Below are 288,358 nucleotides of genomic sequence, written 5' to 3'. Positions count from 1 at the left end.
AAAAGTGGAAGCACCTACAGGACAGGCACTTACTAACCAAGTTTATCCCTCCTGATTCCATGTACTGAAAAAAATTGAGTAGCACCTTGGTTACACTGAATAAAAGTGAAAACAATTCTATGCTTTATGGTATTTCAGGAGTAAAAAAAGTAAAAAAACTAAAATACTTGAGAGTATAAAGCTAAGTCACCCAAGCAAATTAAAAGCCAACAAACACTGAGACTTATTAAGCACCAAAGGCAACTCACACACAGAGCAGAAATTCTCCGTGTTTCTGTATGTGAGAATCATAGCTTCTAAAATGTGCCCCAAGGAAAACAAGCTACTGAGTCTAACCATGGTTATGTAATGCTTCCTTTTGACCTTAAGGTCAGTGAAATTATCTTTTTTTTTTTTTTAAAGCTGGCCAAGTTGCAAATAACAGCTGAACTACGTAGTGAGCTGCACATTTCAAATTATTCTGACAAACCCGTAACAGAAAATGAAACGGTATTCTACTCCATTAAACAGAAGTTTTGCAAGTAATATTCCAAAATTATTTATGTAATAAAGTAGTGAATTTCAAATTTTTTTCTACTATTTTCAAGAGCAATATCTTCAGTTAATATCACTGCATATTCCTAAATATCACTTCATAAGAACTTGTGTAAAACAATGCCTTTATTTCTGGATAAACAACACTGCAGGAAGATTATGTTGCAAAACATGATTGATGGAGTAGGAATACGATTTCTCCTGAGAATAAATGAAAACATTTATATGTTGAGATTTTATCAATAATTTAAGAAAACAAAGTAACATCCAATAGTGCATAAATATTTAACTTAACATTTTTTTCATGTACATACTGATTTAAGCATCAGAGAAAACTAGATCTATTTCAAAATGATCACCACTAAGTATCCCAAGATTAAAAAGAAACCTACTAGAAAGACAATCTTTGAAAACAAAACACAGAAACCTTTTCCCTTTTGCTGTACAATTCACTATATTCCAAGAGACAAACTAAATACTTGGTGCACATTTTATGCATTCTGAAGCATGAAACTTGTCTTAACAGACCAAGAGTCAAGGTTGAAACTGCAACTATAATTTTTCAGCTTTCCTTTCCTTTTGCTAAATTAGAAGACAGAAAAAGTGTTAAAACATACAACACAAAGACAAGTAACCAAAATTACATGCCTCTTGTCCCACTTTGTAACCATCTAGCTAGTCTTGCCTAAATCTTCACTTAGATACCTTTTTCTGATTAAGGTTTTGTGCTTCATTGAGCTCCCCAGTCTCCTTGGTGTCTGCATCTATCTCTTCTTTACTTTCATGCTCATCTTCACTTGTAATGGGCCCATTTTCACATAAAGGAGTTTGAAAATCATCATCAACCAACGGAGGATAACTATACTTGAAAGAATCCTGAAAGATAAGGATTTATAAAAGATGAGTTATTCAAGAGGATTAGAAGTGCCCTCTCTAGGGTTTTTAAAATGGAAATACTGTCTTTGTTTCTTCTTTCACATTACTTTTATGTTTCATTTATCCATTTCATGTTGCACCTCTGCACAGAAAGCTGACACAAAGAATTTCTATTTTATCATCAACAGACAAATAAATACAGTCATCCAATGAAGCCAGTAAACTGCAACTTTTATTTATAGTCACAGCAGAACTACAGAAGCTAGTCTATCAAGGGTCAGCATTCACAGTCTAATTGCTGAAGTTCTCTTCTTAGTTCTCAAAAATGTGGTTCAAAACTTATGATAGCTATTTCTAAAAATATTTCAAAAGTGATGAAAGACATCAGTTGTTCCTTATATGTTAGTTTCATAATGGCCATTTTAAAAAAAGGAAATAGAGCCCAAAACCATAAAACAACCCCAAATAATCCTTTAAGTTTAACATAATGTGTGTGGACCTTTAGTATATTCTGCAATTCAGACCTCTAGTCTTTGGAATGTGAAATCAATTTAAAGACCATATTTAAGACATCTGAGTAATGCAGCAGCAGAATACTTAAGTTCTCAATGACTCTGCAATAAAGGTACCTTTTCCATTGGAAGATCAGTAAAAAAAAAAGATCAGACCAATTTTTGTTAACTAGAAATTTTCTTAATATTCTCCAAATTGCTTTATTACATATAATGTTAGAGGCAGTGTTTGAACAGGAATCTCTGTTCCTACTGCATTTTCAAGCAGTTTTAAGCATCAAGTAAACCAATATAGTTTGTCAGCTTTTTCAGTGGAGAAAAATAACATAGCTTTGACTCCTGTGAGGCAGAATGGAGCAATGGCCCTGCGTCACAAATGATGCCTCCCTCATCAGGGAGTTACAAAAAGGTGTTTCAAGAGAGCTCTCCATAAGCAAGAACATTTTCTCAAAACAAGGAATAATGTGATGTTAAGAAAGATTAAAAGGGAAAAGTCTTAGATGGACCTATTCAAAGAAACCACAAACAAAAAAGTATACTTCCTGCTCATCTATAACCAAGGTCTAAATCTTATCTGCTCTTCAGGCTGTAGCAACAGTCAAAGACCTCTAGGTGAATGAGACAGGTTCAAACAATATCCTGGCTCAAACAATATCCTACTAAGGGCCAGAAGGACAAGCTTTAAGTACCAGTTACAGACTAAACCACTATTAAAAGACTCCAGTCTACAAGAAATATTACAGTAGTTTTACAGAATACTGACATCCCACATTTGACAGAAATATCCAGCTTCCCCTTATCCAAACCATCAAAGCCTTGTCATTCCCTCCCAGCATAGGATCAAGGGCATGTAACAAAGTGACCTTGATAGAGGGAAATTAATTTTGCTACACACTTCACTTGGCCTTCTTAATCCATGCTGCTGGATAGCTTCAAGAGCTGTGTTGTCCCACTGGTGAGATTCTGTTCGAAGTCCCACACTTCCTAGTCACAGTGCTTAAGTTTCAGCAGCATGGGTGTATCTACTAACAGGGTGAAAACCTCAGCCAGGTAAACAAGACATTTATTCAATGCCTGATACATCCATTCTATAAACTTACGGCTCTTTTTTATAGCAGATCGAGAGAATGCATGCAACTATTTTTGGCAGTTTTTGTAGAGGTGTCTTAATCACAGTAGTGATATATTCTAAGATTACATGCACACAGTGGCTCTGCAAGCTTAGTCATGTCTTAACTTCAGGCCACTGACCTATATAAACTACTTTCAAGAAAACCTGTGGGCTATCAATTTAGATACCCAGGTGAAGAGCACAGCAGTGGCACACATTGTTCAATATTGGCACCAGCAGAGAGAAACTTGATCAATTCATCCTTGTTAAATCCATCTTCTGACAAAGAAAGACTGGGCAAAACAACAAATCAAAATCCTACTGTGTGTACATGTCTTGTATCAAAGTGTACATGGTATGTACTTCAGTCTTGCAGAGAGAAGAGACAAATCTCCCTGCTCAGTCAGAAATGTGTATGCCTTAAGAACTGGACTGTTCCAACAGCTGGAAATGGCAGAATGTGTGATACAATAGATAGGAAAGCCAGAAAACACTGAGTTAGTATACATTTATTACTAAATGAAAAATATCACCAAGTGGCTCTTGAGCATCTAACCCTAATTTTCCAGGCTGGCTAGCATCTAGCTTGCTCCTAGATCTGCCTTGGGCAATCTTGACAAGCTCTACCAAAATAAACCTGCTATAAAGAAAATTACCTCTGTGCACTATGGAGAAGAACAACTCAAAGCCACATATGTGGTATGCAGCATGTATGGATTAGCAATATGGTAACAGCCACAGCCAACAGACTGATGAGGACCTGAATGCAACTTAGACCCAATTCATATTCCAAAGTCTTGCAAAACCCAAGTTGCTATTTTCCATAATTAGTTTTAATGCTTTTGGTACTCTGGAGACACTTTTGCCCACTAGTTGTCTAAAATAAAGCAAGTAATATTCCTCTTTCACAGCTGGCTGAAAGTCAATCAAAGGATTTTAAAACTATGGAAAGTTTCTGATTCATCTTTTGAGTGACTCTGAGAATGACTTAAAACATGCTTAAAGGTAACTTTATTGAGACATTGAAGTTGGAGGCTTCCAACAGAGAAAAAGAACAGTTCCCTTAACTAAGCAAAGTAATCATTGACTCAAAGTTCAACACTATTAATTCTATGGATTTTTTTTGTTACTTCCAGAACTAGTCTCTAACAGTTTTCTGACATACAAAGAACTTAAGTGCAGTGGAATCTAGGTATCTCCCCAAATTAACCTGCCAAATGATCTGCTCCACTAGTTGCTTCCGCCTGGCAAGCCCTGGCTCTTCAAATTTGGATCCTGGTAGGGGACACAGCAAAGGATGCACAGATATGCTGTGCTCTTCACTGGCATCAGGCTTGCGACAAATACGAATATCGGTAACTAAACGCATGGAAATCAAAGATGACGGAGAGAAAATCGGAAGGAGGCAAAAAGAAAAAAAAGTGCCTCACAAACAAAACCAAACACTTGAGAGAAAAATGGAAGGAATCAATTTGTGCAAGTCAGATACTGCATTTTAAAAAGCCAGGCTTGACAATACTAATCATGGTGAATTTTACTCTAGCTAGCTTCAAGAGAAGCCAAGGTTAATCACATCAAGAAAAGTTAAACTCTGAGAAAGGACATGAAGTTGTCTGTTGTCTGGTCAGTGAAAAACTCCCTGCTATCAGAGATGCAACGACACTGCTTTACTGTATACACTGAAAAAATCTTGGGAAGAAATATTCAGAGCACAATTTTGGAGTCTTGGTATTTGCTAACAATTCTTCCAAATTATGACAGTTCTGAGGTTAAGAGCTCAAAACATCCATTAAGTGAAACTCAGTAGTTAGACAAAATATGTGCTGGTTCAAAATACAGGGCTCTCAATATGCAGACATAAAGCTCTTTTTCTGAAATTGTTAAAACCTCTGCAGTTCTTATCAGACAAGTTTACTACTATTCTGCTACTTTATTTCTGCCACTGCAACTTTTTACCCCAGACAAATGATGTGGATAAGCTACCTCCATGATTCTGAAACTTATTAATGCCCTCAGAAGGTGGGCAACATGGAGCCAGCTTGGTCAGCAATCACTAATCAGCAATCAAGACCTTTCAGGCCCAAGGCAGGATTACAAATAACTCTAAGACTGTGTTCCATCAGATGCTTCAGGAGGATATTTAGCAAAACCACAAGTTTTTTCTTTAAAGACATAATGAACTATTAGGTAAGACAGTCTAAAAAGCAGATGGGAGATACTCAGCTTTAATGAGAAAAAAACTTGCCCCTCTATTGCAACAACAGGACAATACCACAGGAGGCAGGTCCAGAACGACTGCTAAACAACAATTATCCCTTACTGAAGCCACTTTAGACATCAGACCTTCCCTCAATGTCCACTCCTGCTGTGCAATAATTTCAGCTTTCTTCCATATGAGAAAGTCTTCTGTGAGACTGGGAGCTGGGGCAGCAATTCTCCATGGAAAAAAAGGGTATCTTTTCTTCAAGAACCACATGCACTTTTTAAAGGCTCCTAATCTCAGCCAAATGAAAACCAAAGTAACATTCTTTTACGTTCCCCAAACAAGTTTCTTATGTCCTGGCCACAATAACACTGCCCTGAATTCATATACAGAGGAACACAGCCTCCCCTATTATTGCTAAACACAACCCTCCTTTTCTCCACATTGTTGCTGCCATAACATCAAAAGCACTTCAGAAAAGAAAAGGTGGAAAAAGAACCATGAAAAGTAACTCCCCTGCAGTGGGCTTACTCTACTACCATAAATGGCCTATTAATATTTTAAAGCATAATTTTTCTGCTAATTTATTTTAAAAGGTTATGCAATACTGATCTACTAGCCTCTTGAAAAGTGAAACCTGTTGTGAAAGATACTTGTGCTATTCCACTCTTTATATTGCACTAGAACTGGTTTCTGGTTCTGTTAAAATGATGCTGCTTGTACCACTTTGGAGCTCTACTACACTCTTTGAAAAGAATCTTCTACAGCCATGACTTAAAATGCAGCCCTAGAGACAGCAAAGGAAAAATAGCTACAATATAACTGTCTCCAGTGAATCATAGCTTTGGAGCAGGACTAGAACTCTCAGAGGACAATAAAACCTGCTTTCTAATTCATAGAACTTGTTTCATAAACAAATACCATCTCTGATTCACCAGGGAACAAAAATAAAGTACAAGTGGCAATGACACTTAGATTATTTTTCTTGAAAGTCTAAAAAACTAAGTGGTTTTCAGTGACTTACAAGGGGATGAATAATTCAGAATAAACAGTAGCAGGACTTAAGAATGTACTTAAGAATGCAGATAGCAAATTCTCACGAAGTTCACCTATTTTATATTATTGTGATTTTGAAATAATCATTGGCAAAACAATTTCAAGAAATCACCCATCAGTGAAGAGCCAACCCTCAACCCCACATACGGAAGTTACACAGGTGTCTCAATCTATCACAACAGAAACGTGACTTTCCATACTTACAGTTCCACCCATGTGAGGTGGCAGATACTCTCCACTGATGTATTCCTGCACGTCATTCTTGTTTGTGAACTTTAACATGCTTATTGCATCTGGGCCAAGCCAACCCTTCACGATTTTAAAAGCAGCTTTAAACAACAAAACACCAAACAAAACAAAAGATATACATGAGTTAACAGGAAAGCAGTTTTGTTATTTTGTTTTTGTAGGTTTTTTTCAGTGTATTGGTAGATATTACATGAGTTACATCCCTCAAGATATTGCAGAACCTGCTCTGAAAGTATCTATTATAATTGGAATGAGCAATGCAAGGGAAAAAAGGTATTATTTACAGAGAAAATGGAAGGAGTATCTTTGATTTAATAACTGACAACTCTGTTGTCTTAGAATTTAGCCATTGAAGTACTGAGCAGGTAAAACCCAATTGTATTTCCAAATCTGAGTGAGGGAGGTTGGGAAAGATGTACACACTCTTCCTTGCTGAAATGTCTTGCCGATTTAAAGGATATTTGTTTAGATTCATAAAGCATTTACAAAGACCATTGTTATTTCAGTGACTGTAAAACATGAATATGCAGGAAAATATAAAGCCAACATAAAAATATGTATTCATATGGCAACAACAGAGGAATAGCGTATTTATCCTGTACATTATAGCTACAGCTAATTATTGAAAGATCCATATCAGAACAAATGTAACCACATCAGCACCCAGTGTCAGGCATCTAGCTTAAACTGTGTATTCCAGTTTTGAGCTGGTTATAAGTCACCATCACTGCTAATGACAGGATTCCTGAAAGGATTCTAGTTAGCAGCATTCAAGGAATAGATTATTTGTCAAGGTCTCCTAACCTTTGGAAACAGAATGAATACAGACTTCATGTAAAGTATGATCCAAAATACAATGATAGGAGGAAAAATAAAAAGTATGCAACCTTTAAACTGACAGATTTAAAGATGTATGTTTACCAAACTACATTACTCATTTGTATCTACACAGAGTAGAACAATGCTGCTTATTTAGGCTACTAAATTTTAAAAGTTATTACAATCCAAAAAGAAAAAAACAACAACAAAAAAAACAACTTACCGTTCATTATCCATGGCATTTCAAATATTACTATCTTTGCTGAAAAGAAAAAAAAAATCTGAATGCCAAGTGCTAGGTATTTCTCTATTTAAGAGCAAGTAAAGCAACAACATTCATGTAAAAAAGTAAATATTCCCTTCAACAAGTCTCCAAGTTCACCTCTCTGTAAAAGCAATTTTGGACAAACTAATTGCTACTTAGAAACATTAGTTATTTGCTTGGAAAACAGGTAATAAAATTCCAAGTTATACATTGTTTATGTACTTCCTGGGATATTATTTTTCTGCCATTTTGTTACTAATAATTCATCTCACAAATAAGGCAAAGAAAGGCAAGATCTCAACCTGACCTAGAAAACCAGCTAACGACAAGAAGAAAGTTTAACAAGTAAATTCAGCACCCCTTGCCTCACAAAGAAACAAATAAGTCTTGTATATCTATTTTTTCCAAATATTCTTATTTTAACCCTAAAGGTTAGAAAAACCTTAAAAAGTCCCAGTTATTTTTCCTCTTGAATGTCGAAGTACAAAAAACAATGTTGCACTTGCCTTTAAGTTTGATATTTGATCAAAGCTTTGAACTTTGATCAGCAAGCCAAAATTTAATATTCAGAGTTCAAGCAGTTGCTGTATGGAAGTTTAACATTCACAGACATTTTCACTTAAAATTTACAACATATTTAAGATGAGCTAGCATAAACTATGCAGTGTTTGCCTATGCATTAAAAAACTAGCAGGCAAGTACGCAGAGTTTTCTAAGTGTGCACACAAAAATGCCTTCTCAGAATAAACCATTTTAATTTTCAGAATAAACCACTGCTCCTCATACATTTCTAGGGCCATTCATTCTTTGACCACTGAAGATTCCTAAAGGATACAAACTATCAAAGTTTGTAAAGCTTCTACACAAGTAACAAGCAAAGGAAAGCAAAGGAAAATAGGTAAATTCCTTTCTGTTATGGGCTTATAATAGTTCTTACTAGGTAAGAACATAGTAAGAACTATTACAGTAATATAAACATTATTACTTCACAAAAAACCAGCTGATTTTTGATGAAAGTAAAGTTTATCCACAAAACAAAGCCGTACTGATTTCAGGACAAGAAAATCCTAACACTGTAACATTCATGTTTCATGAAGTTACCCCAGAAAGCACATTAAAAAACCCCTTCATCTTCCCCATCTTCTATCATATTGTGAAATGCTCTTGTTACACCAGTCTACAATGCTTAACACTTAATATACAATACTTACTGAGGAAATTTGGGTAATAATCTGTAAAACAGTTGACAATAAACCGAACAAAATCCAAGTCCTAAAAAAAATAAATAAATAAAAATTAAAATCCCAGCATAAATACAAAGCAAGCCAAAACATTGAAAAGTACAGGCTTAGTTAAGACTTTTAATGAAAAGCACAAGATAGATATATTGCAGTCAACTATGATCAAATTTTACATACACTACAAATATCCTCAAAACACAACGCAAGGCTTTTTTCTCCATTAAACTGCTGCTGGATTGTGGTCACACTTCCCCTTATAATCAGAGAAAGAAGTCAATAGACCTCTGCTCTGATCACTGCAATAACTAAGATATCTGAACTGCTGCTGAGTATCAACAGGACTTAACACGTGCAGGAAAGATAGAGGAAAAATAAACCTTTAGCACTAGAGAAGCTTGACAGATGGAAGAGTACTCAATATACTGACATTTCCCTTCAGTAATTATCCTACATACTGTTCAATATACTACTGCGGTCAGTATTATAATTCCAAAGGGAAAAAAATAGGTTTCCTTTGAAAAGAATTTTTAGGTTTAGTATTACTTAGTGGCATGCAGAGAAATTGTGGGCAGAGACAGTGCTCAAAAGAGCTGCTTCTCATTTTCAGGATGCTTCTATCCAATGAGCAACTGTACAGAAATAGTACGGTCAGTCTCCTTTGCAACATCCAGGTATAATGGAACTATATTACACAGTAAAGGGCAAGGAAGGGTTTTTATGAAACAGGTATAGAAGTAAGAGATACCTTATCACAATAAGGTACTCAGGTGGGAAGCCTGCCATGAGTATTTTTCCTCAGTCCCTTAAACAGAAATGACCACTACTACTACTTTCAGAAACAGTGCAGAGCACTTCTAGCTGAGGACCCAAAGCCTCAGCCAGTAACAATGAGGAAGGACCTCCTAGGGTGATGTAAACACACCACCAAAACATTTTTGGACAGAGTGAAAAAAGCCCCCCCAAAAAATACCACTGTGTAAGGCGACTACCTGAAAGCTTTTTAAGGGGCTTCAGCAACTAGAAACTAACTTGACATCTTTACAGACTGGGTTCTAATAGAAGCCTTTATCTCAACTGTCTATTGCTTGTACCAAATGCAGTATCTTTCATTTAACAGCACAAACACAATGACAGATTAGAGAGCAGCATCCTGATTAGTGGAGATTCTAATGATTCTAATCTGCTGCCTATCCAAAAGCAGCACTATCAGATAGCAGAGGGATAGAGCCATTATTTTGATGAAAGTCTGGAATTAGAAGTGCAGATTTCACAGACCATTCAATAACTGCATCTATTCTATTTACCTGAACTGGTGCAACAACCCACGAGCTATCAGAATTATCTCCTGCATACCAGTGATAAAAGTGACATAGTAGATGACCATTGCAACAGAACAAACAAATGAGACATGCTCTGGAAGAGAACTCAGAGATTCAAGTTCTTTTTCTGTTAGGATAGATTTATCAATTACTCCACAGGGCTACAAATAGCCATTAAAAATATTCCTGTTCTGTGATAAAAATACTAACTATAAAGCAAGACTGTACAATAGCACACTTACAGACAGTATTTGCTGAGACTTTGTCTCTGGGAGTCTCAAAGACTCGGGGAGAAAAAAGCTGCTTTAGGATATAATCCGTAAAACCCAAATCAAATCAGTCTTTCACATCAAGGAAATTATTACAATCCTTTACTCCTGCTATGTAAAACTGTGGTCGCAGTATTATCTTTAGGAACATGAACAGACAGCTCTCACTGTACAGGTAAGAGCACCAACCTTGCAAAAGAGAATCACACCATATTTATTTGTCAAATTACTTCCCCATGAGCTGGGGGCCCTGTACTGCACAGCTGCAAGGTCCCAGTGCAACATTAATAATCTTGCCTAGGCCAGATATAGACAACCCTCTGGAGCTGGATTTGGGGATGGGGATTTTTTGCTTACATTAATTATTGATATACCACCACCACACAAAAACACAAAGTTCCAAATTTCAGCCATTCTTGTAATAACAGGACAGCATGGCACTCAGTAAAAAAAAAATGTAATTATTCTATAGAAATACATTTTTTAACCTATAGACAATCTGTGAGAATTTTAGTTATTAGATTAAATCCATAAATATGTACTGATAGGCAAGATGTCAATCTTACAATCTAAACCAGCTCAGCCACCAAACTAAATGCAAGTTTTCAGCATATTGCAAAAGACAACATTTAATATGTAACAAAAGATTTTGGGAACTGCTCATGTCATGGGAAAAACCTCTACCATATCACTTATCTCAATGACTGTTAAGTTAATTATGTGTCAAGGACTGCACAGCAACTTCATTTTTTTCTCGTAACACAGGTTAAATAATTCCAAAAGCAATCAAGACAAGACAGTAAAAATACTTACTATGTGACTGATGCCAGTTTCAGCCATGTCAAATACTACTGTCAAGGGCTTTCCATGATCTCTCTTGGCGTAATGTTCTAACCAAAAAGCGACCAGTTTCTTTTTGTCAAGTTGCTGCTTAGGATCTCTTGTATGATGCTTCACTTTGAACCAAACTTGGACAAAAACACACACAGAAGTTGAAGGAAAGATCCAAGCAAACAGAAAACATCATCCAAATAACTACAGAAGATGCACTGAAATGTTTTAACACCTCTGAGTTTGTATTTTATATTTGTCCTGATTTTGTGACCACTGAACTGTCAGAAAAACAACTGCACACCTCTTCACATACCCCACATTTCACATTTTTACTATAGTTTTTTAGAAATTGAAAATACAAAGAATATCTGAGAAGAAACAATAAAGTGGAAAAGCACTTTTTGTGTATTTAAAGACTATTTACCTAGATTAATATTTCATAATTTAAAATTAAATCACATGGTCTTCAGATAATACTATGTTCAGCATGTATTCTAAGTATTGATGTAAAATTAATGTTTCCTTTTCTACTCAGGTTTCCTACAGGACTGCAGCTGATGTGTTTTGAAAAAACTATTTATACATGTATTAAGAATTATACAAAAAAGAAACAGATCTTTCTAAAATAAAATGAAAAATTCCAGGAGGTGACCAACACTGTAAAAATGAAAACCTAGTATATATTCTTCTGGAATAAAAAAATGAGTCATACAGAGACTTGTTTTTCCATGAAAAAAAAAAAGGAAACCCACAGGCACAATTCAAAGTAAAGAATTTATAAAAATGTCTGAAACCAAGTTACTGATTATACAGTAAGTGAGAAAAGAAATATTCAGGGCAGTAATGTGAAGAGTAGCTTCCATCTTTACTACCTTTACAGTATCCAAGTTAGACAAGTCTGAAAATAATTTTAGTTATGCTTAATATTCTTTTCCCTGAAACTAGGAAAGTTGTAGTAAAAACTAGATTTCTTCTCCAAGTTTCATGTAAAGAAACAAATGTTTTTAAATATAGCACATTAGCTAGACTGTATTTCAAGATGAAGAGAAATCCCTATTCAAACACAGAGCATAAACAAGAATATAATAGTTTAATGTAAGACAATGATCACATCACCAAGCCTGTCAGTCAGGCCCATGGTGTGATTTTGAGTCTACCCTGTGCAGGGTCAGGAGTTGTTCTCCATCATCCTGCTGGGTCCCTTCCAACTCAGTGGATTTTATGGTAAATAAAAACTTTATTATTTAATTACATTTTAAAGTAAAAACAGCAGCAAATATATACAGGTAATATATACCTGTGTCTGTTCCTAAAATGCTTATTTTTCAAAGTGATAAAATGCTGGGAACAAAACAATGATCAAAGGCTGAAAATAGTCTATTCTGTATAACTTACATAACTTATAGCCCTCTTTATCGTAGCCATGCAGAAAGAGAGCACCAATTTCAAATAACCATTTTGGAAGGACAGATTCTGACAAGTCTGCAAAACCAAATGAAATATTATTTCAGTAATCATATTAATAATCACATTGTAACTTAACAGAAGTCACTAAAAATGGAAAAGTCTAGCCAAAAAAACCCCAAAAAATCTTTATAAGCTACTTTCCAAGGCCTTCATTAAACTAATGCAAATAGTAAGGATTTCAAATTATCTCAATATCTTGTTCTCATGCTACAGCATAGAATGTACTTATGAAGTAAGAATAGAAAAAATCTACAGAAAAAAAATGCTGCAAATGTTTATTTTTTTCATATCTGAAGCCTCCCCACCACACTCTATCCTTCAGAGTGTGAAGTCCTGTAGAGTTCACCTTCAAAATATTTTCACAGCACAAAAATGAGATCTTTTATTTAATGTACCAGACCAGTGCTATTGCAATGAACAAGACAGTTGTGGGGTTTTTTGTTGTTTGCTTTTTTTCTAGAACTCTACAATGAAAAGAGACAAAGCAAAAGATAGATGCCTTCCTTCCTTCCCCTTAAACACCCTTTCAATGGACATATGGAACCACAACAAAACTGAGACACTACTGGTCAACATGAAAAGCAATACTTTTTCTCCTTTTTTAACTTTTTTGAAAGTTCTTGCTCAGCTCTCCGTGGTACTTGCAAACCTTTAAAAGGTTATTAATGAAACTACATATAGAGGTCAGTGGTAGTTCAAGAGGAAAGCAACACACACCTTCAAAATCAGTGTATAACATAGCTTACCATTAACTGTGTATTCTTTCCTCCACTGAAAGCTTTCATCAATCATCTTTAATGTATCATCCACAACATCATGACGCCAAATCAAGTAGTTTTCAACCCATTTATCATCTTGCTGAAGTCTTTCCACATCTCTAGAATCATATTTATCTGATTTATCTAGGAAATAAATAAGTTAGTGTCTATAGCATTTGCTACAGAAATGTGCAGAGATTTTTTAGGTGTATGTCTATAAGCATCTACTTGCTACATAGGATTTCTCTTGCAGTTTCAAATTTCAGGAAACAAAACACAGCATGATAAATTAATGAAAACCATTTATCTGCTGCAATGATATCTAGGGACACTAGAACATTAATCTCACTAGAAAACTATTTTCTGTGATCCTTATGCAACAAAAACAACAAGGTGCATTTGGGACAGGTGTAATTTTTCTAAAACCAGTTTTCTACAATTAACATGAATTAGTATATAGTATTAGAATCTGTGTACTGATGAATGTATACACTGAACATCACTAGTACATGCTTGAGTTCTCAAAATTATAGGTATCAGCATGTTAGACCATAAAATATCTGATAACAAATATAAAATTTTTGCTTTTGAGCGTGCGCTATACATTATTGCATTAAACAAAATTGTTTCATTTAAAAAACTACATTTTACAGTTATAAATTGTTACCCTACCCAAGAAAAACTACATGCAATTCCAGAGTAGCACAAAAGCCCCCAGGGCTTCTTATATCACATTAACAACATGATAAGAGGCTTACATGCTTTTGGAAGTACTTCGGATGAAACAAGACTTGCTGCTGCTCTGAGTTTTTTTTATTTTTAAACATGAAAGTAAACCACAAATGCTAAGTGGACCTATTTCTACGGCAGATACACTTAAACAAAAGCCTAGTTTTTAAATCAATGATCCTCTCTCTGAGAAATTGGTAAAAATACAATGTAAATGAAGAGCCCACAATAGCAACAGGCTTCTGAAAGCAACAGACACTGATACGCATCTCTGGTAACTAATAAAAAACCTTAAGCTCTTAAACTATTCACTTAAATTCATGACTACCATGAAAAAAATTAAGACTGTTAATAAAAGAGATTTAATTTTCACATACTGGAAAGAAGTGTTCCTCTGTCAATAACAAACTGCTTTCAGAGCCCTTTACAACTATCTAGAACTGTGATGGAACGGCTTGGCAATGTGTTTTTCAGTCAGACAACTCTGAGGAAGGAGTTAAGAAAAAGACACCACTAAATTCTGCTAATATTTGTTGTTTAACTGCCCCACATGCAAAAATATAATCTATTTTACTTGTCTTTAAATTTATACTCTCTCCTGTTATAAATTGGTCAATATAACTCCAGGAACATATCAATTTAAATATGTCCATTCACTAAGTTTTAATTGTACTCCTCACTGCATCTCTTCACATCTGACTGCTTCTCACATACATCATCTACCTTGTTCCCTTCTTCATTAGGCTTCAAATTTCTCCTTCTCTTGATCCCTTTCCACTACTTCACTTAGATAACCCTAGAATTTAATTCCACTTTCCTTAATCTTAGTCTCCTACTTTCTTCTCTGGCCAAGAGCCTCTAATCCACTAAAATTTCTTTAACTATTGAATTTCCTTTTCTCATCATTTCCATACTTGGACTGGACAGCTGATTTCCTATATTCTGAGCCCAGTGAAGTGATCACTCAGCACCAAACTGAAATGTTTAACTTCTCTGTGGCTCTAGAGGAACCACAGATGAACTGCAAAAATCCTGGGAGTGAAATTTTGTAGTCTCAACTACTCATTTGAAATGTTTAATTCCTCCAATGATTTAGGAAGTTCTGTCTGAGAAAAGGTAACAGTACTTAGTTTCAAGTTAAGCACTTCACCTTGGTTTAATAATCTCTAAACACACCCTGGCTTCCAGCTATGACTGACTGCAGCTAGTCAGCCGAGTACTTTGCTGAGATAAATCCCATGTGTATCTTATATAAATAAGGGATTAGGGTACTTTGGAATTAAAGAGAAAACCCACCGCCAGGTAAAAACTACCAGGATAACATTTCACACCACTTTTTGAGGCTGTCTTTGCTTTCAGTATCTGTCTGAGAGCACAACTGTCAAAACGAGAGAACTGTGCACCTTGTATCAAACTGTAATTTAAAAGCATTAACATACCATTACATGGAAGAAACATCTGAACACATTTCTCAGCCACTAACAAGTTTTCACAAACTCTGAACTTAGAGAATGTTTTTAAGAACATGGACATTTAACTTTGTGAGCCTATTAAGAAAATGAAAGAGAAACAGAGAAAATGTTTCATCCAAACTTCCAACATCAGTGGAAAGCAAGCTGCATTCAGTGATTAGGATAATTGAAAAACCATCTTTCCCTCTCTTCTGTAACTAAGTTCTCAACAAGACACATGTAATCTGAATTTACATATATGCTACAACATACCCTAAAACCAGGGGAAACAACTATTCAAGTTCTACATCCACAAGCACTTGCAGAATGCCAGTGTTTGAATCAGGCTAGCCCAAGATTGATACAACAGTACTGAGTATTGAATATGGTATGACTTTTACCTGCTTGATCCAATTCTTGCTACAAAATAAGTAAAACTGAGAATGAGAATGTGAATCCAAAACAAAGGTGTTTTATATCACACACAAAAAGCAGAGCGATATAAAATTGATGGAGTCCTTCCAAGAATCCAGTGATGGAAAATGTGTCAGTTCAGAGGAGGAATTCCTCTTCAAATCTGCACATGCCACATAATTCTACAGGCATCTGGAAACTTGTTTTCAAAACATACTTTGAAATAATCAGAATGTTTCTAATTTTAAATCATTCATGGAACACTTGGGTGCAGTTACTGTATTATTAGAAACTTCTGGAGTGAAATGAGAATTAGCTGAAATAAAATAAGACCTTTGGGATTCTCAAAAAAATTTAAATACATCCTGCACAACAACTAAGAGGCCAAAAAGGAAACAATATTTGAGGGGCACCCATATGGAAATTCAGGTGGAACTATAAACTGAAGTAACTTACCTCAGACAATCTCCAAGCCTACCCATTTAGATACGTGTAACCATATATTGATGTTTTTCTCAAAGGAACATTAGGTGCTTGCTTCTTCACACTGGCAGGACTGCCACTCTCAGGACACTGAGACACTAAGTTTAGTCACCCTCAGCTCAGGAAGAGAGAATCTCTCTAATTGAGTCTATAACGAACAGAATTTCATAAGGTATTTGGAACACACAACACCCACCCCAAAGGTAACACAAGAAACAGCACTACCAGGTATTTCTGTTCAGAAAGAGCTACTGAAAACCACGTGTGTAGCAGCAGTGCCAGACTTTTATGTAACATTTCATAGTCCAGAGGCTTGGAAACCTGGTTGCTCCCTCAATCCAAGACACTCAAATCTTTCCGTGTCATAGAATGGTTCCACGGCCCATGGAAGAGGCAAAACTGGGATGCTGCAATACTTTTCCATTGACCCAGGAAACGGCAGAAACTAAGCAAGACTCAGATCCAAAAAAGCAAGAAAAAGCATAATCTGCCAAATTATAAATTACACATAAGGGAGTGACAGTAGCAAGAAGATGTGGCCATTATTATCCCTCTTCTTCAGCTGAAAGCTCTTCAGGAAAATGTTAGTGAACAAAACTGACCAGGTATTTAACCTTATTTTGATAACAGTTTCTTAAAGTCACTTTCATTTTCTCATTGGGCATTGGAAGTCAAGAGAAAAGACTGGAAGAAATCAAAAGCTGTTTGAACAGCAACTTCTTATATTACTTGCCTTCCTTTTTTTTTTTTTTTGCTTTAGTGAGGACTTCTGTCCTTTCCATGAGCACATTCTGCCCTTCTAAAAGTTGTCTTCTTCAAGCTGAGAAGCTTCCAGTGAAACTCTACCACTTAATTACTATGTTCCAACATAGAGGATCTTCTGTAACACCAGAGAACAGCTCTGAAAACAACTGCAGAATTACGCAAAACTAAATGCACACAAATTTCACTGCAATACATTCTCTAGAAGATTTCATTAAGTGTTCTGAGGCACAAATTGTAAAATCCCTTCTCTATGTTCCTCTTTTTTTCACTGCCATCTAATTTCCATGCCAGGAGCCCCTGGAGCAGGTCCAGTGGAGGGCTGCTAAGACGATCAAGGGATTGGAGCACCTCTCTTATGAGAACAGGCTGAGAGAGCTGGGCCTCTTCAGCCTTGAGAAGAGATGACTGAGAGGAGAGCTCATCAAGGTCTGTCAGTATCTGCAGGGAGGTGGCAGAGGATGGGCCCAGGCTCTTCTCAGTGGTGCCCAGAAACAGGACAAGAGGCAATGGCAAAGACTGATGCTCAGGAAGCTCCTCCTGAGTATGAGGGAGAACTTCTTCACGGTGTGTGACTGAGCCCTGCAACAGACTGCACAGAGAGGGTGTGGAGTTCTCCAAGGACTGTCTGCATGCAAACCTGTGCCCTGTGCTCCAGGATGACCCTGCTTGAACAGGCTGGACCAGACAAGCCACTATGGTCCCTTCCAACTTGACCTGTGATTACCAGGAGAACAGTGCTGTGCTGCTGTGTTTTCTTCTAGTGTTTATGCTTTAGGAAAAATAATACAAATTCGAGAATATTCAGCAGGAATATAGAAGAATAACTACAGGACTCAAAACCAGGCAGCACAGCTGAGTCACACACTAAATTAATCCAGAGAAGTTCAGAATTAAAAACCTGAATGACCACTCCCTTCAAAAAATAACTCTACCTAGAAAAGTAGTGTTACAGAACAAGCCTTATATAAAGCTAAGTAGGGACAGCATCTGCATATCTTTTAATAGAGAACAAACCCAAAAACTTTATTGTACAAAGCAGAGGAAAAAAAAAACAACTTAGAAAAGTATGTCAAGTGTTACTTTACACAAAGACACTCAATTTAACTACTGTCTTAAAGCTATTCCAACCAAGAATTCTCGGTGTAAAATGGTCACAATCATTTCTCTGACTTTGGCTACAAAGAAGAAACCCATTTTAATTGGCTGTTGGTGCCAAACATTAAGGTAAGTACTGTAGCAATTCAGGTACCTGGTTTCAGTTGCTACATGAGAAACTCAGCAAGACTAGAAACAATTTAAGAAGGTCAGTAGCCACAAAGGGACAGGAATGAAGAACAAATCAAACACTATTTCCATCCAATAAAGAATTATTTCAATAACCTCAAGCAGCAATAGACAAAATAACTGCCTCCACAAAGTGAGATAAACTTTTAGCAAAGCTGAACACTGTCAGTGACAATAAAGACTGCTTTCAATAAAAAGCTTCATCATTAATGTTACAGAGCTTTTTATGAAAGGATGTTTCCCATCTTATCTTTCCACCAGTGTCATCCTGAAAGCTAAGAACCAGGGGAAACAGACTTTCCAGAGCATAAAAAGACATGCAGGTATGCAAAACACTGCTTTAAGAGTCTTCTACAATCTTCTCACTGATTTTTAAGGGTGTCCTATATGTCTAAAAATTTATTTGCAATCAGCCCATATGATTAACAAAACACCTTTGCTACTGGCTTAAAGAAGGTCATGGTGAAATTTAATCCTTTACATTGGAAGGATGGGAAATCTCTCTTGCAAAATCTTTTTTGACAATTAAGACTTGCCTAAAGGAGAAAGGAAAAGGATGTAAGTGGGGAGGGCCAGGAGATAACAGGCAATTAACAATTATTAATTATTAACAATTATTATTAACAATTATTCCCAGTTAATATACAAAACAAAATATGAACAAAACTAGTTTACTGAAAAAATCATACAAGACTTGATTGTAAATAATTTCCACTGTAACATTAAAATAGAAAGTAATAGCCCAGAAATAAAAGCTAATTTTAGAAATCCTCTAAGGAATGGAAATTCACTATAGAAAAAGACATGCTTGTTTGCTAGAAAACATTGTTAGTGCCAGTCAGTGCTAGAAAAAAAATCTTTTGTTTTCATTGTTCCTTTCACCAGTAAAATGATTTACGTCACCAACTCTCACAAAGAATCTAAACAAGCAAAACAAAAATTAGGCCCAAAACCAGTGAAGACAAAGTGCTGTCTGCCTACCACATCAGACAGTGCTTGCCAGTCTACTGGACTGACAGGGACACTATTGGAGATAAACCTTTGGGACACAAAGGTTTCATAATTGGGACGTACATTCCTCACAAGAACTGGAGTTGTCTTTGGAATCAGTGAAAGTTAACTGAAGAGGAAAAAAAAACACCGCAAGTTTTCAGTTAATAATAAATACTGTTTTGCAGATAAGATCCAACAGTGGCCAAGCTTTCCTTCTAGAACACTTCAATGGGCAAATAAGCTGAAAAACTTCAGCAAGAAAATTCTCCTACAAATTCTGGGAAAATGAACCAGTAACAGTGTGAAAGTGTCAGAGAACCTGACTATCAAAAGCAACTTCTGATTTTGTCACATAAATGAAACAACTGTACAATTCAAAAAAAAACCAGATTTATGGTGCTTTCAATTGCTGAACAGAACTTTTCACACCTAACCTTGAAAACTATCAAGACCACAGTATATTATTATAACAATAATAACACATGTTGGAATATTAGGCTTTTCTGAATCAGCTATATATTTTTGTAGATTCTACTTTAATCTAAAAATTATATTCTGCCAATAAATAATTTCAGTGAAAAAGTAAGATCTCAAAGACCCTCTAAGTTTTCATTTCATAACAAAAGTAAACATTACTTTTAGTAAGGCCATCACAGCATTTTTGACCATTACCAAATCTTCCTGCATGAGGAGGAGCAGGAGGGAAACTAGTAACTATGAGCTACAGAATATGGAAGAATCACTTTATCTTTGATGATGAGAATTACTGCAGAATAACCAGTTACACTGTTTTCCCCAGAGGGAAAACAAAACAGTTGCAACTGCAACCTCCAGAAAAGGAAAAAAAAAAAAAAAAACTGCCTGAAAACTTTTCTCCAACTTTAACACCTGCAGTTCACATGCAAAGAGAATAAAGTTTGCTCTGTAGAGGCCCACAGTTATATGACCACACTAAACTCCACAGGAAGGATCAGCTTCTCAGTGTAGCCTGACAGTGCCCTTGGTTTTGAAAGCAGACTAAAATTCCTGGGTACAAAGCAATCATTTGCACCTTCACACCCCAAAGTCACAGGTTTGAGGGTGTCTGCATACATGCAACCCCACATTCCTTTGATTAAGAAGCACAAAAGAGTATGTTTTAGAACACACACAGTAAAGGCAGATAGACCAGTACAAAACTAAAATCCTGTGGTTTTCACTCTTGATTGTGGTCATGAGAACATTCATTTGCTTGTGGCATTACTAAATTTGTGGCAGAATCTTAACAGCACAAACTCAAAAAAGTCTTAATCCTATTTTCTTGAAAGGGCCAAGAGCCTAAAACCATGACCCAAAAATGGGCTTAGTGAGAAAAAAGTGTTCAAAATACTGCAAATAGGATTACAGCTTACCTTGCAACAGTATTCAGTTATTTAATGGCTGCATCGACCAGCCCAACAGAGACAGCATTACAACTAGAGAAACTTGTGGAATTCTAAGATTCTAAGCAGCAGATCATCTGAAAGAGTAATACTCCTTTTCCACAACCACTGTCCCAGAGCAGCCCTAGGCTTTCTGAAATAATTATTTATGAGTGTGACTCTGGGATAATAGAATATGAAGCAAGTCGAATCACCTACCATATGAAATATACACTAATTGAAAACATTAAGAGGCAGAAAAATTTAGAATTTAACATGAGCCTCCACTCATTCAAGCCTGAGTTTTACAAAGACATCTTTATTCACTTAGAAGTATCAAATGGTAAAATAAGCTCTCTCTACCTCACAACTTTCTAAATAAATTTTGTCATCAGAAATAAAGGTCATCTCCAACCAAGGCCAAAGTAGTCTCCTTTATGAAAGTTAGCAGAGCAACCACATGAGACAAAGTTCTATCACCCTCAAGACCTTCAAAGTTTTCCAAAAGCATGTTCCAGCCCACTGCAATGAAGAGGCACATAACCCTTACATAAAAGTGACAGACAGTAAGGTAACCTCAATAGTTCTGATCAGAAACACCAAAGCAAGGCATTTGTTTGCAGAACTGAGGCTCAGATTAAAGGAGATGCAGTCAACACAACTACTGGACTTTTACTATAGTTGCACTAAAAGTTGCATAGAAGCATATTTTTAGTAGAAAGTCTTTAGATAATCACAATGAAACATGCTGTTTACTACAATTGTTAGCATACTCTACATTCTTCCAACATAAGCAATGCAAATAAACCTTGAAAAAAAATGAAACCACTCTAGGCTTACCCCAGTCTTCCCTCCCCCTAGGCATCCCCAGCTTCGCCCAGCCTTCATTACAAATTGAAATGCACCTGCACTTAAGAACAGAGTTGGACATGCAGCATGATCTTAATTATGGCCTGCATGAAATTCAAGTGCAAGTTACTCCAGAAAAACAACTCTTCCTCTGACAAACTCAGCGAGGTGAGAATGCCTCCATTCCCCCTTCCCTGACGTGGTTTATGTCCAAAGAACACCAAGCACAGCAATGCCTCAGGCCACACTCTCCAGCTAACCAAACACCCTGCAAGAGAAAAGGACCAAGAGCTCTGCCCCAACACATCCTGCAGCCCAAGACAGCGAGCCAGCACCGAGAGCCAGCACAGAAACCTGCTGGGCATCGTACCCTTCCTCGGATCTGGACACCCTCCGTGCACCAGGGCAAGTTCAGGTTGGACACTAGGAAGAAATTCTTAACTTAAGAGTGACTGAAGACTTAAGAGGGACTTAAAACTTAAGAGTGACTGAAGACTTCACACTTATAGAGTGATTAGATGTTTGAATGGGCTGCCCAGGGAGGTGGCAGAGTCACGGTCCCTGGAGGTGTTTGAGGAAAGACTGGATGTGGCACTCAGTGCCGTGGGCTGGCTGACAGGTGCTCAGTCACAGGCTGGCCTCAATCACCTCGGAGGCCTTTTCCGACCCTGTCGATTCTGTGAAAAGGCACAGGCGTTCCCAGACCTGGGAAAGCAGGACACCTTTGCCCCCGAGAGGAAAAGTGACAGCGGACAAGCCCCAGAGCCCGCACCCACCGCTCCCCACTCACCTGGCAGGTACTCCGCCTCGAAACGCCGCCGGGTCTCGCTTATCAGCGCCCCCTTATCCTGTCGCTGCTGAAAGGAAACAAGGAACAGGAGGGCCGTGAAAGGAAGCGAAAGGCCGGGGCCCCAGACGGCCCCAGACCCTCACCTGTACGGCAGGGCCCGGCCACCCGCCCCGCCAGACCACCAACCCCGAGCGGCTGGGGCGGCGGCGGGGCAGAGAACACCCGTCAGGCGGGCAGCAAGGCGGCAGTGAGGGGGCAGGGGCGCAGGGACTCACCTCAGCCATGATCCAGCGGGTCCGCCCGCACTGAGGCGGCTCCGGCAGCGCGAGGAGCGGCGGGAAAAGGGGATGGAGCGGCGCCCGGGGGGCGGGGCCTCGGGGACAGCGCTGCCCGGCAGGCCCCGCCCAGCCCCGCCCCTAGGGGTGGCTCCGCCCCCCCGCGCTCCCGTCATGCTCCCCGCGGCGCGAGCTTCGGAGCGGCCCCGCCGGCCGGGAACCGCGGCACGGCCCCCCCGGGAACCGCGGCCCGGCCCCGAGCGGCACGGCACCCCCGGGAACCGCGGCACGGCCCCGAGCGGCACGGCACCCCCGGGAACCGCGGCACGGCCCCGAGCGGCACGGCACCCCCGGGAACCGCGGCACGGCCCCGAGCGGCACGGCACCCCCCGGGAACCGCGGCACGGCCCGAGCGGCACGGCACCCCCCCGGGATCCGCGGCACGGCACCCCCCCGGGAACCGCGGCACGGCACCCCCCGGGAACCGCGGCACGGCCCCGAGCGGCACGGCCCCCCCCGGGAACCGCGGCACGGCCTGAGCGGCACGGCCCCCCCGGGAACCGCGGCACGGCCTCGGGAACCGCGGCACGGCCCGGAACGGCACGGCCCCCCCGGGAACCGCGGCACGGCCCGGAACGGCACGGCCCCCCCGGGAACCGCCACGGCCCGGAACGGCACGGCACCCCCGGGAACCGCGGCACGGCCCGGAACGGCACGGCCCCCCCCGGGAACCGCGGCACGGCCCCGAGCGGCACGGCCCCTCTGGGAACGGCGCGGCCCGAAGCGGTCCCACCGGAGCCCGCGGTCGCTGCCCTTGTCTGTAGCCGGTGTCTGTGCCGGAGCGGGCGGTATCGCGGCCTGAGCCGGGCGAGGGGCGTCGCTGCCGGTCCTGCAAGTTGAGTGAAACTCGGTGAGGCGGCTGCGGTTCGCTCCGGCTCCCCGGGGCCTTCTCTGAGCGGGGAGGGAGAGAGGGAGTCTGTCCGTCCGCAAAATGACTGGATGGTTCTTCAGAGAACTTTCTCCTTCGAGGCCTTATAATTTTTAACGAAAAATAAATTATAGCTATTAACAACCACTGTGCCCGAGACAAGGCTCTTTAATTTCAGAACTCAAAGCACAGTTGCTTTCCAGCCGTCTCAGTTTATTTGTGGCTTCTTCAATACAGTTGCACGAATTGTGAGTGTGTGGCTTGGTTTCTATCCATTTCTATTACACTGTGCAGCTGTTGATAACCACAGAATTCATACTTTGGTAAAGAAACACTTCTGAAATGTTTCTGCTAGTTTAATTTCTCAGAACAAAGTTGTTTAACTTCATTATTAATCTGTGAGATTAAAGCACGTACTGGCCTCATTCTCAAATTTTTCTGTGTTATTGCTTTGCAATGCATAGTTATTATTAAAGCTCTGTTCAGCTTGTCCCAAAACAATTTAATTTATTTTCTTTTTGCTTTTTGTAGATGGAAGATGTCCAGAAAGGTTAAAATTTCCACACAGAAATAAGCCTGACAGAAATAGGAACACATGATTTTCTTGTAGAGGATTATATATAAAGATAAATCAAGATGCTTCTGGGTGAGCAAGATCAGTTCTTGTCCTACAATGGTGAAGTCCTTGTATTTCAGTTGTCAAAACCAAAGCATGCAGAGGAAGCAGATGATAAAACAATGAATTTATGTGTCAGAAGGATGGCGTTCAACAGAGACACTAAGCTGTTTGTTCAGAAGTCTTGTGGAGCATTCAGCGTGGGAGCCAGTAACTCTAAAATTGAAATTATTTGTTGTAGCTGTACAACAGATTCCAGAACAGGGATTATTCTTCCATGCATTTTGATAAAGAAGAAAAAATGGAACAGTGTCAAATACTTTTTGTTGTTGCTTCACAGTTCTAACCAATTTGAGCCATCCTTTAATTTCACATTGGATTATGAGCTAAAAGAAGACATCAGGTTGTTTGCTGGCCCATCATTGCTGTGGAGACACGCCAACAAGCTGTTCTACATCTCTTCCAACACCTGCGTGGTTCAAAGTGCTCCTGTTCACCTTTCTTGTGTGGTGTGGACAGGTGAAATTGTGGGTGAAGGCACTGTTGTCTTAGGGGTAAGAACTGCTTGCCTGCCAGAGACTGAAGACCCAGACAGGTTTTCTGTTTCAGACAGAGCCGTCTGGGGCAGTGAGTTCTTCGGGTACACAATTCAATCACAGAAGTTTCTGAGTGGCACGTGCTTCATGCCTCATGCCTACAGCAGAGTGGTGTCCTCTGTCTGCGTCTGCAGGAGTGAGAGATTGAGAAAACAGCTCCGAATATCACTTGTTGCCATAACCCACAAGAACCAGCTTATTTGGTTCCATAATGGTGCCCCTAAAGGTGTTTGTGAGCTTCCTTATGAAAACCCATGTTCAGTAAAACCAGCTCTGACCAGCAGCAGTGATTTGCTATTTGCTGTGTCTTTCCCCTCTGGAAATAGCTGTGTTGTGCAGAGGAGAGACAGCTTGCAGGTACTGTTGGCTTTAAACAGCTTCATTTTACTGCAGTCTTTTTTTATATATTGTCTTATTGAATGTCCTGCAACTAAAAACCTGCATGTTTAAGTTCTTTAGATTTCTTGTTTGTTTATTATTGTTGCTGCTGGTAAAATAACCTGTCTAAAGTATGACATTGTTTTGCTTCCATTGCTTGCTTATATATCTGGAAATGAAGCTTGTATTTTCTCATTTAGTAATAACTTTGTGAATCTGACCAAAGCTTCTGTTGTTAATTGAAAACTGCAGCAGTGTGAAAACTTGAAGTTGTAAGGCAGTTATGAGTGTGCCTGGATGATTTGTGTTAGTTGTGATATGATACTCATATCATTGCAAAGTATAAACTGCTAGTTGAGACATCAAAACTTTTTGAGCCTTAATTCCTAATAACAAAAAGTTGTTGCTAGAAAATGTTTTTTTATGAAAATGACAGGAAAAGGCCTTGCTATTGTTTCTTAAAATTAGGAGAGACAAAGTTTCTGCTGGGGTTTTGTAGTAGTCTGACAGCAAGACTTTATAAGTCAGGAAATAAAAATTTGTACTGTTTAGTTGCTGGCATTATTATAAAAATTTGTCTTTAACTTTTAGGTAAGTCTGTTGTGAAACAAATATATTTCTCAATATCAAAGGTACAATGCCTTTAACTGATCTTCAAGTACTACTGCTTCTGAATAAATGTTACAACATTCAGCTGTTCAGCTGTTTGAATACACTGAAAAGTTTTCCTCTTCTCTGCAGCCTGTAATCTGGAAAATGATCTTTTAAGAGAAATGGCTAGTTTTTCCCAGAGTTACATAGGCTCTAAATGATGAAGTGAGAGTGAGAGCTTGAAACTTTTAAATATTATTGTATTTCACACAGCTGAATAGGTTCTTTCTCAATGGAAAGCAAGCTTCAATAAAATGAGGTCTCAAATACAAGATTTATTCTAATAAATGTATTTTAAAACCTCTTCTACTGTAGGTGGCTTCCAAATGGCAAGAAGTGAAGTGTGTTCTGGTGGATGATTTTATTGGCTCTGGAAGGGAGCAGCTGTTACTGCTTTTTAAGGATGACTCCAATACAGACGTGTTAAGTACATTCAAAATAACAGATCTTGGGGAGGTCAACTATGCAGTAAGTTGAGCTTGCCTTTTCTCAGCTACTCAGTCTGTGCTTACTAAATTAAGAAAACCTCAACAAATCATTAAAGTATTGATGCAAAGTGAAATTGGATGTGTGCTGTGAAATGCCCTGAAGTTTGAATACAATATTCCCTGCTGTAATCTTAAATAATCTGAAGACGTTATTTTGCTTCTGTGATTGTATCAACATTCTGTTGGGAAATTAATGCCGCTGAAAATGCTTTGCATACATAATAGTTTTGCCACAATGGTTACCTTTTGGCTAAGAACCCTTAATTTCATTAGGCCATAGTGCTTGTTAATTATCTTCTCATAATTGGGTCTTTCCATTATGTACTATCAAATTCTAATTGCTTTCAGAAAACAGGATTTTGCTTTTAAAAGACATAGTGTGATTCTCCTGGCTTGCTGTATTTTCTCCCAGATGTTTATAATGCTGTGTAATAGTCTATACCTTACTTTCAGCTTTTTAATTCAGTCAGGGTTTTGGTTTTGTTTTTTCTTTCAGAGTGGTATCAATTATAAACATGATGTTCCTGCTGCAGAAGGATTGCAAGAGAATGGTTTGCTTACTGTCCGAGCCCTCCAAACAAGATTACAGGTTGGTACTCAACAGTTCTTCCTCCATATTTTCTGTAAATCACTGTTCTGTATCATTGCATTATATAGAGGGTGAGGCTAATGATACTGTTATTATTGAAGAAGTGGTTCAGGGAAAAGGTCAACATGGTTAAGTATTTATTCTTGAATAAGTAGTAGTCTGTTTTAGGTCTCTCAGTTGTTATAAGTGCATTTAGGTAATTGTACTGGTCTAACTTAATTGTAATTAAAAGTTTGAGATAATGCTGAAGCTGTCTTATTAGAGCTCCTTAGCATTCATTTTACTCATGTTTAAATACCAGCTTAAAAAAATTGGAATGTTTACTTCTTTTTCTCCCCGTTACATACATAACTTTCAGGTCACAAAGTGGCAGGCTCCCATAGGTGACAGTGGTTATTTCACCACCTTCTCATGTTTGTGGTCCTGTTACTAGTGGTTTTATAAGGCTAGTTTTGACATGTACTGCAGAGAAAGCTAAAATGTATCCTTCTTTTAACTAGAATCATTTATAAAATGAACTAGGGGAAACTTGGGAGTTTCCCACCCAACAAATTCACCAGTGTGAGTGCTTTTGCAGTGTGTATATTAGCCTATACCAAATGGGTAATAATTGACAAATAGGAAGATTATTTGAGAAAAAAGGGGGAGAACATGAATCTCATACTGAGTCAATTATGTGAGGCTGTTGTTAATTTGCTAAGGGTACTTTAAAGGCTGGATATGAGGTAATTATTCCTGTCATGTGAGGATTAGTGAAAACTGAGTAGGGTATTGTGGCAGTTTTATTTCCAGCCTTTAAAAATGAAGCAGATGAATTGGTAGTAGTTTACCAGTCAATAAATAAATAAAAGGAGGACATATTAGGAAAAGACTGAAAAAGAAAAGACTTTTCTGGTTCTAATGACGAACAAGATATCTTATGTGCATCATCCAAAAGATAAAAGCTGTTTGGAGAACAGTGGACAAAATGGTTTTTTTCCTCCTAGAAGCCCAAGAAAATAGAAGCTGGATTAATTTTGAGGACCTCTTGAGGTCCCTTCCAATCCTTCTGTTTTACAGTTTGAGCATTAGAGGCCTATTGGCTTTAACAGAAGTGCAGTCTTCCTTCCAAATGCATCTTTTTCTGTTTCTGCTTTTTTTTTCTTTTTTGGCAGTCATATTTTAAAACTGACTTCTCTGCTGCACTTGCCATACTCATTACCTTACTTTCCTCTTCTACAAAACAGGAATTAGTTTCTGTCCCTTACTGGCTGCTCCTTCCACAAATCTAATGAGCTTGTCCACCCTGCCTTTGACAGCTGTACATTCCGTGTTCCATAACTTTGTTCTTTCAATACACCAAGCTGTACAGCTCTGTGAATCTGTGTCAGGATGAAATTAATTATCTGGTTTGCACTTGCTACTGGTTCTGCTGGAAACAAGCCACTGGTTGTATATTTTATCTCTTGTGTGCTGATACAGTTCTTACAGACACAGAATCCTTCCCAAGACCTAACATTTCTGTGCTTTTAGATCTTTTTAATCTCTAATTTTCAAAGCCACGTGCTAGCACAAGCATTGTAAGCAGTTGGAAATTTACTGTGTTTTAATGCTGTAAATTTTTGAAGTTGTCAAGCTGATGAATTTGGAAGTAGGTGCAATGTTTCTAACTTGTTGAAATCCCAATTGTTCTGTATTATATTTGCTGAACAGTGAAGTACTCTTGCTGGCTTTTATAATCTGATATATAATTGAATTTCAAGGATGCTTGTTTTGAAGGCAAACTGGATGGGTTCTGCTTAGCTTGTGAATTTTCAAAGGTTATTTAGTCTTGAAGTGGTGCCTCTTGATATTTATCATCAAAATTCAGGTGTTCTAGAAATTTGCAATCAAATCGAGTTTTCACAGTCTCCATGGAATCTTGTGTTTTAGAGCAAGATAAAATAGCAGATGCAGCCCTTTTGCATCTGTGTTGCTTAACCCTTGTTTTACATCTGCACAGCTGTTTTCTTAACCACGTGAGAACTTTGTCAGGAGTGAATTATAGTCCACTGGATAAGTAAGTTGTGTTTAAGTTATACACAGTAATATATATAAACTGCATTTTGCAGGCAGTGAAATTTAAAAAGTAGATCAGCTTGAGCAATTTTGAATTGTTCTATGTTTATTTTGTATACACGGTTTTGGGCCTGAATCCAGCCTTTTCTCCTTTGAAGTTTTTTCCATTTTAACATGTGTTTTGTTATCTTCTGAAGAAGACATTCTTTGGCAGATTACTAGAGTTCCATTGCAACAGCTGAGGTTACAGGGTTTCTCGTGGTTTTAGTTGATTGTTTTGGCAGAAATAAAGTGTCTTTATGTTCACTGGTCTGTTCTTCCCCCCGTTACTTGACAGTTTTGTAAGGACTATTAATTCTGGATTTACTCACAGCTCTGTTGTCTTTGGCTCTGGACTGCCTTGTTGTTATGTTCATGTTTATTTTCTCTTCTAAGGTGATCTGGTTTTATTTTCTTAGTTTCACAGCACAAAACTTGTAACTCTTGCTGATGCTTGTAGTGCAGTACATCTTGGCATGCAGCAGAAAGGATGTGCCTGTCACTTGTGACAGAGGGGGACACAACTCAGTCTTGGGTTTGCTATGTGGTGGAATTCAGGTCTTTTTCTTGTGCTTTAGGAGGAAAAAGGGCTTGCAAAAGCCAGATGGGTTAGCAAGGATACAACAGTGAATATTTGGCCATTTTGACTGCTTCCACATCTGTGCTTCCCCATTTGCTTTCTGGTTCTCAGTTGTTTATTCAGGAGTTAGCTCCAATGGGATGGCTTAGTGTTCTGATGACCTAAATTAGGAAGATATTATAGACTCATCTTAATTTTCATCTCTTGAGTCAAGTCTGCCCCTAGATTATTGCTTGGAATCTGATGCTTAGATTCACAGTTGGATAGGTGACAATTTTTTTGCAAAACTTTTCATGAGAGTGCTGTTGGTCTAAATGTCCTTTGCTATTGCAGCTTGAGCAGAGGACATCACTTTACTTACAAGAATTCCTTTTTTATTCAGACTTTTAATGGATTTATATGGGTTATGTGTTTGTGTTGGAACCCTGGATGCTGGGAATTTTAAACTTTTCTGTGCTTAAAGGCACAGACCCACAAGAGAACACTGAATTTGACCTGAGGCTGGGAAGAAGGCTTCCAAAATTGATTGATAGTATTGGGATTATGGTGTGTAGTTGGTTAGAAGTGTGTAATATCACAGGGTGGAAAACTTAGAGTTTGGGATTTTAGAATATAGAAATAAATGTGAAGCAAGAAGGAAGTTTCAGAGTAGAGACAGGTTGTTCTTCTTTACCTTCGTCTTCCTCCTTCTTCTTGGGTTTGGGTGATGATTTATCATTGGACAGAAAAGTCTGCATTGCTGGCTTCCAGGGATCAGTTATTGGGTTAAAAGGGAAAATAATCTAGGTGTCCTTTCCTAATTGGATAGTTTAGTCTTAAAAGACCTTGTAACAAGAGATAGTTAGCCATTTTGTGCCTTGCTAATGAAAAGCTGCATGGCTGTGAGACTGTTTTACTGATAAGAAATAATAAACACTTGAGTCTGGACACGAACTACCGTCTCAAGTGCCTTCAGTCCAGACCAGGAGAAACCAATATGTTTGGGGGAATTTTCTAAGGGGATGGGAAAGACAGAAGTTTGGTTTTGCATTCCGGAGTTGAGTTCTTTCCTTGACAGCATTAGACTTCTCAGGATGTTCCTTTGCAGGTAATAGCTTTTGAGGAGCTTTCTTAAAACCTGAGAAGCTGGCATGATTTTTTTTTTTCTTTATTGCTTGGTTGGTTTTCCTTGGTTGGTTTTTTGGGGGATTTTTTCATTGTGTTTTATTTAACAGAGACACAGCCAACATGTGTGTCTGCTTGTTTATCTGTCAGCTCTTCAATATATTTACTTGCCCGATAATCAATACAAATTTTGGGAAGAAGATGAAACTGCTATCCATGAAAAAGTGAAGCAGGATTAATAATGAAAGATGATATCAGTCAGAAATATATCTGAATATCTATGTAATTTGATTAAGTTTACCTTAATATTTATCTTTACTCAAGGTTTAATATTGAAATTCCAAGATTCTGAGATTCATATTTTAACAACAGAGTAGCATGACTTGAGCATTTTTTAGAAACGCTATTTGTGATTCTTGCATAAAAATGGAAAGCTGAAAAGATATTTTGGTAGCTTTAATATCTTATCTTCTGTGCAGTAGTCTAATAATTATCTTTTACAGGCTGGTTGGACTTCTGTTCGAGAGCTGCAGCAGCATTTAGGACTCCAAAAGAGGGTTATTCTTGAATCTTGCAGAGCATTAATAGATCTTGTTGAAGAAAGAACTCATATTCTGCCAAACTCAAAAAAGGTAAAATGCAGGAGATGGGTTAGATCACTTCTGAATTCTGCCGAGCCGTTTGTAGAGGGTGCTGCCCTCAACCACTTACCCCTTTTGCCTGTAGGGGTTGCCACTATCAAAACTCATTAATTTGCTTTTTAAGTCTGGTTCGTTTTCTTAACTTGCCAATATATGTAGTTAGGAGTAAATTTAGTTGTTTCTACTTGAAATCGATGTGCACAATTACCTCCTGACAACTGAGTGGCATGGAGGAGTAACCTCTTACAGAGTTAGTGACAAACACGAGGGGAGTGTACAGTTCTAACTGCCACAGTTGCCTAGATATTGAATATCTGTCTGTAATCTCACATGTTACAAAAAGGCAGTTGTCATAGAACTATGTGAGCAAAATTGATTTTATAATGGGGGCAGAGTGAACTGTGGGCTGAGAAGGTGATGGAGGTTGGGAAAATCTTATTTTAATACATTGCTCAAAAGAAACCTAATTTAATTGAAATGGAGTTCATCTCTTTCAGTTACTGTTGTGACATCTTTCAAGTTTTCTGGGTTTGCACAACAAAGTACTGAGCAATTAAATGCAATAATATAAATTCTAGCACCTTAAATCTTTGGAAAATTAATTATATGACAGGTCAAGATTTTGACATCTGGTGTTTACGAGGAGAGAATAAGTTGTACTTTACATGATGATATAATGTGTATTAAGAAAATTTAATCCTATTTATTGTAGAGAATAAATATAGTTTATATATAATAAATATATAATAATAATATAAAAATTAGTGTAAATATTATAAAATAATATATAATAAATGTAGATTATATATAATAAATAAATATATGTAAATAAATATAGTTTTTATATATCTTTCATTTTATGTATCTTAAAAACTCTTCCAGCAGTTACTTGTGGTGAAACACAAAGTAATACAGTATAAAAAGGAACCAAAATCTCTGCTTGATTTATCTAAAAATCCACATTTTTCTGTAAGGAAGGCCTTGTCTCTCTCTGGGATGATGTAGAAGATCCTCCTGATTCTCTTAGTAAAGAAACACCCTCAGCATCTGAAGTCCCAGAGCACTTCACAGAGGAATTGTGGCAGCGTGTTGTGGATGACAGCCTGGTAGTTGGAGTAAAGCTAACTGAATCATTTTATTTGTGAGTATATACACTTATGCCATAATTTCATTGGTAGCTTTATAGAAAATGAAAATGTAGGTTAAGCTCTGCAGTAAATTTGAACTTTCTCATTTTGAACATGTGTATATAAAGTATTTCAAATGTTTCTTTGTCAGATTTTTTTGCTACTGGTTGCTTGCTCTGTAGCACTGTGCAGAAAAATACAGCCAGAAACCAGTTGTGTGAGTATAATTGCAACATTACAGGAGACTTTTTACAAAAGAGTGTTCTTTGACAAAAATTATGGCTCTTTGTAGTCCATGTTGACATAGCAATGCTGACATCAGTATGTGTTATAAATAAAGGTCTGTCTTAGCTTAGTTCCCTTACTGTTAGCTATTTACCATTCCTAATTGATTTGCTTCAAGAAACACAAAAGAAAATACATTAAATTCTCTTACCAACTAATTAATACCTAGCTTTTGAATTGAACTCTTCTAGTCAAGTGCCTAATCAAAATGCTTGCACAGCTTGTATTTTGTGTAATTTATGGGGAACAATCAAACATACAATACTTAAACCTTCAAAGTAATTTGGTTGGGTTTTTTATCATCTTTAAAATTATTTGTTTAGTCTATAATTACTCATTTCTAGTTGTAAATACTACTTACGTCATTTTCCCTTACAGAGAGAGAACTAAGCTGAAACAGTGTGAAAAAAGAGGATTATGTAAAAATATAAACTTACAGCGTGAATTGTGTAATGGAAACTTTGTGGAGTCAGAACTTAGCTTTTGACCCATGTTCCCACAGGCAGTGTAGCTGAGGCTGTGTTAGGCTGAGCTCAAAGACTACTGATGCCACTGAAAATCATTCAGGTGGCTGTGAGGGAGCTGACCTGTTAGGCCCTCTGGCCATTCTGCTGGAGCTGTGGCTGTATTCTTTCTCAACTGCCAGATTGCTGTAACTTTACAAGAAAGTTAACCTCGTCCTCTTGACAGCCTCTCTTAAGAGCCACTGAGGCAAAAGATTGTTTTTTTGCCTTTTTAGTGTTTGTTCTTTTAGTTTTGATGATGATGATGCCTTTGCTCTTTTTTTTTTTTTTTTTTAAGTGAAATGCTTCATTCCTTTATAACTTCAGAATTGTTCAGCAGATTTTAAAAACCAGCAACAGTCTAGCCCTCTCCCTCAGTTTTACAGTTGCAAAAATATCTGTGGAAAAGCCATTTGTCCAAGATTACCTGACAGGCCAGCAGCAGAACCTGGGTCTTCTGAGCTCCAGTTCAGTACTGTGAACAACAACCTGTGTTTGTGGGGAAAAGAACTTTCTTTATCTCCAACCCCAACACTGTAATTCTTTATTGATTACTTTTGTGCTTCCTAGTAATGCAAGATTGCAGTGATATCATAGATTGACTTATGAGGTGGTGATACTTCTCTGTACAGAAAATTAGACATTCATAAGACTTTCAAATGTCAATGACATCTTGAGGTTGAATTGACTGACAGAATAATATATGCATTGAGAGAGGATCTGGAACAGTAATATTAGAATTTCATTGAAAGAGCCCCGTGTTGAATAAATAAAGTACTTCACACATTTCAGGAAATTGCTGCATGTTCAAGGTAATAGTATCTTAAACCTTATATTTTACTCTACATTCAATTTTGTTTGAATATCTATAAAAATGTAGAGTATCAGAAGAGCTTCTAGTCCTCAAAAGGGCAGAACTGATATTTTCTACAGTTTTTTATTAAAAAGAAAGTCAAATCTTAAAATTATCCATAAATGTCATAGAGTATCTTTATAGGTTATGTAGACTTTTTAGCTTTTTCTGGCTGAATTAAACCTCCAGGTTCTTTTGGTTGAAATGAGGCATCTAACTCCTAGAAACTCTTCAAAAATTCAGTCCACATTTTGAAAAATCTTTATACTTGGTTTATATGAAACAGTCATGTGAAGGACTTAGCCTCTTTGCAGTCTATGACTTAATCTGGAATAGTATTGGAATTTATGTCTTAAATGTCTGCATACGTCTGCAGAATTGTGGTTATTTTTCAGAAGGCAAAAATGTGAACTGGGAGTGCAGTCATATTGTATGGATTTTCACAGGTCACTGAGTGATGTCACTTTATCTTTAGTGATGGATCAAGACTTCTCTTCGATTTCTCCAATTATCAAGTGTCAAAGTAAAATCATTAGGCTGAACAAAGCCTTCTCAGCATTGGCAGTCTCCTCAAGGCAAATTGAACCTCCTCCAAAAAAAATGAAATTGGATTTGTATAGCAAGAATGATCTGAAAAAAGATTTTCCTAAGAGATCTTCAAGGATTCAGCTGGATGGAGCAAAGACAGTCACTGCTGTCACCAGCCTTTCACCACTACTGGCATTTCATCGTGTGTGCTGCATAGTTCTTCTGCATGCCAGGAAGCAAAACCATCAGAAGGATGGTTTACAGCAGAGCAAAAAGATTACTGTACTCTGTGGGAAAATTTTGTTAAGTCTGGAAGATATTTCAAATGGCAGATATTCAATAAAGATGCTAAGGGATAATAGTTACTGTACAGGTAAATGGATTTATATACTTTGGATTTATAAATATATATATTTAATTCTGCTGTTTACTCTAGGTGGTGCCAAGCTAAGTTTCTGTCTGAACACAAGCTGCACAGATTTTTTGGGAATTAAAGCTGGATGAAATAGGAGATGGAACATTTTTCAAAATGGAAAAAATGTTTAGTGAGTTGCTGTAAGGTTTTGCTGGCATTGGTGATGAAGGGTATCTGGAAAGGATAATTTTGAAGATAAGTTTGGGTACAGAATGCTGAAGCCTATGTTTTTTCCTATAAATCAGATACTGTAATTAGATACAGAAGTTTTTTTCTGACATACTACTACCTCTTAAGTAATACCAAAGTAATTGAAGCTTTTCCTCATCCACACATATATTAAGGTAATTTATTTTAATTTCTTTCAATATTCCTGATTGAATTGATTTTGAACTGGGCTTTTGCTCAGGTAATGAAATATCCTTTTTATTGTTTGCAATGAATTTTAATTTTTCTTCCTTTAATGCTGTGTCGCTGCTAGAGCCAACATGTCATCTTACTATCACAGGCTATTAATAGTCTTTCTTTTGGCAAGGTGATGTTTATCTTAAGAGCTTTCATTATACTGGTGGTTCTCCATTAATCAACTGTTTTGCTTGACAGAAGCAGGGATAAGAATTTAGGTGAGAAGAAAATTCCCAAAGAATGCCTGAAGTCAGGTGCAAATTCTTCACAGAAAAACTGGGAATATGAGCCAAAAATCAAAGTTCAATTAATGCATGCAGCATGATCAAAATATTTAGTTCAAATACCTTTTTCTATTGTATTTTCCTGCAGGTTCCATGGAAGATATACTTGCTGTCCTTGCAGTGTCTGTCAGATTCTCCTTTCAGATTGTGTCTTGTGACTGCACATTGACTCCGGTCAGTTCATGGTTACTGGGAGAAATGGAGTGCACACCATTTAAGGAATGCCAGGACAACATATTCTGTCACAAAGCAGGAAATGTCCATGGTACAATTTTTAATTGGGCCCTGAAAAATCCATTTGAAGGAGTTCTAACAATATTTTGCAGGTAAGATGACTTAAAAAGCATAGCTTACATTCCTCTTCCATACACCCTTTTTTATCTTTCTGCTGTTTCTTACTGGTACCATAAACAGCAGCCAAAATCATAACCAATAGGCTGCTAATATGATGATATGGTAACAATCACCAATAACAGACCTGTTTTCAGATCAGAACTATGGCAGAACCTGAGCTGAGTTGTTTAATTTTGTCTAGGCTGGAGCACTGAATTACAAATAAGTCTAGTCTCCCTTAATACCTTCTTGGTACTATTCCTTCTCTTCATTTTGCTGTATCATAATTTTACATTCTTTTTTTTCTTACATTATTCTTACTATAATGTGTAACTTGTAATTTTTTTCTTCCATGTGTGTTAATTTAAAAAAATTCAATATTAAACATTTATATATTAATATTAAAAAAACCCCAACCAAACCCCAAGTTAAATTTAAATTCATTGCTAGGTCATTTTTTAGTTTAGTATTGCAATATAAATGTAATCTCATTTTGTACATGTTTCTGCTATAGTTACTTCCTATCTACCATGATTATGAAAAGGAAATAATCTGAAGAGTCTGACTGATGTCCTTTCTTATGCAGATTCTTGGACAAATATTTCCTAAGCCAGGTTAGGCAAGTTAGTAATACTGACACAATTTATTACTTAGCTGGTTAAGGCTTATAACATAAAAAGTACTTCTGGGATATTGACAAATGTTGCTGTTTTGAAGAGTTCAAGCTAAAAAATAAAAAATAAAAGGTGTAACTGATTAAAGTATTTTGTAGTGAGGTTCAGTCTTTTCCTCAAATTAGGAGTTGATTTCCTCCATGTAAGAAGAATGATTGCTTAAACATTTCAGTCTATCAGTAAAATTTTCAGTCTCAAGACTTTTTGTTCCTTTTGAAAATTGATTTTACTTGTTAGTATTCATTTTTGTTCCCATTTTGTTAATAGTTACTGAGCCCTATGTTTATGGTCTGTAAATGTATTTTCTGTATCTTTTATTCCTGTGTTTGGATTGATCTGTTATCTGGCTGGGATATTTCTGTGATAGGTGGAAGCTATAGAGTATACATTTTTGTTTTACAGAAATCTGACTGTCTTGTTCCAGTGCCTTCACAGCCTTAGTAGAGTTCTCCCTCCAAGCTGCAGTGTAAAACTCCTGAGATCAGAAAGCAAAGGAGTACTTACTGAACAGTTAGCACTGGCTCTGGAAAAGGAAATGCTCACCTTGAAGAATTCTCTTTTCTCAAAGGAAACTAAAGCTGGAAACAGCTTGATGTGGGGCAGTGAGTATGGCAAGAAAATCAATGATGCTCCTCTGGCTTCTTTACTGGACACTGAGGAAGGAGTCTGGCAATTCAGAAAGAAGCTTCAGAAAGAGCGGGAAGAGAGTGTGCAAAGTATGAACCAAACTCTGAACGGTGCCCTGTACCAGAAAACTGCTTTGAAAATAGCAGAAGCTCAGCTCAGTTCAGATATGATTGTATGGAGACTGGCCAAGTCCTAGAAACTATTGACTAAATTTATTTTGAAAAAAATTTTATTGAAGTTATACCATTAATAATATTTTCATATTTATATTCGATAGCATTTCTGTCTTGTTTCTACAGATAAATACTGGTATTTTAATTGAGGACTATTGGAAGAATTCAATATTAAGATTGAGTCATTATTTTGTTACAGATTTTGAAAATATATTTTTAAGGTATTTTCTAATAATTCCTACTCCAAAATCATAATTCTTGGACTATAAAAGAACTGTTTTAGAAAAAAAAATGAATGTGTGTACTCTTTAAAATAGTTCTATTGAACTTGAAAGATGACTGTTTATACATGTAAAATGTAAGCCTTTTTTAGAAATCTTACAGCAGGTGTAGAAAGGATTTAAGTTATACAACCAAATGTAATTCATAATTTGCGTATGGAGTTTGACAAATTCAAAGAAGAGACAGTTTATCTTCATATGTCAAACCTTTTAAATAACTTCTAGTGATACCACTTGAGGAACAAAACTCCATACCTTTGAGCCCTATCTTCTGGAGTCCACCCTCAGATTTATGGAGTATTTATTGAAGTGGAGAACCAGATCAGACCTCTTAACCAAATTTGAAGAACTCAGGAAGATTCATGACATGATAAAGCTGCTTCAGGTTTGAGAGGTCCATTTCCATACGCTTTAGTGGTAGGGCTGATCTCACTGCTAAGTCCTGGCCTTCCTTGGGAGTTAACCTAGCTTCAGTGTCAGAAGATTGGCTTGCTCAATCCCAGAGTCAGATGATTGTCTGTTGATGCTAGCTGCTCAGTGGTTTTGGCTTATCTCAAGTAGTTCAAATAATGTTGGGCAACTCCTTTATTATTATTCCTTCTTTTGCTGACTTGAGGAATATCCTGCTTATGCTTCTAGGAAGAGAATGGCCTGTACTACTTACTGAGATAGTAATTTTTAATCAATTTTTTCCCACTAGCTTCATGAGGGGTAGAAAGGTTAGAAAATCCCAAATCACAGTGATTTGCTCCCTTTTATCTCTGCTTTATGTAAGTAAAACATTCTTATTGCTTGTCACCATTTTTCTGAAGTTGTCAGAGTTTTGCTTTTCATTTTCTCTGCAAACAGAGTTAATAGTTGACATCTCCAGCATGATCTCTCTCTGACAATAAAAGTCTGGTAGGAAAAGTGGAAGATATTTATTAACTCAGAGGGATACTGATGTTTCAGAATAATTCTTTTTGTCTCATCAGATAGTTCAACTTCTGTATGTATGTCCTCTAGAAGCATTAAGTGTTGATGTTTTTCAGTCCAAGGCATCTTCTCATTCTGGCAACAGGAGTAAACTGATGCACATTAAATGCAAAACACTGCCTAGAAAAACAGTAAATGAGAGAACTGTACTTTGTAACCTTAACCCACTTTAGTGATATAGCTTCCCTTTTGAGATACTCAAGGTATTAAATTACTCCTTTTTAGCCACAGAAAAGGGAAATCTTCCATTAAGATGTTAAGAATGTCTTAAGAAATTATCATGGGTATTTGAATCTCAGTATTTACTGGATGAGAAAGTTGAGGGGTTTTTTTTTTACCATTCTTTCTTTGTTAAGCCACAGTCAGGCCATAGTCAAAGCTTAAGAACACATTTATTAGGGCTTGGCAGTCAGTTGTCACTGGAATTTCCAGGAGTTCCTGATTATAAACACTTAAATGAAGCAAAAAATCTCAAGGTGCAATCCTGTAGCTTGCATCTAAGCCACGTGAGCAGAAACCTTCAGAGCAACAAAGCTACTGTTCGGGCCAGGGCACTTGAAGGAGATTTTGCAAAGCAGAGTAAACAGTCCAGCAGTTGATTTTTGTCAGCACATAGCAGCCTGCTCTCATAACTAGCCATCATTGGTCTGCCTGTCTTTAAATAGAAACTTCCATTTGTGTTCACATCTCTTTGTTGAAATAAAAGAGTGGGACAAATGAGGAAAAGCGGCTAAACACAAATGGTGGCTGTTTCTACTTCCATGGAGTTGTTACTTTAAAGAATCAAACAGTGAAATCACAGCAGTGTAGAAGTGAAATTATTAGAGTAGAATAGTAACAACATGTTCTTACTAAAGAGACTTTCCTGAGGCATGAATGCTTATTTTGTAAATCATCAGATGAGGTCATTAAACACTTTCCTAACAGCTCTAGGATTCCTGGGAGCAGTTCTTCAACTCTCTAGTAATGCATAATAGCATGGTACAACTTCCAGTGGTAGTGATGCGGGTGTACTGCATATTGCCTTACTTTTATGTGCCAAAATCTAAAGATCTCCTGGAAACACTTGAAAGGTTTCTGCTGATATGTGTGTTTTTTGGCCAGAGATAAGGTAAAAAATGGAGCAGACATTAACAAAGATTCAGGCTCTCTAGAACCTTATCTTCAAATGGCAGCAGCAGACATTTTGTTTAGAGGTATTTGCTTTCTTAAACTTGCCTTTCAGAGGTAAAAGCAACTAAAGGTGTTAACCTACTTATTTGGTCTCCTGTGCTGATTAATGTCTGTGCATGCTGGTGTTCAAATGAGAAGTCTAAATTGCATGGACTAGAAAAATGATTAAGTTGGCTAACCATGTTTCTGTCATGAGCTGTTGGGAGTCCCATTTTTCTGGACCTCCAAGAAAGTCTCGGAAGTGAGATCCTGCTTAAAGTGGGTTTTGCAAGTACTTTTCTGAACAAGTCATTTGAGAAATTAAATCAGTGGCAGCAGCAGTCCTATTTATGGAGGAATTAGTACTGCCAAGAAATAACTGATAAAATATTTGGATGTTTGATTCTGTAAATAAATTCCCCTTTCCATGATAGTAGATCAAGTCAGGAAACATACACATCCCAAGGAACAGAAGGCTTTTTGCTACTAAAGCTGCTACTACTAGCAGATAACTATTCACACCACTGTCTGACACTCATGACTCCTCTGTAGGAGTAGTCATGAGTGTTACACTGGGAGGTCGGTCCCCACCCTGGGACCTCTGGCTCCTAGGGAGGTTACAAAGTCCTTTGAAGAGCTCTTTGCTTCATCAGGTGTGTATGTGTAATCCTCTAGAGATTTTTGTTTGCATGTAGCAACCACATGATCCAAGTTAATGCAAACCATGGTTGATACTCATGTGTGTAGTGGCTTTGTACACAGCCAGCACGCTCCTGGTGTTCTGAATTTATCAGTTCTGGTGGATTTAACAGAACAACTGGTCTCCACAGTTGTGGAGCAAGTCCTGGGAGCCTTTCACATGCTGCTTCTCAGCATGTAATAATCCCCTCAACCTGCTGCTTGCTGGTAAACATTCCTCCCTCCTGAGCTGGAGAACCCTGTCACATAGACTCACACAAAGGGACCTTTGATAAGCAGTAAAACTGTGCCCAGAATCAACTTGTCTTGACCCCAGTAGTCCTGATTTCTGGAAACCAGCAGATGTCAGTGGTGTCTGACAGGTATCTATAGGAATGGTCCCAATCTTCTGGCCATGGCAGTGCTCTGTGTGCAGATATTTAATTTGCAATGGCTCTTTTATCACATGTTTCAAAAGACAGATATGCAAAAAGGAAGTCTGACATAGGAAGTATGAGCTGTCATGCCTGGATGCACTCTTACAATGTTAGCACTTTTAAAGTCAATATGATTTAAGACCCTAAGAGGAATTGTGTGTCAAAGATCTCTGCTTTTTCTGGCCAGGTTGGTGTAATAAATAGATTAATTTACAGTATTTTTTTTCTGTCATTCTAAAGCTTCTCGGGAAAAAGAGACCTGTCTGTTCTACAGTGATTTCTGTCACACAGTGATATTTCCTTTTTAAGTTTGTGTGTGTATGTATTCCAAATCAGCCACAGGCTGCTCACTTGTTCATAGTAGTAGAAGTTAAGCCTTCCCTCTCAGCTGCTAATTTTTGTTTTCCCACATCTTTTCACAATTTGGGAACTGTGACAGTCATATGACTGCTCTCCTCTGAATCATACTGACTCTGCTGACAAAATAATAATGGTAGCATGTTTATCCCTGAGTGAGTTATTCATTAAAGGCTATTAGCAAAGATGATAGGCTCAGCAAAAGGAGTATTCAAACAGTGGTAGTTTTCTTCTCCTCCTGTCTTTACTTCCCTGGGAGAAATGAAGTTTTAAACAGTGGAAAGAAAAATCAATGCCAGGATTTAAAATCCCAAATAGTTGTAAATTTGAGCAGTTACTTATTGCCCAGTCTCGTTTATTTTGAGGTTTGGTTGTGGTTTTTTTCAGTATTTTCTTTTCTGCACTCTAGGCAAGCCATTGGCTATGAGCAAGGTGAACATCAGCAGGAGTTTCTAGCCAAGAAATCCTCCCAGGGAAAAAGCAAAAGAGTAGGAGGTTTGATGCTGTTGTTTAGTCATGTTAATTATTGCTTTCAGGAGATGATACTACTTAGGTCTTTTCTGTGACCTCATGTTTGTGGTATGTGAAAAACTTATCCCAGGAATATATCGAGAATTTCATAATTCATAGCAGCTGTGTTTGTAAAGTGCTTGTTAGAGCAAAGGCTGCCCAGCGCCGGGTTTGTATCGGTCCAGTTCCTGCCTCGAGTCCTGCATTCACAAAACCCTGGTGCTTAACTCTGGTATTTAGGTCAGAGGCACAGGTTGGTAAAGCAGTCTCAGGTGAACTAATCCTCCTCCTTGTTGTCTAAATGGGGAGGTGGTGACTCATGAGCCGGGCTGTGATCCTTACCTGGCAGACAGGGAGAAAGGGAAGGCTTTGAAGTGAGTCCTTCAAAACAGCGTGCGCTGCCTCTGTGCCTGCCCCTTCCCTCTCCCCGGAGCCCCACTTAGAGTTTCGAACTGAACATGTCTTCTTTTGTAATCCTGCCTTTGAAATGTTCTCAAGCATGAGGGGAAATGCAGAAGCTGCCAAAAACTTCCAAAATTTATGGTTGGTGGAGTCTGCTCTTTCTGTGAAGTCTGTTATTATTCCCTCTGCACAGGCTCTTCTGACTGTATTTTCATGCCTCTCTCTTCCCTTCCCCTCAGTGATCAAATAGTGAAAACCATAACCGCAATCACTTTTAAAATGCATTAAAAAAAAAAAAAAAACAAAGCAAAAAATCACTTTGCCGTGCTTTGTCCTGTAGGAAACAGTTATACATTCTTTTCCAAATTGCTGAATCACAGAATCTACACATAAAAGTCACGAACAAAGTAGATGCAATTTTCAAGTGCTGCAAGTAATTATGCAACACAGGAAAAAGCACTTCCTCTCCACAGCCCTGACCTGAGCTTTCTACCAGCTCTTCATGGATGTTTATGCTGATAAGCTGCACAGGGTTTTTTGTTTGTTTTATAAGATCTCTGAAGTTAAGGCTCATTCACACTTCTGCTTTACTTGTTGGTAATAGATTTTAATGCAGCCTACAACATTTTAAGGTTTTGCGTTAATTTTGCCTTTTCTCAACCTCACTTAGGAAAATTCAGCACTTGTTGGACAGGTTAGTATACTAATAGAATTTTTAAACTCCTTTTAGATATGAGTTGTTAACACACAAGCTTCCAGAAAGGAGTGAATTTCTGGGGGGTTTATCAGAATCCCCTTTCTTTTTTTTTTTTAAAGTAGTATGAAACCTTCTAATTATCAAATCATCCAGATGTCTCTGAATGCAGATAGTATACCAGCTGTTTTAATCAACTCAAATCAGCTGCATGAGATAGTTACATCAGAGAAAGCAAAGTAAATTGTTACATTGGAGTTACATGTATTTTTCAACACAAATATAAGGAAAAATAATACAAGACAGTCTGGCTAGTTCAGCAACCTTCCCTGTTTAACAGCTTCTGTTTGTTTGTCAGCATAAGGTCGAATAGTCCAGGAGAGGAGCTGCTGGATTTGAAGATCCCATGACCTTTCTTAGAATATGCAGTGTCCATGAGAAATAATTCTCATTTCTGATCACATTCATTAGATTATGAATTCTTCCCCAAGCTGGAGAGTCAGTGTAGTTGTCATGTTGTACATAGGAGTGGCCCTTTCAACAAGTGTCCCATCCAAAGCCTGTCTGTGGATTGACAGGAAGGTAAGTAAATACAACTGCCACCCTGTGGAGAATAGCAGTTGTGACCTCAAGAGGAGCAGAGCTGAAATTACACATTCCTGCGGGGAATAATGGCTGACCAGCTAATGCTGATGGCTTCACTGGGATTGATCTCCCTAACAATGTCCCTGTTTTCAAAGTACATGATTTCTTTTCAGTTACTCAGAAAGGGTGTTTGTGTTGTGATAGTTTTACTAAAACACTCAAAGAGTTTTATTATTAAAGTTTACTCCATAATTTACCAGCCACTTGGACAGAGGAGTGCCTGTGTAAATGCAGAAATGAAAAAAAAAAATGTTCCTAAGGTACTATCTTTATAGATCTTTATCTCCCTTACTTTTGCAGTGTGCACTATTCCAAAGCAAAGCACCTCCATAGTACACACCACCCTGCCAATAAATGTCATAACTTTTTAGCTACAGATCAGCTTTCAGTAATTTTCTGGAAAGAATATGTAGTGTTCGTTTCAAAGAAGCTAAATTTTTAAACGTGCTCTGAATACATATAGACCATATATATATGACCCAGTGTGTAAAATTCATACTTCAGTACTGGAGCATTTTTCTTCAGAAAGAAATAGCTAATTTTAAAACTTTTCCCTATATTTTGTAGGACAGGGATAATGAAATAGACTCTGCAGAAATAATCAAATAGCTTGAACAAATGATCCCTGCTTATTGCGTTTCCCCAAAGATTAATATATTTTCTTGGGAAGTTATAACTAAGTAATAAAGTAAAATAACATTAAGTGTGTAGTTTTTAAAAATAATTATGAAAAGGCTTGGTAAAAGAATAAATACCTCCTCTATTTTCCCACCAAAGAGGCAGGAATTTGTGCAAACTGGTGTATTTTCTCCATAAATTGGCATGTTATAATCTAAAAGAGGATAAAGAGGAGACATGTCATGTTGAGATTGGTTTTTTCTACAATGTCTTCTTTCTTAATGGCTGTTGAGAACACTTGGAGTGAATTTAATTCTTCAACAATCCACATTAACCTTCTATAAATTAGTAGCATGTCTAAACCAGTAACACATTAACAATGTGAGTGATCCAGGATCTGAATGATTTAACTTACTGTGGATAGCCTGAGGTTATAGTCATGTTTCCCTTAACACCATCTGAAATGCTTCTTTTTTCCTTGAAGTTATTAAGGATGTGTTGCATATCAACCCACTCATACACATGTCGAGTGTAACAAGTGATACAGCTGATCCATGGAGAACACTGCTGTGTGCCATTCTTGAGCCTTCATCTTTCCCAATACTAGTTCTCCATTCCTAAGATGGATTTTTCAACCCACTCCATGTACCCCCATGCCAGCACTGCAGCTGTACACCTAAAAAAAATATTACAGTCTTCTCAATATCACAGAATCTTTGACTTTTCAGCATTTTGTTTTCATTTGGCTGGGAGGTGTTGGTTCATCTGTGTACAACCCTAACTGCCCTTTCCCTCAGCATGTCAATTTTTAAACCTGGAATCCAGTGCAATGCCTCATGTTCCCCACTGCCTCCCCTTCCTCCATCCTGAACTCATTTTTATACCTCTTACACTTTTTAGCTTAAACCTCATCCAAGACGGTGGTGAGGCTTCCTGAGAACTTTCAAGGTTTGCACATCCCTGTCATGATTCAGAACGTGGTTTTTTTTGGTCTTTTTGTCTCTGTTTTAAGCAGGAGAGTTAGTGAGTTTCACAGATCTAGATTCACAAATATTCTACTTTTCTGCCCAGCCTTTTATCAGCCATTAGTGTAATTTTTTTGGTAGGTATGACTTGGATGCCTTTCTGAAGTTGTAAAGGCAGAGAACTAATAAATTCTAAACAGAGCAATGAATTCAGGCTTGCATTTATTCTGCAGTTGGTCACTGTTCATTTGAGTCTCCGTTCCTACTTATTTCATATTTACATTGGCAACAGACGTGATGCTTCAATTTTATTTGAAATTGTTTGCAGTAAAGCTGGCCAATAATGTGCCCATGTTCAAGAGGGTAACACTGTACAGCCTGTTGTATCGATAATGATATTTCAGGGTGTATATCTTCATGGCAAACTGCACATTTTGAGGATTGACTGGATAAATACTAAAATACCTGTGCTTTGAATGCCTAAGGTGTGCTAGAATTTAAAACCCGATTTCAGTTGTGAACTATGAGAATCCATTAAAGTTAGATTTAATTTCAGAGCAATGAAACACCACTTCTTCAGGTTGTAGTAGAAATACTGTATGAGGTCTTTTTCCATTTTAGGTTAAAGTTCTTCTAATACCATAACAAAAAATAAAGAGATACTTAGAAGTTCACTTCTATCATAAAGTTTTAGAGACACAAAGAGTAACTAGAAAGCTAAATAGTGCTTTCAGATATTCAAATAAACATCTCCAGAAGGAATTACCAAATTATTTCAAGTATGCCAACCAAAACATAAGGAGTTCTTTGTCCATTACCCTTCCACTCAAAAATCAGCGCCATCCTTGTGGGAGGTGCTATCAAGTGAAAAAGTGAGACTGGAATAATGAATGTAGTTAAGCTACATAAGCCATCTTGTGAGTCTGAAAGATGAAGAACAGAAACATTAGGCCACCAGCAAGCCAGCTGTAGGGCACCTTGAGGTGATTTTGATGACTTGTGAGACTGCAATTTGGGAATCAGCTTCCTTTCTTTGCAGCATTCTTTATATAGTTTATCTGTGGTCTTGGGCAGATAGTGATGTTACTACAGAATCTGTTATTTAGCTTAACAAGTTTTACAAGACAGCTGATCCTGATAAAATGCTTCAAAGGCATCTGTTGGTTCTAAACAATGTTGTTACTTCAGATTACTTACAAAAAATTATCAGTAGTTTGTTATACATTTGAACAGGGTTTACTCTTCCCTTATAGTTGTAGAATTTGTATTTTTATTGCAGGTGATGTGTATTGATTTACCTCACCTTTGTGCTGGAATCCCTTCCCACTCTATTCTGAGTCAGAGCAAATCTTACCTCAGTAAACTGTGCTGAGCTTCTCATTTCTAACATCTCTCCATTACAAAAATGTTTGCAAAATCGTGTTTTATGGAAGGAAGAAAGGAGTTGACTTTGTATTGTCTTAGAAACAAGACTGTATCACTAAAGAAAGAATAATGAACTTCATTTGATACCTGAAAAATGAAATATTATTTCCAAAAGCATAAGTGATTTCAATATATTAATTGAAATTGGCAAAATTCAAATACTTCAAATACTAATTCAAATATCCTTCCAATACTCTTGGAGGGGAAAAATTGTATTTAAATCTCTCTTTGGCATTTAGCTACTTTTAGCCTACAGCATGTCTGCTGATTAATAATCATTGGTGCACTAAGATGCCAGTCAGTGAAAGCACATCTGTCTGCAGCTGGCCTCTGGGAATACGTAACATAGGAGGTGATGCCGCGAGGTTGTTTGTGTCTATGCACGGTGGATGTCTTTCTTAAAGCTGCACAGAGGATTTTTAAGACAACCTTTTCAGAGAATCCTCTGCTCTCTGGGAGAGAGCCTGCACTCGATGGCCCTGGGGATGCTCTGGGCCCCGCGGCGTGTCCCCAGCCCCTGTGGGTGGCCCTGGCTGCCGCTGCATGGCACGTCGCGGCCGGAGGCAATGCTCCAGGGGATGTGGTGGCAGAAATAGCGCTCCTGCGTGTATAAATAGTTCCACACACTGCTCGAGTGACGGCGGCAGGGTACTACACTGCTGGTTTATTTATATCTGTGGAAGTGCCTTGAGCTTCGTAACAGAGTATCAGGCTTGTGCTGTGAGTTATTTCGATTGTTTTACCCCTGAACACAATCTGATTTATAAAAATCCTTGTTTTTCAGCATCAGTCTCAGTTTCTTGCCTACAGTGATAGCTACCAAAAAAAGTTTACCAAATTTAGGAGCAGATCCCAGTTTGGGAGCATCTTTCTTTTTACAGAGTAAAAACAGTGCATTGATTCCTTTGTTTGCACACAGAGGATCAGGATGCACAGGCCTGGATACCCTCATCTTTCCAGCTGTTGACAGGCTGGGAACGACCCAGAGACTTTGTGATTCAGACCTGAAGCAAAAAAAAAAATGTTATTTATGAGGTGGGTGATTAGATGTATCTTTGCAATGCTGAGAAATAAACATCTCCATTTCCAGTTTGAACAGGGAGTGCCACTGACTGACTTTCTGCTCCCAGCAGTAGTTGATGGATCCGATTCTGAAGCACTCAGCTGCCAGTGGGTGCGTGCAGGTGGCAGGCTGAAGAGCAGACGTGTCAGGAAGGCAATATTTTTGACATCATGATTGGAGATTGGCCATGTTTGTGTGATGATTAGGAGGCAGCAGGAATTGCTTGTGGTGAGTAGGTTAATGCATTAGTCTCATGCAAATATCTCACCTTTAGATGGACCTCCTGTTTCAATTCTTGCTTTTTGCCAGAGAAAGAGTCCTGCACAAGGGAGGTAAAGCAGTGTGTAGAAATAATTATAATTCTGCAACTTCACCAACTCAGCAATTGGTGTTCATGGTCCTGACTGCATATGTTGGAAAAGGGGTGATGATGATGGAGGAAAGGGAAATAAATGGCTCAATAAAAGACTTGTCACCACTGTTTTTGAGAAACAACCTCCTCCTTTGATATAAAACAGGTTTCTTCATAACACATGCATTATGGCAGTACATTTCTGATGGAAACTGAGGGGCTGTTCTCTTAAAGCATACTTGTTCAGGTCGATAAACACACAGTGACTTACATCCAGCAGTACAATTTTTTGCAAATATTAGGGAAAGGGACATCCCAACAATCCTATATCTACAGATGACTGTATAGGGAAATACTGATGGGAGCTATGTACTTTTAAGTCTTTGCTAGTACTTTGCTGCTCAGTACAAAATCCCCCAGTTTCTGTATTAGACATGAGGCAAGGTGGATTTCTGTGTAGAAAAGATATTTCATTCTCTCATAGCACTTTATTTGCCCGTTTTTTTCCTCTACAATTTCACAATAATTTAAAGTTTGATTGTTTTTTCCTAGTAAGAACTGCCAGACCCAAAGTTAAACCAGAAAAACTTTTCATCCCCCTTCCCTTCTGTCCAGAAGTAATTCTAGAAGCAAAGTGAAGGAGGCAGTTTGTGATTAGTTTTTCTTCTTTTCAAAGTGAAGACAAAACATACTTTTTCTTTCTAAAAGATTTTTTCCTCCTTGATTTTGTCCTTCAAATGACAAACTAAACTTGATCTCTTTGTTTTTAATCCTTTGCTGAAACCAGGGGGCACCTCATTATACACTGAATTCACACTTCCACAGACCATGAGGGCTCAGCAGCACTTACATTTCTGTCAGTATGAAGCAGTGGCTTGTCCAACAGAAGGGAAGAGGGGAACTTGCTGCCTGGTTTTTTCCTAACTGGTAGGGCCTGTTTCACTGTGGCTGCATTTGGTGAGGCAGGTACAATTTTACAGCCCTTTGAGTCTGGTGAGGAGTGACCAAGACAGATGAGGAAGGGAGGAAGTGAAGGAGTGGGGAAGGAAGGAAGGATGGGAGTCCAGCCTGTACAGGAGCAGCATCACAGACTGATGTGGCCTCTGCAGCTGTGTCTGTATGGGGCCATCCAGGTGCACCCAGGGGATGGGTCAGCACGGGAGCCCAGTGGTTGTTTGCTTTTCCATAGTTTGTGTGAGCCTAAGGGTGAGATGAGCAATGTACCTGGATCCCACCTGCCCAGTGGGATGATGTCTGGCACACAGCCACAAGACTAATAGTCACTATTTTCATAATACAAAGCTTATCCTAAGATTAGCCTTAATAACACTACTTATCATCAAGCACCTTACAGTAATCTTTAAGTATTTTAATGACATATGTATATTTATTCTAGAATTTTTATAAACCTATATCTAGCACTCACCTGCATTCTTATTTCTGTCACTGATCTGCTGCTTACATTTCATTACCCTGTATAAAATGCAATATTCCATTTCATTTACCATCCAAAATTGAACTCATCCAATGCCTCCAAATGCCACCCAGTGATTGCAGCAGGAATTGCACTTGATGGCTTACACTGCTGTATTGCATGCAACAAACTGGCTGCTGGAATAATTTTTAAAGATAGATAATTTATCTTTGTGCTCAGAGAACTCTGTTTTAAAATCAACCTTTGGGGGACTTAATCAATGTCTTAGCTCCTCATTAGAACACCATACACTTAGGAAACATCCTTTAATGTTCTTGGGATTCATTTTCCCAAAGAAAATGCTTCTCTGTCCATTTTAACTATAGTTTTTATATGAAGCATTTCCCAAGATGCCTCTCGATGTGTTGCAGTAGACAGAATCGGGAACCAGCTGGATAACGTGGGACATTTGTTTTACCTCCTACGTAGGTGACATTTTGCCATTTCTGAAAATCCACCCAGAATTCTATTATGGAAGAGCACGGTATTTTCGTTTGTATATTCCTTAACTATATTTGGGTTTTGCAAAGGTGTGCTTTCCCCAATGTTGTGCCATTCTGCTTGGAGATGTAAAGAGAAGACAGCGAATAAGTGAACCATTTTGTTGAGAGAAAATGCTTTGTTTTGCCTGTTATGATTTCATACCAGGAGTTCCCTTGGAGGCTACTGCACTTTTTTACTGCAATTTTTTTTACCAAATTTTCCCCTATTGGATGCCAACGAGGACCATTTCGTCCAGGGATCAGCCCTGTGGGCTCCCCTGCATTCATGGGGGGCAGTGTTTGTGTAGTGCTGGCTGGGAGCTCCTGCAGGGAGCCAAACCCCCCGTGGGGACCGGGACCTACGGGTGCAGAGTGTGACTCTCAGTCCCGAAAGAGGAGGGACTGTACAACCCAGGGCTTGGAGCCACAGGCTGGGGAGACAGGCTGGGGCCCCTGGAGAGCAGGAAGGCATCAGGGGCTTTGCTGTGCCTCAGGGAAAGGCGCTGTGAGGAGCAGGGACAGCGGCAGAGCTCTGCATGGGCACGGTCCAGCACTGCCAGCATGGGGTCACAGCACTCCTGGTGAGAGAGGGCAGCATGAGGCACCCCATTTCATCAAGCGTTGTGCAAAGAGTGAAACCAGTGATGCAATTTTTCCTCCCTTGCACAGCTTTCTGTGATGCTTTACTAGTCGCAACCTCATAGGTTTCCTTTACCCAGCCTGGAATACAAATGTAATGAATGTACAGAGTGACTGCTGTGGTGCCAAAAAATCCAGTACTTCTCCAGGTGTAAAACACCATCCCTGATCCTCTCTTGGTGTAGGAAGTGCTTTTGAGAGCTCTATCTGATGGCATTTGACTCTTTGCTTAGTCTCTCTCAATGCACCGCTGTTCCTGATGCAATTTCCTGTTGTTCTGGACTCATTTCTCTTGCACTGACCCACAGAAGATGTGAAGAAAGGAATTATTCATCTACCTTTGTATATACTTGAGCTCTGAATGGTAAAGTTTGTAAACAAACCAAATAACTTCTCAAAATAAACTAGTACCCAGAATGCAGTAGATGCTCTCCAGCAACAGAAGAAAAGGTACAAACTCATCAAATAAACAGCACAAACTTTAAAAGAAACATGCATGATTCCTTCAAACTAATTTTTATATTTGTGTCATTAAATCACAATAGAAAATAGAGAAAAAAATATTTATTGTTCATTCTGGCCAAACTCTTTTCTGTGCAAGTTCTCTGATGTTTATGAAGTTACAAGAAGAGAGCACTTGGCCTTTCATCATGATAGTGTGCATGTGCTAAGAGCAGAAACAAAGGATTTATCAAAGATGATCAGTACACTGTACACGTATTTATTGGCAATTTTTTTTTTTAGTGGAGATGTCTCTAAAGAAGACTAAAAGGCAATTGTGATTAAAGCGTCTGAAATGCTGGTTTACTTTTAAATGATGCAGTAAAAAGAGAAAAAAGCATTTTTACAGGAATCAGTAGTCACTTATAAGAGAGCTGATCTCACCCAACGGGCTGTGAAGTTGATAATTAACCAGAAACAGTCAGGGTCATCATTCTGTAATGAGCTGCCTGCAAAACCATCTGATGAAGAAAGGCTGTCAAACAGAATCTCTTGGCATGGCACATCCACCTGCAGGGCTTACTACAGATGGCATGACAGTGTCTGACCATCTGATTCAGTCAAGAGAGGCCAAAGAAGAAGTGATGCATGCTCCAAACAGTATTTTCTAATTCTTCACATGTTGCAGCAACAAATGATAGAATTTCTATATCCACAACTGAATTTCAGGGTAGGGAGGGAAACACAGTCTCAGTCCAGTGTTAGAAGCAAAACACAGCATAAAACACCGAAATTACATATGCATTATTTAACACCATTACTGGAGAGGATGCAGTGGTGGAGAAAAAGCTACTATAAAAGGATGAAGTGGAATCCCAAAGCATTTGTAATATCTATCTTCCCTGTGGCACAGCCTAGCATACATACAACTACCCACTATTTGTTGCAATTTGTTCAATTCAAAGCTATTTTCACCCTTTTTTAAAAGGCCTACCCAGCAGTCTTTACTCAAAAGAAAACTGTAAATGATAGTTTCTGAAGGCTGGAGCTCCATTCACACAATAATACAGATCTGGGCTGTACAATGACAATTTTTAGTTTGTAAGGCTGTGTTGCAGTGCTGAAGGCACCACAGATGTTAAAGCTTTATGGTGCTTATAGGGTGGCATGCAGTGCATAAAAGCCAATTGGACAGAAATACAGGGTGATAGAGGAACATACCTTTCCTTTCTTCAAACCAACCTAAACCAAAGCGTGCTCTGGCTATCATTCAACCCTCTCTCTCTCAAGGTGAAGAGTTTCACTAGCACTTAGTCACAGAGAGTCACAGAGAGCAGAGCCCAGGCAAGCCACACAATGAACAGGAAGGGCCCACCATGGCCATGTGCATTTGGCCAGGTGGAGGATCGGGTGTAGATGTGAGGCTCCCAGGGCCAGCTGCTTCCAGAGGTGAGGAAGCTGCTTGGCAAACTGCCCAGCTGTCTCTGCTCAGCCATGGTGGCTGCACCACTCAGGGGGAACAAGGGGCTGCTCTGCAGAGACCCCCACGACTAAGGCTCAGCATAGCACCAAGTACCCGGAGCACCTTCAGATTTCTTCCAACACAAAATGCTTCTCCACATCAGCTGCCAAAGATCTGGCACAGGCCAGGGCAGATGTCCCGCTGCCATTGCCACAAGACAGTTTTTGCTGGTCATTTAGGCAGACTGTGAGCCAGGTATACAGCTGAGCCTGTCACCTCTGTGCTTGCATTGTGCCTCATCTCAGGCAGGGAGCCTGCCTGGAGCCCGGGAGAGCCCAGAGGGTGGGGAGATTTGTCATAGAAACATGAAGATTGGCAGGAACAGAGAATGACAGAGCACCAGAATAAATGGCAGCACAAAAGGTTAAATGCATATATACCCCCCTCAAAAAACACACTTTCCAGCAGTAAAATGGAAACAAGGGTGGTTGTAGCAAGCCCAGAAGACCTGCACTGAAAGGCCCCAGGCCAGCTGACTCTCGAGCACAGACCCTGCATTCTAACAACAGGAGAGTGGCATTGACATGGCAACAGATCCCATTTAACATTGTGTGTGTGCTTTTTCTATTTGCCCACAAAGGAAATTTTCCAAACAAAAAAAAAAAAAAAAAAAAAAGATACAATGAGCAGCGACCTGGCCTAAAAGGTTTAGAGACCTGAAATTAACAATGCTCATACTAGAGACTGCCCCATAAGAGATGATTGTTCCTAACAGAGATGACATCTGTCCAAAATGAGATTTTGTGTGGCCATCAAGAAGAACTCCGGGGACAAATAGAGGACTTGGCAGCCTGTGTTCTTCGTCCTTAGTGTCTTACACAAGGGGTCCAAGTCAGACATCTTGTTGCTTTTATGTGGAATGAGGGAATGTGTGAATAAAGTGTTTAAGGGAATGGCTGTGAACAGGTAACATCGACTTTCTCACAGATGTTTGTAATTAAATTTCACCTCCCACTCCATCATATCCTACACCAAGTTTTGTACCACTGGTTTCCATCCAAGTATACACATCTGCCCAGGTTTAATAAGCCTGCTGCCTCCCAGGCAGGCTGGATACGGGTGAGTTGTGCTTGTGGTACTTTGTCCAGTTGTAAGGACCATGTGCCAGCAGCCCATGTCTGGCTCTGTGTGTGGAGAGCTTGGTTTTGGTAAGCTTGGTCCAGGTGTCTCACCGAGCTGGAATGACATATCTCTTTTTCAAGGCCCTCTTAGAAACAATACAGTCATGTTCACACCTAATAAACATCTATGTGAGATGCCTCTGATGGAGCTTGTGCATCACCAGTGCCAAGGGATGGGTATTTGGCATGAGATCAAACACCCTACTTTCATTTTCTCTGGGGCACAATTTTCCTGACCGGTGAAGGATACTGGCATGCAAAAGGCAGGAACAGTGCCTGATGTTCTTGTTCCACACCTGTGGGATTTCCTAGAGAGGGCTGTCAGCAACATGTTGACCTGCTGCATCCCATAACGGTCTGTGATTATTGGTTAACTCCTTACAGACCCACTTGCTGCAGTTTGTAAGGGCAAACAAAGAAGAGATTGACATTGTTGTTGTTGATATTGTTGGTAGCTTCATTTCAAGGTAATTGAGACTAATCTTGCAATGATTAGAAAAAAATATTTCCCATTTCCCCAGTGCCAGCACATACAGGACACATGACTGCTGTGGTGACACCATCTGTCTTGAATATAATTTAATTTGTAGAATTTCATATGTGCAGCACTAAAAAGTATACTGACTATGTTATTGACTGAACTCACAAACCTTCAGTTTAAATATATTTTGAGATTTTTTTTTACATTTGAGATAGTTTAATTATGAAGGTTAGGAGCAGCTCTATAGCAGGGTTAAAATGAATTTTGTACTCAAAACCTCTCATTTTCTTTATATGTGCCCTTCCCAAATGGCATCAATTGTATTTTCTAAGGCTTTACAAATTAAACATAGTGATTAGAAATTAAAATTAATTCATATTAGTATGCCCAAGCACGTAAAAACCAATGTACAAATTTTTTGTGCCTGTGCCCTTTATCTCCCTAGCAAAAGCACACAGTGTTGTCTCTTGCTTTGTACATGGCAGCAGCATTATGAAAGCACTCTCTCTCCCCATTCCCCCAAGCTGAACTCAAACCAACTGTGTTTACTCACAAAACATGGAGCCTGCAAGCCACACAAACCCTGCCATGTCACCTGGTCTCTGAAGCAGAATCACAGAATGGATCAGGTTGGAAGGGACTGCAGTGGCTCCTCCCTGCTCAAGCAGGGTCACCCTAGAGCACATGGCAGAGGATTGCATCCTGAAAGTTCTGGAATATCTCCCTGAGGGAGACTCCACACCAGCTCCAGGCAACATGTTCCAGTGCTCAGTCACCTGCACATTAAAAAGTTCTTGCTCATGTTCTGGTGGAACTTCCTGTGCATTGGTTTCTGCCCTTTGCCTCTTGTCTTATTGCTCAACACCACCAAAGTCCCCTCTCAGACATCTCTTGCAGAGTCTGAACAGGCTCAGCTATCTCAACCTATCCTTCAGAGAGAGATGCTCCAGTCCATTAATTACCTCTGTTGCCTTCCACTGAACCCAATTCCAGGAGCTCAGTGTCTCTCCTGAGGAGCCCAGAGCTGGACACAGCACTCCAGGTGATTCCAACCAGGGCTGGAGCAGAGGGGCAGGGTCAGCTCCTGTGACCTGCTGCAAATGCTCTTCCTGATGCTCACCAGGATTCCATTGGCTTTCTTGTCCACAGGGACACACTGCTGGCTCCTGGACAGCTTATTGTCCACTAAGACTCAGGTCCTTCGTTGCAGAGCTGCTTTCCAGCAGGTTAGCCCCCAGCCTGTGCTGGTGCCAGGGTTATTCTTCCTCAGGTGCAGAACCCTGCATTTGCCCTTGTTGAACTTCACTGGACCAAAGCCCCACTGGTGGTGTTTGAAAGCATTTCGAGTGCTGACCACACAGCACAGAGGTGCAGCTCACACATATGGAAGACTTATACCAGTATTCATTTCCATATGAATGTCCTTTGGAAAGAGCAGTGATCATTTGCAGCTGCTCTTCTGCATAAGCAACAATCCCTCGGACACCCGAGATCAATGGTCACTGTAGTCTGCTAAAAGAGGGGGCACTTCCCCAAACATTTGTCTCTGCACTCAGCAGAGGTGAGACACGCAGCCCTAAGTGGGGGCCATTCCCAGGAGAACCTCTGATGCCATTCCTGGGTCATGTCTACAGAGAGCTTCTGTGAGGGCTTGTATTTACAAGCAGTCTTGAGTGTGCAACAAAAAGAAAAGGCTGGGGAATAGAAGAGAGGCCAGAACAAGTTAGCCCCTCTATGGGTGCAACCACCAGGCTGACTCCACAACCAAATCTGCCAGGCTCCCACAGGGAAGCCACCTCCAGGTCACCCTGGGACCTTCCATTGCTCTCCTGGAGGCTAAGCAATGTATTCTATGACACAAGGAATAAGAAATGGCCTTTTCTGAAAAAAAAACCCTCATTTTTTTGTGTAAGATCATTTTTACTTGCAGAAATAATGTCAAAACCAAATGTTGGGCCATTTCTGGAAATCATGAGGTAATGCATCTCCTCCGGAGAAGAGGAAAAAAGGAAAGGCAAGTGAGACTAGAAGTATGGGATGTGTACAAGAGAAGTTGAGAGGTAATACAGCTTAACAGAAAGCTGTTTGTCAGGAGCAATACTACAAGTCCCCACATTTTCATGAGCTGCTCCAGGAGACCAGGCAGCTGACCATCCAGGTGGTCTTGTGCTTCCTGTTTCTTTAGCATTGACTTGAAATGCACATTCTGGTTATTTATTTTTAATGTTTTCCCCTCAAGGTGTCACTGCAGGGTAGACTTAAGGCTATTTACAGGCACCAGCTGAGTATTCTCATTCCTGAAATTGTTTCTCTTTCTTTGAAATAAAACATTAACTGTAAACACGTTGGGTAAATAATGCATGGTTTGAAGGTAATGCAACATCTCCATGTAATGTCCATGTCCCTCGTGTTACTCTTCTGCAATTTACCTATTTGTGTTTTCTCCATCTTGGTCTAGTTCATCTGGGAAGAGGAAGACTTGAGAATCTCTAAGGCACTGGATTTCAGCCTGTTTAAAAGCAGCTCTCTTGCTGGTTCCAGTGAAAAGCTGATTTGGGATATCACATGTCCTTGCTCATGCAGTAGGGCTGCTGCCTGCACTGGTGAGCTATTGACAGCCCTCTCCAGGAACCCTTTAATTTTCAGTCAAAGTACTAAATCCAAGAGGCTATCAGCAGTACCTCTTTACCTGGCATTGAAGGTGGCCAAAGGCTTAGGGAGAACAACACAGGCTTACTTAGAGTGATTGCCTCTTTGCTGAACAGGCATTGAAATGAACTCCTTTTTCATTATTTCGTCTTCAAGGGGTGCCATTGGTGGGACCCTTCAGTAGTCTGTGAAAGGAAAAAATCAGTTATTCTACTGGTGAGGAGAAATAAAACCTTATACTTGTAAACCTTCCCTGCTTTACAGTAATTTCAGTTTCCTTGTCTGTTCCTTGTAAGAGCTCAGTCTGGGAGCAAGATACCTGCCAGTTGCACAGCAAGCAATTGTTACAAGTATGTGTTATGCTTGAAATCTGCCTAACTCTTCATCAGGGAAATGAAGGGATTAATTTTTTCCCCTGAGATCTCAGTTTTCACATATCTTTTACAGTATTTTAAACATGGACCTTACCACCACATTTGATTGCAGTTAGCCAGGGAAAGCTCAAAATCTGTGATTCTTAGGCATCATTTTCTTAGAACACCAAGCTACTGCATAAAAAAAGATCCAGTAGATGAACTAGGGAAGTTCCTTCTAGCGTGACTCAAATCCTGTAAAATCACTTATCTACTTGCTCAAATACAGGTTGCAGAGGTGTGTGAGGAGATGCAAGTATCTTATATCTAGGAATTAGTTTATTTATTAACTTATTGAAGCATCCTCTATAAAGGAGCTAGTACTCCCTTGGCATGGAAGTGAATGGGAGTCTGCTAGTACTTGGGCTGGTACCTGCTCAGGCCCTGGTTATTCCATGTCCTGCATGTAATGCATCCAGCTGCTGGGGACAAGTTCTTCATCGCAGATGGTGCTTGCCAAAATATTCACCTCATGTTTAGCAGATGCAGTGATGAAGCCAATCAGCCATGGGAACTGGCCCACCTTAGCCTCCATTTCTCCATGCACGTCAACATCAAATGTGTCTTGGTGGGAGAAGGTAGTTCTCACTTGTGGTTTTCATTCCACTCCTGTCTTATGGATAATTTTTTTCCCTGTCCCACCTGCTTAGCCAAGCACACAATGAGTGGGAGCAAAACGAATCTTATTTCTTACCTTTCCCCTTCCCCCTGCTGCATTTTGTCTTGCACACTTCATCTCTTTCTTGTGACACTTCCCTGTTGTTGACAATGATAAGATATTAACATTGCTACTTTTGCTGTCAGAATGTCAGAGCTACCTCTCAGAAAAGTGGTTGGATCAACAGTGGGTATTATAGGGGGAATCTGAATTAAAGCATGTCGGGTTGATGTGCAGAGAGATATGAAATGAGGGGTTATTATGCTGAAAATCTCCACTTGTGATGCAGTTGTGATGTTTTAAGCCAGCTGCTGTGATCTAATTACATTCACTAACTATATTAAGAGAGTGTTTTAAGAGTGGTCATTCAATCACTCTGAAGTCAGAAAATATCAGCATTTAGGTTATCTCTGCAATCCTGAATGCATGTTATACAACAGTCACCAATTACTTTCTTTTAAATATATTTTAAAAATCACCTTCTAAACTGAAATCTAAATACAAGAGTAGGACTTGGAGGCTGCTACAGGATGTGGGCTGAAGTCTTCCCTGTGGCTGCTATTCTAGCTCATAGGCTAGTAAGGAATTCTTCACACTCCCCAGTTCAGACTCCTGACAGCTTTCAGATACCTCCAGCTACCTCTTTTCTCACCCTCTGGTTCTGTTCTCTCAAATACCATGACTCTTGTTCAGCAGGACAGGGGTGTACTGAGCCCAACAGCCTCTTCACAGCAATTGTTCCTACCTGCAGATTTCTGTGTCAGTGGACACTCATCAGGATTTCTCCCTCCTGTCTTTACACATACAGGCACCCTCTGTGGCAAGTGGACTTCTCAACCATCATTTACCACTGGGCTTTTGTGAAATTTGTTTGCTGCCTGGTAAAAGGCCAGAAATGAAGAATAGAAATCCCTTGGTGTGCAGAGCCTGGCACTGGGACTGGCCCACAGTGGCGAGTCTGGAAGGGCAGGCATCACCAGACCAAGAAGGCTCTTCAGAACTCATGAAGGTGCAAATGATGAGGTTCGGAGAACACAGTCATCACCTTGTACTCTAGGATGTATAACTGCTCTATCCAATTTTACTTGCCCTGCTTAATGCTGTATGCCAATTCTTGACATATTGATTCAACTTACAGAAGTAATCTTTTTTTCCAGTTCGTTTAAATTATAGTTTAGACTGTACATGCTTGAAGGAGATGTCCATAAATTATGTCAGCTTTCAGTAAGTCTACATTAAAAATGCAAAGTAAATCAAAAGTGCTAACTAATTTTTGTTTAATTATTGATTTAAGCTTACTCTGCTTTGGAAAATGTAATTACAAAAGTTGAATTTGGCCAGATCTACAGAGGGTTACATGGATTCAAGTGGTAATGGAAAGAATTCAGTCTCCTAGATCAATTATGAAAATGTGTCCTTTGACAGTGGCTCCAGAGAAGTCATCCAACAACATTTCAGAGTGCCTGTTTGTCCTTTTAGCCATTCTCCGAAGAACAGCAAGCATCAAGGAGTTTCTGGGTTCTCTCCAACATGGTATCTCACTGAAATACCAACGAGGGTGATGCTTTTTGAATTAAAAGGAGGTCAGTTAGGTATTGACCTGAAATGAATGCATGAATTCCCTATACATAAATTATACTTTCCTGACTGCCTATTTACTACCCTCAGAGGCTGTTTTACTTTTCCTCTATACCCAAATATTAACTTCTACAGCAGAATAGGGAAGCCTTCTCAGGAGGGAAAGAGACACTACTGGAAGCACTGCTGCCATCCTCAAACCTTTGAAGTACAGAAGGAAAGAGTCCCAGGCCCTGACATGAGAGAAGGCCCTAAATAAGGATTGCAATATAAATTGGGATTATTCAAATGGATCCTGTGTGTTGCCCAAGAAGGAGACAAACCCCTGAGGCTTTATACACCTGGGTATCAATCAGGTAATCGTGATAACAATGCACTGAAACCCATGATCTGGTAACTCCAAGCTGTCATAGTCATCTGAGAGCCTGGCTGCCTGGAGAACAGCATGGAGAGGTTATTGCTGCTATATCTGCATTGCTGTTGTTATTTGATTAAGCTTGTATCAGTGTTGAATTTCTTGAACTTGTCACTATCATAGAATTAGCGAGGTTAACCCTGCTTGGAGAGATGTTTTTACCAGGTTGCTCCTATCCATAATGTTTCCTATGACATCATCTTGCCAGACCAGAAGATTAAAAAGTTTTAAACTAAAATTTTAAATATAACCTTTTCAGATTACCAAAGTATGAAGTCAGATTTCTTTAATGACTGTCATGGTACTAGTGAGGGTTAAATTTATTAGTCCTAAGATTTCAATGCTTGTAAAATAAAAATTCTTTGCTGATACATTCTTGAAGGATAATATTAGGTTTGTAGGAGGATTTAAAAGAATATTTGAGGGTTTGTGAAACAATTTCTGGATAACCCCAAATTTTAGGTTTTTGATAATGGCAGCCTCAGTGTAGAAACCCCAGTAGGAAGCTTTCCTTCCATTAAAATTCTTCAGCCTGCTTTCTGTCAAGAAAACAGGGGGCTCTGAAGGGATTCTCTTTCCCAAATAATTTAGGTTTGCTCACAGCCCTCTGCCAATAGGAGCTGTTTGTTCTCGACTTTTTTGCACTGCTGAGCAATTAGTGGGCTGAGAAGGAAGTTGGGACCATCGAGGAACTCTTGGTTGCACTTGCTCTCCTCTGTCTGCTCAGCTCACCAGACCTTTGCCAATCCCAGCAATCTTTTTGGCAGGGCAGTGAGAATATCAGGAATCTTTGTAAAAGGATTTGAAGGTCAGCCAGGAGAATTCGACTGGGAGTAAATGTCGTGGAGGTCATTTGCTGCTGCGGGAACGCTTGTAACCTTTCAGGATCAACTGGGAAAATCGATCATGGGAAAATACCTGTGCTCCTTGCAACATCAGGGAGCTGAGATGCAGTTGGGTTTTTTTCAAGGCTGTACATTTGTGAGTGTTTTCATCTGTAAACCTTTGTCTCATGTACTACCTAGAGGAAAGAGATTTCTGTGAGAAGCTGAAATGCAGTTGATGCATCCCTGCCAGGAGTTTTCTACAAGCAAAAAGCAAACGTGCTCTTGCCCTGCTTGGTCGGCAGCTGGGGAAGAAGTCCCTGCTCACCAGGCAGCTGGGGTTGTCTCCCTCCGAGCTCTCAGCCAAGAGAAAACAGCTTGCAGCCCATGTGGCACTTCAGTGTGAGCAGTAAACATCACATTAAGGTTTGTAGGAGCCCAATAACCTGTCACTGCGGGTTTGGCAGTGCTGCCTGAACTGCCCCGGCAACTGCGAGCCATGTGTGCAAGGCAGCTGGGAGCACTTAGGGACAGCTGGCCCTGCCCCTGGGGGCTGCACAGGCTCAGGGAGGGGGGGCAGGGCAGATTGCCTCTGGCCAAGCTGTCCGTGCACCCACCTTGTGAAGGAAAGCCAACGCTGAAATAAGGGGTAGCCCCCATGGGCTCAGCTCTACCCTGGCCCAAAAGGGGAAATGTTGGGGGTATCTGACACGTGCTCATGGGCCGGGGTAGTGAGGGGGAGCAGGAGGAGACCTGTCAGGTCCTACCTAGCCACGGGCTGGCAACCACTTCCCAAAGCACAGTGGAGATTAAAAGCCACTCCTGGCACTCCAGAGACTCAGTCTCTGTAAAGCTGCCCTGGGGCTGTGCATGCTTTTACCCTTTTTTTTTCCATTTTATTTATTAGTGCTGCTCATTTCTTAAAATAGAGGCTCAATTTCTTTCACGGGCTGCAAGGACTGGAAAGCTGCACAGTTCTGCCATAGCCAGGACAAGGATATCTGCAGAGAAAGGCTGGCTGAGGAATCCTGGCTGTGTTGTTTTCCAAAGGGATATTGTGGAAACCTCAATCATTTCAAAAGCAACCTGTCAGGAGTTTTCCTTTTCCCCCAGGGGAGGCTCATCCTCTCTGCTGTGCAAAGATCCATGGCCTGCCCTGTGCTGACCCCAGTATGGGCCACTGGAAAAATCAGGGGTCTAAAGCACAGGGGAAGTGCAAAAACTGGTGGTACAGAGAATTGTGGTAGAGCACCCCATGGTTCCTGCTAGAGGACCATGGGACTGGTGTGACAAATACATGTATTCACAGTTCCAGGAAGGGCACAAAACTGATGACTACACTCTGCTTGTGGGAGAGTTTCCTCTTTTGAGTACTGATAGTCTTCTGAAAGCCTCTGCTGAAAATTATTCAGAAACAATGGGGATGTGTTTTCTGGGAAGATTTTGGTGCCCTTTTTAAATCTTCTGCTATAAGGTACATAGGGAATGTTAACCTTGTAGAACGACCTTCTGAACTTGCCTTTTTGATAGGATGCTGCTCTTAGAAAAATGTCTGACAGGCATCTTTTCCAGTTTTTCATGTTAAGGCAACTTTTACAGTCTTCTTCTTACTGCAGAGATATAAAATACAACTCACCATGTCCCCAGGGGTTTTGGCCTCTGGTGAAAAGGCCAGAAATCTGAAACTCAGAAACTCAGAAAACTACTCTTTGTGAGAAGAAGGAAAAAGATGGAGCTGCAAGTAAGTGACCAGGAAAAACTCCAGGTAAAAGTAGTTTGATCATAATATTCAAGACTGAGATTTCCAAAAGCACTTAGTGATTTTGAGTGCCTCACTTCTTGGGTGTTTCAGCAGAGAAGTCTTTGGAGGCCTCGGACTCCGAGAATAAGTGCTTGGCATTTTCTGCAAGTTATGTCTCCATTAACATATTTCAAGTGGTGCATGAAGAACGGGAGGTATTGAAAATAACAAGACCAAGATATTCTTTAGTGCCTTAAAATGGTCAGACAAAGCATATTGTCATGCTCAGACATAGCTCTTCAAGGATTTTGAACATTTCTTTTTCTTTCTCTGAAAGAGATTAAATAATGGTATATCTGAAATCTTACACTGCACTTCAGTTGTGTCATGAAAGATAGAATCCATATTTGATATTAATGGAGCAGGTGAAACATGAAATGATATTTCTTTAATCTTTAATGAAATTTCTGGTTTTAGCATTTAGGTTGTCTGTTCAATGACACAGAAGAGCTAATAATATCACTGTTTTTGAAGAATTCATTCACTACAGGCAGCCTGATTTTCTGAATCTGTTGGAAGCTCTTTAGGTGCTCCAATGATGCATGAAAAGCATAATAATAATAAAAAAAAATCCTTTGTCCTTGAAGCTCGGTGATCATGATTGGAAACATATAATTAAAAAAGAAGAAAAAGTCTCCCAGTAAGCCACTCCTCTGGAACAGAGATGCAGTAGTTTAGAAAATAACAATTCTACAGGAATTAGCAGGAACAATGGGGTTTCAGGAGCTCTTCAATCAACTATGCTCTATAGCTTGGATAAACACCTGTACATTCAAGATCAAAAAGCTGAATGGTGCTTTCTGTAGCAAACTGTTTCTTTGCTGAATGACTTTGTTGTTTTAAATCTAAAAATTGCTTTTGTAAACCCCCATGAGACAGGAAAAGTCAGTAAAGATGATGCAAGTTTTTGTAGGGAGAAACTCATTTTTTTCTTATGGGGAAAGCATACACAGCATGCACAGCATTTTATCATTCTTATATAAATGAGAAAATGCTGTGCATGACAAAAAGTGTGCTTTGAGACAGAGCAGAACCAAGAGGAGGTTCCAGGGGACACACAGCCATAATTTCATCTTCAGCCAGTTGCTTTGAGGCCAAAGTAGATCTTGCAGTCTCTTAAGGTCATTCACACCTTGATTTTTCATTATCTCAGCCTAGAACTTTAATTTTTCTTTTGAGGGGCCAGTGCTGACCTTCTTGAAACAGAGGAGTATTGGAGTAGTATCCAAAGGAAGTAGTTATTCTTCCAAAAACCAAAGATGCTCTCCAGTACCATTAAAGCTAGCTGGTAATGGAGATAACATAAACCTTGGCCATTCTCCCAGCTAACTGTCCTAATAATAGAAAAGCCCCTCTGAGTGAGTAGCTGATACTGGGGATCAGCCAGGCAATTTTCATTAAAAACAGCAATTGGGGACAATGTCCTTGGAGAGGTGGAGATCTTTTTGTCTTACTCGTATCACCACTGAAATGAGCAAGGGGATCCTTTCTCTCTGTTTTCAGTTCTTCTTTTGCTATTGGGACTGTCTTGAAGTCTGAAGTCTTGAAGTTTTTTGAGGTGTCTCCAAAACCTGCTCCCCTTTGCTTTCCAGTTACACTTGGGCTTTTTTGCACACACAGAGCTTCACCCTCTTGCTCTTTCATCAGCTCATGGGGAGCCTCCCACACCTGTGGGGCTGAGCTGGGGAGCAGCTCTCTGGGTGGTTTCTAATTTTCCAGAGGACCTGGCTCGCTTCTTCTGTCCAGCCTGAAGGGAGAATAGCTAGTGAAAAGGGAGAGCAGCTGGAACACCCCCGGGAGTGGCCAGAGGTGAGATGTGCATGAGGCAGTTGCAAAAGGCACTAGAGTGCGACCATGCGGTCACCTAACCACAGCTTGAAAACTGAAGTGTGAACAGCGTGAACATTCGGGCTTGGACAACCTTGAAAGGACAATTTGATCAAGCCATGGTGAGGAGAATAAAGCACTTGTAAAGTAGCCTCCTCCTGGCCTGCTCCGAGGGTGAACATTGCTGATAGTGCAGCCTGGATGTCCCCTGACCTGTTGCTGCAAGGCAGCCCCTCTATGCCCTGAGGGAGGTCTGGGAGGTTGGGATTGCTTCCCCAGGCGCCAGTGCCACGGAGACCCTCCCCAGCTGCAAAAGGGGCTTCTGGTGTCCTTCTGCATTGTTGTGGCTCTTGTGCCAGCACCACACAGAGGGACAGGTTAAAGGGTCCTCCCTTTTTAGTACATGTTTCCCTTGTGATTTATTTAGATCAGCTAGAATTTTAAGATGCAGGAAAAATGTCCATCAGCAGTAACCACAATCACATTTGCTGCAGAAGTCTTCAGATGTGACCCAGAAACCTTATCAGAGAGCACTGGGCGGAGTGCCTGCTTAGCAGAACCCGCTGCAGGTGGATCCCAGTACTGCCATTTACAGGATGTCTGAGCTGCGCCTCAGCTATTTCAGATGACATATATATATATTTAATCCATGGCAGCATATTAGCAGAACAGACTCAGATTAATCAGGCTAAAGATAACTTTTGGACCTTTTCCACATCTAGGTCAGAGAAAAAGAAGGTAGATATATATCTGTGCTACCACACTAGCTAGCACAGTGTAGCAGATGAAATTTCCAGGGACATCAGTCAAAGAAATACTGCAATAAGACTGAGGGAAGCAAAGTGAAAGGAATGTAGCGTGTGTGTGTGTGTGTGTGTGTGTTGCACAGATGCAATACAAGCTTTACAATTTGTAGAAGCTATCAATTTCCAGTGAAATTCTCTCTGCTATTATAGCAGAAAATAAGCATATTTCCTTTATGATAAAATATCCTCCTTTGTTTCCTTGGTGCCACAAAGCAAGTCCTGCCCACTGATATTATTGCAGAAATACAGTCAGAATAGCAGTGCAGGTGTTCAAGGAAACCTTGCTGCATGTCTGGAACAGACCTCATGTTTTCAGCCCTGGTGATGCCTGGAATAAGTCAACCAATGCATGGGAATTATTCCTTTAAAAATAGATTAGGTCCCATTTAGGATGTTTAATGTGAAATGCTACTGTGGGTATTAATGGAGCACTTCTTCTCTGCAAATTAAAAACTGAACTAGTGCTAATAAATCAAAGGAAACATTAAAGTGCTCTTTAGCCTCTGCCAATGTCCTTTTGAAAAGTCCTTCGAAAGACTATTATACACACAGATTCTGATGAGAGGAAAATTTCATTGAAATTCTAAATGTTCTTTAGCAAATTCTTCAGTTTTGTCCTCACTTACTGCACTTGCAACACCAGAAGGGTCGGTGGTGGAACCTCTCATTGTGGTAATTCAAGAAAACAAAGTCACTGGGCTCCAAAGTGAAGAGCAAATGTGCCATAACAGCAGACAGCTAAGATGTAGGCTGAGACCCTGCCCATATTGAAACTTTCACCATCAACCTGTAACAGCTTGACTTACATCTGAGGTCAGCATAAAAGTTTCTCTTGGTTTTGACTTGAGCTACTGCAAGGAAAATTTGCCAAGAAAAAGATACTTTCTCTTTTTTTAGCTTTGCTTCTTGCATGGATTAGTTGAAAATTGTGATATTCTTCCAAGCAGAAAACATGCTTTCAAAGCCCTATTACATGTAATGTAATACACATGGAAGGGGAACCCAATTTTCCTGCAGCAGGCAGCTCTTTCAGCCCTTGTTTTTTAAGCTAATGACTCAGTAACAGCCCTGCTCTTCACCCCTCCTCTGAAGAGCATCTTTGGCAGACCCCTGTTAGGATCCTCATTGATTATGCCCCTCATCTCCCCCGGAGGATAGAGTTCATTAGCTTATTACAGGAAAAAACGTGCTCACTCTCCTTTTCTAAAGGTTAATTAGCTCATCACAGACATTTGTCCATGCTGCTCTCCTTGGTCTCGCCCTAATGCAGCCATACATGTATCCTCTTTGAACTCAAAGCAATGGCTAAGAGGAAAGATTTAACCATGCATTGGCACCTTCTTCATTGCCAGACTCTCCTGCCTTTCATAACATCTCTGCCTGACAATGCAGATGGAGGAGGAGGAAGCATCTCCGCTGTGAATTAAGTCACTGGTGCTCTCATCTTCTCACTGAAAAACCCTCCTAAAGACTCTCTCTGGTTCCGCAGTGTTTCCCACAGTGGCATAGCTCTTTTCTCTTTTTATAATAAAGGGAAAACAGGGAAGGTGTTCTCTGGAAGCCAGGCGATAAAAATGTGATTTCCAAACATGTCCAGCCACAGGCCCAGCCCTGGGATGTCAAGGGTAGCACTCTTCATCAGCTCAGGAAAAAAGGATTCATGCCAAAGCAAAGGTAAGGTGGAAATCTGTGAGTCCTTCAACTGCTCTGTCTAAAGCATTTTCATTCAGCACTGCTGTGGAATATGCTTCCTGTGTGCACTCTCAGGGATCTTGCTGTTTTTCCAGTGGAAAAAGGAGGGATGCATCCAGCTGCCATCTTCCTGGCATGGCACACACTGCCCCACATCTCCACATCAGATTCAAGCCTTGTGATAATCTGAAGGAGCTGGTTTTGAATCAGTTGTACAGCTGTTCAGAGGACTAGAGAGGATATTATATCATTTGTCCAAGTGAAGCCCCATTTTTAGCATAATAAAAATGTGATCAGGATCCCTGGTATTCCTTACTTTTTTCCTAATATTGCCTCACAGCATTTCTCCATAGCAAAGATAATTATTTAGCATGTTCATTTCAGTGGCAACTTAAAGACCTGAGTGTATGTATTTCACAGAGTCAGTTTTCCTAATTATTATCTGAGATGCTTATTTTGACTCAATTTTCAATTCCTCCTGAGAGGAAGAGAGCTAATCCACTCTAAATATTTTCCCTCGCAAATTATTTCTAGTGCTCAGTGTTGGAAACCAATCCTTTAAAAGAAACTGATCTAGAAGCTATTGAAGAATTTTTTTCCTTCTGCTTTCAGTAAGCACTGCATTGGATTTGGAAGTAAATTGCATAAATAAGTTTGTCTGGAACTGGTGAAGCTTCTCTTGTTCTGAAGCTAAGCCCTAAATTTGATGTAATTCACAGTTGCCTTGCAAAATTAGGAAAGGTGACAAAATATCTTCAAATTACAAAAATATCTTCTTTTTATCTTCCTGTTAAACTAGAGAAGATTGATTTTTAATTTAAAATCTGTGGGGGGCATTTAGAGAAAAAATATGTTGCTGCTTAGAGTATTTTCCCAGGCAGAAGTTTCTCAAGGCAGCCTTGGGATTGGTTTTCAGTTTTCCAAAACATTTTAAGACACAAAATTCTATGCCAAAAATCATTAGAATAAATTACTTTCAAAGTCTGGCAGAAGATAGTTTTCCACAGCTACTACATTATAGATAATGAAAATGAATATATTAAATAAAATTATTTTCATACTACTTTGTGTAATACAAAGCTGATATTTGTACAAAGATTTTGTTTCATTGTTCATTGCTGTGTTCTAATTTTAAATGAATAAGAAAGCTGTGCATATACTTTTTATAACAACATATTAAATATATTTATTCTTTTATTTAGAAATATATTTCTAAATACAGCAATGCCACTACTGGACTGAGTAAGATCTTTTGAATTAATTTATGAAATGTGACTTCCAGGTGCAGATGCAGAATCCTGTTGCTGAGGCAAAGACACCACTTCACCCCAATGAAAGCCCTTCCCAGGAAATGCCCGTGTCTGTAACCTCAAAGGCTAGTTCAGATTCTTCCACAATATTTTCAGTAGCATCAGCTACAAAAGGCTGTAAGTTTGGACTGGAGCCTCATGTTTGGGCAGCAGCTCCTGTGCCACCCATGTCAGGCAGGTTTGTATAAAAATGAAGAGCTGCAGCAGTTCAGCCTGCAGGAGACAAACATTATTTTTCCATCAGCTCTTTCCTATTGCTTTCAACATCTCATGCTGGGAAAAAATGGGATCAAAACAAGAAAATATCAATGTCTGTGGATGAGGTTCACTCTTACTCCTCACCTCTGTAGCACATGAAAAAAATCTGACTCCAGAGTCATTGCATATCCCAGAGTTGTCCTCCAGCAGATACAAATTGCTGATATCTCATATTGGTTAATCCAAAAGCCTCCACTGCTTCACCATATTTGATTCAGTACATCACAAGTGATGTCTCTGCTACCTAAAAAAATATGAAGAGAAAACAAACAGGAAAGAGTAACAAAGAGAGATCTCTCATTTCACTATTTTTTATTTTATTTTTCACTTTTCTCCTAATGTAATGAGATTTTTTAAAGATCTCTTTTATCAGTTAGGCTTTATCACAGCACCTGACAGCATCTATCTGGTGAGAGATGGCTAAATATTTCACCTTGACTACTGAATCACCCAGGTCCAGCCTGTGACTACAGGATACCAATGACCTGACCTGGTGTTGCATCCTTTAAAGACATGCTTAAAGTTTTTTAAGCTTTCTTGGTAAAGAAGAAGTCATCATAATTGTCTTATAACTAAATGCAAGTAGTTTAAATGCCCTAGGGCTTCATTTTATTTTACCAGCTAGAACTGTAGCATGCAAGCTTTCTAATGTGTGTGGAATCTCTTCAGAAGATTGGGTCTCTGGGTCTCTTTGCCTCCATCCTGATGTGTCTCCTGTTTCACAAAGGTTATTTGTCTCAGAGTTATTTTCCAAGTAATTTTTTTCCTCTTGCACTGGTGTCTTGGAATAAAACTGCTTCACTCTTTAATCCTTCTGCTACCCTGAGTGCAAGTTGAACATTTTTTGAGTATTTTTTCTCTGTTAACCCTACTGAGAATTTGTTTAGGAAAGTTGTGTCCTGCTATCCTTGTTAATTGATGGGGTTTTTTGTGCAGGCAGTTTCTCAACCAGTTTCTGGTGCCAGCCATGTTCTTTGAGAGAAGATTCTTTAGTAGATAGCCAGTATCAAACCATCTCTGTGTCAGAGGGCTCACAGCCAGCACGTGGCAACTTCTCTGTATCATGTGGCCATTCCTATCTGTCATGCTTGCTGGCCTTGTCCATTTGCACACGTTGTTTCCAAAATTTAACTAGATAATTTCAATACCCATGACTAATTGAATAATTGTCATGTATCCCTAAATTCTGTCTTCAAAAGAGAGAGACAGACCTATTCAGATTTTTTGCGCAGCTTTTTCTCATGGCTGGACCAAAGTTTATACAGAAGGCAACAGGAGAGCAATCTTCCCATGGACACTGTCAGCAAACCTCAGCTCTGATCAGCAAGATATTTTAGTGAACCATTTGATAAATGCTAGTAGCCAAGCACGGCAAAGAGTGCAGTTGAATTTGTGATGTGGATGCTGGAGGCACGTGAGCTTCACTACAGAAAGGGACATAAAGACATCCCTCAGATGAGGGTAGGTTTGCATTCCTGTTGCTGTGGCCTGCAGCCATTTGGGGCAGCTGTGAGCAGCAGGCTCTGACATTGATGAGAATCTCTGCAACACGTCTGGGCACTGAGGATTAATCCTGATTAATGCTGGCATTACACCTTCATTTGAAAAACTGGTTTTGGAACAAGGGGTTAGTAAAAGTGAGGTCTGAATGTTAACATACCAGTGAAGGCTCCTAACTTCCCATACAGACATGGTTTACAGCTGGGTATCTTCACCCTGCTGGAGTTCATGGTGCTAGGATTGTGCTGGGCTTTTCCTCTACTACATTATCTATAATCAAATTCTGTTTCACTTTAAACATTAATAAAAGCAAATCTGATACCATAAAAATTGCATATATTATGATATTTGAATTTGCATCAAAATCTTATTTTTCAGAGCAGAATAGTTTGGACAGGTTTTGAGTTCTCACTTGTCACCCTTTCTGGGGCTGTCAGTCACATCTGGATTCCCTGCCTCAACAAGGTGGAGGTGATGTTGCCAGTTCCATCAGAGGTGTAAGCAACAGAAGAGTCTACAAAGCTGCGGAAGGTGTGGGAAGATAAAATGCACAATTGGCTTTTTGTCACCAATTTATTGTTCAGGAATCAGATTGTCACAACCTCCATATTCCCTCTCCTGTTCTGGGGAGGAACAAAGCCTGGTAGCTTTGGTCAGACAGGCTGTGGAACCTGTATTCTCTCAGTAGAAGCTGGTCCAGGAGCAAAAGCAGAGTGAGAGGTGCTAAAGGTTCAGTATGTCTCAGTGCCACATCTCACTGGAGGAGTGAGAAAAAATTCCTGTACTGGGCAGCTAGTGTGTGTATTTGGGCCTCACAAGGGAAAGGCAGAAAACTGAATTCAGTATTTAATTTGCTTTTAAACTATTGGTCATTCCCATGTCTACAAGGGCCACCTGGCACAGGCCATCTCAGCATTTCTTTCAGCTCACCAAAGTGATGAAGCTGTAAGAAAGCCAGAAGAAAGTTCAGGACACCCCCAAGCCAAGCACAGCACCTGTGAAGCTGGGCTGTATTTCTTGCTCTGCAGTGTTGGTGTGAGAGGGGAGCAGCATCCCTCCTCCCCCAGGCCTGGCTCAGCACATACAAATGTTCTACAAATGCTCCCATCATATCCCAGACACACTTCTGACAGTCCTTGACTGGACTGTACTCCCAGGGGCTGCAATAGTCCCTTTGCTGCAGGATAAACAGAAACATTTGGTGTGCTAAGTCATGTCAGCAGAAGGCTGCTTTTCACCCTCTTTCTGCTGACAGAGCAGTGGAAGAGCTGGGCTGTGGCACGAATAGCCCTGCTGCTGCTGCTGCTGCTGCAAATGAAGAAGAGAGTGAAGAAATGTTAGTACCACATTTAGCTTTATTGAAATTGAACAAATACCTTTTTAATAAACCCTTTTACAGCAAGTGTAAAATTTTAATGTTTTACTCATCTTATGTTACAGGTTGTCTTCTTCCATGTAAGCAAAAATACCATCTTTTTTTTCCTCTTTTTAATTTTTTTTTTTAAATTTTCTGCTTTAAAACATGTAGCAAGGATTTGAATAACGCAGATCCGGCACCAAAAGGTAATAGGTTCTGAAAATCACAGTACAGTTTTAAAATTCTTAGGTTAATTAATGATATTTAAAATGATAGCCACTTTGAGTAAAGATATAAATTAGAGGTCTGTAAACAAGTTGTGTTTACCTATAGAGCTATTGACTGCAGCTACAATGAGAGCGATAATAGAAATTCAATGCTAAACTGAGCTACACCTTTGAGGAAACAAGTTCTTACTAAGTAGTGTGGTACAGGGTAGCACAATAGGTAAAATACAGTTTGGCACCTCAAGTTGCATGTAAAATCAGCAGAAATAAAAGGAAGTAAGTGCACTGTCTCCCAACAGAAATAAACCGGGCAGTTTCACTGGCTTTGGAGTGTCAACTATCAAATAAATCACATGACACACAAGTTCAACCCCAAAATTACAATTCTAGTAAAGCAAGATAATATTAAAATGCACACCCACAAGGATAGTAAAGTATAAATTTTTTTTTTACTTTTGTTTTTCCCTCTCCCCTATCAGTAGAAATAATTTACAACCCACAAAAGGACTCCTTGGTGAAACCACTACCTACAGACATGATCATGGAATGTAGCTCAGTAGACTTGTTTCAAATAGAAAGGCAACATTATCCTGAAAAATTTTGGTCCTCTTATAACTCACTGTACTGTAGCCACCACAGTCTCTTGATAGATGTTTTAGGAGAATTGTTTGTTTTCTGATTCGCTTTTGTTCTGAAAGGTAATATCTTGGTGATAAAGCTGAGTATAATTTGGCCCCAATTATAGATGTCTGATCGATGCTGAATCTGGAAGAACACACTAGGAGTACATAAGGGGAGCCTCTTGACTCATCTCACGGCATATTTTGTCATGGAATCACTTTTCCTTCTACACTTCTTTTCCTCTTTGCTAATTTTTTCCTCCAGTGTTCTGGGAGAGTGGGGAAGAGACCCTCAGTCCATATGACAGAATGACATTTTGCTGTTTATTTACATGTGGATCACTTTGGCTAAGAAGTCCTGGCAAACCAGAGTTGCCTATTTCTTGTGAATGTCCTCATGCCGTATAATTTTGTATGTAATCCAGTAAAATATGTTGAAAATGAGGAAGGCGAGTGGGAACGCAGCACGGGATATCGTATCAATCCTTTTTGCACGGTCAACAAACTTCTTTTTGATGGAATCTGAATCCTTTGGTGGTGCTGGAGTTGGGTTAGGTGGTGTAGCCTTGACTGCTGTGCCATCTTTGACTTGGAGGCAGTGGCCCATGCCATAGCCACTGAAATTGAATCGGCTGTCGCGAGCAACTTCGTCTTCCTGGAGGATAAAGAGGACAAATAAGACACCCAATCACCTGTCTATTGAGCATGCCATGTAGTTGAGTAGTTGAGGTGCACCCCTCCAAAGCACCTCAGCAAATTACCTGGTTATACAATGATACAAAGTCTGGGTTTTAAAGACAAACAGGAAATTAAAACCCACCCACAATAAAAATATGTGGAAATCAGGTGACTTCCAGTGTTTGTGAATCTGAGCTTTAATTTTTCTAGCTATGTCTAAATCAAGTGCCCTGAGCAGCAAGCTGTATCCCAGCCCTATAGGGCAGATATTTGACTCCACAGGTTTATATTGCTCTCCTTGAGCTTTCTGTGGGGAGGAAACACGGTCACGTTGGTAGCAGGGTGTCTGCTACCTGTCAATTCAGCCAGGCTGAATTGAACGACTCAGAGATCCAGGGGCCCAAGTTCATGTCAGTGGGTTTCCATTGCTCAGCCTCACAGCAGCCTTACAGCTCCATCTCAAACCTGTGAAACAAGGGCAGACCATGGTCCCTCCTTGCTCACAGGAGTGCTCTGACAATCAGTACTTCAAAGTGCGCTGGGCACTTGGATTCAGAGGTAGCTGGGAGTCAGTTGCAGTAGCACAAGCTAATGTAGCATCACCCTGCAGAAATCCATTCTCTCTTGTCTGAGCGGGTGATATTTGTTTTTGGAGCAGTGAGTAACTACCACTGAACTTTATCACTATAATAACTGTGTGATGAAAGGCTTGTGACTGTGCTGGTAAATTCTCCCTGATGTTTCTCCTGTCTGATAGAACAATAATACACAAGTTAACAGTTGCTGGCAGCTCTCCATGAAGGATTCAAAACCAACAGACAAAGCAGCTCCATTCTTTTTCATTCCAGCAGGGATGAATTGTAAGTTCAGGAACTTGTTCTAGTTAAAGACCTTTTCTTTGACTGACAGATGCTTCACTGTTGACTGAAAATAACCACTTCTTGGGCTGATAAGGAGCCAAATCCCTCATGGAGATATTTAATATCCTCATATCTCTTACCAAATCACAGCCTTCTGAACTTAACAGAAAATCAAAAACTGCAAGAAAAAAAAAGCATCACAGCAGCAAGATATTGAATAACGAGTATATTGGCTGAACTTGGCGGTGGGAAGGGAGGACAATTTGCACCTATTCAGGATGTAAATCACTGCTCCTTCACAGAAGAACCTATTTCAATAGTAGCATTTTTCTCTCTCCCCAGGTCCAGGACTGGAACTGAATATATCACCCAGCTTGCTGTCCTTACCTTGGAGCTGACACACAAAGGCGAACAATCAGTAGTGTGATTCAAGGCTACCAAATGAGAAATAGTCACTCTGACTGCTCATGGCATTGAATGCTTATGGAAGGAGGGTAGGCAGTAAACAGTGCTTTGGAGACCCTGTCACTTTGGCATGAAGGTCTATTCCACAGTGTATCCATAAGCAGGTGTGGAAAATTGCATCATTGCAAGGCTGTTTGAGCACTCATCCAGGGCTTACAACCTTTCCATTTCAAAAGTTCACCATCATTAAGAAAAAGGATGGTCCTCTCCTTTTTCGATTTTATTTATTTGCAGTTTGCAGTACCTCTGTGGAAACTCTGCTTGTCCTTGTGATTATATGTAAAGTATTTTAAAGATGAACCCACTGAGACCTAAGTTCTGGATAGCCTTATTAGGCAAAGCTTCTCTGGCATGACTTAACGACTTAATAACACTACCAAGTCCCCCAACAATGCAGGGAGATACCTTCCTCTCAGTGTTTTTCATTTTACTGAGTTTGAAAGATAAAATGCATGCCCAGGACATGAGAGGTGATTAAAAAGGGTAACAGATTTTCAGCAGCTGTGTTGCCATATGTACTTCATTCATTTTTAAAAAATTTAATTTCTGTTGCTCCTGAGAGATCTGTGGGAAGAATAAAAAAGTACTGAGCTCAATGCCAGCTTGGAGAGTCCTGACTTCCACTGTGCCCTGGTGGATCACAGCTTTGTCACATGGGGCTGAGCAATTCATCTTCAATGTCACAGCCTTCCTTTTGAGCTTATGCTGTAGCAACTTGAGTGGGAAGCCATCTGACATTAGGGACAGGGATGTTTAAATCAAATTATTTTAGGTATTCAGCACCCAGCCCTTAACTACAAGGAGCTACTTATGTCCCAATGGGATTTAGAGCCCTGCTTTTCCAACCCAAACAGTTGTCTGTGCCACTTCTTTCTCACACAAGCCAGAGGGAAGCATGTTCACTACCCGTGTGAGTTTTTTATTTACGACTGCAGCAGATGGGATTTACCCTGGGTACAAGAGGTACAGCATTCACCTGGGGTATGAGGGTTTGAGTGATACATGGTCACTTTCCCTCTCTGCTTGAACAGGTTTTAATCTCCTTCTCCCTAATAGATCTCTGGATTGGTTTGTTACTGTTTTTCCAACATGGAGCTGTTTGCTGGTTGTAAAAACAACAACAACAACAACAACAACAACAACAAAAACAAAACCCAAAAAAACCCCAAAAAACAAACAAAAAAACCAAAACACAAAAAAACCCACAAAAAACACAAAAAACCAAACAACAAAAAAAGAAGTGTTTGAAAGTGTTTATGTTTTTAACCTTTATCAGAAAAAAAAAAACTTTTTCAAATACTAAATAATCGATTAGGAGAACAGGAGAGCAGCATAGCATTGTCTTGCTATACCCACTTGTTACTATGCCTGATATTATGCATTTACACAAACACAGCACTAGAAACACCCAAGCTGTAGCTGTTGGGATCTTTTAGAGTGCCACCAGAAGCAAGGAAAGCCAGAGCCCTTACAGCCCAACCTCCTGCCCTGGAGATGCCACAACTCCATAACCATCATGGGACTTTTAACAGGAAAATCCCCCAGGAGCAGAAGGAGCTTTGCAGCCTGGCCTGTGCCTGCACTCTGAGCACTGCCAGGACTCACAGGCAAGACCTGACCCCATCAGAGCTCTCCCACCTGACCAGACATCACCTGAAAGACCTCAGGGTGGTGAGAACTCTGCCCTTTCCAATGCATGTGGCCAATAGGGTTGAAAGTTAACAACGAAGCCCTGGAGATATGAAGACCCACACGTCTGTGCTAAGAGGATACTTTTGCCATGAGACTGCAGAAGTGGGCTTGTGTCCTTTTGGCCCCCTGAGCCCCTAAACCGGTTTCACCCAAAATGAAGCAGAGGGGACAGAAAGGCTTCCTCCACACTGCTGAGGGGAGCTGGGGACTAAGCCCAGCTGCTGGAAGTTCATTGTCCATGCTGCTTGTGGGTGAGCTCACTCTGGGGTGGATCATACCAAAAAACTTTCTCCCAGACAAATCTGCTCCACTGAGAACTGATGCCACACACTGCAATCATGAGCCAAGTGGGGATATCTGGCCTCAGGAACAATAAAATCCCCCAGCTGTATTACTTCAGCATTATGGATGTAGTTAAAAAAAAATCTGTCTCTAAACCACCATAATCTTATGACAAAACTACAAGTTGACATTTCAGATAATCTTCCAACATCCTGTTACATATAAAGGACTTGGGGGAATAGTCACAGAGAAAGAAAAACAAATGTATACACTATACACAAAAGGATAAAGAACCTTTTAAAAATTATAATTCAAAATGCAAAATGAAGAACTGACCTTAAGTGCTTTCCCTTAAGGAATGGATATGTCCTCCTTTGACCCATAGGGTTGGTGAACTACTGCACAACTTACCTTGGGTACCTTCTGGTGAGGCTGCAGACTCACTCTTCATTCTCAAGGTCATACTCAGTTCATACCCTCTGACATATCTACCATGGACACTCATCCATTGACAATCCTCAACCTGCTCTCCAGCTTAGTCACTGCTAAAGTAGTCCAAATGACTTTTCAAACATCCCTGTCCTTATTTTATTCAGACTACACTTAAAATATATTACTTTTAAACTGGACAGAATCTCACTTGCATAAATCCCAGACTATGTGTTTACAGATTTAAAAACCAAAATCTAAGAGCAACTGGAAGCCACTGGACATCAACTGGAGTGGCAGAATCCACTGCCATTGAATTATTAACTTTATCTTTCTAAAGGGATGTGAAGTTAGGTGTTACAAAAAACAGAGTCACAACTTCATCTGTCCTTGATTAAAGCATAGGGAAAAGGGTCATAAACTAGGATGAGAAACAGAGAAGAAATTAATAGCAAGAGGAAAGTGTTCTTTTGATAGTTTTCTTTCAGATGTTCACACCCTGAATATTTTAGAAGAATTATCCATTGAAAGTTAATTATATTTCCTGAGATTTGGGCAAATACTTTCTATAGATGCTTTTTTAACAACATAAATTTATGACTATTGTCTTGGGATGTCATAATGAACAGGCTTAGGTATTGGCTTTAAACAATTTTCATTAAACAAGAATTACATATTTTTCTCATTTTTTAATTACCCTTTATGAATTTAGTGATTTTTTGTGCTTTACAAATTGATGGCATTAAATTTTCTTGACTTAGTTTTAGAGTAAGCAACATAGAAATGGGCGTAATACTTCTGAAATGGTTTTCTTTTTTCATTTTTCATTTTTGTAAACCTTTTATTTCTACTCCATCAGGGCTATACTATAATATATTTCATACTACCAGTTTCACACCAAAGCAATCAGAAATAGGAAAAAAACACTTTGGAAAATCTAGCCCATTGAATGCCTTCCATGCTCAGCTTTCTGTACAATGCATTTTGAAGTGCTTTGTCCCCACCACTTTTAAATGCTTATTGTCAGCATTGACTAAGTTTTAACAATGAGGAAAATGAGAGAGAGGCTGGCTTCAAACAGTGTATTTAATTTGCTCTCTGATGTGATTTATTCTTTTAATTTTGCTACTCTTTTTCCAACATATGGTGTAAAAACTATTTAAAAGACTATCTGGGTTAATTAAATTTCAAGGACACAGATGATTAGTTTTAGGTATAGGATAGAGAACATCAGAGAAATTTTCCTTTTGGTATTCACAAGCACAAAGTTAGAAGCCTGGAATCAATTCAGACTTGAATGCAAAATGGAATCATTAGGGATTGGACACCAAAATATCTTTGGAGATTTCATTCTTAAATCATCCTTAGGACTTTGAGATGCCTCCCATCTCTCACTACTTTACATAATTCATAGTGTGGGTTTGCAGACAGTCATGCTTACATGGTTTCAGTTCTCAGGAGTCACTGAGTATGTGGACAAAGATAGTTCAGCTGAGAAGCACATTTGGACTTTCAAATCCCCTTTGGTTCCTCACAGAAGCCTCTTGCAAAATTCAATTCAATTCAATTCAATTGTGAGGAGATGAGAAGGAAGGTCCTTTCACAGATTAACTGTTTAAAAGGCAGTAATGGAGTTTAGGAGTAAATGATCGATTCCATAACTGGGGGATTCGCTGGAGGGGATCTCTAAGAATCTGTGTGAGAAGCACTCAGAAGGAACTGAGTTATAAATAAGCTGGGACAAAGGTTCCCAGGAGAAGGTACACAGGTGAAATAGGATATTCAAAGCAGACAAAGCTAAGCCAGGCTTTCAAGAAGGATTCTAAAAGATGAATGACTGAGTAACAAAATAGCACTAAATGAAATGCAGGGTTGATAAGTGCAAGGTAAAGCATTGCAGAAGATAACCCTAATTACACATAGATGGTAGTGGGCTCAAAATGTTGTTGTTTTTTCTTTTTCTTGTTTGTGAGTTTGGGAAATTACTACATATATGATTCTGACATCAGTCCTCTGCTAAACAGCAGTCAGGAAATAGGCAAACAAAACAGAAAATGCTATTCTGCCATTTTATCTACTCACAGAATGATCAGCTTTTGGACACTAGAGGCATTTCTGGTCACTCAAGCCTAGTGAAGACATGGCAGAAGTAGATAAAATACAAAGAGGAGAAGCAAGGATGGTAAAGACCTTTTATTTTGCATAAGGAAGAAGAAAAGAGATGAGATCTCATCTTAGAAAAGCTGTGTTTGGAAAGCGATATCACAGAATGCTGACAAACTTCTCTGATTTCTTACAGCCTGAAAAGCTCTGGATGTCAGGTCACCTGTGCCAGGTGTCATTCCCATTCCTTCTTAATCCAGACTTCAGAGGAGCAGAATGTGATGGAAAATTGTCACTTTCTCACTTCAATCCTGCCCAAAGTATGGACCGAATACTTCTCGGAATTTGGTTTAAATATAATTTTTCCTAAATATTCACCAAGATGTTTAATCAGAAACATAAACAGTCTCTGACTAATCTACTGCAAGATGACACTCCATCAGGACCCATCATTCTGCATGTGACAGTGGTGTTCACCCTGTTCCTGCCTCTCTTAACAGCGATTTTCCTGCTCACTGAGGTTTGCTTTTGCTCTCATTTGAACCCTCATGCCTTATGGAGTCTAAGTAAAATAGACCTTGTATTATAAATAGACATTCTAATTAATGGAAGTGAAATTGGTCATTGTTGTCTTTGGTGAGGGTTTCCAATGCACAAATTTAGGCTTGTTTTGGAAACCTGTGTTTAGTAGTATGTTCTGTCTCCAATAAACATCAAAAAAGTCTCTGAAGCATGAGTGATTTACTTACGCAGTCTGTAAGAACAGCAAGTGAACTGTTGTTAATGCAATAATGAAATGGTAGTTAATGCGGCTTCGCCCTTTTCAAGTAGGAATTGAACATTATCCAACTGAAAGAGTAACATAATTTAAACATGTTGTGAGCAAAAATATTTTCCTGCCCTGATATATCTACAAGTAGAATCCAAATTTTTCAAAAATTGCTTCAGTAATAAAGATTATACAGTTGGTAAGGGTGAGTGGTTTGCTAGAAAAAAACCCCAAAACAACTTTTTCTTTAGTAAAGAAAGGCTTCTGTCTCTAAATTTTACAGACACAATTAAGGAAAATTTCTTATTCAATTTCAATTTTTTATATATAATATAATATAATGAATGTTTTCATTTTAGGGGAGGTAGAACCAGATGACCTACTGTTTTGCAAAGCACCATAAATGTTATGATAGAGAGTCATTCCTTCTAAAAAATCAGTAGATTGATTCCTGACACAGTCTTGGTTGCTTGTTTCCCTTTATTTTAAATTAAAGTTATGCCTTAAAATATTCAGATACAGTGATCTGTGAGTCTTATGGGTATAATTTGACTGGATATTAAATTCTCTCAGGACAGTAAAGTCTGGAGACTTGACTGCTTTTGGGTAACTTCTGCCAGTCTCTCTCCAAAGAAAGAAGAGGTTGGCCACTTTATCAGTGGGAATGGCACATTATTCTGTTTTACATCAGACAAATACATGCTGGTGACCTAGATTTGAAGGATAATCTGCTCTGACCAGAAATCTGTTGGATAAAGGGCAACTGACTTCTGCTCATTCTGTCTGCATGCAAGGCTGAGTAAAATGCAAAGCTGGTGTTCAAATACGTGACTATTTCAGCTAGAACATGAAATAGCTGTTAATGGGCACATCAATGCAAAGCAAGACTACATTAGCTAAAATTTTAGAAGATCAAAAACCTGAAACACCAATGGAAATGTATCTAAAATTCACTTCATTTTCTTTTGCTTTCTGCAAGATGTCTCCGTCAGGAGAGCGAGCGACTCTCACCTTTCTCCTTTCAGCAGTGTTCAAGCCTGAGCCTGAGACTTCAGTTCTCTCCCTCCCTGAAACCTGCTGCAGGGTCAATATCACAGGACAAGGACACACGGTGTCCCCAGGTGGGTGAAAGTCATGGGGAACTGCCACAGCAACATGTGGGACACCCCTGCCCTAATACCCCAGTCACAAATACCTGAGCTAACCTCTACACAGGATTTTTCCCATCAGTTTCTGTGGTCCTTTTTTCAAAGCAGATTTAAATACTTGGGGGAAGATGATTTTTATCACACCTTTGTGAAATTTCTCAGTGTCCTCTTCTTCAACTGCGATTATTCTTGGAGACTTTGCTAGACCACTCCTGTGCCCTGGCTGTGCCATCTCAGAGTACCTCACTAGTCTGTCAGTCAGAATTAAAAAAGAAATAAATGTCCATACAGGGCCCATAAACATCACTCATGAATGGATTCATGCAGATTACCCTCTAAAACAATATATTGCTGGGATGTTTTGTGGCTCAGGTTTTGCTTGTCTCAGCTCCTCCATTCCTTGGGGCTGATGTGCAGCCCTCCCTGCCTGGGCCAGGGTGGGGATGAAGTGCTGGGGCCTGCAGCATCCCCACCCTTTGCTGAGGTCTCCTGCTTGGTGCCAGGAAGGGGCAGAGGAAAGGGACAGGCAAAGGGAAGGAAGAAGAAAAGGCTTTTTGCCTTTCTGGTGGTGGACCCTTACCTTCAAGCCATTTTCTACAACAAACACCCAGAATGAACCCTAGCAAATGCAGACAGAGTTTACCAGGGCTTTCTCAGACATTCATGCATTTAATTAATGCAAATACTGAACAAAATGAATTAAATATTGCAAATTAAATTAATAATTTAAATTCTGTAGCTAAAAATAGTCAAGAATATTTGAGTGATCTTAAAGTGTTCACATGCAAATTTTATAAATTTAGTCAGGGGAGACTGTGGGGGGTATTTTGTTTGTTTCATTGATTTTGGTTTTGGGTGTTTTTTGTTCCTGAAGGGACAAGACTTTCTTTTCCAGTTATCAGTTCTTAATACCAGGCTTCCAATAGGTAATGTTTTGGGGTTGGTTTCATTTCCTTATCTTCTATTACACAAGTTGCCCTTTCTGGCTTTCCATATCATTTATTTCTTGTTGTTAGTCAAGATTTCAATCTGGATTTCTCTAGCTATTCTTGCATAGGCCCAAAGCATCATTGGCTTAAAAAAAAAAAAAAAAAGAAAGAAAGCCAGTTATCTGCCCTTCAAACTTGTTTCCAAAACAAATTGTTGCATCTTGGAAACATCTTGACTGTTTGACTGTATTAGAAATTTACTACACATATAGACTTCTCTATTTTCATTTTTTTATTTGCTTCTGTGAGCATTGCTCTATTAAATTCTGGTGTTATTTATTCTCAGGAAAATAAACATTCATCATGAGGTAAAAATCAATGACACTCAATGCTACAGCAACTTGACAGTGCAATCTCTACATGGAATCACTGGGGTGTTTTTTTTTTCATCTGATAAGTAATAAGTCCACAAATTCTAGAAGGTCATTGGAAGTATGCATGCAATGGAAATTAAATAATATTTCATTTTAAATGAGTTGGATAGTTTTTCTTTTACTGTGTATTACACACATGCACAAAGTCTGTATGCACCCATCCATGGAGATATATGTACCTACATATAGGTGGGAGCAACTACTTAATCTGGGCCTCTAATGTATTCCCTGAAGGCATTAGCTAGGGGCAAGTTCACCTAGTGAGAACATTTTTATTCTATTTTAAGATTAAGGGCACTCTCCAGAGAATTTATTAATTATTAATTTTTAATAACCTCTCAAAATGCTAACTTTCACACTAGCTTTTCCCCTGCAGTAGTTCTGAGGAGCAAGAATACAGATCACACAGACAATGGTCATTAAAACTTCCCAATCTTCTCTGCCCATAATAGGCTCTTTGGTGGGATGCTGACATTTTTCCAGGAGGACCATCTGCCCAGGCCAGTAACTAAGCAACAGATCTCCTGGTGATGGCCTTTTATTACTTGGCAAAAGTGATGCAAGGATAATCTGAAACAAGAGATTTAACTGTGTATGAGAGAAGCCAGTACTGAGAGGTACAAAGAGATGAAATGTGGAAGCATGGCTGTAGCACTGGAAAAGGTATTCTTGGGAGAAGATCTCAGATGCTTATTGAACTCAAGTTTTGTACAAGAATATCAAGGAAAACAGGAGAATAAATGCCCAGTTAATTTACCTAAAAGACAGCGCACAAGGATGACACAAAAGCAAAGGGTTGCTGTGCGAGCAGCCTTCCTGAGACATGCATATTGTATGTTTCATCTGTTATGTCCTGGAGTAATTCTAAACCAGTGTTTGCAGTGCCAGAGCTCTGGAGAAGCCTGTCATGAGGTACATGGAAGAGGTCAGGACTCACTGTGACTACCTACAACCTCCTGACCTTCAGGTTCCACTTTTGAGAAGGGATGGCACCAGGAGCAGGATGATATTCAGGAAACATGCCAATAAGCCAAAGAACAAAGCAAAGCAGGAGCACTCTCAGAGACAGGGAGATCTGGCAGCTCAGGTTTCTACTTCACTGAACATCCAAGAGCTCCATAAGTACCAGGCAGGAACAGACAAGAAGAGGTGTTTGGTGACAACCTAAGTTCTGCACAGTAGGATATCACACGTGCTGCACAGTCAGAATGGGTGGGCATTAAACTGATTTGTTGTTGTCTGAGCTGGAAACATGAATGGGGTCTTAGAATCCCTAATGTGAAACACAGGCAAGTTGATATCTACTCTTGGTCTTTTGCTTCCCTGTCTTTTTATTTCTGCAACTGCCTCTTCTCTTTTTAATTCCTTTTAAACTTTTTTTTCCTCTGACACATTTTGCCTCCCGGACCTGTTTTTGCCTACCTCCTCTTTGATGCTTTCATCCTCACTGTTTTCCTTATATGTGGCCCATTACTTCTGCTTGCAAAATTCAGTTCCTTCCTCAAGTCCTATCTGCTGTGGCCCTTTCTGCTCTTAGCAGCTAAATTATCTTCCTCCAAAGAAAAGACAAGCCATAAAAGTAGAAATCCACCTTGTCAAGACTATCTCTAAACTGAGAGGTGTTACTCTATTTTTTAAGAATAGCCAGGAATTAGATTTTGTTTTCTTTTGTTGGTGTTGGGTTTTTTGTTTTTTCTGTTTGTTTGTTTGTTTTTAATTAAAACCACCTGCTTTTGAAAATCCAGAGTTGATAATAAGTTGATAACTCTTTGCTCAAAGAGTTTCCAGTACCATAAAGCATTTTGAAACGTGATGCTTCTCATTTGATCTACTGCTCATGACACACAGCCTGCCCCGCTGCTGGCACAGAAAGCTGAAGATCACCAAGTGAGTGGGCCCATGCAGCAATCTGTGACTGTGTTCTGACCACCCAGAATATGCCACATGAACCTTTTGGAGGCTTTGGAAAATGATCACGAGTGCTGCAAAACCAGCAAATGGAATTTTGTTTTTATTCTAAGTTTAAAGCTCAGAAAAAGGAGTTGTTGTTTGTGCATAGCACATGTTCTCGTCTACTGAAAACTGAGTAATGTGGTAGTATATGCAAATAGTAAGAGATTAAAGACTTGGCATGCTCTGGAATACTCCAATGACATGTCCAATCACAGCAGTACCATCTGCTTTTCCTTATATGTGCTAAATTTATAACGCTCTGCTAATTTCTGTAAAAGTTTACTCACCAGTTTCAGGAAATTATACTTAACAGAAAGCAATATTTGGGTTTTGTGACTTACTGTTAGCAAACAGTTAGTAAAAGCCTCTTCAGTTACTCATCTCTTAGACAAAGGACTTTGGAAATCAATAACATCGATTATGATTCTTAACCCCAAAGGAATGGCAGTGATTTGCAATTCAAATGTTAATTCCCTAAGTTTTTGCTCACACTCAAATTTTGACAGACTCAAAGGCAATTAGACTTTCACCTGGAGCTTGGAAACTTAAAACACAAGTCTGGTATTGTACAGCTAAATTAAAATTAACCCCTTATGTTTGGAGTGGAATTTTTAGCAGGTTGTTTAGCTGTAACTTCTCTTCAGGCAGTGATCAGTTTGACCCAAGGAGACTGCACAACAATGGCAATATCCCCCTCATAATTGCTCACTGAGACATAGGAAAATAGAAAACCACGCAAGGAAAGGCTCCCTTCAATGGCCATCTGGGGTTTCCACGAGTGTTTTGCCCTGCTGGCTTCACAGTGGATGTTTTACTGATGATACTGGAGTTCATTTAGGGTGTCTCTGTATGGTGCTGTGCTGAATTATTTCTTCCCACAGGATGAAAGGATGAGTTATCTTTTCTTTGGGTCTGAAGGGAGCAGGTATTTCAAAGTGTGAGATTGTTGAACCATTACCTGAGGGGACAGTGGTCTAGAGATTATTTTAAACGTGTTTGACACATTTAAATAGATGGTTTAAGCTTGCCAATTTTGGAATGGATCCTAAAATAGAAGTCACTATAAAGAATAAAGCAATTTGTTTTGGATGATTAAGAGAATATAGCTCATATATCCAAGGTGTGACAATTCCAATCACATCTTCATTTCAATTTACAGGAAAGAAATAAACTAGGCTTCATTTATTGTTCATACTGCTGGTGCTATATATTTGACATGATAATCTACAGTATTAGTCAGTAAATTGACTCACTGGACTGCCCTTGATCATATGCTCCATTTTCTGCTCAGCAGGGCTCTCTCTAACAGCTATATATAACCAGGGAGGGGAAAGAGAGAGACGGTTCTCTCTTAGATCATTATCAAATGACGCTGCGTTCGGTTTCCCTGTTGCTTCAAAGGTTACAAGCGATGTGATCTTTTCACCGTCACAGATAATACATGGCTGCTGTTTGTCTGACTTGTCAGCTCCTCACACAGAAATCCAATACTTTCCCTCTTGCCACATATTCATTTCAGAAATGTGCTCTCTTGCAGGCCTGAAATGAAATAGTCTCTGTGTTCCGATCTGCCAGTTTTCAAGTCTTGCCTTGTGTGGTCCCTCCTCATTATACTATGGTTGTCACATTAGCAACCCACATGAGTACTTGCAAAATGTAAAATCTCCTGATTGTAATTAAAATTCTGCATGCTTTCTATTAAATAACCTGAATCATTTTGCATCGTAACCCACAGCTCTGCTCTTCTGCCACTGTTTTAAAATGTCTGATTACTGAGCTAATTGCTCAGGCAGGTTGTTTTTAGACTGTATAATGCATTTATGGGTTATATATCTCTGTCAAAATAACTATTGGAATAATCTTGGCTCCTCATCTACATGTTGAGAAATTGCTTCCTCAGTCCAGACAGAAGTTGAAGTCTGGGGCAGCCTCTAAAAGGGGCTAAAGGGTGAAGGGCAGCTGAGAAACAATGAGATCCCACAAACAAAAAAGCAGGCATCTCAGTAGAAGATTGGCATGAGTTACAAAATACAAACCCGTGTAGCTGTATTTCAGCAGCATATCTGCAGCTGTAATCTGTGTTGCTGCAGAAGAAATGGGAAGCAAACACTGTTAGGACAGAAAGAGCCTATCACTATTTCTGTCCAGAATGGTAAATAATTGTTCAGAGACTTTTTTTACTCACCTTTGTTCCAGAAGTACTTGCAAGTCAAAGAGAATTACAGGATGTAAATTGTAAATACTCAACTATGGGTCAGCACATCCACAAAAAGATGTAATTCAGCTTACACTCTCCCTTTGGAGCAATCCCTGACAAATGTCTTTTAAACTCACTCCTGATATACTGGGCACATTACAGAAGAATGTTTAACAGCACTGATTAATATTTTCAGCAACTGTAAATTGTCCAGTGCACTGCCTCGTGCTGGCTCTGCCAGCTGGCTCTCAAGGGCTCTTCTGGTCCTGTTCCCTGCCATCCTACAATTCTGTGTTTGTAGTTTGAAGAACAGAATTGAAATCAATAACTGTCCAGGCCAAACAGCTTCCTCTAAATTGTAATGCTTTAAAAATGCAAAGAGGCTAAAGTCTAAGCCTCTTTGCTTCAAAGGTTTGAAAGCTGCCAGCAGAAAAGATCCCCAGATTCATATGGTACCAATTCCTAAGACATCTTCACTCTGAAATCGAAGGCAAGGAGGGAAGACTTATGGTAAAAGAAAGGTCAAAATTTACATCCCACCATGTCATACTGATTACCCTTTGGGCACCCCTGTACCTCTGGGGTATGCTGCTTTTGGCTGAATACCTTTCTATCTCCCCGCAGATGAATGAGACCTCACCATGGGAGAATGGGGTTCATGTTTCATAGCTAAAGGACGCAAATATTTGACAGACTCAAAAGAGTGAGGTGTGGCAGCAAGGAACATACAGCAGTGACAGGAAAAAAGTGAGGTGCTGAGAACACTGGCTGGGATGCTACATGCAATAAAAACATCACTAAGCTTCACATGGGCTCCAAAAAGTATTCATGAAATAGCAGTTGTTAGATTCCAATACAGCATCTGATGGAAAAGATCTGTTGTGGTGATATAAGTCTGATATTCAACCCCAGCTACATAAATAATCACAAGAGAACTCACCAAAGAGGAAAGCAGTAACAGTACAGAGAAGTGTGACAAAAGCAGCAGTCTCCATGCATCAAAAAGTAAAATTCAAATAGATTATTTTTACAACAAAATAACACAATATAAGCCGCAAGGGAAAGTGAACAAAGATCAAAGAGCAAATAAGAGACAGGCAACATAAACAGGCATCCCCAGTACCTAGAAGTCAAAGAACAGCAGCATACAGCACCAGAGCATCTTAAAAGAGCTGTCATGTCTTTGGGGGAAAACATCCTTTGTGCAAACTTGAAAAAAAGAAGTATTTACATTTAGGAAGCAAAACAACATTTTCCGTGCCTGAAAAAAAGCTACCCTCTCTACTTTTTTTATTATTTTTTCTTCACACTCCTGTCTGGTCCCTATGAAAAAAGTACATTTTGTGTCTCCATTGCATGAACATCTAACACAGGTAACTGTAAGGGCAGCATAATAAAAGACCAACCCATTAACAAAAAAATATAAAACTGACTCCACTAGAGTTCATGACAGACAAATCTAGGACATCTTCAAGATAAGGAACAAAATGTCAGTTCTCAAAGACATTTTAAAAGAGAACTGCAACAGCTAGATAATCAATTGCTTTTACATAAAGTCTAAAGCCAAGGTGAAAGTTTGGAACAGCAGCACTGACTTAGTGTCTAATGATTTCCTTTTTAAATGTTTTTAATTATGAGAGCAAATAATCTTGTTTTCTCCATTATTTTTTCTTCTTTGCATGGGCTGAGGACCACCAGTCACCCCCCAACCACCATCTGAGAAATCTGAACTGGCGGACAGAAATTGTCTTGTTCTAAAATCCCTAAATGTGCTCATTTTGTTCCTGCTGTTTTTTGGGTAATTGTGCAAACAGAAATACATCAGATAAGGAAAGAAAACTAGCACAACTGCCTCCCCTCCTTTGTCTTTCAACCCTGCCCTCCATGCAGGCCCAGTCATTGAACTCAGAGTTACTTTGCTCATGACAAATACCCACCAAACACTGTGAATATGCACCACAGTTTGCAAAACCATTAGCCATCCTGTTTGCTTTCATCTAATACAGAGCTTTGGTCATCTCTGTCTTTGGATTCATCTCACACCTGATCTTTCTCCACTTCCAATACCCTTTTCCCTCCTGGCCAGCACTCCCATTGGCTCCAGTGGCCATACATACCATCAGTCCCACAAGCGACGCAGACCTAATATGAACAACTCATAGCAAGTTTTAAAAAAGTATTTTAATAATTCATGAATCATCACATTGAACTGACTGCTCTATCCATAAATAGCAAAGGCTGCTCATCACAAAAATACCACCTCTGGTTTAGAAAGTCCTTGAGCTGCAAAGTCCTGGAGCCCAGGAGGAGGCATCAAGGACATACTGCTGCCACACAGAGCTTCCCGTGCAAGGCAGAGCCCTGGCCCAACACAGGACAGCCTTCTCGGAGTTTGTGATCTCCAGATGGAGCTCCAGATGTGATCTCCAGCACAGAGATGTGGCCAGCTGCTGAACAACTGCCTCGTGAATTTCAAAGCTACACTGGCTATTTTACTCAAACGTCTGGATAATGACCCAAATAAATGTTCCTACCAAATCTCTTCATTTTATGACTATAATGCTGCATGTTAAGATTGAAAAGGTGACATATCTGTTTTCCCTAAGATGTAAACCTGAAAATAAGAATCTAAATTCAATGTTATGCCTTTCCATGGGCATTGCTAAAACAATTGTTTACAAGCATTTAAAAAATAATCTGTAATAGAGATATATCTTATTTCTGATAGGAGTCCAGTTTTATGGGGTCCATGATAAGAAATTAGACTAGCTAGAAAGACAAAGCTGAAAACAAATGCTACATGAAAAACACAGTGAGTAGGTCAAAAAACCAAAAAACAGCTTTGCAAATGAGGACGAGCATCTAAGCTCATGCTTGGTAGGAAACGGATGAGAAATAATTAAAAAAGAAGCTATATGGAGCAATAATTTTGAAAGTAGCAGATAAATTTAAAAACCCTAATCCTCTTTAATTTTGCTTGAGAAATATTGGTGAGGCTACCTGGAGTGAGTAGCATGATACCCACTTGTAAGATGCTCAAAAGGAGAACCAGAATTAATAAATTCAGGAAAACTGAAACCGGAGCATGACAGGATATGCCAATATATGGGAAAACTGGTAATTATTAAGTAGACAGGCACAAAAGAAATCCAAAGACCTCCATCGGAAATACAGTGTAAAGTTAATGGAGGGAGAATAGTATCTAAAATAAGTTATGCCTCTTCTGCATTTTGGTCTTGGACATACACACACACTCATGTGTGTGTGTGTTCCAAAATAAATGCCTTGGAGGAATTTATTTGTACCCCAGGAGGGACCTGTCTGATGGAAGATCAGCTGTCATTATGGCCAAACAAGGAAACTGCAGTCAAATAGATGCATAATTTGCCTCTATTCCTCTGAAAAGGATGGAGCAAGAGCTTGCAAATCCTGAAAGAAGGGCCGTTGTCTTCTGCAAGAGCCACTGAAGGTTATAAGTAAAACATGTATAGTCTATTAGCAGGGCAGGAAAACTACTGACCAAGAGCACATAGTGATTTCTCAGAAGACTTGATTAGCTACTCATTGGTGTATACCCCACCCATTCTGGACATGCAATGAAACATTTTCACCAGACAAATACCCCTTAATTCATCTAGCTAGGTATGTAAAGGTGAAAAAAGAGCATTAGGACCTTGAAGGACATCCAGACAGAAGTTACCAAGGGCTTAAAAGAGCATCCTGTTATGCACAACTTCTCTCTATCTCACCAGCCTGTAGTGCCATCATGCTTCATTAGACTTGCTAGGATTTCTCTTGCCTGTGAGGATCAGCACACAAAAAAAGCCTAGAAGATGAAAATTCTGCTAATGGGGCAAATGAGTATTGGTGCCTGATCCCACTGAGGAAGTAAAAAAGAAACCTGGCATAAGTTAACAGACAACAGAGAGATAAATTTCATGGAAACTTTGTGCAAGAGAGTGTCAAGGCTGCTACTTGCAGATGCTTTTAAGACTTTACATCCTGAAGAGGAAATGCACAACTTTCTTTACTAGAATGGTGTGCAAGATCTCACATTTGTGCAACTCAGAAAATCTCTAATGAACAGAGTTTGTGATCTCTATTCTAAAGTAGCTATTCTTTTGACAGATGAAGATTACAGAGAACCTGATACCACCAGCAGGCTTGGGAAGGCTTAACAGAAAAAGGAATGAGTCACAGGCAGAGCACTTCCACATGACTAGCAGAAAGGGTTATATCAGAACACACATGGAGAACCACTTGAAGAGAGTGAGGTGAAGCATGAAAGCGAAGGTGTCATGTCTCCTTAGAATTTTGTCATGTTATTGCAGAGAAGATAAAACCTTGGACCCTTGGTGAAAAACTTGCACTTATGCAGGTGGATTATTTGTATGTGCAAATGCACACACAGTATCTGTATGAAAAATTACATATAACAGTTAGAAATTAAATTACTTTAAGAGTTATATCCTTGCTCAGAGAGAAGTTATAGGATCATTGCAGAAATTTACAGGTAGGATTCTGGACTTCTGGCACCTCATGTGTATTGGCAAACATAGCAGCATTTTCTGACCTTTCCAATCTGTTTCTCCAGGAGCTAAAAACACTCTGACATGCTCAGTATGCCAGATATATTCAAGCAGTCACTGGAAAATTGAGCTTTTCAATAGTAAGTCCTTCTTGACATTGATCCTGCTGTAGTGAAGACGTGGAGTGTGGGAGGAGCCAGTGGACAGCTCTGAGATACGGTTGGGAGTTCACAGAGAGGGAAAGTGAGTAACTTCTAGTGACTTATGGTTTGGCTTGGCATGGAATTTTCAGGTGCTCCCAACTCAAAATGAGTCTTTGTGAGGACTCTGACAAGATTCAGCAACAAGTGCTCAGAATATGCAGGGTTTCAAGGTGTTTATTCCTTCCAGTGCGACTATCCCCAGCCCCCTCCTCATGTTATAGAAAAGAAATTCTCCTTCCTCACCTATCCTATCCATCTACTCCCAGTAACATTGAGTGCAAGATTAGTGTTTTCCCTCACCAAAACAAAAACAAAAACAAAACAAACCCAAACAAAAACGAAATCCACAAAAAACCACCAACAAAAAAACACACAACCAACCAAACAAACAAATTAAAATATCAGGCCACAAGAGAAATACCCAAGTACAAATTATCATATTGTAGTAAATAGCATTTTTCTCCAGCAGTGGATCAAGAGGAATAGACACATCTGATCATTAAATCAAGCCACATGTGTCAGAATCAGGCTCTGAGTGATCAGTTTGCCATAAGAAAAGCTGTCAACTTGAACAGGAATGACTACAAACAAGGCTGTTTTCCCCCAGGAAAAAAAAAAAAAAAGAAAAAAAAGGTAAAGAAATCAATGGTTTCAACACCACTTTTTTAAAAGTACTGTAAAAACTGGATTTTACTGGAACCCATGAAGTTTTTCAGACTTGAGAGAGAATGAGCTTTCAGTAGTCTGGTTAATACAATTTGGTTTTGAACACTGCCATTTGGACAACATCATTACAGAATGCTTCACAATTAATTACATTCAAATAGCAGCTTCTATCCCCTGTGGAGAATGGGATTAATTGGGTCAGATGTAAATATGCATTTCGTGGATCCTACTGAACACTTGCCCATCTCACCAGTTTCCATGTAATTTGATACAACTGGTGTAGTATGCTCTGGAGATCCACAGGGCAAGCAGGGCTGCTAGTGAGGGTAGGAATACACAGCTACGGTGCTGGCATTCTCAGCCTGCATTATGCTTGGATCTAACTGCTTGACCCCTTTACTCTCTTGCAGAAATACTAATTTATATTTACCAACACTCCAACACTGAAATGCTTTTTTTTGCTGTTGAAAATGATGCTTGGGACAGAACTCAGAACTGATATGGAGCATCACGACAGACCCCCGGCAACAATGGAACAGAAACTGCTCCCCTCCTGGTGTCTTCACTTCCTCCATTGGAAATCACAGGCCATCACAGCAGTGAGAAACCCTGACACCAAGACCTTACTGGGTGCTGACTCTGGGCATGGAAAGAGTCAAGAGAAGCTACCTACGATGAAAGAACAAAGGAACCATTTTGGGGTGAAGTGTGCTGCCTAAGCCTGTCTCTTGGGATTGTGATGGCTTTTCGCTCTCTCTCTGGAGTCTTGGGTAGGGGCAGCTTAGGTTAAACATACTCCTTCTGAAGTCTACTTTCCTTATATTTTTTATCATTAACACATATTTGACAATATTTTCACTGCCTTTTTTTTTCCCATGAAATGAGGTGGGCCAGAACACATCCAATGAAAGAATCCCCATTTTCTAAAATGATCTGGAAAACAAAAATCTGGTGCCTGTGGCAGATGGTTCTTGAAAAGCTACTTGTTGTTTAAAGCTTCAAAAATAAGAACATTTCCTGTCTTTTCCTGACTTCCTCTGTCCTATTTTCAGTTTGCACTCTCCCCCAGGTATAATAAGAAATAAGACATTTGCACCCAGCTGGAGAGTGTCTTTCATGAGCTGGAAAACTGCAGAGTTCATTTTTGGTGTGTCTCCTGCTGTTCATGAGTAACTACCAGGACAAACTCACTTGAGTGAAGTGCAAACTTCAGTCTCTAAGGCTTGTCAGTTCAGAGCTGATCCTCTCAGCCACTGCATGCTGGGTAGGTACAAGAGAGGACTCGGAGTTTCTAAAGCAAAGTTCCACTACTGAGCAAACAAGAAAAAACATTATCCAGTACTTCTGACTTTTCCAGTCCTACCTGTCCCGTGTGGTACAACACACAGTCACTTCATCACCCCAGACTGGAAATACTGTGATATTAATGTTCTGTAGCTTATATCCTGTTCCTATCCTATTTAACCATACAGAATAATTTGTTTAAGTACTTACAAGCTGGGCAACGTGAGTCGTTATACTGCCTCATGTCCTGCTTGCTGCTTTGATGCCATGCATGGTCCCTGTGGTTTCAATATCTGTCCCCTGCCCCACAGAGTACTCCTTATTGTAGCACTGATCAGTTCACTGGGCATAAAAATTCATCATTCTGCAGCCTTACCTTCTCCCCACCAGTTACCCACTTCTCTGGTTTCCACCCTTTCTAGATTAGCCATGGTTTCCTTGTTCTCATTTTCTGTGTGTTTCTATTTTTGTTGGTTTGGTTTGGTTTGGTTTGGTTTGGTTTGGTTTGGTTTGGTTTGGTTCTGTTTGTCTGGGCTTTTTTCATCCCAGAAATTCTAATTTTTTTCTCCTGATTTTGTTCTCCTGGTTTTGGATTCCATTACTCCAACTTGTGCACTAGAACTCTACCCACTTCAATTATTGTTTAGCTATTTGGTACTTTCTCAGGAACTGGTGTGACATGTTCCATAAATTAGTCTGCCTGTTGTTACAGAATGTTTCATGGTTTTTTATTTGGTTTTCAGAATTCTCTCCCTTGAAATGCAACTATCCAATTTTTCTTCTGCTTCTTGGTTTGGGGTGAAAAATCCACCCCACACAGTGCATCATCTTTTTGTGTCTGAGGCAGTAAACCACCCAAAACACAGTAATTTCTTTGGAATTTTTAACCTTCCCTTCTCCAGGAAGGGAGGGAAAAGCTTCCATTTCACTTGTAATTACCCTTGTAAACAGGACACTGCGAAACCCGATTTTTCTCTTCCACTGTTTCTTTGTCTGTGTTGAAAAAAAACCCTACATTTCCAGTAAACTTAGTCTCTCCATATGGTCATACTGCTCTTATTAGAATTTGTTTATCCATTGCTTGGATACCGCCCCCATGGCTGAATTGCTTTGTTTCTTACAGGTTGCTGTTTCTTTGGGAACTCATGTCTCTAGATTTGTGCCTAGAGCTAGACTAAGGATTTACAGCAAGATAATTTTCAAATTTGAGATGATGGGGTTTTTTAAATACTTAAAGTACATGAGGTATGTCCATTTTATTAACAATACAGATACTTCCACTGATGTTAACTAGGGCCATTGTGAGCTTATTCATGCTCAATATAAAAAGACAGACAAGGACATTCAGACGAAGCCACAAAGTGACATGGCAACATGATGCAGTGAATTGTGTCTATTGTTTAACTACAGCTAAATATTCACTGCAGTTGTATGTGGGACTCTAACTTCAAGCTAAATGATAATTTTGGTGTATTTATCTTCTAGTGGATCTTTTTCTGCACAGTTACATTAAAGCTCTAATGCAATTACCCTGGAGAAATAAAAGTAACCACAGAATCTTGAGGGTGTTTATCTACAGCAGAAGCCACATGCGCTTTAATCCATTAAGTAAGCAAGATGAGAGAGAGAGAGAGAAAAAGCCATTCAGACTCAGATTCCTATTTTTCACAATGAAACTCATGTGTTTGAGCTTGTTCAGTGAGTACCAAAAATAGCTCAGCAAAAGGGCTTTCCTTGAGCACTTCCATTATTCACATGATGCGGCACCTTACATAACGCGGAGCGTACACATCCTCCCGCCGAATGCGGTGCACACCGGTGACAGCAGGAAAACATTCCCACCAGGGACAGTGGTGCCAAGTGCTTTAAAGGCAAAGTCAGGCTGTGAAGGCACTGATTTTTTCTTTTCAATAGGCAAGCCTAGAAAACCTTAGAAAATTATTTGGGGGATCTGACAGAGGGATTTCAGTATGATTAAAATGATGGAGATGGTCTGTAGAAGCTGGTGTTGCTCAATGCATATCCCTTCTCGTTTTGAAAGGTAGAAATACTGTATTATCTCAGTAACTTCATTTGGGCACTTGTGGTACTCGCTTCACCACTGGCAGCTCCACCCAAAGGCCAACAATTCTCTGAAGAATTTGACCAGGTGCTTCCAGCTTTGCTTAGAGAGTTATCCTTTGCTTCTGTAATCACACTTAGTCCCAGTCCCAGCTCTTTCATTTGAAAACACCATTTGTGACCCCTTTGCATCTGCATGCATATGCTTGGTTGCAGCATTGTTATTTGTATTGCTCTGTGTGCCCTGCACATGGGATTAAACCTGTCACATCTCCCAGCTGCACATTCTTCATTCAAGCTAGAACGTATTGCTTTTAACACTAATGGTCCCAAACTTAACCCCTAGTCTTGGTCACAGTGGTAACCATCACACATATAATTAAGGAAGCCATCTTTGAGATGATTATGTGAATACTGGTGTACTGCGACTCATTTTGACTACTGATCATATAACATAATAATTACTGTTTTCAAAAAGGGATGATTGAACCTATGTGAATATTCTGCTTCCCTGGAAGCCCATCATTTTGAAAACTACGAAATAATGTTAAATTATTAAAAATCATGTTTTTAAAATAAGTAATTTTCTTTCATCTGATCTGGCACCATAAAAATTTAGATTTTAATACAATGTAACTTCACTACATCCTCAGTACCATTAGACTCCTGGCTTCTGCAGCCTGTGCTCTCTCCATTGTACCATGATATGCAAGAAATAGGCAATCATTTCTTGCAGCAATCAAGTATTAAATAAAGTTCATTTACACTGATGGGTGTACTTAACTTGAGCAGAAAGACTACATAAACCTTTAGGACAAACTTTGAATGCTTCCTCCAAGAGAAATTGTGTGGGGAAGACAAACAGAGTGATAACCGGAGGATTTAGAGATTTTGTGGGTGCAGAAAATGCCAACAGGTCCTGATAAAGCTGTCTTTGCAAATGGTCCATCTGTAATACAATTTCTGGACGATCAACAATACAACCCAGACTTTCCATAGAAAAACATTAACAATCTGATGCTTGATTTAGGAGAGTTGATGGTCTCTGAAGATGTCTGCTCAGACTAACTGGTCTGAGGGTTGCAGCACCAAGAAGAACAAGGCCCAGCACAGACAATAACAAAAGCAGTGCCAGAGATACAGGCTTACAAAACTAAGAACAGGTATTTTCTTGCCCTGTAGATCAAGTTGCAAATCCAGGAATCATGGCCAGGTGTGCTTCAGTACCTTTTCCCTCTCCCTAGATTAGCACTGAGTGATGCAGTATAGATACTCAACCACACTATTACAATGTCTGCTCTTGACTACGACTTTCACATTTGCATTCACATAAGCTTTGGTTCAGTGAGCAATACCTCAACAAGCAAGGTTCCCTGCTTGTGAGGCTCCTTGTGGCATCACAGGCTCTGTTCCTATGTTCTCTTCTGTGCATGAACATCCTTCTCTTGAACAGAAAGCTGAAGCACTGCTCCAGAAACCTCTGCCTTGCTATGTCTCCTCTGTTGACCTCTCAAGTGTGCATCACTTATGTGACGGGAGTTCTCCAGGGGAAAACAATACCAGAGCAGCTCCAGCTCTTAGGCCTCTTCAGCAAACGCACTGCAGCGACACAGCCCCTCTGTGCACTGCCCTGGCTGTCTGTGTAATGCACAATATTCTAAAGGAGAAGAGAGAGGTTTCTGCATGCTACCCTAAAGGAGGGGATACCCACAACTTACATGACTTCAACTGAACTACCAGCACTTTGTAATTGGTGAGATATGCAGCACTGAGTTTTTACTTGGACTACTTTTTTAGTTGTCTGCATCAGCTTTTCCGTGGCAGCATACTCATACTGGTCATATCTCCCAGAGAGCCCCTGATTTTTTTTTCTTTTTATATTCAGTTTTTGTATATATGTAAATATGATTAGTTCTGCAATAGAAAGTATCCAGAAAGTAAGGCTCTCTTCTACTGCTTGATGTTGTGGCTCTGAAAGTGAATGATTTATTGCATTGTAAAACCACTATCTTAATTTTGCTGTGTAATATGAACTGTGGGTTTTGCTTTGATTTTGTAAGCTACTAAGTCCCTTTACAGTGTACAAAATTCACTGAATTCATCTGCATTTTACAATAACACAACTTTACAGAGCCTGATCAAAGCTGGAAGCCCTTTATAGCTCAAGAGTGGCTCAGACAATGTTTTTGTTCTGGGAAATCAAGTCCTGAAAGATTAAAACCCCAGTCCCATTTTATTTAAATGAACATATTTCATTCCTCAGCCTCTAGTAGTAAGCAGTGAGCAGCACACTAAGCTTGTTTCTTTCTCCATCATTGATTTTATTACCTCCACAACTCACCCCTAATCTGGATGCATCAGCTGCTATCATATTGCTTCTGATCTGCTACGTTACACTGCGTCAAAGATTTCAACTTCATGGCTCTTCTCCAAGCAAATAAAAAGAAACCAAGGAAATATTTCTTTCATTCATAGCTATTCATACTCCACTAAGCAGGGCTCAGGACATCACGATGAGGAAGGCTGCAGGTTGGCAGTTCAGGAATAAATACCACAGCAAAAAAACAACCCATTTTGTTATACATACCACATTCTGTTGGAACACGCTCATCTGAAAGATGACGCAATGTGGGATTTACTGTCTCAAGGCATTTCCTATGGCCCTCTCCCCCCCACCCCATTCACTCTGTCTTTACACAAGACCAAGCTGCTGAACATGCACGCGCTTTCCTTAAGAGGTCTGGAATAGGGGTGGCACAGCCCAGCCACAGTAAAAAGCAAGCATCAGGGTGGGCCATAAGAATGTACAACATGAAACTGCTGTTCATGCTGGGGACAGTATTGTGCATTTTGTGGGGGCATTTAGCAAAGAGAATGCAAGAGAGACTGCTAGTGATGCCAACCAAAATGGTCCATTTTGCTGACTTATGGCATCGTTGCACATACTAAAACTCTCTTGCTTTCTCTTTCTCACTACAGCTTTACCCTCAAACTTGAATTGCCGATCTGATTCACTGTCCCGTAAGCTGATGACTCTTTGCTCCGCAAGCCATTCATGCGCCGCACGGACTCAACGCTCTCATTCCCAACAGCCACAGTCTGTGCCTGTCCCCAGAGTGTCAGCATAGATAGCAGCAGCACGAATGGAAATACCACAGCAGCAGCATGACGACACACACACACACAACAGGCAAAGAGAAGAATGGCTTGGTTAGAGAAGACCATCATGCAAAACAATGAGAATCACTTTCAAGGCAAAATAAACTGAGAAAATTGTGAGAGACAAAATCAAGTACAGAGATGCAGAAAATACCTCCTAAAGAAACTGCCTTAGTAACATTTTGAAAGTTGTGCAACCAGATTCATAGGAAAAAAGCAAGCCTATGCAAATGGATAGGTCTCGCTTACTCATTTGCATATTTCCTTGTATTTAATCATGTTGTTACCTATTTTGCAAAGAATCTGTGTAGGATAAAAACAAGTCTTCTGATGATTTGGTTTTAAATAACTTTCTTTTCACAGTCACCAAAATAATAGTTTGCAAAGCAGATGAATGACCACTTCCATAGTCCAAAATCTCATAAACTTGAGTAATGTCACTAGATACTGTTACTTACCAAGGATGGCTACTTGTTCAGCTCTAAAACAGATCTTGCATCCAAAAATGAAATTACAGATGCCATACAGAAGATTCTGATGCTGCCATGCTGGGTTGGAAAACAAAGGCTTCCAGTGGCAGTGCGTGCGGCCTGTAGACAGGCAAGCATCTCTGCTCTCTCCTGTAATCTAATCTTCAGTGGAATCTCAATTCATCTGACAATAATATTAAACTAGAGAACGCTTTCTTCCCAGAGTATCCATCAAATATTACATTAGCTGCAGAACATTTATTAGACAGACCTGTCAAAACACAAATGCCCTGTGCCTTTGTTGTCATCCCTCTTGTAAAAGAAACCATTATTTGTGGCTTGAAGCACTCATGCAGCTCAAGCAAATATTTACTTCACCTAGCAAATATATATGTAGAGTTTATAGTTCCAGATTCTCTAGACATGTGAATGATCATGACTTGAATAAAACTCAATTTAAAGTCTACTCTTGTCTTCCCATTTACTGGAAAATAAAACAATAAAACAACCCAGGACAGATGGACAGTCTTCCTAAAATTATTTCTAGACAGACATCTAGGTTACAAACAATCCCCTCTTCTATATGTCAGTCACTGGCATAAAATTATGTGGTAGTGACACTCACAAAGAGGTCTTTTGCTAAAAATTTGAAGTTTGCGTCAATCACAAACTGTGAAATGACAGAATCCAGAGAGGAAATTCTCCTAATCCTTCTCCCTTTTTAAAATGGCCATGTTTCCTGGTTTCAGCTGGGAAAGATACCAGCTGCTAGTGGTGTAAAAGTCAGGGCAGAACTGCAGATCATTGCAATGGGCTATCCTAGGGAATCTCCCATTTTAGCATCGCTAGGGCAGCACTAGAAAAGACAGATCTCAGGCATGTTCTGATGACAGCACACCTGGATAATATAATTCCTCTATCTGTGTCATTGCATCCAACAGTTCCTTATCCACTGGTGGTGCCACGTAGTAGCACAGTATTTGTCCGGCTACCTCAGCAGTTGCACGAAGAGAAGAAAATTCTTGGAATTGGTGACCAATTACTGACATTTGTTGATAACTTAATATACTGCAAATAAACCCAGCAGCCAACTATGAGCTCTTTATCAAGGAGTAAATCACTCAAAAGGAAACTTTAGAAAAAGACTCTCCTGTAAGGGCAAGAAGTGAGGTAAGAAATCCCCTGCACATGAGCAGGGTTGTCAGGGCACATTCAGACACCCCAGGCAGAGAGCAGCTGTACCTTGTTTTGTCTTCTTTGCCTTCTCCGAAGCCTCAGAAACTCTTTGTGCTGCCGTGACACAAAGTTGACTGCTGCATATTCCAGCAAAGCAGCAAAGACAAAGAGAAGACACACAGCCATCCAAATATCGATAGCTTTTACATAGGAGACCTAGAAAGAAATAGGACACAGCATGTTATATCCCAAACTACTTCCTAAGCTGAGGATATCGATGTGAAAAAAATAAACACATTTTTTTGCACAGCATGAGTTCCATGAGGTGGGTTTTTCTTATTCTGTGTTTTGATTTGTTAGCTCATTGGCTGATAAAAAATGCATAATTCAACTACTAATGAAAATGAGTGTCCATAAAGAATACACAAATGAGCTATTGCCTTTAGAGAAAGATCAGGGTTACTTTAACAAAATACAAGTGTTCCTATCATTGCCATCAAAGTTTGGAAAAATTAATAAAAATACAAGATATAATAAAAAACCTACTGAAAAACAATTGTAGAAATTTCTTAGGTTTCACCTTTTAAAATTTTTATGAACCAATTACCATAATGCTTAATTAGCTATATTTGGTATCCACAACATCAAAGTAAACTCAGGATATTCCTTTGTATTGGCTGATACAACTTTACCAATTAAATATTCCATCTTAGTTGCCTGAGACCTTTACTCAACATCTCTATAAGAAAAATAAATCTTCATAGATACTATCTACTAAAAATACCCAAATACCAGCTGCCTCTGTTCTAGTAAAAATCTATTCTGATTTGAATTGACTGGTCCACAGTAAAATCACATATATTACAGCTCTGCAATGTCACAAGATGTTTATCATATTACCCACCCTGGGCTGAACAGTAGCCAATTAATGAGCTACACACTATGCATATCAAAGGTAGATTCTCCATAGGTGTTTGGTCTCTGCCTTTCTTTGTAGTCTTGCAGTTTTTAAGCAGAGATCTTATGATTAGGTAACAGCAGGTTGTCTCTTTTGTTTATCAGGTATTACCTCCTGAGTGGAATTACAATGATCTGACTTAATGTCTACGCCGTACACGTGAGCTAGTTGCATAAACTACTTTGACATAAATAAATCAAGGAATGAAGAAAAATGGGCATATCTAGGATGCAAGGCATTTGAACTGTTTTACGTCTTCTCTCCAATGAGATTAATAACACCCAAATAGAGTTTCTTCTTCACATGTCTGTAAGGAGGAGCTTAGAACACCTCTGTAGGCAGAGGCACCTGGGGCTTTACACAGTTGTCTAAATAACAGCATCACAAATTGACACATTATGTACCTAGCATCCATTTGCTAATTCAGCAGAGCACAAATCTTCAGCCTCCCACATTAACCAGTGCCCTGGAGATGTCTCAGATACTCAAGGTCACCTCAGTTTGACAGAACCCATGGCACCCCATACAGATGAATCAAGATAAGCAAAATGGATTGTACCTAAACCCCAAAATGTTATAAACATTTAGATAATAACTGCAGGCAAAGCATTTCATTGCAGTCAAAACGTATAGTGGTCTGAAAAGGCAGCAGAAAAGGATGTTGTGTTCCTGACAATGTTAAGGAGATCAAATCTCCACCTTGGAAAACTCCACTTCTATCCTTTGCATACTATTCAAAATGACCTCACTCTCCTGGCTGGACAACCATTCTGTGATGGAAGGAATCACACCTCTAGGTGTAAATTGCACCTTTAGGTGCAAATAGGTTTTGCTCCTATTTGCCATGTGCTTGAATAGCATGATTTTTCAAAGTCCATAAAAGATCTTTTGTTAATGTCAAATGGAATATACTGCACTATGTGCTTGAGAAAGCAATATGAGCAGAGGAACTGGCATTTAAAGCAGAACAGAAAGGATACAGAGCTTCATCCTGCAGATCCTGAACATTGAGAATGACATTTTAGAGGAGCCAATCACTGTTATTCAGCCTGCATCAGAGGAACATGCCTTTCTGTTGCAGCAGTGCAGCTCCACGTGGCAATGCCCACCATGCAGCTCACACAGGCTGACATGTAGCAGGCTGAGGGGACACCATGAATCTGTTCCTTTCAATTACATACACAGCAGGTATGTAGTTCACTCCCCCACATATAAAAAATTGTACAAGTTACATCTTTTCTGAGCAGCTGTGAAAACCAGAGAAAACTCGACAGCGTCCCAGACGCTCTGTGCCACAGGCTGAGGCACAGTAGGAATCAAGTCACCATAATTTGTGTAAAATGCAGCTGAGATTAGGTTGTTAGCTGCTTTTCTTAAAGGGGCAGTTTGTTTCCTTTACAAATGCCCTTAGGAGATGTATTAAACATGAATAAACAGCTGGACTGTGCTGTCAGAGACAGCACAATACAAGGAGCTGAAGTCAGAAGAATCAGCATTTCTGACTGTGCAAATCCTGTCCTGGTGGGGCTAAAGCAGAGAAAGCAAAATGAAAAAGGAAGCCCTGAGTTATTCGTCCTGCCACTTATACTGTGCTACCATAAATGGCATCCACATAGCTGCTGAGCCAGCTGGATTATTTTAACTCCAGCCCGCTGGGCTGGAATCAGAGAATCACGATATCCTTGGCAGATACATAGCTTGTTCCATTGTTTGGCCAGTGCCACACCATGGCACAGCTTTAAATGAGAAAACAGAAAGCAATTGCTTCCAGCACCATACTAAAAATAAATAAACGGTAAAATCCTGCAATGAGTAAAAGCCGGCACCTTTGTTTTCAAATCAATTTATGTAGCTTACCTATGAACCCTCAGTATATACAGAATTGCGCTGCCCAAAGCCTAAAAACCTATGGAATTTTCTGACACACTCAGAGAAGCTGGAGTCTGCAAAACTGAGTAAATCATGAAAGCGTACTCACGTCATTGTTCAGGCAGGTTGTTCCATCAAACTCAAAACCAATGCTATGAGCTAGGGGGTTTTCTCCCAGATCATAGTAAAGAATTAAAATGCATATGTTTGTTCAACTTAAAGGCTTATAGCATCGGCCTCTCTCTCCAGCTTCCTTAACTACCATGCTCACGCTTCATGCTCCATACTCACTGCCAGGTACATGTAGGACAGTGCTGACTGATTTTTTTGTTGGAGGTTTCTTCTCACCTGACTTAAAAAGCACTATGTACATGTGGGGATTTTTTTCAATTAATGCTAAGAAACAAGCATGTGGAGACCCTGGGGGGACATTCCCTGGTCTAGGGAGACACAAGAATCTTCCCTCAAAAAGCTGTTAGACCCCATTGGCTCCTTCCCCTACTCCTGTCTGTTCCTATGTCCCTGAGCCACTCCTTCCCTATTCCCTGATTGGCCCTCATCTTTGTACTGCCCCAAGACCAGGCTTAGCCCCCAGACCCCTGCAGGGGGAAAGCTGGACCCTCCATGTGTGGCTGCTGGGACCTGAACATCTCACCGTGCAGCTGAATAAAACATCTGTGGATATTATGCAAAGGTCCATTTTGCTCCCTTACCCTGGACTATGCTAGCAGCAATTCAGACTGCTACACAAGCAATTTTAGGACAAAATTATTTTAAGTGGAACATAGATCTTACACTATAGTCAAATAAACTGTACCCTAAAAATGCCAGTCTCTCCTTTTTGACCAAGACTGGAGTTCGGGAAGGCTATTTCAGGTATACATGTATGTTTGATATACACTAACTTGGGCTAGATAAAGCCTATGACTTATTTCTGTTAGCCAATACCTTGATGTAATCCTAATCAGAGCAGAGCAGAATAATAGAAATGACCCCACATGAGCCTTATGTAATAGAGACTGTTACCTCAGCATTTGCCACCTCTCCCGTAACTTCACTTGCAGCACAGAATCCAGCAACAATACAAATTCCAAGTTCACATTATTAAGTTAGCATGCATAAAATAAAAAATAAGTGGGGTTGTTTCAAAGGTAGACCTTGTAAAACTTCCACTGAAAAGCCTGTAACATTAACAGTACACTGGCTCCATTTACTATAAAATACTTTTAGAAGTGGATATTTGGAAACTCTGCCTTGTTCAGTGTTATCTTGTTCAGAAAGCTCAATAAGATTTTCTTGTCCTTTTCTTTCTTTAAATAGCTGCTCCATTTTTTACTGCATGTTGCCAAGCTTCCTCCCTAATGCTGTTTGGGAGGAGGGGATTTAATGGCTCCCACCAATAAAACCATAAATTAAATCAATTATTCAGATGCTTTGTAAATGTTTTAGGGCCAGCTAATGAGGGAACTTTTTCTGAATTAGAGCTGTCTGCATCAAGAGCCAAGTATGGTAAGGCTAAGTATAGTAAATGTGACAAAGCTGCTTCTTTCCCTTCATAATTTTCCTCATTTGTTATTTGGCCATACCCACTAGATAAAAAAAGACCAGCTTGTTCTCCATACACTGCTGTAGCACCAATGACCCCAGTGAAGTTCCTGGAAATAAAAGTACAAGGAGAATTACACTGTTTGGGAAGGACTTGAGGGGATTAAACCTTCCAGTTCTCAAACTCTTTTTATTTTGTCACCATGACTCTCCCACAGCTCTCAGGCCCCTTTCGGCCCAGTGCCGCGTGTCACCACCAGAATGAAGAGCGCCTGTGTGGAGAGAATCCCGGGGAAAACATGGTCATGGGTCCTGCAGCTCAGCAGCTGTCATTTGTTGACGTTTTTGAATCAACCCAAATATGAGTTCTGTTTTTGCTACAATGCCAGTCTCATGAGAATCCAGACAACTGCTTTAACTCTCTGCTTCTCTCAAACGAGTGTAAAATGGAAATAAAGACACATCCACCCACTCCCAGGGTTCTGAACTGTGAAAATAACTTCAACATGCAGTGAAAGGTACTTTGTTTGTATTACAAAACATATATTCATTTATTTTGGTAGGTAGAATCTATGAAAAATAGCTTTTACTTGAGATATGAAGCCACAAACTTCTGTTTTTACACAACGCCATATTCTAGGCAAGGTTTTTTAACGAATAAAATTTTCAGCTACTATGAAATTAACTTCTCCCATGCATGAAAATAAACTCTTGGAGACAAAGGTTTCGAAGAATTTTTCAGACGAGGAAGGTGGAAATAGAACAAAGTATCATTTTAAATCAAAACTGAAACAAAAGCTACTTTAAATGAAAAGTGGGCAATTTTCAAAACAAAACAAGAAACTAGCAAGAAATTTTTAATTTAAACGGGGTGAAAAAAGATACTACTAACCTCTCTCTATTATTTAGATTCCATATGAAAGTGTCCACCTTGCTCAGCAAGGATTCACAAGTTGTTCCAGCCACCCAAAATTGCCTTTTTTTTTAGTGAATAAACTATTCATCCAAACATTTTTGCTCTATTTCTATTGCTGGTTCTGCCAAGTCATGAGATGCTAAACCTCCCACTCACTGCTGATGCAGAAATAAATGCTGACTGCATTCAAGCCAGGAAATGTATGGGAAATGTTTATGGTTTGTTTTTCCTTCAAAGATAAAGGAAAATTTTCTTCAAGTCTTCGAAGAAGATCAGCGAGTTAAGGTATTTCCAAAGATGTTCAGAGAGCCCCCTGGGCAGGGGCCAGAAGAGGTGATCACAGGCTTGTAACAACATTCACTAGTAGGCCTACTAGCTGTTTTTGTTGTTATAACCAAGTCAAGATGCCAAAAATACAGGCTGGTTTGTGAGTGGTCACAGCTACCTCTGTGCCAGTTCCATCCAATTCCCACTGAAGAGAGAAAGCAAGATGCTCCCCAACTTCAGAGTGGGGCTGGACCCCAAGAAACTGCAGGAATTAAAAAAAAAAAAAAAAAAAAAAAAAAGAGTAAACTTGTCTTCTAGGTAAAGCCACTTTAGAAAAGCAATAAAATATTTCTTTTTTAGCATAGGCAGTGTCTATTGACACATTATGATCTTCCTTCCCAATGGTGTATTTCCATCTTTGAAAAATGTAATGCCATGAATACAAAATCAGTTTGCAGATTGGTGAAGCCAATACGACTTAGGCTTTTTTCCCAAGGCCATGTGAAGTATTGGCATTCTCATCATGTGTCATTTTGTGCAATCATATGATGTAGTCGCCTTGTGTTTCCAATTTGTGAGAATTCATTCTTTCTGTAGCGTAAATTTTAAGACAGGATGCAGCATTTCCACTTCATCGTGCTTGAGCAGGGAGCTTGAACCAGATGACCCACTGTGGTCCCTTCCAGTCTTACCCATTTTGTGATTCTGTGATTCAAAAGCCCTCAACTTCTCTAAAAATAGTATGACTATTTTGCAGACAAAGAAAAAGAAGTCTGAGTGATAGCTTAAGACACTTTTTCTAACAGAGCAGGTCACAGCTGAGAAAGCAAAGGCTTGTGATTTGGACAGAAAATGGTGCTGGTGCTCAGCTTGGGAGCAAACGCTGAGATTTTCTTGTGCATTGATGATGCAGGGACAGGCTGACCTCTGCCAACGAGCACCAAGCCAGACAAACTGAAATTATAACCAGGGTCAAAAGCCCACTTTTACAAATTGATAGTCAACTGCATGTTGTAACACTTCTAAGATGATAATAATGTCTGGAAATGTCTCATATCTCAGGAGTTCAAGCCCAGCTCAGGCCCCTGTAGAAATAGTTAACACAGTATAGAACTGAAATGCTAAATTATTTGGAGACTGGAGGTTCTGGTGGCCCCGCCAAGAATTGTGTTGAGTTCATGCCTTGTAAACTATGGTAGAGTGCAACTGAGATTGAGCAGAGCCTTAGCCCCCAGTGGAAACAGATTGAAACTCTAGAGAAATGAGAGGGGAAAAGTGCAATTTTCTCTACTTATTGTTTATTATGACTTTGGCATGCACCCGGGCACTGCTGACTTTTCTCATTGCCCTGATCATGAAAAACACTGGGGAGGAACAGGCTGGGGACATGTCTCCCACCAGCTCAGACACATCTTTAACACTGTGTGTAAATAGCAATTTGTGGCTCTTGCAACTCTTCAGCCTGGTTGTGTCTCTCTGCCCTCTTGGTGAAAAGATTATGGCTGAGCTGGCCAACAAGTGCATGCTCTGCAGCAGTGTTGGAGACCAAGAGGCCCCTCACACCACCCAATGCCTGCTTGGTCAGACTTCAGAGAGGCCAGCAACACCCACAGTCTGTGCTTCAGCTGTCACAGGAATAAACCTGCAACACCAAACATCAGCTTTTCATCCCCTGTATTCTGCACATCTTTTCTCTTTTCCTTGGTCTCACTTTGTATGCTTAGTCTTCTTCTGTCTTCAAGAAGCTGGTCTTGAATAAGCACTTACAACCAGTTGATTAAGTATTGTTTCATCCCTTGAAAACCAACCAGATTTCTAATAAAGCTTTCTACACTCAAAGGGAGAAGAAATATTCCTGCCCCACAAAAACTCCACAAAAACCCTAGGATTCTGCGCTCACATGGCCCCCACAGGTTACCACAGCCCTACCATCATAGCACATCTCAGAGCCCTTCATTTGGCTTGTAAATGCAGCAAGATATTGGCAGAAATAAAATAAATAATACCAATATTTGTAATGTTCTCGTGTATGAACCAAAGAAAGTAATCAACAGATTGGTGCAGCCATGGTGATCGGTTTACAAAGGTGACAAATAAGGATTGATGTCTCTGCTACAAGGAAGCAGCTTCTTATTGCTAAGTAATTGAAAGATATTTATCACACAGAAACACCCCCACACATGAGCTGAGCTCAGTGCAAATTGAGAATTATTTGTGGCTGCATTAAGACACTGGTAAAAACATATCCTGTCAGCCCTTGCAGATAGATGACAATGTCAGTCTTGGGTCTTGTTTACAACGAGATTTTGCTCTACCTTCCCAGTGAAATCAACAGATAATATTTCTTTAATGTCATTAAATGCTCACTTGAATATCTGGACTCTAAGGGGTAAATTTTTCAGCAGATGAGAGGTTGGATAAAAATGAGGAGAAAAAACTGAGAAAGATTGCATGTTTGCTAGCAAGAACCACTGGCCTGATCTTTGAACAATGTCATTAAATTCATAGAGTCAAATGCTGATATTGACCAAAGAAGCATTTATATTTAAGATTCACTTGAAATCAGGATTCAAAGTGGTATGTATCTGAGCACAGCAGAGTGCCTACTTCTGTAAGGCCAGCTTTCCTGCTGTGATTATGCTTTTCTGATTCTTTTTTTTTTTTTTGTTAACTCAGCTTTAGAAAACTCCTTTTGTTTGTAGATCCAAAAGTTCTTTAGTTGCCTCAGGTGAAAAGTAATCTTCATTCAGCTCAGCCACAGCCATGCAGGTTCAGTTATTACCTCTGCCATTCAGTTAGGAAGAATTGCACCAAATTGCATTACTCACTGACCTTTGAAGAGTTAACTGACTCAGTGCATGACTGTTATCAAATAACAACTCAGGATTTCATTTTTGTAGCAATAGGAACAAATCTTCTCCCTCCAAGTAAAGCAGGTAAGGACCACAGAAGTGGAGTATGGCAGGGCAGCTACTGTGATCAATACTAAGAACATGTGCAGCTATACATACATGCTCAGGTGTTATGTCTTCATTAGATAGCACCAAAATTGTGTTAAATCTCACCTGACTTCAGAACATTCTACAACATCTTCTCTGGGCTGTATTTCCTGTTGTAGTCACAACTAAGTGAACCACTAAAAGTGATCCAATTCACTGAACCAAACAACAAAAACCTAAAATGATAAAAGGATGCCTAGGGCAATATGGCTTTTTTTCTTCCACTTTTGGTCTCTGCTGTTTGTGAAAAGAGAGTTAACTTTCTAATTCTTCTCTAAGATCATACTCCTAAATTCTGGATTTCCTAGGACTTTCAGCAATGTAATCTGGTGGGAAAAGGCATTTGTTTATTTTTATGAGTGCTAGTCTCTCTAGATTAGAGATGGGAAAATCAGAGCAAGCCTTGGTCAGGGAAAATTGCCTTATCAATAATAAATATAAGATTACACTAAAAAAAAATCTGAGAATGGGTGGGTTGTTACATTACTCAGTAACTCCACATGCTTCTTTCTTGACTATTACTTGATCAGTTACTTACTATTACTGAGCCACTTATCATTCTTATCTAGCATATCTTCTGGCTCTGGATTCTCAATTGCTTCTTTCATCTGATTCAACTGGAAAGGGAAAAATGCTTTGTATTTGGATAATTTAAGCAATTTGTAACTGACAATAATGGTATAATAAATAGATCTGTATATACAGTCTGAAAATTCTTTGGTCTTTTTATATTTCTTCTCTTTCTATCTTTGAAAAAAAGTTTTAAAATTAAAAATAAAAACATCTGTAAAACAGATCTTGAAGCTGAGCTGATGTCAAAGAAAATGGTTTGGCAGGATAACATGGTCCAATTCCAAATGTAAGTGTGAGTCACATTTCATGTACAGTAAAGCACTTAAGGAAATGCAGAATTGAAAGAGGATGTATAATGGGAATAATAGAATATGGCAAAGGTGAGAATGTACGTTGAATGAAATTGATGGTCTGACTATTAATAAACACAAAGAAAGAAAATGGGATAAAGAGGGCAGGTTAGAGGAAGGGAAATGGAATTCATATAAAGGGGAATGAACAGCAGCATTTAGCAAGATTCATGCAAAGATTTATTTTTTTAATTTAACTGAATCAGTTTCCATATCCTAGAGGGATCGGCACTGGCGCATGTAAATGTGCCTATCACACACCCAAATCAGCTTGAGCCTGTGGGCCCAGGACCTGGGATCAACACTGCCTGTGGTGAAACAAGGTTGGATGCCCAGACCTCTGTTTTTCTCCTCACTTCAGATGGTGGAAGAAGCTGAGGGATCCATACTTTCCCATGGACTCTCCCAACCAAGCACCTGCCTGACCCACTCTTGGGTCCCACTAACCAGCTACAGACCAGCCACCTGCACCACCTCTTTTGGAGAAAACTCTGGGCCTGAGGGCTCCTGGAGCACCAGGCTTTGTGGTGCACAGACCTGCACAGTTTGAAACTACTGGCCTGAACCTTCTTCCCTGTTTTTCCTATTCATATTCTCTGAAATGTTGTGATCTTTTTATCCCCTTTTCTGTAGTACTTCCTAATCAAGATCTCCCTGTCTTTTCCAGCCAGAGATAGCTGATCAATTTATATTGTTATGTTGTGCTTTCAATCCCTTTGTGGAAGACCAACCCTGGAGAAAAAGAAAAAAAGAAAATAAGAAAAAAAAAAAAAAAAAAAAAAAAGGCAGCAGGAGAAACCTGCAGAGGAACTCATCATTGCAGGCTCCCTTTTTTGTGTTCATGTGGAACCAGCAGGAACACCTACAAGGACTCACAAGGCTACTTAAGCACAGAAGAGACAGTCACCTTTCATGCTCATTTTCTGATGCATATTTTGATTATGGCAATAACTTGGTGGGCTGCTGCACAATTGTCTCCTCAGTGATTCAAAGGACAAAAACAAAACTCTGCTGATTTAGAGTAAAAATTTCTTGTCCCAAATTCTGAGCCTTTCCTTCCAAGCAGAGTCTTGTACTAAGGTTTTGTTTGCAGTTATCATGTTTTTCACATAATTTCATTTTCACCTGAGCTATAAATCTGAGAACTTTCTGACTCATGCTGTAATGTAAAACTGTCTCCAGGACTCTGATACCAAGAGCTTTGTTCAAAACAGTGTCATCACATGTTTCACTCAGGCTGAGTGAAATCATTTTGAGTCACAATAGTTGGGAACTCAGTACAAATATATAATCAAAGCCATAACCAAGAACACCATCGCTTCTCACTGGAAGATGTTTGTGCAGAAGCCTTTTAGCCATGCAGTCTCATGTATGGAGCACATCTACATTCACTTGTCAACTTAACTTTGAGCCAAAGTACTGGACTTTCATAACAGGAAAATTCTTTTCTGAAGTTTATTTGATTGCTTAGCCTGAAGGCCAGTGTTTACTCCTACAAACTGCTCCTTTTTCCTCGTCCCTTTTCTAAAGCCGTGGTGGCTACACTGGTTCTGCAGTCTGCAGCTGTAGTTAAAGTAGCCAGAGACTCTCCAAGCAACCCCACACCACTGAGCAGCAGCAGCACCCACAGCACTCCGTGGCAGTGGCAGAAGCAGTCTGGAGCACAGATGGAGAGCTCTTTGAAGGACAGCACAGGCACCTCTCAGACAGGCTGCTGGATGGCCCTCGAGGTTCAAAGCACTGCAGCACAAGGAAAGGGAATGGTTTCCAGGCCACTCTGATATCACATGCTCAAGGCTTGTTGAACTCTGTTGCTCTGTGGCAAGCAAAATCTTGCTGCCAGAATGGCTTCATGATACTGACACGGGAATGCTCACCTTATGAAAAGGCTGGAGACAACCAGGAGGGAGCTAACAATCCTGGAGGGAGCTACTGAGGATATCACCACTGCTCAGTGAAGATTCACAGTGAAGACTGCTCATCTGTGCAGGAAGTAAGGACCAGATAACTTCTGGTTTGCCTATTTCTATTTGCAAATGTATAACTGATGGTATAGTCCCTTTACTTCTCTTTGTGTGTATGTTTGTGTGTGTGTATTCCTAGTTTGTGTCATATACTGTGTCTGTAAAACAGTAAATAGATGAGGCTGAACAACCTACAAGGAGGAGAGACTTCTGCATCCTTGGGGAAGTGCTAATCCTGCTCAAACAGAGAAAGCTCAAAAGCCTTAATGATATGGGATCTGGAGAAACTGCACTGAGAAACTCTCAGAGATGATGACCAAAATAATTTCCTGAAAGCCCAGAGGGGACCAAACTGAGATTTCTGTCACTTAAAATCATTGGGATGGCTGTAATTGAGGACACAGTAGGTGGGAGGAGAGCTGTGCATGAACTTTTGCACTCCCTGCTTAGTCTTATCTAGTTGCTCTGACTTTTGTTCATTAAAAAAAAATAATTAAAAATTAATTTTTCTTGTTTTATTCATGTTCTGATGAAACATGGGTAATTTTTAAGTTCAGCTAAAACTTTTAATCCCTTGTGGCACCTCATTGTGAGAAGAATGTAAAGGGACATCCACTTCAAAGCTCTGGCTTGGGATTGTCTCTCTTGCAAAGTCACAGACCTGGTGCCCCAGTGCCTCTTTTCTGCTGTCCCTCCAACTCTGGGGACACCTGGCATAGTCACTGCACAATCCCAAGCTCCCCAGGCTGGTCCCAGCACATGTCAGAGGTGGGAGAGGAAGGGAAAAATGGAACAGTTTTTCTGATTCTCAGGCAATTCTGGCATGCTCAGCTGACTTGTGTAACTTAAAAGAAGTTGCAAAACCGAGTCAGCCTACGCAAGAGAAGAAAACAGCCTACATATAAATAACAACCTATATAGCTTTCCCCCCGTCAGTTCCATAAGTAGCTGGAGAAGAACAAAGCTTTGAAGTGAGTCATGTTACCCCCCACCCCACCCCCAGTCTCTCTCTCTCTCGAAGTTCTAAGGAAGCTCAGAAAACACATTGGTCAGAATTTTAAGTCATGAAGATCAGGGTCAAACTATAACTCTTTCAGGAGATTTTAATAAACTGCCTAAGCCAGGAATTCTATCTGCTTAATTGGAAATGAACATGTATCTTTCCTGAATCATTCTGTGGGCATTTGCCTTACTGGTAAGTCTAAGATAATAGTAGCTCACCTCCAGGTTTCTTCCCAGCACTAAATATTCTTACACCATTGTAAGAATACAATGTTCCTGCTACTAACGTAGATGTAGGAATTCACACCTACATCATTTATATCCACGTGGTCATTACAACCTCCATTTCCACTATGACTCAGCACATGTTACACAGATTCGACTCCTTTTAGATCAAAAGAAGAGTCTGCTGGTCCTGTACAGAAGCCTGGATTGTATTGCCATATTGCCCAGTATTCACATCAGTATAAATAAACAAATCTTTTGAAAAATTCTACCACTTAATAAGTCTAAACCCCCCATTAAGTTTCTGAGGAGAGTCACACATGGCTAGAAATACAAAGAGACACACTTCATGTTATATTTAAGAGCTCCCCTTCAGTTTGATAAGTTATTAATAGATGTCAGAAATTTCATTTACACTTGCTCCATCATGTTAGAGCTATGGGGAAGTACTTGCCTGGCTGGTGAACCCTGTTACATGTTTCTCACATGAACTGACATTTAATCAGTTGCAATTATGGTGGAGGTAGAAAATAAAATAAACAAAAGAAAATTAGAGAACTGTTTTGCATGGAACATCACAAGTTAGCAGAGAGTAGATTGCATCTAATGAGACTCAAAGACTAAGGAGTATTTCAAATTACAAGTATTTAAAAAAAGGAGTATTGCTCTGCCTCTTTCCTCTGAAAGATCTTAACGACAAGTCTTAAAGAAGATAATCCGCCTGCTTCTCAATGGGTATCTGCAATGTAGGGAAATATTCTACAAATAGGGAAATTAAGGTGTGTATATGGTAAGAATATTGCCCAGGTTTTCAGCAGGAGCCAGTGACAGAGCTCTGAATGAAATCTTAATCCATGTTTTAGACTTCTGATCATCCTTCCCAAATCCACATTGCTGACTGTTCAACAGAACTGCTTAAACCCAGAAGAATTTTCCTGAGAAGACTCTGCATCACCAACATTCTACAAATGGCATTTTGCAAAAAATGCATATCTGTATCACTGCCGGACACAACAGGAGAAGAATGAGAGATAGGCAGGGAAAAAATGTGCAATAATAGTGCCTGCTCCTTCTTGGCTGTTGCTGTCAGCTTGGTTTTGTACATAATAAAAAGCAGTGAAGAGAAAACAGATTTAGGTTTCTTCAGAGCAGGCCACACTCATGGGTAAGGTGAGGGGAGGGCAAAGGAGATGTTTCAGCACATGCAGCTGCAAGAGAGATTTTTGCTTAAGTTGTCAATACAATGTTTATGTTGTAAACATATTTGCCAATTTTGCAGCACTTACTCTGCCTAAAGCATACCTTGAACCTTGAAGTTATTTCAGGAGCCATGACTTTGATCGATTGCATATCAGGAAGCTTAAGTGCAGAAAACTCCTACACAAAAACACTTTAAGGTGTGGAAATTATGATTTAAAGTGTGCTTTTTTAACGTGCTTAGTGTGCCAGAGCAGCCCAGGCTCAGTCTGAGCTGTGAGGGCAGCAAGGAGGAAGGGCATCGCAGCCACTCAGTCCTACTCACAAAGGTCATGTCCTAGGTACAAATTACCTTAAGTGGCGTTAAGGTGGGAGGGGAGCAAAGGAACAGAGCTGACAGAGCTTCCTGTTTCTAACAAATCCACATCTGTTTGACATCCCCAGCTGCCCACTAACTGCAAAAGAGCTTAGAAAAAGCCACAAGCAGGGCCTGGTTCTTCAACAAATATGCTCACCACACTCATTTTCATGCACATCCCATCAAAATCCATCAGTGCCATTCAGCCAATATTAATGTGCTTTTACCAGAGGAAGGGGTGCACAGAGCATCATCAAGCAAAAGCTTCTTATCCTTAGTGAATACTGTCAGAGCTGCCCTGCATGTTTGGCTGCACAGAATGGTCTCCAAAGAGGATCTGCTGAGCTCTTGGGAAGCTCTCTGCATTCTTATCTGAAGGCTGTTATTTTTTGAGTACTCCTCAATATATCTTCAGAAAGGCTGAAAGTCAATATTCCTCTTGGCACTGGTGTTGCCATGCAGCAGGTGTGTTGGCACTGATTTTCCATTGCTACAATAAACCTCACAATCTCTTTCCTGAGGAAAATAACCCACTTTTACAGGGCAGGTGAATTCTCATGACTGCATTAGGTCTGATGGCCTGTAAAGTAATTTGCTGTATCATAGTATGCTCCTTCTTTCAACTTGACTCAAGCAACGTTCCCCTCTTGGCCTTAGCAATCCAGTTCTCACAAGTGTTTACTCTTTTCTTTTTCACCCTGTAGCTGTACAAAGGGATAAAAATTAACTGGAGGGAAGTGTTTGTTTCATCTTTCCTCTCTATCCAGTCCCTTTGATCACAGATACAGAAAAGATCTAAGTGCTCAAGTCCAAACACTTTGCCCTTGTTCAGCTGCTGCTCAACTCTGGAGATGACTCAAGTTCAGCAGGTCCTTCACTGTTTAACTTCGACATTTTCTGGGCAGCTGAGTTCTGCTCATGCCCAGAATCCCCCTTTCTATGTGCAGGGAGGTACCTAGCTCCAACCTGGGTCAAACATGATTTGGGAGCTACAATAGGAACATCTAAGGACTGTGCACAGGAGTTTATTCAGAGTCCACCAGGCACATACTGACAGCCTTGGGCCCTTTGAAGAAATGCCACAGTAACTGCAGGAACAGCAAAACGAAATCATGCCAATCTTTCTCTTGGAAGATCTGTGGCACCGGCACTCATCAAGGAAGAGGGAAATACACCTTAAATGCCTTTCCAAGCCTAATAGGATTTTGGTGCATCTCTTCTACCTCCAACAATATGAATAGTAGGCCACGAGAAAGGATGGGAATAGAAGGGGTTTTAAAGCTCAAATGGGAACTGTTGTGCACAAAAAAAAGAAAGCAAAACTCCTGAATTTTGTTTCAATGAAGAGGAGAAAAAGAGCTATGCCTTAGTTGCCTCTCGTATCTTGTCACTCACTGGCTAGAATGGAGAAACACTTTATTTGATTGGGAAGTTATTTGCTCTCTGTTCAAGCTGCTGTCCGAGGAAAGGTCCTCAGCCATGTGAGTGATAGATGGAGGATTCAGTTCACCATTTGAACAGACAGGGAGCTCCAGGGAAGACTTCAACCCATCCACTTTAGAGGCTGATTGGCCATAGGGATGAAGGCTCTCTGGAAGTATCCATTTCTGCCCACTGGAGAGGGAATTATGATAAAGGATACCTGCTGGCCAAACTGATTTGAAAAACCAGGTCATGCATTGAAAGGGGGGAGGAAGGGGAAGAGAAAAATATAGGGAAGAAGAATCTAATTAAATTAACTTGGGGTTCAATTCAGAAACTACAAAGCCATAGGGTTCCCTGATTCACTCTGTCCCCCTTCTTGCTGTGAACAGTGTTTTAATTGGAAGAGAAGTTCCTGTTTTTATACTGGATAGTCTATTTATCTCCAAGGCTTAACAGAGACAAACTTATTATTAAAACATATTTTGGAAAAGCCTTTCAACACCACCATTTATTTTAAATATTATTGTTTAATAACTGATTTTCCTCTGGTAATTATGCTATCTTCAGGCTCTGGAGTTTTTTAATTGGTGTTTTCCTGTGGCTTGGGTGTGATTCCTGCAGAAGCCTTGTAATAACCAAATAACTAGGACAGTCTAATCTAATAATTTGTGCATGCATATGATGTTCAGAGGGATTATTAAAGTTATTTTCTCACTAAAATGTTATCAGCTTAGAAAGCTGAGCTGTTCCAGGCCGATGGCTTTTTATTGCAAAAATGTTTAATACTGTCGTATGCACCAGACTGCAGTTGCACATGTTAATGTCATTTATTCCATTGATTTTGCCTTTTGAAAGGAACCTTGCTGGTCCCTACTTTTGCTTAAAAACATCCTAACAACCAAACCAATTTTGCTCAAATGGCAAATGTTTTCTGAAACTGAAACTGGAGTATTTGTTTAGACTAAAAGGGATGGATAGGCTTTATTTGACAGGACTTGTTATTAGCTTAGGACATGAAGCCTTGAGAATTTCTTCTGCTATAATAACATTTTATTTCAGGCCCCCAGCACAACTAATTTAAATTGTTCCAAGGGTAGAACATAATCAATTTTGCAACCAAGATGGAAGTCAGTTCCTTAGTAATAATTTCTCTGCAGGATAAAAACAATGATAACAAAACAAAAAAAAAAAGAAAAAAAATACAAAAGAAAAAAAAAGAAACATCATGAATGCATTTAGCATTACTCAGACTTTTTTGTTCTGATGGAGTAGTCTAAATTTCAAAGCCACCTCCCACACATATGCTTATATATAATATTTAGAAATACAATACATCCTTAGAAGTTGCATTCATTGTCACGCACTTTGTTCCTAGATAAGGAGTATTTTGCTATAGAAATCAAGACTACATCAGTATTTTTCTGCACTGATGATTCATCCTAGACACCGAGAGAAAGAGCTGGTATCTGATAAAACAGGAGCACAAGCAAAGGGAAAGAGATAAAGATATGGGCAGACAAATGTCAAATACTATTCCGTTGCTTGGACCATGATATGCACAATATGTCATGACTCTGCAGTTATACATGCCTCATATTTTGCATTTGAATGATAATCCTTCTTGGTGTAATTGTAGCAAATATAGTCATGCTGCAATTAACATTGTATCCATTATTCTTTCAGTGGATTATTTTAAGGGGTTTTTTTTAAGTTTCAGAACCCACACTAGGAAGGCTTTGTTTAATCAGCTAGAGGGACCACAGCAAACTGTGACAAGCCTTTCTTAGATTCTCTAAGGAGACAAAGGCTTAAACTGCTGTTCATAGATCATTGTTACTTGGCTTTGATGGCTGCAGAAATAATGATTACTGCAGAAAAGTTCAAATGAAGCATTGCTTTCTAACATTCAGTTGCAGCTGAAATGTTGGCCCATTCTTTTGAGAGTGTTTGTTTAACGAAGCCTCTTCTTAAGCAAGGTCAGTAGCAAATGTGGTAGGGAAAATGAAGATATCTTTGGTCCCTAGGGGCTCTGGGGATGTGGGGACTGGTTGCCCTGACCAGTCTCCAGCCCAGTTTGGGCTGTGTCATACACAGGCTGTGGTCAGCCAGGTCTCCTGCATGGACCTTTGATCAGTGACCTGTGTTTCAGTGGGCCCTGCCACCAGCCTGGCCTCCAGCTGTCCTTGATCCATTGGCTACACAGATTCATGTATTAGTATGCTTAAAACAGCAACACTGAAACCATCAGGTTCTATAGTTCGTTGGGTTTGGTGGGGTTTAAGATGCATTGCATTAAAATCAGAATGAAATTCAAGAGAAGAAAAAAAAGGAGTCAGGATAGTATGATTATGATCCCCTAATATGAAACATATGAGGGGTAGTGATGAACATTTATACCATTTGTAACCTTTACAGGAACATTTATTTTATATATATATATATATATATATATAATGTGAAATCGTGGTCACAAACCTGGGGTAGAATAGAAAAAGTTCCAAAACAGGGCTATTTTCAAAACTTATTTGTGTTTTCCAGTGACCTTATGGTCACAGAAATTTCTTCTGCCAGGTAGAAGCTTTTTTTTCTTTTCTTCTTCACTGGGCTCCAGCACAGCAGAAATTTTTCCCTTAACTTCTGTGAGCCTGACAGAAATCACATGTGTGAAAAGATGTGTTAACTGCAATTTATAAGAATCTGGTGTAGCTTCTTTTCCTGATCTTACATTTTCTGGCTCACTGAAGTTCCCTTTCGATCAATGCCAATGTCATTTCTAGACTCATCGTCGTTTACAAGTAATGGCAGAACCTCCTCTCTCAATTTCTATCCTTAAGCAATGGCACAATGTCCATGATTTTTTGTTTTGTGCAAGACTAGAGATGACTACTTTGAGAAATGCAACATAATATACACATCACTTCTTTTGTCCTGCTCAGACAAGTGAAACAAGATAATGCTACATCTGAGGAGCCTGGTGCTATGGTAACCTGCCTCATGAAGCATCCCTAGGAAGCCCCTGATCTGCAGCAGATGGGAATCAGCTGAAGTCTCCAGCAACACACAGTCTCCACACAAACACTCATTGAATCCTCGAGTCAGTGCCCAGCTGCACTGCAGGACTTCATCTTCACAGCTCACACACTCCAGAAGGAAACACGGCTAGGCTTGGGCAGAGGAGGAACGCTCAGCACCTGACCCCACAGATTCTAACAAAGCCAGCAGGGTGACTTCTGACATGTTGAAGTAACTTCAGTTTTCCCTACATTATTATTTTACATTTTTTCAATAAGTGATTTTTAATTCACAGTTGCATATGAATATGAAATTTCAAACCATTATATTTTCCATGTAAAACATAAAATTTCCCTGCCAAAAGGATATGAAGAGCTTGAATCCCTTTTAATCTATATTGGGACAACACAAGAACATGCTAAAACCCCTAAGCATATTTTGTGTCTTAGCAGCACCACAAATGAAGAAATGCTGTTTAACCTTCCTCAGCCCCCAGCTGCCTCCTTCCCTTTCAAACGCTGCATTTATGGATAATGATCTCTGAGCTACAAGAAAGCCTTGGTGCACTTCATACTCTTTGCTCTGAGACACAGAGGGATGGGAACATGGAAACCACCTGATCTTGGAGACACAGGAACTGACCATGGATAATTTGGCCACTCCCAAGCTCATTTGAGCACAGTATAATTCCTGAGCTTCTGCTCTGTACCAAAACGAAGTCCAGTGCTTAGCAGACTGAGTAACTGTCCTCTGTTCTCGGGGTATAAAGAGTAGCCAGGCAGCATGGTTTGAGCAGGACCACACACTCTCTCCACCATGTGCATACAAATCAATCAGGAGGGCAAACAGGATTCACCTCTCGCACAATTCACCCTTTTTATCCATCACTCAGAGCAAATGTGCTTATAAGCCACGATCCTGTAAACTCTTCTTCCCTGGAGGTGCAGCAGGCCCAGGAAGTGTGTTAAACTGCTTGGAAAATCCTCTTCTAGCCCAGGCCTACTTGGCATGGTGAGCACATGCGCTTACAAAATGTCACCGTTTCACACCAGCCGGTTCCAAGAACCTGCATTCTCCCCGCGGCCCTGCAATTTTAAAACACTTGAAATGTATTTCTATTGTGTTTATCCTCTCCATTTTCACATCAAGGGAGCCTGACAGCAATTTGCTGTGGGGATGGGTCCTGTACAGAAACACTAGAAAATCACCCGCCATCTTTGTCAGCTCAGTGCATAACAGCCCCTCAGGCCAAGCACAGCTCGATGGTTCTTGCTCTCAACACAAGACAGAATTGTGGCTTGGCCACCTAAAGGTGTGTGTCCATAGGAGGGCTGTAGGTGGCTGTAGGGTGTCTATAGGGTGGCTGTAGGTGACTGTAGATGGCTATAGGTTGTCTATAGGGCATCTGTAGGTGGCTTTAGGGTGTCTGCAAGTGGCTTTAGGTGGCTGTAGGTGGCTACAGAGTGTCTGCAGGTGGCTGTAGGTGGCTGTAGGTGGCTATAACATGTCTGTAGGGTGGCTATAGGGTGTCTATAGAGTTTCTGCAAGTGGCTGTAGGCACTGGCTGCACCACCCCAGCATCCAGCTTTTCCCTTTCAGGCAACAGCAAACTAGGCGGGCAACCCATACAGCAATTTTGTCTCCTGGGTATGTGCAAACTGGCTTCTATAAACCACAGGTCTGACCCAGAATTTTTCTAAGGGCCCGTTCATTGTAGCTGGCAGTGTTCCAGAAATAAAGCCAGGTTTTTTAGTGAGATAGTGATGGAAGACTAGAAAATTCCTGCCCTTTTGTTGCTCTGTGGAGGAGGACAAACTTGAACCTTAGTGATACCATCTATTTTGTTGTCTCGTGGAAAAGTACAGCAGACAGCTCCAGGTTTAAACTTGCTCTGTTCCCATCTTTAAATCACTCATATTTTGAAAGGATCCTTTCCAAGAAACAAGCTTCATGTTACTGTAGGGAAAATGTTAAGAAAGTGCCCATCAAGTAGTGTTCAAAAAGAGTTTTATGCATCTATAACACTCATATTAAAGAACCTTAAAAATACCAAAGTTCATGGGCAAAATAAAAGCTTTTTTTTGGTTTCTTTAACAAAAGGGAAATAATTTTAAGATTCACAGCAGGCCTTCTATTCCTTTCGTTTTTTACATGAACACCTGCTGAATTAAAAGATTAATGATGGTGCCATTGGCACATAATTTGCAAATGCTTTATAAGATGTTTCTTGCATTTTTTGTAAGCATTTTTGCATGACCCATGTATTCAATGTGGGTGAGTTGTGGGAAGAGAAAGAGTATGACAACTCTATAATCTCCACAAAAAAAATAAGAGTAATAGGCCAAAACTAGTTATTCATAACTTGAGAAGGGCAAGAAGAACTTATTTACTCTTTAAAAGACTGATTCATTGTTTTTTGTTTCCTGAAAAATGTCTTGCTGAAATTATTGCTTCAATCATGACATTTTAACTGTCTTCTGATCCTGAATTTAAAAAAAGAAGTTAAAATCTGCGCATGCTAACATGATGTAATTTTGCTGGATATCATGTTTACTCACTGCCTTTCTCTGCCATGACTTTTATGTGCCTAACAGATAACCAGACCCTGGAAGGCCATCTATGCAAGTATCTCAAAATGTTAGTCAAATTCCAGAAGATCAGCACTGGCCACAGTTATGTTTTATCAACTTCAGATAAACATTAAAATAACTAGCAAGTTTCCAGTTATTTCTCAATAACTGTGCTCTGACAGGAGACAGACTGTCAGCTCCATCATTTGGAGAACATCCATGTGTGCCGTGCACACTTCCCAAAAATGGAACCTGGTTTATCACAATTTAATGGTGTGACTAACCTGACTGAACAGAGTAGCCAATAACTTTCAACATTAACTGAGAAGAACTCTGTCTCTGTCACCTATTTAACCATAATTAGCTGACATGATACTGGATGTTTAGTTCCTCAGAAGGCTCAGTCAAGCAGAGCATTGCATTAGCTAGTTTGATTTTTGGCTCCACAAAGAAAAACTGATGTCTAATCAAGAAAACACGCACAAAGTGTTTCTCTCATTTCTCTTGTGACTGTTATAAGGTTTCAAACTGACACATTCATTTGAGACCACACTAATCAGTACACTATTGCCTATGTGAAAATGGGAAACATGTTTGAATGTCAATGAAGGCAAAGAAATACCTTGTACATACTACAACTTTGAGAGTACCAGTTTCTGGAGTAAAGACACCTGTAACAAGGTGCCTTTATTTCTGAGACATTGCCAACAACAATGAACAGGGCCCTTCAAAAAATTCTGGCTCAGACCTATGGTATAGAGAAGCCAGTTGGCACATTCCCAGGAGACAAGATTGTTGTACAGGTCGCTTGCCTATTTTAACACGGCCTAAAACTGAAAAATTAAAAGCTGAATGCTGAGGGGTGCAGCCAGCACCTACAGCCACTCTATGGACACACACCTTTAGGTGGCCAAGCCACAATTCTGTCTTGTGTTGAGAGCAAGAACCATCGAGCTGTGCTTGGCCTGAGGGGCTGTTATGCACTGAGCTGACAAAGATGGCAGGTGATTTTCTAGTGTTTCTGTACAGGACCCATCCCCACAGCAAATTGCTGTCAGGCTCCCTTGATGTGAAAATGGAGAGGATAAACACAATAGAAATACATTTCAAGTGTTTTAAAATTGCAGGGCCGCGGGGAGAATGCAGGTTCTTGGAACCGGCTGGTGTGAAACGGTGACATTTTGTAAGCGCGTGTGCTCACCATGCCAAGTAGGCCTGGGCTAGAAGAGGATTTTCCAAGCAGTTTAACACACTTCCTGGGCCTGCTGCACCTCCAGGGGTTTTAGGTATCTCCCATTGCTTCTATTTCCATAGTTACTCTATCTCTACAGGACTGCATATATTGCAGCCTGCAGTATGAAAACATAAGAAGAGTAAATGTGGAAGGCCTATGTTTGCAGTGTGTGTTAGCTCTATTGAGTATGGACAGCCTCATAATCCATCTGCTTCCAGACCTGAGCCATGCTCTAATATCTCAGGTTGGGAGTGGGTATCCTGAATCGTAAAACACTTGGCCAAAGGAAGGCTGGAGTTCCTCATCCGTATCTGTATCTATCTGTACCTACTCTGTTTCCAGAGTACCTCTTACTGAAGAGATGCCCTTAATTAGTGGCAGGAGCTAAACAACAGTATGTAAACCCTTGAGCCCTGAACAATAATCACCAGGAAAATAAATTAATTTTGATGGGGATGTGCTGTAAGTACTCCTCAGTGCCCAGATTAGAGACTGCTAGGCTCAGAGCCATTCCTTAGGAAGCATCTGTTTCTCACTGACTGCCCTGTCTTCAAGCACCTCTACCAAGCCTTTCTTCTCTCCCAATCAACTAATTAATTTCCACAATGGAAAGCAAATTGAATCAACCTGGGATCCCTCTTGACTCCTCATCTGATCACTGCACATGTAACCAACACTCTCTGCTGCCCGTTTTTCTCCGTTCCCCACAGCCAGGTCCCTTCCCCAGTATCTCCAGCCCCTTTGCCAATTCCCTGCTCTGCATACCCTCTGCTCAGAAGATGAAGAGTCCATCAGAAAAGCTCTTGGCTTCCCAAGGAGCAATGTGGAGTGATGAGGGATGCCTCCAAATGGCATTTACCTGCTGTCTCCTTCCAGCCCCCTGCAGCTGAGACTACACATTTGCCTTTCTCATTTGGCTTCCCCTCTATAATTGCCTGCAGCAGATGTTCGATATTTCACTCAGCACTAACTGGAGATGCATATTGTTTTAATTTCCATTAGTGAATCCCTGACACTTTCAAAGTCTTTTTCCTCATGTATTTTATAACTCAACTGATATTGAACACAATTAAATGATCCATCTCACAGTGGCTGTTCAAAATGGGTACTGAAATGTGGGTTTTCTCTTTCTGAAAAAAAGTAATTAAATTTTTAAAAGTAATTAAACTGACCATGCAGCCTACACAAGGGTTGCCTTGACTGCACGGTTTTTTAAGACTAAAACTGCATAAGATAATGGTGGCAGATCTTTAGTCAGAGCGACTCCAGGATATTTTTCCAGGACCATCCAGAAGTAATCCCATCAATGTTGAGGAAGAATGTAATTTTTAGCAGCTGAGAGTTTAAATCTACTGCAATTCAGTAGAATGCAAACAAATAACTGCAGAGGAGTTGCTGCAGCCATGATGGGCTACAGATATAAAAAGAAGTGGGTTTAAGGAGATGAGTTCTCTCTTGTTAGGGAAGACAGTGTTCCTAAGAAGAAGAGATTTGGTTTGGAATGAGAGACCCTTTATAAGCATAATGCTGACAGGAAGCATCACCATTCAACAAAGCAGCACATGTACAATAAAGGTGCCTGTTGAGCCCTTCTCCCTTTCCCTGAGGGGATTCTCTGCTCATACCTCTGTCATGCCGTGAGTCTGACCTAGAAAGGTTCTGGTCCCTGCCTCAGAGGCTGCCTCACCAACTCAGCTCTCAGCTGATCTGTGCTCATGGAGGAGGCAGGGAGGATGTTCCCAGGGCGTGCAAGAACCAGATGGAAAGGTGCACTGAGGTGCAGGTGTCTGTGTCTTCCCCCAGTCTTGTTTCCTTGAACCCTTTGATGGCAATGAGCCAATATTCCCACATCCTCCCCTACTTTAGCTCAGTTGAGAGACTGCTGGAAAGGGGTGGCCACAGAGTGAACACCGGCAGGGACAGGGGGTGATCCAGAGAAGTTTCTGAGGTGAAACTGTAGCCTGTCAGGAAAGGACAGGCATCTTCAGTGAGGCAAAAGAGAACTTCAGATGCAGTTGCACCTTTTCTCTGACTCTTCCTCTGATTCCCATCTCAGTCGGAGCAAGGATGAGGAGAGAGGGAAAAGTCGCTGGAGAGTGGATGGCATGGCAAAGACAAAACAAAGAGGGCTTCAAAAGGCTCGTTAAGACTGGCCACTGTCTACGTGGCAGATTGATATGAATGTTTACACACGAGTGCTAGGATAAGCTGCCTTCTACTTTCAACTGGAAATACATGATCTGTTCCAAAGGCAAGGAAAATGGAAAGGAAAATGGTTCTCTCTTCCTCTTCTTGTCTGCCATCATAGTGGAAATGGTGTTTTGTCCTTCTTCAAAGTGTTTTAGTTGTACAGCTCATTGGTTTAAGTCAAAGTTGACTTTATCCTGATCAGGCATGTATAAAAATAGTTTTCCTCAATTTAATAATAACAGCAAAAAAGGAAATATGCCAAAACATTGATAGCTATTTCCTTGATATAGTAAGCGGGTTAAATCTCATTAGTGAGATCCTTTTCTTATTAAAACATCAGTTCAATTTGTCCATTATCCCAATATTTGCTTGCATTTCTAACCCAAAGAAATATTATACGTTCAGAAAACAATGTTCTCATCAAGAGCTGCGTATATGACCTCTATAAGAAAATGGTCATAAAAGGCTTTAAAGAAAGTTTCTTGCAATTGAAAGAGTAAAAAGCAATCTCAATTATATGAGTTTCTGAATACTGTTCCTCCAACAGGCTTTCAGCACAGTATCTGCCATGACTCAGTGTTCCTCCAGGTATTTGCAGGACTGTCTCTTCCTTTGCCCAACCTTCTAAACACTTTCCCTACACTCACATGCAGTTCTAGAGCTCCTTCTTCCAGGAAATGGAACTTGGCTGAGTTGAGGATATAAAATATGAACTTCACGGTAAGAATCTGTTTTGGTTCTAAAAGTCATGAAAGATCATTAAAAGCATTATTTGTAGTCAGGAAAGAATACTTGGGTGTTCTTACATGGCTTTTCTATACCTAAATTGTGAATATTGAGGCAAATCAGCAGCAGGCATTATGTTGGATTTTGCAATTTCTTAGTGAGGGGGCAGACAGCAACTCACTTTTCCTTCTCATTTTTTTCTAAGACTTGCACAGTTATTAAAAATTCACATGTGCAGTTGTCCTAATGATTTTGAAGGACACAAATCTGTCTGACAAACAAAAAGAGGTGAGAGATGCTGTTCATAATTCTTGTATAAAATCCTGCCTACCTCAAGGTTTTTTCTGCCTTAGTCCTTTCAATTTGCTTCTATCAGTGTCAGCCATAGGAACTCAGCAGTTAATGTGGCTTATTTTCACACCTTCATAAAAGTCACAATACAAAGCAGTAGGACCTCTGCCCTGAGGGCAGGGAGGGGGACTGGCACATTGCAAAACAGTTGCTCTTTTTCTTTAAAAGGTGAAGTCATCAATTATTCTTGTCCCTTTGCACAAAACTTCCTTTGCCCAAGAAGTTTTAATTACTATAATCTAAACCTCACTTTCCTGTGTCATCCTAGCTAACCTGCAGGAGATAAGTTGCCTTCTAAAGGATTTAATGTGAGTGGGCAGGACTGACTTCTTATACAGGCTAAAAATATTTGCTCTCTTAATGCCATGGTAGGTTCTGTCCATAAGAGGATTAATTAAACCATGTCTGTGAATATACAGATATGGTCACCAACTGCAGAGCACATTTGCACACACCCACAGTGAAATGAATTAATGTCTCCAGAGAACTGTGTCACTTTATCTACCAGCAAACTTCTCTATCCAGGCCCTGTTTGGCTGCCTCTGAAGCAGGGACAAGGGACCTCAGCCTGGTTTTGGGTCCTTTCAAGCAAGACTGAATTCTAGCACAGAGGAGACAGCAGGGAGTGCTCCAAACCTCTTCTCCTGCCTCCACATAGACCCAGAGCATGCCAAGAGATGCCTGCTGGGGAGTCCCCAAACAGCCCTCAGGAGCCTGCATCTCACTGGCAGGATTGACCCACACTTCACCAGGGAAGGGGTATTGCAGATGAGTTTGCAAACCAATTGCTTCAGAACTGAGGTTGCCACCAGGTGTTCTCTGCAGGACAGGGTGTCTTGGTAACCCTAGGGTGTCATAAGGTGCTAATAGTAACAAAATCTTCTTCTTTTTTTTTTTTTTTAGTGGACATGCAACAGCAGGTTGGTCAGAGCAGAGCAGAGGGCAGCTCCCCTGCTGTATGTCAGCTTGTGATGGTGTTATTCACTTGAATGGGTTTGGAGCTCACAAGTAACATTCTGTGGTGCAGAGCCTAGTACAGATGTGTTAACCCAGCCAGTAACTAAGTACCATGCAGCTGCTCTCTCTGTCCCCACTCCCTGCTGTGGTGTGGAGGAGAATCAGAAGGAGGTGAAACTCATGAATTGAGATAAGAACAGTTTGATAATGGAAATAAAGTAAAATAGCACTACTACTGCTCTAATTAATAATAATAATAATGGTGGTAGTAGTAGTAGTAACAGCAATGAAGGAAGAGGAGGACAGGGGGAAGAGAGAGAGGAATAAAACCCAGGAAAGAAAGGGGATGCACAGTGCAGCTGCTCATCCCCCACTGACTGACATCCAAACAGGCCCCAAACAGTGATTGGCACCTTCCAGCCCACTCCCTCCAGTTTATATGCTAGGCATGGCACTGTATGGTACTGAATATCCCTTTATCTAGTTTAGAACAAATGTGCTGGCCATGCTTCCTCCCAGTTTCTTTTGCACCTGGTCTGTCAGAGCATACAAAACTAAAAATGTCCTAGCCTTTAAGTAAATACTATTCAGCAACTACACCATCAGTGTGTTATCAATGTTATTCTCATACTATTCTCAAACCACAGCATGGTAACAGCTACTAGGAAGAAAAGTTACTCTCTCCCAGGTGAAACCAGGACAGAACATAAGGTACCTACAGAGCTGGGCACTCATTTTCAAAGTGAAGTTCAGGGCTCCTCCCACCAGGTCATCAGGTCCTAACAGAGAAAGAGGCACCTGCTGAACTTGTTACCTCACAGTTATTGCTACTCAAGGATTTAGGAACAGTGCCAAAATATCAGGGGAAGGAGAAAGAAAGAAGGAAAGGGCAAGGCTTTTCTCTGCTACACAAATAACAACAGACTTTTAATGAAACACATTTCAAGAAGCAGCTTCCTGTCTTTAGCTCTAGGCAGTGTGAGAAGCTAATTCCAAATCTTTCATGCACCTGAAGCATCATGACCATGACTGGGACATGACTGTGTCTCACCCCTCCCTGGCAGCACTCACAGCATGCACTGGCCTGGGGAGGCATTCCGGCTCTGAGACCTTTTCCAAGGCTTTGGCAGGAGCTCTGTGCCACTGTCAGGTCAGAGGGGACGCTGGTGCTGAAACAGCATAGAGACCTCAGACTTTTGCAGGATTAAGCTGCCAGTAGTGATTTGTGGGGGACCCTAAAAACACAATGCTATCAATCCTTGCCTCATGGCATGCTTTTTTAGAGACCTATAAGCAAACTCTCTGCTTAATGCTGACCACGTGATATTACTACCAGACCAGACAGGGCAGGCTGAGGGGGACAGTGGCAGGCCATAATCCACATGATTCACTCATAACTTGTTCTGTCATAATCCCCTGAGTTCGCATACACTTTAGAGGGCCACAAAGCAAGTCAGGCTTAAGCACAGGACTTGGGAGATAAATGTGGCTTCCCACTGACTCTTACTGAGCTGCCCTTGACCGTGTCCAAAGCTGGAGTAGTGCAGCTAAGCTGGGCTCTGGGCTGGGGCATTGCTAGCACACTGGAGACAGCTGAGCGAGCATGCTCTAACTGGTTGTGGTGGGGAACATTCACTTATCAAAAGACAAAGTAGAGAAAAGCGAAGTGAAATTCTTGAAAGCAATTCAGCCATCTGAATTTCAGTTCTGGATCATGTCTTAGGACAAATAAAAAAGGGAGAAAACTTGAAAAATGTTCTTATCCCTTTTGTCAGTGCCTGTGCTGTTTTTGTCTGTACATGTTTACTGATTGCAGCTACCTGCATGAATCTGTCAGGCCACACAGAGCTTTGTTGCATAAAATGGCAGGACAATGTCAAAGGGTTTCAACACAGAATGTGAAAAAAGCAGCCTGTAATCTCAGCAAAAAACAGAGAGTAAAACAGTATTCAGGACCGTTTCACAAAAAGTACAAATTTTAGTCTTGTGAAGTAGGTAGTTCTATTTTCCCTGGTCACATAAAAAAAGGATTATACAAGTGTTAGTCATAAAAATTCTATATAAAGACATAAAATTATTTTTCTATTCCCATTCACAGCTGACTTGCCCATAGACCAATTTAGTCCCTTTTAAATGGCATCTGTCTGTGGTCCTTGAGTAATTACTTGTCCCCTATAGTTTCTAAAACTGGGATTTACTGATTTCTAGAACCTATTTCCTGAAGTGTGAGCATGCATGTGTAATACTCTGAATATAAAAACTTTGTATTGGAAATTCTTGGAGTAAAAGCAGATTCAGAGATCTCTATTTCCTCGTTTTCTGCTTCATTCTGCTAGTTGCTCTTGGATTGTAGAACAGAATCCTGTCCCAAGGAAAGTTTTCTGAACTGGACAAATCAGGTTTTTCAAATAAAAAAATAAGATTGTGCTGGAAGAAATCCCAACCAGTAAGATCAAAATCCATATTTACCACCAGACAGGTCTGGTGCTCAGCTCTGTGACTGAGTCCACAGCATCACTTGGACCTCTGTGCACTGCTGAGGGTAAAGAGTGGTTGATATCATCACCTTCTTTTTTTGCTCCTCCAAGAGCCATGAATGCTAGGTAGTCTGCAGGTCAGTGAAGCTTATCTGAGACAAATGCCAAAGACACATTTCATGTTCCGTGAAGGACACAGAAGGAGCCAATCTCCAGAAGAACATGCTCCAGGACTCTCCTGCATTGATGTACCTCACTCTGAGAGTGCTTGCGGAGGTGCTTCTTACACACATCCCCTCAGCTTGCAACACAACATGGAAACACCACAAAGGGAAGCCCTCTCCAAAGCAGCCACAGTTCTGTACCTGGGAACAGCTGGGAGCCCTGCAAAACCAGCCTTTCTCACAGCATCCTGGCAACTCTGCATGGAGTGTGCTTTTGTGGAGGAGAAGAGAGATAGCAGGAATGATGTGGGGATGTTTGAAAACACTTGTATAAATATGTTCACTTCAGGTTCATTTTTACAAGTGACAAGTATAGTACAACAACGGATTGCTTTGTACTTCTTTTTTTCCCATTGCAGCTTTGGTTTTCTACTAAACCACCAATTTGCAGATTTTCATCCAAGTTCCTAGAACCAGAAATGACAGTTAAAAGCAAAAAGGATGCAGGATAATTACTTTCCTTCAGTTCTATTCTAACACTGAAGTCCCAGTTGCAGTGCTGTTATCTGCTATTATTGCTGGGCATTGGTAGCAATGGTGAAATAGTTAAAGGCTCTTTGTGATGCAGCAGTAAGCAGAATTGTTGAACATGCACAATAGCCTTGATAAAATTCTCAGAGGAGGGGAATGCTTTCTGCAGTTGGGAAAGTATGTGCTTGTTTGTTAGATAAAATGTAATTTCACTTCTGGTTTAATCTCTTCACAGAATTCTTGCGTTTCAATCCCCTTTCTGAGAGTCTGGATTATGAAACGTTTTGCCTTCATCACCAAATTCATGTATAAACAATAACACCTGAAAATTTAAATAGTTGCACATGAAAAGTAAGGTGTAATGTGACCACTTAGTTTTATAGCTAAACTCTTGCACTGGAGGTTATCTAGTAGAATGAAATAAAAGCAAATATTTTTACAAGAACAGCATATTGGGAACTAGCTGTGGTTTCACAGATCTGTTTTCCTTAATCAACAAAACTTCCCGCTGTTTTGGGATCCTAGATTTAGAAGTGACCAAGAGAGAACATAGGGAAATGGTAAATCACAAAAATGGTTATGTCAACACTGTTGGAATAATAACAGTAGATTCTGTCTAATGGAGCACTGGAACTAGCAAGAGCACACACAACAGCATATATGTGTCAGCTTTCAGATTTGGAACAAATCAAAAATCATTCAATAAAGAAGGTCTACCACATGTTTTCTGGGATATGGTTTAGCTCTTTGTTCTCGTGGGTTACTTGTGAACCCCTAAATTTTGCATTTAGAGACACTGCAGAATGTTGATTTAATTAAAGAAAAAAAATCTTCCACCAAAAAATAAATACATTCAAGTTCTCCAGTTGGTAAGTTAGTCAGAGGTTTTCTGTCATTTTAAAGGAACTGAAGATTTAGCCTCACTCTGAAAGGCAGATCTGTTTTATGGTGTGTGCTTGCTCCATGCATATGAAAAATCCACGGATCCACACAAAATATTGCAGAACTTAACCAGCAAAGCTCAGCTTTTTAATTTTCTGACAGACTGTAGAATCTCTCCATGCAGCCTGTTGGCAACTAGAGCAAAGGACTCAATTAAATACTTTACATTAGATTCTGAGACACACTTGTAACCTTGCTCACGTACTGACCTCTACATGCATTACACAAAAAATAGCAAATAAAATATGACCCCAGTGAGCAAGAAGATCTAAAATTGTATATTGGACACAAGAATTGATCACAGAGGGAAAGATGCCTCCTAAGTCAGAGACTTGCATTTGCCTCTCCCTCCTTCAAACATGCATAATCACAATGACATCCAGCATGTGAGTAAGGGCAGCCCAGAGCTCTCACAGAACATCATATAAATGCTCAATGCATGGCAGATCTATGCATAAATGTAAAAATGACACTGGTACATATCTTTAAATGATGTAAGAAAACCAATATTGGCTCCAGTCAGTATGAAATGTGACCATTTTATAAGCAGGAGGATTTTATAAGTTTAGTTGATGACAATCCCTTCTTGAAATGCTTAAATCATTTTTATCCAGAAATGCATGCATTGAAGAAACCACTAATATCAGCCTCTGATTTCCTCCTAGAATGCTAGTTTATGTTGAGAATTGATTTCTTAATCCACTGTGAAGTCACATGTTTGAATTATTTTTACTTTGTATGTATTCAATTTTCTTTTCTAATTTACAGCTCCAAGAGTCAAACTGAGTCTTTGTGATAGCACAGTTGCAGCTCTCTGCCTAGAAAACTGGAACTGGAGACAGAATTATGCCCTGTGGGCAGCCTCACTGCCTCTGTCCATGGTCTTACAGTCACCTCCTGGAGCCTATTTGTCTTTAAGATTAACAAACGTGTAACAGGCTGAAATGAAACAAGAGTTTGGATACCACCTCATCTACAATTAATTTCTTCTAATCCCTTTTGGCATGGCATGTGAATAAGAGTGAGAAGGAAAAAACTAATTTATTTTCCTAAATATAACAGATTTGAGCTTAATCACACACAAAAAGTAGATGTAGGTAAGAAAATTCTTGCGTAGCTACTTGTCTGGGAAAAAAAAAGTTTTGAATATTTCTGCATTGTGATGTGCTTTTTAGTACATTTCATATTGCATGTTTGGGATGGGATTTGCCTCACACTGCTTCAGACATCTGACTTTCAGGCTGGTCAGCCTGGCTTTGCTGGTTGACACTTGAAACAAAGGTCACCTAACCTGCCTCACATACCCAAGTGAGTGTCAGAAGAATTTGGCAGTGGAGGTGCCTCCTTCTCTCAGATGGCTAGAAACACAGTCCAAAACAACTTTCAGTTGCCTCAGTTTTGACAGCTGAACCTCACTTCAGGTTTACAAGTCAGTTGTTTACTTTGTGATTTAAAATTAGTGCTAAAAAACCAGATGCATATAATAAAATAGCCATCACTAGTAAAAATAGCAAAAATTTCTCTGGCTTTCTCTGAACAACTTCAGAAATGCAAATGCAAATAGAACACAATTTCTTTCCATTATGGGCTATTTTACTCTTTCTTCAATCTGCTATTACAAACCATAGCTGAAAAATAGCCCTCTATTCATAATTACATAGAGCTACACATTAATGTTTTCAGTGCATGTTTAGAATCATGACATTGTTAAGGATGGAAAAGAACTTTAAGATCATCAAGTCAAACTTTCAGTGCAGCACCACACCATATTCACTATTAAAACATGTTCTCAAGTGCCACATCCACATATTTTTTGAACATTTCCAGGGTTGGTGACTCAACCCCTTCCTATTCTAAACCTTTTCAACCCTTTCTGTGAAAAGAATCTTTCTTAATACATAATCTAAACCTCCCTTGGTGCACCTTGTGGTCATTTCCTCTCGTCCTGTCGCATGTCCCCTGGGAAAAGAGGCTGACCCACTTGGCTGCAGCCTCCTTTCAGGCAGTAGAAGAATATATTATAGAGAGCAATAAGGTCCCACCTCAGCCTCCTTTTCTCCAGATTAAACACCCCCAGCTCCCTCGGCTGCTCCACATCAGACCTGTGCTCCAGACCCTTCCCCAGCTCTTTCTCTAGACATGCTGCAGCACCTCAAGGTCTTTCTTGTAGCAAGGGGCCCAAAACCGAACACAACATTCGATGTGTGTCCTCAACATCACCAGGGATGTACATCACTAGTTGATTTTAAACTATTAAAAGTCTTGTTATATATTTCTTCCTCTCCTCACCCTGCCCCATCTGTTAAACAGGTTTTTCCTTTTCCTTTTTTATCTTGCATGGATGAACAAGTGACTTGTTACATCGGTACGGTTCCCCTAACCCAAAAGGAATTCTACATTTTGAATTTTTTACTATTTTTAACATTGACTTATTCGCTTTAATTGGTATTAGAAATGATTGCCTATCCACTTTGTTCATGAAGAGCTTTTTCTCTCTCAGACTAATGCTGTCACTGGAACTCTTCTGTCTTATAATTAAAGAAACTCATACATTTACATGTTCCATACAACTCCACATTGGTCCCATTTGATGATACAAAGACTTAAAAATTCTGACTTCACCTCTCCCACACACCCAAATCATCACTTGTTTGTCTGGCTGGAACCTGGGAGGCTCTCAAGCAATCACACTTTTCCCAGCTGCCCAAGACTCTCCTGCTATTTAAGTGGCTAAAATGAATATAAACTACCATTTTTTACAACCCTGTCTGATACTCCTTCTAAGTTACCACTCATTTTAATGAAACCTTTCCATTTTTATTTCAAGAGATACAGAAAGAGACTGGCAATGGAGCATCAGTTCTGGAAATCTGTGGGGAAAAGATGAATAAGTCTGAGACTATAAACACAACAGAGGAGGAGGAGCAGGAAGAAGGAAGCTATATCAAGAGTTTCCACAGTAGCGTAGTTGTGGTTACTGTATTTTAAAAGGTTATATTGGCTCAGCGAGAAAGACACACGATTGAAAGCTGACAAAGACATTGAATGAGTGAGTGTAGGAGCGACGGGGGCAGGACGATTGGAACGGGTGGAGATGAGAGATTTCTGAAGCTGGGTTTTGGAATTTGTGGTTTATTGCAAAGGGTGTGGGTGCAGGGGCCCTGCTTGGAGCTGCCAGCTGCAGCTCAGAGAAGGCTGGAGAGAAGTAAAGAGAGTGGTAATGAGAAAGAAGGTAAGAGTGTGGTAAAGAGGATGGAGAGAGAGAGGGGTTTCTGTTACAATACAATAAATCAGCTTCTCTGTTGAATATTTTAATTCTTACTAACCAATCTAAAACAAGATACAAATCCAATAGCACTTACATACAGCCTGTAAGAATCATTACATTACCATACTGTGTTACATTTTAAACCCTAAAAACTGCTCTTTGGACTTTTTCTGCTAAGCTGGTAGGGTCTGCTAGGACCTTACCCTTGGACCTGTCTGCAAGCAGAGGGTATTGTTTCATCAAAACGAGATTACCTCCAGCCGGCCATACCATTGGTTTTCAGGTGTTCAGTAACTAAGGTATCTCAAAGCTTGTTTCCATTTCAATCTCGCTTATAGTTTTCAGATTCTCAAAATCTTTTGCAATCATATTTATAAGGCTTTCCTGTTTCATCTTCCCCAACAAGTGAGAGACAAAAGAAGCTCAATTTGTAGTTTACACAAACAACGAAAAAAAAAGCTCAAAAGGTCACTTGGTTTCATCATAGGATTTCCTGAATGAGAAGACAGTGGGTCTGGACAGCATTTGGAGACCAAATAAGAACTGCATACCAAGGAACACTAACTGGAGGGTAAAGCCAGAGAATCCTGTCTTAAAAAACAGTTCCCTTTAAGAGCGTGCCCAGGTAGTTATTGAAATAAAATTCCTAACTCCATTTTCAAAAAAAGGCTGCACACTTTCAAGACAACATTAAGCCAAATACTGAGTATCTATAAAACACAACTGTAGCAGAAATTGGATGCAAAAAAATAGTGTTATCCTGGAAAGTCGCATTGGCCCATTTCAAGCCTGAAAAATTATTTCTACAAGTCACTAAGCCACAACTCAAACAGGCCAAACCATGCCCCAGTAACTTGAAGTTTCATATGTTGGCTACAAAGAGCATGGATGGAGCTCAGTGTGAGGCAGTTTGATTTTATTCTCTTTTTTTCAGTGTTTGTGTGCCTGACCTTGATCTTGTCTGTAAGTTTTTAATTAGAGCAGTTTTTCTCTGAATTCTTAGCGTTATTCATACTTTAAAAGTACCTAACAGTATCTCAAAAATGCTAGATCTGAGTAGTATCCAATTTTTCCCTTCCCTCAAGATTTTTGACATTTCAGAAATGTATTCTGAATTTGAACAAAAAATGAAAATTTAAAAAAGTCACAAACCACAAATTTGGGGTTTTAAAATAATGTCAATTGAATAATTTCTATAATTTCCATTTTCATGTCAAACTTTTCAGATATTTTTAGACTGGTTAAATTTTGATTTTCAGGTATCGAGGCATTTCAGTAATAATAATAAAAAAGATGTTTTGGAGAAATCAGACAGTGGTGACTGGAAGTCAACAGAAATTATTTGGGGAATTTTTCCAACAAATGAAAACATTGTGCTAAAGTATCCTTTTCATAGCTTCAACAAAGAGATGTGTTTTACAAAAAGCAGTTCCTTGGAGAAAATGCTTGACCCCACATAAAGTGTTTGTCACTGCTGGGGCACAGATCTAATACAATGTGTTCTACACAAAGAGAAGAAAGAAAGAACTATTTATTTGATTTTAGCTGTAAACTGCAGAATTCGTTTCTAGCTGAAGATAGCATATCTGAAAATTCACTTTCATTCTCTCTTCAGGGTGATTTTCAGCTGCCTTTTCCTTAGAAGAACATCTCAGAAGAGTTTAGTTTGAAAAAAAAAATCACAATGAGAACAGCAGCTAGCAGTGCCAAGGATGTATTTTAAAAGTCTCTTTCACAGATGGCAGACAGAGGAGCTGGGTAAGATGATTTTGAACTCTGCTGTGGACAACAGCTGCTATAGAGAACACCTTGCTTTAACTAAGAGGGAAGTACATCTGGAGGAAGTCAGTCTAATCACAGAAATCATGAATGAAGCTGGCCAGCTGAACTGCCATGAAGTGCAGTTCCCATTTTCAGGCAACGCACAGCCTTTAATTAGATATGTCTTTCAATTTGGGAAAAGCTTTTACTGAAACCTCATTAATGTAAGAAGCTAATCCACGCTTATAACTGCACTCACCAAGAGAATTTTACCTTTGAACAATTCACCCTGACATCATTTGCCAGGCTACGGGTCTTCCCTGGAAGGATGTGTAGTACACACATTTTTAACTTGTGAAACATCTGTCTGCTGTTCCAGTCAATGAAGACTGTCCCAGTCTGTTCCAGCTGTGCAGCTCACACATTACACTTCTAGCATGAGCAGTGCAGTGTTTATCCTGATTCTAACAGGGTGCTGGAAAATTGTTAGGAAGGAAAATCCTCATTTACCAAAAATCCCCATGCATACCCAGTTAAAATCAACACTACACCATTACTAAAACATGAGAAATGAACCAGCTTCAGAGGGAATAATTAACCAATTAAGAGAATAATTATGTGCTTTTCTTCCCCCTCACTAGATGGGGTAGATAAAGAAAAGATACCCAAAAAAACCCCCACATTTCTTCCTAGAGTGGTATTTTATCCTTTTTGAGATACATAAAAACAATGTTGGGGTGGGGTTTTTTTCCTATCCAGGCATAGATATATGCATAAATGTGTTGATATGTGCTATTTTCATAACATAACCCTGTCATCCTTGACTTTGGGGAGCCTTGACAATAATAAGGGCAGCAGTAAAGCCTGAACATCTGAATGCTTTAAGTCACATCATTGCTAGTGACAGGATTTTGTTTTCATTCCGAGCAGATTCTGTTTGTGCTAGAATGTTCAGGAGACGGCAAAATGCAGCCAACAAACTCATAAAATAGATCCTGTCAGACAACTACAGCTTCCTTTAAAAAGCGAGTGTCTTTATTGTTTGAATTAGAAAAAGAAACAGAACAGAGTGTCTAACTCTAAAGAGCTTTTTATTATAATCCTGACATTTGGGCTGCTTCTCTTTCTTAATTTTTCATAATTTCTTTGTCAGTTCTACAGCAAATCAAAGTGGTTTAAGTAATTTTTTTATGAGCAGAGCCCACTCAAGCATAAAGTGGTGTGGTCCAGGAGGGTGATACTCTCACTGCAGTCTGTCACCAAACTGTATGGTTCCTTCAGAAACCAAGTGATGATTTCAAGTTGATCATCCCTTAAGAAAAGGATGGATATTCAATGCCTCATGACCACAGACAAATTTAAACAGTAGAACTGTTGACAAAGTTTTAGTACAAATCAATCAATAAAGTGCTCCAATTGCTATTACACACACAAAGGAAAATTCTCTTCTGCAGGAAAGAGACAGAAAATGAAATAATTTACATAAATGAAGTAATTAAAGGCAATTTTTATTTTCTCAGTATACACCCTTATAACAGAAAGGGTTTCTCCATTAAGTGACAAATATTGATATATTCTCCTTATAAGTGTCATTATCAATAACTATTTGTAACATAATTATACTTTCTTTTCTGTGAATCATTGAACCAAGCAATATTTTTTATGTGTTCTCCCTTTTTCTTAACTTACATTTTCTGCTGTGACTTAGTCATTCTGTTCCTCTCTAGACATACTGAAAACTCTGGCTCCATTCTCCAGAGCCTTAACCTTTGGTAGAATGAGGGAAGACAGCACACCATGTCTGTTTCTCACAGGCAGGGCAGCCTAACACCAGATAGAAGCTACTGAGGATCAAAGCTTTTTATTCTCATGCTCCCTTCTCTTTGAGACAAGACATCTCAATTAACTCCAAGCTTCTAGGAAGAGGAAAGAAGAAGAAAAACACACTATTTCAACATGATTCAAAACTTTAGGACAAAGGTTTGTGAATAATGACACATTCTAGAATGCATGACCATGCCTTAAACCCCAAAATTATATCATTTTCTTGACAATACGTAGTTTAAAATTGTTTAATTTCCAAAGCTGATCTTAATGCAGCAAAGACTATTGTGCCACACTATTGGTGAATTAAAGTTGTAGTTTTGTTGTAACACAGATATTTTATGTAAAAACAAGACACACTGAGTTATTTAGTTCCTGCTCCTACAGAAGTTTGTTTGATGCAAATAGAAATAGTAAATTGTCTCTCTCTGTTTTCCTTGCAGGAAAGAGGGAGAGAAGAAGAAGGAGTTAATACTTTTAGGTAACAATACCAACAAGCAATTCTTTTTTCCCATGAAAATATTTCCCAAAGGGAAAAGAAAGGCCTGTCATTCAAGTAACAGAATTCAAATGGCTCCATTGTCACTCAAAGACAACTTTTGGGAGTAAGATGTCAATGGCCCAGCTGCTTCAGCAGCCACATGCAGTGAGCACTGATATTCAGACTGGAAGGCAGCAGCCTTGAGGTAAACTGCAAACGAAAATGGTTTTCACAGACTCCAGGGGGTCCCATCAACATTATTTCAAATGAAATATTAACAGAATATATTCATAAGTAATAGTTCTAGATGATCTAATAGAGTCAAGTCTTGCAATTACTTGAAATGCATGAGACACAACAGAGTAGGTCATTGCTTCAGAATGGGTTTGCCGTGCTTATGTCTGTGAAAGAGCAGCAGAAGGCACTCCTCAGAGAGACACTAAAAGCCACCAGCAAGTCCAGAAGGGTGTGACAATGAAGCTGAAGGCTCCAGCGTCATGCCAGGGTTATGAAACAATCAGCAGACTGGTGTGCGCAATAACTTCAACCCTTCTTTGATGCTCGAAATAGGCTCAGCTGAATACCAGCCCTCCCAGATGAATGCATTATAAAACCTGCTGAGGAAGAGCCAGGAGTACTCAAACTACATCCCAGAGGTATTCAGACACATCTAATTGCATATTTTTAGCTGTCACACATGACAGCAACTACTGCTTTTTGTTGTACAGTAAATACCGCCGTCTTCACTATACAGAAAAGTAAACTTTGAAGTTTAGATGGGTACAGTGGAAAAGGTGACTGATTTCCTCATTCATTTTTCACTTCCATAGAGTAGAATCTGCTGTTGATCCTACTGTATTGGTATTAATCAGACAACATACCATTCATATCTCATCAGTCAGCTTTGCACAGAATGAAGGACAGGGAGAAACTATAGAACCCACACATAAACATTGTAAGACCCAAAGACTGTCCAGGGTACCACATACCTGCAGCCAAACTAAACAGAATAATGTGAAAATTTCTAGTGTCAGATTTAGGTGCTGTGTTTAACTTTTGTATCATACTTTCTCCTGCTTTTCTCACAAGTAGCATGGATTCTGCTGGGTTTTGTTTTCTTACCTATGCAGAGTACTGAACACTTCAGTTTTATAGAACTAGAAACAGTTGTGGAAAGGAAGAAAAAGAATTCTTCCTATAATGGATGCATGATTACAGCATATATAACTGTGCCAAAGATCATCCAACATGATTTTGATTGAGATTTCTGCTCCCAGTGAAGTTGTAACTGCGCAGGCTGGCTCTGTAAGTATCTACCTAGGTCTCAAAGGTGCAACATCTTCAAGGAATCAAAGTCTCTTTAACAAGACCAGCTGCTGTAGCTGGAAGTAGCAGAGAAGTTTCTGGGCACCATAGGCTCTTCTGAGTGGGGCCAAGGATGTATTTCCAAGCTGGCACTAACATGGCCACAGCGCTATTAATATTTTAAGAGGCTGGAAAGTTCTCCTTGGTACTCCACGTATCATCTGATGCATGCACCACATTTCCCACTGCCATTCTAACAACCTCCTGCCCTCAAGGACACACACATCAATATCCTGCCTCAAAACCACTATTGGGAAAACATATTTAAAGGGAGACAGAGTAAGAATAAAGAAATGACACATGAAAATCTGTAGAGCAGAACCAGAAAACACCTTTCCTGAACTGCAAGTTATCAGTAGGTACTTATAAACTACTTGTCAGGAATAATTTTTTTCCAGCATTTTGTAGGACTTTTGTTTACACACAGAAGTCTATATTTAGTTCCAATCAGTTTGTGCTTATTTAATTGTTTCAATAAGTCACAATATGCAAACAAATGTCCACTTATTTAAAACGTCTTTTACTTTTTGAACTTTTTTTTGTTGAAAATTAGCTTCAGTCAATATGACTTCCTTCATCATACAGAGTAGAACGGATTTCTATATCCAGATTCAAATACTGTATGGAATACACCAATGGATATTGAAAATATTGTCTCAGTACAAAAATTAGTTGTACTTATCTTTGTCAACCCTCACTCACCCCCAATAAAGAGTTAAAGTAGGTTGCAAGATCTTTTAATATTAGTAAAAGAAGGAATATATATTGTATGTCAAAACTACAATGTGAACAGAAAAGAAAGTTATATAAGAATGCTGGAAATTAACAAAACAAGTGAGTCCTAAAACATTTCCATGCAGGCACATGACTGAAGAGTAGCTCCTCATGGTTACCTGACAATGCAGCCTTACTTTCCAAGAGTCTGGACAGGAGAACCTCTTTCACTCTTTCAGACAACCAAAAAAATACTCAAGGGTCCTGAACAAATTTTTTTAAACTGGACGTTCGTTTAGAGTAACACGATCAGGATACATAAATATGTGATGTAGACCGGACACATTAAAGTATCAAGGTTTAGGACCATTAGGTCTCCAGCAGGAATTTGTAAACAGCTTATAAAAATAGTGTTGTCTTAATCACTTAAGCAATAAATGCTTAAGTAAAATGCTCAGACACCCACGTAATCCAAGTGCCAAATTACTTCCACATTTCCTCTTCAGATCCAGAGACTAGACCAAAAGTGATTTGTCAAAAAATTGCTTCCATTCCAAGTTACTTCATTATTGTTTTTTTACCATAATGCTGCACCAGAATGTATCATCTCTGTGCTTTGCTAATGAAACAGCAAGTGATCACCTTTGGTGCCCTACTTCCTATGAAAGCAAATGTTCACAGAACAAAATCATCACTGATAGTAGCATCTATTCCTTTGTCCTTATTGGTATTGCTCCTCATTTCTTTTCTTTTTTTTTTCCTCTTATTGTAGTATCATTTTAACCTTAATTAAAAAAAAAAAAACCAAAAACAAAACCAAAAAACAATCAAAAGTTCCATATTCTTGTATCTTCTTTACTTTACAGCTTCTGACATTCAAAAAAAGAAGACTGGCCTGCCAGAAGTGAAAGAATCTGTAAAAGTCTCCAAATATGTGGGGGATAGCAGATGACACATAAAAACAGTCATTTACTGCCAAAGGGGATAGACTGCTTTGGCTTTGGTTTTTCAAGTCTCTGTACCTATGCTTTTATTGCATTTGGTAATATATGGAGTGATTTAAAGCAAAATGAAGTGAATGAAAGGACTCCCAGCAGTTTTGGTGAGCTTTGAATGAGACTTTTTTTCTGCACAGATTGTTCCCCGGGGACAGAAAATGCATTCATTAAGCACTGTGCATTAAAGCAACACAATATGAATGCTATGCAACTGTGTAAAATACAGTTGCCATCACTTGACTTAAAATATCCTGAAATGTTTTGCTTTATGGCATTAAAAGTAACTCCTTTTCTTGGACTGTTGTTGCTAAGGTTTGGTTTATGTAAGTGTTTTAAGAAAAAAAGCACTCTGAAAAATACACAACTAGCACAGCGGAGAACTCATTATTCTTTCAAATGCCTCTTTTGAAAATCCTTTCAAACTTTTTATTCTGTTGATTCAACAGGAGAGCCATTTACAAGTAAAAAGAATAGCAAGAAAATGGTGCTTCAGAGCTCTGAAGAAAAGAACTGTTTTGTAACACTTAACAATTCTGCACTACTGGCCCTTGAATTCCCCCCGCTTTACTCCCCCAGCTTATACACATCTGGGACAGTAAGTAAAGACAGATGTCCTGGTGTCCCTTGTGGTGCCCAGACAATCCTCAGTCCCTATTTTGATGGATACATGGTGCCCTCTGGGTCCCTGGGACTGGTGCTTCCCGAGGACAAGCACGTGCTGGGCCCTGCCTGGATGTACAGCCGGTCCCGTCAGGCTCACAACTGGTGCACCCTGGAGCTTCTCTGCAGAGGTGAAGCCCAGCACAGCCCAGGGGCAAGGGATGTCCCTGGCTCATGCCCAGGACTCACACGGGAAGCTCAGGGTTACCTGGAGATTTCATGTGGCTGTGTGGTCACAGTGATTGCCCAGCGGGCACCCAGGATTCCTGCTCAGCTGGCTGATCAGCAGGAGCTGGTGCAGCTGGGTGCACAAACAGTACCCAGACGGAGTTTCTAAGTGGAAAGGGATGATGTGACCAGGGAATTCAGACATAAGAGTATCAGATGTGGCTAATACGTATACATAGGGACGTGTGGGGAGAGGATCTGATCATAGAAATCCTGCTATTTTGGATCGCCATTCCTGGGCATCCCAGTGACAGATTAGTCAAACAAAGTAGGGAATTCCATCCCAGCTTTCTCAATTAGTTCTTTAACACCCCCTAACACAGGGCAATTCTATGTCACAGGACCCCTCACAAGTTCTCTGTAACATTCACAAAATAATTTCATCACTTTAAAATTAGAGATTGGCTCCATGGTGAGTATTTCTTGGAATTTCACCCCATATTCTTAGACAGCATTACAAAATACTCCAAATATAGTAATTCCACAGAAATACTGCAAAATTTACCAAATAAATATATTTCATTTAGAAGAGTACATACTAGATAATTCTCTTATATGCAGCAAATATAAGGTTTGGATTGAATTAATTTCATTATTTCATTCCTTTCTTTTCTTTTCAGTAATCTCAATCTAATGTTTAATTTTCAACAGCTGAGTGCCTAATGTCTGTGTGGCCATGACCTGCTATTGTGAAATCAGTGCATGGAAAGGAATGTTAATTATTAATATGGAAAAGAGGGATTTTAAGAAAATAGAATATTGTTGTGTTATCTTACACCAGGGTTGAGAACAATACATAGGTAATTGCTTCTAAACAGTAACACTTTAGTCATTTAGATAGTGACTTGGAAACAGACAAAAACCCTAAGGAATCTTATCACAATTTTTCTTTGTCTTTCTTAGGTAAAGAAATTATTCCCTTTAAAGCAGGCAAGTTGTGATACTTTGTTGTCTTCTGTGGTAAAGCTCTATTAAAACAGAGAAGAATGGAAAGAAACTCTTGGCATGAAACTGGGTAAATTAAAGTTAAATTGCATAAATCTATATTAATAAGAACAGGACACAAAGAAGGATGGGGAAATTATATTGTATTCAATCCTAGGCTGCTTTCACAAAGCAAAGTTGCATCTGTGTTTTTCAGTATTCTTGCAAAAATAACCCTCCTGAAATATCTAATTCTGTTAGACACTCATGCTAGGAACAACTTTTAAATGGAAGTTTCATTGGCAGCCTAACTTCCTGTGTCTTGGCAATATGTAGACAGGGCTTAGAAAACCATTATTTTTAAACAGGGATTTTGAGGCTTCAGATCTGACACTGATTTGATTCAATTCTTTTCATATTTTTATTTCTAAGTGCATTTCAGCTGGACAGATTTTATTAATACATACAATTTTGATATGAAATTACAGATGGGGTTTTAAAATAGCTAAGTGCCTGGAACAGCAATAGCAAGAAAATCTTGCTTCTATGTATAAAGAATCAGGTAGTGGTGATTCAGGACCTGAATGGTGCCCATGTTTCTCCAAGCACCTGAATCATCCAAGGTGGGAGTCAGCTGGCTGGAATGCTGGCATTTACTTAGAATCACATTTTTAGAGGCAAATGACACACCTTCAAAAGCCCCCACAAGGATTAACTAACATATAGAGATCAAAGCTATAAAATAGAGTTCAGCTGAATTACACAGAGAAAATGCAACAGCCTGACTGAAATGAATTGTACTGGGCTTTCTGGTGAGATACTTTTCTTAGTGCCTGTTTTCTGGCAAAACAACACAGTAGATTAGGAGAAGATGGAGTATGGGCAGAGCACCACCATTCTCTGACAGCTGATAAGATAACTGTATTCAATCCTGAGGCTGGAGAAGAACCTCTCCAATAACCAACACATCATAGTCAACACATTTTGCATCTTCCCATTGTTCCACTCAGCAAAAACTTTTCTACTCAAACACAACAGAATGCAAAATAGGAAAACATTTCAGCTGGATCAAAGGCCTATGATGAAAACACCTTCTAGAGCATTTTGGGGCACACCAACACTGCAGAGCCTTTCGTCAGGGTTTGTTTGTGCTGTAGGAAATGTGGGTGGGAATCTCCACTACAGTGATTCTATTATCTTTACTTCTCAAGCCAGATAATTTAAAAGTAACTTGGAGTATTTCATATGGATTCATGTTGTGCCATCTAGACACAGTCTTCAGCGACTCCAAACTTGCTATTTAAAGAGCCTGTATGCTTCTTGCCTAGATAATCTTTTCAGAAATTCTTTTCAGAATGTTCACTGGTAATATGGACTGAATTGTCTGAGGAAATGTTTAATAAATTTTCAATTTGAAATTCTGAGTTAATTTATGAGAAGCTTTCAGTTTGCATGGAAAATTATGCATCTCTCCAGATGAATAAGGGAAACTGAACTAAATGTACTCACCAGATTTTTAAGTGATACTTTCTCATTACTAACAAAGGAGTAAGACAATCCGTGCACTTTTTGGAGTTGCCCTATATTTTTTGAAGTTTCCCTCCACTTGAACAACTTGCATCTTTAGAATGAGACCAAATGTGATACTGAGGGTGAAGCACCACAATATACAGCCTGCTTTCTCTGAATGCATCATGATCTACACAAAATTTGTGCTTTTCATTGATACTATGATCCCAGTCCCTTTGATGCTGGACTGTTGGAAAAGGTCTCTTCAGGAAGTGTATCTCATAACTCCTTAGACTATCACAAACTTTCCTGAACTCTCTGAACTCCCTTCCAGAAAGTTCTATAAAACCTGAGCTTGCACATGAAATTCAGATGGGAATGCTGTTTTCAGAAGCATTTGGGCTATGCCTATGCTGAAAAGAGCTGTCAGCCTGACTAAACAGAGAATCCAGTCTGTAATCTGTAAATTCATCTACAGCATCTGGCTAGGATTAAAAAGACCACAAAATTTGAATGAGAGGATATTTTTGTGCATAGATAGGATGAAGGTCTTCAGTTGACACTTGAATGAGTGAAATACGGACAAATTCTGCTGGGAAACAAAGACATCAGTGGTAACACACTGAAAAGGTTCACCAAAGAAATCATTTAGTTGCGTATATGTTACAAACATGTATTTTATAGATACATTTCTGGGGTATATATTTATACATTCATTGGACTAAGTGCCATATCTAGAAATATCAAGATGTATGACAGTCTAACAGTCCAGTCTTTTTAAAGTCCCCAGTCTGAAAGAAATCCAGTAAAATATCTAAATACCTCAGAAAATCTGGTTTCTAAACACTCAAAAATAAGCATCAAAACTAGCAGAAACTCATTAAAAATTCATACTGCTGCACCATTCAGCCATCCACCAAAGCAGCAGAAACATTCCTTAATTCAAATGCAAGGAAGGGTACTGCATTTAATATCACACTGTTACCACTTTCTCACGTATCCTTATCAGATGCATATTTACACAGATCTTCCTCAAATTTAAAAGGGTAGCACAAACATTTGTTATTAAGAGCAAATTCATGGCACAAAATTCTTTCCTTACTTTTGGGAGGGAAGCTCTTGATCCTGAGCTTTGCGTGGTCATTGTCAAAACTGTAGTGATGCCCAGTGCAACTCTGGCTGGAGCAGCATCCATGTTGATCCAGAAAGAAACCCAGGATAAAATGACAATCAGCAGGCTAGGAATGTACATCTGGATTAAATAGTATCCCATCTGACGCTCCAAATGAAACTTGACTTCAATGCATGTAAACTTTCCTAGAACATGAAATTACTTTCATGAATGCTTTTTGCACATTTTTATCTTGTTTTCTGAACATAAGTTAGATGTGTGTTAGATGTGTTAGATCTGTTTCCTCACCTAATACTGTAAGCAGATCCTGATACACAAACACTAGTCAGCCACTTGTTGCATGCTAGCTTGGGGGAAGTGTGGGAGCACTGAAATATACTGTGCCCAGTTCTTCATATTAACTGAGGAAATGAATATTAGCACAATTGCTTTAACTCCAGAAAATATCACGCAATGTTTCTTTTCTCAAAATTCAATGAGCTTTTACTTTAGTCAAATAGAATGTCAGGTTTTAAAAGGGGACAGCATTTTAGTCTTTTAGAGGCATGAGATTAAGCAATCGTGTTGGAACAGACAAGTTGTAAACTACTACTCTTACAATCCTAGGGTGGATGACACTCCTCATTCTGCCAATGTCATTTGCCTCTGTCTGTGGATTATGTCAGAAGAATCAACAGAAGAATCAACTCAAAGTATACTTTGAATTTTGCTAAAAGTCTGACTCCAGAAAACCTAAACCAGAAAACCTAAACCAGTCTCTTGTGGGAGGTGAGAGATTCTTCAAACAAGTGATAGCTGCTGCACAGCAGTCCTGGGGGACAGAGGTTTTGGGGTGCCTGACAATGGAAGTTGTGCAGCAGGAGATGCAGAGTCCTGAGCTGCAACAGCTCATCAGCTACTAATGGAATCACTCTGTGCTGCTCTCAAAATTACTCTGGCTTAGGTACTCACTCCAGGCAGACTACAGGAAAGCCTCTCATTCCTAAAGTGTCATGCTAATGGTTTCAAACCCTTTTGTGTTGGTTGGAAAATGAATGAAGATGGTTTTTTCCTTGTGCACCCTTTCAGAGGAAATTAGACTGTTTGCTCCTTTTGCTGATGTCCCTGTATTTTTCTGGTGGTCTGCAATGCTGAATGGTGGGTACAAGAGTTAGCACAAAGGGAAGTGCAGAGGCTGTTTCACAAACAGAGCATAACAGAGGATAACAGCCTCTGTTATCCTCTGACAGCCCTGAAGTTCTGTACTGATGAAAGGCAGATGCTGAGACCTGGGCAGAGGCTGTTCCTGGCCAGTCTGCCCGTACAGAAGGGGGCTGGGAAGGGCACTGGTGGCCACCTGTGGCAGCAGTGGCATGAGTAGCACCATCTGTCACAGGCTCTCCAGACTTGTGTGATGCAGCCTGGACACTGAGTTTAGGAGAAGGCAGAGTAATAAGTTTTATCCACATTTTAATTTCACACTAAGCCTGAAGGAGCAAACTACAGAGAAGACAGGAGCGGGGGGTGCCAATCACAAAGTTTTCCTTCCTTGGGACTTTGAGCTCTGAAATGAGAGGCTGCATTTTTAAAAATTAAACCAAACAATTTTTATAATAAATAAAGGTGATATTATTTTTGGCAGAGACAGAACATCTTGCATTGTATTATTTCATAGACTGAAACAAATGTGTTTGATGCAACCAGATCAGCTCTTACGCTGAAATGATGAAAAAGCTATTTTAGATGAGGGATTATATTTAATCCCAGAAAGCACCCAGAAAACTGTTCTCAAAATGCTGTCCCCATTAAATAAACTCCAAGCTGCTAAATCAAAATTTTAGCAGTTTCCTCTTCTCTGTAAAGCCAAAGCTAGAAAACACAGCATTAGAGACTCCTAAACAGCAAATGAAAGAACAAAATTTAAGAGTATTAAACAATCAATTTCCCAACATTCCATGTCTGTACAGTATTCAGATCAGCAATGAAAACATTGTCTTTTCACATGCTATATCTCACAAATTAAACTACACATAAAAGCTGGTGAAAATTTAATATTTTTCCTCATTGGAAATGTGATATGCTGGAGAAACAAACTACGTTCAGAAAAATCAGTACTTTAAAAGTGATTAATCAATATTTAATAAAAGAGTAAGTTTTTTTAAATGTTTCATTTTTAAGAATATCAAAACAATTACATTTTTTATCAGTTTTTTAATATTTTAAAATGATTGTAAGGACATTAGATTACTTTAATGAATTTAAAGTGAAGTTTGAAATTGAATCTTTCTAAATAATAACAGAGAGAAAATTTCTTTCTATTCAGATTTAAAAATAAGTGCGACTGAATCAAATTTTAATTTAATTTTTTTTCCATTTTACCCATATTTTTCCATTACAAATTGACAAGAGATACCATTGGAACCACTGATAGAAAAAAATAGAATAATGCTCACCAGTGTTGTAATGTTTTGTGCAATAACCAAGTTCTTTATCTTCTTTTAAAATAAACTGTGGCAAGGTCAAACCCTCTGCAACTTGCACGGGTCCATCACTTAGCCACTCAAATATCAGATCATTCATGGTGTAGCCGACTGCAATAAAGGAATCAGAGTTTATTAGATGGCAACTGACCAGAAAAGAGCAAATGTTCTTATGGCTGAAAAGCACGACTTTTACTGCAATATGTGTTATCTCAGTTACTTTTTCAAACTGTTCAATTAACAGCATAATTCCTCTTAGTTTTCTGTTGCTATAACTACATCATTACTCTGCTAAAAGCAAGAAGTAAACACTGTTCTATTCCGAAGTACTGCCCTGGTTTGCCAGCAAAAATTAAGTTTGCTGGCCGAAACCAATCTAAGATTCTCTGGGCACAAATGCAGGTGGCAGCCCACAGTTCATAGCCATACAGCTAAATCCTTTCTTCCCTAAAAAAATTAAAACAACAGGTTAGACTGGCACTTACTGAATACTGGGAACGATCACTGGCACTTGCCAGAGCCTGAGCCACTCCTGGGTTTGCCTGGTTGTTACCTGGGCAGGTGGAGGCAGTGCTGGGGTGTGTGCTGGCACAGCATGGGGGGGGTGTGCTGGTTCCCCAGTCCATGCCCTGCCCGTGTTTAGCACACCAGCTTAGGTATCACTCATAGGAACTTAGGTATCACTAATAGGAACTTAGGTATCACTAACAGGAACTCTGCTTCGTCGGGTATGGCGCTTCTATTCCCCAAAAGCGAGCCTAACTCTTTCAGACATAGCAAATCCCTGGCTGCGTAATAATCGTTTTCGCTTTCCTGAGATTTAGTAATTTCTCCCACACAGGGTGGAGAATACAGGGAGAATTGCTGTATTTACTCCTGGAAGTGATGCAGCTCTGCTGGGTAAGGTGATGTGACCCAGGAGGGAGAAGGATAAGGGAGCAGGAGCAGCACAGAAACAAGCAGCCCTCACATCAAGGTGATAAACATAATTCCCTTACAAAGCAGGAATACTGAGTGTCACCACACAAATGTGATGATGTAAATACAATCTAATCCCTGAATCTCAGGGTGAAAACTTATTATTTGATAGACAAGGCAATTGGGCACTCACAGCTCTCGAGCTGCATTGTACATGTCTGTACATCCATAGGAAAATTCTTCAAGTCCATGGGACAGGACAAGGTTAAAGTGAGCCTAAAATTAGAGGGGAAAAAATATGTTAGACATCTACAGATTTAATCTAAACCCCCATACTTAGAGTTCAAAGGATCAAGACCAAATCTTAACACCTCAAAGGCTGGGCTCATTTCCCCCTTGAGCTGTGGAAACAAAATGTGTGAGCAAAACAGGCTCTCACAGCCTGGCCTGGCTGAGCAGAGCAGAGCAGAGCAGAGCAGAGCAGAGTAGAGAAGGCAACATCAGGTTAGTAAGATATGTTATCCACTAATGCACCAGTGAATGCTTAGTGTACAATACTGAACCAAATAATCCCAAAGCTGAAACACCTGGTCATGTGACACATGGTTTTATGTTTTATCTTGGAAAAGCAAAAAAAAAAAAAAAGAAGAAACAACGACCATGGGGGGTTTATTTGCAGAGTGCTTTTGTTGTTTTGGAATGAATCCCATTTCCAAGCCTTCATTCTTACTGCTCAGCCACTAAAAGAAGGAAAAAAAAAACATTATTCAGTAAAAAAATCACATTGCATTAAAGGAGTACAGATAGAAGAAAGTAAGCCTAAAGGAACATAATCATACAAAATATGTTTCTCTTTTAATTTTTCAGTTGTTATTGTTCCAGATAAAGCATAACTTTACTTAAATGGGAATACTTTTAATGTTTCTTTCTTTCTACCTTTTTTTTTAGTTGATTTAACCTTTTAACGTTTGATTGAAATCTATGTCAAGATCGTCTTTTCTGTTTTTTTTTTCTTTTTTGTGTGTGAGAAGAAACCATTTTTATCTAATGAAGGTATTGAGATGGTCTAAGTACAAACAACTAGCTTTGATAAACAGTATAAATATTAGGATTTTTGTTTTAAATAATATTTTTAAAGTATATTTTTATTTCTGATTACATTAAGCTTGAAAAAACCCACTCAGAAAGAAAGCCCTTCTGTGCCCTCTGTGCCCCCTCTGTTTATTATGAAGGGCAGTAACAAGTCTGATTTAAAGGGACACTGAAACATTGACACATTATAATGACAATAATTTTTTAGTTATGTCAGTGAACCCACAGGTCACCTGTTTGGAAGTATAACCTTTAAACTATATTGTCCCTCAAACATATATGAGCTCTACAGATAAATACTTGATTAAATTCTTTCTTCAAAAGTGACTTTGTGGTTCTTACCACACACAACTATTCAAGATCTTTCCATCTATTTCTTCACCATGTGAAGTTTTGAAGTTTTGAGACCACCTGGCTGGGGCTTCTAGCCATAAAATCACTGTGACAAAAAGATGATATTTAGATAACTGAAATCAAAATTGTCTCACCCATATCTGAGATCACATTCAACATCCCTGCTGTTGCCTACATGTGCGCTACCTCAAAAAAGTTACATTATTTTCATCTGGACACAGTCTTTGGCAAACAAGACGATAGTATCAGGAAATTAGAGATCACACTTATGTGGCAGTGAGATGAAGAAAAGTCCCCAGTCTCAACATCTCCATAGGAAATAAACTCACATTTGACCCTTGGGATCAAATAGCAGAAGTATTAAAAAAAAAAAAAACAACTTTTCTTCTAGAGCAAAAAGTTTATCTAGTAGGTGTGTAAGTGTCATTGAAAATCTGTCCTTTCCTTATTTAAATATTTTAAGTCCTTGCAAATATTAACTAGTCTCATTTTCACTAGGTAATTTCCTGCATTAAAGATTGAGCTAATTAAGTTGCTAATCCTCAGCATTAACAAAACAGTGCCTCTGTCTCTTTCCTGAAACACTGCTATATCAAACTCCCTTATTTTCAGTCATTTTCTAAATATGGCTTAGATGTTTTAAGCTCTTTTCAAACATGCCTTTATGCAAATGTAGCCTTTGTAAATATGTCATTTGTTTGCATTCATTGAAGTAAGCATGGGCTATTCACCCCTTGGATTTTACTGACTATCAGGTGTGGACTGCACACTGACTTGCTTTCCTTTCTTCTTCAGCCTTTCTATTCCCCAGAAATTCAAGTAATTTGGGGGTTTGACTACATACATGGTCAGGAAGGTCCCTCATTATTTTAATATCAAATTTATAAGAAAGCAAATAGACCCAGTTGCAGCTTTCAAGATTCAAAAGGAAAAAAATTCTCCATTGATATAAGGCAGATATACAATTTTTTTTCCCCTGGAGGTGAGATGAGAAAATTATGTAGGCTTATTTTGTAGGTTCACACAAAGCATAATGTCCTACTTTCTCTTCCTAATCATTGTTGTCTTTCACAAAGACTTAATTATTCTCTTCTCACTCTGAAAAAGGAAAAATAATTTCTATTCACTGTGTTGATGAGAGTAGCTCAAGACATCATGTTTATAGTTAGTTATAGTCTTACCTTTACCTGTTCACCTCAGCACAGTAGCCATTCAGAATTACCATCTTTTGCCATCTAGCCTTTGCATCTAGCAGCAGTAATGCAAGTGTTGAAACAAATGGTTAGAGCCTCATATCATCCACAGATCCACTGATTTTCAACAAAATTGCTACATACGAAATGTTCAGCAGCTGGAATTTGGAACAGATCCACTGAAGTCCATGGTGGTGGGTCAATTTATACCAGTTGACTCCTTTTTGGTAAAACTTTGGGCCTGCAAATGTTTCCAAACCCTGGTGCCATGTCACTACTTATATATATCTACATTAATAAGGACAGGGGGTCATAAATGGAAAGTGTTAGGTAGATATAGCTACCCACATGGCTGATAATAACAGTGTCATTGACAGAAAATATTTCAGCAGAATGAATGTCTCACACTTGGCAAATTTAAGAAGGGCCCCTGGAGGTTTGGAGCAAAGAGCAAATTTAATGGGGAATTACACTGACGAATACTTTAATCGTTAATAAAACAGAACAAACTGCTACAGAACAATTATTTTATTTTCCAGGCATCCCGCCACCAAGGCATTTGAGATGCATAAACAACAGATTGGTGGTGGAGAACCATAAAACACTGATGGGAAGTGCTTTATGAACCATCTGTAAAACTGAAGAGAGAAGAAGTTGACCAGGGACTTGATTTTGCCTTCCATTACCTGAACACACTCCACCCCACGGCAGCCAGACCCAGGTGGCACAGCTGGCTCACGGAAAGCTCTGGGGCTGAGCACATTTTATTTTCCAGCTGAGCAGAGAGGGCTCATGAGGGAGCAGGAGGGAGTCACATCTCCAGTGCCTCAGCACACCAGGCAACGTGCCAGGGACAGCAAGCTGCCTCAGAGAAGAGGAAAAGCTGCTCTCCTCTTTCCCTCCCTGCTCCCTCACTCAACCCACAGCCAAGGAAGAATCAAACCCCGGAATAATGCAAATAAGGGTATGAACAGAACAAAATACAGGAACAGAGCCAGGAAACAAAGAATGAACAATTAGCTGCCACTGTGACAAAAATAATAAATAAATAAATAAACAATGTCACTGAGCAGTACTGTAGCACAGACAGGGCTATAATCCAAGTACTCCAGGGCAGTATTCTCTGTATTATGTTTTGGACCCTCTTCCTGACACCTTAAATGCCTTCAAAGTGCAGCAGGCGCTGCTGGGATTTCTTCACTCAGCATTTCATTCAAACTCCCCTCTTTCATCCCCCTGGTTTCACTATAAAATGCTGAGATATCACTAAGACTTGAATTGTGGGCCTGTCTCTGTTCCCAGTCCCACTCAAAATCTTTACATTTCTGGTCACCCCAGGAACCCACTTTCAGCATCACTCAGAGGTCTGCATTCCCCAGTTTCTGCAGGCAGGAAGGCAAGGTCCTCTAGGCTGTGGCCGCTGTCACAGAAGTAAAAATAAGGAATCTCATGGGAAAAAAAAAATAGTCTGACTGCTTAATCAGAAACCCTCATGCTCGTTGTCTTTCACACCTGAACATGTTTTGCAGTGTCAGTGTTTTCTCCTGGTGTGAGCTGCCAGATGGGCCAGCAGCAGCACTCGGCACAGGCCCTGCTCGGAACGCAGCCGCAGCATCGCCGTCCTCCTCCGAGGGAAGGGCACGGGAGGGGTGGCACACACCTGCAGCCAAGGGGGCTCAGAGGTTTTTATGTGCAGTGCAGCCAAGCCCTGGGCTCAGTACTGGGGCTGATATGCTGTGTTTCCTGCCTTTATCAAGTTCCTGCCTTTATCCTGTTCTTTCTCCAGCTCAGAGACATTTTCCCCATATCCTCCTATGCCCGCCCATCTGCCCTACATCTCTCTCGGGGACACCTACATGACACAGAGCCCAGACATTTTCCTTCGTGTCCTGATCTATCCTCACAGCCTTCCCTCCTCCTTCTCCTGTTTACCAATTCCTGTCAAATGCCACTCCCACCTGCTTTCAGGGTATTGAGTTGTGAGGCCAGTCTGCCTTTGACAACTAACCCCTAAAGCAGCACCATCAGTAGAGGGTAAGGATCATGAATTTAAAAAAAAAAATCAGTAGAAATAATTTTTTTGTAAATAGATCATTCTCAAGATGATTTCCAATCTCATTCTATCACTGGAGGGTTTTGAATGCTGGGGCTCCCAACCATCACATCACTTCTCTGATAATCTCACAATGCAACAAAAACACTACAGAGTGTTTTGTTTTTTTTACAGACAGACTGCTTGTGAATGGTCTGCAACACAAATCTGAAGTAATGAACTGCTAGTATTTTTTTGAACACTTAGGGAATTGGGCTTACACATTACATAATCCAGGAATTTTTTAATAAATTTAGGAGAATATATAATTTTAACTGAGATTTGAAGTATTGCTTTGTCTGCAGCAACCACTGAACTGTATTCTAACCCACTCCTTTACAAGCAGCTATCACTCCTTAGCCTGATGTCTTGCTAGACACCCAAAACTTCCCTTGATCTCAGTGACATCTCATCCCAGAGGAGGACACTGGTTCCACAAGAGACGGGCCCTGGGGATCATAATACGTGGTATATCATGGCAGAGGAATATTCTTTTCATTAGTTATTCTGCAAGATAGGTTGGTTGTGAGTGGGCTACAGAACAACAGCCTCCTCGCGGAGTTTTTTGTAATGATAAATAACTAGGTTCAGTCCTGTTATGTATAGAAATACTGCTGGGAATTTACAAAGTGCTGTAGATAAGGGCATAAATCCCTTCTGTCTGCAAAAAAAAAACAAAAACCCAAGACTATCTCCTCACTAGCATGAAAAGCAATAAATTCCTCACCATGAGTAGGCATCATGTTAAAAATAACGTTTTGTTTCTATTCTTATCCCTTCATTCTTTCACACTACGCCCATCTGCACCTCAGCTGCTGGGACAAGAGATTTCACAATCTAGGATTTTATGCTGCAAATACCAGAACATAAATAGCACATGCATGATCACTGGTAGCATTGGCTATGTGCCGATTTTATCACAAAACTAATACCTGTGCAAACCCCTCAGCGTTGGATTTAGTGAGACAAGTGGGATTTCTTTTTTCCAGCTTTGTTAAATCTAAAGATGCTATTGTAAATTGCAAGGTTTCTGGTATTTTTCTTAAAGCTCCAAGCTGACAATAAAGTTAAAGATATTTAATGGTACTTTTTTTTCTTTGACAGAATAAACTCCTGATCCTTCTAGCTGCTGAAATAACATTAAAATATTACCTAAGCACAAGCAGATAAAGTTCCCTATTAAACTGGCAGGGGAGATGAAGTTGCACAGCAACCATGACAGCATCTCATGACACAGGAGCAAATGCCATTCAGGCTAGTGACACTGAAACAGGGAGGAGAATCTAAAATCTCTTTATATTTCTCCCAGCCCCCTCTCTTGGGTGCCTGAGAGAAGGGCACACACACTGATCACTTATCAGAAGGCAGGAAAAAAAAATTCCCAGTGGCATTCTTCAGTTAAATATCTTTTCATTTTATAGGCCATCTCATTATTTTTTCAAGGACCTGACTCATCATTTTGAATGCCAATTCTAGTAATTTTCACAGTCTAAAGGCTTTGTCCTGTTAAATGGAACAGTCAAACTGACTGTTTTTTTCCTTATTTTTGAGGAGTCCTGGAATTCCTCTCTAATATTTGTCACGTTTTGCAGCTTCATTCCTGCCAGGTGGGAATGGGCTGAAGTCGAGCTTAGAGGAGACGTGGAACCCTCTCTGCTATGGCAAAATGTGAGTTACAGGCTGGAGTTTCAGTACTGCTGTTTCTGAGCATGTCCTCACTCCCTCCAGTGCTTTGCCTTGCTTCATGTACTGCTTAACAACACAGGAGCTGGCACAGAGCAGGGTGGTGGAGTTCTCATTTTAGGCATCCCACTTCTCATTGTAATGCAATCACTGTCTGCAGATACACAATGCCAGCACATGAGCTGCCAGCAAATGACTTTCCAATTATTGCTCAAACAAATCTATGAAATTAAATTCAAGTGTGATTGTATGTAACAGTTAAATTCTGTAAGCACCTGTTTCCTTTACATGAGGGACAGTATTTTACCTTTTCTTTTTTTCTCTGTCATTTTCTATCTTAGTTTTCCTGCAGCGTGTGTTTGGTATGGTGCTGCTTTCCTCCTGGCATGCTGACATCTCTGTTCTAAGCTATATATTTCAATCCAATTGGCAAAAGATTTCATCCTTGGGACCATGTTCTAGGAAAATATGCTTTTTTGTACCATTTAGGCAGGGCTCCTTCACCTGCATCATTTTACACCTAACCTTTAGCTGGTTAAATGAAGTGATTGATCACCAGCAGTCGAGGGCAGGCATTGCCAATAGCCATGAGGAGGGTGGTACACAGACATCTACTGGCTGTGCAACCACCCCGTTGGCACAGGTCTCTAGAAGTAGCCACCTGCCAGTATTTTTGATCCTGCCAGCCAAGAGCAACTTCTCGTGTACAAATTGGTCTCCAGCAGCACTTCTCACTTTTTCACTTAGAGCAAAGTCTTCCCTTTGCATTGAGACACAGGAATACGGGGCTGTGGAAGTGACATTTCATGCCATCAAGTCTGATCATCTGCTATCACCCAGAGTGACATCCTCTCAACCCTTTCAAAAATGATCAAAGTGTGTGTGTGTCCCTATTTTTGTTGGATTATTGTTGCAGGAATTCAAGGTGTATATGGCTGTAAACTTTGTAACTTCCTCTCTGAGCTTAGCTATGACCAGTTCAGAGCCATTTGTTTTCCTGGTAGCGTTGTCCTCTGATCTGAGCAGTTCCCCTCTTGTATTTGTATTTACCTCCTCCACTCCCCTGCCTCATCTGGGATGTGCCTGGCCTTAGAGGAAGAAGTGAGGCAGTACATGCTCAGATATAATGCCCATACCCCTGCTTTGTTTTAAATGCCTTATGAAGTGAAAAGCAACTAATTTTGTGTCATTAAAATGTAAATTATTCTTTTCTTAAGCGGTATAATCAATGGGGTTTTCACAATAGCTATGTTAGTTGCATAACAAAGTAACCACATTAGGTTTTATTAATTATTTAGTAGATTTTATTATTTGTTATGCAAAGCAAGTACTTTAGATACAACAGGATAGTAAGGGTATTGGAAACCTGGGGCTAGATCCTTAGACTGAATTTGTTGATTGGGAGGGAATGAGAAAGAAGGGAATTGGTGATGCATTAAAGAGAGTATTTGGAAACAACCCTGAAGCATGAGAAGAATCTGAGTTCATTTATTTAAAAGGCCCCAAAAGGAAGGGGCTGGAGTGGGGCTAGAAGGAGAGGCAGGAGTAAGGGCAAAAAGGAAAGAAAAAGGCAGGGTGAAAACCAGACAGCTACTCATAATCCAAGAACATTGGGTTCAGCTGTAATGAGAATGGCTGCTTGTCCCACAAAAGGCTGCAGTTTTTTAGCTTCTGAAACCATTGTTATTATTGTAGTCATGCTTATGGGAAGACAAATTTGTCAAATTCACTGGATTCACATAGCATACAGCCACAATTTGGGAAGTTTCCGTGTCCCAGTAACATTGTGCAGCATAATGAAGTTTAATGATTGTAGCTCTGTAAGGCCTCAGCCCACAGTACATATCAGCTGCCAAACACCAAAATGTTTTAAATGTTCTCTGTTTCAGTTAGCATTTCCATTGACTATTCTTCAATGTTTTGATTTGGTTTAAATGTAGAAAATTTACTTTGACATATGTATATGAAGACATTTTATGCTTTTGAAAAGTCGGGGCAGTAAAAATGGGGCAGTGCACCATTTTGCCAGTGCAAGAATGAAATACTTCTCAGTGAAAATGTCCCTGTGATTATTGACATTCACTTCCACGGGAAAATCACCACCTTGTCAATACCAGTGTTATGCTGATAGGACCTGAGGTAATAGATATGTTTGTGTGAGGTGGCAGTTTAATAAGCAAACAGGCATGTCAATCATGATAAATGTCTCTGTGATCCCACCTCTGCCAATCTGTCACATGGAAAGACAATGCTGCTAGTCAAGTCCAAATCCTCTTAAATCCCAACACTAGATTGTAAAATAAAATTGAAGTCATCAAATTAAAGCACAGAATGCACACAGGGCTGTAGAACATAAAATTTTCTACCGCTGTGCTAGGCTAGACTGTGCTGGGACATAGATGATTTACACAAAATGAGTATAAATTGATCCTCAATATTGTTTTGCTGATAAAGTCTGTACCCCAAAATTGTGTCAGAAAACCTACACCTGACTTTTCTGCAACATGACAAGGTATTCTATAGTAGCCATGCAAAAAATCCCAGACTGTATCTTATTTAAAAGAAATATATTTCAGCAAGATAGTGAACTTTTTGCCATGAGCAGTCTGTTGCAGAGGGATCAGAAGAGCTACCTATGTATTTCCTTCACCTGCTTTTCTTTCCCAGAAGGCAATGAACAAGAGAACAGAAGAGACTACAAAACACAGAAGTTTCTCTCAGAAAAACTGGGTTATAAAAGTGCCGTGGATTACTTCTGATGATTTCCGTGATGGAAATGGCAGTCCTAACTCCTGTTCTAACACCTAGTGGTGTGTGGGGTTGTGGGGGTGCAGGAGGGAGTTGACTCAGTGCTCTGTCCCTCAGTGCTTGGCCACACCAGGAAGAGTTGATTTTGGAAACTCCTGAGCAAGGCAGCTGGCATGGGAGGCAGCGTTGCAAATAGAAGCACGGCTTCACAGAGACTTCTCTTGGCTTGCATAAGCAGGTGAGGGCTTTGGGAGGTACCAGCTCCCACTGCTGGGATGTAGCTCCTACCCTGTCAGCTACTTGCTGTGGAATGGAGGGCTGGTAACCATTCCCAGAGCAGCTACACAAACGGAGCAATCCAACAGCTTGAGCCTCCTCTGTTTCCAGTGGCCCACAGCACAGAAGGGCTTTCAAACAGGCACTCTGCCCTCAGCCACAGCAACATTTGCAATTAAAACTAGGTAGCTGGTTGAAACCACAAGGAACTAATTGCCTACATAACTAACAGTTCTGGCACTGGGAAGAAAAAGAAAGACAGAAAAACAGGTATTTTGAAAGACTTGAATCTTCCTAGGTAACTCTTTGAACAGGAATAGCAAAAAATAGGGAAAGAAATGTATTTTGTGAATTTGCACAGATCTCCTCCCTAGAATTCCAAGTGTCTCTCCTGTTAAAAAAAATCATGAAACACATTGTAAAATCTCTTCCTTTTAAAAAATACGTAGTAATCTGCTTTGTGACTATTTCTGGCTAAATACACTGGCATTACAATTCAGAGCAAAACTCAACTGAGAGTGTTTTTTGGAGCAGCAAGTTAAAAAAAATTATATATATAAATTTACAATGCTTTTACCTTCCTGACCAATTATTCTAGATTCAATGCTGTGGATCGATATTACAGTTGAATTATATCACCTTCTGAATCAATCTCATATGGTTGAGATGCACTGAAAATATTAAAAAGAGAAGGAGGCAATTAATGCAGAAAAAAAAGCCACAAACCTTAAATAAAACCACTTTCTATCATTTTGCTAAAATAGGCTTTTAGGCAGATGCTAATATTCTGAGCTGGCTGGCAGCCTGAAATGAGTTTGTGGGAATCATGTAGCACAAATGGGTGGCTCAGAGAGAATATAAAGCCTTCTGTGAGTTTATTTAGCATTTTCCTGATGTCCCAGGTGTCCTCAGGGAGCAGAGAAGACATGATCCTTGTCCCTGGAACATAAAGCCCGTGCAGTGGGCTGTGCAAAGCAAAGTGCAGGTGTCGTACAGAATGTGAGTGCCTGGAACAGGACTCTTGGTACCATCATATCGTGCTGCAACACTTTCCAAGGGCAGAGCCCCCCCCAAAATCCAATCCATGCAGAAATCAGTCAAGGATTGGAAGCAGATGAGTCACGAGTATCTAGGGGGTGAAACTGTGTAGGTTATGATTCCAACACTTACTGTTTTTTCAGCACACAATATAAACACAAACTAATTTATTCAACACTGCTATTACAAACATTTCTTGTTGACTGCTCTCTGCAGAGTGCTTTAAAATAAAAGTTATAGCTATTTAACAGTTTTTCAATTTTTGTGTATGGGTGGAACAGAGGCTGAACTTGACTGAAGTTCCTTGCTGAATATAACTTTGCTGTAATTGCAGAGTTCTCAAAATGCATGTGCCTCTAAGAGCTGTTGCTACATCTCCAGTGCCAAGAGCATCTATTTGCAGTATTAAGTAGTTCTGGGTTCCCTCCCCAAGGCTCTAGTTTTCCCTGCAGCACCCAAAGGTGCAGACCGGTTACCCAGCTATAGAACCTGAGGCTGTACACAGCATGCTGTCTGAGATCAAAAAAGGTATCAAGGTAATCATCTGAGCCTGCAGCAAACATATAAAAAGGGGGTTGAATTCCTAAAGTTATGATTCAGAGGTGGGTACATCAACCATCAACAAATTTTTATTTTCTCTAACGACTCCCAGGGAATTAAAAATAGTTGTAGGAATCTGCAAGTATGAGCATCCTGCTTATTATAAGGCAAACTCTGATGGAAGTCTACATTATGCCTCTTCTGTGCTGTGTTAGGCTTGTTTCTTTGACCAGCTATAGAAGAGAAAGGTGAAGAGCCTCATGCTTACCACAGGGTGAGACAATTCCCACATTCAAGCACTGCAGAGGAGGTGAAACACAGCCCAGACCCTCACTCACCTCTTCATGATTTTTCTGAGCACCCAGATCCTACACCAAATGTCTCATTCTAGTAAAGTATGGACCATGAACTGTTGCCTCAGGTGACTTTCCAAGTTCTGTTCAGAAAGGGCAGGTTTGGCCTCTGAGAGCACTTAACAGCATAAGCCAGTTCAGCCTCCTGCATGGTGTATTTCATGGTTTTGGTGCAGTATCCAGGGAAGAGGGATACCACTGCCATATGATGCACACACCTTCCTTCTTGCCCATTAATTACCAGGAGCACTTCTAAACTCACTTTATGCAAAGAACAGTTTGTATGTATGCAAGATTAATTTGTTCTTGATTTTGTTACATTTGAAAATATGAAAAAACAGGCTACTTGCTACATCCCAGAGGCATTGGTGAAGTGCTTTGAACTTAAAGCACACTAAATGCTAAATGTTAAAATATCACAACGACAGGCAAAGTGCTATTGGACTAGTAAACATTCCCAATGTACTGAAACCAATCACTAAAATATTCTTTGTTTCTGCATAGCACAACTACAAGCAGCTGACATCCAAGTATCTAGCCCAGTGTCTAGAGAGAAAAGACAAGTATTTCTAATTGCTCCTGATTTCAAGTTCCCTTACTCCAGAAAGTGTTAAAAAATTCTGTGCCACGTTGGATGTGCTGGGTTACTCTGTTACTGCTGTGTGATACAAGTGAGAAGTGATGAGCTTTGCTCAGCGCTCTCTTGGAATTCTGCTTACTCTGCTTCAAATTAATTTGCATTTAGGTGTGGGAATTTTACAAATGGGATATGGCAGCTCAAAATACCACTTTTGCTGCATGAGCAAATGTCAGGAAAACTATCCATCTGCATTCAGAGCAGCACCCAACTGCACTGTTTCCTCCAATAAGATGGTGTCTGATGTCATTCAAACAAACAGATGCATTCATTTCTTTCCCAGGGGGAAACAGGAAATATTTGTCAGTGACAGCATATTTATCACTCTGCTAGTGCTGGTACCATCCTTGTATCCTATTATTTTTCTCAAACCCTTCAGGTAGAGCAATTTGAAACCCTGCTCAGTAACCCCGCTTCATCTGTCCAAATATTACTGGGCTCTTATCAAGGAATTTCCACAGGAATTATGTAAGTGGGTAAAGTTCCATACCCATATTTATTTATTTAACATCCTAAAGAGCACAGCTATCCCGAGCCTGGACCTATAGTAATTCCTTAATGAAAATGTAGTCAAAACCACAAGACCCCATCAGAAATAACTGTCTTCTAACTAAATCTGCTTTACAGATGAGCAAATTCACTAATCAACCTGTTAAACAAATACTATCATGTTTACTTTCCACAATGCAAGAAAGGAAAAAAATCAAGAAGCATCCCCAGGAAGAAAAAAACTCCCATTATTACTTCATTTTAAACAATCCTAAGAGTGATAATAGAGTATTTTGCATCTTTGGCTCCCTCTATTAAGCAATTAATGTCTCCCAGTAAGCTGAATGTCAAATGAATACTGCAGGTTGTTTGCTGCTATTTATGTCTGTGGAATGCAATTTTGTTTTTCTGCTTATGTCCTGTTTCATCAGGTCATATCAAGTCATATTTTGTCAGTGTTTATTAATTCAGCTAAAGCTAGTCACATGACACACACTTCAGTGCTCTTAGTACTAAAAACAAATGCTTTCCATAGTTCCAGGAGTTTGGTTTTTTTTAATGTGACTAGATACATTCAATTAACCAATGACTTGGATGTCAAATTTGTTGCATTTCAAGCATGTTTTTACTTAAAGTGTTGAGCAGTCATTTAAATTAATATTCCCCTTTACTTTTAAATTGCAACACACAGACTGCTGAAGAGATGTTTTCCTCTTTGCAAGAGGAGTCACTTGAGCTAATGCTAATGGGAATTACTGAGGCATTCCATTAAAGTTCTAGACAGCCTCAAGTTTTCAACAAGACCAAGAAGTACTGCTGTGCCCCTATTTTGCAAAAAGTTAATCGTTAGCAAAGAAACATAGGCAAATTTTCCTTCCACCCTGCTATTACTAAGTCTTATTTTAGTTGTACACATGGGACAAAAAAAATTAAACAAAAAATTAAACATCTACATTGCATCCAGAAAAACAGAGAGGGAAAGAAAGGGATGAAGAGAAAAAAAATAAAATTAACTGGTTTACCTGATACTGTACAACACCTTTCCAGTTTTAGAAATCCTCAGCAGCTTGTTGTCTGTTGTGACATCATGGAAATTTGCTCCCTTCTCATTGGCAAAGAATAAATCTGGTTTCCAAATAGAATCCAACATAGAGGGATCCAAATCCAGGGAATCATCAGGATATTCGCTGTAAGCCAGACGTGAGTCATTCCACTGCTGCCTCAAAAAAATGTTCACTCTGTAGTCCTACAGAAATGCCATGTAAACAGGTTACTAAGCCACCAAAACTGGAAGCCCACTTTAGCTTGCTTTATGTTCTTAGATATACTGCAGTACCAGCATTACAGCAGACATTTGTGTTATCCTTTGGACATCAGAGTGCTCATTTGAAAATAAAGTTGTCAAAGTGCTGCATTGAACCCAACAAGCACAACTGGTACATCTTCCAAATCAAAATTCCTCCAGTGATGAGAAAAATATTAACTGCAATCTCCACAATTGAATGTAACCCTATTTCAAGTGTTGTGGATTACCTAAGAGATATTTGTAAATTCAGAAAGCGTGGCAGCTAAATATATACAATTTCATCAAAGATGCTACAAAATTACAAATTTAAATAAATTTATTCTAATATGTAAATAATTTATATCTAATGTACTCATGAATAGTTTTTAATTCCTGTGAAGCCAAAATTGTATAGGAGAAATTAAATCACCACGTCTTATTTACTACTTGTTTCCTTTTCCTATTTACTGCATCCCTTCTGTGTATGTTCCTCCATTTACTGCTCCCTGTCTGCATCCCATTAAAATTGGCCTGATTGTATTCTTCTGCTTGGTGGTCTGCTAGTCACAACTGGGAAAGGCAGCAATTACTCAGAGGTTCATTTAGAACCAACATTAACATTGTGTCAAGAACTGGTTATTAAAGGGGAGTGCAAAAAGAGATTCCAGGTTCTAAACTCTCCGCAGGGAGTGGAAAGAAACAAATGCTTACTCTCCTTATCCCAGCTTTCCAAAGTCAGCAATAAGATCTTCATCTCTCTGAAATTACCATTTTTAATTTGTTTGTGAACACTCTCTTAGAAATACCATCTACTCTTCCTCTAAAAAACAATATTTAATAATATTTGTATTTATTATATTATCTGAAGGAATGCTTTATCAAATAATTCTGCTGACACTACAAAGCATTAACATTTAGGATTTTCAGCTGCACATTAAAATGGCAACACTGTGCTTTTGACTTGGAAAATGTATGAGCTGCCTGGGTTTTAGTCAGGTACCTGAACTGCATAGGAAAGAAGTTATCACCCTTGAAATGTAGATAAATATTGTCACTCTGATCAGAGCTGCAGAAAGCAGCTTGCCCAATATGCAGGCTCTGTGGACGAGCCCTCCGAGCTTCAGTTTTCGCCCCTTTTGCTCCATGGGGTGGTTGTGAGTTGTGCTGCTGCCCTGACAGAATATTTCTGACATCCAAACTCATGCAGATTTTGAACCCAATGGGAAGATGCTTTACAATCTCAGTAGGTGAATAACTTTTCTTTCTTTGTTTTTCATATTCATTTTGCTCTTGGGTAGATGTGATTCCAAACAGGAGTGTTGAGTAATCAGAGCAAGACAGACCTGAGAGAGACCTCAAGAATAGTATTTATTAAAGATACTTACAAAAGCCTGTATCTGTTTTTCACAAGTCATTGTACTTTTTATGATGTTCTTGTTTCAGACATTTAAATATCAAATAGCTTCTTGCAGTTTTGAGCTTATAAAATGTCATCACATCTTGTGAGGATACACCATCCATAATCATACTATCCCTTATTTCTTGGTCTTAGAAACTGCAAGTTTCTTATGTTTATAATGTGTCTTTAAGCTTATATTTTTCTTTAAGTATATATGAGTCTCAGTGTTTATATGGGACAGCTTTAGTTATAAATCCAGAATGCACTAATTCAAATTCTGAAGAAAAGAAGGCAGGGGCAACTGCTGATAGAATAAAATTGCTACAACTAGTTGTGAGACTGGCTTTAATTCTTCACTGTGATATGATATATAATGACGTGTTTGGAAAACAGAGGGATATTTTCCCCATGACATAGAAATTATAAATAAGTCAGATCAGTAAATTATACAGAAATATCTAAAAAATTCCTTTGATGAACTTCAGTGCTTGATGATTTAGATAATAAAAAAAAAGTCTGGAAAATCTTTTTTCATAGCAGAGATTGCATATGATAATATATATTATACCAAAATCATAAATAGTGACAATAAGATTACCCTATATTTTTTAATATGTCCCTTCATAAATGTATCAGTCATCACACCAATACAATTAAAAATGCTTTCCCTCTGCAAGCTTTGTTGTTAGAAGCATTACAGAACTGAAACCTTTGTTTACATCTGATAGGCTTTGCATATATCTGTGTAGATATTTTAATGAGAAATAAAAGTGTAAATATAACATGCACATCACAAGAACAGCATTATTTTTATTCCTCCTATTCTCGCTGTACAAGCAGTAGAGAGGGATGTGTGTTTACACAGCCAGACCCAATCATGTGCAGAATTTTGAATTTGCTTTTTCTGAGCTACCACTGTAACTATGTTTTGAAGGAAAATTCTCTTGAGAATAGTAGAACAACATGGACTTGAGGCACACTACAGTGTGTATTTGGTGAGGTCCTGAGGGTAGAAGTGGGCGTGCTGTAGTAAAGCACTCCTACACAACCACAAGTACACCTACTCTGCAAATTCTTTCTGACAGCACCACCACTCTGAACAAGGAGTGTGGACCTGAAGATTCAATCTCAGATGCACTACCAGTGTCAGCAGTAGCTCAAGGCAACTCAGATAAACAGTTTTCCTCTGTTCTCAAGCCATAAGCTCGCAGCAATACAAACATACTGAAAGAATATTAATCTGATTAGATTTAGTAGCTCTATCTGAAGATTTAGGGACTTGATCCACTGATATACTTAGTCTGTATTATAGGAATGTAGATAGATATAATATTTCAGCAAATCTAAATCCAGATTCACTGAGCAAAGCCCTGGATCCCTTTGGCCTCAGGCACTGCTGCGGCAGGAGGAGTGCAGGGGGAGCCCCCTGCTCTGCTCAGTGCTACTTTCTGTCTCTGAACCAGCATTTGTCTTAGGTCTGAGCTTTCCTCCCAGCTTCCCCTCCAACAGCAGGGATTGCCCAGGAGCTGAGTTGGGAGTCTGAAACAAGCAGCAGACTTAGCTGGTCTTCCGTGAATAGCAGGGGTTTGCCAAAAAGACTACTCTTTCTCTAAATCCTGAAGATAAATGCTAACTGAAAGGCAGTGGTTTGATGACCTATTCCAAGGCCATGCAACAGCCAAAGCACTTGGCTACCAATGAGTATAAGCATGCAGAGTGTCCTCAATGGCTTCAGTGGAAGCCTTTTATTTAGTTAAAAGTATACATGTGAATTAATCAGGATCTAATGAGCTTATTTGTAATTATGTGTTTTTCCCCTCTAAATGGGAGATAGTATCATACAGCCAGCCACAGCAAAGCTTTTAAAATTAAGAAATGGCATTTTTTTTTGCTAACATAAGTACTCAAAACACAACTGGAGTTTGGATCATTTACCCTAACAGAGAACCTGCTGCATAGTGTCATTGATTATAGGGCACAGCAACAATAAGAATGTCCTCACAGTTAGTCATTTCTGTAATTAACAATTAGCTTTTCAATGTACAAACCACTTGTAACTTCTCCTACAGCTGATAGCTAAAAAATCCTGGTCATTAGGAACACTGAACATCTGAATTCTTTGGGACGCTGCCCAGGCTGATGTAGATTACTCATCTGTGTAACTCAACTGCAGTCATGCTGTACAGTGAATTTTCTGAATACTGCATGTGTAAATACTTCCAAAAATAGATACACAGTTTACCCTCATAACTGCTTTATTCAGTGAAGTTATTCAGAAAAATCTTTTTCTCTTTCTTTGCAAGTTAGGGCTTAAATTAAAGACAAATCAAAGAAAATTTTCAACTTTATAATCCTGACTCTGGCCTTTTTTTTACCCTTTTCATTTTGGTATAATATATGTCATTTAATAGGGAAGAAAAATATTTCTTTTGCAGGAAAAGTAATCCATTGGGATACTGTCCCATATGTGCATAATAGAGCAGAAAGACAGTTACATCTGCATTTTGTTTCTCTAGATCTTTTGGGAATAAAACTTGTGAAGAGTCTATGGAATTCATCCATCTGAATCAGCATAAAATCCCAGGTTTATTTCTTAATGTAAGCTTTTCATTTTTAGAAGAGTGTGCTGGACATTGCAGTTGTGCTGGTCTTTCACATAGGGAGGAATTTTATCCTGTGCTGTGTGTCTTAATCAGAGGACAGAAACTACTCCTGATAATGTTACTGAAATTAGTAGGTTCTGGGACTGTAATCCTGTTTGCCATGTTAATTTCTCCTCCTGAAAGCTTCCCTGAGCAAGTTTTCATATTCCAAGTTCCCAACTAACTGCTGTAGATGGTCCAAGGTATATTCTGATAATGTCCCTTCAGTGTATGCACATGGTTTCACTAAGCATTCCTCTCCTCTGAGACAGGAGGGTCTCTATTGAATCTGCAATCCAGGCTTTTAAATGAATCATTTAGTTTTATGTCAAAACCATCAAGAGCTTTTTATAGGGAAAAATGATTCCTAGGAGTCAAACAAACTTGTTATTTATCACAAGGGATGCCAACAATTTTACCACACGATTATATCTATTTCAGAAAAGCAAAGTAGCTGGAACAGCAATTGATGTCTGCCTCTCAGAGCAGACTCCTAAAGCTAGTCACAATAGTCATTAAAGAAGTGACAACATTAAGAAAATCAATATCAAATAAGTGAACAGCATCTTAGAGGATCTTTCCACACTTTCAGCAGATACAATGCACAAAGCAAAATAAGAAAGCCAATAGTCTTCGTTTTTGTCTACTTGAATGTTTGGCTGTTTTCAGCAAAATGTGTTAATGAACATTGGAAAGGTACACATTAACATATTTGATAGAAGGTAAAATGCAATGAGGGGATTTAATCAAAGCAATGAAGGAGTCTAATTAATGCAATCAGCATTGGGTCGTGCAAATATTTTCATTGAATGCCATCTTGTAAAGCTAGTGACGTGCAGGATTTCTGCTACTTAATGCTATGCTGATGTCTCTACACGCTAGGATCAACAGACATGGCTGGGTAAAAATGCTACATACACAGCTATCTTCTCAGAATCCCCAAAACACAGGAAAACAGTTTATGTTTTCCAAAAAAAAGAAAATTAAGTCTGTTGATAATTATGCTACATCCTGATATGTTTATTTCCCTGTCATTTTAAAACTGATTTTAGCTTTTTTTAAGGTGTTTTTAAAATATTACAGATACATAGTCTAAAGTATTAGCTTATCTGTCTGTTTTAGAGCTCTGTATGTTACAGCTTGTCATTTATAGCAAAGTCTTCGTAGTTAAAGAAAGCAACCCAGCCTAGCAATAACTTGCCTTTTATCTCTAGAAAACATTAAACAACAAGGTGGTTTTTTTTTAAATAAAATTGTTTAGGAGCAGATTTGTGTTCCTACATTCTTTAATCACCACTTACTAAAATGATTGCATGAGTTACAGTTGAATCTAAATTAATATTAAACAGAATACATAAGTCAGGCTAAAAAGACCTTGTCTTCCTTGATAATGCAAGGCCTGCAAGGCAGTGTCTATTCCATCTTACAAAAAATCCACTTTTTTGTTTTACTTCAAGTGGGCAGCAAGTTCATTATTAATTACAAAGTTCTCAGTCCTACAGGAAGCCAAGCACATTTATTGCCTCTGGCTTCAGCAAATCCAGAAAAACCTGGATGCTGTGTAGGAATCACCGGAAAACAGCTGTGAAACTACACTGCAATTTCTTCAAAAGTGCCATAGATACGAGCACCTGATAAATATTATAGGTTTACCACAGTATTATTATAAATCTGTCCAAAAATATCTCTGTGGATAACCCCCATGGTCAGGTGTATGTAGGTTTGAATAAAAAAACAGATCTTTTTTATTCGCTTTTGAAAAAGATTTAAAAACTCAGCATCTTTTTAAATGGAATCAGATTTTTAAAAAATTTTTCTTAGCAAATATTGAAAAAAAGATAACAGACTGATAGACTTCTAGACTAAAATTTTTTTTAAAACTTTGGATGAAAATTTAAATTTTCCTTTTTTCTTAGCTTGATTTTGTTTATACTATATTTTCCAATTTTTAAATGAAACTATGACTGTTTTTTGACTGTGATCCTTGCATTAGTCAAAATACAAATTTCAGTCAGGTGGAATCCCATCATTTCCTAGTACTAATTTAACCTCAAAACACCTAAGTCTTATACCCACGTGTTCTAGTCATTTGACTCAAGTTTTACACTTCCTTCTGTGACTGATGTGGCTGCAATTCACAGAGATCTATCTCAGTTAAACAAGACCATTTTCTGCAGCAGCAGGTGATTCAGCATGTGGTGGAAAGCACACTCAAATATGGTGCACTTGGCAGGGAAACCCACAGCTGAGCTCCAGCTGTTCCTCTGCCTGTTCAGAGCCAGTGAAACCTGAGAATGCAGGTTTGCACACACCTGTATTTGCTGCCATCACAGTCACTGCAGACTGTGGTGCAGTCAGTCCCTATGCAGGTGTGTTTAGACTTGATAGGTGAGTTTAATTTTTTATATATTTTTGTATATATATATATATATATAGTTATATAGTTATATTATTTTATTTTATTTTATTTTATTTTATTTTATTTTATTTTATTTTATTTTATTTTATTTTATTTTTACTCAGGTTTTTAGTAGGTTTTTAGTAGCTTCATAACTTAGTGAATGCCCCCACATCCTGAGCTTCTCTATTCTACATCACATCCCACTCCTTCACAAGATGGCTTCAATGATCAGTCCCACTCACCATTGTAGTTTCTGCTATTGAACCAAAGCTGTTGATAAATATGTTGCAGGTAACATTTACAGGAGGACCTGCAAGTTGAACAATAAATAGAAAAATTGACAGGTTGTGTTCATGACATATGTTACGTATTGTTGTTCTCTTGCCAATGGCATCATAGCACTTACCATTGTGGTTTCTGTGACTGATCCAAAACTGTTGATAAAAATATTGCAAGTAACGTTTACTGGAGGACCTGTGGAATGCAATAAAAATGTTGCAATACACATTGAAACAAAAGTACAGATCCCTCAGCCTCCGTACAATCTGGTACAGATGTGGCTGAAAACAAGTAGAAAGTGAGTTTTCCCAAACAGCTCATGTAAATTTTGATCAAAAGAAAAGCATTATCAGCACTAATTTATTTAACCTAGTTTCATTGGAAGTTGTTATATAAACACACAGCACTACATCCTTGCATTTAGAGATTGACAAGAGAGTTGAGTGAGGGCTTTTTTCTTACCCACAGTACCAGCGCAGAATTTACTTCAGCACTGCAACCACTCCTCTGTCCCTTCTCCCTTCATCCAGAACTTAAAAGGTTACCTCTCCACATTTACTGCACTCCGTAGGCAAACATTTGCCACTAAAATTCCTAGCAAGGGAAACTTTTCACATTGACTCCAGTCCACAAGCAGATCTTCGTGCACCTGATCTGGAAGTGTCTGGCTTGCCTTAACCAAATATTTTAACAATATCTGTTCTGGCTTGAACAGATAGCTTTCATCAAACAGCTATTTGTATTCTCTTCCCTCCCACCACCTTTGCTGTTATTCAGCAGTCACTGACGTGTGGCAGAATAAATGGGGACTTAATATTTAATTAGTTGCCTATTAGCCTTCTTGATTTTTTAGGTGTGACAAAATAAACAGGGGTTCTCAACAGAATAAAAAAGGATTCATGCTAAAGGCCTGAATTTCAGTGACACAGAAGTTGGTACAAGCATTGAGTATCAATTACTTTCTTCTTTCTTTTGCCATTACTATTTTAATCACATCATATTCCTTATAAATGAAAAAATGTCAGTGCAGAGAATATCAATATCCCCAGCTGGTTTATAATTCAGGTCTGAAATTTATTTACAAAAGATGGAAACATTATTACTTTCTTTTTCATAGAATGGAATAAACTAATGAGTCCATTGTCAACTTCCTGAGTGCTAACTACCCACCTTAAAGGAAACAATCATGTTGGTTTTGGGAATAAAAACCACAACAGTAACATGTTTTGAGGCTGTTAAATTCCAATGAGTTGTGCTGTTCAACTCAGGTTTTTTACAAGAATTATTTTTACAACTTCCTTTTTACTTCCTTTTTATTTTGCAAATGTGTTTTCATTCCCAATACCAAGTCAAAACCAATCCAAATAGTCTGCTATTTTCCCTCCATATTATCATTTTTGTTCCTTTGAATTGGTGGTATTTCTACTAGCTAGGCACCTTGAACAAGGTGTTTCTCTACATCCAGACGTACTGAGTCACTGTTTCATCAAAGGTGGAAGGAACCTCTGGAGTTCACCCATTCCCCATAGTCCATCTTGTCCCAGAGCAAGATCAGCTAGAGAAGGACTGTGCCACATTCAGACTCTGAATATACCCAGAGATGGACACTCCACAGATTCTCTAGGCAACCTGTGCCAGAGTGCAGTCACCCTCACAGCAAAATGCTTCTCTTATGTTTAAGTGCAATTTCATGGGTTCAGCTTGTGCCCACTGCCTCTCTTCCTGTAATTGAACACCACTGAGAAGAATCTGGCTACCTTTTCTTTTCTTACTCTTCATCAGTTGTTCAAACACATGACATTCCCCAGGACCATTTTTCCCCAGCCTGAGTGGCCTCAGCAATCTCAGCCTCTGCTTGTATGACAGATCCTCCCCTCTTTTAACGACCTTCATAACATTTTGCTGGGCCCATAGCAATACGTCCATGTCTCTCTCATACTGGGGAGCCCAGAGCTGGGCTCAGCACTCCAGGTGTGTCTCGCCAGTTCTGAGCAGAGCAAAGGATACTTTCCCTCAGCCTGCTGGCCATGCTCTGCCTGATGCAGCCCAAGGGTCCCTTGGCAGCCTTTGCTGCAGGGGCACATTGCTGGCTCATGTTCAACTTGGTGCCCACCAGGAGCCCCACGGCCTTTTCTGCAAATCTGCATTCCAGCTGGGCATTTCCCAGATTGTTCCTTCCAAGTCACAGGACTGCGTTCCCTTTCCTGAACACAGTGAGGTCCTGTTGGCCCATTTCTGCAGCTTTTCCTTGTCCCTCTGAATATCAGGAAACTCTCTAGGGCATCAGCCATTCCTCCCAGTTTTCTATCTCCTGCAAATTAGTTGAGGGTGCACCATGTCCCATCATCCAGGGAATTAACGAAGATGTTAAACAGTACTAACCCAGTATCTGAGCCAGTAGTACAACAGTAGTGACTGGCCACCAGCCCTTTGAGCACTGCAATTCAGTCAGTTTTCCATGCCCATTTAGCTGGTCTGTTCCAATAGTCTGTTCCATGTTGTGAGAGAATAAAAAAGCCTTGCTAAAGCTAGCTATACACTGCTCTGCCCTGATTAAGCCTTTAAAGTCATCACAGAAGGCTATTCCAAGCATTCCAAGGAATGATTTCCCATTCAGAAATCCATGTTGGCTACAACCAGTCACCTTCCTGGTGACTGGAAATGGCTCCAAGAGGATTTGCTCCAGGATTCGAGGTAAGGCTGGCCAGCCTGTAACTCCTGTATTCTCCTCCTTCTCTTTCTTAGAGGTAGGAGTGATATTTTTTCCCCACATGATTAGGAGCCTTCACCAGTTGCTATGACCTTTTAAAGATAATTAAGAATGCAACCACCCAGCTTCCACAGCTATGCTAAGCACTTGTGGGTGTTTCCCATGTGGTCTCATGGACCCATCTGTGTCCAGTTTGCCTAAGTGCTCTGTAGCCCAGTTCATCATCACTAAGTTTTTATTGATTTGGACTTTTTTACAGGTCTCAGTAGCATGGGATTCCTAAAGACCATTCTTGATGGTAAAAACTATGGAGAAGGAGGCTCACATCTGTTGTCTTGCAAAGGCCACCATCATGTGAGCATCACAGTTCCAGCTCCTGAGTGCCAGCAGAACAGAGTACACATGCTAACTGTGTTAGGAAAACATGGCTTATGTATGTTAGGAAATATGCTGCCACATCACAGACTGCAGTCCAGATGTGCAGGAGTAGGTACATGCCAGAGCACTGTATTTTACAATAAAGGAAATACCTCCCTCCGTTTCCGCACTTAATTACAGTTAAGTCTTTTACTTGCCTTCTGCTGGTAGAAGTGGAACACTGTAAGAACTATAAGAACTCAGTAAACTCTGTAAAAAAACAGAGATCAGGTTTTTTCCTCACCTGAGGAACCTGAATATAAATATAAATATTTTCTTCACCTGAGGAACTTGAATATAAATCAGGACCTGATTAGGTGCATCCTATTCTTGAGGGAATTGACTGATGTAGTTATCGAGTTACTCTCCATGACATTTGAAAAGCCATGGCAATCAGGTGAAGCTCTTGGTGACTGCAAAAGGGAAACATTGCACCCATTTTTAAGATGGGAAAAAGGGGGACCCTGGGAACTACTGACCTCTTAGCCTGACCTCTGTGCTTTTGAAGATCACAGATCCTCCTAGGACCTGTGCTAAGGCACGTGGAGGACAGGGAGGTGATTTGGGACAGCCAGCACGGCTTCAACAAGGACACATCCTGCCTGACCAATGGAGTGGTCTTCTATGGTAGAAGTGACTACATCAGTGGTCAAGGGAAGGATACTGATGTCATTTATCTGGACTTCTGTAAGGCCTTTGACACAATCACCTACAACATCCTGCTCTGGGAATTGGAAAGGTGTGTAAAATTTGTTCAGCCTGGAGAAGAGAAGGTCCCAGGGACATCCTATTGTGACTTTTCAATACTTAAAGCAGCCTGTAAGAAAGATGGGAATAAATTTTTCAGTGGGAGCATTCTGTGGTAGGACAAGGGGTAATGGTAAGCTAAAACACACTTCATCCTATAAGATTTTTCTAATCTAATAGTTCAATTAAAATGAAAGCAGCAAACTTCCATGAAGCATAGCCAAGGTTTCAGACACAATCTAAAAATCTTCAAAGGCAAAGGAAATAATTAATTTTACTTTACTGCCTAAAATCTAAAAAGAGTTGACATTACCTACAAAAAATTAATCAAAGTATACTTTATAACTCAATCCTTTTCTCCCCCTAGTTTTCCTTTTGTCACTTCCAGTGCAACAAGATAACAGTCCAGGTGCCTTTCAGGCACATTCCAGATAATCAAAGTGGTTTTTGAGTCATAAGGAAAATGTTTCTCAAGAGGACTCAGGTAAAAAAAAAACACCAAACCAAGCCTAAACCGGGCAGCTAATGCTCAAATCAACCAGAAAGTACATGTCTGGTATTCTGATAAACAGCTCAGATATTGCTTCTGTTCCCTGCAGCTCCCTTTCCTCTGCTTCCCCAGAGGGGCTGGAGCTGCTACTGCTGCTGCTGCCAGTCAGCAGGGCTCTCTGATACACTGCTGTCTTGAAAAACTCTGACATTAGAATGTGTCACACACCTCCTGTGACTTTGGGGCACTTAACCCTTACAGAAAGTCCCTGGCACTCATCTTCTCAACCTTACCCACAAGAAACCAGAATACACGGAATATTTCCCTGAATGTGCTGTGGCATGTTGCCTCAAAACTCCTGTACCCAAGGTGTCTGTGATCTTATTGCCATCTGGCTAAAGGATGAATCTTTTCTTTATCAGCTGCCAGAGGAGGTGAATCCATCCTAATGTGTGGAACAGTCCCCATATGGAATGATGAGTGCTGAGAGGAATACATTCGAGCCCTATCCAGCTCCTAACTCCAGCCTCAGCTAAATATTCCTCAGTATTGATAGCCCACGGTCACAAATCTTGCTTCATTTGGTACATTCTTGAGAAGATTCACTTGTACTCTTTCCCTGGAGATGATCCTAACTGCATCTAATCATTTCTGCGTCCTCAAGTTCATCCCAACTCTTGTCATTTTTGGTGTAGAGTTTCCAGGTTGCACCTGGCAGACTTTTCTCTTCACAATAATTCCAACCATATAGCTAAATTGTCCTTAGTGGGAAGGGAATATTATAATCACACAAGAGATTTAAAATGATACCTATGCACTTGCCAATTTTCTTTGATAAGTGTATTTATTAAGGGATTTTGTAAGGCAAACTAAAATACAGTACACATAAAGAATTGAGAGCAACGCAGAGACATGTGGAAGCAAAAATAAAAGACAACGAGGCAGAACAACCCTATTGAATGACAGTGGAAATATTGGCAAGATATTTACAGATCTGTGAAGGATCTTGTATCTTTTTCTATATGTAATGTTTTCTGGTCTACCTCCTCAATTAGACTCTGTGCCAATGCAGAGGTTTTTTTCTCACTATCTCAAATTATTTATTTTGTAGATACAGAGGAGAAAGCTGAGCCAAACCTCCCTTCTCCCCTTACCATGGAGAGCAGGATAATCAGGCCTATTTGAAAAGACTAAAATCAATCCCACCTGAGTTTGAAGGTAAAGCAGGAATCCAGGAACAGAACCAAGGGGCTAAATGGGGAGGCAGTGATCCCACTAGGGACAGAGAATCCCATTGTCTGTAGGATAGGGATTTCAGGTCAGAGCTCAAACAAGGGAGGTGATCAAAATGTCGATGGTGGCAGGACAAAGACCCACATGCTGACCTGAGCACCAGAAACACACATCCTAGGACAGCAGGGGAGGATAGAGGAACTTATTGGAGATGTTTTTTTAAATGCAAGCTCTGGAGACAGCTGGGGTTTAAGAAACCATATATCCCCAACCAAACTGAACAGCCTCCAACATGCATCAGAGTCCTCGTGAGACCTGAAACTGAGCTAACTCCTCTGGAGGCCTCTGCTGCTGCAGCTGCAGTACTACGGGTGCATGAGTTACTGCTTCAAGAGCTCACCTCTCCATGGCCCTGCAGGCACATCCCTGTAAGTCAGACAAGGATAAACTGCTGCTGGGACACCTTAGCTGGCCATGGTCATTAGACAGGGACAAGCTGTTCATCATCCTAGCTCCTTCCGTGCTCAGAGTGTAGCACACAGGAGAACGACTGCAGAAGAGCTATCAAAGGCAGCTCAGCCAGTCCTGTGGCCAGTGACCATGGGTGCTGGGCCAGGGAGACAAAGGTGGCCTTTATGCAGTGAAAAGGTTCCTCTGAGACGTAAGGATACCGCAGCTACCCCAGAAGAAGTGCAGCTGCACACTTGTTTCCAAGGGCCCATATAATGTGTAGTGCAAACCATGATGAGAAAATTCACACAATTTAATGAGTTTGCTCAAGGTTATAGTAAGAAATCAGGAGGCAGACCACAGGTAGCTTTTTTTGCAAGCACCTAGGTAAGATTTTCTCTTTCCCTATCATTTTGCCTTTGGGCAAAACCAATCTTTTCCTCTATTTAAACATCATCCTCCCATTAGGGTCTTAACAGCTCAGTCACAGGAGGCAAAATTAACAGCACCAGGACAACATAGTCACCCTAAGGCTGACAAATTAAGGTGACATTTTTTTGCTGGGTGGTGATGCCTTTCTTCTATGAGGTTGTCTTTCTATGGCTTTTCTGTCAAGTTCATCACCTTGACTGCCGAAGTATAATCATCCTCAGTAAACACAGAATTCCTTCTTCCTTAGAAATGTTCAACACAATCCAATGTGGATTATTAAATGTACATCACTTATTATTAATTCATTATAATACCTACTAAATAAACAAGCAAAACCACCTCTAAATTAAAAAAAAAAAAATAAAAACCACCAGAACAATAACAAAAAACCCACCAAAACCCACAAAAACACAAAGAAAAAAACCAAAACTACTCAACAACCAACAAAAAAAAGCAACCTATCAAATCAAACCCAAAAATCTGTAAGGCCAGAGTTCTCAAGAAATGCAGTAATTGTATGCTATTTTGCACTGATTCAATTTGCTGGTAAACTCAAATAAAGAAAAAAATTATTGTTCTGCTTCATCAAGCTAAAACCAACATCCTCTGAAAGTTCATCTGTCATATATAATAACTTAGCTTGCTGAGCATGCCATTTGCCCTGGTAGGAATATGGCAATGAGTTTGGGTGCTTACTGTTGCATTCAAGACTCAGAATCATATTTTGTGTAATCAATATATATTTATGACCAACAGACTGAGGCTAAGAGTCACAAAAGCACTTACAGAATTAGAGAAAAGCCTGGAGAGATCTTTAGGTGTCTAAAATCTTTTTAGGACTCTCATTCCTATCGCTATCACTCAGTCCAAGAATTACCAAGTGTCTGAGAAATACATGTGATCAATTTTTATACCATTTTATACCATTTTTATAAATGGTATCTTTCAGATTGGGGGAGATACGCCATACCCTACCCATAGCAAGTGAGCTATAGAGGCAATGCTGGATGGAATCAGCAGGAAAGCATGACAGCAGAAAGTACAGTTTTTTCCCTAGTTCCAGCTGCCTATTCCAGAAGTGCATATGCAAATATATATGAACAAACAAACAAAAAGAGAACTCCACTCTTACATCAAGATTTAAGCTGCTTCCCTTCACTTGCTTGAGAAAGCATCTAAGCAAGAATGTGGCCCTATGAGATGACCTGGATTTAAAAAGGGCATGTGATATTGCAGAATTGAAATCTCTTCAGCAAAATACCACTGAGGCCTCCCAAGACAAATACTTCAGTGATTGTCAGGTACAGGTGATCACAGGAAGAGTCACAGAAAGAAAATTCTCTGGAGTAAGTACTGCTAAAGCCATCTCTATATATATACATTGACACAGCTTGAGCTCAAACAGTGAATAGTCAATTCCTGAAGTCGTATGTGAGTTTTCAGCTGTGGGACTATTGCTGAATGTAACTGGAGTCATGCTGGTAAAATCCTATCAACATTTCAAGGAAGGAGAATCCCTGCTAAGATGTACTTTTTTTGTGCCTTAAAGCTCTTGTGAAAATTGTTGGATTGGCATGCTTCACATTCAGTGAATGCTTTTGTCCATAGACCCAGTTCTGGCAGGGGAAGGTAAGTCTCACTCTGTAAAGCCTCTTCAGTTCTGCATTTGGCATTACAGGATAGTCCATATGATGTGTTCATTCTTCCCTGACTCCTTCTGCTGAGGCTGATAACAGAAACATACATTACTGTCAGCTCTGGGTTACAGTGGGATATATCCACACAGGTTATCTAATAGACACTGAACAAGAACAATTTTCGGGCGCTATTTCATTTCGCTTCACAAACCAGGAGTACAGAAAAGAAAAACCCGTTAAACAGTTGACATGCTCCTGATTTACCCAGCCAACCTGAGCTAGTCTACAGAGAATACTCAGCCCCAGCAGTCACAATAGATGGTATAAATGTGCTGGAGCTGGCTTGCACCTAGGGAGTTTGAGGGATGGTACCAATGTAGTCATGGCAGGCTGAAATTCACTGGAGGCCATTAACCCCAGACCTTATAGCTCCTGCTGAGCTCTGTAGCACTGCAGAGTTGTCCAGCACATCTCTGAGCAAATCACTTGAAAGCTCACTCAGATATTTCTACACAACCCTCAGCAACACTTGGAAATGAGTGCAGCCACTCGCGGAGCTAAAATGTTCCATGTGCAAATGAAACGGTGGAAATAAGTCTAAAAAACAGTGAATCAGAAATCTTACATCTGGAAATTTCCCACTGGAAGTACAAGATTAGAGTGCAAAGTTATTTCAAATTTATGTCAACTTTGAGAATATTCAAATCAATCCTTTAATCTTTCTTATGTCCATCAAATTGTTTTTCTTTCTCTGAGCTTTTCATCAATCTTTCAAATTTCCAAGTCATGACAAGCACCTCTTTGCAAGGCATCTCTTTCTAAAGTTTTCCTTCTTCCAATGCAATAGAGCAATGGACAGCATTTGGGCAAAAGGAATTGTTTGCTTTTCTTCTGACATGAAAAGATCTGGACATCTATTTCTCTTCCTGTCACAAAACAGTGCTCACTGAAGTGGCTCTCAGCAGAGATGCTCCTCACACCTGATCCTGAGAAACTGCTCAGTTGCTCTGCATTAATGAAAACAGAGCTCTTCCCTGCTGATTGGCATGTGAGCAGCATAACTTGTGCAGAGGCCTGGGACACTCCTGAATGTGGTTAAATAAAAGATGGTATTATATCTACAGTCATGAAATCATGAAATCTGCACTCCAGCATAGGGTCAGAAAAATTCCTTCTGGGTAATCTTACTAATAGTATTCTATGAAGATAGAGTAGACAACTCATCTAAGAGATCTAAGAGACTACATGGAACAACAAGATATAAATATGTACACTGAAAAGAGAAGGTAGAAGGAAAGATATACTTCATGAAAGAAAAAAAAAGAAACATATTAATAATAATATTAAAATTTTGCTACTAACCTAGGTTTCTATTTTAAGTCGGAATGAACTGATTACTCTTTCTTGGCACATATTTCAAAATATTTCTTTTAAAAGAAATGTTACTTTATTTATTTTTCTATAAATATGCCTTGCTTTGTTTCTTCTCTGTGATTCTGATCTTGTGTTGCAGAAATTAATTGAAGCTCAGCTATAAGTGTCAGCAGCTATAGTCTCAAATAGAGGTTTAGACAATACTTATCCCTGTGGCTACAGAAAGGACTCAGAATCCATTTTAACTCCTTTCTTGTTCCTCTGAGCCTCAGACATTCACTTTATTTAACAATTCTACCAGCTTTTCTTCATAATGCTCCTTGTTTTACTGTCTGAAGGCATATGCAGGACTTGAATTATAAAAGCAGTTGGATGACTAATATTAAAGAGCAGACATTGATTTATGGCTGATATGGAATTATACACCAAATGATACATGGGACACGGGTGAACAATGGGATTTAGACAAATAGAATGGCTCAGTGATAGGGACAAATGACAACAGAAATGGTCTGGAGCTGGTATAGATGTCAATCAGCAACAGGTCAGAGACACCGATACAAACACCCACCAGATCTTGCACAAACAAAATAAAATTTTGCTTTTATTTTTAAGTATTTTCTATTTTTCACCTCCTTACAATTCAACTCATTTTCACACAATGTGTGCAGAAGATTATTTTGAAATTAATTCCTCCATACTGACTCTCCTCTTCAATGCTCCCATCAGTTGATCTGTTGCTTGTTTAACTCAGCCTCCTATCCCTCTCCATCACACATCTCCTTTCCTTTGGGGAATATCCTGTCTTGAATCCCACATCCTAAATACAAGGAATAATTTGTGGTTTTGCTGCAAGAAATCCTTAGGATACTTCTTGGGTGTCTTTCACAAGCATTTTTTTTCAGTCATCTCTTTGTATATATAAAATGACTGGAAGAATGGGAGGGGAATGAGAACTCTTTGCCAGCCTAAAAAATAAGCCTCTCCTAAACTGACTGCCTTACTTCTTTATCAATACCAAATCTGCTCTTTGATGCAGAATGTTCACTGCATTGCTGTGAGGAGCACCACACGGCCTTCACACAGGCTCAGAGCTCTGCTGACATAAACCATGTTGCAGGGTCAGGGCATATGATCTTTTTCTGGCTTCAACCACCAACAGCAGAGGTCTTCTACAAAGTCATCCAAATGAGACTGCGTCTACACCGAGAATCTTATTCATCTGAATTGAATCAATCCCTAACTGTATTTAACTTTGATAAGTCAAATTTCTATTTTATTGAAAAACCAAGGAGTTAAAGTCTGGTTTTAACAGATTGCGTGTGCTTTGCCTCACACAAAACACATCTCTGAAATGTGACAAAAACCAAAACTCTCAGGGGTATGAAGCCAAAGAGTGCAAAATTATTTGCAGAGGTACAAAGCCAAAGAGCTGAAAAATTCTCCCAAATTCTTATTTTTGGATGTTTTCTATAACCAGGCTGACCAAAGGCTTTAACACCTCAGACTGCTCCATCTGATGGGATATCACTGGAAAGGAAAATTGCTGCAGCCTGAAACTTATATGGAGTAAACACATCCTCTGTTTTAGTTTAACATGAGGGGGAATTTTCCTGTTGCCTGTGCACAAACACATGCACATGTGTTTATGCACAGGCAACAGGCAAATTCACAACTGGAAAGAAAAAGGAATTTTTACATATGCTCCTGCTTTGGCACCATGCATGTAATCTGCATGTCTTCAACAGCTGATTTAAATTGCAGTGTGAGAGTTTATAGCAGCCTTCTGAGCAAGCTGTTCTGTTGTTTTACTTATTATTTAGGACTAATACTTTATCAGACATAGTAAACAGTGCAAGAAGAAATAGCAATTCTGATACAGTAGTTTCATAGCCTGAGACACAGACATAAAACAGCACACATCGGGAATGCAGGCATTAGAGGCAGCCTAACACAATGAGTATCGATCTGGTAAATTCTAATCCTAGGTTTTCCCTGACTAATTATGTCAGTTTAAGGAAGGCATTTAGCCTTTTCTCAGATATATTTCCCCAAGGACAAAAGCAAAGTAGATAACCCATAGTTGTGTTCCTGGGATGGAGGAGCAACGAGTTTGTTCATACAGCACGAACCAATTTAGACTTGGTTACCATTCCTTAATGGAGAGTGCCCACAATTCAGACAGTTACAGCTGTGCCCAGTTGCTTCTCTGCAGCCCCGGGCTTTGGAGACACAGAAATACACAGGCAGAGGTTATTAGCTTTGGGAGAAAAGCATCTTTCTGCTACTGTGATTCCTTGGACAGTCCAGTGTTAATTACAGCCAAAAAAATCTCAGCCCCGTGGCAGGCAGGAGTTGCAGTGGCTGCTGCTTTGGTGCAGAGTACCCAGGCCCTTGTGGAGGAACCATGTGGTCCATGGGGCAGTACATGATGCTTCAGCACAGCAGGGCTCTGCTTGCAGAGAGGAAGTAATCTGCAACAGGCTCTTTGTGTGCCCTCCTGAAACTGTGATTCTCAGTGGGCTTGAGGTACCTCCCTTCAGGACCCGCTGCTCAGACCACTGAACCAGGTCAGCATATACAACCTTACACTGAAAAATCAGTCAAGAATTTCAGTTTTTCCTTCTAAAATACAATCTTTTTTTGTGGCCACTGACAAAATATTGAGAGATTTCATGCAGAAAGGATCCTTTCTAAGAGCTTCCATGCCTGTCTCAGATTGAAGGGATGTTGACTTGCATCTCTTAGACTATGAAGCTGTGGATTTTTAAGTAAATGGGGTGGGAGATCTTTCACTGTCTCTTATTCAGAGGAGGTGGAATTCATCCTAAAGTGCAGCTGTGGTTACTGCTAAAAATACTTCTATCTTAATGGCTGGGGCAATCATCAGGAAATGTGAGAGAAGTGCTGTTTCTCAAACCCTGTCCTTACAACACTTTCTGTAGCAGTCACATCCATTGCCCCTGAAGTGTACTGGCTACAACAGGCACTCCTGTGCATCTCATGTGGTCAAGAGTAAAGGCTCTCCTTTCTCAGACAAGCAGCTATGTTGAAAGGTTGAGAAGTCACGTTCCCTTTGCAATTTTTTCCTGGCTTAGTCAAGTTTGAATTCTTTGTTTCAAAATAGACCTCTCAGAATCATTTATGCTCCTTTAGATCAGATGGAGAACTCTTTAAGCTGAGGGAAAACTGGGCCAGAAAGTCTTCTATGTATTGTCGAGGATGGCAGGCCACCCAGAAGACACCATTTGTTTGGGGGTGGCAGCATGGCATGTCAAGTGATTACAGATCCACGCTGAGAGGAATCTTATTCCTGTGGAATATAAGGCAGTCTCTGAGATGCCTGGTCCTTATAGGGAGATGGAGGTAGAGCAGTGCCTCATCAGAGAGTCTAAATTTGGATTAGGAAAGAGGTGGGTGCTCTGTGAAGCAAACTGGGGCACTTCTGTGCACACTTGAGAGCAAAAGTGAGAGAATCTGAGAAACTATAAGTAAAACAATGATGCACTGCCAAGAGTTACAAAGCAGGTGGATCAGAGATTTCTGGAGAGGGGGCATGGGGTTTGTTTGTGGGCTCATATTCCACTTAAATCCCATTTTAAATGCTTTCTTCTTTTATTGACTCATGAAATGCTAACATGGAGTTGATGTATCAGGTGTAATCATAATGTCTTCATTCCCTGGCAATACTTGAGGATTGCCGGTAGCTGGCACAGTTCAAATAAGCCACTAGGCTGCTTTTTTAACCCTCATAAGTAACTGAATGCTTGGTGAATTACACTTCTCTCTCATGCATGCATGGCTTAGATTTTGCACAGTTTCCAGTAACGGAGCCTTTATATTTCTATAAATTTGGAATTTTAATCATGGACTTGGCGTTTATGACATTGACAGGTCACTATTTATGCCATACATGGTGCACCCTTCATCTTAGAGTTCTGCCAGACTCTGTGCCACCCTGCCTGCATCATCTGGGGGGCTCCTCTCTGCAGACTTAAAATCACCCATTTCTGTGAAAGACTGTGAAATGTTTATTTGGAAGCTGAATTGCCAAACATACATTTTTGGATGACTTAAAGAGAGATTTACATGTACCCACAGTCAAGAACCTCCTCCAACACACACAGAGAGAGGAGGGCAGTAAAGAATGGAAGTTTGGACAGGCAAGGACCTGCAGGAGGATGAGACTTCCTGAAGGCTGAGGTGCCATCACAGAACCACTTCACTGCTTTGAGAGTGAAGAGGAAAGACCTGTCAGATGAGGATTGCTGTTGGAACTGAGTAAGGCAGCTCCATCTGCTCCCTGTGTAACAACCTGTGCAGCTGAGAAAAGGGACAGTGGCTGACTCTTCCACGAGGTGTGGAGGGAGGACCCACATGCTCTCAAGAGAGGTGAGCTGCTTACCCTGGTACAGCCCACTGTTACCCGCTGCTGCTGGTTCATCTGGGCGCCGGTGACGCAGCCAGGAGCTGCCTGAGGAGTACCAGGAAAGATTAGAGAGCCTCAAGCACGGTGCTAAGGGACTCTGGAGAGCAGGAATCTCTTTCATCAATCCTGCTAGAGTTGCAGTCAACAGCTCAATGTCCAGGTCCAACAGCTTGTGCCAGTATTGGGACTGGTGCTGCTGAATATCTTTGTCAGTGACATGGACAGTGGGACACACACCCAGCTGGGTGGCATGATCAACACACTGGGGGGAAGGGATGCCATCCTGAGGGTCCTTGAGAGGCTTGAGAGGTGGGCCTGTGTGAGCCTCATGAAGTTCAGTGAGGCCAAGTGCAAGGTCCTGCGTGTGGGGCAATGCCAAACACCAGTACAGGCTGGGCAGAGAAAGCATGGGAAAAACCCCCGAGGAAAAGGACTTGGACATGACCCAGCCATGTCTGCTCACAGCCCAGAGAGCCAACCCTGACCTGGGCCGCACAAAATGCAGTGTGGGCAGCAGGGAGAGGGAGAGGGAGAGGGAGAGGGAGAGGGAGAGGGAGAGGGAGAGGGAGAGGGAGAGGGAGAGGGAGAGGGAGAGGGAGAGGGAGAGGGAGAGGGAGAGGGAGAGGACTGTCCTCCTTTGCTCTGCTCTCATGAGACCCCACTTGAAATACTGCATCCAGCTCTGGCACCCTCAGCACAGGAAAGACATGGATTAGTTGGAACAGGTTCAAAGAAAGGCCACAAACATGAGCAGAGGGCTGGAACATCACTTTTATGAGAACAGACTAAGAGAATTGGGGTTGCTCATCCTAGAGAAGAGAAGGGTCAGGGCAGACCTTAGAGCAGCCTTCCAGCCTACCTAAAGTGAGCCTACAGGAAAGATAGAGAGGGGCATTTTACAAGGACATGCAGTGACAGGACAAGAGATAATGTCTTTAAACTGAAAGAGAGTATGTTTAGATCAGATATTAGAAAGAAATTCTTTTCTATGAGGGTGGTGTGACACTGGAAGAGGTTGCCCAGAGAAGTTGTGGAGGATCCATGCCTGGATGTTCTCAAGGCCATGTTGGCCTGAGATCTGAGTAATCTTGTCCAGTGGAAGGTGTCACTTCCTGTGGCAGGGGGGTTGGAACTAGATGATCTTTAAGGTCCCTTCCAACCCAAACCAGTCTAGGATTCTATGGAAATCTACAGAGGAAAAAAATAAAGTATTGAATCTGTCTAATAAAACTGCATATTTCTGTATTCATTTTTCTAGGAACTGTGTTAAATAGATTTGCAGATTATAAATGTATGTACTTATAGTAAATTTAATGTACATGTTTTTGCATGTTCTAAATATTAACCGCCTGCTTTCTAAAACAGCCAAAACACAATAAGATCCTGAATGAGTGACCCAAGGGCCTAGGCTTCGACTGCATAAAAAAAATTTAAGTGTGAACATGACACTGGATGTGATAAAAACCTTACACTTACATTATAATATGATCAAAACAATGACATCTACTCCTTTGATGTGAAAAGTCTTTTGGCTCTGCTTTGACATTTGTTTTTCAGAAATTCCCTTTGCAGTTTATGCAGCAGCAGAATAATATTCCATGACAAGAGCCAAATCTATTGATATCTCTCAATTCAATAATTGGTTCTGAATAAAGGCAACACACCAATACAATACAGAAAACTGTGGCTAAACATTTATGTATAAAAGACCTGGACTGACCCTCAGCTTGGATGCCAGGCAGCATTGGTTAGTTTGTGCTTTACCCTGCTGCATGCTCACAGCCTTTCTGGATTGCCTTGGAAGCAGCTGGCTGTGGGTAGCTCAGAAAGAGATCCAGGGTAGGGGCAAAAAGCCAAGCAGCATAGCTAATCAGGGGTGCCTTGAGCTTGCTCTCTGGCCCCATTGTCTAGTAGCCTAGACATAACCTAACTAGCCATGCAACTCATCCAGCCTATTCATGAGAGAAAGAACCTGAAATTAAAGTAAGAGAGGAAGAAGTGCAAGGTCCATAGCCCTTTTTCCCCCCCTAGCAGTTTTAAAAGAAACAAAATTAAAAGGCTCCTTCTGCCTGAAAACGTGCATACCTAGGGCAGAGACTGAGCATCATTTCCTTAGCTTCAATTTTGCAGTTGAAGAAAAATAAAACAAAACCAAATAAACCCCATGTCCTGTGGGTAAGTATCCCTGTGCAGCATCTTGCTGTTCAATGAGGTGTGTGTACATGGCTTTATCTGAAAACATTGCAAAGTTTTAGATGTGTTTCAAGACAGAAAATAAAACAGAAGCTTACCTTCCTAATAATATATGCTTAGACATCTCAAGCAACTGTATTTGGGGAGTGCAATGGTCTGGCCAGATCTGAAAAGTGCCTCGTTAGTCACCCTTCTCCTACAAAGAATCCTCATCCCATGCCCTAAAACTTGAATGCACCAATAATGTGCCCTTTCTTACGACACACTGCTCTGCCTGAACAAGATTTGAGTCTCCATTGGACTTGGCCCTCTGAGGCTTTGAACTTGGCCCTTTGTGAAGAATAGCACAGTACAGGATATTCACCACATCTGACTTCAGGGCCAGTAATTATTACCAACTGAAGTGGACTGGGAAGGCTGTTGACCACTGGAGAACAAATTGCTACAGTCCCGCAGCTTATCTTTGGTGTGTTTTTCAACTTTTGTGTGTCTGGATAAGGGTCAACTTTTTCAGACATCCTCTTATCATGTGCATGAAAACTGCTTTTATTTATTAAGCTTGATGCCCCTAATTTCACCCTTAAATGTCCTTCAGTGTTTTCCATTCATGTTTTTTAAACATTTCATTAATGGTCAATTCAGGGGCCAAATAAGTAAGCAGTGGGTTTGAACATATGGGAAAACCTGATTCTTGTTGCCAAGGAGTTAAAGTATTAAAGTGCATAAGCCATTTCCTGTAACAGTTGTCAGGCTAATTGTCAGTAAATAACTTAGTCCATGTGTTTATTATTCAGATATAAACCCACAGACTCGGCATGAAAATGGCATTACATTGCTGTAACCACAGACTAATCTTTTACAACTATGGCCCTACACCCCCAAACTGCATCACTAACAAAACAGCAGCTTTTGAGCAAGCTAATTCACACTGTATTGCACCATCCAGTTGTGAGGGTAACAATAACAGGCAGTATTGCTGCACACCTTCATGTAATTCCATAAAAATCAGAATAATCTTCAGTAAATAAAGATTCAATCAGAAAGACTGAATTTAAAACATGGAATGAAATGCAATACAAAGAAAATCACTCTCATCTTCATTGTAAATGTTTTCTGTACCTGAAGATAACACACTTCTGCAGTTCTTGGTGACCAGCTCTCCCGCTCTGTACCCAGGGCATGACAGCCAGCCTGTTACTTAAAGTATTTGCCATAACAGACATAGCAGTGCCTATAGATAATGAATTTTTTTCTATCTGATCATTTCTAGATTGCATTTAGATTTTTAGTGGTGGTAGATGATGAAAGCGTTAAAAAGTTGAAATAATTTAGTAACCTCTGAAGATCAACACCTGCTCGGAAATGTTAAATTCAAGTTGGCTCTCCAGTAGCCCCACATCTCATGTTGTAATTCAGATTTAGATTGATCGCTTGTATCCTGGCATTACATGCAGTGCTCTTGAGCCTGAGCTGAATGTACACTAAGCTAAGATACCACTTCACCATCCCTTGTTTCTAGCAATGAGAAAGCACATTCTTGGCTAGTTTCATAACAGAGGTGCTTTACGCTGCTATTTCTGCCTTTTTTTTTTAACTTTGAAAGGAAAGTGAGCACTGGAAAAAGCAGAAGACATTGCTTCTCTTGTGTTTTACCCTAAAAAATAGAAAATTAATATTAATAAAGTAAAAATGCATTGTGCAAGCCTCATCTTTTATTATATTCCAGAAACCATGCTCAACTGATGTTATAATTGAAGAAGAAACTGCAAATTAACTCACAGGACCATGAGCATACATTTGCTGTCAACAGAAAGACTCTCAGGGACTTCAGTTAGTACTAGATTGCAGTCTTCATATTTACATTTAAAAGTATTCCCCTCTGTGTCCTTACACAAATTATTAGACTATTCAAATTCAATGAAAGATAAGTGGAAGACAAAAAAGTGTGCATTAAATATCTGACAAAGAGTGATTAAAGAAGGGCAGTTTTGAGAGCTGTCACTCTGGAACTTCTGGCTTTTCATCAGGGAGATATCCCCTTTTAGTGTCTGGACATTTTGTATCCAACCACTTGAAATCAAAAAGAAAAAGAAATATGTTTTTCTGCGTTTGAATGATTATATAAGACAGAACAATACAAAACAGAAAGTATCTTTCATTATACAGTACTGCTGGAAAATAAACAAGCACAAAACCAAAAATAACCAGCCACAAAAAAAATCACAACCAAAGAACCCCTGATGTTGATGTCTAAATGTTTATATATTCACCTGTTGCTCTCCCACTATCTTCCTGAATTTTTTAATTTGCAAGAACAAGATAGGAAAAAGTAGTCACTAATGAAGAAATGCTTTATCTGGATAAAACACCTTGTTCCAGTAAGTAGCATTTTCCTCTCTCTTTAGAGTGCACAGCCTTTATTTCAAAAATTAATCTAATAGCTGCTGTTTTCCAGTAATTCAAACTAGTCATAAAAGTATATTTAATTATTGTATAATCAGTGGCATAAGATAAATGTGTTCTACTCAGTTGCATTTAAATGAAATCAGACTTTTCTGACACTTTAAAATCCCTGTAGTGGACTCAGAAAAAGCTGTGTAACTGGTCTAAAGCAGAAAAAGCTAGACAAATGCATGAGTAGAATCAGAGAATCACTGAATGAACTGAGTTGAAAGAGACTATCAGGATCATCAAGCCCAATTCCTGCCCTGCACAGGGGCCAAGAGAACCCCACCATGTGCTTGAGAGCATTGTCCAAATGCTTCTTGAACTCTCTCAGGCTTGGTGCTGTGACCACGTCTCAGGGAAGCCTGTTCCAGTGCACAACCACCCTTTGGGTGAAAAATCTTTTTCTAATGTTGAACCTAAACCTCCCCTGACACAGCTTCAGGCCGTTCCCTCGGTCACCAGGGACAAAAGATCAGTGTCTGCCCCTCCGCTTCCCCCCATGAGGATGTTGAAGACCACAATGAGGTTTCCCCTTGGCCCCCTCCTCTGCAGGCTGAACAGACCAAATGCCCTCAGCCACTCCTCAGACAGCTGCCCCTCAAGACCCCATGAGGAGAGGCTGAAGGTGGCACAACTGTCTTGATTCACAATGTCTTTTCTGAAACATAGTAAACAAATATTATCCCCAGACTAAAATCAAAACCAGATGAAGATCCCTAGTTTAAACCAATGCTCCACTATCCTCTTTTATGATAAAAACATTCTTTCCTTAAAATATGAAAAATGTTATGACTCAGGTGCTCATTCAGCACTTCATACATTCTTCCATTTATATGATTTAGAATATCAGTATTGTGCAATAGGCCTTACCCCCAAAATTATCTTAAACATATATATAAATGTTAAAAACCAGAACAATTTATTATGGACAGAGTAAATACTCAGTAAAAAATAATCTTTATCATACTAACTTCAAGCAAAATAAATTTATTTTGACTCCTTTGCAGCTGTTCTTATTCTTTAAAAAGAAGTATGTAATATAGAACCATTAGTATTTTCCATTTCTTTGAAACATTGATGAGACTTGGGCAATGAAAACATAAATATTGACTAATAAACAGGATTATTAGTTGGCAAGGTTTTGACTGGTGATGTGAAGTTCAAAACTACATGACTTAACTCCCTAGTTCTAAATTCTGAGGTCCAAAATACCATTCAAATGAACATAGCAAAGAACAAGGAGGACTTTCAGGCCCATCACCAGAAGACTGAGAGCTCTGGGAGAGCTCACAGACATGAAATTATGAAAAAGAATTGAAAATATATTTACCAGCTCAAACTACCACAAAATACCATCCTGCTCTGGAGTGCGACTTAATAAAGAAATCAAAACCCCAAATATGGCAGATGATTTCCCAGTAAGGTCAACAGGCAGCAACTTCACTTTGGGAATGCAAACAAAATACAAGACTCAGAGGGGAGAAGTGTCTGTCAAACAGCTCAGCGTGCACCACACAATACCTGCTCTACACACTTCAGTGTCAGGGGAGCAAAGCCATGAACCTGCCCCCTGTGCTTTTCTGAAGTGGTTGCAGACACAGACTGGGGAGCAGTAGAGAGCTGTCATGTATGCACACGGGGCTGTTGCTGTTACTGGTTTTTGTCTGAGATACAAGAGATAATATTTTTTAGTGCACACCCCACCCCGCCCCCCCGCTCGTTCCTCTTTAAAGAGCAGGAAAATGTTCTTCAGGATTGATATTGTGCTCAATTCAGGCAATTTCTGCCTTCATTTACATTCTCTAAAATTTCACTGATACTCATGCAAACACGCAAAATGAATGTGAGAGACTAATGCAATATTGCTTACTATAAACTGATGTGGACACCAGTTCAGGAACTCAATAAGCACTTTGAAAAATACTCTGAAATTAAGACTTTAGACTTCACTGACTCAGTTTTTTTTTAATTTGTCAGCTTTCAAACCTTTGGATCTGAAATCCATACTGGTTTGCTCCTCGCTCAGGCATAGGAAGCAGTCAAAAAAGGCACTTTGTTCTAAATCTCATAATTTGCACATGTGGAACAGAGAGAAGAAACCAATCTTTGATCTAAATTTAATTAAACACTTTTCTCATTGACATGTGAGCTTCTTCTCTCCTTACAGTTCATTCACTGGCTAAGAAATGATTATTTTTTCCAGCCATTATCAACTTTCACAGTACTGCTAAAAAGGCTTAATACAGGAAAAAATGCATTTCAGTGGCCAGAGCTAATAGATATGAGTTGTAAATGTACATTGCAATGAGATTTGTTAAGGGAGAAAGCATTCTACCAGTTTTCAAAGTAAAACCATACTCTGAGCTTTAAATTGGCATAGAGGAGATGATTTTGGTGCAATTATAGGACTCTCCCAAAATGATAAATGTTGGCAATGAAAACTTCTCTCCTAACTCCTTTCATAGAAAGCCACAAGATATTCCATGCTCTCTTCTATAGGGATTTACAGAACTACAGCAAGGAAAACTTGCTTTGAGTAATAATGTTTGCAAAAGAAGCTTCCAGTACACAGCCTTCTTTGTGCTGGGATGGTGGTGGTGATGTTCCACAATTCAGCCCAAATTTTGGAAGAAATGGGGGCTGCCATAAAAGTACCAAACAAAATACAGTTTCTATATTTTATAGGGATCCTGTGTCATTGGTTTTTATCATTAATTCATTCAGCATTTGCAGGATAAAATCTTCTGTGTATATTCCTTGAGTCCCCCCTACTTTGGGGAAGAAGATTTTACTTTCTTCAAGTTGAAAGAAAGCATAGATTTTTTTTTCTTCAGACACTGCTATAACGAAGACAACATCTCAGCATCAAAGTTTTAATGATATTGTCTTTGTGGCTTAAAAATTTCAGGAACAAGTCATCTCATTTGGTTTTAGTCTGAAGCCCATAATCTATTCACTATGTTAAATTAGTAAGGTCTTCAGAAGCATTTTCTGACAGCTGAACATTATTGTCATATCAAAAGAGGGTTTTCAAGCTCTAAACCCTTATTACCTTCACTGCCCTGTCTCCTAGCCCACCCCATGGATCAGCTGTTTTCCACAGCACTCTAACACTGGGAAAGGGAAGTTATTGAAAACATAATCTAAACCCAAAGGTTAAAAACCCCTCAAAACCTATAATTTATCCCAAACTTTATCAATTAATTAATTAGAAGCCTTAGAAAACTTACCTTTAAAATTTGGTCTGATTCTAGCATCATACCCTGATGTCCTTCCCATCAATTTGTCCAAAAAATCTGAAGGAGACAGGGTCTGTGAGGGGGATTTTCCAGATCTTGAATCATGTTCTTTACAGAAAGTCGTCCTAAATAAATTATTAGCCACCATTAGCTAATATTTAGCTTGTATTGTATTCAAGTCATGGAGAAATTACATAAATAAAATTGTCTCAACTCAGTGAAGGTAGAAATTAATGTTCTTAAACAGCAACATACTCTACCTTTCATCTGAAAACTTGATTCTGGAAATAAACACAAGTTTCAGGTATCATGCATGAACACAATTTTCTATTCAGAAAAAGCCTTAACTTTAAAAATAAATTCATTGCAGTTTTAAGACTTTAAGAAGATTCAATTTACTCTTCACCTTATTGCATAGATCCATCATAGAGTGATTTTGATATCCTATTTTATATCATTATTTTAATTGCATGGATGCTGTTAAAATGTTACGTTAACACTGCTTTAAGGTGGTCCTAAACTTCCAAACGACAGCCAACAACACTTAACAAGCAACACTGAAAAATACCGGATTTGTTAATGTTGGGAAAGATACAGATGGGAAAAAAAAATTTAATTGTTTTTTACAGATGATACCCCAAAAATATTTAAATCATGCTAATGAGTGTCTGGATTCTTTCCCAACATGGCAAAAAGGGTTCTGGAATCAGTCACAACTGATCTTAGCGGGGTTTCACCCCCACTCCATGAGCACTGAAAAATAAAATTTAGTATCGCCAAGTGGTATTCGTATGCAAGTTCATTGAACACGTCTGTTTCAATGGTTTCAAAGGATTTAAGAGAAAACTTCTGGTACCATATCATGAGTGTGAAATGCTGTGTACACAGCACATTACATATTGCAGAGGAAGACAGTTTTGGAGTTCCCCATGGTTGTTCCCCAAGGAAAAAGAAACTAGGATGAAAACAGTCATATTTGGTGTGTAGAGGCACAGATTTAATAATAAAACTTTATCTTAAGTCTTAAATAACCAATTTCATTGTGTCTGTTTCCACTTTATCTTTGAGCTAAATTAAAAGTAATTCTGACTCTGACTTCTTAAGCACTCTCTGTTTAAATATTTGCCCAAAGGGAACCTCTCAGTTTCAGGAGTGTTTCATGGGGTATTTTCATGCATCTACATGCAACTATAAAAATATCAGATATATATTTGATCATCTGAAAGAAGAAAATATCAAATCCTCTCTTGCTGCACAAGAGAAACAATTCACCAGAACTGTTAAAAGGCAAGGTGATAGTAAATTCTCGTGGTGTGATTCCACACATTTTTTTCAGGTTCCATTTATAGGAGGTGGTTGCTTCCTTTTGCTTTTGTCAATGACAAGGTACCATTGCAAGTATTTTTAATATTTAATACACAGCAGATGATCTATCCGATTTAAATAATGAAATAATTCAGTTAAGAAAATAAAAACTGGAAAATTAAGACAGTACACTAATTCATATACAAATGACTTCTGTTTTCATTCAGAGCCCACTAGTTAAGAGTCGTGTTGTGAACCCAGGCTCACAAATATAAACACTGTTTCACTCTGTCACTATATGTATCCCTCATTACTCTTAGAACAACACTTTTAGGTGTAGATTCACATGTACGTGCAGATGCACGGCAGCACACAGTCCAATAATGAATCTCATCTAAAATGCTATTCTGGTTAAAAGGACTGACTTGTTTGCTTAGCACCACAAAAAAGTCAATAGCTGAAGCAAAAGCTCATGAAACATTAAAAAAAAAAAAATCAGAAACATTGGGACTTTAAGTGAATACAATACTAGTCTGATCCTGAGTTTTCCCAAGACCAGAGGGCTGGTTCTCTAATTTGAAATAACTCCATCCCTGACAAAACCGGTGCAATCGTTTCCAAAGATTGAAGAGGAGGGAACCAAAGCAACTTCCTAAACAACCTTTGCCAGGAGCAGAGAATTTGCATTCAGGAAGAAAAGCCGAAGAAAATGTTCTTAGCTGTACTGATACACAGTGAGAAAAAAAACCCCACATCTTTGCATCAGAAAATGGAAAATAGATCGCCCAAACTTGAGATTATTATTTTTTGTGTTTGTTACCAAGCAACGAGTCTCTGAGTGTAAAAGGGATAGTCTATACAGAATGAACACAAAACACTCTCAAATACAGCAAACAAACTAGGTTATTGTGACGTAGTATCTTTATAGTTATGATTCTCACGACCTTTTGACAAATATTATTACAGAGTGGTATCACCTACCTGAAGTGGTTTGTCTCTAAGAAAAATGCAAACAAGGTTGTCAAAATTTTCACTAGCTGCCGGTTCATTCCTCCTGCTTTCTGTGATGATTTGGAAATATCCCAGAAACGATTCCAGAGAGATGCAGGGAAAAAGTAAGCTGCTGCTGCCTAGATTTCCAAATTCAGCAAAAATTTAATTTTCTTGACAATCAGGAAGAGAAGGTCTGGATCTCTACAAAGTGGGGGTAAAAGAGAAGTGCCAGTCCTTGGAATCATGGTCAGGTCAAGCCTAGGCTCATCTCCAGCAGTCAGCACAAAAGAGATAAGGCATCAGACACAGTCGTTCCCCCGACTTGCTTTTGGTGATGGAGGGGGGGAAAAAAAAAGAAAAAAGACCAAGCAAAAAGAAGAAAAGAAATTGAAAGAAAGGGGAAAAAATAGGAAAAGAGAGGAGGAGAAAACCCAACTATGCGAGGAGCATCAGGCAAAAGGGAACAGCGCTGAGAGCAGTTCTGTTGTCGATATGTTTTATTCCCCTTTCGCTGAAAATTAGTATTTATGAACGCTGGTGGGGCTACTGGGTCGCTCTGCTTTCCCCCGCTTTGGGTAGGGAAGCGTCGGCGTTGCCGGGGAGGGTGGGAGGGTGCGAGGGAGGGGGGCTGTCGGCACGGGGGGAGCGGGCGGGGAGCCCCGGCGCTGTGCAGGAATGGGGCGGGCGGCGGGCGCGCACGGATTCAGCGCTCGGACAGCTCCGCGCCCGCGCTGCGCATGCGGGGGCGCCCGGGGCGTGCGCGGGGCCGGGGCTGCCGCGGGCGGCGCGGGCGGGACCTGCGGGCCGCGGGTGTCTGTCTGTCTGTCTGTCTGTCTGCGAGCGGCGCGCTGGCTGCGGGGCGCTGCCCGCGTATCAGCGGGGGCTGCGGTGTGCGGGGCGGGGGTGTCAGCGCGGTATCAGTGCGGTGTCACGCGTGGGGCTGCGGTGTGCGGGGCGGAGGTGCCAGCGCGGTGTCAGCGTTTGTCACGCGTGGGGCTGCGGTGTGCGGGGCGGAGGTGCCAGCGCGGTGTCAGCGTTTGTCACGCGTGGGGCTGCGGTGTGCGGGGCGGGGGTGCCAGCGCGGTGTCAGTGTTTGTCACGCGTGGGGCTGCGGTGTGCGGAGCGGGAGTGTCAGCGGTTGTCACGCGTGGGGCTGCGGTGTGCAGAGCGGGGGTGTCAGCGCGGTGTCAGTGTTTGTCACGCGTGGGGCTGCGGTGTGCGGAGCGGGGGTGTCAGCGCGGTATCAGTGCGGTGTCACGCGTGGGGCTGCGGTGTGCGGGGCGGAGGCGTCAGCGCTTGTCACGCGTGGGGTCGCGGTGTGCGGGGCGGGCGTGTCAGCGCTGTGTCAGCGTTTGTCACGCGTGGGGCCGCGGAGCGGCGCGGCCGGCGGGGCGCGGTGCGGTGCGGGTGCCGCCGCTGGGGGCGCTGGCGCGGGCGGGCCCGGCCCGGCGGGAGCCGCCGCTCCCCGCGTGTCCGCGGAGCCGCGCGGAGCTGCGCCCTTTGAGTGCGGGCGTCGGGAGGAAGGTGCCGGGTCCTTGTCGGTGGTGCCCACCGCTAGGAGGAGAGGCACCAGGCAGAAGCTGATGCACAAGTTCCACCTGAACATGAAGAACTTTACTTTCAGCAGTGTGGAAATCAATTCCTGCAAAGTCGGGATTTTTACACATCCTGCGCTCCCAAAATAAAAGGAACTATTGTTATTTCTTCAGTTTTAGGTTCATTTTTAAGTCCTGCCACAGAACCGGTGCACCTGAACATTGTTTCATTTCCACAAGAGTATTTGCACACGCACACATTTTTCATATCTCCAAGTTAAAAACCTACAGCTTTATGACAACTACTGTTACCATGTCTAGTCATCTTAAAAAAAATGTTTCTGAAAAAGAGTTGTTCTGTTCGCACATTAGCAAGAGATCAAAGCCACATACTGTTCATTAAATGAAACTCAGCTGTTGCATTTTGTTGGTTTATTTTAGTTTAATAAGGTAGGATGTATCTGAAAAAAAACCCAGAAATTAAATAGAATATATAAAATATAAACTATAAAATACTATATAAAATATAAAAATTTAAAAATATAGAAAATCATAGGATGGTTGTTGTAGGAAGGGATCATAGATATCATCTAGTTCCAACCCCTCTGCCATGGGCATGGACACCTTCCACTAGACCAGGTTGCTCAAAGCTCCACCCAGCCTGACCTTGAACACATCCAGGAGTGGGGTGTCCACAACCTCTCTGGGCAACATTTTTCAGTACCTCATCACCCTCACAGTAAAGAATTTCTTCCTAATATCTAATCTAGATCTGCCGTCTTTCAGTTTAAGGTCTATTACTACATGTAAAATGTCCCTCTCCAGCTCTCTTGTAAGCTCCCTTTAGGGACTGGAAGGTGCTGTAAGTTCTCCCCGGAGCCTTCTCTTCTCCAGGCTGAACAACCCCAGCTCTCTCATAGGACCGGTGCTCCATCTCTCTGATGATCTTTACGGCTCCCTCTGGAATTGCCCCAACAGATCAATGTCCTTCTTGTTCAGGATGGCCCCCTGAGCCTGGACACAGCACTCCAGGTGGGGTCTTACAAAGCAGAGGGGGAGAATCACCTCGCTCTGCTGGTCACGCTGCTTTTGGTGCAGTACAGGAGGTGTCAGGATTTCTGGGCTGCAAGCGCACATTGCCAGCTCATGTCCAGCTTCCTGTACACCAGCACCACCAAGTCCTTTCCCCGAGGGCTGCTCTCAATCTGTTCTCTGCTCAGCCAGTATTTGTGCTTGGGATTGCCCTGATGCAGGACATTGTTCTTGGTCTTGTTGCACTTCACAAGGTTCATGTGGCCCACCTCTCAAGCCTCTCAAGAACCTTCTGGATGGCATTGCTTCCCTCTAGCCTGTCCAGCTGAGTGTCATCCTTAGGCTAATAGAGGATGCACTCCATCCCACCATCCATGTCACTGTCAAAGATGTTAAAATCAACCTTATTAGTGATCCTTAGGCACACATGCTAGATAATGCAACATTTTATGCACAAAAGATCGAAATAACTGAAAGGGCAACCCAAAATTGCAAATGTAAACTAAATTCCTTATTTTCTTAGCTGCTGAGTCTATGCCAGTGACATAAATTAAGGTCCAGAGGAAGGAGGGGCACTGTATTTGCTTTTATTAAAACTATCAAAGTTTATCATTAGACACTGAGCACTGATGCTGAATCACTGCACTGTAACATCACCTAACCCCTTCCAAAGGCAGGTCTTCCCACTGTCATATTAAAGAGAAGAGGTTAAGTTATGTCTCTTACTGCAGCATCTCATTCTGAGAAATAGAGCTCACAAAGCTGCATCTGGAAATAATGGAATTCTGTTGAGTCAACAAAGAGGTGCATTTCAAAGTTCGTGCCCATCTAGATAGGAACCCACTAACAGTGCTGTATATTTTTACCTTGAGATAAATGGGAAAATTGGAAAGCATGATTTCTATCAGCTGCAGGAAAAATCTATGTCTCTTTAACCTACACTGCCACCTGCTTAAAAGTGTGGGGAATCTCAGAACTGCTTGCAGAGTTTGTAATGCAGAAGTCACTGGATACAGCAGATGTCTTTCCAGTGAGTCTGTTAATATGTATTTTGTGACATGACATGCTTTTAAAGACCTATAAATGTTCATTACCCTTCTTGGTAACTGCAAGTAATTGAACATTTCCTTAAGTTTTCTATCTGTAGAAAACCTACTTAAAATTCTGCTTTCCAGGATTTAGATGCTACTGGCCATTTTCTGCACTTCATGGCTTATTTGAAATGCTAAATTACTATATCTCTAAGCTAAATAAAAATTGCAGGAAGTTCTTCAAAGCATACTTCCCTTAATTGATGTGGGCTTTTTAAAAACATGGTGAGAGATGTCATGATGAAAATTTAAAAGTATCTCCTCCACCATTCCTTACACCTCCAAATGTCTAGTCTTCAGTGAGATATTACTCAGCATGGTGGTTACATGGAAGCGCCAAGCAAAACTTAATTATTAAGAGTTGAAAATAGTGTGTTACTGATGCTTATTTAACTAACAGCATCAGTCATTCAAATAGTTCTATGCTTGAAATTCTGTGAGCTCAAAGCAAGTGTTTTCTCTGATTATAGGGTTCCAGGTCAAGCTCCCATGTACACTGGGGGTAACGGGGATCAGATTTCAGTTCATCACCACTTTTTCATGAATTAACACATGTATGAAAAACTGCTTACTTTCAGCTATTCTTGCAACACAGTTTCTCCTCATCCTCCTCTCACAAAAAACGAAAAATTTGTTTATAGCTGTTTTGAGTACTGTAAGTCTCCGAGCTGTCATTCATTCACAATGAAAACATGTTTATTAAATGTGCACCCGATGGCAAGGGAGGATTCAGAGCTCTGCAGAGCAGGAGAACCATTTGGGAGCTCAGTTGCCTGGATGTACATGGCACTTTGTGGTGTTCCCCTCCTGTGCCAGAGCCAGAGCTGTGAGGGGTAGTGCCACTGATGAGCAGCAGGTTTTGGATGAACTATGTGTGTCCAATTGCACAGATGGGATTCTTTTCAATGTCACTCATTTGTTATCTCCCGCAACACATTTTTGACAGCAGAAGTGTTGCAAATGAACAGGAGTCAAAGACTCTCACCTGGGATTGGAGGGGAAGCTTGTAAAATGGCACAGGGATGTGCACGAAGATAAGATGGAAATGTTTTCAGGTGAAAAGGCTAAATAACACATCCCTGTGGTTTCCCAGGCATATACAGAAGCTTAATAATCGTGCCAAATATGGCATATTATTTCAAGTATGAGCTAATTCAGTCCAATTTCTCTATTCCACCTGAGTTTCTTAAGCACTAACTTACTGGGCAGAAAATAGGACGGAATTATCCTGTTTCCATGTAAATAGTTTTATAAGTTAGTTGATGGAACATGATTTATGTTTGTTTGCACTCTTTATGCATTTCTGAAAACCTAAGAAATGGAAGAAATAAGGTCATACTTCTTTCTCAAGTTGTGATAAATAAGGGATCCAGATGCAGGCTTCTGAGAGAACAAGATCCATCACTTGAAATATGCAATTAGTGTCTATAAGAAGAGAAAATTCAATATAACTTTCAAAATGGTACGTCAAATTATCATAATTGTTGGATGCTGGTTAACAACGACAAGTGTATTTCAATATAGTGCCAAATATAAATGAATTGAGAGTACAGTCTGTGTAAAATGTCCAACGATAGTGAAGGCAAAAAAAGCCAAAACAAAAACCTGAAGGTAATCTAATGTGACTGCATGTTACTGCTAAGGGTAAGAAACCAACTGGCCTGGATTTTGAACCATACATGACTGTGTATAAACCATAACAAACTGTGTAAAGGATCAAACAATATAATTAAATCCTGTTTCTTTTTTAATTTTGAAAACTCTGTTAATAAGAAGTCTCTTTCAGTGAATGATAGTGATAGCCTTAGTTATCAGGAAAAGGCAATAGCTAGATTTTCAACTAGCTATTGTTGTCCAATATTAAATAAATGTTTTATTTAGAGCATTTTTCTACCTGACATTAACAGATACAACAATGCATTTGTCAGTACAGCTCCATTTTGCATATATGCAAAATATTTTCATATCCTTCCTTTTTTTTTTTTTTCTTTTTTTGGTATTACTTGCCTTAGTATCCTTAGTATCTCTAAATTGAAATAAAACCTCCCACGTAGAAATTCCTTATTGTTCAATATTACGCAGTATTTCCTTTCAAATAGTAACAAAAAGAGCCAAATAGAGAGCATTTTTTTCTGAAATCTTGAATATTTATTATATAGTACATATTCATTATATGTTTGTTTATATATTCATTATATATTTATTAAATGTTAATATATCTATAATATATATTATATATTATATGTTATATATTGTATATTGTATATTTGTATTATATATTTATTAAATATTACCTAAATAATAATTTATAATATATGCATGTATTTTTCTTTGTATTATAATATCAATTCCTGGTGTAATTTTTTACACTGCAAATGTAAGAAATAAAGAATGAACTAAATCTCATTTGAAAATTTGTTTCCTCCATTAAAGGTCTGGTAATTTTACAGTGTAAAATTACATAGGGAACTACAACAATTTTACCAGCTGGCTCAAGTAGACCCAGCTACTGGGTTTTAGGTTCTTGATTTACATGATTTGTAACACTTTACTCCTCATGTGGTACTGATGGCACCTTTACAGGATAGGGGAGCATTACATACAAATACAAATAAAGTAAAAAGATCTGGCATTTGGAATTTGATAACATTGGAAATAAGGGGAAAATATGAATAAACTGTTACTTATGTTTCAATCTGACTGTAGGAGAGGGCAGGAATGTTAAAATGAACAACTCAATCAGTCCTTGGCCTTCAGCCCCAGTATGTGATTCATACTGGAAGAGGCTGTCAGATACTCAAACAGGAAAAAAAAAGTAGTCAGAAACAGCATAAAATTGTCTTATTTCCCCTTTCACATTCCATCCTGGCAATTTAGATATAAATTGAATAATTCCTAGTACTTTGTGTCATTTATGACTTAAATTCCTTAAGACAACATGTACCATCTATTGTATTTCAAGAAAGTATCCAAAGAGGACCCTTTCACCCAAGGCAATCTAGTCATGATGAGAAAATCTGTCTTAAACACTTAACTGGTGTCTTGCTTCTTTAAAGCTTCACTTGTGAAACCGAAACCTCCTTACTTGGAAATACCGGCTGGCTTAGAGGAAGGGATTCCATTGGTCAGAAGTGATTGCAGACCTATTCCAGCACAGCATTTCTCCCTCTCTGCCCTGTGATACTCGAGTTCATAACAGCCAGGAGGCAAAGAAGGTGGCATGAATTGACAAGGTGATGTCCATTACCTACCTTCATGTAGGGTCCAGGGACAGGGAAAACAGAAAACAACCTTGTTTGCTTCTGCACACTTACCCCCAAAATAGAGCTAAATGAGTTGTGAGATAAGTTCTTGTTCCTCTGAGCTTTGGATCACCACCTTAGATCATCGTTGCTGCGGGAGAACAGATTAATAAAACTCTTGTTTTGATCTCAGTTGAATGGAAACATCAGTTACAATTTCAACAAAACCCATCGTGTGCAAATTGAGCTCACTGAGTGGGGCCACTCAAAAGGAAAATCAATGATTTGAACTAAGTTCTGTTTACATTTACTGTATATGAACCTGTATACAACAACTTTATTGTAAATATATGCTATTACCCACGCCCTTTGTTTACTTTCTCTGAAGTAACTGCAGCTATTACAGACATTATTTTCACAGAAAATCAACATGCCATTCATTTCTTCAAATGTATTAGCAGAAATTAAATGTCTGACCAGCATTCATTCACCTTTAATATTTCAATTCTTTTAAGTTCTGACAGAAACAGCAGCAAGAAAGAGCTCTGTTATGTTGAGATGATTTATCTGGTGAACACTTCCTTCCTATATATCTGTATAAATTCATGAAAATTCCATCACACTTCTCAATTTCATTTGCAGTAATTATTATGTGCCAGCTGTTATATGTTAACCTGATGGCTAAAATATCTTACTTCTATTGTAGATTAGATACTTCAGCAGACAGCAGAATTGTGTAGTAACAATGACTAATGCTGTGCATAGTAATCTGTTTAATCATGTCTTCCCTTAATGCTTGTAAGCTGAATTTGCTTCTGTTCTCATGGTATTATTTTGTAAATTTTGGTCTTTGATATTTAATCAAGCATGCATTCTTCCTGGCTTGCAACAAAACAATTTTTTTACCCCATTTAATGCTTATCAAGCTTACTCAAAATAACATTTTTAAATAGATTTTACAGCATGGTATCTGATGTAGCCATAAGAAAGCTGTGATCTTGAGTGGTATAATCATGCATGCAGACCAAAGAAAAGCTGTAAAGCTTAATTTACTTATAAATGGATTACAGGAGTTACTTAAAATTGATCTTTTAATTTTATATGCCTGCTGAAGAGCATGATGAAAATAATCATGACACAAACATAGATGTTTTATATAATTATGTGTGTTCGCTTGTGCTGATTCCACCTCATTAGGATTAGCTACTCTGTAGCAACTCCAAAATGTAGACACATGCTCATGTCAGTACTGTTAGCACATGTAAAAACCTGATATACTAGAAAGGGGAAAATACTTCATGCCAGGTGATATTTGGGACACTTACCTGTGGCATAAGAACTACTACAGCATGGTGTATGCTATAAGGTATCAGCATCACAAACCAAATACTGGTATGTGCTCTGAAAACTTTATTTTGTGATTTTTCCATGCCACAGAAGTGTCTGATTTCTATTTTTCTCCCTAGTGTTTACTAGAGAGGAGTATCAAGAGAGCAAATGTGTGAATGTGTGGGCGCATAAATTCTTTGCCTGCATCTTTTCCGTGGTTCTGCTTATGAGGAGGGGAAGTGTAATTCCTGCCTCAGCTGACAGTCTCTTTGGCTTCTGCGGTACTGCGTGGAGAGGGAGGGATCTCAGGTTCTGCATTCCAGTGACTCACTGCTGGCTCTGCAGCTGCCTGGTAGCCGGCAGAATTTGGATATTCCTGTGGTCAGGAGTTTGTTGAACTTCAAAAGCAGAGAAAAGACCTAGCAATGTTTTGAGTGCAGCCTCCCAGCCTGCATGTTTTTGGTATGCATGCTCATAGTTGGTTTTCTCTACAAATAGAGATATCTGCAAGGTCTCGTCTCAGTCATTAGCAATATTAGAGCTGTGATTGTTTCCTAACTTTAGAACATGTGTTTGATTATGCCAATAAGGCGTGCTGTGGAGGGGTCAGCTTCTTGAGACCTAGAGGAATTAAAATTCTGCTGAGGTGTGTCTCAGTCCCCTGTAAGGCTGTCTGAGATCCAAAGAAGAATAGTGTTGCAGAAAGGGGTGATTTATTTGTAAATGTATCAAGCAACATTAGCATGCTATGTCATTTTTATATAAAAGACTTTCTTGGATTCTTTCTAGCACATGCTGAATAATAGATAGCACTAGAAAAAACTGCATAAACCAGTATTTAAAACATGGTGAAGAAAATAGTTTTATTCAAGAAGTGGCATGCAATCATATAGTTAAAGGCTATAACATAATGCATTGTTCATTATGGGGTAAAATGAAGATTGGCCATACGTTTCCTGAAAGGCTTAGCAATGCAGGTCTGTATTCTCTCACCTTGCTCTTTATATGAAAGTTTTGTCATTGGTTTAAATTATTTTCTCATATCTAGTGGTATTCAGTGAAAAAACCAGGAGTAGTTAACAGACAGCTACAATAAAGAAGATATTTTTACAAAACATATACATTAGCTATGCTCTTTTATCTTTGGAAAGTAATTAAAAAACAAGTTTCTATTAAACATTTTACCAATATTAATCGTACTGAATTCCTGCCCCGGCAGGAATTTGACTAATGCTTATTAACCCACTGCATTGAACAGTGGCCCATATAACTGTTGTAATAAGATTTTATAAAGAGTTACCAATTTCAAATTTCATTCCTTCCCGGTGCATGTTCATAATTACTATCGACACCAGTGTGAGTTACGGATTCATTACACAGAACGCACTGAGAGGGGAGAAAGGCTCCTACAGAGAATGTGGATCTCTTCATATCTATCTCTCAATTGTTTACACTCTAGGGAATAAGTAAAGGTCATTCTCCCAGGCTTTTCTCCTTTCCTGCCAAAATATGAGCCAAATTAAAGTCAATTGGAGTTTCATCGGAGCTTTCAGACATCGTAAGAATTCAGCTTGTTTAGCAGGTTTATTTCAAAGATGTTATAAACAACAATCTCTCCCCCAACCCCCAAAAAACTGAACCTTAAACAAACAAACAAACAAAAAAAAAAAAAAAAAAAAAAAAGAAGCCTGCTTTGTAAAGCAATAAAAGCTACAGTAAAGCCACTTATGCCAAGGTTTCAGTCATCTCCACAGTTAAGTTAGGTACATTCTGGCTCTTCTAAAATCATCTGGGTGATGGTGTACCTTAACATTAGATTGAGCATCCTCAATCTTAACATTAGCTCTTAGAATCTCCTATTCATAAAGGAATATACATTTTTCAAAATCGGAGTGATGAGTTTTGCTGCTTCAGTAATTATTACCATATAACAGAAGACAAAAAAGAAAATAAAAATAACAAATCCAAAGCCTTCCTAACAACATAATCTAAAAATACTGAAGTTGTCTTGCAGCTGTTGATCTCTATGTTAAAAAAAGACAAGAACAGCACAGATGTTTTGAAAGAAAGATATTAACCACCTACTAGTTAAATTTATGTTTTTGTGGAACTAATCCTTTTAGCAAGCTAAAGGTTGACACCAATACAGAAATACAGCCTTCATATTGATTTAAGCAAATACAGATCCAGGAGTATTCATCACCCAAAGCATAGCTACAGAGCCTTGTTGATGCGCTTAGACTGTTCCCATGATCCAGTTAGAGACACAGGGACCCTGGACTTCCAGCACCCTCAATCTTTGTCCTTTCTCTTAAACATGAGGTCTTCCAAGTCAAAACGTGCAATCTTCTGTCTAATGTAGAATGACTCGGTCACATGAACTCTACAGTGCTTTAAAACCATAGGAAAATGCCTTTAGAATAATACCAACCAAACCCTACAAACTATGCTTTTGTTAATGACACTGAGAAAGAGTCCCCATTAAAAAAATTACCAAGCCTAGATGTTTGTTTGTTTGTTTGTTTTGTTTGTAGGAAAAGCCTCCCCATAATATGAATAAAAGATCCATTACAGTGTATCATGTCCTCCAAATTAGATCTGGAAAAGCAAGATTCAGAAAAGGTTTGAAGCCTGTGAAGCTTTACTGAGACTCAGAAAACAAAAAGTTATCCGCCAAGAAAAAGTAGCAACTCTCTTACATCCTCTATTCTCTCTCTGCTGGTGCAAACCAAGGCTGCCAGATCTGATGTTTCAACAATTCCTCAGCACTTCTAATTCTGACCTCTTGGATGCCAACCAAAAATTTTGTAGGGGAGGTATTGTCACGTCTGGGGTCACCGTTTATTATTGTGGGTCTTCTGGGTAGTTAGGACTTGGTGAAGGGAAGGAGAGATCTTGACTCCATTTCAGATGGCTGGTTTATTATATTATGATATATATTACATTAAAAAAGACCACACTATAACTATATTATAAAGAATAGAGAGAAAAGAATTATCAGAAGGCGAGATAAGAATAGAAAAGAATAAATAACAAAGTTCTGTGACTCCCAGAGAGTCCGAGAGCTGCTGCCTCCTGGACTGGCCACCAAGTAGAAACATCCCACACTGACCAATGGAGGAAGCACCTGCTGCATCCCACAGCAGCAGATAATAAATTGTTTATACTTGAAGCTGAAGCCCTTCAGCTTCTCAAGAGAAGAAAATCCTAGCAAAGGGATTTTCATAAAATATCACAACCACAGTGAGGGGTCAAGAAAAAGAGTATTTATACTATAAATGCAGGGAAAATGCCGCAATCACGGCAAATGTGTAGCCATTCCATAGCATCTCTTAGAAGAGGAGCATAAGACAGTGAATGTGTCAATTTCCCCAGTATTTAAGGTCAGAATTGCAATTCACTTGCATGTGAAACTTTTGTGCATCTGAAGGCAGACTTCTAAAAGACTTTCAGATAGCTTAAGTGAGCATCAGCTTGTCTTAGCTGTCCCTCCTAAGCCATTGCAAACGGTGAATTTCAGCTGTGTCTCATGAATCCTCATGCCCTCCAAGATACAGAAAGCTCAATCCAAGGTGCGTGTGTTCCTGTTTCAGAGCTGTGGAAGTGGAAATTCGCAGTGTGTATTGAGAAACAGTTGGTGTCTTTAACAAAAGCTCATGTGTTTCAGTTTACTCTTGACTCCTTCATCTTCTAAAAAATATTTGCTAGGATGCTGAGGTCTTCCTTTTGGCAGTATGATTATTTGGAATCTTAATTTGGGCACATCTTCTGGTATCAGTTGCTGGGATAACACAAAGTAACTGGAACATGCCACAGACTTAAGGTAAATGGTAATCAGTGTATCACTAATTAATCATCTTCCCTCTTGTGCTTAACCCAGGAGGATAATCAAATATGCTTCAGGCCACACTGAAGTGTGATATGCTTTACCAAGTATGGTTAGTAGGCCAGTAAGTTGCTTGCAGACTTTTAAAAATTGAGATTCATTTACAGAGTGGGCCTAACCGATTCCTGTAGAGTACTGATGATGATGTTTATTCAACCTGTTTTGAGTATTTGAATGTTCATTGTGTTTCACTGATATTGCTGTTTGTAAATAAGCAGTGCAGAGACTTGAAAATATTTATTTGGTGTATACTCTGACCACATCCTTCTGTTACATTGCTACCTAGCTTTGTCTGGAAAAGGAGACTACCCTCAATTAGTGATGAAAGATTTACACAATTAAATTCACTAACATATTCCTTATCTTGCTGATGAATCAGTGTTGCTTTTTTTTCCCCCTTCTTTTTTCCCAGAACCACTGATAGGAATATATTTCACATTCACTTAGTTTTGAGTTTTTTAACTCTAAATTCTCTTCCCTGACCTGCACCACTGATTTTACAGAACTCATATTGGTATCAAGAGGAATTGTATATATTTAAGACATGAGTTACTTCCTAATGCAATCAAAACAAGTGTCTTTTCTGACTTCAATTAGAACTCATGTTCATTAGGAAAACTGAAAAAATATGTGAAGAAAGAAAAAGGAAAAGTCAGGTCTTTGATGAATTTTTTGTATAATTGGTTGCGAAGCAACTTTTTGGAAATATTTATGAATAAGACTACTAGTATTTTCCATTTAGCAATCAACTTTTTTGTTCTATATTTTCTTTAGAGCAGTATTTCTTAATTTAATTTCCTTTCTTGTGATGATACATTACCCATGATGTCTTGACCTTTCACAACAAATTCACATAGAAGTGTAGTTCTTCCACATTATTTATTTGTTTTCATTTTTTTAGCACAAGTCCTCAGAGTAACTTCCCACTTATTCATATGCTAGACACTGCTTTAGTCCCACAAAAAGCACTCTTCCCTCAATAATCTTCACAGGAAAGATCATCTAATTCCTGTGTATCTGTGAACTTCATCAAGGGCTTCCTGCTTCATTACAAAATTTAGGACATTGCTGAAATGCTGTGTCACTTCATTATCTAAACAGGTGACAAATATCTGTAACAAGAAATGCCTCCTTTCCCAGTACAGAGGTACAAGATTGCTCCCTGTGGAAACAAATCTAGGCTTAGTCTACAATATAAATAGCCTAAAAGGAAGTTGGTGTTCAAGCTAGAAGGGGGCAATCCTATATGGATAAACAAGGGAGGATAATTTATGTGCAGGATCCTGTATGGATCTGGGTGAAGATCTGTAAGTATTATCCAGATTATGTCATTACTAAATCTGATGAACACAGTCAGATTGCAGAGCAGTGTTTCTGGTTCATCAGTGCAATACTTTTCCAACAGAAACCTTGTTTCAAGACAGCTGCCTGGAAACACTGAAAAATCCAAATCTCCCATGTCCAGTATGACCTCTCAGTGACATTTGCAGTACTTTGAAATAGGGAAGGGTCTTATAATCACTAATAGTACTTTATCAAGACTTGTACCATCCATCAAATAATTTTTTGTTTGGCTTCTCATCATACCTGTAGAGCAATGAGGTTAACCTGATGTTCTTTACTGCTGTTTTTCACTAAAGTGTGGTAGGAAATGCAGATGCAGAAAGAAAAAGTTACCATAATCCTCTTACAAGAGACAGATCAATTAATAGCTATAAATAACATTTAATGGAAGAGGTTAATAGAGCATTGAGTGGAAAATCCACAAACAAATGAAATTTCTAATCTAATGTTTAAAAACATTATCCATTTAATTTGCACAGTCCTTTAAATAGTAGTATGATACTCATGTGTTAAAGTTTTAATTTCTCAAATAATGAACTTTAGAAGAACAGATATTTTGCTTTTTTATTTTTATTTTCTGCTCTGCCATGCATTCTACAAGGTGTATCCACATATTTGTTCAGCTTATGACTTTGCCACGTGTTCTTTTTCAAAGGAGTGACTTTGACACCCAATGCTGTTCTTGGTCAGTAAGTGGAATCAAGCAGTGAAATCACGAGGCAGAAAATGAATGGCTTGCTGAGATGTTTCAGACCATTCTGTGCCTGCAGATCAGTCCATTACCCCTCTGAGGTCCTCCTTGTGTCTGTGAACAGCTTCACCTGCTTTCTCCTGGACCCTGTCTTTTCTATCCTGCCTCCCCAGTTGCAGTTCACAGTTCTTTTCCCAGTAACAACCATTGGGGCACTCTGCCCATGTGTCTATGCTAGGGTCAGGTATCATATAATCTTCCTTTCATCTGGATTTAGTAGTGGTTTAGTGACTGGATGCTTAATATTGCAGGAAAAACTAATTACTACAACTGATTGTATGAAAGAATTGAAACAGCCATCAATCAACAGGCAAAAATAGCAGGGGAAAAAAAGAGTAGTCTGTACCAGATTTTGAATCAAACAGCTTGAAATGATCAGTAGTTAATTCTGTGTAGAAAGAAAATAAACCTCCCTAATACAAACTGAACTGTAGTGCTAAGCATTTTCTTATTTGATGCTAAGCCCTGGAAGTGATCTTGCCCATATTGCTGGTATAAGTATGTGAAAATGCCAACATTGTGACACATCTGTTCAGACTTGAATGTAATTTTGCCTTTTATACCCACAGGAGACTGCAAGATCTTTGTCATCTATGTCTCCTTGTATTAATGACTCCACAATTACAGTCCTTACACCAGTAATTACAATTACTGGTGTCTGTGAAATGGTTAAAAAATATGTTTTCAGTCAAAAGTTTGAGATAAAGAATGCCCAGTAGTCCATGAAAAGCCATGAAAGTTGGCAGTAATTTATTAAAGGACTCTGAGGATCACTGTTACAGACAACTTATGAGATGAATGGGAAGCTTTGCTTTTGCCCTGAGTTTGGTCGGAGGTGCACAGAGCTGGCACGCCTGACATTTGATGGCTTTTCTCTCTCCTTGACACAAGCTTCTTTCATCTGTATACCTTCAAAACAGTAAGTACCTGAACCTAATACTGCATGGCATGTCCCATTTAGCTTAACAGTCACATTTTGTCCTTCAGTTCTTTAAGTCAGTAATAGCTCTGCACCTTTCAGACCAGGATTCATTGCATGTGCCCCATTTTGCCACAGACCTTTTGCAGACTGGCCTCACAATTCTCCCTGGTCTCAGTTTTCCTCATGCAGAAAAGCACCCAATTACTACTAATTTGATGGATTTGAAGAATGATATCTCACTGGTTTTTTTTACTGTAGTTTGAGATAGAAAGAACTAAAAAAGGTTTCCATAAGGCATCATTATTTTATGTAATCAGAAGTTATCCATGCTCTGCGTAGTACTCCTGAGGCACTCCTAGAAGCATTCATTTAAGTGACAGTGTTTTGTTGGTAGGCAAGGCAGCATTCCAAAGCTACCTCATTATTTCTAGATGTCCCTCAAAATATGACTATTAAAAATTTTATTTCATTGCACAGAGCACAGGATTGAAATTACAATGTAAAAAGTACTGTAGCTAATAAGGAACCACCCAAGTACAGGAACTCTGCTTTTTTTTTTTTTTTTTTCAAACTCCCTTGCAATGAGTAGGAAATTTAATGCAGCCTGATGTTCTTTCTGATAACAGATGACAAAGCAGCACAAACTGTTTGCAATAATTAATTGAAAATACATGCTAAGAAATTGTTACTTGGTTGTAAGTATTCATGGCTTCCTTTCAGAAGAGGTCATATATTACTCTAGCAAAAGGGGCATTTAGGAGAGTCCAAATGCACATTTTTTTGTGAAATACCTCCCTTCTACTACCACAGCATTCCAGCCAGTGTTCTCCTATAACTTTTTTTCCTTGTTGTAGAGAGCTGGATCTCACCAAAAGACATAATAATAGCAATGTGATAGTTGAAAAATATTTGAGAACACTTAGACTGAGGATCATGCTTTAAAATGCTTACAGCTGAAGCTGAGTCAGTGATATTATGCTGATATTAAAGTGGCAAAATTGTATTGTGATCTACTAAGTGGAGGCTCATTGCTAAAACATTTCAAATAATCTGAGTTCTACTCAGCATTGGGAAGGTCTCATCTACAGACCTAGGTGAAGGTTGGTGCTTTGTTTTTCTGAGATCTGTGGGCTCATTAGAGAAGGTTCAAGGGGAAGAACAAGAATGCTCAGACGTCCACATGCCCTATGGACTGAAAAAATCTGGGTTGCATAGTCTAGGGAAAATGACCCCGAGGTGATGTACAGCTGGCTTCAGCTGTAGAAAAGGTAGCTGCAAAACAAATGATTAATGAACTCTTCTTTGCCAGCACTGAGGTTAGGGCAAATATAATAAGCTTAAATTACGTCAGGAGAGATTTAGATTTGATGTCAAGGAAAAGTTCCAAATAGTAAGAATTTTTGGATGCTGGAACAGATTTCTGGGAGACTGAGAAAATAAATGTCTATGCACAGGGAAAATTCCTAGTACTTCAGCCCTGAGAAAAAGGAACAACTGAGAACAGATTACGTTGAACTGGGAGAGGAGGGACTAAATGGCCTCCTGAAACCTTTTGCAGAGCACTTTTCTATGCTTTTTATGTTATAAAAATACACCTATGGAGTCAAAGAGTAGTTGGCTTTGTAAGAGCTCTCTGAAGGTCATCTGGTCCCATTCATTGCTCAAACAATGCCAATTTATATTGCAACTGACCTGTTTGGTCAGGCCCCTTGGGTCCTATTTTTTTGTCATTGCTTGAAGAGGAAAGTATCCATCATGGTTTGTGTAGTTTTTTTCTGTAATTAATATTCTATTTCCTCCATCTTTCATCTGGTAATCTTAACAACTCAAAACTTTGTGTATCCTTATGTACTGGCATGCCCATGAAAAGGACAGTTGTCTTTCACAATCCATGCACATGACTAAAGACATCTTCAAATTCCTGAGTCTGGAGCAACAGCAATGGACACTATTGCAGATGGAGATGGAAAATTTATCAAAGTCCTATCAAGAGGGTAGTTTGAATCCCATGATGTGTGGAAGCAGTTCTTGAAATCAGCATACTTGTGGGAAATTATTTTTCTGAATGTTTCTTGCAATGTCCATATCTTGAAAGAAACAGGTTTGAAGGCCAGAGCTGCAAGGAGCAGTTCCAGCAGTCAGTGTACTGCTCTTCCTAGAAACATCCTTTGCTTGATTGACAAGAATAGCTGAGAAGGGACAGATTCTGCTGAGTTTCAAACACTGCTCAGCCCTACAAACACGAGACAGAAAGAACTCTGAGAGCACCTCTTATAATTTCCCCTATTCAAAGTGTTAAATATCTCTAAAGCTATAAGTGATAACACATTTAATTTTAGCTGCATAACATTCCTCCACAAATGCATAATCTGTAACTATTTGTTTCACCACACTAAATGGTCAGTTCAATTGGAGCCTGGAGCTTCAGAGCACAATGATATGCATAGCTACCATCCAGCAACCAAAAGGCTTCCTCAAAGCCTTCCCATGCTTTTTCAATAACCTCTGCAATATAATTTTTAAGAACACCACAGAAAGCAAATGTTTAGTTATGGGAATGCTCAAATTTTCACAGACAGCATCAAATGTATAAGAATTGTTTCTAGTAGGATAACAGCTTTCTGTGTTAAAGATTAGCTGGGTTAGGAATTGAAACTTGCTGTCTTACTTCTCACCTTGAGGAACATAGTGACCTGATTTTCAGTATGAAAGCAAAAGTCACCCACCATTGCCTTCCCTGCAATTTTAAGGCACTTAGGGCTTTTGGGACAGCATAAACCAAGTTAGTCCTGCAACGTGTCTATCCCTAGACAGTGCTCAGGCAATAGCCTCCATTCTTAAGATCTGGTAGTAAACACTGTTACAGAATGCTTTGAAATCTTCATCATTAGATTTGGGTATAGACAAGATAAATATCAGTTAGGAATTATGAAATGTGAAAACTTTCTCCCTGTTCTTTGGGACAAGGATTGGACTCCCTTCCCTTCAAATCTTTGATGATATTCCCAAAACACACAGATTTACATAATCTGATATTTGCTTCCTTTGTCTCATAGGAAAAAAAAATAGGTTATTACAGAGTTTTCAGCTTTCTAATTTGATGTGTATTCTTGGGGTAGCTCTTCAAAGTATTTTACCATTAATATTGTACCTTTTGCAGAATTACAATATATTCCCAAAGAGACAGAATCACTTTGAATGCACTTACTTTTAATTTGCAGAACACTGAATTTAGGAAGAACAGTTTTAGTATTTTTAAGAAACTGGAGATATGCCAACATTACTGCTACTAACATTTTTTGTTCCTAATTACAATGTTGAACATGGTTAATTTCATACCAGTCGTGGGATTTTGCAATAGTTAGTAATATACTGTGAACCTACACTTCCAAATCATATCAGAAGTGGTAATTGCATTGTACCATCCTACAATAATGGTCCAATTAACCTATCATACTCTGCTCCTGTAAATCCCATTTTGATGCAGTAGATTTCTCTAGCTAAATACATGGAAAAAAACAAAAAGGTAGGAAAAATATCTTCACTCTAAGAATTAAATAATAGCTATTCTATGACAGAGAGACTATTATATCCTAAATAATTTTTTTTCCTACAATCTGTGTTGTCCAAAGAAGGATACCCTGGGGCATTCTGGAATATCACCAATAAAAGTCAATCTGTGATGAAGATGAAGTAATTAAACAGAGGAGTCTTGGAGTCTTGCCAGCAGCCTTCCTCTGTTAGTCTGAGGCTGATACTGAAAAATATTTGGTTTCTTGGGTTTCTATACCTACCATAAATATATTGATTTTGGGTTTCAGTTCCTCCTACTGAAAGTTGTTTTCTGTAGACCAATTTCTTGGTATTTTCCCATTTTCTCACAATGTTTTCCCCTTTTGGGATTTCTGAAGTGCACTTGCATTTCAAATGAACTTAGACTAACATCAAGTTCCCACAATCTGCCAGAAACAGTGAATTGCTCAACGTAGGCTATCATGAGGCTGCTCTTTTGCCAGTGCTCTAACATTCATTTATGGCTAAGCCTGAAGGAGAGTTTGTGGAGCACGTCCCTTGCTTAATACCACCTTGGCTTTTCCCTCAGGATCCTGGTCCTACACCTTCTTAGAGCTCCTGTAGGTAAAGAGAAGAGGAATGTCTGTTCCAGGGGACAAAGAGTGGACTTCTCTGCAAGAAGCAGAACAATTCAGTTCTTGAGGAAAAATTGATCTGTATTTATATAACTCCCTTTCACAGAGGAAATCAAACAGACAAACATGCACACAGTGTGGCACAAGAGTACAGGGGAAAAGGAGAGGTGACTTTAGTGTCCTTTCTGTGAATTCCCCTCCTCAGTTCAATTCAAGGTTAAACTTAAATCCATCCTGCTTGACTTCCACTCTTCCAACTATTATAAATGTTATGTTACAATCCACCACTATGTCCATGAGTGAGATGGATTCAGGGAAAGGCTTCAAAAGCATTGATTCTTTTTCCAAAAAGCAGCTGCTGGAAGGAACTAATCCTCCTGCTGGTGGGAGGCTGAGGTTGACTTTCAGTGGAACCAGCTTTTTTAACGGACCTTAATACAAGTGTGGATTTTCAGAAACTAGTTGAGGCTGATTTTTTTTTTTTCCTGTGATGAAACTTTGTGGAACTGTAGGAACTGTAACTTAGAAATAATTTTCATAAAAAGAGTGAGAAATTGTTCAGGGAAAATGAGCACTTCTACTAAGACAGAATAATGAAACATGAAACTGGCATGCACTGGAACTATTTTGGCAAATATTTAAGAGGAAATAGTCAAGAATTAAGGGTCACTCAAAAATAAGTCAATTAAGCTATTGTCCCAAAAAATTATTTAAAAACAAAAAAAAAAGTGTGGCATGTCTGCTTTACAAATGCATGCTGACTTGAAATGTGGAAAAAAAATGTTTTCTACAAAACAGAAATGAAACACTTGTTTTTCTCATTACTGTCACTAAGCAATATCTAAAGTCAAGTTCAGAGAGTATAATTGGCAGATTTCCATTTATGCCAGTTTCTTGTTTCCTTCACATTTCTGTTTCTGGTATCAGCAAAAAGAAGTGTTAATTAACCTTAGCGGCAAAGCAATGTAAGACTGTGCTCTAAATCCAGAATGTCATCTGACAGGAGACTGCAATTTGTAATGTTGGCCTGCCAATTAAACAGGACAAGACAGGGAAAGAGGGCAGAAGATCTTCATATTGTTTCCTTGAACCAAAAAAGATCAACAACTCAGTCAGTCAGAAATAATTATCTGCATTACTCTCTGCAATTACTTTTAATGGGACTGAGATAATATCTGCATGCTGTGCCTGTGCAGAACTTCTGAGCCAAAGAGATGAAACAGAGCTTGTTCCGCTCTTTGAAAGAAGTGAATCAAGGAGAGATGTTTCACTGAAAACCTGTAGGTGTGTTTCACAAAGAAATGCACAGAACCATGACGTTCTGTATGTCTGGAAACTGACACAACACACTTCTGGATCCGGCCAGAGTTATTCAGACTGTTGTACTGGGCTTGGATAACAACAGCAATGCTATGCATGGTCTGGCAAAATAAAACTTTAAGAACTGCCTTTCCATGGAGGGGAAATTTCAATTCCAGTGAGAACTGGCAAGGATCTGTATGGTTTGTGATTTTTTGCGGGGGATGTTTATGAGAACAGATTTTCCTTGATCCCCTTAGAGTTTAAAAATCTGTGGTTTGTTCATATCTTGTTAGCTTTTATGTGTTTTTCATAAGCAGTTGATGTTTGCTTGTTTGTCAAAGATCATATTAATCAAAAAATGGAAAAATAATGTTTCTAGGAAAATGGTCCCAAACTTCGAATGGTATTTTCAATATGTAGAGTCAAGAATGATTGGGTTATCTGGGGGATTTTGTTTGTTTGTTTGTTTGTTGGTTATAAATAAGTATGTAATTATAAGTCCATTAATTTATCAAATTAAATACACAACAATTAAATTTTAACAGCAAGCTAGAAAATATGAAAAACACCACAGGCCTCCTTAGTTTTCCAATAATTAAAGTTTCACATACACAAAAAATTATGAAAATGCACATGCACAAAAGGGTATGATTATGGATGGCATACTTCTCCATTGATTAAATAAAATCATCATCATGAATTTCAATGGGATTGGGTTTTTTAGGTATTTTCCTCTTTATTCTACCAAGGTCTTCTTGCATTAAGAGTCTACTGCTTGTTGTCTAAATCATCTCTTTTTTTTTTAATAAATAACAAAATAATAAATAACAAAAATGGGGTTTGTGCCATTAATGAGTAGAATTTCAGTTCCAAAGCTGCAGACTACTAGTTTCAGTTCTACAGGGATATGTTAGCCCATGAAATTTTTTTAATCCCATTTACTGACCAGTGATGTGCTCTGTTCTCTCAAGGGTTTTCTCCTCTTACTGCCGGAACCCAATTCTTCCACCTTCCACCACACTTGAAAGAACTTAGTTAATTCCTTTGGGAAAGGTGTTCAGTGTAAACACAGTGTGCATAAGATACATGCATTGAATAAAAGATTTCTGCTTTGAAAAATTACCCCTTTTACAGTTTGACTACTGCTAAAGACAAATTCTGCTTTTCATTATCACAACCTTATCTCCAGATTCATGGTAAAGGTATGAAGAGAAATTTTTTGCCATACATTAACTAGAAATAAATGCCTTCAGGCATTCATGTGACCAGTCCAATACTTATGTTTCAGAAACAATTTGTTCACATATTTTGCATGGGCAAGGAAGCATGAAATGACTTGTCCCTAACATCATAGCAAAGACGGGAGAGTTCACAGCTTATGCTGGATCTGTCATTTGCATTTCTAATAGCTGAATTCCAACACCATCAACTCTTCCTCTAAAATTATTTAGAATTGCCTGCAAACACTTGTGGTTTTCTTTCTCACTCTTAATACAAAGGTGGACATTCTGCTTAATATAATTTCCAAGTTTCAAGTACCACGGCGTTTCAATAGTCACTTGGATGCCATCCAAGTAATTCTGTATAGCAGCTGCTCTACACTGATTTAAAAAAAAAAATACATTGCTGAATTCCTGCATCCCAGGACAAGTCACACCAGTTTAATCCTGTCAATAACTAATAGCAAGGCAGGGTGACCAGCCAGCACCATCTTCTGGTAAACAGGGACTGAGCTCAGTGAGCCCCTGCCCTCCTGTGATGAGCTGAGAGAAGGAGGCATTGATCCATGTCTGAAGAAAGATTAATTGCTATTTTTTAATCCTTATAAATTGGTGCATTGCCATCTGTTTTCACTGCAGCACACATGTAACAGGGAAAATTAACCCTTCATTTTCTATCCATCTCCATGCACTTCTGTTTCATGGAGGCGGTTCCTTTGGAAACTTTTGGGGGCTTTTGTGTGGATTGTAAAACCACTCTGCTTCTGGACTTGACTCTTAGACTTGACTTTTGGACTCAGAATTGTTAGCAGAGCTTGGTCCTTAGGTGAGCGTAGACATTTGCTCAATGAGCAGATCCCTGCTGACTGAGCAAGCTGAGCCCAGCTGGGGTAGCAGACTCCTGTAAAACTCCAGACCCCACCTACTCTTCCCCCTGACACTCCCGTGTCTGCTGCCTGTGCCCAGCAGCTGGCAGAGCATCACAGGAGAGCTTCCAGTGGCCTGATACAATCACCCTGCACACCCAGCTCCCCGCAGGTGGAAGCTCTGCTCAGCCCCTCAGGGTTGCACTCTCTGCAGGAGTAGCACCAATCTGTCAAAGCATGCTTAAGGTGCTGCCTTTTATACCATATTTTAGGCACAAAAATGTTGAGAATACAGCATTTTCTGTCTTACTGTATTAGTGATAAATGAACTGCGGCAACCAATTTTTGGAATGAAGAGCAGAGGTTGCACATTTCTTCAGAGTACTGAAAAACAGCAGTCGTATCAAAGAATCAAGTATCAGAAGAACTTATATTAAAAACCCAGATATAAGACTTATAAAACTTTTTTATAATAAAAAAGTATTTTTATTATAAAAACTTATAAACACCCAGGTGTGGCAAACTCTTTGTCAGTTATGCCTTTGTTCTGGCTAACTGAGAAACGATGAAATTGCACATTTAATGATATTTCATTTTTCAAACCCCATTTTTATGGTTTAGGGTTTTTTAGGGTTGTAACAGACTCTGTTATTCTTTCTGTCTACAACAGTAAATAAGGAGGTTTTTGTTTTGCTATACCTAGAGGTCTCATGAGCTTTATAAACAACAACAAAAAAACAAACCATCTCTAGTGTTGAAATAAAAGCAGCAAACTTTCAGTGTCTCTTCATATCCAGGTACTTCATTTTTAAGTTAGCTGATCCCACCTTGAAGACATGAGGTTTATTTGCAATTAAATTAAATAAAAGAGAAGAAAAAACCCAACAGCAGACAGGTCTTCAATTTGTATGTGCCTCAAGTAGGAATCACAGAATCAATCTTTAGGTTGGAAAAGACCTTTGAGATCATCAAGTCCAACCTATGACCCAACACCACCCTGTCAACCACACCATGGCACTGAGTGCCAGTGTCATGTGCAGTCTTTTGTCAAACACCCTCAGGTGGAGGTGACTCCGCCTTCTCCCTGGGCAGCCCATTCCGATGCCCAGTCACTCTTTCTGTGAAGAAATTCTTCCTAATGTCCAACCTAAACCTCCCCTGGCGCAGTTTAATTCTATGTCTTCTCGTCCTATTCCTTGTTTTGCTTTGCCTATGTACAGTTTTATTCTTTCCCTATTAAACTGTCTGCATCTCAATGAGTTTTCTAACTTTTCTGCTCCTCTCCCCCATCCTGCTGCGAAATGAGTGAGAGATTGTGTGGTACTTAGTTGATTACTGGGGTTAAACCGTGACAGTTGATTACTGGGGTTAAACCGTGACACTTGGAAAAACATTTTTAAAGGGCTCTTACAACTCTCAACACACTCTGTTACTCGTCCTGCATTTGATGGCCCCAGGTGCAAGGAGCAGCAGTCAGCAGCAAAGTGCATCAGGAAAGGCCAAATTTAGAATTTTTAGGTGAGAAGAACAAAGGACCCTTTAGCCCAAACTATACTCTGCCCTGACCTTTGCATATTTGATACTCTCTCTTCATGTTGTTCTCTGTTTAGCTATTAACTTAGCTTGAAAAAAATTAATCTTTACAGGAAATTTTGCTATTTTTCATTATGTACTAAATCTGAGCCTTGGTGAACTTTATTGTTCTGCCTCTGTTGTACTGCCATAGCACCCAATGGCATCTTCAGCATTTTCTTGTTCACCATCAGCTAGTTCAGCCCTCAAGGCATCTATATGAACTCTCCTGAGGCCCCAGCCTGTGATACCTCCCCTGGTCTTGTTGGTGAACACAGCAGGGCCTTTGGGAGATGATCTGACATTTTCTCCTGTGTCACCATTCTGTGAACTCCTTCCAGCTGCACCTGAAGAAAAGCCATGCTATTTTTCAGTCACAGTGTAAAACATGTACTTTTTATACAAAGATCCAAGAGACCAAGAGAAGATCACACATAATCACACTCAAAACCAACCAGTCATCACTGAGAACCAGATGCACTGTGCACTATGTTACTGTACAAAACACAATGAAATTTTATAATTCTTGCTACAAAGAAACAAGACTCAATCCCATTTACTTCTGGAAGTGTCTTTCCTCTTCCTTCTTTTTTTGTTGGAAACTTCCATTCTCTACATGATTTAACAGTACACTTCCTTTTCTATTCTCAGGACAAGAAAAATTGTTCACAGGTAGAAAGCAAATTCTTGAGATAATCAAGCCTGAAATACAGTCAGTAGACGAGCAGGGACAGGAGCTAGGAAACTACTGAAACTATTTGTGCAGAGAAAAGCCTTTAAGATTACACAAGCTTAGGATAAACCATTGGGAACAGAAGCCAATTTTATCCCTTTTTTTCAATGATCTGGAATTTCACTTTTACATTATACAGGAGAATACAGCTATCTATACATTTTATTTGTTAACAGCAAATGAAACAACACAGGCTCCATGCCGTAGAGGTAACTGCTCTTGTTTGCTCTTCTCTGAACTAGATACTTGTCTGTCAAGCAACACAAGCAGTGCATGTCAATGCCAGCCCATTTCCTGCAGAGTCCAGAACAGCTGGCATCCCTATACTGAAGCAAGAGCAGGTGACCAAGCAAATGATTCATCCTTCCATCTCTTCAGATTAACTGGATAACTGACTATTGCCGTGGGCCTTCTGGGCAGTTAGGACTTGGTGAAGGGAAGGAGAGATCTTGACTCCATTCAGAAAGCTGGTTTATTATATTATGATATATATTACATTAAAAAGACCAGACTATAACTATACTGCAAAGAACAAAGAGAAAAGATTCATCAGAAGGCGAGACAGGGATAGAAAGGAATGAATAACAAAGTTCTGTGACTCCCAGAGAGTCCGAGAGCTGCTGCCTCCTGGATTGGCCACCAAGTAGAAACATCCCACACTGACCAATCAAGGAAGCACCTGCTGCATCCCACAGCAGCAGATAACAAATTGTTTACACTTGAAGCTGAGGCCCTTCAGCTTCTCAGGAGAAGAAAATCCTAGCAAAGGGATTTTCACAAAATATCACAACCACAACTGACTCTTCACCAGGTAACACAGAAACTGTTGCTGCCAAAGGAAATGAAAGATGGGAGAGACTAATTACAGAATTTCAGCGTGAAAAAGAAAAGCATCTGCCTATAATGATCTACTGGAAGAAAAAATAGCATTGGAAAACTCTTTTTCATGCTTCTGTGTGCTGTCATAAACCAATGCATGCTGAAAGGCATTCAGAGTGAGCTTTTAAACAATTTTAAGCTTTACTGCATATTGCCCTGAAGATATCTTAGTATGACATGGCATAAGTTTGTTGCCCATGACATTTATTTTAGTTCCTACAATGTGACAGTTTTCCATGGCATCTTCAGTGCAACTGAAGAATGGAACAAAGTGCAAATAAATGCTAATGTGTCGTATGCACACAACAATTAAATTTGCTGCTGGCAGTGTAATTTGAGCATTATTCAGGATACTTCTGGTCAAAGCCCCTATCAAAAATGCCAAAAATGCTGTGAAGTATTTGCATGTACATTAACAGAAATAAAACCACAGACATTTTAAAATTAGTGATTGGTATATGTTAAACTTTTTAACTTACTGCTACTGGCACCAGCATACACTTTCTAATCTCAACAAAACCTACCTTTATTAATGGAATATTGAACAATATAATTTATCCTGTGCACCAGGTGGGCTTCAACCATTAAATAGTTTAAGATCCAGAATGTTAATTTGGCTTTTAATTTCAGAATTTACATCAAAGTTGACAAAATTTGGCTCAAAAAGAGTAAGTACTCAAAAAGAGTAACTACAGTAAGTTTAGCCACAATCCATGTAAGCACTTTATGATAAACAGACTTTTTGATCAGGAAATGTCTCCTAAACCACACTTGTTGATGTCTGACTGGTTGATGCCTGACTTCTGATAAAAGTCCATTTCAACAAAAACCTTGTTTCAGCTGCAAGGTACATCTCTGTAGAAGAAAGACTTAATGTGCTGGTATAGCCAGTGGAATATTCACTCTCATATGCTTTCTAGTAAGAGGGAAGCAATTCTTTCTGTTAACCTCAAATAAGAATATAAATCAAGGTCCCCAGTGTTCAGTATGCTGAATGTGAAACTAATAAGGAGGTTCTTGGGGAAACTGTGGAGGATGATCAAGCAGCTGCAGCCCTCTTTTCATTTCAAGCAGCAATGGAGAGGTCCCCAATATGCTCAGCCCTGTGTCTCCAGACAGTGAAGATGTCACCACACCCCTGATATGTACCTGCCCACTGTAATTGTTGAAATACACTGGACTGGTCAGATACCTACCTTCTGATGGTTTCAAATCAAAAGATTTTAGCCTTGTCAAAAGAGAAGTTAACATTTTTCTCAATGGGTTTTGATGGCACTACAAACATGTACAGTGTCAGCACTTTAGATGCATGTGTGGGCATGTGTCTTATGAGGTTGTGTATAGGTGCATGTGTTAGCCCAGGAAAATCTTTCATCTGAGGTTTTTCAAGTAGCAGTTGCAGCACATATCTATCTCTCTTTAGTCAGTTTATTCTAATGTTGTTCTAAATAAAGCTAAATTCAGCCAGCAAGCTTAGATCCATAAATATGCATCAAAGGTGTCTGTATAATATTTATTGCTAACCATCCATGTTTATAGGTTTTGTATTTATCAATGTTGTGGCATTGCAAGTTAAAACCCATTAGCTGTGTATAGTTCAGGTGGGTTTTGTTTGTACTATGGTGGAACTCCAATTACAGTTTAACATTTTCAATATACAGGTTTTGGTTGGGGTTGCAAGGGAGACCTGGAGATCATCTAGTTCAACCCCAGTTTCACTAGTGTAATTCTGTTTCAGGAAAAAGGTGGTAAACCAGTATTTCCAATGTACAGTATTTTCAATCCAGGTAAAACCACAACATCCTCACAAAGATACAACCATGTCTATGGCAAATGAGGCCATTCAAATGGATCAGATCAGCAGAGCTGAGCACAAGATGATTTACATTTAATTATTAAGGAACCTCATTCAAGAAAGATCCTCATAAGTTTTTGAACTTGAGATTCTAAAATTTACCACCAAGTGATCTTAATTTTGGTTCTTTCTTGGGCAGAGAGAAGGGGCAGATATAAATACTGTGCAGAAGAACATTTGGGAACAACAAGCAGTGGGTTCAGACCGCAATTCCAACACTCAGGGGAAGGTGAAGCTGGAAAGCTGCACAGGCAACAGACTCTGCCAGATTCCCCTGACGATGAGCTCAGAACAATTCCATTAGACTGGGAAAAGTTTCAAAACAAGAAACCCTCAAGTCAGTGCTAGTAAAATTCTTCCAGGCCATTCATTTCTCAGAATGTTCACTCTTACACTCCCAACAGCATCACTGCACCCCTCCTGGCTCACTTCAGCAGGCAGCTGTGCCCTTGGGGCCCCGCATGCAGCTCTCAGTGACAGTGCTGCCCTGCCTGTTCCCTTCTGCAAACACTGGCACATCACTCAGCTTTCAGGATACTGAGCAAGGGCTCCAACAAGCTTTAGACACAGGAGCCTTTGCAGCTTTGTGCTGGAAAAGGAGAGGGTGTCAGTGAAAAGAAAGGAGTGCAACCCCCTTCAGTCTCTCTCACCCTGTGGGCACCAAGGCAGAACATGCATCAGCTTTAGAGTGTATAGAATTAATTTGTACAATTGCAGCTCATTATGATTTCATGGTGCTTTACCCACGCTGTTCTTGAGGCACCCTAAAGCAACACACATGTTCTAGCATAATGTGCACCTTTACAGACAGTTACAAGAGCATTGGCGTATCAGCTCCCTGTTGCTCTGTTAGACAGTAAGGAACAGATAGCTGGAGCTTGCAGGGGCTCCTGGTGGTCCTTCACCCAAGCAATGTGCATCAGATCTCACCATTTATATTCTAACAACAAACTGTCACAGGGCACAAATGCCTCTGATGTGTCTAACTCCTAAGTTTATTAAAATAGGTGAAGAGTAAAAAATGATTATCCAAATAACAACTCAGCTGTCTGAAGCTGTGACAGATCTCATACCTCATGACATATCATTTTTCTAAGTGATCTGACAGCCCTGTAGGTATGATGCACCTGTTCTGTGATTCCCCAGTCTTTGGGAAGGCTGTTCAAAAAATCCTTTGGATTTTCATTTGCATGGTGTGACAAGCAAAGTAAGGTGTTTGGATAGCAATCTTTCATTAGACGAAGAAAGTAGGTGTTCCTTGTTTGTTGGGTAGCATCCTTTCAGTCATTGCTCACAGAACTCACATCAAGAAATGTGGAAGATGAAGGTATGGGAAGCTGCTCCTCTCACCCAGGGTACATGAGAAGAAAAGACCCTTTACCTCTTCAGGTGTGGCCCAAGGGGACAGGAAGACAAGTGACCTATATCTCAATCACAGTGGCCATATTTGTCTTTTGTTCAGACCTTGTACATGTGTGATTTCTTTTATTTAACACAGCCCAGAGATTTTGGGGGGTTCCACAGAACTTCATTTTTATCCCCACAGGATATATGAACTGATGGTTTGATCAAGGAACAAAGTGGCACCTGACTTTTCTGATTGGCACAGGAAATTGGCCTTTGAAACACTCATCTTTTTACCAGGAAAAAAAAAATAAAAGCAGGAAACAACCTTTTTATTATTAGGCTGGGGAAACAATTAGTAAAAACTATTGAAAGCAGTGGAAAACTCTTTCCATTGACAATTCTCTCTTTGCACGACTTCACATGAAACATTTCAATAAATTTATTTTGTCTCCATGAAGGAAAAGGTGGATCTCCAAAGCTTTCTGCTCACATTAGACAATTTGCTGTAGAAAGAAAAAATCTTTTTTTCTCACTTGCTTAGTTCCAGTTAACTGTTTTGAAAAGCCTGTTTTTACTTCTGATTAAAGCCTCTCTCAAATTCTTTATCAATCTATTTCTTTCGTCTTGAGTTGCAATTACTGTTCTTATTTGAAAGAAATTCATTTAAAATTAGTCCATCATTTCAGGAAAAAAACAATCTGATATTTTGGAGATCAAATATCTGATGTGAAAATCCTGTCTCTCTGAAAGTCAGTGGGAATTCTACAGGGGTGTAAAAGCTGTTTTAAATGGGGGAGTGAACAATGAATGTTTGAACCTTATCCCTTTAAAAGATACAGGGGAGACCTCTTCTGAACCTGCTTTTCAACCTTCCACTTCAGGAACAGAGGCTGACACTCTTAGACACAGAATCTCTGAAGTCTCTTTAGATGAATATGATGGGAAGAGATGCTACCTGATGAATGCTGTGCCTGAACATAACACAGAGGTTTGTTATTCCTGCTCTAGGTAGTGTGGGATTATGGATTGCACACTTTAGTCTCGCTCGGTTCAATTTTTGTCACTTAAATCAAAGTTGCTGCCACAACAACCCACCATGAAAATTCCCTCATCCTATTTCATAGAATAATTATTGCTCTTGTTATGTCTCTGTTTGCTTCTGAGGAAGATGTTGCATGTTACCTCCTTTAAATCTGTGTAGTGGCACAACCTTCAGTGATGACAAAAACCAGGAAATCACTTCTGAACCCCATCCTTAGTACACATACAATAGAAAGTTGTGTAGTAGCTGTAAGAAAAAAACAGCACAGGGCTGATTTACCTCACTGTCAGAGGACAAGGCTGACATGGTTTCCAAGCTGATTCCTATTTATTAAAAGCCAAGAAATTCTACCAATTAATATAAGACAAACTTAAAAATTGTCTGCTTATGGAATTATCTTCCATTTTCTTTCCAGCATGCTCTGGGGGTTTGGCCCTTGGTTTCATAATGATGTTGTGTGAATTCATTTTCACTTTTTGAAGGAAAAATTCTGTTGAGGCTGTCAATCAAAAGGTAACTTGAGTAGCTCTCTCTGCTTCTGCCTTTCTCCTGCCACTTTAAAATATATCAAATCAAATATATACAATCCAGCTGGGGACTGTGTATATTACACAATTGTGTAATACTGTACATATACATATTTTCTCATTATCATTTTCCTGAATTTTCTCTACCATCCATTAACATTTTTAACCATCTTAAATTATGTTTTATTTGGTAATGACTGTGAGCTTCCCCTTTTAAAGATACTCTAGCAGCAGGATCATAAATCTAATTTGTGTTTCTTTCCTTGTCCAAAAATATTGTAAACAGCCAGTTTCATCTCATGGAAAATCAACTTAAAAGAAAAAACTGTAGAGATGTTCCTTTTAGATGTGTAGTAAGGTGTTCTGCAGAAAGAAAACTGTAACTTTTCAGGTAGGGGAGTTTGCAGTGCATGAATAAAGTGCTTGTGAAGGCTCAGCCAACCGAACCCGTGTTCTCCTTCCCGGTTGTGGCTGTGTCTGAGGGAAACCAGGTCAGCTCCCTCTGTCCCTCTGGCAGGTGAACTTGTTCCATCATTTTTCTGTTGTTTGTTTGGAAATCAAAAGAAACAATTTTTGGAGAGGAAGCTGATCCTGTATGCATTAATCATAGCAGTTTGTGGGGGAATCTCCCCTGGGGCTGTAAAAGGAGAATTGTCCTTTTGGGCATCTGCAAAGGCAAGTCAAGGCAAACAGTTGCCTTGCTGGTGAGGGTAGGCTGAAGAAAACCTTGCTGTAACACACGCCAGCAGTGGGACTTGGAGGAAGCTATGCAGGGCAAGAGTTTTCAGAATATAATAGATATTTATTTTTATTTAATAGATATTTATTTTTCAGCACATAATAGATACAATCAGGGGCCGCTGGTGTTTTCCAAAGCATTGGAGCAACTCAGGTGCTTTTCACCTGCTTACTGGAAATTCCTATCTTTTTCTGCTGCTTCAGAACTTGCAAATCTGTCTGATCATCTGAGTATTATGTACCCACAAATGCCCAGGGCGAAGTGGGAAAGAGATAGTCCTAGAAATGTTCCTTAGATGTAGATCCAAGTTAACAGGCCAAATTGCAGCTGCACCAAGGTAGCTTGCTTGGCCAAGTGCCCCATTGCCACAGACGTTGTGGCAGCTGAGGGGACAGGTTGCAAAAGCATCAGCAAAAGTAGTTATAATATGAATTTGTAAAAGTGCAACCTAAAAAAGTTTGATGACAAACTTCACTCTGTTACTACATAGATGAAATATACAAAGAAAAATCAAGTTAGAATTGAGCTAGAATAATTTACACAGAGACCAAAGACCCTCCCATTTAGTAATGAGCCTTGGACTGGGCCCCCTAAACACCTGAGGGAGCATCGGTGCAGTTAGGTCCAATCTTAGTCCCAGGCTTGGACAATGATTTATGTCTAAAGGAATTAGCTACAGTTATCATTGGTATTGATTAACATGCTCTCAACCACTTCCCAATGATCTGGAGAGGTGAATAAGGCACCTCTCCACCTTGGGCAAAGAAAATCTTTCAGTTTTCAGGTAAGATATCTCAAAACTTGAGAGACATCCCAACTCCAGGGGAGATTCACTGGAGTGCAGCCCAGTTGAAATTTAGAGGATACTCAAAAGATCTGTCATTAGTAGAAGGTCTCTCTGCCCCTCAGCCAGAGTGCCTGGCAGGGAGAGCCCAAAGGCAGCTCCCTTATTCTTCCATAGTTAGAGGATAAGAAGTTTCTTTGTGGTGGGTTGGCATGCAATGGAAAAGGTGCACATGAGACTCCATGCACCTCCAATTTTCTTCACAGGATCTTGAAAAAGCCACCTGCTATTAATGCACTGATGCACAATCAGAGTTCCAAGCTCCTGTGCATGTATGTTCTCTGTGCCATAGCTCCTTTGTGGGTTTCCTAGAGGAGCTCTTAGCCCAGCTACAGTGAAGGCCTTTGCCTCCTTTGGAGCCTGTACCAAACCACAGCTCATTTCATGAAGGGGTCAAGTGTATCCCCTTCCCACCACCCTGCACCACCCTGCACTGATCCCACAGAGATCCAGTGTTCACTTGCACTTCAAAATACCTTTTATTATTTCTTTTTTTTTTTTTTTATATGTTTCAAAGTGCCCTTGTAATTCTACATGGTCATATAAAACCACTGTTTCAAGATTGCTGTGGTTCCATATCACCATTAATCAAGGCAACACATATTAACTAAGTACTTCGTTCTGCTTTTGCATGATTTATTAGGTCTTCCTTCATTAATGTGTTTGATCAGAAAACTAATTAAACAATGAACTGTGACAGTAACACGTACTTTGCATTCATTATTAAAAACTGGTTTCTTGGAATAAAAATGTGGTAATGAACCCTTGAGTTACCATGGGCTACACTTTATTTGCAATTAACTGAACTGTTATTAACACTAATCCTTGGCTTTCCCATTTATTAGCAAGCTAGATATGACAGTGCTAAAGACAAGCACACTAAGTTTATTTGCAACACTAGTACTTAAGATACCAGTAAGCAGGGAGTAGGTTCCAAGAGGTGAATTACTATACACAAACAGTCTATATATTAACATCTGCTTCTTTTGAAACCATGTAAGGCCTCATTTTTCACCTTCATTACCAGTCTCTGAGTGCACTCATGATGCATCTGGAGTTTGCTATGTTGAACATGAAGATATTATTATGTCTTCATGGATAAAGCAGTATTTCGTTCTACTACACAGAATTATAACTGTCCTGGTTTTGGCCAGGAGAGAGAGTTAAATTTTTCACAGTAGTTGTGAGGGGACAGAGCCTGGACCCATGTGGGCATGTCTGGGTTATTATTCTATCTCACTCACGTCACGGCCAGGGAGAAAGGAAGGGACTCTTCCTTTTGGGAAGAAGGTCACATTAAGGCTGCTGAAGTTTAGGAATGGTATTCCCCAATATAGTATTAACACCTAAAAAAAAACCTCAAGCTGCTCCCCTCCCTCCCCCAGTGAGAGAGACTAGAGGCAAAGATTATGAGTTTAGAACAATTTACAGCAACAAGATAAGAAAAACAAACAGCAACATCAACAAAATTAATGAAAGTGTACAAAGGAGGTGATTTGCATGTAAAATGTTCACTAAGAACCCCACAATGAACAATGGAGGATGGTTTTCCCCCTCCCCCTACACTTTTTCTCAACCTGAAGGCACTCCCTTCTTCCCAGAAGCAAGAATCTCTTATTCCCACTCCCCAGCGGTGAGAGATGGGACAGAATAACAACCTAGACATGCTCACATGGCTGCAGGTTCCACCCATTCAAGGCTATTGTAAAATATTAACCCTGTCCTGGCTAAAACCAGGACATTATTTTAACACATTTCTAAGCTACTTTCTCATTTACTCTTCGGAATGCATTCTTCTTGCATGATTGGGATTCATTTTCCCATTGTTTATTGAGCTTGGTTTGTGCCAGTCAGATTACCCCTGCTGTCAGATATTCAGAGCTCACAGATAGCAGAGCTGCTTACCTCTGCCTGAAATTCACTCCACACACTTTCCACCTTCTCATACTAAGAATAGAGCTCAGGGGACATAGTCTGCGTTTTTTCTCTGTGTTTTCTGAGGAGAATCTCTCTTATATTCGTGTAATGGAAGTGTAAGAATATATAAAAATAATTATCCCACACCCCTAGAGAGGAAAGTACTTGGTATCACTTCTTGTTACATGCCACACTGCTGTTTAAATGCCGTCTTCCTTGTCACAGTTGGGGATTGACACAATAATCCAGCAAGCAGGCTTGATCCCTCAAACTGGAAACCCAGATTGTTTTGAGAAATACTGCATCCCTGGAACCATGCATTTGTATGGGCCTTATTAAAATGCATAATTTTGAGAAGTAGTTTCCCATTTATTTCCCTGTTCATCCAACTGTAGCTTTAGCAGTCTACACCATATTAGGTGCTTGGGAGTGAATTTCCTCGGTGACTGTTTCAGATACTGCTCAGATCATCTCCCAGATGAGGCTGGCCATGAGCTGATCAGCTTCTTGACCAGTAGGACGCTTGGAGCAATACATTTCTGTAATGGGTTTTAGTTTGTGCCAGGGAAAGTTGTCCCAGGAAAATGTCACAGGAGCATTCCAGTGAGAGGGAGTCTCCCACTGTTCCTGTAATCAGCTGACAGTGTACCATTGCCATCTGACTTACAGAATGCACACTTGCTCCATCTGGGTGAGTTAGTGAAGTACTTGCCTGCACCTATCCTTCACTTCCAGCTGACTCCCACATACTACACAATGTGCTCCAATGGAAAGCAAAGATAAGCAAGAAGAAATCCTCCATTTATTATCAGTGTACACTTCTTACAAATTCTGTTTCTGAACAGATGTCCACCTTCCCCACTGCACTCAGCTGAGTGTAGCACCGATCCTCCTCTAAATAGCTGCTTACTCTCACTCTTACCAGCACCTACTTTCCTTTTTGAAATTGGTGTCTTACTAAGAGAAAGATGCATCTGTCTGTTTTCTGTTTTATGCAGAAGGCAGAGCACACATACCCTACACATGCAAGAAGCATGTAGGAGCCAAGCTTCTGTCTGTGTTAAAAAGAAATAATCTGCTGTTTTGAATAAGGGAAGGATTTTTAATTAAATTGGTTTTGAGATTCGTTGATTCATTGCACTGCTACTGTCATAACTTGCAAGCTTTTTCTCACTATGAATTTAGAAATACATGTATTCTACACATATTCTCTGCTTCACCTGAAAATTTTAACAAGATACAATCAGTATCACAGCTCAATCCCCAATTTTCATGTCACTAAAAACAGACTTTTATCCAGAATTCTCTAACAGATTTAATTTCATTAGACAATATAGTGCAAGTACCAGGATGCTTTGAAGCATTCCAGTGTTGCACTATAATCTGCTTAACACTTATGTTATACACTGCTAGACTAAAATATTATTTCAGCATTTACCATACCTGCAGTATGGTAAATATATTATCCAAGCTTTGTGGGCCTTCCAGAGCTTGTACAGACTCACAGCTCCCTGATACTGCACATTCTAGAAATCATCATTAATTGTGATGTAGATAAAAGAATACTATTTTCTGCAGGGGGAAGGGGGGAAGAAAAAAGGAAAGACAAAAAGCCCTAACACTTCTTCGTGCAAGACACACAATCCTTTTATTTAAGTAAAGATAATTTAAGGACACCATTAGCCGTTACCTGAGATAAAGACTTAAATGTCAAACCGACGAAAAATTAACTCTGATAAGTAGGCAGATATCCCTGTACCTGACCCACAGCCCTCTCACTTGTTTCACTCTCCCCACAGTTTGCTGGGTCACTAACTCACTCTTGCTCTGCATTATCAGCTCCCAGCCTCGGGCTGAGCTTTCGTTGTACTTCAGAAAGTCATCTCAGGCATTTTGTGAAGGTCTGAGTGTGGATACTTTTCCCAAGTGGATGCTGGAAACAGAATGCTTTATTTTATCATATGCCAACTTAGCTGCAGCCCACACTCCCTGTGCAGACCTCTGAAAGGGATTTTAGCTTCTAATATACTTTATAGTTCATTCAGAGCTCAGAGGCCACAGATCTGCACACGTTTCTGTTATGGGCAGTGCCAGAGATCCCTTTAAGGTGACATGAATTTATGCCTTTACTGCAAGCCAGGGCACACTCCTGCAGAGCCAGAGCAATTTCACATTGTCCTAGCATTGTCCAGCTTCATTGAACTGTTAAAGAAAAGATTACTAAATTATTCTTAGGATATGGTAGAATGTGGTGAAAAGTGTTTCAAGGGAAATTCTAATGCTGAATATTTAATGAACATTTGTCAACAAGATCCTGAGCTACAGACATGATGAAGAATGATGGTGTACAGAAAAAACAGTCATTTCAGAGAAGACCACACATAGACATGAGATCATGACAGAGTACTCCTGCCCTGCCAGTTGCCCAGAAGAACATCTGCTCCAGAACCTTGTTCTCCATGGGAACATCTTCCTCTTGAAGCTGTTTTAACTCAGTATTATTTTGTCCTAGATTTTTTATTTCTGCCAGTGCATAAGCTGGCCATACAAGAATTGGCTATCCAATGGCTCTAGAAGACGTGATTTATCCCTCTGTTTTTGTGAAGAAAAATCCACTCACTAGTTGATACAAAACTACAAGTGGAATGGGGTTTACATTTCTATTTGCATTTTGCTAATTACTGCAGCAACTTGCAGCTGAATGATGGATGAAACAAAAGAAAGAAGAGTTTTAAAGCCCATTCACTATGAAGAGTGTTTAGAGAGAAACCACTTCAAATGAAAGCATAGGAGCTGCTAGTTTGCTAGGCATTGCTTTCAGACAACTGTTTTATAAGTCCTTGTTTATTCCCCAAAATGTTTGCTGATGAAGCTTTAAATTACAGTGCTTCTGCCAGTTATACTCATGTCCTCACTATGGGGATGGCTGCTTGGTGTATATCCCTCCAGGGTGGCAAATAAGTTGTGCAGCTGGAGATCCATGGATCTCAAAGATCTCCCATTTATGCTCTCACCTCTATCTGTAGTAGGAAGGGAAGTGTCCACACACTGCAATGTTTGCTGCATTCCTGTCAGACTAATTTGTTGCCTTCGAAGACAGGCAGCCCAAAACTTTAGTAGACTTAATGCAATTTCAGAGTTATTTGTGTAGCAGCCTTGCCCTCAGTCTGCATCAGGGTAGCAGAACAAATGTCTGTATTTTTTTTCCAGTAATACAAAGTACTGCTTGAGCACAAAGAGAACCAGCCTTCTGTCACTACACAGAAGATATACTGACTCACTTAAAAAAAAAAAAAAAAAAAAAAAAAAAGCCCGATTTTACAGTTATTTGCAGGAACATGAAGATCCCACAGATATAAACCAGCTGCTGTACATTGATATTCCAGCCTTCAAAGAGCTTTTCTTCCTTCTATATTGAGCACTTCCCATGCTAGGAAGCTTTAGATGGATTATTTATGCCTTTCCAATGTCCCATTAGATCCACAATGTTGTGTACTACAGGAAGGAAAACATGTGCCAATTTTGGAGTCAGATTAAGTTTTTCTTAAAGGGTTGAAGAAATAATGTTCTCCAAGAGCAGCATTTTCTTACTGAATTATCCTGAAGTAATTTTGCTGCAAACATGACTCTAATTAGACATTGCACTTTAAAAGTCATTACCACTCTGTCAGCTACTCAAGCATCATTGAAGACAAAAAGCAGATGTTGCTGGGGAATGCCTGCATTCTTCAGACCAGACTTGATTCTATCCTTCTCATCATGGTACAGTCAAGAGAAATGTGTGCTTCTGTATCTCAAGTAACACTGTCAGATTTCATCCCAATTAATGGGTGTTAACACTCAGGCAAGAACTTTCTTTTCATGCATACCATTTTATCAGACATTTTTTTCAAAACGGGGAACAAAACATATCACTCAAAAGTGTTATAGAAAGAGCCATTAGACTAGAGTTAAACCAAGAATAATTCCTAAACCCAAACATATTTTATTTGACTAAAACCAACCAAGCCCCCTTTCCCTGTCATCTCTGTGCACTTTTTTAACATGCTCAGAAGGTTGTGTGTTCTAAAACACATATAAGTAAAATACATATGTATGCCATCCCACAGTTGCTGGAACTATTTAGAGAACAGAGAAGGGAAGTCCAAACTAAATAGAACATGTTCTAGGCCATGGAAACTGAAGTAGGAGGTATCTTAGGCAGATATCCACTGGAAGGAAGCTCAGCTCCTGAGAACTGGTCTTTCACCCTGCTGTTAGTTCCTGAGGCAAACACCAAAAAGATGCTTGTGTATTTTCTGATCCCAGTGAGCCTGACTGGAGCACTCTCTCTTCTGTCTGGTCCTAGGAAAGGTGATCATGTTTCCATCCAAATTTACTGGCTACACATGAAACAACAGAGAAGGTCAGTGAATTGCACTTACTACCACCAGCACCTGAGAAGAAGGGGGCCATAAGGAAGGCAGAGATTCTTTCCCAGGAGACATTTTAGGTCTGCAAGATAAACATGTGAACAGAGAGTGCCTGTGCCTGAAAGCAACACAGCAGTCTGCTTGGCACATCTGGGAGCAGGTCCAGCACTCCTCAGCAGCAGCAGCTTTCTGTACACCTCTGCAGCCCCACACACACCTACAACATGCTGGATGCACACAGGCTGCTCACCCAGAAGACTGTGCCACAAACATAAAAAAATGAACCTGCAATTCACACAGCAAAGTATCTCTTTCATGTTACCATCAAATATGCTCTGCTGAGTAATGGTAGAAACAACAAGCCACCTGAAAGAGGCAGCTGGTCCCAAGCTTGCTACTCAGAATGTTTTGATTTGTGCCTTCTTTTAGATTCTTTCACCTTATTTTGGAAAAAATCACACAACATCCCAATATTTTCTCTCTAAATATAGTGCAGATTTTCTTTCTAAATGTAGTGCAAATTTTATTGAGTATATGAAAGGCTATAATTTTGTCTATCTTACTATATTTCACTGAATTTGTGTGACTAAAAAATTCAAAGCAAATGTAGAGTGGCTAAAAGCATTTGGGTTTTTCTGAATGTGTTTTGTCATACTTTAAGGATAAAAAATTTTTTCCAAGATTTACTCAGACAATTTTATGAGGAGCAGCTGAAATCATTTGGTCTGCTCAGCCTGGAGGAGACTGAAGGGAAACCCCATTGTGATCTTCAACATCCTCAGAAGGGAAAAGGAGGGACAGGTACTGATCTCCACTCTGGCCACCAGCAGCAAGACCTATAGGACCAGCAGGAACCTGAGTCACCGGAGGCTTAGGTTGGAGATCAGGAGCAGGTTCTTCATTAAGGGGGTGTTTGGGCACTGGAACAGACTTCCCAGGGAAGTGGTCACAGCACCAAGCCTGACAGAGTTCAATAAGTGCTTGAACAATGCTCTCAGGAACAGGGTGTGAGTCTTGAGGTGTCCTGGGCAGGGCTAAGATTTGGACTCCATAACCCTTGTGGGTCCCTTGCAGCTCAGGAGATTTCTATGATTATGTGAAATAACTGAAGTTATTTTCACCAGGTACTTCTAATATGTGCTTCAAATGTTCTTTAAAATATCACACTCAGAGAAATATTTGTAGGCATTCCAGACATCTTTTCACATTCAATGTTCAAGGAATCTGTATTTCTCTGTGTTCTGTACTTCAGATACATCCTTCAAAGGAAGAAAGAAGTCCTTACAGGTCTTCAGGTGCTTATAGTATTGACAGCTCTCAAGGTTAAGCGCTGAAGTTTAAACATAAGCTGTAGCAGAAAAGAAAATATTTTCTTCGCTTTTACCTCTGCAATTTTCAGTGCCTGTTAGAAAATATTCTCTTTAGCTCTTTGTCCCTTCCTTTTGTTACCGTACTAGAGTTACTATAACTATAGCTGCTTTTAGAACTCACCAAAAAGCAATGCAAACACAAATTAGGAATACAAGTTTCCAGTAAACACAGCACCAAGAATTTTTCATGTGGGCTACTGCCAAAGGTAATTCTGAAGGGTCTTTTGTCAGTACATGCTTCAGAGCACAATAAAACAAAATCTTTTAAGGCAGGCAGTCACAGGCTCTGAAGGATATCACATAGAGCACAATGACATTTAAAGAGGCTTCAGAAGTTCTGTTAAGTGCAACCTGTATCTAAGTCAAGGCATTATGTCTCAAACTTGCAGCTGTACGTTTTAATATTTTGCTTCAATGTGACATTAACTCCCTTTGGCATCTTTCGAAATCATAAATCCATACAAATCAAAAGTTTAAATATTGTCAAGATAAATAAAAGTGTAGTGATGTGCCTAGAGGGACTCTTAAGGTTTTTGACTCATTTTAGAAACTCTATCACCAGACTGTGGAGAAGTTGGGCTGATTTTCCTGTTTCTAATGGAGATGGCACAGTGCTGGGTACTGCCAGAGCTGAAGCAGTACCCACTCAGCAGTGGGAATGGGCAAGGCACTGCTGAGTCTGATGCCCTGCTTAGTGCTCTGTATGCCATTCTTTCTCCCCACTCATCTCAGTTGTGTTGCCAGAAGACAACAGGAAAAGGAAATAAAAACCTGAGAAAGATTTCTCCATGTTGTGTTCGCAATCTCAATTTCTTCCGAACCAAGTGACTAATTTGTGACACACAACAGGCTCAGGTTTTCCTCCCTGTCCTTGTTTAGTGACGAGGAGGAGGAGCTTGCTGCAGAGCTGGGACCACTGCCTGCTATTCATCCTACAGGATTGACCCTGTAAATGGATCAAAGACTTATACTCAGGTTTGCAGCTGTTTTTGTGCTGAAATGACAACTTTTTTTCTTTACATTTATTTCTATGAAAAGGTGGGACATCTAAAGAAAACATTTTCATAAACATACAGAGGGAGGAGGGGTTACAAATCAGCTCCAAAGTCAGGCTATTGCTCTAAGGGTGTTGTGCTCTGGGATAAAAAAAACTGCCTTATATGTAAAATACTTCATAAACTTTTCATGCTATACTGACGACTAATTAAGACAATTAATAATGACACACTGACAAGTCTGCTGCTCTTACTATCATAATGAGTTTGCAGCTTCATTCATCTGCCACTGTACTCGGGGGACACCAAACAGATTTGTACTAGACCATTAAGTATTGTTGATTTTTAATGTAGATCATAGAACCAAGTCTTACCCAAATACAAAAAGTTCTAAGGTCTTGAAAGATATACAGAGTTTTATCTCTTGGACAGATCCCCTCACAGTATTAAAAAAGGATGGGGAACCATAAAGGTGTGCACACACACACACACATCCATCTGTAGACAACTGCATGCATATTTCCCTCTGAATGTGAGAACTAAATAAGGAGAGAGGGAACTCTGAGTGAGAGTGAGAGAAAATGAGAGTCTCTGTTCTTGAAGATTTTCAGAAGTCATCTGAACAAGGTCTTGAGCAATCATCTGTGGGTGCTCCTGCCTTAGCAGGGGAGTTGGACCAGGTGACCTCCAGAGGTCCCTTCCTATCTCAACCACCCTGTGACTCTGATTTTGTGATTTCTACAACTAGAAATAATAACAGTAAAAATCAAAAACTAAACCCTACTCTGCTGAAATACAAGGCAGAAATTCAAATTTTGTTATCTTTTTAGCACTACTATGATTTCAGAAGAACTGAAAAGAGTAAATGTGGCACACATAAAAAATCCATCTCTCCATACATCCACCTGGAAAGTTCTCTGACAGCACTTGTCCTAGAACATGGTGGTGGGATGTAGGGATGCCAAGAAGTTGATTTTTTATATTGCCTTTCCTGCCTGCACCCCTGAGTTAGGATCTATCCTCAACTACAATTTCATGCTTGTTTTTCCTTCTGCTCTGCTATTGTGCAAGTGGAAATTGAATCCCGTGTCCTAAGCTGAAATGGCAACCTTCCCATAGCTACTGTGAGCATCAGAGGAGTCTGCTGACTGTCAGTCAGTGCCTCCAGCTATGACTTATTTTGATGCTGTCATTGTCTCATGAAATTCTAAGGTCTACAGTGCAGAAGTAAAACTATTATTAGTGAGTTTAAAATGTACTCAGTATCTGCCCACACCTTCAGTAACCAAAAGTTCAACTGGCAGCTTACCAACTGCAAAAAGAAAAGGATCTTAAATTGAAATAGGAAGAAACTCTAAAAGTGTCCTTGCAAATATCATGACGTTTGTGGCATACAGCCATTAGAGCTAAAGATTTTGTAAACTCTAAGTGAACTCACCTGTAAACTAGGACTTTGTTAGCATGTCTCTTGGGCATCAGTACTACGTATTAATGCCTTACTGTCCCACAAAAGAAGGAGAAAAAGCATCTGCAGAAAAAGCAGATGAGCAAAAATATACAAAGGGCAGAATGGTTCACCGGTGATGCAGACATCTGCTTGTGTTAAAGTATCACAGAGAGAAAGGTCATGAGAGTGAGAACAAGGTCCCTTGGCCCCAGCACCACTCAGCCTTATGTGTCAGCATTTCAAAAATAAGATGTTTGCTTTATCTTGCTGAAGATACCTAAAGGTTATAGGATAATAAATTCCATATAACAAAAGAGTCTGATTGGATACAGTGTGTAGGCCAAGCCTAGGGCTGTGATTAATCAAGTTCAATACCCTATTTCCAAGAGCATTTAAGTGTCACATGTTTCAGAGAATGTTACAAAAACAGCCTGTCATGGACAATTAAGGGAATTACTTCTTCATGGAGAAAATAATCTTTCAGGCTCTGGGTCCTAATCAACAGAACCCAGGACTGATCTGTGAATCCAGTCCCTTGCTATTTTAAGCATCCACATCGTGTAATGTCTTTCAGGAAGTGATCAAAAAGAATTGGCTAAGCCCTGAACTGTGAAAGTTTATCACATTACCCTAAGTGGATCTGTCTCCACTGTAACTATGATATATCTACACATTTCTTTTTCATCCCTGAGTTCCTCACATCACTAATGTTTTATGACAAAATGCAGCATATGCTAATACCTTATATTTGTTGGCAGGCTTTAATTTTACATCCTTTCAAAGCAGCAGGAATGGAGTCCAGCTCAGATTCAGGAACCAAATATGTGTGCTGTAGATGCCTTAAATTCGAAGGCAGAATTGTTACAGTCCCTGAGGAAACTGAGTTGTTTAGTCTGGACAATAGGAGGGTCAGGGGGAACCTCATTGCTCTCAATTACCTGAAGGGGGGACACAAATTGACCACGGGAATCAGATGCAGCAATTTCCCTTTCTCCCAGTGAAGCAAAGATTATGATACCTTTATTTGTGGTTGCTTACAAAAGTCACATTTCTTGACCTTTGTTGAAAAAACCTTCATGAAGAAATTGCACAGGCCAGCTGGAGCCCACCTAATTATTGCACAAAACCCCTGAGATGTAACTGGCTGCTCTGGGAAGTTTCTGGCATCTTCTTAAACACAGAGCAAAGAGTCAACAGGAGACTGAACCCTTTCCAGGAGGGCTCTTCCATTCTTATCTGTTGCATACAAAATTGAGGAGAGGGAGTGCTACAAGATTTCTTTTTTCCATCCTAATCATGGGCCAGTCTCAAACTGACACTGCATTGTTTTAAAGCCATTTCTGTTTACAAATTCCAAACACTTGGGGCACACACCATAAAATGGTGTCGCAGCTGTAATATCCGTCACTTCCAATGGAAGCTGGGCAATTTTCTCAGCACAGAAACATCAAACTTGCAACCTCAGTTCACTGCAACCTTATGATCTTTTGGTTTATAAACCTGCCACTACAGCTTACTTTTCCAAACTGAAATTGAAATTGCTTTAGTGCAATAATGCCTGGTCTATTAACTTACAAATTGTCTTGATCCTTTGAAGATGGCAGGAGTTTCATTCCTCAACAAAATCAGAAAAATAATAAAGAAACAATATCTCTTTTCTCTTGCACAGAAAATGTTAGCCTGCTGCACAATTTCTGATAGGAACTCTACAGCACAGAGAAGTAAATCTGTGTTTGGTCTGTTTGGTAAATAAACGCAGAGCTCAGAGCATGCCTGAGCCACAGGGGCCAGTTTATAAGTTAACAAAACATAAGGTTTCAGAGAAGCGAGGTGCCAAGTCTGATGACAATCTGATGAGAAAATTGCTTATGGAGAAAAAACTTAAATTTGCTTTAAGCAAATGTTTGGGCAAGTAAGTTTCATTTTCCCCTAAATACTTATGGCAGAAGAAAATTAATAACATATCTACAGAAAGGGAAAACAAAACAGAAAAGATTGTGATTTTCTATGAAATTACAAGTTAAGAACCAAAAGTTCTTTCAGCAAATACTGTAATAAGTATATTTTCTTCAGTAGTTACCAAGAGCTTTTTGAAGGTACCCAGTAGGCAAATAAGACATACACCCACAGACACCATTCAGCCAACTGTAACGCAGCAGAAATCAAACTATTTTTCTCTTTCTGTATTTTTAATGCAATTGCAATATTCTTTTGATTTTAAAAACAATTTTTCTTAAGAAAATATTTAAACTATTTTTGTTTGTTTCTCTGGTTTAAATTCTCTTTGGGCTTGAAGTTAAATTATAATTAAACTCAGAAAAGACATCATGGAGCACATCACTACACCTTTAGGGACAACCATTGGCATAGCAGCCACTTATATCGGCTGAAGAAGTGATAAACTTTCTAGTGGCTAGCTTAAACTTCCTTTTTTTTACTTTTTTTCTTTCTTGAATTCTCTTCTTTAGTTATATTTCCTTCTCTCCCAAAGCTTTGTACCAAAGCACACATCAAAGACAGAGCCTGTGATGATGGATATCCGGCATGATTCTTCTCAGCACTCAGTGGGCTTTTCCTAGCATCTCCCAGTTGCTTCTTCCTGGCTATATTCATTATCTGCCTTCAAAGCAGTCCCACAGACCTCCCTTCTCAGGAGGATCTAAGAGTTCTTACACAGCTCCCACTGTGCATTGGCAAAATCTGCTCAGGACTGTCTTCACCAATTTGTGTGAGCAGTTTCGCTTCATATATTTCTTGAACATTTTTGAAAATTTAAATAGCAACTTCGGTTTATTCAGCATACACTCATAATTAGTTTCCTCTTGATTCCTTTTTGCCTCTCATTTCCAAGTGGAAAATTGTCACTCAGAGACGCTCTTTTAAGAGCAAAGTGCTTCCAAATTACCTGGAAAGATTCACACTGAGTCCAGATGAGTCTGACTTGAAAGAGAAGATGTTCTGGTTTTCTTTCAGCTCCTTGTCAAGTTATCCTGCAGTTTTGATTGTTTATATGTGAATATTGAATGATTAACACCAATGTACCAGTCCCACTGTACTGAGTTCCCAGTCCACCAGTGCCAGTTCAAGCACCACCACATGACACCCCAAACTTACCCAGCCAGTCAGCCTTCCAATGCAGGGTCAGATCAGCCACTTCCACAGAGAAGAATCCTGCAACTGCACTGCTGTTGATGTCCTTTTGTACCTGTAAATCTACTTGCCCAGCTGTGGAAAGCTACACTAAACTCTCAGGAAGCATTTACTTATGGAAGTATGAGATGGGCTGCAGAGCGAAGTGCCCAGCTGCTGAATCAGGGCTGCCATCTCACTCGTGATGGGAAAGGACAGTGCTATGAGATTTTACATGATGGAAGTTGTGCATTGCAGCAAAGCTCTTGGAATAAAAGAGTTTGAAGAATTAGTCAGCTTGTTTTGAGGCTTGTTGATGGCAAAGGATTTGACTTGAGGCTACTCATGTCTGACACTGTCTTTGCTTGCACTGGAACTATTCACATGGAAAGCATTTTGCCCAGTGTAAGTAACTCACAAAGACAAACAAGAGCAGGGTATCTCAGGCTGAGTTGCCTTCCCTCCCCCTTTCTATTTTGAATAAATGAACTTCCTTACACTCTGACAGACTAGGGAGATTAATTCAGCATGTGTGTGCACAGTACACCTGGCAGACACGATAAAGGCAGGCTCAAAGAGCTAAAATGAAACAAAGGCATAAATAATTCTGGAGAAGGAGAAAAGATGGGCAGCCATTTAGTGGTGGCAGTAATTACTTAAGTAAATGCCAAAACTTTAAAGAAACAAGGGGAAGATATTAATGAATATTTAAGGCTGGAACACGTGAGCATGTTGATTTGCCATTTGGAAGGTTACATTCCTGTCCTACCTGGCTGTAATAGATATGGGAATGGCTATTAAAATATGCAGGACAAATTGTTATTGGTTAAGGGCCTATTGATGTCCAGATGTACTGAAACCAAGAGTCATTTCATTCACTCAGGGCACCTAAAAAGGTTTTCATCATTCCTGAGCCCAGCTACCAGCATGGAAACAAGCAAATAGCATAAAGCACTCCAGATACCTGTAAACATGAACAGTGCAACAAAAGCTCATTGGACCTAAACTAGAGTTTACAAAGACTGAACAGCATCTCTAAAGATATGTGCTACCTGTCCAGATCAGCAGAACATTGCAAAGTCAATTTAATGTCAGATAAAATTGAGTATATTTCATTCTATATTCAAGGGATGCAAAACTCAGTGCTTGAAATGATGGGCTCTGGGGTGTCTGTTATAACATAGGAGAAAAATCTTGACTTTATCATAGACAATTCAATGGAAACTTTTGTTCAATACCTACCAAGATAGCAGGTAATTATTCAAAATAATTAGGAAAGGAATAGGAGAAGGAAAAAACCCCAAACTTTATTATGCCCCTACTTAATGCCCTGTTTGCTTAATGCAGTCTTGCTCCTTGTATATCAAAAGTTATAGAATGCAATTAAGAGATGAGCTGAAGAAGGGCAAGAGGAATGATCAGAAATTAAAAAAGTCATGGAGAATGACTTTGTCAATCCAATCTTGCCAGCATAGCAAAGGTATGGCTGAAGGCAATATAACAGAGAGCTACACAATGATGGCAGAAGAATAAAGGGCAAACTGTTACATGCACCCATTTTCTTTCACACTTTCCTAGATACCTGTTTCTAGGTAACGTTGGAAACAGTTTATGGGCTAGGAAACTAGGATCTAATTTAATTCAGTCACACTTAAGTTTTTACCTAACATATCACATGAACTCAGCAGCTGTAGAAGTTACATAGCTCAATGCTGCACAACAGTGTTATCAGATGTTGGGGGGGGGGGGTTTCTGCCCATTTGATTAGTTCATTTTAAACCTGAAACAAGTCCATTCTACCTGAATGCAGAGGAAAATGTGAAAACCATTTCATATTGCAGCTAACCCCCTTCTTGACAGGTAGAGGTCATTCTTGACTGGTATAAATGACATAATCTTCAGTATTCTCTCACTTGCACTAAAGACAAAAGCAGCAGCTCACAAATCCATAGTTAGTTGATAATTTTATCTCTCTGTTTTTTTGTTTTCTTTTTTTTTTTTTTGGATTGTGCCGGGTACATACATATCTCCAACATGTCACACCTCCAGTACAGGCCATCAATGATGACCTTTAAATGCAGAAAGGGTTTTAGAGTGTTTTATATTGCAGACATTTAAAAAATATTATACAGAAAATGATGAACACTGTGGTACCAAATAGTTTCATTCATTCCAGTGATTTGTTTCAATTGCATCTTTTACCTGGAATAAAATTGAGCAGTGAACTAGAACTTAATCACTTGACATACTTTGAATGGTCCAGATAAATGCTCAACAGCAGAACATGGGCTACTTGCAGTTAGCCAGAAGGTCTCTTGTTTGTTCTCACATCTGACTAATCTAGGTGTGATATCAAGGGAAATCATTTAAGGTATTCAATGCTGGAGAAAGAGAGCCTGTTTTAAGAAAAGGGAAATGGGAGAATTCTGTCTCATGGAAGTTGAATACTATTAAATCCTGTAATCTGCCATACTGGGTAACCCAAAGAATGTTTAGGTTTGAAAACCAATCACATATTTTCATTCAAAATTATCACAAGTGATGAAAGAAATGAGAGTTAGTTATGATTTAACCATAATTAATATGAATATATTTTAGCAACTCCAGTAAAATCCACCAAGAATTTATTTTTTTTTAATATAATTTGGAAATACAAATTCTTCTGCAGAAAGAAAGTAACAATATGGAGAAATTTTGGTAACAGGCATTAAAATATTTGTCTGCACAAGGTATTTACTGTAGTGTAATGAGCTATATCCCAGTAACTTTCATAGGAACTCAGCATTGGAAGGGGCAACCTGATCTCCAGTGACAAGGACAGTTTTCTGCAAGTGTCAAAAATTCGTAAATGCTAAAGGGTTCACAGAACATCTGCTGTCCATTGTTCACACAACACCCTTACCAGCCTGTGTTACTCTGAAAGCCTTCTTAGTGCTTGGCTATCTTCTACATTGTTGTTGTGAGGAAGAGATGTTATGCTTTAAAACAATGATGGGATAATAAAAAGCACAGGGCTAGGGGCAGTCTGAGTGCAGAAGAAAGAAACCAGTAACTTTGAGAAAATTATGTCTTGCTTTTCTCATTTTAAGAAGTCCATATCTGATGGGATAAAAAGCCTTTAGGAATGAGAATTAAAGTGCAGCTCACATGCATCATAGAAGGACCAGAGGCCCAACTGTCACCACTGTTTGCGACTCTGTCTGCTCCTTCCACTTCTAACAGAATTCATGATGCTTTGTGGCAGTCTGGGAAGATCACCTAGGGGGTGGATTATCCCAGTGATGTTTTCTGAATGGTGGCTTTGATCTGAGATATTCACAGTCACAGGTTTTTCCTCCATATTTTCCTCATGACTTTAGTGCTTGAAAAGAATAATCTGTGAATTTCATAGCCAGATGAGAATGCTTATTCTTTTGCAGGGATAAATGCTGTTTAGCTGTTTTCAGACACTGGCATTCGTTATTTCCCCAATCATGCAAATCTGACCCCTTTATTGTGGGGTTTCAGTCTGGTTTTTTTGGGGCTAATTTTATCCTTGATTATTTTATCTTTCATTTTCATTCAGAATCTTCAATCCCAGTGTAAAAACAAATTTCAAAAAATTTATACATCGTCATCACTACCCATCCCACCACTACCCTGGTCCCATGTGAAAGACTCCAAAGAACCATGCCGTTATTTTCTGGAATCACAGAGAATCGCTGAATTGCTTTTTTGAGTGCCTGGCCTCTTTCAACCTGAGAAGTTAAGATAGATAGATAGATAGATAGATAGATAGATAGATAGATAGATAGATAGATAGATAGATGGATAGATAGATATGTAAAATAAAAACGGTAAACAAAAAAAAACCCACATGAAATCTATTCATTCAGTGAATTAAGTGTGCAGATGCTGAGCACGAGTCTCAGAAAAATTGGAGCTCCCATGAGTCTGCTTTCCCTGGAGGTACTAAAACTGTTGGGGCTTGCTTAGTCCTTAGTCCCATAAGTCCTTCTAAGCTTCTGCTCCTCTAGAAGCAAAGCCAAGTATTGCTCCACAACTCCAGGAATTTTCTGCATGCTTAAAGCCAAATTGAGCTGATCTGGTGTCCTCCATCCCAGCCAAGGTCTCTCATCCCTCCTGTTGCCAGCTATTATTACTATAAGTCCAAACGTGTACCTGAGTTCTCTACTAAGTACATTTTGTTTCAGGAAAATAATCACTGCCACCTCATCTGCTCTGCCATCAGCTATAGACTTCAGCATGCTATTCAGGCACGTGTCTGGATGTGGGCAGGTTTTGTCTGCTTTTGTATGCTTTTCATACTCAATGAAAGACAGACATGTTACTAACATTCTGCATCTGTGAGCACAGCTCCTTTCTCTGTAGAACCTGAGAGGGACCACAGGCCCTCTGCATGGCTTCTGCAGGCTCCTGGAAGGCCTCTACCAGCTGTAGCAGTTTAAAAGACTGTTGGATGGCTTATTAAAATTATATCATTAACACCTAGTTATTCCACACTGCTTCATTTTCTCCACTCAGCTGAGGGCAAGAGCAGCATCCTTCAGGCCAAAAGTCATCACATTTAATCCACCTGTTGCTATTTAGAGTAATAGCACTGTCATCACTTTCAAAGAGAATCTAATTCTTCAGCTGTGTGAGATTACTATTCCTTTCACTCAGCTGTCTCAGGCCATTCAGTCACCTCTGAAGAACTCAGCCAGCTTCATTTGATGAGAACTTCTTGTGCCTTTTCTTCTGTATATACTGTCATGCTCTAAGACACCCAGCTCTATATATCCCAAGAGCAGCTGGTTTGAGGAAACATCAGCCTCAGTTTCCTTAATTCCTGGTGTTAGCAAGAATCTAGTGTTGTTTATTTTTGACCTTTCCTCTCGCAATCCCTTTCATATGGCAAATTTCTGAAAACTTACCTTTTCCATAGAATGTATTACTGACTTCCAATAGATGATCCACTTTACATTAATGTACATCGATTTATTTTGCTTTGGTCTCAAAAAGTGAAAATTGGTACTTTAATGGGATTTAAAACATCTGCATTTAAAACCATGTTCACTCATCAGAATTTAATGAGCTTTTCTACTTTCTGATCTATGAATTTATTCCACCAACTCCCACAGCTTTGTTCATGTCAACATTTTTTCCACCATTTTTCATTGTAGCAATTAAAAATGCGTAAACCAGGCCTTTGCTGACATAGGAATATATAAATTCTTTTTTTAATCATATGATGAAGCAGAAAAAAGTCTTGAATACATTGTGTTGGCCATAACAAGTTGTCTTGTGATTCGCATAATTCTTGAGAAGCTCTTGTAGTGCAAATAATTCCCAGATATTTGCATAATACCTTCAACAGTCTAGCCCCAGACTCGTTGCATACAGTGAATAAAGACACTCATGTCTTTCACACTGGCTAGAAAGGTACAGGACACAAAGGTGTCTTGCTACTTTTTGCAGTAGGAGTGCACCTCCAGGTTCTTCCCATCCAGGTTAAAAACTCTGTTTATTTGCAAGGAGCTCAGGTTAAACATGGTCCTGCTGGTACAGTCTCACACTAACACGTCCATGAGCAAGCTCCTTGCACAGGTTTCTCAGAGACGTGCAATTCCCCTGAGAGAAGTTTATAGACAAGACAAAACAGCCTCTGTCTTTCTCGGGGTCTGCAATCCTGTTCATCCACAGCACTGGGACTCAAATGGAGATCAGTATTGATCACAGCACAAGGCATCTCAAGGAAGCAAAGTGGGACACTTCACACACCCTCTTTGGTCTGACACATCTTTCACAGTCCTCGTAATGGGTGCTGCACTCACAGGGATGAGCTGGGGTGCTCAGTGAAGGCTGAGTGGGGTCATGGCTGTTCATAGGAGAGGGTTCTTCTCAAAGCAACCACCCCACCTCTGGGACAGTTCAGTCCTGAGTCTCAAGGACTGAAACCCAAAGGATGACACTGGAATCTCAGTTCCTCACTCTAATGGATACTCAAAATCACACACACACACACACAGATTATTTTGGCACACAAATATTTACTCTTACTCTCAGCTCTGGTAAGGTCTCACTTCCTGGTAATTCCTAATAATTACCTGATTTTCTTTTGCTCTGTCAAGACGACTAAAAATATTAAAATGTATGAACATTTCTTATCCTTGCTAGCATGTCTCTGCTCTAAAGGTACCAATCATCCTTTTCTCTCAGTTTTATACAGATTACCATAATTAAGTTAAACTCAATTGTTACCAATTTGCTGTTAGCTTGAAGTGTGATGTTGCTCCTCCTTCAGAGCTCAAGGAGGGCTATTGTGTTTCAAAATCATATGTGTTTCTTCCAATTCAACGGGAGAAAAAAAATTTAAAAAAATTAAAAAAAGAGACACTCCCCATGTCTTCACACTTGGCCTCTATGAAGTCCAGAAAATCTCTCAGCAACCTGATATTAACCATATTAAATGGCTGAACCTTTGTCTGACTTCTCTGACTTGTCTCTGAGGACCTTCTCTTCTTGGCTATTTCACATTGTTACAATCTTGTATTAAAATGCAGGAAGCTCATGTTGGCTAAAGCCATGACAAGGGTTAAAACAACTCCTAAGATGGGGTTTTAAGGTGGGAGCTTTTCAAGAACAGGGAAAAGCAAGTATTTGAAGGATTTGTCCCACTACACCCCACGGAGGATTAGATACATAACTGTACAAGCACAGATTAAGAGATGGTTACACAAGCAGTCCAGAAAATGACAAGACTCAGTTTTGGTTCAGGTCAATGAAACACAGAAGAGTGTGTTGGTAGTAGCACTGCTCATCATTATGGTACTAACTTGTCCTTCAATAGCTATGAGAAAATAATGTTATAAGATGTTAAAAAACTATGAATGGAGGTCTTAACCCACTAACGGAATTAAAAATCACTATAGTTGTGTATTAAATTCAAACTTGTGGAGACTGACAGAATGCTGTTATCTGTCCCTAAGGCTTGACCTGATGGCTGTGGCACATGAGAAGGCACAAGCAAAAGTAAGGAAACAAAAAATGTTTTCACTGGAGATGAGGCTGGTACATTCTGCACTGGGTCTGCTAAAGGCACCAAATGTCTCAATAGAGGATGAATGGGGATACATTTTCAAAGTCACTACATTTGGCAAATTGGAAAGCTAAGTTTACACAATCAAAGCTGCCTGAAGCACAGTAACAGATGGCATTGCAGACAGATGCTAGGAAAAAATGCTATTTTCTGCAAACATATATAAGCACTGAAAAGCCATTTGGATGAAAAGATTTCTTCCTCATGTCTAGTTGCTAGCTGCTTTTTCAAAAGCACAGCACAGACTAAACTTTTACTTTTCCTTGAAAAATGGATAAGACAAAATTAAGCCATGTTTCAGTTTATGCATTAAGGTATTAGGACATCAAAATTAACAACTTGGGTTTGAGCTCTGTCTCAGTTTCTCTCTCTTTTGTTAACCTTAAAATATTGTATTAGGAAAAAAAACACTGACTTCTGAGTTTAACAGTGCTGGCTTATAGCTTTCTTGAAGACTGCCAAGGATGTGAACACAAACAGATTAGAATCCTAACATTACACAATATTTCTTAGGCTAGGTAACAACCCCATCTGCTACAAAACTTTATTTACATGTAGAGCTGTTCATTGCTTCTCTCCTAAAACAAGTCTTGCGATTAAAATCAAAATTTTCCACAGAATGAAAATCAGAATATCCTCAGCCCTAAGAATCAATTTTCTTTTTAAACATTGAAACACTTCAGCAATGTCATATTACACACATATAATCACGTTAAATATGGCGTGTATTTCAATTTTGCTGTTAACACACAGCACACAAAACTGTATACTTTTCCATTGGAAATGAAGTTTATATTAATTTATTCTCATAACATCCCTCTGAAATTCTTCTTATTTAACAATCTCTATTTTCTAATATAGTTGTCTGCTGGGCAAGATGAATACTTCATTGTGGCGATGTCACTGTTATTTTTCACAGCCTTATTCAAAGACATCCACTCTTCTCATCATTTCCCCTCTCTTCTCTCCATGCCCACAAAAAATCTCCACCCAAACCCAAGAAGAGAATGCATGAGAAGAAATAAAATCAACTTTGTCCTATGCTGCTATCCAAAATCTGTTAAGGAAGCAAGGGATCTTTAAAACTAATTCCTGCCATGGAATACATCTCTGACCAGAAGAAATCCAGGCTATCTTGAACAGCCATGTCTTTAGGTACACCTCTAATGGAGACCACACTTGTAACTGGAGATTACGCTTTAGAGGAAAGGCATGGAAAACATGAACCCTGCATTTTAGGGTCCTCAGAGTTCAAACCTTTCCCTCTTGCTCTTACTTTGTAAAAGCAATCAGTTATTGGCTAAGGTCAATTTAGTGACAAAAAACCCCGCCATTAATGTTTTAGCTTGTTTTTCTAACTTGCCATTTTAAAACAATGTTGAAAATACAATCAAGTTCTTGTGAGGGCTTGCTGATTTTAACACGAGCAGAAGTAGTACAGTTAAATTTAACAAAGACTAGACAATTTAATTATAAAATAAAATTTAAAAATTAATAATAATATGTATTAATTGTATTTTCTAGTCATAGTAAGCAGAAGAGTAAAGTAAAAACTTCCAGCAAACTTAATACACTGTTCAGAAATAAGAAGGATAATATTTCTTCTCATTAGTAAAAGCTATCACCCCTTAGGGTACTACGCATTTTGTTACAGCAGAAAAATCTGTCTGACCTTCACATTCATCTACTCTATTGGCATATTTTAGTTTTTTTCTTGCAAATACCATTGCAAAAAGATAATTCATGGCAGCTTCCAAATATGTGTGGAGTTTGAAATAGTCATTCCATCAATCAGTGCCTCTTACTCTGTTAGAAACTGACAGGAAATAAACCTGGCTTAAATCTTTCCAGGGTAAACCTCATTAGGCAATGGTCAAGAGAACTCAATCCCAGTCCTATGAAGCAGAGAAATTCATGAGAGCTACTCTCTCTCAGAGAGAAGTATGCTTTGTGGTTAATATGTGAAAGATGATTCAGAAGTATAAAAGGCATTTTTAGACAAAGTAACTTACACATGTCAAAAGTACAGCTCTTGAGAAAAGCTGTGAATTAAATGAGGAGCAACCATAAATTCAGTCTTAAAATATCAATATGCATTTTTTATTTCTTTTAAGATATATAGCAGCAGATCAGAGGCATATTTTAAGGAACATATTTTAGCAACTTTATGGCAGATGTTTGGTTTTCATAAACCAAGCATATGGCTTACATTTAAAATAAAGCAGGTGCAGAGACTAATTATACTGCAAAGCAAAGCCAGCATGTGCCTGTATGCAGAATTACCAAAGTCATCATCCTTGAACTAGATCTGGCTACTTAATAGTGTTCATTAGTTGGGAGCAGTTCCCAGGGCCGTCTATAAGGCAATTTCCAAACCACCTTGTCCTACATTGGGAAGGAAAATTTGCACGTGTCCAAACAAAAACTGCAACAACATTTTCCCTTCTCAGAATAAAAAATGCAAAAAATGCTCTTGAATTTTCTTGTTCATGACTTAGGAAAAAAAATAGAAAAATAATAAACTAATAAAGAAAACAAAAGGAAGCATGCTTTTTTGACCATGAGGTGTTGTGTAGTAAACAGTTCCTTCTATTGGTTTTATTAAATAGAGAACCTCATTACAACCAGTCTGCCTCTGACTCTGTGCCAGTGTGAGGATTAGAAGGAGCGGCAAAGAAAACTATGTTCAAACGTATTTTTATGAATAAAGATGAACTAAGTCACTCCATTTTTTGTAGCACAGTTTTCTCGCTTTTAGGGAACATCTCTATGAGCAATCTCCACCTTTATCAATCCTTCTCAAAGTTTCTAAGGCAAACATATATCTACATGTCTGCACACTCACAAGATATTCATTCCTTGGTGGGCTCAAGCTTCCTCTTCTCCAGGTCACAACTCACGACGTGCGAGGAGCGCGTTTTCAAAGCAGCTGTGGCAAGAAAAGGCCATATGCTGAAAGGCACACCCATAAAATGCTATGTAAAACACGAGTTTTCATATAAGCAGCTGTGGCAGAGATGTGGTACACCTTCTCTAACCTACAGTACATTCTAAGAATACATAATGTGAACTTCCCTTCTCTGTTCTCTGCCCTGTCCTTACAACAACCCCAGGGCACTCAGCTGGGAGGTGATATGGACAGAAACCTACCAAACAGACATTGGACATCTTGTGCCTATTACATCTCCCTAATCCCAGCTGAATTACAATCAAAGGGGTGCAGGTCTCTTGCAGCCTTATCAAGTGCGCCAAAGCGTCTCAAATGACACTGATGCACAAGTGCCTGAGCACTACCCCATGATTTGCAAGGTAAAAATCTCAAGAATATATTGGGAATGCTTTCTTGAAGGATGATCATCTTCAGGGTTTGGTTCCTCCTACCAGCTGGTTTATTGCTTTCACCTGTATCACTGTTTCTTGGCCAGGAGGGAAAAAACTGATCCATTGACAAGCACTTTGTGAGCTGAATTTCTAGTACAGACTTGACAAGCCTTAGCCCAGCTCTTTCCAAATCTCACACAGCTGCAATTGTGCCAAAGGACTGCCATCCTGTACCCAAGAGAATACAGAAACATCCTAGAAGGGTTTCCTTCCTTTTAAGCCAGAAGGTCAGTATTTCCAATATTATGATACAGGTTGCAACCAAAACCAGCACTGACAGCTTCCAGAAGAAGCCAAGCCAAATAACAGCTACTTGAATTGTGCAAGAAAAATTACAAGAGAGGGAAATTGTAACTGAAGGGTTCTTCCTATTCTAAATGGATCCAAAGAAACAGGAAAACATTGCTGGTAGGAAAGTCAGAAACAGTACAACAAAAGGATATTAAAATAAGTGCCCCAAAATTTACTCCTAGAACCCTTTCTTTGCAAAATTACAGGTTGTTGATAGGACAGCTTTTGTGCTCGATCCTTTTTGCTCTAGATCGAGCTGTTAAAAAGAGAGTTAATCTATTTAAGAATTGTAATCATTAGTAAATAAAAGTATAATTAATGATAGCCTAGAGTTCATGAAACAGAAGAGTATTTTTTCCAGACAAAGACCAAACTCAGTAAACCCGTAAAACATTTTTAACATGAATAATAATTTAAGCTGCATTTATATAAAATATGTGTTCCAATGATTATTGCAACGTACAAGGCTACCTGTATATGCCAATGAGCCAAACCTTTGGAAAAGTAATGGATTGCGTTTCATGTAGGACTAATTTTCCAGGTCTCATTTGCACTATATCCTTCCTGCAATAGTGAATCATGAAAGCATTTAGCTCAATTTTTTGAAATTCATTTGCTCATGCCAAGCAGCACTGTGAATAAAGATAATATTAATCAAGTATCCATTCAAGTGGCAGCCTGTCAAGACAGATAGAGTTCATGGCTATATTTTTTTGCTGAATGTGCATACATACTCCTAGAATTTCATCAGAGCTGTCAAATTATGTCAGCTCTAAAATTTTGAGTATATCCTTAGTATATATTAAGATGCCAGAATCTGAGCTTTCATTCTTCCTCTCTCATGCTGCTTTGTCAATTTTATCTTCTACTACAGGTTTGTTTGTCATCAGTAGGAAGAGATTGTCATATCTTTGTTCAATTCCTTCCTTAATAGTTCATTCAAAAGAGAAATGGAATGTACACAGAGAAATAAATGTGACCATTGATTATTTTCCAAATCCCTCTAAAATATGATGTTTGCTTAAGCTTTGGCTGAAAGAAAAAGCTATATTTGCATGTAGCAGTGCAAGTACCTCCGTCAGCTTCCCTGTCAATACCAAATTCTCACTTGAAAAACTGTTTGGAAGGTACACTTGCATATACTTGTCCTAGTTTAGGGCAAATTTGGGAGAAAATCTGCAAAAGGAGGCCCCTCCAGAAAGCAAACCCACACAGCCCCTCCCTCCAACTGGTTCGGGAAGGATTCCTCGGAGAGAAGTGGAAAGAACCTGTTTATTTAACAGGCACAGCACCCCCCAGCACACAGAATGAGCAATACCAGATGATAACACTCCTTCACCACTCTGAAAAGGATGACAAATTCAGAAAGTCTCTCTTGGGGGGTGGTTGCTCTGTTGTCAGTCCCTCCGGTGCTGGAGATGGCTGCTACAAGCCACGAGGTGCAAGCTCTCGGTGTTTCCAGGTCCCAGTCCAGAGCAGGTTCAAGTAGTTCCAAAAAGGGGAGGAAAAAAAAGGAAAAAAAAAAAAAAAAAGGAAAAAAGGAAAAAAAAAAACAGTCCAGGGAAAAAAAAAAAAAAAAAATGGACTGCTTAGCTAAACTAGCTAATGAGCAGAAGCAGAAGCAAAAGCAAGAGCGAAGCAGGAGCAAGCAGAAGCCAGAGCAAGAGCAAAGCAAAAAGCCCAGCAAAAAGCAAAAGCCGCACTATGTACTCCCTGTCTCTGTGTCCCGCCAGCTGTGGGGGAGCGGGCAGATAACAAAACCCAAAACAAAACATTCACTCTTCAGAGCCAGTCTTGAAGGCACAGAACATAATATCCAGCATAAACAGAACACACAAATGGGGATACAAGCATCATAACGTCACCCTAGGACAATACTTTACAAGACAATTCTGTATTAAACTTTCTTGAAAACACTAGAAGGAAGGTATCTTTTTGCCTGAAATGGTGGCTTGGGATTTTGAACATTTGTTCATAAATGTAAATTGTCTACAACAATTATCACAGTCACCAGGGACTTTGGTAAGCTGTACTGAAAGAGATTTTAAAAAAATAATTCGAAATTAAATCCTGATCCTACTCTTATATACCCATGTTAGGAGGTCAAGTTCTTCCTACTCAACAATCTTAAGGTAGCTGCTTAAAAACATGAATGAGGTAATTTTTCTTCCAGGTGTCAGCCATCAGAAAATACAGCAGCACTCATTTCTGACTGGGGATTGGACCTGACGTAGCCTGACCCTTCACACTGTGAACTTAAAAAGAAGGCATGAAAAACTACACACACAACATGACAGAGAAAACTCACTGCAGCAACAAAATGCTGAGTACTTCAAATGTTAGTACTAAGGGGAATTTGCTGAGTGCAAGCATTCACTCAGGCTCTAGCAGAAGGAATATTTTAATGTGTTGCAAATTTTCTACCCAAATAAGGCAGCAAGAATCAGTCTAGAACACAGAAAAAGTTTTAAAATGCCCATTTTATCAAAACCAAAGTTACTGGAGAAAGCAATTGTTTGTAAGCTATTTCTTAGGGGTCGTCCTTTATTAATAACCACACATCATATTCCATGAAAACAATCACTTCCACATTTATATGTAAATGATGTTCCATATTTCTGCCTACAAACTATTCCTCACTCTTTAGTGTTCCATTCATTTTTTTCCCTGTCTTGAAACTTGGCCTTTTAGTCAATGTATTCATGAGTGCAAACGCATCATTATTTCACTTTAAAATATTTCTGATTGTGGTTGTTTAGAAAGATTCATATCTAAGATCTGTGCTTGGGCAAGACACTCAGTTTGGATCTAGAAAGCAGAAAAGCAACAAAAGCTAAAAAAAGTGGGGAAAGGAAGCTTTCCTGTGAGCAGGGAGGGAGGATTCAGGATTGAAGTGGGTTCTGAGCCACGGGCAAGGTGGGGGAAGCCAGCTTAGTGACAAGGAACAGCCAGGGTACCCCCAGGTACCCTAGTGGTACCCCCAGGGCCAAGACATTTCATGCCATGAAATATCTAGAAAACTTACTCTTCAACATACCTTTAAATTCTCATAAGCCATGATTTGAGTTGCATGTTAAGAGGAAGCAGTATGTATGTTAATAGGGAGCAGTAGAGCAGGAACCACTGCAAAAGATGGAGGAAAAGCCTCACAAGAAGCTGGAATGCAGGAATAAAAAGGCAATTTATGTCCTTTGGAAGCAGTTGCAGGCAACCTGGGAGGACTACAAGGATGTTGTGAGGTTATGCAGTGAGAAAATAAGAAAGGACAAAGATCAGCTAGAACTTTATCTGGCTACTGTTGTAAAAGACAATAAAAATTATTTTTATAAACACATTAGCAACAAAAGGAGAGCTAAAGAGAATCTGCCTTCTTCACTGGAAGCAGGGGGAAAACATGATGAAAAAGGAGAGGAAAAGTCTGAGATACTTCATGTCTTCTTTGCCTCAGTCTTCAATAATAAGAACAATTGTCCTTCAGGTACCCAGCACCCTGAGAGGGACAGGACTCAGCCAGGACAGCTGTCCTGAACTGACTGAAGGGATATCCCAAACTACAGCGTTGGGCTTAGCAATTCATCTTGGGGAAAGGAGGAGGAAGTCACGGGTGTTTCAAGTTATGTCACCTGCCTTCCCAAGTGACCATTATGCATGCTGAGGCACTGTTTTCCAGGAACTGGGTGAACATCTTCTTGCCAGTGGGAAGCAGAGAACAAATCCCTTTTCTCGTGCATGCAGCTTTTTTTCACTAATTAAGCTGTCTTGATCTTGACCCACCACCTGTTTACACTTTTGCCCTTCAGATTGTCTCCCCCATTTGATGGAAGAGTGAACAAAACGGGGTTTAGCTGCCAGTCAGGCCTGGCCCACCACCACTGTCATAAATCTATTTTTAAATAGAGCAAAATAAATTAAAAAATCTTCTCCTCATGGTGTTTCTCACCATGCTTAAATAAACATGATGAGATGGAAGGGAGTAGCTAGAAGATTCTTGTTTTCATGTGTGGTGATGAATAAACATTTTCAACACTATTCCTACTGAAATAAAACTGCATTGGACAACAAAATCCAGGCTTGGTAACACCATATGTGAGCATTCAAAATCCATTTTTGTCCGTCACAAAGCCGTCAGGTCACAAGCTACACAAGATTTCCTCTGGATAAACCACTGTTTGAGTAACCTCATAAAGCTGTTGTTTGCAATTTGGGATGAAAACTAATCACCCTGAAGAACACAATCTGCTCAAGCATTCCCAGGAAAGCACAGAAGGATGTCTCTCTCCATCTGTGGGTACTACTGCCCTTCAGAGGTGACACACAGGACACATCCATGGGGTGTCTGGAAGGGGGTGCTCTGCCTCCTGTTTGGGAAAGCAGATACAGAAGGACAAGCACATGCAGCCTGTCCCTGATAGATCCATCTGGGAAATCTCTGATGGCTCTTCACCCTCACTAGGCTTCTCCTCCCTGCCCCAAACCTCTTGTTTCCATTAGACAAGATTGTACTTTGTCTTTTCTCCTCCCAAACAAGCACCACTGCTATCCTCAACCTCTCCATCATTTCCTGAGTTTTTAGTAGGAACATTTACATTCAAAAAAAAGAAGTTTCACCAGTTAATAAACAAACAAACAAAACAAGCAAACAAAAACCCATCACAAATTCACAGAAGGAAATGCAGCCAGATCTTGTTTCACTGTATTTCCCACCTCCTCACTCTCCTTTCCTCACTTTCCTTTCCTTTGCATGGGCTAAAATATGTCCAAAAAGAGCAAATTTTTCTTTCTGTTTGCACCTGGCTGTCTTTTCCATTGAACAGGCAAATTAGACCACTGAGCCTGTATGAAGAAAGATAGTAGTCAATGAAGCCATCCAGGCCATGTAAAACAGAAAATGTGGTGCTCCTTTGAATCAGGGCAAGGAGAAATCTTGGTAAGGATTTTTTTTTGAGATAAGAACAAGGCGTTACTAGCAAGGGAAAGCCAGGAATAGGACACAGTGTAAAGGAGAACAGAGACATACAGTGTCACCTCATTGGTATATACTATTAAACTTTCTGTTCAAAAGCAAAAGACAAAACAAAAACTAGCTAGACATTGACAAAGTGTCTTCTAAAAACTGACGTTCAAAAATAGTTCAACTCCAAATTTAGCTTGCTGGTGGTGCAATGCTGAGAAGCATAAAACACTGAAGGTGATGAAGAACTGAGAAGTTTTGTGTCAGTGGAACAAGTACAAACAAAAATGTGTAATGTTGCTTGAGCACCTTTTTGAGTCAGAGAAACACTCCCAGGCCAAGCTGGCCTTCTCTGGGAATGATTTGACCCCCTCAGTATCTGGGCATCCAGAATAAATAGTCCTGTTGAGCTGGCCACTCGTGACCACATCTCAGACACATTTAAGTACTTTGTGATCCACTTGTTAAGACGTGCTAGCAGTTTCCCTAAGGCTTGGCTTACACCATGATCAGGCCTAGCTCTCAAGCAACACAACTGTTTTTCTGCATTGATGTTACTGTGATAGTAAATGGGACCCTGGGTCCAGAAGTGATCCTCATCTTCAAACTGTTATAATGTTACTAGGATTCAAATCTATAAGCAGTCCATGATATTTATATCAGTCAGAATTAAAAGCTTTTACTTACTTCTGTTAGAAATTATTGTGTTTAATTCTTTTAGGCTATTGAGTTTATAAGTGGCTGCTATCCGTTTTACCACAGTGAGAGTAACTGAGCACAGGACTTTTCATCTTGGTAACTTTTCTCCCTAAGAGGGAATTCTACCTTTTATGGATTGTGTTACCAAATCAGTTGCTGTCTGATTTTGTCACTTCAGCCCATCATCTCTCTTCCTTTCAGTGGCTGTGTTTAACATGCTTGTTCTGCCAACTCCATCCCTTGTCAGGATGGATCATGACCTCTTCTGGCTGCTCTCTGCTCCTGAAATGAGATTTGTGGCTGGGATTACAATTTAAGATATTTATCCCCAACTTGACTCTATTCTCATTTCTCAAGAATAATTTTCTTTCCACTGTGTTTATAAGCCTGAAATACTGTTGAGGACTTTCAGGCCACCAAACAAATTTAAATTTAATTGTTTCATTAAATAGTGCTACTCTCTTGAGAAAACACTGGCAGAAGCCCTGCCTATGATATTAAACAAGAAGCTGGGTGGGAGTTTCAGAAGCATGACTGCAATATGATCTCAGTTTTACTATTAATAAATGTTAGGCAAAGAAGGGAAATTTGCACTGCCTTTAGAGAAAAATTATGAACCATGAGAGGAGGTGGGGTCTCTATTAGACACCTAATTTCAGCTACTCTTTCTAAAATGTTCCTTTTTTTTTTTTTTTTTTTTACTGAAATTCTTTAGAATTCATCACAACTGTTTTGCCACTATCATTCCTGGGTCTACCACAGACTGAGCTCAGCAACACTTACAAGAACTTCAGATATGAAGGTGCTTTTCAGCTCCTCACATTTCTAGTCCTTCATTAAATCACAGACACAGAATCTCCCCGGGATTTCCGTTTACGCGGGCATGGTTATCACAGAGCTGACCTCAGCAGAATTCTCCAGAGAACTTTGCATTACACCACAAAGAAAAGAGACATTAGATGTCTCCTTCATCCTTGAGTCCAATGCTGGCAAGTCCAGAAACTACTCCTAGCTCCAAGACAACATCTCCCATGAAGACAGACACCTCTCCCCATGAAGCAAGAGCACAGAACCGGTCCAAGGTTTGTGTATCCACTCTTCAGCAGAGGTGATCACAAGAATATATAGCGAGGGCTCTCTTCATAACACTATGCTTAGTTTGCCTCTTCATTTCTGACATTCTGTCAGTTTTTGTATCTGAGTTGGAACTCCAGGAGGGAGAAGTCAGAGCTTCCTGGCTCAAAATGAGTAGCCTGAAAACACAGGGCTTTTGAATAATTTTTTTTAACCATCTCTGCTTATAAGTGTTTTCAAGCCTCAAGATTTTCTTTCACCAGCAGGCCTTGATAAACATTGCAGCACCTCAGTTATAAGTGAATAAAAGGTATAGCTGATAATTTATCACAAACACATGCTGGGATATTTAAGATAAGTACTTCACAGAGCCAATTGTGTGTCAAGAGCTCGCGATGCGAATTTCCAGGTTTTCTTGTAAGTTACTCTAGTACAGTAGTTTCATCCATGCAAACCTGGCAGTTTGCTAGACTAATCTCAGAGAGATACTATAAATTGCATAAAAATGGGACATGATTTCCACATGGGGGACTATGTTGTGACAGAATATGAACTGGCAAGAAGCTAAATATGAATGCAGGATTTACCTCAAAAATGCACATGATAAACATTCCCTGAAACTGTCTGTGGAACAGGAATAGGACTCGAGCTATACGTAATCTTCTTTAGTTGTTTTTTTTTTTTTTTCTTTTACCTCTTCTATCCTTTCTGTAACTTAGCAGCAGTTTACTTCAGAACCATGTGTTCATGTGAGTCCAAGTTATAGGTCCTAGAAGCTGTATCTCCATCCTCAGATCATTTATTCTGAATTTTAAACCTGACCAAAGGGACCACAGAGAGAAGCAAAGGCTGTTGGGATGAGAGTTGCATCCATCTATGCAGAAAACACCCCTGACTCTTAGTTTTGCTGGAGAATGACCTCTAAATTCCTGATATAAAGACTTCACAGAGAGGGAGAAAAGGAATAAGTATTTGAGCTTCAAAGTATTTCTGCAGCTTCCTCCAACCGTTTGCCTGATACCACCCACAGTCATTTCAGATCCAGCCTTCTGCTCTGACTCTTCTTAGGGTCATGTGCTTTTCTGTCTGGAGTCCCAAACAATCCTGGTAATATTATCTACTGTGAGAGAAAAATCCACCTGATAGCTTTCCCAACACTCTGGATATGTCTCAGCTCTCTGGCAGTCTGCACCATTTGACAAGTGTATACCAGGTCAAACAACCTCGGGAAAGGGCAGGGGATGAGGAAAATGTGCTGTTACAGCTCTATCTGAAAACAGCCTGCCAGCTCTGGAAAGTGGAAAGCAGATTCATTATCCTCAAAATTGGATTCACATGCTATCTTCTGCCCTCTTCCATTAGCATCAAGAAAATTCCCTGGTTTTGGCTCAGGAATCAGCCATCCAAACAGAGACAGCTCCTTTCAGGGCAGGAGAAAGAAAGGTGACCCTATTACTTATTATTTGAAAGAGAGTGCAGCTATTCAAGCTATGATATGCAGGCCACTGATCATAATTACACTTTAACCACATCTGGCAAGAGAATTCATACTACTCAGTTTTGCAGGAACCTGTTTCTTACTTAGTATTTTTCTATGAGGTGATCCTTTGAAATTCTGATTAAATGTTGGTGTTACCACTTGGAATATACTACAGTATCTTTTGCAGAGGAAGCACCTTCCATTCCTCCTGATCAACAATGTTAATCATAAATATTTTGTTAAAATCAAGATCCATTACATATTAAGCTTTGTTTAACAAACTTCCTGGCCTTCAGTGTCTTACTTCATATCATTCAGTGTTGGATAGGCACATGAAGACACACGCCTTCTTTAAGCTTGCTTTTGCATAAGGAAGTGCAAAAATTGATTTTTTTTTTCTCTAAAACTGTTCATTTCTGATTTCTGAGACATAATCTGCCGCCTTCTTCAATTTTTTAATGCCTTGCTAGGGGACTGAAAAACTTGTCTGTGGAATTTTCTCAAGGCTTGAGTGTCTAGTGGGTGCTCAAATTAATTAAGAGTTAAAAACAGACCAGGGAAAGAGTTTTAAGTAACCTGGCTATGTCCTTTTTCTCACTTTGAATTTTGCACTGCTTTTGTTCTTCTGATGATAAAAACTTGTGGCTTTTGCTTATCCATAGAGTCCTCTGGGGAAAAGAGAGTAGACTGTGTCTGTGTTTCTGGTGGGAAACTGGAACACAAATTATTTAAAACAAAAAACCAAAATAAATATTTCAGGCTTACTTTTTCTAAATAAAGAAATAAAAAGGAGATCACATGACTGGGACGCAGTGTCCATTTAAATTCTGTTAAAATTTGAAATATTCAAAATAAACTGCTCTTGCAAAGGTTTTCCTTGTGATGTACACCCACAGCAGTGTTCAGCAGCAAAGCCAGCCTCCAGGTTAAAGAAGGGCCTTTTATCCATGCTTCTCTGAGGGCAGAAATGGGAGGGGTGGGGTCCAAGAGCCCATTGCAGCCCATAGTGGCCATGTGGTCCTGACATGCAGTGGATCAGAGACATCAGAAACCGCAGGCGAGGATCAGCCCTTCTGCAGCTTGCCTAGATGTGTTCTGACAGGAAACAGACACATTTACCAATAACTGAGATTGTTGCCTGACTGCAAAATCTCACTGCTTCTTCCAAAATTCACTTTTGGCTGACTCAGTCCAAGATCAAGTGACTCTCTTCTGAGCTAAACATGTGTAGAAGTACTATGTACCATTCTTAGAACCATAAAACTGTTTATATTGGAAAATACTTGTAAGATTATAAAGTTCAACTGTCAACCCAGCACTGAGTAGCCCACTGAAATATAACCCAATAAAAGAACTGCAAAAGTTGTGTTTAATATGTCTGAAAATTCAGATCTCAGTCCTTCTGGTATCATTTGTTTCTTCTTCCAAAATAAGTAATGCTGCTGAAAGGGTTACTTAACAGAGAGCTCAAATGGTGTGTTAGACAATACATGCTATGGCTGACTACACATACAGGGCCTCCAGCAGGAATAAAAAAGTGCCTTTCAGGAAAATTACAAGGAGAAAAACTATGAGAATCATTTTTTCCTTTGACTAATGAAGTAAGCACCCTGACAGGAGAGCTGTGTGCTATATTTATTCCAGCAGTGCCGAGTTATCTTCTTGAATACATGAGGTAGAGGGGAAGGCAGATAGCAGATAATGCTGGAAATGGTAATAGGATGTGGAGTCCAATGACAGCTGAGCTTGTGCGTGCTCCTCCTGGATCAGCTCAGATCCCATTGGGGTCTGCCTGTCAGGGACAGGGACATGAAAAGTCATTAGCCCCCCCCCTCTCAAAATATAGTTGAAAAGTGGAAAAGTGACACACAATCAAAACCAACTTAAGCTTTTCAAAAAGATGAATTCCTGTGTCTCCACTGCATTGCAAATCACCATGTGTCCCAAAGAAGTGTAAGCTCTCTCAGCTCCACAGGAGAGATGTGGATTTTAATCAGTTGTTGCTTTGGGGTCTGAGACACAAAGGCAGCAGAGAGCAGGGACTCAGGGCCCTCGACAGGAACCCTGTCTGCCATTCTAATCATAGAGTCATAGAATCATAGAATCAATGAATCACAGAATCATTGAATGGTTTGGGTTGGAAGGGAGGTTATAGATTATATAGTTTCAACCCCCCCACCATCCACAGAGATACCCCAAGGCTTAATCTGTCAAGGTTTTCTTGGACACACTGAAGCACCCTGGCTGCCCTCCCAGGCATCCTGAAGCTGTACTCCTGCAACATCAGTGAAAGGGGTTCCCTGCCTCTCCGTGGCTGCAGCTGAAATCAGTAATAGGACAGTACATGATGTAGCTGAATTACTAAGGCAAAAAATGTGCCTGAGAGGGGAAAAAGTAGAAGGCAAATGTCTTTTCTGATGTTCAGATCACAGTGCATCAGGTCTGTATTGATGATGGCCCTTGAGGGAAGAGTGAGGGAAGCAGGTGAGGGAAGGCTCAGAATCCTCTTGCTGTTGACTGACCTGTGTGCCGTAGGCAAGGGTTAGCCAGGGTCTGTCTGCTGGCTGCCTCAGCTCCACAACTGCTCAGTGCCACGGGTCATTGTGTCTGTGTCTATGGATACCGCGTGCTATCAGCAGCCGAAACAGCAGTACACTGGGTGAAGGGCAGAAGGGAATCAGATGATCTTTAACAGTATCGCAGTCTAAATAGTTATATAATAGTCAGAGTAAATTTGGCTGTGTCATACAGTTGAAAGATTTTTTTTCTACAGGTAATTCCTTGAGAAGTAAAATCATCCAAGCTCCAAAATGATGCCATGGCAAAACGCAGAAATTGGTCTATTTTTTGAGAACAATGCTGCACCAGCAAGTGGATGGTCTAGGAAGGTAAACTAATGCTTCCTTTTATCAGCAATTTTATTTTCAGCTGGACTTCAGCCACTGGCAAATAGAAAATGTCTTCTCTTCAGGCACAGTAAGTGTCAACAGGCTTTTGAATTCCTTCACACCTCCCTCTTCCCCAGAACTCAACTGAGTTGCTGACCTCAACAAATGCTCCACCGAGACAGCAAAAGAACCGTCCTCCACCATCCTTCCATTTTCTCAGTTACTCCCTTCATCTGTCATGTATTGTTTCATTACTGGAAGATGCAAATGTCCTTGCATTTTCAAGGTCAGCTTTTAATCCACGGTGCTATTTCTGAGAGTTGTATGTTCCATGAATAGCATCCTCCTTTTCGAACAAAAGACTCATATCAGGAGGGTATATGAGAAGGTGGATTTATTTATCAGCAAAGAGATACACATAAACCTCCTCACAATACTTATAGCCAGGAAGATAAATTATTTTGGCTATAGGAGAGGAACAGCTCTACTGAAAGAAAATGAAGCCCCAAATAATTTGTTCTAGGCTGCTAAGAAAGCCAAGGAAGCAATTCTCTGTTACAAGACAATTTTTCCCATTTATTTACAATATAATTCCTCTGTTATACATGCTTCAAAAGGCTTTGTTCTAAGAAATCCCTTGGAAAAAGTCACAAGAACAGATTTTGTATGATGTTTCTAATTACTTAAATTTCTGAGATCATAATCTCTTTTTTCTGAGAGCTCTTTATGCTTTTTTCTTCAGATTTCTAGTCCCAGCCTATGGCTAAAACATGTTGGATCCATCCAAGGCACATAGCTCTTGTCTTCCTTCTGATTTATGAGGTGTCCCCAAGCAATTCTAGCAGAAGGACCAGGTGAAATTCTACCTTCCAACTAGCCATATGCAGAGCTGACTGTGGTTTTTTGAGAAACATTTCTTCTAGGTCTGTCTGAACAAATTTCACTCACATCCTTGCAGCGAGTGAAAACAGACAACCCCTGTGCAAGGTTTCTGACTTTTTGTGTATGTGGAGAACACAATTCTCCATGTGACAATTGGAAATGGAAATTGGTGAAATGGCCACAGTGTGTCAAGTTACGGCAAGCCTCACAGCCTAATCTACATCCCTCTTCCAAACAAAGCTCCGCTCTTGCAATTACTCAGGCAGCATATCTGCACAATTGTGCAGAGAGAGAGAAGAAAAAGTAAACTTTAAAAGAAACCTAAACTGCAAATTAAGGAGATCAATATTTGCATTTGAGAAGTAAAGTGCCATGTGTGTGATAAACCTGTCTTCCATCATCTTTCCAAAGAAATTGGAATGCATGTGACAGCACCCGCTGCTGCACCATGCCGTGAGTTATACAGGAGCACTGCTGTGATTCTACTGATCTCTGAAGCTCCTGGCCCTTCTGCAATTTTCTTTATAGATTTCTAAATTTATAAAATCATCTCCATGTGGAACTGCATTAACTTATTTTCAGGACGAAGTGACAATCAGGAAAAGAAGATGGCAGGGAAGCTCCATCTTCTCATAGTGTCCAAGCTTTCTTTAAAGAGGCTTTAAAGAGAGCAGCTCCCCTCACTTTAAAGACGCATTCAAATCTGACAGCATTAAGATAATGGAGACTAAGGCCCATATGCCTCAATGAGCATTGAAGTACTCAGTACCTTCCAGGCAGCCCTTAGCCATTTGGATAGTCAATCCCGTAGACCAAATACCCTGTTGGATCACCCTGAAGGATAGGGACAGTTTTTCCTGATACCCTACAGATGACTTGGTTGTCTCTGCACTTGTGCAACAATGTTTATTCTGAGGGGGGTAAGAAAGAAGCTTTACATTCGCAGAGTAGAAATGCCTTTCAGAAATATATAAAACATGAAAACAAGGCATATCCCTTCAAATCTGTGTTAAAGATTTGCTTATTCAAATTGGATCTTCACAGAGTTAAGAACTCAATCCTTTTTAATGAGTATTTTAACATGATTAATTGACTGCTTCATGCATCTGACAGATAACTGAATTCATAAGGTATGGTTCTTATTCCCATATTTTAAGCTAAAGAACGATGAATAACAAATAGCCAAGTTCTTGTCTGTGGACGAATAGGCAGCTTCACGTTAAATCTGTATTAAACCAGCTATTCCACAAATGCTGCACAAATAGAACCATATTCTCTTCTAGTTTACGAATAGAAAGTTGCAAAACATCATCAGGCCTGGTAGCTATTAGACATTTAAGTTATGAACTCTGTCTTAGGTTTACCAATGCAGTGAATATATCCAAATGTTGGAAATTAACCTTTTTTGTGGATTTATCAGCTTTGGTTCCGAAAAAAAAGTGTGCTAATACATGCTTAGCCTCAGGCCTACTGACCTCTGGGCCGTACTCATCTGTACAATGCTAAACTTGCCAACATTCCCTTTTCATTTCTCTGAATTAAATCAGGTTTAGGAGCAATTCCATCAATAAGGTTCCAGCATTTCAGCAGGAAAATCTGTGATGGGAGAGGCAGTCTAGACACCAGCTGCTACTCAGAAAGCTTTTCCTCTGGATAAGGTTTCTACATCACCTCTGAAAAAATGAGTTTCTGTTCTGTATGATCCAACATCCCTACATTTTCTTATAGTAACACAGTAATAATTACTTCAGTTTTACTCTTTTCTTAAAACACAATATTCTGATATGCTATTTCAAATATTACTGTATTGAGCTTTCCAAACAGCCTCTCCTGGGTTGATAACAATCTTGGGGTTTGCTTTCTAGCACAACTGCTGTTGAACCACAGACAGTGACAACTCGTTATCCGTTGCTCAAGACACATCATCTTCCCTTTTCTTGTTTTCTAATCCACTACTGAATCACTGCTGAACTTCTGGGAAAAAAAGTAAGTAAGCAAGCATTTCCCATTTGTTCTATACTTTTTCAATCACTGCATGGAATAAAAAAGTGAGAAAAAAATGTGTTAGGGGTGAAACTTATATGTTATACAAAATGTATAGAAATCATGTACTTATGTTTTATACTGAATGTTCTCTGAAATTGTCCGAACAACAGCCAAAAGCAGCAGAGGGAACCAAAAAAACAAAATTCGTTTTTATGCACCTTCCTTCTTCAGCATGGCTTTTCCACTCCCACTTCGCAAAGACCACTCTCGTCAGTTTCCACTGATGGGACTTGCACGGTCAGAATTCTTTAATTATTTGTGGTGTTGAGCAAATGTATCAAGAAGACAAACCTTACCTTAGAACTTGTGCACAGAATAGAGATGAACTCTGATTGTCTCTGTGCCTTAAATGATTCTTTGATCAGTACATCCCAATCTCTCAAGGATACATTTCAGATCACAAAGGTAGCAGTGGTATACACAGATTTTATTTACTTTTCATGCGTGAAGTCAGTGAAATCAAGTTCAAGTATCAAGCAACTTTTAAGAATGACGTGCTGCTCTTTCTAGTGCCACCAGCATGCTGCCCTGCAGGCAGCACTTGCTGAAGATTTGAAAAGAAAAATCTCCTATTGGCTAACCACAGCTGAATATGTGTATTCAGCTTCCATGTGTTCTTGTGTAAGAATTTGGATTGGTTTCCCTGTATCCTTGAAGTTCTGCAAAAAGCAAGGAAAGGCAGAGATGTGGGGAATATAGAGCAGTGAAGAAGCATGGTTGCTGCAGAGGGTTTTGGTTTTTTTTTCAGGTACACTTGAGCATATGTCCTGTTATAGATATTCACAAAGAAAGATGACAGAAGGGACTATTCGTGGTTTCTGCTGAACACTAATTATTGTATTGCCCTTCTGAACTTGGCACATGATCCCACACCTAATTCCAGTTCCTAGCATTCTATAAAGATTAATGACTTACACCATGCCACTGCTTTTCGGGTTTCTGATTTGGCATATTTTTGACACCATAAGAAAATGACCTCTGAATTCTGCTTCAGTCAGCCTTGCTGTCTCACTGGAGAGCTACGCCAGCTACACTCTTTCATGCTTTTCAGTCCATACTGATATTCTTTCAGATGAGATAACTTGACCTTTAGGAAACCCATCTACAGCTGAGTGTGCAAGAAGTGACAGCCAGAAATGGTATGTTCTTGTCAGAGTAATAAAGCCAAGCTCCAAAAAAAGATCTAATGTATGCAGATTCCTTTTCTTTCAGGGGTGACTGTAATTTCAGGGAAAAGGCAAGCAGGTGATTGATTTGTTTATAGTGAGTCAGGAGAGCACATTGGAGGTGAATTTCAAGTCTGCTCTCTGCTACAGCTGTAGAATGATGCACAGGTTTAAGGGTCAGTCATGGTGCCTACAACTCAGATGTTGACCTGGCTACCTGTTGGGGTCCAGAAAGACAGCTCAGGGTGAAAGGTTGTAAAGAGCATTCCAGGAAACATTGTAAAAGATAATGCATAAATTGTGGGCGGATTGAGTAGTTAAAACTGTAATTCTCCTTTGGAAAATTTTCAGTAGCAATGATTAAAATGACCATCCAAGATTTCTAAAAGACTTGTATAAAGTTACAGAAATTATGAGAGTTTCTTTATGGTGATAAGTGCTCAGAGATTTTACAATGATTGCTTGAAGGAAGCCTACATGTTGTATGTCTGCATTTGGTGGTAATGGCTTTCGTTTCAAGAACTTCCTCTATTGGCACATATTTTCCTGATCTACAGTGCAATTTTCTGGACCTGTCAGAAGTATTTACTTACCCATCAGCTTTGGTCATGGCTTTGGGTCTGTCAGTGTTCATGGTATGGAGAGATGGGTATATTGATAGCTGCCTTGGATATTCAACAACTGATATAAATCTGTCACCCAACACTGCCTCAAGTCAGTTTAAGAGTAGGTTTTTTTCTTTTTGATTCCAGAAAATATTCTGGGAATTGGATAATTCATTGGAGAGATTGGCCTCTGTTTCACTTAAGGAATAAAAATCAAACAAACCCATGACTTGGGACTTAGGCTCCCTCCAGAGGAGAAAATCAGACATTTCTTTAAATCCCTGATAACATATAAGCCTGTCATAGGTGATTCCTACAAAGCATGGACCCTTCATGACTGGTCATAGACAAACTGCTTTGCAGCTGCTGGCATGTTGAAAATGAGGGGAAGAAGAAGAATTTTCCAAATATCTATGCTACATATCATGATGGTGATGGCACAGTGGCACCCATTTTTCAAAGCCATCCTTACATGATTTGTCAATTGTATTGTCATGTGAATTCTACCTGGACAACCCTTCCAGGCAGGCAAAGAAAGGAACTGAAGAAGGTAAGTGATGCAAGAACAGAAACTGTAAGTGTGGGTTTATGGGTCTCTGTGACCTTGCAATAGACTCCTAAAGGCAACTTGCTTGTGTTTCTGCTGATAAGGCAGCCAGTAGAATGTTGCCCAGACATACCAAGATAATGGGAATGAGTAAATTAATAACTCCAAAGGGATGTCTGTTTGAAAACTTCTGGAATGATGACTTATTTGTAATACCAAGTAAAGTACAGATCTTTTATCTAGCTGTCATCTCAGAATGACAGTGAACTAAACCCTTGGTAATGGGCTCATTTATCCAGCCCAGTTAAATTCCAATTTATCTTTCTTGTTTGCACTACAGCATCACAGAAGGAACAGTTATTAGGGTTTAGCATGTTGCTGTGAATCATTGAATGCAAAGTTGCCAAAGCTCTCTCTATCAGATTCATAGTATATGTTTGGCACAATTCAGTCTTCATTATTGCCAGAAACAACAGGATATGCAAATTAACCAGATTAATTAAAATACATTTGTGCAAATGAAAGATGACCTTTTTTTCTCTTTCATGATGTTGGTAACTTTTTTGCACACTGCTGACAACCCAGTATTAATGTGCATTTTTATTATCACACAGGAATGTGCACCTAGTTATACTGCCAGAATACAACTATCAGAATAATGGATTTTCTCAGATTATTTGCTAAGTATAAAGTGTAGTATCTGGGGCTGATGTTCTTCCACAGATCATATTCCTATAATAATCTTTCTGAGGAATCATGCTTATACCCAAGGGGGAACTAGGTTAGGAAAGACTCCCTGTCACTGTTGTATACAATATTTCTCAAGCCTGTAGCAGGAGAGGGAATGATCTAAAGGTAAATTTGGCATCTCAAACTTTGTTTTTATTTCATTTATACTATATAAAAACTCTGTATTTTTCTGACCATGAGGCCTCAAATCAGTTGAAAAATATATCAAGATTCTATAGAGCAAAATTAAGTCCAGATGATTTGGGGTTTGTAATACAGGGCCTATTTTGGCCCACAGCTGTTTTATGTAAGCCTTTAAACAGATACCATCCTCAGGTCTTCCATCAGTGAGTGAGGGGCCTGAAAAAAATCTCAGTTGCACAGTCCCTCTGTTTCTCTGTCTCCTCACATGGTTCATACTCCTCCTTGCCATTTTGTCACTAGCCCTGAAAAGCAGCCACAACTCACTGTTGTGACTAGGAAAAAAGTTCTGGTTTTGCAATATTTTTTTTGTACATAGTCCTTTATATATGTGTGTGTGTGTGTATTTTATAATAATGATGTTTTCTAAACTCTGCTCAGTTTATAAGCATTGCCATTAAGATCTAGTAGATGGCCATTAAAGCATGTGGATGCTGCTACATTCTCAATAAAACTACATAATTTCTGACCATGTGGAAGTTTATTGTATTGGCAACAGAGCACAGGCAATGTCATGCTCTGTAAATCTCTATTGAGGAGGGTTTTTTCAGAACTGTGTGAAGTCCTGTTTTGAAAGTTTAATCACAAGGGGGATGACTGAATTCAGATTTTTTTAAAAGAAAAAAAAAAAAAGAACCATTCTTCCACTTTGGAACAGTTTTGTAATATATAATTTCTTATATAAAATTAAATTCATTTATGAATTCCATTAGAAAAGACTCAGTCATTCAGGAAGCAGTCTCTGACAAAATATGTGTATACATACAGAGACATGTGCTTTCTCTTTGCCTAATCTTATATACAGAATTTTTACTGGAAATTATATCTTATGTCAAATTTCAGCACATGATAATTTACATTTTTTTGAATAGCCACAATGGAATATATTTATTTCTCTGGAATCTGTCCATATTGTAACTGACAAGGTGAAGAACAAGTTCAAGCACAAGCTGAATCACACATATCTTAAGCAGATGATTTACATGTACAATATTTTGAGAGATGAGGGATAAACTGAGATCTGTGAACTTCCCCTGGATTATGTGATATTTCATAGGGTAGCTTCTTTCCTTGAGAAAGTAATATTTTAGTCATCACATCCTACTTTTTTTTCCCACACACTCTGCCATTAACATATATTTTCCTTTCACTCAATACCTCACATGTAGACCAGCAGGAATGACTGACGCATTGTGCTTTTCATCCACTAAATGGAAGAATGCATGTTCAAGCACACCTGTATGCACAGGAGTGGAGAGCATAGTGAGTCTATTTAAGACCAACTGGACAGGTAAAAAGGAAATAAATCCTGCCTGCAGCCTGCTGTGCACACAGTCTCTTGGTTAAAATGAGCTGCAGCATCTCCCAGCAGCAGAAGCCAAGAGAGCCCCATCAAGGACTCAGCATCCGGGCAAACAGGCAGAGCCAGTGTCAGGTGTGCTGGGAAGCTGGTTTGTCCCCTCACAGATGACAAGGGCCATCTGCAGGGCTCCCCAGGGCAGAGCCAGACTGTGAGAATGCTGGGATCTTTGCAAGATCCATTCTTTCTTCCACCCCAAAACACGGTGGTAGCACAGAGCAAGTTTGCAGCCATCAGTACACAAAACCCTCTAAGTCTATATTTAAATAAACTGAGCACAGGCGTTTGTACATATGCCAGGCCTGCTGTCTGGCTTTTCCAGCCTGAGTGACAGGGAGAGCATCTGTGCATTGCTGTAGCAGAGATATCATGCCCTGCGGGCCCGAATGCTTAGTCCTGCTGAGCTCTTACGCCGCTTCTCTGCAAAATTATCCTTCAGTTCCTCTGATCTCTATGAAATCAATAGATCCAACTTCCGACCCCCTTTCATTTTGCCAGGTTCCCCTTTAGTCTGCTGAGGGAAGCCAGATGTATCAAGTCTCTTTAGAATCAAGGAAGTGAATGTTTTGACACCTGTGCCCTACAAGAGCTGGTTGCTCATGACTTTCCTTGGTGTTTTGCCATGGCAGAGGTGTTTTCTCCAGGTGCCTTCCCTGTCTCAAATAGCTTCTCTACTGTCATTCCTTGACTGTCCCTCTGCTCCAGAAAATGGCAAGATTTACATGACTTCCCCCTAAACGAACTTTTTTGAGGTCAGTGTTCCATTTTCAGGTCCCCTGCCATCCTGTAAACATCCACAGATTACAATGCCTATTTAATTCAGGGACATAGACACAATCTCTTGTTTGGAAATACCATGCACAAATGTTTTCCATGATGGTGGCGGGCTACCAGAGAGCTTCCTACAGTAATGGCTTTTGCCACAATGTAATCAACCCCTCTCAAACTTGAAATGCTTCATGGACTGGTGTCGGATATGGTACTATCAGCAAGTATTAAAATATTAAACTTGATTTGGTAAGATGTAACATGGTAAAATGAAATACTGAATTGCAAATGAAATGCAGACAGAGCAGATAAAAGATATTATTTAATTCTAACTGTGGCTTCAAAAAAAGAAATACTTTAGGCACCATCGTACTAAGGAGACAATTTCACTGCTTCTGAAAAGAGATAATTTGGGGCCTTCTTGAATCAGCTCTTGTCTGTGTAAATAGCATTAGCCCTTTGTGTTTCAGCTAGCATTTTGCATAGCTCAGTTTTGGGTCCCTATTCTGTTGAGTTTTAGATTGCCAGTCTGGCTTGATTGCTTCTCACTGGCTTGTGAGCATCACTAACGAAACACTCAGAAAGCTGTCTGTATTGTGTGGCAGGGAATAGCCATGTACTTTTATTCCTGCTGAAAAACACTCACTTGTCTTGTCACCAGATTACCCAGAATGTCTTGTAGCACACAAAGGACATTTTAAAAAGCAATAAATGAAAAATACTGAAAATGGCCAGTCCAGAGGGCTAGGAGAGCAAATGATGTTTAATCAGAACAGGCAGGGTTGTGAAGACAGGGAACTGCAAAAAACAGAATGGGATGGAGAGTTTATTGTTTCAATTCCCAGAAACTGTAAGCCCAGGCACATACTGAAACAGTGAACCTTTTTCCTTCATGTTGAGTGTACACATGGATCTGACTGGACCAAAAAGTGTCCACTTGAGTTATGCAGCTAGTCCAGTTGAATTCCACTGGAATACTGCCCAAAACATCAAGATGTGCCACTATGAGCCTTCTGTTAAAAAAAGAAAACCAAAACACACAAAGACAAAAATAGCAAGCAAAGTCTGCCCCAGCCTCTACCTACATGTGCAGGCTCATTCAATGTAGATTGTTCTTGATCAGAATTATAGATATGTGGAACAGCTAAAAAAATAATTGATTTATGATTTTATGTTAAATTAAGGCAAATCAGACTCTGAGGGTGCTAGGGAGACACTAATTATATCTGCCAGAGGGAAAGCAAATAATACTTAGAAAGCATTAAATCAAATGTGCTCTTGAGGCTGCTGCTGTGAGTCCTTGTTCTTACAGAATGCCTCAAATTAGTTGCAAAAAGCCTCACCAGCTTCTGTAGAATTTTATTTTAAACCAAAGTAAATTTAATTTTAAAATTGAATAAATTTATTCAAAACTAGATTTAAGAGATTAATATTGCTTTGTTTAGTGTTACTAGTATTAACTCTTATTAATGAAGCATCTGCTAGGGCCAGCAATTAATTTCTTACTCATACATCTCTCTCCTGCATCTGCTGCCAAAACCCCACGTCAGCCTGCCACCACAGCCTGCCATTCAGCTGCTAGCAGTGCCTCCACAATCTGTTCATTCTTCATTTACTGCATGGGGCTGGCTGCGACCACAGCAAAACCAAGCTCAGTTAAGCTCGTTGCAGGACCTCAGGACCACGCACAGTGCAGAATTCACTAAGGCCAACTGGGCCATCGAGAGCAGCTCTGTGCCTGAAGGGGCCATGGATCCATCCTGATCCTACAGTATTAAGTTTGGGGCTCACAAGGATCAGTGGGCACAAGGCAGAGCCTGGAAGCATCCCTAGTGTAGGTGAGGTTAATGCCAACAGGAGCTGCGAGGCCCCGCGGTACCAGGAGTGAACATGGACTGGTTGTCTCTTCTTGAGATCACTGGGCAAGATTTAGGGCGGTGACTGGCAGCATCTTCTGGATAAGCACCAAGATTCCTGGCCCAGAGATAAGGTAATTTTTCTTTAGGCTAAAAGAGGCACAGATAACAACATCAGCTTCAATATTATTCCAAGAAATCTCATTCCAGTATCTGTGGGAATTTTGCCACTGACTTGAACAGCAGCTGAGAGACTCACCACTGTGCCTGTCAGAGGAAACTGAAACTTTTCACTGACTATTGAGAAACTCCAATGCAAACAAGCAATCCTGGGTGTCAGAATTCTTATTATGCTAATTTCCCATTAATACCTTGATAAATAAATAAAGTAAAAAGTCCTTAGTAACCCTCCCCTTTTAATTATCAGACAGTGACATATTAAGTCTATTGACTCACTGTAGTGGGTTGCATAATGGAAATGCCCTTGGAAAGGCATGCTTTTGTACCCTTTGTGTTTCTCCATCATCATTCCATAGATTTATACATCGTCAGTCTGCTATTTTGGGCTAATATATTGCAAGGACATAGGGGTGGTGGCAGTTTATCAATGACTTTTTGTCCTCTTTTTCATTAGTGCTGTTTAAGAAGGCAAGCTATTTCTGTCAGGAGCTTCCTATAAACATAATGGATTTTACAGTATAACCATAATAGCGCAGTACTATGCCTGTCCCTTCCTTGTATTAATTATGATCATATTTGCATTCAGGATGCATCCTTATGTGAATCCAATGCAAATTTCTATCTTTGAAGGGGAAAGGCACTAGCACAGCAATTGTTCAAGCTGTCCCTAGAGGTAATAAGACACTACTGCATGTGCTACCTAAGGGCAGTACCAGAGCAATAACTTTCTTGATCCACACAAATATATCCCAAGCAATGTTTCTCTGGAAATTGAAATTATGCATTGTAATGAAGATTTGGAGGTTAGTCTAGCTTTTTTTTTTTTTGCCTTTTTTTTAAACTTTACATTACCTCACTGGCGTTCAGTCAGTATTATATAAGACCATAACCAGGTTCACCTTAACATATTTTCTTTTCTCAATCAGTCAAAATAGGCAGCAATCCATTTTTCATACATATTACTTTTATTAAGAGAGATTTAATGCTTCCTCTTGGACTCCAATCTACCCAAAACAGCCTGGTATTTTTCATCTACCAACTTCACAAGCGACAGGTCAATAAGGTTTTCTGGTTTTTTGCCTGGATACCTAAGTCAGCATCATTAATTTTCAAAGACTTCAGCTCTGAAAGTAACAAGAAAGGCACTTAAGTACATTCTTAAAGCCCACATATTCAGTGGCATTAAAAGTATGGTTTATGTCCCTTTCAATAAAGCAAGCATTAACTCCATCTTCAAGGCCAGACAACCATGCTTGCCTGTGTATAGTCTCAACTAACAGACTTCTTCTCTTGTTTAAAATACATGCACAAGAGCCCTGTTGAAGCTTGACATTTAAGTGATATATGTACCAGAAGAGGAGAGTGATGCCTGGAAATGTCTGTCAATGGTGATAACTGCTGAAATAAGCAAATCAGAGTTCGCTGACTTTAAAAGTACATAACTTCAATATTTTTTTTCTCTTTTGCAAGAGAGAGGCATATTGGCCATGCAAAACTTCAAAACATTTCATCTTTCTGCAATCGTTGCCCTTGAAAACAGAAAAAATGAAAGAAAACTGGGGAAAAGCCCATTCAAAACATAGAAAGTTGCCTTATCGAGGGGAGACTTATTATTTTCTTCATTGTAGCATTATTTGGAAAGGGACATTTTAAAAGGGTTTAATCACTTTTCTCCTTGAAACTGAATGGCAGGTGGAAGTTTTCAGGTAAGACAATGACTTAAAATTGTGAATGATAGATAGACACAAAAACTCTTATATAAAGCTGCCATATCTCCTGGTGCCATCAGACCCAACACGTAAAATGAAAGAAGTGCATCTTTGTCTTTATTTTCCAGGTGGACTAGAAAATGTCCTTATATTAGAAGGTCTCCATGGAGCATACCAATAGCTGCAGCAAGTGTCAGGGCCCTGAGGGTACCAGTAGGGCCTGAATACCTGCTCCCATCACCATCTCCACCTTTCAGGGACTCAGAAGTCCCATTTCAACCCTGTCTGGGCCCATCCATCCCTGGTCCAGTGATGCTGCCACAAGTACCAGTCCATCAGGGAGTGGGCAGCCTGCACTGTCCCCTGACTATAAGCAAGTAGAGCTGGCAAGACTTCCATCCTACAGATGTCTGCATCTCTGATGCAGGTTGGACACCCGTCCATCCCAGCAGTTCTCCTGAAATGGCACCTCTCTTTTGCCATTCTCATTATGAGATGTCAGAAAACACTCAGTTGAGGAGGACCTCATGGTGCTCTGCTGTGCCTTTGTTAGCTGCACACAGCAGGATTTACACCTGAAGGACAGACCCTAACAACACTAATTTAGTAGCTTCACATATCACTGGAGTTTTCCAGCTGCTTTTAAACCATGCTTTCAGGAAGTATCTCTTTCTAAGCTCATCACTTAAAGAAAGAAAATAATCAAGCGTGGAAAAACGCTTTCAGAAAATTACATATATATACACATGTATATATGTATATATAGATATATGTATCTGTACTAATATATATATATATATCTGTATATATACACATATATAATCTGTAATGATCCATAATGGTTTTGAAACATTTTGAGGAAAGAACTCTCATTTTCTCAGAAATACATACACAGAAAAGGACACACCCACACAGAGAAATGTACAAGCATACACACAGGCTCTCAGACTTTATTTTTCCAAGAACAAGCCAGGCTGCTTGAGGCTTTCCAAATTCAGTTAGATGCCCTTTGCATTACAGAGCTTGCCCATCCCATCTGTCACACAGCCATCCTCAAAGTGCATGTATTAAAATTTAAGCTTGGTTGTTTACAAAATAGTTCCAAGGCTGTCCCTTTGTGGAAGTACTGGTTTGCAGAACATCTGTTGCTTTCGATAGTCAATACAAAAACATTTGTTTCATCTGAAGGCAATGGCAGTTCCCTGTACTATAACCATGCTCCCATGAATCAAAGGAAATATGTTAAGGCCATCCAGCCATTATTAATCTCTCGTCTGGGGACCTTGCCTTTCTCTGATCACATATTTATGAGCATTAATTTTGGCTTGATTTGTAGTGGCATGTTCTCTGTGATGTTTTCCACAAAATGGAGAGACAGAGTCTGAATGGGTAGAATGGCTCAGTGCAGACTTCTCAGTGGTTTTGGCTTCATTTCTGTACATGCCCATTGATCCATTGTGTTGAAAAAAAAGTAACTATCAACTGTGTCACTTCCCTTTGGCTATCACCATCTTCTCTGCAACAGAGCTCAAGCAAGGAGCACCAGCCTGGCCTATAGTGATTTTTTTTGTTTTTTTCTTAAGACTTGCCCTTTTTGTTTCTTTCATGTTTTGTTGATGTTGGTCAGAATTCAATATAAATCTAGACAATGTTGATACTTATTATTATTGAAGTTACATCACTGGAAATGTAAGGCAGCCTAAGAGTTAGAAGTGAAAAACATTATTAAAATCTTAGCTACCAAAATATTTTGTTTGCAAATTTTTTTTTTCTTATCCATATCACATCTCTGTAAAGCTGCAGGATTAATGAAGATGTCTGAAATTAAAAATAAGGGCTTGATTTTTCTCTCAGATGAATTTGTAGAGATGGTATTGTGTTTGGTTTATTCTGACTTTGTAGACTGTCTTGATATAGGTCACCAGCATGCAAAGAAGTATGAGTTTAAGTAAATGCTATCTTGAAATGGTGTCTTCAGGAAACTTCTCATTGAGAAATCTACTGCAACTTCTAAATTCAAAGCATCAGGACCAAAACCGTGTAAGGATGTACAACAACCAACAAAACAGCGGAAACATCTCTAGTTCATGTGATCCTCTCAAAATCCGTGAGTGATACAAAGATCATCAGAGAAACTCCTAATCATCAATTTTATGAAAGTTTTAAATTTTAGGCTTAGGAATTAGCTGGGGTGAATGAGTAAACAGATCCTATGTCAGGAAATTCCCTCAAGCTTCGGAGATGCATTAGTATACTCTGCTGTTTACCCTTTGCAAGGAATGTATCACATTCAGGGAATAATAAATCAATAAAAGAATCAATTTACAAGAAGCATATGAGAATCTGGAGAATTCCTCCTGAAAGACTGCACAATCTGAGACTGGATATCCTATATCTTAGGAGGCATGGCCACAACATCTTGGGAGAAAGATGACAGTGTGTACTAGCTTGTTAATTTTGGTCATGGAAGATAAGTCATAGGAACAATGATTGTGGTAGAGTTGCCTGCAATTAGATAGGAGAAATGTATTTGGAGAGGAAGGATCTTGACCTTACCTAACTCCAACAGGTAAAATTTAAAAACTGAAATAAAAACAGTTCCTTTTAAAAGGAGTTTTGAGAAATTAATTTTTAAAAAATAAAGTTGGGCAGCATTGAGCATTAAGTTAAGCTAATGTCTTTCTTTTTTTTTTGATTGTCCCTCTTAAGAATGATATGAGAGATATTTAGACTGGGATGCATATAGCTCTTTCTGGGTCATGCACACAGGGCCAAGCTGCTCCAAAATATTTTCTTGAAATACAAAAAACAACGGATAAATTATTAAATTATTGGTATATCTCTGCTGAAAAGAATTTAGGATATGGAAAGCTTCATTGCACAATCAGATGCTTATTCAAACCACACTTGGACAGAACATCTGCATGTGTGCTCTCACAGACAGGCTGGGCTCTTCTTCATTCCACCCCTCTTACTTATTCCTCAGAAAGCACAGTTGGCTGTTTCTCCACTGCAAAGCAGTTTCTTCAGTGAACATTTCACGAGAACATCACACTGTTGTGCTGGAACATGGCCCTGCATTTGGCGTTTTAGACATGCTAATAGGTTGTGCCTTGATACCTTTTAGCTTTTCACAGACCTAGAATATTAATGAACAAAAATGGTATTAAGGCAGTGGTCACACATGAGAATAATTGAATAAGGGCCTTTGAAGGCTACAGCTCCAGTGTGTCACCCTGATTTTCTAAGACCTTGCTAAGCCTTCTGATGTTTGCATTCTTGTAACGAACTTTCTCACACACAGTTCTGTAAACAACTTATGTTTTGCATTCTTTCATGGAGGAGGAGAGAATTGATGGACTCTTGGTCTGTCTAGTGTCATTGGAGAGGTGGCACTGTCACCCTCCAATCCACTGCCACTTTTGGAAAACTATAAATGTTGGAGTCAGAAAATAAAGGTCCCTCTTTTTGTTCACCTGGAGAGCAGCAGTGTCCGTGTTGTCTTTTCGTGTCGTATTACGACACCAGTGCTTGCATCAGATTGAAGGATTCTTTCTGCCACAGTATTTTCTGCTCCTTTGCCTTCACAATGGAAATCCTGGTAATCATCATTCATTCCAGCCATCCCAGCCATTTCACCTGATGCATAGAAATCATTCTGCTTCTTCTCCCATGCACATCACACTACACAGGCTGTGAGAGGAGTACTGCCAGATTCCACCAGTAAAGGAGAAGAAATAGGATGTCTGGAAGGAAACCTGAATTGCTGCTTGATTGGAACAAATGCTCAAAATATGTCATTTCCACCAGTCAATAATTTAAAAGGTTCTCTTTTCATTTTGGGATTTTTAACATTTGTGTAAAATATGCTACCATTTAAAAATTAATAAGGTAATTTTTCACTTAAGAATGTAAAAAGCAAGAAGACTGCCATTTCATGCATCTATTTCTTTAAACATATTTTCCAATTAGAAATACTATCAGAAGCAACTCACTCTTGTGGCCATCAGATGCAGTGTAGTGCAGCAACACTGGGATCTGTGAGCTCCCAAATGCAGTCAGGGAAAATCCTGAGGCACAGATCATGGTTCTGGGCAAGTTCAACATAATTAATTAATGAAGCTGAGAGCTGCAGAGGTTCAGAGTTTGAGAATTCTGGAAGGAAAATTAACAAAAGCTCTTTCAGTTATGACCATCCACTCAAAATGGTAAATCTTTGTTTATGACTTAGAAATATCAAAAAGCCTTAGTGTATTTTTCCATCATGCTTTATTTTTCAGCTGAGATCCAGTGGCAGAGATCCAAACTGAGTTAAAGGCTAGGAGGAGGAATGAACTGTCTTCATGCTATAACCACTTGGATTTGTAGCTACAAAGGCCTTTCCAAGAGAATAAAAGGTAACTTAATTTATGATATTATGATGAAAATGGGGAGAGAAATAAAGTGGTAACTATTTGAGTTTCCAGACTTCCAATGGCAATTTTATTTTGTTGTAAATATATCACCTTCCTACATCTGACTCAGAAGCTAGCTCGTTAAGTTCTCAGAATGGCTGCAGGGTAGAGAAACCTGTAGGTTGTGAAGAAGAAAGCCCATGTGGACTTCTGTTCTTGCCAGGAATAAGAAAGCTAGGAAAACAGATCTCTCAGGCTAGGGTTGAAGTTGAGAAAGTATTCTCTTCCAGGTATAAATACAAGTTCCTTTACTCTTAGAAGTCACAAATATATGTGGATTTCTGAGTAATTATAAGAAAACATTATCAATAATCTTTAGGAAAGTTTTACACTACAGAGCTACTGCAGAAGTAGCATTACTGATTCTCTATCCGGATGAACTATTCCACATAGAGAGATTTACAGAAATTGAACAAGTTAACCACCTTCAGTACCCTGTAGCAATCTATAAATCCAGAAACTGGTTTTATGTGTGTGTGGTTTGGGTGAGGGTTTTTTTCCTCCCTCAGCATTCATCCTTCACCTTAAAGGTTATTGTCAACTGCTTTGAATTTTTTGCTGTCTGTAGGAGTAGTTAAAGTTCACTTGAGGGTCGCTGCTTTAAATACTCCATGCTGGAAAATCTCTCATTTCCTCATCTCCTGATAGTTCTTCTTCAGTTTCCATTGGTGAAGTACATTCTTATCCTTAATTAACAGAAGTGCCCCTGTTGAACTGAGCAACAGGGTTTCTAGACAGCTAATGAATAGCTGGTGTTTCCCCAGCAGATCATTTAAAGTTTCATTTTTCTTGTCAGAATGTCTTGAAAGTTTATCCTCATGCATAAAATTATGTGATGAGTAGAAAAAATAAGCCAATAATCAAGGAAATTATTTGGGTATGTACCAAAGTTAAAAATCTACTGAAGTGCAGTTGACCTCATTCAGAAGAAATAAAACTGACCCAAGAGAAGCCAACTGGGGAAATAGAAAGCCACCATTGGAAGTGTGCAGAAAAGAAGACAGAAGAGAAAAAAGGGAATAGGGAGAATAATTACCTAGTGTAACAGAAATCTGATTAATGTCTTCAGCTAATACAGAAACAGCAAAGGAAGTAGTGAAGTCACTGTGCCTGGAAGTGTTCAAGAAACCACTTCTGATGGCACTGAGTGCTGTGGTTTAGTGGACATAGGGGTGTTCAGCCAAAGGTTGATCTTGGAGGTCTTCTCCTATCCTAATGATCCTTAATGAATTATCAAATCTTAAGACAAGATGAGCAAAAACTATAATGAAGCAACAATGAAAATAATTAAAATAATTATTTGAATAATTCTTTCCCACCATTTCACAATAAAATCATATAGTCTCTAATCCAGTATCAGAAATTTTGAGTAGTGAGGACAGGCCATGAACAGAAGTATGAGAAGCTGGAACACACTGGAAAATTGAACAACAACTCATAAGGACTGGCAGATACCTTCCTGAAGACCACAGTTGCTGAAGACAGAAGGTATTTCATAAAATACAGCTAATAAAATATGCAGTCTCTGGTTAAAATGAGTTTTTATATTTCAGGTCTGCAGGTTAGCAATGGTTCCAGGTCTAAAAAAGTTACCGGGGTCTAGGGAATCACAAATCACAGTATTTCACTGCTAGTTAATCTTGTCAAAACAATAATTTAAAACAGTCTTTTTCAAAGGTAATTCTTCTAAAACATGATAGGAACATGTCAGGAGCAGCAATCTTTGTAGCAATTCTTCATCTCTCTTCAAGAAGGGCAAGCAGGAGGACCCAGGTAACTAACAAGAGTCTGGTCAGCCTCACCTCCATCTCTGGGAAGGTGATGGAGCCCACTGCTGCCATCAGTGGTGCCAAGTCCAGCTAGCAGCCATACCCAGCATTATCCCTCAGGGGTGGGCATTGGAGCAGTTTTTTATCTGGTTTGGTTCCCGTAGTGACACAATTCAAAATGTTTCTCTGTCTGAGAATACAGGGTGAGAATTGCTCTGAAAAGTGAAAATGATTATGGCTTGTTTTGCATGGAATGACAGGTTAGAGGAATAATGAAGTCAGTGAAGGAATATAAGTAAAAAGAAGAAATATTGACAAGGTGTCAATATCAAACGAGACAAGCATATTCCAGCTGGTGCAAGAAATGCTACTCAATTGTTTGAAATCTTCCATATCTAGGTGCATCAGTCAACAGCATGTTACTATTACTATCTGTATTAGAATAGAAAATACTGAAATCACTAAAATAATGGAGGGAGGATGAATGACAATGAGAAAAAAAAATGGGGTCAGGTTTTAAATAGGTAAACTATGAAGGGAATGATTCAAAACATAGATGCTTGCCTGTGTGGAGTATTTTAAAATATGTAGCATTAAAAATATTCTAACTTGTGCCTGAAAATCAAAAGAGGTATCTGCTTGCAATGTGGTATTGCTGTATAAAACACTGTGATTGCAGGGAATGATAGTATGCAACACATGCCACAGAGATAAAATCTGCTGTTTATCACAGTGGCAAACATCAGCTACTACACTGCATACATATCGGAGCACTTCTGCAGAAGAAAGATGCTTGTGAAGAGAAAAGAAGAGGTGATTTGGCTGTTTCTATTAGGTGAAAAGCTGATGAGAGCAGAATATTACCAATGCTTTTTATAAACCCTGCCTTGTCTTAGTACCTGGAAGACAAGAGGTCACACTAGGAGGCATGAAAATCTGTACAAGTAGGGCTACACAGCAACATGTGATTAAAATAAGAGCCCTCCTCTCCTTCTCAGAACTTTGACAAACGACAAAATTCAACCTGCACTCCACATATATTGGCATTTTTAGTTCTGTAACTAATATTTCCTAACCATATATTCCATCTTTTATATGACAGCGTATCAATGACCTCCCTTGCTTTAACAGTCTAATGAAAGGCTCTTTTTGCCTTTTTTGTGTTGGACAGATGAGAAGTCTAAGGATGGGACCTTACCACAGTCTTCAACCATCTAATGGGAAGCTAGAAAAAAGAAATGTCACATTTGTCTTGAAGATACAGAGTGAAAAGATGAGGGGCAAAGGACACATGTTGCAAGAAGGTGAATTCTGCTTAGGAGAAAATCTTCTGACAGGAAGAGCAGTCAAACTCTAGGACAAGTTCTTCCACAAGGGCTGTGGAATCTATTATCTTGAAGAGCTATTCAGGATTTCCCTGGGAAGGGCCCTGAGCAATGTGATCTAACCTGTACCTCACTGAAGCTCAGGCTTGCTTTGGGTTCAATTTCACAAGTAATTCTGTGCTTCTCACGCCTCTCTGGAGGAGAAACCCATATGATTGACACCCTTCATAAGGCAGCTGTGTCACAGGGTGAAAGAGGGTGACATATCTGGGTGCAGACATGTCCCAGTTCAGCTGACAGGTACCTCCATCACTGCACCTCACTGCCCCACTCTGCAGATGACATGGTTTTTCCATGAATGTATTCAGACTAGGATTCTGCCCGTTTGCCATGGTCATGGCAACAGGATTTGAAAAGTGATAATCAAAAACTATACAGGGGAAGAAGACTACTCCTTACTGTCTGTCTTCAGGTTTATTTTGCTTATTTTTAATCAGATCATCTTAATTAGGAAAAAAAAAAACAAGTTTCCTTGAGAAATATATGGTCTGATTTCTCACCAAGGACTTTCTTTGCTTACAGCTTACTTAAGAATATTCTTTTTTTACACTTCCTTATTTCTCCCACTGATAAACCCCCTGTTATTGCAGGGGCTCAGCTGCAATAAATTTTCACTAATAAGAAGATTCACAATGCACATCTGAGATATTTTTGCGTATTTCTAACAGCTTATGGCAGTAGTAATAGCAAGTTTTACCCACATCATAGGTCTAATATGCAATCACAAAATTAGCCTTTCCTGACAAATGGCAAGGGCTCCACCTGGTATCAAGTTGAATTCAGCACAATGTTAAAAAGGAATGTGCTCCAAAACCCAAATTGTTAAAGATGTAGTAAAATAGCATCAAGGATTCCATGGAAAAGTGGATTTAACAAAGAGCAAAATAAGGCTCACAATTCTTTCAGACACCACAGACATTCACAGACAAGGTGTACCACTCACACATATGAATACAAACCCCTCCATGGAAACAAGGGCAAGGTAGATTCATGACCACATGATGATATTCTGTTACTGGGAGAGATCTACAGGAATCACTTGGATTTAAAGCAGTAAATAAAGTGATTTTTGTGGCATTTTCCAATATAGCAGGGGTTTGGGGATTGTTCCTTTTTTATCTTGCGCTGCAACAGTTAAATCCCTTATTTCTCCCACCAATCACAGAAAGTGCAGACAGGAGTTTTGCAGTGGTTCCCTGCCAGATCCAGGCTCCCACAGTTGCAGGAGCAGGAACTGGAAACACTGAGCCCATCTGACAAGAGCTTAGGATCACAGAAAAAAGAGAGGAAAGTCTGCTGTCACTCTTCTGCTGCTGGAAAGCTCTGGATATTGGACATGGTGAGAACTGTGAGCCAGGGCTAGACATTTCCTACCACATCTTCTATCATTCTGTCTGGAAAAAGCAGCCTCCAGTCAACAGAGTAGAAAAGAAGTGGCCTGCTTGGTTCCCACAGAAACCAGTAGGAATAGTGACACTGACTCCAATGGGCCTTTAATTATCAGGAAAGGGCAGCTTTTGAAGAGACAGTTACTGCCACAGGACTGACAGTGTTATTTATTTACCCTTAAGGATAATCATAGCCCCTGTGTACCATTCCATTCTTCCATTCTGTGGTATATATCAAACACTTTGTGGAACTGTGAGCACAGGAACAAATCACAAACAAGTGTAAGGAGGTACAATTAGTGTGCTGATGTCTCAGCCATTCACCAGGCTGATCATTATCAGACTAGATAATTTCCCTGGCTATTCTACTGCTTTTTCAAAATGAAAAAAAAAAAAAAAAAGAACATTATGTCCTCAAAACAGAGGATAGATTCTCTCACATTTAATCATACTTAATAGCACCATGTCCCACAAGCTCTTCATGCAAGGCAACTGAGAAAAGAGACATTTCTGTCAAGAAACATGGGCTTTGATAAAGTAGATGCCTCGCAAAGTATAGCACAGTGTGAGCAGGCATGGAATAATAAACCTCAATGATGCTTCATGACCTCTTTTTCACATCACAGCAGTGACCTCACCAGCCACCTAGAATGGTGGTGTGCAAATTCAGAAGTACCAGGGTGAGAACACCTGCCCCAGGTATTGCAACCTCTCCTAGTACTTGGTGCACCAAAGTGTTGGTCTGTCTCTTTGAAGAGGTGCTATAATACATTTTTAAGATATTTCTATAGCTGCATGCCCAGGTTGACTTTGTGAATGAAACTGAAACTTCTTTCACAACATTTTTGCCTCCCACGCAAGGAAAAAGAAACACTTGTCAGTCTCTAAATAGGTCTAAGTCTGGAGAAAACTGGACACTCGCACTAAGGTGTTTCTTACTCCCAACCAATTCCCTAATTCAGACTTTTTCACCACTTCAGAAGAATCTTGCATACCAAGGATAATTTCCTGGGCTTTGCAAGCAGAACGTTCAGAAGTTTCATTACAAAGAGGCTCTCTGAGCAGCAGAGCCTGCAGCCTCATGCAGAATCTCAATTCCTTTTTTAATCTGCACAGATAACTGAAAACCTTTCAGGCAACAACATTTAAATTTTTTTCTTTTCAGGTATTCCCTCAGCTGGAAATGTTAATCTCAAAACCCATACTTTTTTAACACCTTCTGGAGGGTTGTTTTTCTTGATGGGAGCTTCTAAAATAACACTGTTTTTTCACTGTTTTTTTCAATTAGTCTTTGAAATTGTTTTCCAGAGCAGTCTGTTTTTAGATCTCTTGCTGTTGTCAGTTTCATCATGACAATATCCTGATTTTAACCTCCACCTCTGCTTTCTTTCTAATGTGACACTTCAGGTTATATCATCAAACTTTTCAATAGATATTCAGAGGTAGGAAAATGTAGGCACGGAGTCTCAGCGGACACCAGGGGAAGATGGGTTTTCATGGGGGCACTGGCATTGGGCCAGCGTCAAACCATGACACTCTCCTTTATCTTCTGATGTTCTGACAGCAGATAAATTCACATTGCTTCTTTTGCTTTTGGGGGTATTTGGATCACTTCAGAAATATTTCCAGGTAGCAAGGTTTGGACTTTGTACAAGGTGCAAGACCTTTCTAATTCCCCTTTGGAACCAGCTTGGGTGTAGGTGTGTGCAGAGCTCACACCCCCCAGGAAAATACAACAAGGCAGGAGGATGAGAGGTCACACTCTCTGTGAGCAAACCCCACTGGGAACTGTCCAGCTTGTCAAAGACACCTTTTTCACTCCCATGTGGTTATACCTCTGCTGTCAAATAACCATGCCCAGTCTATGGATTTAGGTAGAGCTACTTGGTGGTAAAGTGAGTTTAGACTGGGGGCTTGTGGTTAAATAACCCCCCTAAAATCTTCAACTCCCCACAACTTTGGGTTAAAAGAAATTGCGAGAAAATTACAGCAAGTCCAGTGCTCACAAAGGTTCAACAGTCAACACTTCCAAAAAGTGCTAAGTCAGCAAAGCCAGACTGCATTCTATGTGACCAGGAGCAGTACTTAACCCTGTTCTGTTCTTTCCAGTAAATGTTCTGGCTGTTGCAGAGCACTTCTCCATGGTCTGATGTGTGAATCACGCAGATTCTGATCCAGTTCCTCCCGGCTCAAAGTTAAAGTAAATTCAAGGGTGAAGACAGGTTCCTTTCCATTGGTAAAATGACAAAGGCACTCCACCTCTTACTACAGTTTTAACTGCTTGACACCAAAGAGCCTGACCACAAAATATAGGCAGTCCATGGTATGAATCTGCCCTATCAGTGTGGAGCCTCTCTTTTTACAGGATTTTTTTTTTAAATATAATAGTTTCCAGGTGACAACTTGTGTCTCTGTTCCCAAGGGGCAAACAAACCTTGGCCAGAAACTATCCCCAAGGACAGCTCAGCTTCTGCCATCATGTTCCAGAACTGATCTCACAACTCGGAACAGAACAGGGCAACCAGTTCTACAAAGCACCAACTCAAAACATTATTGCCATTTTAAAGTCTACAATACTTAAAGGTCCTGCTCTTTCTAATTTTTTACAGTAGTAGCCTGTTTTTCCTGCTGACATTTTATGGGAATGGATGGAGTCCCTCCTGACAGTCAGGGTCCTCACACCACTTTTTTCAGGGTCTCATGGCCATGGGTTTTACCCAAGTTTCCTAGAGAGGTTCAGCATTTCCATAGTGAAATGATGGTAGAGCTGATAAATGTTGCAAAGATATCTTACAATATTACCAGAGCTAATTTTAACATGTGAAGATTTGAAAATTCACCTGGCATTCAGATGGATGGAAAGGTTTCTGCAGCATCATTCCAGCACAAAATCTCCATGGTTTTAACACAGCTAATACCAGCAGAGTGGTATGGGGGCTTGGAAAAAAAAAAAAAAGGTGATAGGTATTTACAGAGCTACTGAGCACTTACTGACTTCTACCAAAAAGGCACTAGTAGCTTCTCTCTTACTATGATAATTTCAAGCAGAAACACACAAACCTCCACACCCTTCACGAACCCAAAAAACCTGTACTAACATCTGAATACATAAGGCAATGGCACACAGATCTAAAGAAAATTATTCTTTCTTATCTCTACATGTGTTTCTTACTGGGCCACATGGATCAAAGGGATATCAAATCAGAGTAATACCTAATGGTAATGGTCATTGAAAGAAGGTTGAAGAGTTTTCCTTTTGAAAGAAAGTAATATTCTACATTTTGGAAGTGAGTAATTTCAGTATTAACATCATTATTTGCACTCTCTATCCTCACTGAAAAGAGGAGTGCTTTGATATCCAGCCTGCCAGAAAAGCTGATTTGCACAATTCTATACACCCTGAGCTCTCAAATACACTGTAGGGGCATTTTTCTGAGTGAAGAAAATCGCTCTCATTTAAGAAAAGAAAAATAGGTAGACATTTTATTTCATCAAGTAAAATTCTCATTCCAGTGGTCTCTTTTTCGCCGAGGTTTCTACAACTCTGTCTGAATGCTGGGTAGATTAATTGGTTTAATTAGGGTTTTAAAGAAACAATGTCTGACAAATTATTTTTCTCCTCTCTGAAGAGTTCATTCCTGTTTTCTGACCTGGAAAATTCTATTGTGATCTTAGAATTCATACCTATCTAGCTTTACTATTTCTGTTTGTTTTTATCCTGACAAAAAGTCTGATGTCTCAGGCCTTTTACTGGAAAAGATATTAAATTATGAATCCATACCTTCTGTAGCATCAAGAATGGTATAAATGTTTTTCATTGAAATTAAAAGCAATATTGAAATATTGAAAGCAACTTACATCACCCGAAGTTCACTTTCCTGTGAAGGAGGTGCAATGAATTAAACCCATTAATGAAAGAAATGGGCATATTTTTTTTCAGCTGGAAGGCTAAAACATTGCAAATCTTCCACCTGGAAGTTCCCATACCCTGCATAAAATATACTATGTGTAATAATCTGCACAGGTCTGGATACATGTAAGTGCCATTCAGGCAGAGACAAAGGAATACAATGAATTTTTTTGTTTGCTTTGTTGACTTCTAAGGGAACAGTGGGTTTTAGCCTTGCCAAATTCCAGATGCAAATTTGTTCTGCATTCTCCAGTGCAGTGCTCTAATCTGCAGCACAGGTATAGATTTATGCTGAGTGCAGAACCTGCCAAGGCCATGGATTTTGCTGAATACATGAGCAGCTTAATGCCACCAGCTTCTTAAAAGCATTTGAAGATTGGCAGGCCCTTCAAAGAGTGAGCTCTTCCTTCATATAGGAGAAAACCTAGTAACTATGTTATTGGTTATTGCACCTTGAAAACAATATTCTTTTTTCTATTCTTTTGACTGAAGTTCTCTGATGCATTACATAGAGTTTATATCTTGCTGATACTAAAACATTATTAAATTTCCCTACTCAAACTCACTGCTGAATGTGGATGTGCTAAACCAGTTTCTTCATTCTCTGAGAAAATAATACACATTTTTTCTATACATTATGAAATATATATTTATAAACATTTTTCTTATGGATTTTCCATTATAATCAAGTCTACATTTTCTGGTATGTTTTTCGCATCTGCAAAACAAATGCATTTGCAGGATATCAGTGATGTCAAAAATTTTGTAGGAGTAGGGTTTTGATAGCTGACCTGCAAGCACCAGTCCCTCCCAGTGTCCAGAAAGACACTTTTCTGCCTAACATTTATGCTCAGTAAAGTAGGATGTGCCCTGCCCCGAGGGGGCTGGCTGAGGCTGCACCCCACAGGTATTACATTTACTGCACAGTTAGGTTTGAGACAGGCAAGGAAATTCTTCCTGTCGGGCTATGAAGAGCTAAAATTCTCACACAAGGGCTTTCCATTGCTTCCAAGAGAAAACCATAAAATCCAGCCCAGATATCTATCAAGAGCAGGACCTTTCCACCTACACTGGAAACAAATCTTCCAAAATAATCTTCATCATCATAGAAGCACCTTAATGTTGTTTTACTGAATTCACATATTTCTGCATTAACACATTCAAAAGTATTTTGAATTATTGTTCTAGTTCCTTGTACCCTTGGTGGATCCATTTGACATTTAAAATTCAATCTCTGCGGAGGATGCACACAGATTAAATTTATTACATAATGAATCTGAAAGGCAATAATGCACAAACATATCCCTAAAGTGCCTTTATTCTCCAAAGGGAGTTTCAGATCAATGTGAGGCAAGCTGGAAAATTCTTGCCAAATATAAGCGACAAAAAAAACCTTCTTCTTTAAATAATTTGCCAAGAGATCAAAGTATATCATGGGAAACATTTTCTGATCTTTGCACCAATCATTTGGGACATTTTTTTAAATCAAAACAAAATGATTTGGACTCTAACTGTTGAAACTGGAAAGCATGAAAAGGATATTTCTTGGTTGACTTCCACAATGTTCCACTGAGCAAAAGCATTGACACAGCACAGCCAGGTAACACTGAAAAGGTTAGTAATGTTCTGCCAGAGTTTTCATCCACAAAGAGCCCAGGTCTGGTTTATCTTTCATTTTAGATCAAAGTAATTTAACTAAGTGAAAAAGTAACAAATAGTAACCACTAGAAGACTAACTGCTGTTCTCACCAGCTTCTTTGCTCAGTCCTATCACCTGTCGTTGTATCTTTACAGTCTCCATATTACAAGACCCTTCAACAGGTATTCATAGGCAGCATTATTTTTATTATGTTGAATAATTTTATACTGCCATCAGATTTTATCACCTCTTCATTCATGTGATCTTCCTACTCACTGATAAAAATTTTGAGTGGCTCTAATCACGATGTCACCGATCATGCTCAACCTTTCTTTCTGTTTTAAAAACACATCTCTTTTTGTTGTTTTCTGTGTTTTATCCAGTTGTTAATTCATGAGAGCACCTTCCTTTTTGCCTTTTCTGACTTTTTCTTTAAGTCCCTCTACTGACAAGTCTTGCCAAAACCTTTTCAAAACTCATGTATATTGGATACTCTTTTATACAAACCTTCTTTTTTTGTTGCATCTCTTGAGCCTTTCAAAAGAGATGGTGTAAGATATTGCCTTCTTCTACAAAACTCCTGATCATTATATTAGTATTTATTTGTGTGTCCTTTCATTCTAAATTTTCCTATTATTTTTGCCAGTCTTAAAGATATCTTGCTTTATAATGTGTGACTTTTTTGACCATTCTTAGATTCATTTTAACCAAATTGGTGCCATTTTCATATTTGCCTGAAGCTCAGGTTCTTTTGACTAGAGGTAATATACTCCCATCCATTGCCATCCAGCAATTCTCTCTGCTAACTCCCTAAAAACCTGTGAGCAAATATCAAATCATTTAAGTAAAATTTTAACATTTTTGAC

The 288,358-nt window shown here is 39.6% G+C and overlaps 3 protein-coding genes across 12 annotated transcripts in view; 1 reads left to right on the top strand and 2 right to left on the bottom strand.

Moving 5' to 3' along the window:
* MOSPD2 (motile sperm domain containing 2) overlaps positions 1 to 23,070 on the bottom strand; it is a 37,698-nt gene extending 14,628 nt beyond the window's left edge. Inside the window, exons 1-9 of one of the 2 annotated variants that reach the window (XM_038144713.1) lie at positions 22,947 to 23,070; positions 22,672 to 22,738; positions 13,502 to 13,657; positions 12,684 to 12,770; positions 11,268 to 11,422; positions 8,837 to 8,897; positions 7,584 to 7,622; positions 6,497 to 6,621; positions 1,240 to 1,410 (exon numbers count right to left, since the gene is read on the bottom strand). In XM_038144713.1, coding sequence (XP_038000641.1) covers positions 1,240 to 1,410; positions 6,497 to 6,621; positions 7,584 to 7,622; positions 8,837 to 8,897; positions 11,268 to 11,422; positions 12,684 to 12,770; positions 13,502 to 13,657; positions 22,672 to 22,738; positions 22,947 to 22,955 — 870 coding nt within the window. In that variant the 5' untranslated portion in view covers positions 22,956 to 23,070. The remainder of the gene's footprint in view (positions 1 to 1,239; positions 1,411 to 6,496; positions 6,622 to 7,583; positions 7,623 to 8,836; positions 8,898 to 11,267; positions 11,423 to 12,683; positions 12,771 to 13,501; positions 13,658 to 22,671; positions 22,739 to 22,946) is intronic. The other variant, XM_038144724.1, reaches the window with a different exon arrangement.
* A 554-nt stretch (positions 23,071 to 23,624) lies between these two features.
* FANCB (FA complementation group B) lies at positions 23,625 to 37,887 on the top strand. 4 transcript variants are annotated; one of them, XM_038153631.1, is made up of 9 exons: positions 23,625 to 23,842; positions 24,406 to 25,443; positions 26,431 to 26,583; positions 27,100 to 27,192; positions 31,456 to 31,584; positions 32,568 to 32,734; positions 34,808 to 35,262; positions 36,082 to 36,319; positions 37,403 to 37,887. In XM_038153631.1, the coding sequence occupies exons 2-9, from the start codon at positions 24,511 to 24,513 to the stop codon at positions 37,821 to 37,823; spliced, it is 2,589 nt and encodes an 862-aa protein (XP_038009559.1). In that variant the 5' UTR covers positions 23,625 to 23,842; positions 24,406 to 24,510; the 3' UTR covers positions 37,824 to 37,887. The 4 variants fall into 4 exon arrangements, with proteins under 4 accessions (XP_038009559.1, XP_038009550.1, XP_038009539.1 ...); XM_038153622.1 differs by having other exon boundaries at positions 23,625 to 23,856; XM_038153611.1 differs by having other exon boundaries at positions 23,625 to 24,122.
* Positions 37,888 to 71,580: 33,693 nt separating this feature from the next.
* GLRA2 (glycine receptor alpha 2) lies at positions 71,581 to 194,212 on the bottom strand. Of its 6 annotated transcripts, none has more exons than XM_038139992.1 (10): positions 193,566 to 194,212; positions 191,271 to 191,404; positions 169,608 to 169,675; positions 162,497 to 162,720; positions 149,173 to 149,255; positions 148,035 to 148,172; positions 145,573 to 145,649; positions 100,003 to 100,152; positions 98,117 to 98,236; positions 71,581 to 73,104 (listed from the first exon to the last, which is right to left on the bottom strand). In XM_038139992.1, exons 1-10 carry the CDS (start codon positions 193,631 to 193,633, stop codon positions 72,826 to 72,828), a joined length of 1,341 nt encoding a protein of 446 aa, XP_037995920.1. In that variant the 5' UTR covers positions 193,634 to 194,212; the 3' UTR covers positions 71,581 to 72,825. The 6 variants fall into 6 exon arrangements, with proteins under 6 accessions (XP_037995920.1, XP_037995893.1, XP_037995884.1 ...); XM_038139965.1 differs by lacking the exon at positions 169,608 to 169,675 and adding an exon at positions 169,444 to 169,511 and having other exon boundaries at positions 145,573 to 145,787; positions 193,566 to 194,208; XM_038139956.1 differs by having other exon boundaries at positions 145,573 to 145,787; positions 193,566 to 194,207.
* Between the last annotated feature and the right edge of the window lie 94,146 nt (positions 194,213 to 288,358).

Source organism: Motacilla alba, chromosome 1, assembly GCF_015832195.1.
Source record: "Motacilla alba alba isolate MOTALB_02 chromosome 1, Motacilla_alba_V1.0_pri, whole genome shotgun sequence".
Classification (NCBI taxonomy): domain Eukaryota; kingdom Metazoa; phylum Chordata; class Aves; order Passeriformes; family Motacillidae; genus Motacilla; species Motacilla alba.
Note: the sequence above shows the minus strand (reverse complement) of the source record. Positions and strands in the feature narration are given on the sequence as shown.

Bases quoted from the DNA above. Each gene is read 5' to 3' on its own strand.
- FANCB (XM_038153631.1), top strand. From the start codon at position 24,511: ATGCTTCTGGGTGAGCAAGATCAGTTCTTGTCCTACAATGGTGAAGTC. The intron at 25,444-26,430 runs GTACTGTTGGCT...CTTCTACTGTAG, and splicing joins AGAGGAGAGACAGCTTGCAG to GTGGCTTCCAAATGGCAAGA. The intron at 35,263-36,081 runs GTAAATGGATTT...ATTTTCCTGCAG, and splicing joins GGATAATAGTTACTGTACAG to GTTCCATGGAAGATATACTT.
- GLRA2 (XM_038139965.1), bottom strand. From the start codon at position 193,633: ATGAACCGGCAGCTAGTGAAAATTTTGACAACCTTGTTTGCATTTTTC. The intron at 169,512-191,270 runs GTAAGTTTTCTA...TTCAACTTGCAG, and splicing joins AATCAGACCAAATTTTAAAG to GTCCTCCTGTAAATGTTACC. The intron at 148,173-149,172 runs GTGAGTGCCCAA...CCTTTATTGCAG, and splicing joins TACAATGCAGCTCGAGAGCT to TCGGCTACACCATGAATGAT.